At 41.3% G+C, this 276,196-nt stretch overlaps 1 protein-coding gene and 1 pseudogene across 1 annotated transcript; one reads left to right on the top strand and one right to left on the bottom strand.

Moving 5' to 3' along the window:
- The first annotated feature begins 148,818 nt into the window (after positions 1-148,818).
- LOC126411210 (beta-glucuronidase-like) lies at positions 148,819-258,838 on the top strand. The gene is made up of 13 exons (XM_050081346.1): positions 148,819-148,924; positions 164,478-164,675; positions 200,079-200,261; positions 206,518-206,684; positions 216,198-216,343; positions 223,683-223,876; positions 226,995-227,141; positions 235,164-235,336; positions 236,552-236,695; positions 238,758-238,842; positions 256,343-256,519; positions 256,910-257,048; positions 258,528-258,838. The coding sequence occupies exons 1-13, from the start codon at positions 148,886-148,888 to the stop codon at positions 258,695-258,697; spliced, it is 1,962 nt and encodes a 653-aa protein (XP_049937303.1). The 5' UTR covers positions 148,819-148,885; the 3' UTR covers positions 258,698-258,838.
- LOC126427038 (5S ribosomal RNA) lies at positions 185,023-185,141 on the bottom strand (annotated as a pseudogene).
- Positions 258,839-276,196: the final 17,358 nt, after the last annotated feature.

Below are 276,196 nucleotides of genomic sequence, written 5' to 3'. Positions count from 1 at the left end.
GTAGTGGCAGTTGGCATAGTTGACTGTGTGTCATGAAAACACGGTGTGGCAGACACGGATGGTACCGTGGAAACGAATGGATGGACAGCACATGAGGGGGGGGGGGGGGGCCTGGAAATTGGACCGTGAGTGCGAGTGCTGGATAGAAACGACCCGCTTCCGGAACAAGGCGAGAGACTGGCATGGGAGACACAGGCGGTGCTGTGGGAGCGGCAGGCAGTTGAGTGACCGGAACCGGAAATGGGGACCCCCGCAAGAGGGGGGAGGGGGGGGTTTAGAACACCATCTGCGTGCAAACTATCTGATGCATAACATGCCTGTAGTGCATGTGGCGGGCCACTGAGGTGAGGAAAGGGGTCCATGATACGTGAAACTGAATTGTGCATGTAAATTAGACACAACTGGAACACCTCATGCGCAGAATGGATTTGGCACAGTTTGTAGTAATAGCCCTACAGTAACTGATATAGCATGCCAGAGGGTGGCTAAACACGTGTTTGAATGGAGATCACTTTGTTCATGAAGCACTCTATTTGAAGAGACACAATTCGAAAGATTGTTCAGTTCACATTTCACTGTTGGATGGGCATAATATGGTGATGCGAAGCCTAAGTCCATTGTTTGCTCTAATAGCATAGTTGTCGACCATTGAAAACTAATGAGGTTACCGCATGGCATTGGCTGAGAATGCGAATCACTGTGCGTAAATGATGAATACGCTGTTGGTGAAGAAGCAACGAAACTCAGTGAGTGGAGTTGTGCTTCCACATCTTCGAACAAGGCATTGTTTGACATGGTCATTGCGTAGTGCATATAACCTGTTGCATAAACACTGGCACAGAAGATGTGAAACACGAATGAACTGCGGAATCACCACTATGGGAACGGGATTGGTAATCAGGATATAGACAACTTAATTCCCATATATGTTGTAGCTCGTATATATTTACACTTGACACTGTGTCCATACAGAATGAAGTATAACAAAGAACTGAATAAAGTAAAGTTAAGATGGGGGCTCGACAGAGCACTTAGAGTTCACAGATACTAAGTTTCATGGTCGATATGAACTATCGACGCCACAGACGATTAGTAAAGGAAAAACACATTATCTGATATACAGGAGTACCTAATAACAAAGTGTTATGCACTATTTCATAACCACATTATGGCCTGCAGCTATGAGGACACTTTTCAGGTTGCAAACTTGTGTTGATGCTTAAAAAAGGTCTGTCAGGATCATAACGTCAAGCAAAATGCTGAAGACTGTTGCACTGAAGGGCCTATTTCACCCAGTTAGGAATGATGACTATTTTCAGCCTTTATGTGTTTTCATGCTTCAGTAGTGTGAAAGATGACCAGGGGGCTTTCAGTGTGATGCAAGAAATACATAATTATGACACAACAACAAGAAGAGCATTGAAATATCAAGCTGTTGACTGTTGGGAACATAAGGTAGTTTTCCAGTGGTTGCTCTAAAAATGTTTAATGCATTGCGTCAAGAAGGGCAATGTCTGACACTATGATCATTCAAAAGGAAAAGTGCATAGGATTTGAAACAGCATTCTTTATTCTCTATTGAAGAATTTTTCAACAGTGATCAAAGTGATTGGACAGAATAATATCACTGCTATATATGTTCTCATTGTGAACAATTTTTATCATATGTCACACGCAAAATTGGAAAAACTAGTATGTATATAACTTCAACAAAGTCCATCAAGTCAAGACTGGTATATGACACAGATCTGGTAATAAAGTAATAATCAAGTCGGTCGTTGTCAAATGGTAAACACTATGATCTGGATGACATTATCTTATACAGCCATATTGATGGCTTTGATATGAGTAGTGCTCAATCCATCACCAAATAAGGCAATATTTTCACCCTTCACTAGTAGTGTGCACCTGTCATTACATTAACAAGTGGGTTCTGGGCCAGTTAAATGTAAAATATAGGATGACACCCTTAATAAAGGTGATAATTTGCAACTCAGTACAATTATGAAGTGGAAATGTAGTGACTGCCACTGATCCCACAGCATCTCTCTGTAAGGACAAGATTATTACATCATCATGGAAGTCAGTTACCACTTGGTAATGGCCAAGGACTAATCACTTGAAAGATCACGCAAATTCAACAACTTTATGCTGCTGAAGCTTAAGAATGTTATTGAAATTTGGTGTCCATGACAAAGAAAACTAAATAATGTTGTGAAGTACTTGTTTGAGACACATAAAAAGCTACCTCTCAATTACCACCAGTCTCACAGAATACTAATCTGATGAGAAATACAGGAAAGCTTTCAGAATGTGTGAGGGTGTTTTACTGACAGCATTATGGATGTTGAGAAAGGCTGTTATCCATATCTGCATTTTTGCACAAAGTAGTATTACTGGTATTACATTTCTTACATCTGAACCAAATCTGAAGTGATTGCTGTTCTAGCAAAGTAGGTCACCTGAGAGTCAAACTGCCAATAAAAATCTGAACCTTGTGTGTGAAGTGAAAAACTGTTGTATAATGACTGATTTGATGATGATGCAAAACCAGGTGACAACAACTGAAATAGAGTGCATGGCTCTTCAACTGAGTACAGTGGAATAGAAAGTGTGTCCAAACCGTATGATGATGTTAAAGCAATAACAATGCATAGTGCATAGTGAACCTTTTCAAATGTAAATTAATGTTAAATGCCGTAATGTGTTTACAAATTTGGCAGTTAACTAACAAGAAAGCCCCATATTTGTACCTAAAGTAGTAAATAGGTGATACTGTGCAAAAGTTCAACTACCACCAAACACACAGTAAAAGGTGCACAACCTACAAGGTTATAGGGAATTACTATCTGTGTACAACAAAGCATACAGTCCAGTCAGGACTTAAGCAGTAGCTCTTAAATGCATCTAAGAAACATTTGTCAGGTGCCTGTTGTATTGTATGCTACATCTCTTAACTAAGTTGAGTATACATGATGCAGTTTTCAAGGTCGTAGATCCCTCCAGATTAACATAATTTTGGAGTAAAAATTCAGAGATGTATCAGATCAAAAGCTGTTTTAATGCCATAGATTCTAATGTAAAAGTACTTTGAGTCAGTATAACACAACGATAATTGTCTTACTCTACTTTATCGTGTTGGATCACACAGAAATTGATGTATAAAAGTGGCACATGCCCATCCATTCCCTACAGTGAATGATTTGTGCTGTTAACCAAAAAAATTTAGACTGTTTTTCTTTGTGGAGGAAACCATTCCTAATGCATTGACTCTATAATTCCTGCAAGAGAAACTAATGTCTGTAGTCCGCTTCACATAAGGAGCACAGGGAGAATGATAGTTTAAACATTTCTATGCCTACTGTAATTAATCAAATGTTAATTGTGCCTCAAAATTCCTACAAGAGCAACACATAGGTGACTGTAATATAATACTTGATTCATCATTGAAACATGTTCCTTGAAACTTTGTAAGTAGACTTCCTCAGCACAGTTGGCATATATTTTCAAGTGTCTGCCAGTTCAGTTTCTTCAGAATCTCCATAACACTTTTCCATTCATCAGACCAATCTCTGACCATATCTGTTGTTTCTATATATCCAACATTCCCTTTTAGTCCCATGTCGTACTGGGGTTGCACAGAAATAAGGAAACACTATGAGACATGCATGCTTGAATATAAATGCAGATGCTATTCAACTTTCATGGTGCACTGTTGAATCTGATCATGAACGACACCTATGCAACATCCTCAATATGTTCCAAGAACCAATCTAGACCCAAAAAGTGTTCTGTGTAGTTGTGAGTGCATTAAGTTGGAACTAACTGAATTCAAACATGGTCAAATTGTTAGTGCTCATTTGGTGGATGGTTTCATACTAAGGTTGCAGAAGCGTTTGGCATATCAGGAACTACCATATCTAGGACTTACACCACACACAAGGAAAGTGGGGGGGAATCATCCACTAAATCAAAATGGATGCAAGTGTGTACTGAGTGATCATGACAGATGGTCGCTGAACAAAACTGTCAGCAATAAAACAGCATGAAGGGAGCTTTGTAAGCTGTGAACTGCAAGGTGAGCTACAATTCCAGCGTCACTCAGCAGCAACACATATGTCTGTAACAATAAAGCATGGAGCAAGAGACATAAAACCTGAAATATGGAGTAACGGAAGAATGTCATTTGGGGAGTTTTCAAATTCTGGCAAAGTTTACATCTCAAGAGTGACAAAAAGCAGGAGCTTGGTAATTATATGGGCAGCCATATTGTGGTATACCATAGTTTCATTGGTACTTTGCAAGGACAGATCACTGCCAACTTTTACTGTTCAGTTCCATCCAATGGCACAAAATACGTTCCAAAATGGTGGTGCTGTGTTCCCCTGTTCACACAGCTTGCCTTATCCAGGACTGGTTTTGTAGGTACTTCAAATTAACACATCTCCCCTGGGCACCACATTCACCAGATATCAATATTATTGAGTCTTTATGGTCTACTTAGGAGAGAAGGGTGTGTGATTGATATCCACCTTCATAACCATTACCTGAACTTTTAACTGTTTTGCTGTAAGAATGGTATAAGATTGGATGAAAACCATGCAGGACTTGTACTTACCCATTCTGAGATGACTGGGAGCTCTTTTGAATGCCAAGGGTTTTCCTGCACTGCATGAGGCATGATTATGTGTTTTGTTTTCGGTATTTTCATAATATGGTCCACACCATCTACATGTCTCATATACTCAAGCAGTATTGTAGGGTGGGTAGTGAAATCATTTTCTAAGTAGTTTTCTTTGTAGACTGGTTGCATTTCCCTAGTATCATACCAATGAAGTGAAGTCTGCCACCTCCTTTATCTGTGACTGAGCCTATGTGATTATTCCTTTCCATACCCCCAAAAATTGCTATACCCAGGTGATTGAACTAGTTTATTCCAATTGTGAACTTATTATACAGTAATAGGATACTATAAATTCCAATACAATGTGCTTTCATACAGTTTTACATTTCTGAACATTTAAAGTGAATTGTCAATCTTTGCACCCCTCTGAAATCTTGTCAAGATCTAAATGAATATCTGTGCAGCTTTTTCAGGCAGTATAATTCATTATAAAGAACATCCTCTGTGAAAAGTCTGCAAGGTCATTAACACACAACATGAACAGAAGTAACTCCCTGGAATTACTTCTACAGCCAATGAAACACTTTCCAAGATAATGTACTGCATCCCCCCTACCAAGAAATTCTCTATCCAGTCACAAATTTCACTTGATATGCCATAGAATCATACTTACAATAGTACACACAGGTGTGGAGCTGTGTGAAATGGTTTTTAGAAATTGATAAATATTGCATCTACCCAACTGCCTTGATACTTGGCTGCAGGATGTCATATGACAAATGTGCAAATTGGGTATCACATGGTCAATGTTCTACATCTACATGGATACTCTGCAGATCACATTTAAGTGCCTGGCAGATGAGTTCATTGTACCACCTTCACATTATCTATTAGTCCAATTTCATATAGTATGCAGAAAGGATGAGCACCTATATCTTTCTGTACAAGCTCTGATTTCCCTTATTTTATCATGGTGATAATTTCTCCCTATACAGGTCAGCATCAACAAAATATTTTAGCATTCAGAAGAGAAAGTCGGTGATTGGAATTTTGTGAGAAGATTCCTTCACAATGAAAAACGCCTTTGTTTTAATGATGTCCATCCCAAATCCTATATCTTTTCAGTCACACTTTCTCCCCTATTTTGTGATAATATAAAACATGCTGCTCCTCTTTGACCCTTTTTGATGTACTCCGTCACTCCTATATGGTATGGATCCCACACTATGCAGCAGTATTCTAAGAGAGGACAGATAAAAGTATAGGCAGTCTCCTTAGCAAATCTGTTGCATTTTCTAAGTGTCCTGCCAATAATATGCAGTCTTCGGTTAGCCTTCCTCACAACATGTTTTGTGTGTTCCTTCCAATTTAAGTTGTTCAAAATTGTAATTCCTAGGTATTTAGTTGGATTTACTGCCTTTAGATTTGAATGATTCATCATGTAGCTGAAGTTTAATGGATTCCTTTTAGCACTCATGTGGATCACCTCACACTTTTCATTATTTAGGGCCAACTGCCAATTTTCACACCATAAAGATATCTTTCCTAAATCATTTTGCAATTTGTTTTGATCTTCTGATGACTTTACTATTCACTGAACGACAGCATCATCTGCAAACAACCTAAGACACCTGCTCATATTGTCTCCCAAATCGTTTATATAGATAAGGAACAGCAAAGAGCCTATAACACCACTTTGGGGAATGCCATAAATCACTTCTGTTTTACTTGATGACTTTCCATCAGTTACTATGAACTGTGACCTCTCTGACAGGAAAACACAAATCCAGTCACATAACTGAGACAATATTCCATAAGCACCCAATTTCACTACAAGCCACTTGTGTGGTACAGTGTCAAAAGCCTTCCAGAAATATAGAATCGATCTGAAATCCCTTTTCAATAGCACTCAACACTTCATGTGAATAAAGAGCTAGTTGTGTTTCACAGGAACTATGTTTTCTAAACCTATGTTGACTGTCTCAATATACAGTTTTCTTCAAAGTAATTCATAATATTTGAACACAATATATGTTCCAAAATCCTGCTGCATTTCGACGTTAACGATATGGGCCTGTAATTTAGTGGATTACTCCTATACTCCTACTACCTTTCTTAATTATTGGTGTGACCTGTGCAACTTTTCAGTCTTTAGGTACAGATCTTCCATCGAGCAAACGGTTGTTTATGATTCTTAAGTATGGAGCTAAGGCATTAGCATACTCCAAAACGAACCTAATTGGTATACAGTTTGGACCAGAAGACTTGCTTTTGTTATGTGATTTAAGTTGCTTCACTACTCCAAGGATATCTACTTCCACATTACTCCTGTTGGCAGCTGTTCTTGATTTGAATTCTGGAATATTTACTCTGTTGTCTTTAGTGGGCATTTTGGAAGGCTGTGTTTGGTAACTCTGCTTTGGCAGCACTGTTTTTTGATAGTTTCTCCATTGTTATTGTGCAGAGGAGGCATTGATTGTGTCTTTCCAGTAGCATACTCGACCAGAATCTCTTTGGATTTTCTGCCAGGTTTCAAGACGAAGTTTCGTTGTGGAAACTATTATAAGCATCTCACATTGAAGTCTGCACTAAATTTCAGGCTTCTGTAAAAGATCACCAATATTGGAGATTTTGCTGCTGTTTACATTTGGCATGTTGTTTTCATTGTTTCTGCAACAGTATTCTGACCCATTTTGTGTACCGAGGAGGATCAGTTTTGTCGTTTGTTAATTTATTTGGTATAAATCTCTCAATTGCTGCCAATACTATTTCTTTGAATTCAAGCCATATCTGGTCTACACTTATATTATTAATTTCGAAGGCATGGAGATTGTCTCTCAGGAAGGCATCAAGTGAATTTTTATCTGCTTTTTTGAATAGGTATATTTTTTCTTCATTTCTGGAGGCTTTGGGAGTTTACACTATTCAATCTCACTATGACAACCCTGTGTTCACTAATCCCTGTATCCATTTCAATGCTCATTATTAATTCAGAATTATTTGTTGCTAAGAGGTCAAGTGTGTCTTCACAACAATTTACTATACCCATGGGTTCATGAACTAACTGCTCAAAATAATTTTCAGAGAATGCATTTAGCACCATTTTGGATGATGTTTTATGCATACGTCTAGAATTAAACATGTATTTTCCCCAACATATTGAGGGCGAGTCTCCACCAACTATAACTGTATGAGCCGGGTATGTGTTTGAAATCAAACTCAAGTTTTCTTTGAACCATTCAGCAACTGTATCACATGAACTGGGAGGTTGGTAAAAGGATCCAGTTATTATTTGCCAACAATGACCTCTGCCCATACTAAGTGGCAGATCCCAGTCTGGTTGGCATGAAGGAAGTCATTGTGTTCAAGATACGTCATTATGTTTCAGCTCAGAATATGTTCTAAGATTCTGTAACAAACTGATGTCAAGGAAGTTGGATGGTAGCCTTGTGGATCAGTTCTACTACCCTTCTTGTAAATGAGTGAGACCTGCGCTTTCTTCCAGCTACTGGGCATGGTTTTTTGTTTGAGGGGGCTAAAGTAGGTTATAGTTATCAGAGTGGCTAATTTGGCTGCAAATTTGGAACGGAAACTGATACGGATTCCACTAGTTCTCAGCATCACTGACATTAACACCTGTATCACTCATCTCTGTAGTGGTGCAAGAATTAAATTAAGAGATTACCTCTTGGTTTCTGTTGTCAAGGAACATTTGAGAACTGAATTCAGCATTTCTGCTTTTGCCTTGCTACGCTCAACTTCAGTTCCTGTGTCATCAATGTGTGTCTAAAAAGTAACTCTGGTACTACTAACAGCCCTTATATGACCATATTTTCTTAGCGTTTTATGCGAGATCTTTTGAAAACACTCCTATTACGCAACAACAGTTTGTAACGATTCACATTGAATGTTAATTAACTTAAGTTTCTTCTGCCTGGTCCATCGCTGGATGAATGCAAAATTTTCATGCTTCACAAAATTTATTCATATTAATTGACATCCAAACTGCACACTTGCCATGTAAACAAAACACGGACAGACTTCACTGATCTCTTTGACTTCCAAAAGTAATTGCAAAACTGACCCGATGCAGCATCACTGCATCGCTTTATATATAATTTTAACAATAGCTTCCAAAATAAAGCATTATTAATTTTGTACAATTTTTATATTGCAATTAAAATTTACAAAATGTAAAGAAACTGATGTTGCAGCCAAATAAGGTATAAAATACAATATTGAATGACAATCTATTATAGTAATATCTTTAGTTTTCCATAAGAAAATCATTCTGAACTTTAATTACAATAACGTCTTTCATATTGTTTGTTACCTAATTAATTACAGTTTGGATTTGGTTACTAATATTCAATGGTAGTACAGAACTCGTGCTTCATCCGATTACATACATAAAATGCACAAATAAGGCCTCAAATTCTGGAAATTGGAAAACTGTCAGATGTAAACAATTGGAGAGTTAGTTAGAATAACTTTTAAGCTGTTTCTCAAGATAGTGAGGTCTTCTGTCACTGGATTTTTAGATTACCATTTTCTTAATTAAAAGCATCGATTTTTCATGCTAATATCTCTGCAGTATCTAGTTATTTATTTCTAAGGACTCATTACTTCAGTTTCTTGATTAGTTACTTAATTTTGTATATGTAAATAATTTTATCAACGACAGCAACCCGTTGATAATTATGACAACGTAGGTCCTTCCAGAACATTCCACACACCTTCCCAAAGAATATCAAGTTCTTTATCAAATAGGACAGAACGATATACAGGGTGTCCCAGCTATCTTGTCCACCCAAAATATCTCTGGAACAATAACAGCTATTGGAAAACGACTTTCACTGGTATCAATGTAGGGCTGGGGCCCATGCATGTACATATTTGGAAACATTCTAAAACAAAAGCATATGTGTTTTTTAACACAAACTTATGTTTTTTTTTAAATGGACCTCCTATATTTTTTCTTCAGCAATCCATAGCATGACAAAGCACATACACAATGGCATTGATTGCATCGCAATATTCCCATTACATCCTGAGATATTGAGACACGAAGTTGACGCTTGAAACACCCAACATGTGCTGCTAGCGCACGTCCTGAGGCTCAGGCGTGAACCCCATGCTGCCCGTAACCGCAATGTGATTGACATGTGTAATCACACCTCCATACTTCTCAAGAGGTCCGAAACGAATAATACGGGCTGCTGCCGTCAACTCTCATTAGCACATAATGGTTTCCCTCTTCCACGTTTTACGTATCTACGTACACAATATGAACCAGTACCAATTGGTGTACACCCGTCAGAATGTCTTATTTATCCTGCACACCCAAAATAAGGTTTATCTAATGCGTTATATGACCCATTGTGCCTGTCGCACAGGGCCTGGCTCTACCTAGTCAAGTGTTCAACGTAGTTCTCACTACAGCCACAGTTACCACTTCACCTTGTTTATGATTTGCGACCCATGTAAACTCCTGTACTCCACCACCCTCCGAGCATCCCATTTGTTGTTGCTTTGGTGTGCAGTACACCACTTGCCAGTGTAGTCGTGCATCAGAGTAATCTAGTGACGACACGGAGGTAGTACACATTGTGAATAAACATTGTGTTGTGGAACTTATACTGTACAGTATAATGTACACACATGAAGATATGGTAGAAATGCTGCTGATCTATGGAGAATGTACGTTGACAGGAAATACGTTATGAGATTGCTTGTTTGTTGATAGTACTGTTAGCGAACATTATGATTATTAAGTTAATATGTCTGTTTTCTACCCTACTCTACATACCTATACTGTACCCTGTTGTAGGTGAATGAAATGCTGTTCAGGCAGAACGACTGTACAGAAGACGATTCCTTGACAAGCCATCACCTTCGCGCCGGATGTTTGGTCATCTCACATCTCGTCTACGTGAAATGGGAAGCTTAAATCTAAGACCTTGACATCGTCCTAGAACACGCACAGATGAACGTGCTGAAGTTGCTGTGCTCGCTACCATAGCTGTGAATCCTCAAATCAGTGCATGTCAAACTGAACGTGAAGTTGGTGTGTCGAAATCAAGTGCATAGCGTATTCTTAAACGTCATAAATTTCATCCTTACCATGTTCATTTACACCAGGATCTTCATGGAAATGACTTCCGCAATAGGGTAACATTTTGTCGGTGGGCTCAGCAAAAACTTCTGACTAATCCAAATTTTCTTGCAGATGTTCTCTTTACTGATGAGGCATCATTTTCCAACAAAGGAATTGTCAATATGAGGAATATGCATTATTGGTCCACAGACAATCCAAAATGGCTCCGTCAGGTAGAGCATCAACGTCCGTGGAAAGTTAATGTTTGGTGTGGGATTATTGGAGATACCATTATCGGACCTTTCTTTATAAATGGCATCCAAAATGGCAGACAATACTCCAGATTTATATGACACAACCTTCCTGTTCTCTTGGAGACCGTACCACGCAACCGGAGAATGGTCATGTGGTATCAGCATGACGGGTGCCCTGCACATAACGCCTTATGAGCACGACGTCTTCCGAACCGTAAGTTCCCTGGTAGGTGGCTTGGACGAGGTGGCCCAGTTAGGTGGCCTGCCCGATATCTGGACCTTACACCGCTGGATTATTTTCTTTGGGGAGCAGTGAAGGATGCTGTTTACCAACATGAACCAACAACACCAGAGGACATGAAGCAACACATTATTGATGCTTGTACAGCCATCAAAGAGGAAACAGTAGCATGAAGTAGAGCATCCTTCATCTGCAGAGTGACCTTATGTATGCAAGCTGATGGGCATCACTGAGCATGAGATGTGAACGCTATGTTTAGTATGTAGTGCTGGTATCAAAGTGGAAGTTTCTACAAAGGGCCATTTTACCCAGTGATGTTAAGAAACATTTGTTTGCAACAATTTGTCATTTAATGCATTAGACAAACATAACAATGATAATTATGTGATAATAAAACTAATTGGTTAAACATGTTTACATTCATCTTCTATGTCCTACCTGAACTTCCCAAGTCAAAACATTTTTACCTAAACAATGGTAAAACTTTTAGTCCCCTTGCTCGTTTCACTAAAACCATCAACATGAATTTTACTATTACGAGTGAATGATTAACTGTCACTTGCACTAGATCTACATTAAAGTAAAGTTTTAACATTGAACAGCATTACCTTTTTAGTAATGGATTAACGATAAGCGAAGTTAACTTTGTGACTAACGTTGCGGTACACAGATATGTTACAGAACCGCATTACCCCTAGCATATGGAATAAATACCTGCTGGAATGTACGATGTTAATGCAGGATGGCAGCAGACCTATTGTTCGTTTCGGAAGTGTGATTACACATGTCAATCACATCGCGATTATGGGCAGCATGGCGTTCACACCTGAGCCTCAGGACGTGCGCTAGCAGCGCATGTCGAGTGTTTCAAGCATCAACCTCGCGTCTTAATATCTCGGGATGTAATGGGAATATTGCGATGCAATCAACGCCATTGTGTATGTGCTTTGTCATCCTATGGATTGCTGAAGAAAAAATATAGGAGGTCCATTTAAAAAAACATAAGTTTGTGTTAAAAACACATATGCTTTTGTTTTAGAATGTTTCCAAATATGTACATTCATGGGCCCCAGCCCTACATTGATACCACTGAAAGTCGTTTTCCAATAGCTGTTATTGTTACAGAGATATTTTGGGTGGACAAGGTAGCTGGCACACCCTGTATATAAAAATACACATACAAGGCCTTAGGAAGCACTGAATTGTCTGATAAAGATCCAGATGCATATAAAAAAATGTGGTATCAGACATATGAGGCACTGAGAGCACAAGCGGACTAACCCCGGAGAAGTCAATATGGAGGAAACAGGTCTCATAATACGGGCCCACAAATAATGTATGTTTGTGATAAATTGCAGCCTTGTAACATGCATATGATGTAACTGTGGTTTTATTGAACAATATTTTGACATAGATAAATTACAAAAGTACTATATAGTAGAATATTAGCAGTTTTGTTGTGGCTTAGTCCATTTTCGCTCCAAGTAGTTGAACATTCTCAATGACAGGTCCGTTAGTACGCTGATGCATGTGACAATAGTATTCATTACTAGTATACATTGTACACATTACATGTACCATTTTACATTGGTTTCTGTAATGTTACGCATTGTGTTACATTTCAAAATCATCCACAGGCAATGTTTCTACAGCATTTGATGACGTTTGTAAAGTTTTGTAGAAATCATGATGAAGTGGAGGTACATACGGAAGCAAACTTAGCAGATCCTTCTTTTTTGCCTCTGTAATTACATTTCCATTAGGATAAAGCAGTTCGAGATTGCTGATGCATGTGGATGTTCGTTTGGCCACATCAATTTCCTGAAATGGCTCTTGGTTTTGGTTCGAGTATTTATACAATATTTTGAATCTGTTGGTTGCTTCATACCGCAGCCACTGTATGTTCAACCATTGTACTTTACAATTGCCAGAAGACATTTTTCGATTCGTGATGTTTCTTTTGAGTTGTTTTGTTGAAAAGAAACATTCCGCATTCATATTAATTACCTTGAATGGATTCCTTTTTCTGGCACTCACTACCACATCATTCCAGTGTTTAGGACGGTAAATATTAGGAAAATACTTTTTTCGTTTCTGAACTAAGCCAAAATCCTGATCACAGGGCAGGTACGAGTGTCCACTAACTAAAAATTTATGGTCTATTTCCTTCACAGAGAACTCTGAGCTGTTGACAATGTATTGGCACAGTACAGCAACCTTTATGTTTCTATTCTGGCCTCCGCACTGATCAGAGTACATAATTAGTTTTTCAGTCCTGACAAAATTGCGTATGAAGTACAGCAAACAAGAACCAATTTCTTGTGGCCCTCTCGACGCAATGGATTCATGCCACAGAAACATGTATAAATCATCATTGTGCATATTGTGGATGCCAAAGCAATATGTCCACAACTGACGTTTGTAATAGCAAACTCCAGTTGAGATGATCGGTGTAGGCAAAGTTTTCATCAAATCAAATGTTATCACTGTAACGTTACCATCTGATTTGCTAAGCAATGTATCACTATGTAAACCTGCCCGTGCATACTCAGCTTTTTGCTGATGGAATTCACGTTCTGCAATTAACTCCGTCCTCTCCTTATCATTATCGGCAGCTGTTATTTTTACCTGCAAAGCATCACATGTTCGACAAGAGTCGGACACTGGTGGATGAAATGACAAATTGAAGTTTTCGTAAAAAATTTTGCGGAAAATAAAATGAGAAATGGGCATTTGCTCCTCTGCACAGTACAGTGAATACATGACTGATAAATTTAAATCTGGTCCTAAATACTTTCTACCGTTATTTTTATGATACGCATAATGGCTTTCATACGCCGGGAATTTTTCTATGAAACGTTTTACTACATCAACTTTGTGGCGAGGTGTTTTATTACCAGGTTCACCTTTACCTCTACCATCACGAGGAGGGGTGGCTTTTTCCCCTTTATTCTTGAGTACCCTATCGATTCTTCCAGCAGATACGGCTAAAGTATTCTGAAAGAATCTTTTGCACACCCTCGTTTCAGACCCATTTGAATTGAGCAAGTAATACAATCTCGTCTTCTCCCTACGTGAATGTTGCTGACCTACGTAAGACCGTGCTTTATCAACGACTTTAATCATGGTAAACAGGAAAGCCGACTGCAGATCGTGGCTGCCTAAATTATAAAACTCATTGAACACTTGTTCCTGCTGTTCTTCGTTGATGTGTTTGTGGCACTCATACCGGCACGTACACTCGCTGATTTTCCGCAATTCCTTTCGAGGTACAAGGTTACCCTTACGGTTTACATGCTCTTGACCTAGAGCTCTCCGTTCTTTCCTAACGTTACGAAGCCATTTATCTTCGTTTCTAAGGCGCTTCTTTCCTCGGCTCCGTACCACGGCATCGTCGTTCGTCTCTGGCACGTCCTCTGGAACAGTTGTTGCTGCAGCCGTGCTCGCTCTCGCGTCTCCCGGCACTTCCCCATCGGACGCAAACATCTCTGTAATAACAATATCCATCCCTCAATGTAATATTAACTACACTACAGTAATGGTCAACGTGTGCATTGGTATCCACAGGCGAAGCAATTGCTCAACACAACTCGGCGGGCGGTAAAACATTGTTGTACACATAACATTACAAGTGATCGTTACTTGATTACACAAAATAGCAATACATAAAGTATTGTTTGTATGTCATTCTGTTTTCGTATAGAAAACAACCTGCATTTTCTGAACAAAGTCACCATTCGAGATACGGTACATCTAGACGTGTTTGCATATGAACGCGTTAGTGTACAATCGACAATGTTATCCGCAAAAAAGGAATGGAACACAATACAAACTAACCTTCCAATTGCTCCTCCACGCTTTTCGCAGGGGCTGCCATGCTGATCAACTGAAATACACGTCCACGTGGTCACTGGTCCAATACGTTGTTCCACACTAAATACACAAGTCTTTCGTTCGCCGGCGTCACGCGCAATGGCAGTGGACGGAGAGCATAGAGCACAAATGGACTATGACGCATAGTCCACTCCTGCTCTCAACGGTATCTATTGGCGGTTGAGTGCAACAGCAATGTTTACGTTGCTACATTAGACAAACCTTCAGATAAACAAACAGATCAACATGCATTGCATAATACTCGTATACTGTTATCACAACATGTCAATACCTCAAATTCACAAAAAGTGTGGGTTAGTCCGCTTGTGCTCTCAGTGCCTCATATAATATGAATTCTGGGGAAGGCTGTATCATTATAAGTTGCTGAAGATTTCAGGCATTAGCCACTTGACAGCCAAAGATATCTCATTCAGCATCTCTCCCTATCCTTATCTCTACACTTTGTTTTGTGCCTATTGTGAAGTAGTCTTTGTTTCCTTAGAAGTTTCTTTATAGTATGAAGGGCTCCTCCAACCATGAACTTGCTCTACTACATACATATCTACAAAGTGTTGGTCAACCATTCTTTTGAACCTGAGCCACAGCTTCTACATCTACATGTATACTATGTAAACTTCTGTGAAAAACATAGCATAGGGTGCATCCCATTTTACTAATTATTAAGAGTTTTTTCCCCATCCTGTTCATATATGAGGGTCGTTTGAAAAGTTCTCTGAATCACCATGAGAGGTCAGCACTAGCACAATGAGTTGTTCATGTGATATTCATTGGACTGTTGCCTGTAAACATGCACCACATCAGTGGCTCTGCTTGTGAAGATGGAAGAAATAGAGATTCGAGCAGTGATTAAGTACTTTGTAAAGAAAAGCTATGAAAGCAAAGGACATTCATGCTGATTTCCAGAATACACTGGGGGACTCTGCTCCTTCATACTCAACTGTTGCCAAGTGGACAAATAAATTAAATTTGGTTGGTTGAGCTTAGATGATGATGTGCGCAGTAGTGGACCAAGATGTGTCACTACTCCAGAAATCATTGCAAAAGTGCACAAAATGGTCATGGAGGATCGTCAAATGAAAGTGCGTGAAATTGTCAGATGTTATCTGAAAGGGTATATCACATTTTAACTTAAGAATCAGAAATGTATAAAAATATCTGCTAGATGGGTGCCACTACTTTTGATGCTGGATCAAAAATGCATGAGATTGGACATATCGGAACAATGTTTGGCCTGTTTTAGGAGAAACAAACAAGATTTTTTGCGATGGTTTGTGATCACAGATGGAACTTGGGTGCACTACTACACTCCAGAGACAAAACAACAGTCAAAGCTGTGGAAACATGCTGATTCTCTGCCACCAAAGAAAGCAAAGACAATTCCTTTGGTGGGAAGGTCATGGCATCAGTGTTTTGAGATGCAAAGGGGGTTCAGTTTGTAGATTATCTCCCCACTGGACAAACAATTACTGGAGAATACTGTGCTAACCTCCTGGACAAACTACAACAAAAGATACATGAAACAAGGCCAGGTTTAGCAAGGAAGAAAGTAATCTCCCATCAAGACAATGCACCCGCACACATGTGCCATTGCCAGGGCAAAATTACACAAACTAAGGTATGAATTGTTACCACACCTGAATTATTCACCTGATATAGCTCCGTCGGACTTTCATATCTTCCCAAAACTGAAAATTTTTCTTGGTGGATGAAGATTCACATCAAACAAAGAATTAATAGCTGGAGTTAACAACTATTTTGCAGGCCTGGAAGAAACTCACTTTTGAGATGGGATCAAGACACTGGAACATCGTTGAACCAAGTGCATTAATCTACAAGGAGACTACATTGAAAAATAAAAAAAGTTTCAGTGATGTAAGTACTTTTTTCTATTCCATTCTGAGGACTTTTCAAACCACCATTATATGTAGTTTCGAAAGAATGAGTGCTTGAATACCACAATGTGTGCTGTAATCAATCTAATCTTACCATGATCCCTATGGGAGAGATTGGTAGGGGGTTGTAGTATATTCCTAGAGTCATCATTTAAAGCTAGTTCTTGAAATTTTATAAGTAGGCTTTCTCAGGATAGTTTATGTCTATCTTCAAGAGTCTGGCAGTTCAGTTTCTTCAGCACTCTCCCATGGATCAAACTAACTCATCACCATTTGTGTTGCCCTGTATTCATTCAATGCCCCCTATTAGTTCTATTTGTTATGGGTCCCACACAGTTGAGCAGTATTCTAGGATGGGTCACACAAGTGATTAGTAAGCAATCTCCTTTATAGACCAATTTAATTTTACCAGTATTCTGTCAATAAACCAATGCCTACCCCCTACCCACAACTGTGCCTATGTGCTCATTTCATTTCATGTCTCCATAAAATGTTACACCCAGGTATTTGTCTGAGTTAACAGATTCCAGTTGTGACATTCTTCTAAAGGCTTCTGTCCAGAGTCAAATGTTTAAAGTTTCATATTGGGGTATGACACTCTTGCCTCTTTATCTAGTCTGCTGAACATATAAAGTGTTCTACTTGTTTTAGTTAGCCTTTGTACTTTGGTAGTAATTACTGCCACAGCTGCTTTGTGGTCATTGGTATCAGTTTCAATATGAATATCTTCCATAGGGTCAGGTCTGCTTGTTGGCAGTAGATTCAGTGTATTTCCATCATGAGCATTCAAAGTAGTTCTCAGAGAAGGTATTTAATAATATTATGAAGGGTGTCTTGTCACACCGATCACTTACAAACCTGCAATTTTCTCGTCACTGTTTGTTGATTAAAGTCTCTTCCAGTGATGACATCATGATTGAGGAAGTTATGTATAAGTTTGTTTAGTTTTCTCCAAATTTTTCAGTTATTGCCTGGTGATGCATCTGGTAGTCATTAGATGGATCCAGTTATAAGTTTATGACCACCTTTGTTACTGAGTGTTGCCCAAACAATCTCACATACAGTTTCTTATCTGCTGTGACAAATACACCACCACCATTTACCATTAGGCTGTTCTTTTGAAATGGACTTAACTTTTCCCCAAAAACCTCACTGCTATCAATTTTGGAGTTTAACTAGCTTTCTGTACGTAGTATTATGTGAGCTCCACTGCTTTTTAGGAGTACTTAAAAATCTGGCGCTTCATTGTAAATGCTTCAGCAATTAATAACAACATAAAATGTCCCCATAAAATTTTACACCCAAGGATTTGTCTGAGTTAACAAGATTTCAATAGTGACATTCTTTAAAAGGCTTCTCTCTTGTATTAATTCACAGAGGAAAAGGCCTCAGACTAATGAGCAGTACTCAGGAACTGGTTGAACTAGTATTTTGTATGTCACTTACTTCTCCCATGAAATAAATTTCCTTCCAATAAATCTCATCCTGGAATTTACTTATATAACCAGTTTTATTAGGTCATTACATTGTGCTAAATTGGCAAGAAGTGGAGTGCCAATATAGTAGTAGTAGTAGTAGTAGTAGTAAATAATCAATGATAATAGTACACATTTGTTCCATACTGATACTTTTTAATCACTCTTGCATCAAATTTCAATGAAATTTATATTTTATTTTTGTTTTCACCAACTGCTTGCCTTATATGGTCCAAGTTAAGCTGAAATCCAAGTTATATTATTCTCTAGCATACTGATACTTCCCTGGTATTTTAATTTTTGTTTTGCTGAATACTGTGATTTCAATACAGAAAGTGAACATTAAGAATGAAGATCAACACACTCAAGAATTGCTGTCTTCTCACAGACACACCCATCTGTTTCCAATGTGATACAAAATAAACAGCTATATTAAAATATTATGATATATTGGAATTTTATATCTTTGGTCAGTTTATTTGGGGGAAGGGACCAAACAGTGAGGTCATCAATCCCATCAGATTAGGGAAGGAAGTCAGCTGTGCCCTTTCAAAGGAACCATGCCAGCATTTGTCTGAAGTGATTTATGGAAATCACAGAAAACCTAAATCAGGATGGCCAGACATGGGATTGAACCGTCGTCCTCCCAAATGAGAGCCTAATGTGCTAACCACTCTGCCACCTCACTCAGTCATATATCTTTGCATGTCCTCAAAGCTACCTACTGTAGTTCTTACATATTTTACTTACTCAACAAAATGCTGTATAATCAGTGCTGATGGTCTCTCCTCTGCCTAGTAAATTGTTTGTTCCTCAACTCAGATTTTGTAGCTATGTAATGCCAAGGAGCAAGGTAGGACTTGTGATCTCAAAGAATTTAACATTGGATTTATGTCTACTGGATGTGGTATGCATTCTGCTTTTGCCTCAATCGGCAAAGCACAGTAGATATCAGATGGAAGCTGCCCAATGTGCCACTTCTAACAAACTGTTGCCAGTACATATTTGTGCTGCTATCTACAGTCCTTTCTCTTGGTGAACATGCATTTTGTGCATCAGTACCATGAGGTAGCTGTTCCCCCCTTCACACATGAGATAGTGCCTTAGTACTTTCTCCTTACCACCATGGTGTGTCTCCTCCATACAATAGTACTAAGCAACATTTCTGACTGAAATATTCATGTAAAATGTTGTTGTTTTATGGCTCTCTAGGGGATAATTAATATTCAGTTATTTGCCACATTCCAGTTTTGCTTTTGGATTACATCATGATTCACATGGTGGTGTGGTTGTTGGTGTTTTAGCGTGCCAAACAGTGAGGTCGTCAGTGCCTTTGCTTAAAATAAATATACAAGGGCGGTAAAAAAATACAATGTAAGTGTAACAATGAAATGTAAATCTAAGTGATATCCTCACATAAGTTGTAAGAACACAACACTGAATGTGTAAGAGTTAGAAAGATCAACCATAAAAAGCAAACAAAACACAGCAAAATAACCAGACAAATTCAAGGATAAAATACCAGAACAGGCATAGTTAAAAGGGGACAGACAATTGTGAGTGGTTAACTACTTAGAAATAATGGGTGACTGAGCCACTCTGCCACTGAAACTCATATCTAATACTTTTGGAAGAAGTACACCCATCACACGAAAACTTAAAACATGAAATACAATTATGTCATGATCAGTCAAAATATAGGGCATATCTTTTGGGAGAGGCAGATCTGTCCTCAACTCATCATATAAATCATAGTCAACTAAAATATGTTGTATCAATAGCAGTATTTCAACATGTGCGGCACATTGGTGGCTCCTCATTAATAACCCATGTGTAATTGTGCAATATACCACTCTGTGATTTGTAAGGGCTACTTCTTCAGCTTATCGTAGCCAGAGGGTGGTGGGCCACAGCCACACTGAAAGTTTCACTGAACAAAGCTTATTATTTCTCACTTACAGCTACTAAGCCTCCCAAAAACAACATATGGTATTCTGAGCGACGTATGTGGCAACGGACTGCATGGGGACTGAACACTGAGCAGCAGATGCTAGGAAGCGGGCCTCCTTGGCAGCTGCATCAGCAAGTTCATTTCCCCAGAGCCCTATGTTCTCTGGAACCCAGCAAGAAATTATTTCAGTCCATATGTGGCATACAGAAAACCAGTGCTTAACAGTATTGGCTAAAAACAGTCTTTGCTGCAATTTTAGTTTTTTATTTTTCAACGATGTGTTTTGCCTTATTTAGGCATCTTCAGGTTCTCACTCCTGTGAACAGGAATGTGTTTTGCAGATCTTGGTGTCACTCGTGTCCATATAGAAAAGATAACCTGAAGATGCCTAAATAAGGCAAAACGTGTTGTTGAAAAATAAAAATAATAAAATTGCAACCAAGTCTGTTTTTACCCAATAAGAAATTATTTCCGTTTTCTACCTTTGCAAGAACGGAGAATCTGGGTGGATGAGAAATTTCTTGCAAGTAGATGTCTCATCTATTCCAGTGCCCTCAGCATAGCAAAAAATTACATGTAATAAACTGAAAACTGCTCTGGGAGACCTATCCTATGGAAAATGTTGTGGAACATGATGTAGCAGCCAATAAAACCCCCATCCTTACACTCATCTGTGTAAAGATTAATAAAATCCAAATGGCAGTTTAAAATCGCATTAAATTTAAGTCTAAAAATATAATCTGGGGAACAATTCTTCTGGTATACACTCAGTTCAAAAACAAACCTGGGCCTCTTTATTAGCCACGGGAATCCTCTACACTACCTGTGGCTTTCAACCTTAATGGTCTTAATGCAGGAACTCAAAGCCCTCCCTCACATGGATCCTAAATGACCTCACTTCCCACAGACAGTGGTGGATGGGCAGTGGAGACGAATGTTGGTGATTTTTGAACAGAGCCCAGTATGCTTGGTGTAGCATGAGGAGAAGATGGTAAATAGACAGTGGAGGCTCACCAGCCTCTGCATTCAGGCTAGCAACTGGACTCATGTGATAAGCCCTTATTGACAGCCTGACACCTTTGTGGTGATCTGTGTACAGTATTTTGAGGCATGAAGGCGTTGTAGATGCATAAATCTGGCATCCATATTCAAGCTGGATCACATAAATGCATTATAGAGTTCGGGCAAATGTGCCCTGTCAGCTCCCCAAAACCTGTGATAGTGCATTGAAAGATGTTCAGAGCCTTGAGGCATCTGATCCTCAGCTCTTTAAGGTGTAGCAGCCACAATAGCCTCTCATCAAAGGGCCCAGATATTTAATCATTTCCTTAAAGGTGAGATTTAAAACAGGTGAATCAGAATGAGTGTGGGAGGAATTAAAAGCAGCACAAGCAGTTTTCTCCAAAGAGAATTTAAAACATGTTCTGTTTGACCATTCATCCAACCACCTGATGGTCAAATTCAGTTACAAAATAGCACTGTCAACACAATACTTTTGATTGCAATGGCAAATGCCATGACACTTAATAACATTCTCTTGAAGGACACCACACTCCTCCTTAAAATGGTCAGACAGGACATTCTCAGCCTTGTATCTAAAATACCTGTATACCTGCCTGACAGGAAGGATTGTATGAAAATGGATGGATGTCCATGGAATGTTCACTGACAGAGCTGCAATAAAGTATTATGTCTTTGGATAGTATCGTACATCTTTCCAGAATCAAAGGCAATACTGATAATGTGCTGTTTATGGTGGAAAGCTTCTTGAGTGCTGCTTTGAGCAGGGTTAAGTTAGCAAGTGTAGACTGATACCTCCTGAACCCACACTGGGAGTGACTTAGTAGCAACCTGGTTTCAAAAACCCCCAGTAGGCACCGTCTTACCATACACCTTGCTGTCTTTCGTGCACAACTTGTGAGATTAATGCAATGACAGCTACACGGTGAAATGTTTCCTCTTTTGGCTTGGATCAAATACTTAAATTTATAAAGTTGATCTGTTGCTGTAGAAAAGAAATAAGTTGAAGTCCTAGTATAGCAAAGACAGACTAAGTGGGCAGCACCACCCACATTAATTCATGCCACACATAATTTTGAATTTCAACGTTGTTTAGTTCTGTGTTGAAGTCATTCTAGCACAAAGGCAAGTCATGGTGCAGCCATACAAAGTGGGTACAGTGTGTGCCTTTAAGAATCCATTACACATTCACATATCAGCTCAACACAGAGGCCACATCAAAACTTTGAGCAAAACTGGGTGCACAACAATGTTCTGAGTGAGCCTTACATACAGTTTGCCACAATGACTCGACTGTTAAACCAGAAAATTAAAGAAATACAATGAATTTTGTCAGATATCAGAACAGTAAATGGCATTGTGTAAATCATAAAATAAAATGGTATCACATACTGTATGAATTTCTTTACAGATCAATCTCAGTCATAATGAAAATAGCTAGATATGTAAATATAACAACACATATTACATTTTAGCAGATTATTCATAAAATATGGAATATAATTTCTTCCTAGCATGTTCCTAGATTTAATAAAAATGTACTTCATTTCATAAGAAGTCTTCAAAAATATCCCTGGTAGACAACATAATGCTTTGCGATGACATGTGAAGACCCGTATTTTAATTTGATTCTGATCTTTGCTTTCAAATAACATTGGATTTAAAATATATGTCATAGATAATGATGGTAACTGAATTTTAGTGATTTTAAGAAAATAGTGTGATTTCAAATATTCCCATCAACTACAGTGTCTATTTGGGGAATAAGGAAAACATTGTACAGTCTTATTTCAAACATAACAATTCCAAAAGTATAGTAGTACTTATGTTTCCCATATCTTGCTGTGCTTAGGACTTCTGTTTTTTAACATGTTATTAGCTTTTCTATTAATCAATGTGAGGGACAATCTCTTGTGAACAAACTTTAAAGAAATGGGAAGGTCCTAGCTGTTAAATTTCAAGGTGTTAGTCTGACCCTTCCCTGGTTTTAAAATTGAGTTGGTTAAGTCTACAGTTATCCAAATTTCATTAAAAAACAGAAAGAGAGCCTCCTTCAGTCACAAGTTGAACAGTTTCAACATGCTGTATATTATCAAGTCGTGACCAGGTGCAGTATCACAAGCTACTGACAGTGCAGAATACAACTCCCACAGGGAGAAAGTGTGGTTGTTGGTGGAACATAAAACTAAGCCTGTCCTGTGCGTCCCAAAAATGACAGAAAGCTGGATCCTGGCTAGAATTGGCTGTAATGGTCTAATACAATTCAGCCACTGTCTGATCAATGTCTCTTGGTGGTGTCAGGGGACACCCCTGCCCTCGTACAGCTGCTGTTGGTGGTCATGAGTTCTACGTTGAGATCCTCCTGCTGGCTTCTCATATTTTCCTTGCAGATGTGGACCTATTGGTGGAGTTCAGGAACTCTTGCCAAGACTTCTGCTTAGTCTCTTAAATTCTTTATTTTATTTTATTTATTTTACATATCTAGTTCTGTAGGACCAAATTGAGGAGCAAATCTCCAAGGTTGTGAGATGTGTCAATACATGAAATTACAACATAAAAGTAGTAACAGATAAAATAAAATGACAAGCTATAAGTTTATGAAAACACAATCAACAATGTAACACAGGAATCTCCTTAATTTTTCAAGTAGCTCCTCGACAGAATAGCTCCCTACTTTTAAGTATAAATTTAATGGGGAAATTAATGAAAAATTACATCAATGAGTACATATCGTGAAAGAGAATTCCCTCAAGTTTTGTTTAGTTTTGTCAGTGTGGGCTCCATTTGTTATCCTGCACATGTCAAGATGACACTGCACCTCTCGCCACGTATTCACCAACATTACGGGTGTAACTGTCCCAACGCCGCGACGATTCTTTCCCAAAAATGATTGATGTATCTGATCTTTTCACTATAAACAACATATTTTATGTGGCCCCAAAAGAAAAAGACCAGTGGAGTGAGTCTGGGCTTCATAGTGGCCAAGGTGCCTATCCCCTTCCTGGAAAGTGAGAGTCAAGAGACACATGCACATGGTTACTATAAAGAGGTGGGGCGCCATCCTGTTGGAAAAACACAAGCCCCTTTTCTGGTACTCTGTGAACATGTCACAGTAAACATCCCCGTTTACTGTTTTCATTACAAAAATTAAAGGACCAATCACACAATCTTCCATCAAACTGCCTCAGACATTAACTTTGGAAGAGTCACGTTGATGCTGAATAACTTCATGTGGATGTTGTCCCCCAAATTCTGCAGTTATGACAGTTAACTGTTCCACTGACATGAAATGTAGTCTCATCACTGCACGCACACCTGGACTGAACTGAGGGAACAGATGGAAAAAACAGCTCTGGCACCACCTCGAGGTCAAGCAGACCTGCCAACTGCAGGCAAGCCAAACTTGGAGAGTTGATGAATCAAACACCACAAACTAGAATAGTATATGTCATGTTAGGACACATTAAAACTAGGGAGTTATTTTTCAAACACCCATTATATATACATTGAACTTACACCACTTATTGCCCAAACTGCCCCTATCTGAGCCAAAAATATCCTTCAAGAATGGGAAAAGCTACCCCAAAATATAATACCATACATCACAAGCAAATGAAAATAAGCAAAGTAGGCTATTTTTCATTTCGAACTATGACTTACTTCAGGTACCATTCAAATAGTAAAAATGGCAGCATTAAGTCTTTGAACAAGATCCTGACTGTGGACTTTCCATGACAGTTTACTATCTATCTGAACACCTAGAAATTTGTACTGTTCAGTTTCACTGGTCATATGCCCTTTCTATGAAATTAAAATGTTGGGTTTTGTTGAATTGTGTGTTAGAAAATGTAAAAACTGAGTCTTACAGTGATTTAGAGTTAGTTTATTTTCTACAAGCCATGAACTTATGTCATGAACTGCACTATTTGAAACAGTGCCAATATTGCACACAACATCCTTTACTACCAAGCTAGTGTCAGCAGCAGACAGAAATACTTTAGAATCACATGTAATGTAAAGGGCATATCATCTACGTAAACAAGGGACAGGAGCGGCCCCAGCACTGATCGCTGCGGCACTACCTCTGTCCCCCCACCTGCATTTGGCCATCTCCCACTCAGAGATCACATCATATCCGTTCTTAACAATGTGGATAATGACTTTTTGCTGTCAGTTGTTAAAGTAAGAGGTGAATTAATTGTGAGCTAATCCCAGTATTCCATAATGGTCCAACTTCTGGAGCAATATTTTGTGATCAACACAGTCAAACACTGTAGTTAAATCAGAAAAGATGCCTAGCATTTGAGATCTTTTGTTTAATCCATCCAGTACCTCACAGAGAAAAGAGAATATAGCATTTTCAATTTTTAAATCACTTCTAAAACCAAACTCTACATTGGATAGCAAATTATATGAAACAAAATGGCCAATTATCCTTACATACAAAGCCTTTTCAATAACTTCAGCAAACACTGACGGCATATAAATAGGTCTAAATTATCTATATTATCCCTTTCTCCATTTTTATAAAGTGACATTACTACTGAGTACTTTAATTGTTCACGGAACTGACCATTCTTAAAGGAAAAATTACAAATATGGCTTAGTAAAGGGCTAACATGTGCAGTGCAGTGCTTTAATATTCTGCTAAACACTCCATCATATCCATGGGAGTCCTTAGTCTTCAGTGATTTAAGTATTGACTCAATCTTCCCCTTGTCAGTATCACAGCGGAGTATTTCAGACATCAATCCCAGAAAGGTATTTTCCAAGAGAGTTATATGATTCCCGTAGAAAATAAGTTTTCATTTAATTCACCAGCAGTGCGCAGAAAGTGATTGTCAAATACTGTACATATATCTGATTTATAATTAACAGAAATATTTTTACTATGAACTGACTGTTTCATCGACCTTGCCTTTGCCCACACCATTTGAAAGATTACCTGATTCACATCTGTAGGGCATCAAGTTGGGTGGGCAGTTTGTGGGTTTAAATCACCTCGGGGTATGACCACATGGTGCAATTGACCTGTGGTCATCACACGGTGGCACTGGCAGCAGTCCACATACGCAGAGGTGTGTTGGCGCATGTCAGAGTATGGTGCAGCGAGTAAGTGTGCAGACATTTTCGGACATGCTAATGGTGACTGTGTGTTGAAAATGGCTCAAAGAACACATATTGATAACGTTATGAGAGGTAGAAAACTAGGGCAACTGGAGGCTGGTCACACGCAGCAGGTCGTAGCACAAGCACTCCATGTGCCACAAAGTGTGATCTCAAGATTATGGCAACAATTCCAGCATACAGAAAACGTGTCCAGGCACTACAGTACACGATGTCCACAGTGTACAACACCACAAGAAGACCGATATCTCACCATCAGTGCCTGCAGATGGCCACGGAGTACTGCAGTTGGTGTTGCTTGGGACCCTACCACAGCCATTGGAACAGTTGTCTCCAGACACACAATCTACAGACGACTGAACAGACATGGTTTATTCCCCTGGAGACCTGCATGCATTCCACTGATCCCTTGTCACAGGAGAGCCCATAAAGCCTGGTGTCAGGAACACAGTACATGGTCATTGGAACATTGCTTCCAGATTATGTTCACGGACCAGTCCAGGTATAGTCTGAACATTGCTTCTCACCGGGTTTTCATGTGGCATGAATCGGGAACCAGATACCAACCCCTTAATGTCCTTGAAAGGGATCTGTATGGAGGCCTTGGTTTGATGGTGTGGGTTGGGATTATGATTGGTGCACGTACACCCCTGCATGTCTTTGACAGAGGAACTGTATCAGGTCAGGTGTACTGGGACATCATTTTGCTCCAGTATGTCCATCTTTTCAGGGGTGCAGTGGGTCCCACCTTGCTCCTGATGGGTGATAACGCACGGCCCCACTGAGCTGCCATCGTGGAGGAGTACCTTGAAACAGAAGATATCAGATGAATGGAATGGCCTGCCTGTTCTCCAGACCTAAACCCCATTGAGCACATCTGGGATCTTTTCGGTCGACATATCGCTGCATGTCTTCAAACCCCTACGACACTTCAGGAGCTCTGACAGGCAATGGTGCGAGAATGGGAGGCTATACCCCAGCAGCTGCTTGACCACATGATCCAGTGCATGCTAACCTGTTGTGCAGTCCTTTCAGCTTTCCCTTCTTTGCTTCATACACAAAATATTTAAAAAACTACTACCTTCACAAATATGCAGAAAACATTAACCTAAATGCCAGATGTATAGAAGATACTTAAAATAACTTTCCATATCATGTTCACTACTCCTTACTGTATATTCATCTTTGGAAATGTTAGTATATTTTTAAAAAATCACAATGAATGACTTTACAATGAATTTACTCTGATGCTTCTGAAAATTTATCAAAAACAACAAATTTTATGACATCTTCTATCAATTCCATAAATATATTTGCTGTTCTCCCTCTAAAACATACACACATAAGCTTTGCATCAATGTAGAAAATTTTAGGGCTTTCTGTGTATTCCACTTTCAGTTTCCCCGTTCACAACACAAACTTCCAACACTCACTGATACTTCAGATTTCATTAGTCTTGCCTCCTGCAACAGCTGAGCCATTGTCTCCAACACGCTCTTCCTTTCACTGGCAGTTCAAGTGTGTCCCCACGCCTCTATGAGCAAAATGTGACTACACAACAAAAAAATGAGCACAGTATCAGTTTGTCTGTGACCTATTCATCCATCCTCAATCATACACAAATTCAAATCCCTAAATGTGAAACAAGCAAAGATTTTCAAATAACGCACCTAACAGCTGCAGTTTTAATGTGACTATAGTCACCCAAAAAAAACAAAGCTAAGCTAAGGATTTCACAAAGCAGACTTTAAGGTTAGAGTTCAAATCTTAAACTGAAATGAGAAAAGCATAATTATTCCCAGCCACGTTCTGATAACAGTTCTCTCACAAGGGAACCTCCCTATTGCACCCCTCTCAGATTTAGTTATAAGTTGGCACAGTGGATAGGCCTTGAAAAACTGAACACAGATCAATCGAGAAAACAGGAAGAAGTTGTGTGGAACTATGAAAAAAATAAGTAAAATATAAAAACTGAGTAGTCCATGCGCAACGTAAGCAACATTTAGGATAGTATGAGCTCACAAGTGCCGTGGTCTCGTAGTTAGCGTGAGCAGCTGCAAACTGAGAGGTGCTTGGTTCAAGTATTCCCTCGAGTGAAACGTTTACTTTCTTTATTTTCACAAAGTTATGATCTGTCTGTTCTTTCATTGACGCCTCTGTTCACTGTAATAAGTTTAGTGTCTGTGTTTTGCGACCGCACCGCAAAACCGTCTTCGGGTTCCACCTCGTTCCACGACTTCTTTGCAGTATTTAATTGTGCTTTTTTCCTCCATCCCTTTAAATTTCTTAAATTTATTTGTTACTTCACTCCACAATCTATATTTGCGTCTTTTAATTGGTTTGGACAGTAACCTGTATTGGAGCATATCCTTCATGTAACCCAAGGAATACCATCAGATTGAAGTCGCAGTATTTCCTCTTTGTGTTCTTCGTATGGATCGTCAACAATCTCATCATCTGGTACATACAGGCCCACAGCAATCAGCAAGGTATCGTCATCACCACACGTACTGTTTATCAAAAAATGTAGTAAATAATCATATAAATGTTCGACAATCATTCGATCCCTTAAGGAACTTTCCGATCCTTAAAGTTCGGAAAATATTCATTGACCTTGTTATTGAAGTCGCGAGCTATATTTGCTGGATTCATATTGCCCACGGAATACATCTCACGTATTTAATGCATTCTCGTCCAAATTAGCGAACAGTCAACTGCCAGCCAGGGAGCCTCGTTAGCAGGAATACTCTTTCTTCCATGTGCTGTAGTCGACTGACGTCGTGTGTTTTGATGTTTGTTTAGGTGTAGCGTCCCCATACTATGGCGTAGTTATCTCGCATCAGACGGACAGATAATAATTGTCTGAAAATAAAAAATTAAACTTTTCACCCGAGGGAAGACTTGAACCAAGGACCTCTGGTTCCGCAGCTGCTCACGCTAACCACGGGACCAAAGCGCTCATGAGCTCATAGTCTCCTTGATGTTGCCTATCTTGCGCATGGACTACTCAGTTTGTATATTTTGCTTATTTTTTTCATAGTTCCACACAACTTCTTCCTATTTTCTCAATTGATCTGTGTTCAGTTTTTCAAGGCCTATCCACTGTGACAACTTATAACTAAATCTGAGAGGGGTGCGATGGGGAGGTTCCCTTGTCAGTACCAACAAAACTAAATCTCCAGCCCCTTTAATTCACACTATATCCCCAACTATATCCCCTCAATAAATCATCAGTTGATTCAGTTCTCTCTCTTGCTATATGTACAACAAGCACACACAAGTTAAAATCTAATAAGAAAAACAACTTTAAATGTATACTTGATATACTGTCACAAAATGTCTGAACAGCGCCTGTCAAATGACAAAAAATACTGACTTCCTTCAAAAATTCACAAAATATATATCCTTTTCGTCCTACATGTCAGTACAGCATGACACATGTACAGCTTGATAAACCCAAAAAAATCAACACTGTCATCCATGCTGCACGTACAGCTTGACAAACATGCAATACAAATCCAGTCTTGTGACCCAAGTACTGATGAACTAATAATTATACCTCAGAACTGATACAGAATATTTCCTCTTTCCCTTGCATGACTCTCAAGGTTCTCCCAGTGTTTCCATATCTTCTCTCATCTCTTTCTGTTGAGCAAATGTCAGAGATCAGATTTGGAAGCTTTATGTTAAACTCCACATCCCAAGGTGAAACTTCATTTCAGCTGTACCTCACACAGTTCATTACAGTTTCAAAATACTTCACATATTGCATGCAATACAGTGTTTATTGTTGCAGTATGTCTTTCCAACCCTTACCAATCCCTCACATATCATTCTGCAAGACTGGTTGGTGGATGATGTACTGAGATTCCCAATAGGCTTTATCCCAGCAATGTCTATTAATGTATTCCATTCATTACCAGAGAATTGGGATCTATTGTCACTTAAAATGGCTTTCAGTACACCAGTCAAAATTTAATAATAATGCATGAACTTGGAGATCAGACTCTTACAGGTTGCTCATTTGGATGCACATAACTTGATTTATTCACTAAATATATCCAATGTTACAAAGTATTTGGGTCCACTTCTTCCAGCAGGCATTAGCCTAAAGAGATCGACAGCTAGCAGAACTCTGACCACCTCTGGTATCATACAGTGTGTGTATATCTGACCAGGACCTTAACACTGTGACACGTCACAATTCTCATGTTGTTTCCATATTCTTATGGAGGAGGGAGGAGGAGGAGATTAGTGTTTAATGTCCCATCGACAACGAGGTCATTAGAGACGTAGCGCAACCTCAGGTGAGGAAAGGATGGGGAAGGATATCGGCCGTGCCCTTTCAAAGGAACCATCCCAGCATTTGCCTGTAGCAATTTAGGGAAATCACGGAAAACCTAAATCAGAATGGCCGGAGACAGGATTGAACCGTCGTCCTCCCGAATGAGAGTCCAGTGTGCTAACCACTGCGCCACCTTGCTTGGTCATATTCTTATGATTATATTATTGAACACAACTTTTTCCTTATTATTTCAATGCATTTTTTTTTTTTTTCGGGTCCATAATGCTCTAGCTCAAATGCACATGCAGAATTAAATCACTGCCATAATCCCCTAAAAAACATAACCCAAATACCACTGTTTTATTTGCCCTTCTGAACAAGATTTCCTTATGTATTTTGTAGTGCTAATTGAAATTTTCCATTTCTCTAGTGCCCAGGTGCCTCTTTATCAATTTTTACTTTGTGTCCTGATTCTGTGATCTTTTCATGCCCCTACATACTCTCCTGATATCTTTTTTCACTTGGCAAGTCCTTTATGTAATACGTATAAATTCTTTATTTTATTCTTCCTCCTTGTGTAAATATCCCCATCTCCTGCTGGCAATTTTGAGAAGGCATCAACCAGGACACTGTCAGTCCTCTTTATGCATTGAATACTGTAGTTAATTTGCTGCAGATACTTGGCCCACATTAGCCTGCTATTCACTGCTCATGTAGGTAGCTCATTGTGTTATGTTCAGTAAAAACAATCATTTCATGACCTAGTAGATAAGTACTGAACTTCGTGAGTGCCCTTACAATTGCTGACAAAGCCCTTCAGTGATCCCATAACTACACTTGTGTTCAGAAAGTGTCCTGAATGCAGATGCTATACTCCTCAGTTCTTCATTTTTATCTAACTTTTTTTTCTGTGACAGTGCCACACTGAAACCATAATCAATATGCAAACAGTAAAACAAAGTTGGGTCAGGTTTGTACAGCAATCCACTGTTACTCAATCAGTCCTTTGGTTCATGATAACTTTTTATACAGTTCTGTAACCACATCCAACCTGCATATTTCTTCAGTAACTCATTAATTTGGCAAGTTCACACTTTGTTTCCTGATAAATTTCTGGCAGAAACCACACATTCCTTAGGACTTTAAGTATACTGGTATCTCATTATTAGGGTTAGGGCATTTTGTTGTTATGTGAGTAATCTGGCTCTTCATTTTTTCTTCATCCTCACTGTCTATGAGCTGTGGACTATATTTGAGTAGTAGTGACTGTTGAGTGTGTTTACCATATAATAAATTCTCTGTGAATACAAGTATACTGAACAATGTAATCATTATTTATCTTCGTCATGAGGAATCTCACTCTGCTAACAGGTTATATGCCCAGAATGGTAAATCTGTGCAGTGAATAATGTATGTTGTGCAAGTAGAAAGATAAATAACTGAATAAGCATTTGATGTTATATGACCATGTTGTGAGTCATACTTGTTTCAACGTGTGTTTTGTCAGTCTTTGGTGTTTGAACTCTTGGCTTTCAAAAGAAATCAGTTATGTGATTTAGTGCCTGTGAATCCAAGTTTTCAAATGTAAGTTTGATGAAAATCACTACTCCAGTGGTAGACAAACTGAGAGACCAGGTGTGAGTGGGCTAGTTCGGTTGGGGACTCAGGAGAAGCCCAGTCTGCACAGTGCAAGAACATGCCGGGACCATTGGCTGCATGCACTGACTGCAAAATGGAAGGGCTGTGGTCACGAGGGTGTACGACCTCGTTGTAAACCGGATCCAGCAAGGTTTACGATGAGTACATTTCAATCCAAGTAGAGAAACCTTCACCACTGTGATATCTCGCGATTCTCCAGTGACTTGGGTTCGTATTGCTGCTCGTAGGGGCACTGAGGTGAAGAGCAGAGAGTGGAGTGCTTGCCGGTTCTGGTTTTGGCGTATTGTTCCATCGTTGTATTTGGTTTATCGGCCATCAGGTAGCTTCAGCAAGATTATCATTAGTCATTTGTTTGACTGCCACTAGTCTGAATTACCGTCTTGTGAAGTGAATGCAACTCTTGGCTGCCTATCTGATCACTCGCAAATGTGTTTGTTGCTGGACCTTCTCAGAGGTCGATTCCTGGAGCACCATCTGTGGCCCCTTGGCTCTTGTAAGACATGTGTGTTCTAAAAGGAGGTCTGGTGGCCAGTAGTTCAGTGTAACACTCCTTCAGTCCACGCCTTCCTGTTACCTCCACTCCAGATGATGCAACTTCTGGAAGTACTTTCCGTAACATACCTGACGCAAATAACGGATCTTTTAAATGAAGACAGTTGTTTGCCAAAATGTATACAAAGTAGTGACAAACCAATCTAGCTCTTACAGTGAAGATCACTATGGCATTTCAAACACCATAGTGAAACAGACAACTGACATTCTTGCTGCTCATCTCATCTTTCTAACCAATAATACTTTTAAGACTGGAAAATTTCCCAAGGTCCAGAATGCTACTATTGTTACCCAAATTCAAAGGAAAGGGGACAAAAACAGACCCAAAACTTACCATCCTACATCACTCATACCTATAATGTCCAGGGTAATAAAATGTTTACATTAAAACTTTGCAAAAACTTTGAGGATAACAATTTATTTTTCACTTTACTCCTTGGTTTTAGGCCAGGTATGTCTACAGTAAATGCACTTGAATCTATTGTTACTGATATTCTTGATGGTTTTGAGAATATTTCTTCAGTTGTGCCTTACTGCTAGACCTGAGCAAAATATTTAACACTGTGTCACATGAAATACTCATAAATAAGCTGGAGTGGTACAGTATCAAGAGTTATGAATTGGCACTAATTAAATCAGACTATGGTAAATAACTGTTAATCAAATTCCATACCAGTTGTTGCAGGTATACCACAAAGCTTGGTGCTCAGACCCTTCCTTTTTCTGGTTTATATGAATGAGTTGCCTACTTTCTTGCCTCACAAGTCCATAATAAATGCTGATGGCACCATGGATAACAACTTAGAGAAAGAGAGGAAAAAAACAATAGTACCAGTAAAGTTTGACATTTGGCTCAACAATACCAGGCTTTTATTAAACACTAGCAAGACTGGTACCAGTACTTCTTCCTGCTCAAGCTAAATGAAAAAGTAAATCCCAAACTGACTTGGAACAGCATGCTGAACAGGTATGTACGAAATTACCTGGAGTAAACTTATTGTTAAGCAAATTAAAAACATTGGTTAGCAAACAACAGCTACTGTCTTCCTACTACTTCTTCCAGACTCAACTTCAATGTGTAATTAAACTATGGGACAACTCTCTTGGTGATCAGTATTCCTGCAGCACAAGAAAGCAAAAAACAAATAAATACTTAAATGTACAGAACAGCTATCCATTTCCGCAAAACTAAAAATACAAACAGAAATAAACTAATCATTGAATTTACAAAACCGTGCAAGATCCAAGGTAGTTTAAAACACACAGGAAAAAAGCTATATAACAATCTACCACCATCAATGAGAGAAACTTTTGAGAAGCATCTTCATAAATTGCTAGTAGATGATTGTTTTACAGTGCTAAGGAATTTGAATGTACACAGTAAATCTTCTCACCCCCACGTATTGTTCAAACCCATCACTTAGAGCACTAAAAATTCAATACTTTGTATTCCTGCAACTGTTAAAGTACATGCAAACAACTAGAGTTGTATAACACAGAGTGTGTATAGTGTTTCTTACCAGTTCCAAGTGCACCACAACAATTTGACAGTACTAAGCAAATTTCTAGAAATAAGATGATAGTATATTAAATGTGATATAAAACATGAAATATAAAACTGTCTATTTCAACAATGTTAGCTAACAACAAATAAATAAGTACACCCAGTCCATGATTTCAGCTCGGTTGGGATGAGTTACTAATACAAAGATGAATTACTTTCACCGTACTTGATTGGCTCTTTGTTGCACTGAGTCACCAACAAAAATGGTTCAAATGGCTCTGAGCACTATGGGACTTAGCCGAGGTCATCAGTCCCCTAGACTTAGAACTACTTAAAGCTAACTAACCTAAGGACATCACACACACCCATGCCCGAGGCAGGATTCAAACCTGCGACCATAGCAGCAGTGCAGTTCCGGACTGAAGTGCCTAGAACCACTCGGCCACAATGACCGGCAGTCACCAACAGATTGGGTACGTTGCCAGTGCTAGGAACACAAGCTTGCTTCGTTCAGTAAATCCTCTTCAAGCTCAAGAGGATGGATGGATCATATTAAGACTCATATTGTCAAATATCAACCCCAAAGATCTGTGATCCCTGCCACATTTCCAGACAGTGTCCTTACACATTCCAAAACAAATTATTACACTTTCAAATAAAATTTGATCTATTAAAGAGAAACAGCTTCACAAATTGAGCAAGTCAGTAATGCATTGGTCCACCTCTGGCCTTTATGCAAGCAGTTGTTTGGCTCAGCAATGATTGACACAGTTGTTGGATATCATACTGAGAGATACTGTGCCAAATTATATCTAACTGATGCATTTGATCATTAAAATCATGAGCTGGTTGGAGGGCCCTGCCCATAATTCACCCAATTGCTATCAGCTAGGGAGATACCGAGCAACCTGGCTGGTGAAGGTGCAGGTTGACCAGCATGAAGACAAGCAATAGAAACTCTAGCCATGTCTGGGAGGGCATTATCATGCTGAAATGTAGACACTGGATGGCCTGCCATGAAGGGTGTAGAATATCATCAACATACTGCTGCACTGTAATGGTGCCGTGGATAACAACCAAAGGGGTTCTGTTATGAAATGAAATGACATCCCAGAAAAATCACACCTGGTTGTCGGGCCATATAGTGGATGAAAATCAGGTTGGTATCCCACTGCTGTCCTGGGCATCTCCAGACATGTCTTCAGGCTGGAATGTCTCTGACTGGAGTAGAACTGCCTTCAGGAATAAGCCCTGCTTCAAACTGAGTCCCGATAATCAGCAAAGACCTGTCTAGAGATGCCCTGGACAGCAGTGAGACACCAAACTGACTTGTTCACCATATGGACCAACAACCAGGACTGATTGTTTGGACTACCATTTCATAGCAGGACACCTTTGGTTGTCATCCTTGTCACCCTTACAGCACAGTAGTATGTTGATGATATTCTATGCACTGTTTTGTTGCCCTTCATGACAAGCCATGCTACAGTTACATTTCAGCAAGATAATGCCTGTTCACACACAGCTAGAGTTTCTGCTGCTTGTGTTTATGCTTGCCAAACCCTACCTTGGCCAGAAAGGTCATCAGATCTGTCCACAACTGAGAAGCTTTGCAATGTTATGGGCAGGGCCCTTCAACCAGCTAAGGATTTGGACAATCTAGCACATCAATTGGACAGAATTTGCCACAGTATTCCTGAGGAGGACATCTAGCAAAACTACAAATCAAGGGCAAGTTGAATAAGTACTTGCATTTGGGCCAGATGTGGATCAATGTGTTACTGACTTGCTCAGATTGTGAAGCTCTTTCTCTAGAATAATTTATCTGGTTTTTCTGAAACTGTAATCATTTGTTTGTCTGTACATGTGCACCACATCTACCAATTTCCTTTCCATTCAGATAATTCCTTTGTGCTGTCATTTTTTGTCTTAGAGTGAATTACTTCTTTCCTGGAATTAATTATTTGCCCACATTGACCTCTTTCCTATGTACTCGAGGCAGTGTCTGTTTAATACAATTAAAACTCATTGTATATTTTACACTTTGTTTTATTCATTTAAATGTTCTTCTTTCAAGTGTTCTTGTTTGCTGACATAAGCTGTAAGTTTACATTATTTTTGTTACATGAACTGCAACAACATTGTGTACATCCACAAATGTTCATCCTTCTTGGGTCCCTAATACAGTTTAATGCGCCATGGTATGGATCATACTGTTATTTCAGCAAAATATGAAAGTTCCACACACACGTGTGTGTGTGTGTGTGTGTGTGTGTGTGTGTGTGTGTGTGTGTGTGTGTGTTTTTTTTTGTGTGTTTGTGTGTGTAAGGGCTTACTGGTCAAAAGCTATTATTTGTGACAGTCTTTTTGTTGTGCCTATCTGTGACTCAGCATCTTTGCTACACGGTGAGTAGCAACTTTCTTTTCATAATATTTTCACATTCCATCCTGGATATTCCACTGTTTAAAATATTAATAAGTAATTTAATGAAGGAATTATAAGTAAATGTATCAGTTTACATAAACTACTAAGAGCAGAGCAGCTGCCACAGACATCAGTTGATGATGAAATGGTTGTGTGTGGCAAAATCATAAAACACTGTTGATGCACGGTGTACTGTGTATTAATTATTCTTCCATTTATTCTCTTGCAATAAGTTTCAATTGCTTCACATAACCATGAACATTTATTACAAAATCATGTACATCTAAAAAACTGAGTGATGGTATCATTCACACTAAAATAATCTGCAAATATTTTACAAAACTTTTTTATACTTCATTCTTAAGTGTATACTTCATTGATGCCTCTCAACATAATCTTCTCTGAGACCACCTTTAAGCACTCCATGCAATGTTGGAAGCTTATGCCATACTTGCTGAGACACAAAGGCACCTAGTGGTGAACTCCAAGCACTTCACAGCATCCAAGGAATACTTCAAATAAATAATAAACACAAAACAAATAACTGAACTATCACATATTACCATAGGAATAAAAATAAACACTAATGAATTATTTAAAACATAACTTTTAACATAAATATAACTGATGACCTATCTACTGACAAGATGTTAAAATACACTCCTGGAAATGGAAAAAAGAACACATTGACACCGGTGTGTCAGACCCACCATACTTGCTCCGGACACTGCGAGAGGGCTGTACAAGCAATGATCACACGCACGGCACAGCGGACACACCAGGAACCGCGGTGTTGGCCGTCGAATGGCGCTAGCTGCGCAGCATTTGTGCACCAACGCCGTCAGTGTCAGCCAGTTTGCCGTGGCATACGGAGCTCCATCGCAGTCTTTAACACTGGTAGCATGCCGCGACAGCGTGGACGTGAACCGTATGTGCAGTTGACGGACTTTGAGCGAGGGCGTATAGTGGGCATGCGGGAGGCCGGGTGGACGTACCGCCGAATTGCTCAACACGTGGGGCGTGAGGTCTCCACAGTACATCGATGTTGTCGCCAGTGGTCGGCGGAAGGTGCACGTGCCCGTCGACCTGGGACCGGACCGCAGCGACGCACGGATGCACGCCAAGACCGTAGGATCCTACGCAGTGCCGTAGGGGACCGCACCGCCACTTCCCAGCAAATTAGGGACACTGTTGCTCCTGGGGTATCGGCGAGGACCATTCGCAACCGACTCCATGAAGCTGGGCTACGGTCCCGCACACCGTTAGGCCGTCTTCCGCTCACGCCCCAACATCGTGCAGCCCGCCTCCAGTGGTGTCGCGACAGGCGTGGATGGAGGGACGAATGGAGACGTGTCGTCTTCAGCGATGAGAGTCGCTTCTGCCTTGGTGCCAATGATGGTCGTATGCGTGTTTGGCGCCGTGCAGGTGAGCGCCACAATCAGGACTGCATACGACCGAGGCACACAGGGCCAACACCCGGCATCATGGTGTGGGGAGCGATCTCCTACACTGGCCGTACACCACTGGTGATCGTCGAGGGGACACTGAATAGTGCACGGTACATCCAAACCGTCATTGAACCCATCGTTCTACCATTCCTAGACCGGCAAGGGAACTTGCTGTTCCAACAGGACAATGCACGTCCGCATGTATCCCGTGCCACCCAACGTGCTCTAGAAGGTGTAAGTCAACTACCCTGGCCAGCAAGATGTCCGGATCTGTCCCCCATTGAGCATGTTTGGGACTGGATGAAGCGTCGTCTCACGCGGTCTGCACGTCCAGCACGAACGCTGGTCCAACTGAGGCGCCAGGTGGAAATGGCATGGCAAGCCGTTCCACAGGACTACATCCAGCATCTCTACGATCATCTCCATGGGAGAATAGCAGCTTGCATTGCTGCGAAAGGTGGATATACACTGTACTAGTGCCGACATTGTGCATGCTCTGTTGCCTGTGTCTATGTGCCTGTGCTGCTGTCAGTGTGATCATGTGATGTATCTGACCCCAGGAATGTGTCAATAAAGTTTCCCCTTCCTGGGACAATGAATTCACGGTGTTCTTATTTCAATTTCCAGGAGTGTATAACCTTTCTTCCTTTTTGTAGATTATTGGCAAGTGCTGTTAGCCAAGTCTGCAGAAATTAGTTTTCCATTTTCAGAGTAAATATTACAAATAGACAGTTCTATCATTTACTCCAACACTTTAAATTGAGTATTTCAGAATGAGATTAATTCAAGTACAACTATTAATGTGCACAAACTGTTAACTGCTACTGAGGATAGGAAAGTGGAGTTCAGGGGGTGCTGCGGAGAGGGATACTCTCAATTACTAAGTGAGTTTTTCAGATATTACTAAAAACTATAACTGATCGAAAAAAAATCACATTTTATTACCACCGAGCTATAGGTTTTGGAACGTATATCTATTGTGTCGGTGTGGCTACCAAACTATTGTTTGTACAAGTCACAGATCTTTAATGTAGCTGAAAAGGCTTATGCTATTGTTTACTATACTGACAATGAAATTGAATTGATTTAAATAGTTTGTAAAGTGCCAGATACTTTGCCAAGGTTAGCAACAGTGAGGGGGAGGGGAGGGGGTGGTCAAAACCTAGTGATGAAAATTATAGAGACATAGGCTTAAAGACATGGTGCATCAAAGATATAGAATGAAATAATAGAGACATTATAAGAAAATATGCAGAGGGAAATATTTGGAAACTGGCACAGTATAATTTGGGAAGAAAAAAGGGAATAACAAACTCCCAAATCTTTTGGAGACATATCAAGTGGTCCTGTTTATACAAACTAATGAGAGTGCAGATGCCCTGGGTCTATTTTGGCCAAAGGAACATAACTACAGTGATTGACCATATCCAGCTGAGCTATGTAGCTATGTTACAATCTCTGACTATATCCATCTGAGTTATGTAGGTTTGAAGAAGTGTACAGATAAACTAAAAAGTATATATATATGTGGTAAAGTCTTGAGAACACACAGTATAATGAGGCCTTGCAACAGGTACTAGAAGGTGAAAGTTAGTGATATAACCAGTTTGTTAACTACTCAATGACAGGAACCTACTGATGCATGAGCCCAGTTTCGAAAGTTCCTAATAGATCTTTACTGGGAGCAAAAGGAGAGTTAAGCGACATTTTTGTTGTGCTTGTGTACAGTAGTTGTAAAATATACAAAGAAACACAAACTGCGGAAAGCAAGTTGAAAACCAATTCTTGGTAAAAACTACTTTGTGCAACATCCACATCTAAACCCGTAACCTCACCTGGTGATTCCATTTGAGTGGTGTGCTGGAACAATTCTGTATTTTTTATGATCTTGGCATCATAGCCAGTTTTGTGGTACATATCAGGGAGGAAGTGTTCAGAGACGATGATGGTTTGTGGGGCATTCAGCTGCACAGTCATCAGCATCCGTACAAAGTCCCAATTGTTACACAGTCCAATCAATCCACTGTCATGAATGATGATGATAATATTGATTATGATGAAGTGAGGAGGACAACACAAACACCCAGTCCCCATGCAGAGAAAATCCCCAACCCAGCCGGGAATTGAACCCCGGACCCCGGGATCCAGAGGCAGCAGTTCTAGCCACAAGACCACAAACCTCAGACTCAGTGTTCAACGAGATTCTCCACAGTTCTCTTGTTTTTACCAAAGATGCCCATAATGAATCACTCTTCTTTGGCTATTCTCTTTTAATTTTACCTGGTACTTGTAATTGTACCAAACTAAAGAACAGTACCCAGTGGTTGACTGAACAAAAGTTTTGTGAGCTACTTTGTTCATCTTTGAATTACATCTCCCTCAGATATTTTCAATGAATATCACACAAGCACTGCCTTTACCTATGACTAGTTTTATGTGATCGTTTCACTTTAGATCACTCCAGGCAGATGTTTTATGTATGTTACTGTTTCCAGTGATTTACTATCAGTTGTGTATCTGAATAATAATGTCTTTCCACTGATTTATGTGAAATATCTTACTATTTATGCAGTTCTAAGCGCTCAGTCTGGAACTGCGCGACTGCTACAGTCGCAGGTTCGAATCCTGCCTCGAGCATGGATGTGTGTGATGCCCTTAGGTTAGTTAGGTTTAAGTAGTTCTAAGTTCTAGGGGACTGATGACCAGAGATGTTAAGTCCCATAGTGCTCAGAGCCATTTGAACCATTTTACTATTTATGTTGAGGGCCAATACTAATCCCTGCACTAAGTGTTGATTACCTGCAGTCTCCCTGCAACTTAATACAGTTATCTCCTGTCGCAATTTATCTGCATGCAACAGCATCACACAATCAATCTCAGAATTCCGAAGCTATCCACCTAATAAATCATCCCTCTAATACTCCTGGGTACTGCTTGAGTTACTGTTACACTGACATTTTTACCCATTATGAACAATCTGCTGAATTATACCTGGATGAGAAACCAAAAATTTTACACTCAGACAGTGATGCACAAATTGTATAAAAAATATGGAATGAGGGTGTGGCGCCAATGAGGTTGACACCAGCATCGATCTGAGTATCATTTTTGAACTAAGCTAAACATTATCTTTGTGCTCATCGCCACATCCCCTGGAGGCACACGCTCCTGGAATACTGCAGCAGCGACGGCTTGTGCCAGGCAGTGCCCCAACGAATTCAACTCAACCTGTTCTTCCGAACATTCTACAATGCTTACCAAGGCTGCTGCCATTTAATCCCGACACGGCAACGACCTGGTTCAAAATTGTGGGCAAAGTGTTCGACCATTACAAACTCGACGAGTCAATCAGATTTCTGTGCCTTATCACCCACCTGCACGACCAGGAGGACTTGATTGCTGACCTGGTCGATGCCCCAGACTCAGCTACCCGGTACACTCTAGCCAAAAAGACAGTTCTACGTCGGCTTGTGCGCTCAACTGAGACAACAATACAGCAAGTGCTCCACATTGAGCAACAAGGCAGCAACAAACCTTCCCAACTCTGGAGACAGCTACGTGCCCTGGTCAGCGCCAATCTACTTTCTGACACAGCCCTCCTCACCATCCGGTCAGATAAACTATCTCCTCACATCCGCTTTGCTCTGGCTCAGAGGTCTCCCAAACCTGTCGAGCAACGAATTACAATTGCTGACAAACTACATTATGGATCACTGCTCTATTTCGCCAGCCACTCCCTACGTGGCAAGTCTCAGGTTCAGGTTCTTTGTCCTGCAGCCGGGATCACACTGTACCAACTGTTCCGCTTGCTCCGGGAAGTGGTAAACAAGCAGCTAGGACATCACCGGCTCTGCCCACGGTCACCCCCCCTTCCTGCAACTGAACCTGCTGCGGCCACCAAACCTTGGCCACCGCCTCTGGCAACGAACTTTCTGCAGGAAATGCAACCGCACTACCCATACTGTTACTTCCACACACAGTTTGGTGAGGCAGCACGGAACTGCAGACCACCCTGCTGCTTCCCAAATGCCAATCGCAGGTAGGTCCGGGTGCCGCCTCCTGTGTACAACATGACAGGCACCCCCAGTGCTCCATTCTGTCTGGGAACAACTGGATAATTACGAACGACTTTATATTGAAGACATTTCTTCGGCATACTTTTTCCTAGTGGACATAGGCGCTGATGTTTCGCTGCTGCCTGTGTCCTTAGTGTTGTTGAACATCCGCCCTCATCATTCTTCACTGCAAGCTGTGAATTCAACTAAACTGCAATGCTCGGGTTCAACCTCCCACATCGTCTCACTCTCCGCAAACTGCAAATTCGAGTGGACTTTTTTAATGTGCGATATTGTGGAACCTATACTAGGCATTGTCTTCTTGCGTCACCACAAACATCACCGGACCTAGTGCAAAACACCGTGTTTCATCACCCATCCATGACTCACTTCCCCTGTGCTCTATCGAGCAAACCCCCCCGTGACACATCGGTCTGGGCTCATCTCATCCATACATGCTCGTCTCTGTTGATGGCGTTACAAGAAACAATGCACAAATGCCTTGTCGAGCTTGAAAACGTCGCTCGCCTATGCAAGGAAAACTTCGAGCTCTCCCTCCAGCTTCACGAAACTCAGCTCCAGCTCTCCGATGCAACAAAGGAATTACACACTCTGCAGCTAGGACAAAGCAAAGTCAGTCAGTGTGCCGAATCTGCTTGTAGTCCCAGCCATCGAGCCTCTATGTGCTTACCTCCCGCTACCCCTCACAACTGTGCTATCAAGTCTGCCATAATGTGTACTGACAGTTCCACAGGGCCACACATCCCTAACATGGCAGCATTTGACACTCGACCAGACACGAGTGCACATGCGCAACAAGCGTCATGTGTTCCCGAACTGACAGCTCCTAGCCCTCCCCTCGTGGACAGAACCTCAAACTATGCAACTTCGGCTCCTGCGCGCCGCCGTGCAACCGCAACTGACAACACAAACAGTGCACTCGCGCCTAGCGCTTCGCACGTGACTGTGCTGCCACAGGCTGTGCCCTCGGACAATGGACTCACTAATGGCTCACGAGCTCTACCGAGCTCACCTGACCTTGGTGCCACTGTTTCAGGCCAGCAGCCATCTTGTCACATTGACTCCTGGGACACTTTGCCGCCTCGGCTCCCGTTGGATCCGCCGATTGGCTCCGAACTCCACGAGCACGCCTCGCCCGCCCTGCCCACCACGCATTGTAAACAAGCCACCTCCCGTGCCACCAGCAACATTTCTGTCATCACTAACGGCACGGTTCATTAACTTTGCCTCACACCAGGTCCCCCGATCTCCAGTAAACCACGTTGACTTTGTCCCGAGTGCCTCTCCGACCTTAAAAAGCAGATTTCTGAACTTCTAAGCTCCGGCGTCATTGAACCCTCTGCCAGTAGCTGGTCTACGCCCATTCATATGACACCCAAGAAAGGTGGATCCTGGCACATGTGCAGTGACTTACCATTGAAGAACAATTATGGACACCTACCCCATATTCAACATTGCCGACTCTATCAGTTCCCTCGCAGGTGTGACCACATTCTCTGTCATTGATTGCAAACAGGCCTACCACCAGATCCCCATGGCACCTGAAGACATTGAGAAGACAGCAATCACCAACCCAACAGGGTTATTTTAGTTTCGATTCATGCCCTTCGGTCTGAAAAACACAACCCAGACCTGGCAACGCTTCATCAACGAAGTGCTATTTGACCTAAAATTCTGCTTTGCGTATCTTGATGACATTCTTGTGCCCAGCTCCTCCATCAAAGACAACATTGGACATGTGCAAACTGTGATGAACACTCTCGCGGCAGCAGGCATCGAGACCAATCAGGACAAATTGCAGCTACATCAAACCGCTGTCACTTTTCTTGGTTTTCGTGTCTCTGCCGATGGCATTTCACCGCCCCCTGAGAAGGTACAGACAATACTAGACCTACCCAGACCTGCGCAATTCAAAGAATTCCGGCGCTTTCTGGGGACGGTTAATCATTATCACCGACATCTACCTCGGGATGTGGAGATTCAGGCTCCACTGACGGACGCCTCGGCAGGCAACCACACGTCTGGATCTTGGCCCATTCCATGGACTCCTGCAATGACTGACTCTTTCACCGCCCTCAAGAATCTTCTTGCCGAGGCCTGCACCATAACGCATCCTCATCCCAATGCACAGCTTTTCATCACCACAGACATGAGCGATACTGCCATCAGCGCTGTCCTTAGCCAGACTATCGACAGCCAGACTTCGCCTCTACAGTTCTTCTCGCGCAAGCTCACCAATGCACAACGGAAATATTCCACGTTTGACAGGGAGTTGCTCATGGCATACGAAGCAATCAAGCATTTTAAGACTGACGTTGAGGGACGCCCTTTCTATATTTTAACAGACCACAAACCCCTGGCTGCGGCCATTACAAACCTGCCATCGGACCCGCCTCCTCGCCGCTTCAGATACATGGACTTCATATCTCAGTTCACCACCGATGTCAGACACATAAAGGGTGCTGACAATATAGTTGTGGTTCCCTTTCACGAGTCGACGATGTCCATTCGCTGTTAGACCTCTCTGAACTGCCTAACCTCCAACCCGCCGATGAGAACACACAAAACCTGATTTCAGACTCTACCTCTTCACTACACTTCGTCCACACCACCTCCCCTGGCATTTCTGGTGAGATCTGGTGCGATGACAGTACGAGCACGTTACGCCCCCTCATCCCAACCACGCTCCGTCAAGCTGTCTTCAAAGCATTGCATAATTTAGCCCACCCTGGTGTTCGTGCGTCCGCCTGCCTCGTAGCGGAGCACTTTGTGTGGAGAAATGTCAACAAGGATTGCCAGCAATAGGCGCACTCCTGCATCACGTGCCAATGGTGCAAAGTACACAAGCACACTTCACCCCCCCTCCCCCCTTGGCGCCTTTTCGATCCCTCCTGGGCGTTTTCAGCACATTCATATTGACATTGTCGGCCCTCTACCCCCCTCTAACAGCTCTCGTTATGTTCTCTCATCTATCGACCGAACAACTCGCTGGGTCGAGGCTGTCCCCCTCCCCAATATAACGGCAGAAACTGTTGCTCGAGCTTTCGTTGAGTCATGGGTATCATGTTTCGGGTGTCCAGCTATCATCATGACTGACCAGGGCAGACAATTTGAGTCTGCCCTGTACAATGATGTTTGTAACATTTGTGGCATCCGGCGGATCTATACCATGGGCTAGTTGAGCGCTGGCACTGCACTTTCAAGATGGCTTTTCGATGCCATGACTCTCTTTGGACAGAGGCCCTTCCCATTGTGCTACTCGGCATTCGTGTGATCTATAAGGAAGACCTCAAAGGCACAATAGCTGAGTTCATATACGGCCAGAACATTGCTCTACCTGGCAAACTCGTGAGCCCTTCTGCTTCTCTTCCTCAGTCTGACTTACCTTCCTTCGTGGACCGCGTCACGCCACTTCATCAACCTCCACATCTCTCTGCCCGCCAGCCATTTCCACCCTAAGTTTCACGTCCCAAAATCTATCAACAGTTCCGAGCACATCACGCTCCGAGATGACACTGTACATGCTCCCTTCCAACCTCCTTATACTGGCCCGTACCGAGTTCTCCAGCGCTCAGCCAACACCTATGACATCAAGATGAAAGGTTCAGCTGTTACAGTCTCTATCAACAGACTTAAGCCTGCTCATGTCGAGCCTTCTTCTACCCCCCTTCAAGCCACAAACACGCCACTCACTGTCGTGGCTCACGACGCTCCAACCACTCCCTCCAGGTCGGACTTATACACTCGATCGAGTGACTTCCAGCTCCAATTGTTGAGCTCTCCTCCGACCTCGCCCCCTACTCCGGCCTGACGCACTCCGTTGAGTGATCACATGCTCCCCACGTCGAGCTTACCTCGCCGCCGGGCCCTTCGCCGGTCCCTTCGACTTCTCCCCTGTCGCCTGCCTTGGCCTGTCGGGGTTTCTCACGCCCTCCCCATTTTGAACATGCCCTCGCTTGAGGTGTTTGTGCCTGTCCCCCCAGACATAATCCACAACATCTCTATAATACAACACGATGACACACTGTTCGTCATCTGTTTCCCTTCATCCGGCGCTCATGACACAGCCTCCACCATTCCCTGCCACCTGTTGAAATGTGTTCCCCTCTTGTCCGACGTCGACCTAGACACGCTTCGTTTGTTCGCCACGCCCACCGGAGACGTCGTCATCATCGCTCCATTTCTCCCGCAAACCGCCAGCCTATTTGTCGCCGCAAGACCAGCACGCCCCTGTACGATGCCCGGCTCGCTTCAACGACTTCCAGGTTCAGTGGCCGAATCTTCCTTCACATCTACCCAGACAGCTCCCTGACGACGCTGTTGTTGAGCTGACCGTGGTCCGGCACCCGCGGACCACCCCTGCCGACGCCATACTCACTCCCCCCCCCCCCCCGCCTCTCAAGAATACTCCGTACTGCGTGGGGGGGTAGGGGGGCAGGGGGGGGGGGATGCCGCTATGTGGCGCCGATGAGGTTGACACCAGCATCGATCTGAGTATCGTCTTTGAACTAAGCCAAACATTATCTTTGTGCTCTTCTGCCTGAGCAGTTCTTTGTAAGCCTTGCTTGTGTAGAGAGGTGAATAAATGAACTCCTGATAATAAGGTGTTGTTTGGTGTAACTGACCAAAACAGCTACCTCAAGGGTATGGTACTACTGCCTTGCATTATGCCTGTTTGCTCACTGTTCCTCTTCTCTGACCTTATAGTTTTTACTTAGGATAAGAAAAGCAACTTCTTAGAACTCTTGCAACGAGGAGCTACCCTGTAACTTTTTTGTACCGTAACAGTATTGCGTGATGGGTACCAGATGGCAGATGGATTGGTGCCAAAACTGGAATTCCTCTTTAGATATTAGTATTGTTTTCATCACATTATTTCAGAGAAGAGATGGCTTCTGTTCCAGTACTGCCCTTTCCATTGTGATCGTAAGTGAATGGAAAAAATATCCTACAATTAAAATAGTACTTCTTAAGTTTCCTTCATTATATTCCTAACCTAAGTTACTTTTTTTAAATGCTTTTATTAGGAATTATAATTGTATCAGTTGTATGTATAATTTACTATAACATCTTTAACACAAATTTCAGTGTTTTTCAGTATTTCTTCTATACAGTTATAGGAAGGAAGGAAGCTTAGAGTTTAATGTCCTCTCAATGACGAGGTCACTAGAGTCAGAGCACTAATTGGACTGGGGAATGATGGTGAAGGAAATTGACCATTTTTTCATTTGACTTACAAAAACCATGGAAAACCTAAATCTGAATGGCTGGACAGGGGTTTGAACCATCTCTCTCCCGAGTGTAAGTCCAGTCTGATAATCAAATGCCACATCACCCCGTTCTCATACGTCACCAAGCTGCTAGATTATTGTTACAGTCACCAAGATTATTATTCTGCCGTCTAATTATAGTTGGAAAAAAACTGTTGTTGTTGTGGTCTTCAGTCCTGAAACTGGTTTGATGCAGCTTTCCATGCTACTCTATCCTGTGCAAGCTTCTTCATCTCCCAGTACCTACTGCAACCTACATCCTTCTGGATCTGCTTGGTGTTCTCATCTCTTGGTCTCCCTCTACGATTTTTACCCTCCACGCTGCCCTCCAATATTAAATTGGTGATCCCTTGATGCCTCAGAACATGTCCTACCAACCGATTGCCTTCTTCCAGTAAAGTTGTGCCACAAACTCCTCTTCTCCCCAATCCTATTCAATACCTCCTCATTAGTTATGTAGTCCACCCATCTAATCTTCAGCATTCTTCTGTAGCACCACATTTCGAAAGCTTCTATTCTCTTCTTGTCCAAACTATTTATTGTCCATGTTTCACTTCCATACATGGCTACACTCCATACAAATACTTTCAGAAAAGACTTCCTGACACTTAAATCTATACTGAATGTTAACAAATTTCTCTTCTTCAGAAACGCTTTCCTTGCCATTGCCAGTCTACACTTTATACCCTCTCTAATTCGATCATCATCAGTTATTTTGCTCCCCAAATAGCAAAACTCCTGTACTACTTTAAGTGTCTCATTTCCTAATCTAATTCCCTCAGCATCACCCAACTTAATTCAACTACATTCCATTATCCTCGTTTTGCTTTTGTTGATGTTCATCTTATATCCTCCTTTCAAGACACTATCCATTCCGTTCAACTGCTCTTCCAAGTCCTTTGCTGTCTCTGACAGAATTACAATGTCATCGGCGAACCTCAAAGTTTTTATTTCTTCTCCATGGATTTTAATACCTACTCAGAATTTTTCTTTTGTTTCCTTCACTGCTTGCTCAATATACAGATGGAAAAACATTGGGAAGAGGCTACAACCCTGTCTCAGTCCCTTCCCAACCACTGCTTCCCTTTCATGCCCCTCGACTCTTATAACTGCCATCTGGTTTCTGGACAAATTATAAATAGTCTTTCGTTCCCTGTATTTTATCCCTGCCACCTTCAGAATTTGAAAGAGAGTATTCCAGTCAACATTGTCAAAAGCTTGGGAAACAAAAAAAAAATTGTCTGTTATAAGTTCTACAGGTGCTAGGGGGGACTAAGTGTATGCACTTAAGCATTGTTTGCCATAAATTTGAAACACACAGTAAACAAAAAAACGGCTTTCAAGAAAATCTCTCCAGTTATCCCACTTTCATAAAAAAATGTAGATTTGAACGAAAACACTGAGTACCACAATAAAACAAGTTTTAATTCAAATGTGTGTTTTTGTATAATTTTCTACTCTGAATGGTAACTGCATGCAAGGTGTGGGGAATGGCTCACAATGGGTGGGAATGTGAATAATAAAGAAGAGAGTTTACATGCACACTGTTTGGCCTTTTACATCAGCATGAGTACCACAAAGTTATCAGTTAGGATGAATGGGCATAGGCAGATAGGGTGTACTGGCAACACACAATATCCTGTTGCAGAACATGCATGACTTCGATACCTGTTCCACAACACTTGCCATTTGGATTCTTCCCGAAGACACCAATTTTTCAGAATTCTGCAGGTGGAAACTGGTGTTACAACATGTACTTGGTTCTTGCCACCAACTTGGCCTTAATTTATGTTGATTTCTTCCATCTCACCTTTTTTCTCAGTAATTATTCCTTTGTTCAGTTCCTTTTAGTTTCCGTTCCATCTATTTTTCCCTGCCCCCCTCCCCTCCATCTCTGCCACATGCGAGGCAATTACCTTTCCAAACACAGGTACAATGTTTTGTCTGTTATCTCTGTTTTGCATATTACCCCACCTCCCACCATTAAGCCATCAAATTGTCAAATGCATCCAGTGCAGTCCCAACAATTAGTCTTTCCTTCTCATCCCATCCAGTAAGTCTCCCCTGACTCAGGTTTCTGGGTGACTTTTCTCAACTCCCCCTATTTCTTACACCCCACCAGTCCTTTTCCTTCATCCCTGAAAAACGCTAAGAACAGCCTATTTACTGGCACTTTTTAAACATGTTCCACATGCATGTTTCACAACGGAACAGAAAGCAGCCTCAGCCACTTTTATACTGTGCATTAACAGTGTGACAGAGCGCAATGCTGCAGCCATTTCACCATGTACTTTAACCTAGCTCAATTTTTTTAATAATTGATTTATCTATTTATAACAATAATGGAAATTACTGGCTAATATGTAAATAAAATAAGGGATAGGCAACGCCATGGGGGAAGGGGAGGGGGGGAGGGAGGGAGGGAGGGAGGGAGAGAGAGAGAGAGAGAGAGAGAGAGAGAGAGAGAGAGAGAGAGTGAGTGTTTGTACGTACTTTTACTAGAAAAATATTAAGAGCTCAAAATCTAGTGTGAATGCTGTTTCCTGTTAGACGTTTCTGTGCTCCACACATCATTCCACTATAGGTGAGTGATTGCCTTTCCCTTATTTTACAATTTATTTATTTATTTATTAATCCACAGTACAATGTACACTGTATGGATACCATCAGTAGTAGATACAATGGTTCCTATTAAAAAACATTTTTGAATTCTTACAATTTTTTTTAGTTCCTATATTTAGTCCTATACCATTTCTAGTTATGTAATATACTGTTACACACTCAACCAATGGAAACTCCAGGGACGAATATCAACAATGTAGGAGAAAACAGATTTCTACTTACTGTAATGAAGACATGTTAAGTTGCAGATAGGTACAATTAAGATGCTACATACAGCTTTCGGCCACATCCTTCATCAGCAAAAGAGATACACACAAGCAGGCACACATCATCTCAGGTCGGAATGCAACTATCACATGGGATGCAAGCAGCAATGTGGAGGTGGCAGAGAAGGGGAAGAGACAGTGGTGTAAAGGTGGGGAGAGAGATGAATGCTGTCTGGCGAAATGTGCAGGGACTAGAATGCCAACAGGCGAAGGGGCAGGAGGGTGTAGGGGAGGGAGGTGGTGAAGAAAAGGAGCAAAAAGGAGAGAACCAGACGGGGAGGTGAGTTGGCAGAGGGTGGCAAATAAACAGGGTGGGAGATGAGAATGGGGAGGAGATGACAGGATAGAGGGGGTGGACACTGTTGGGTGTAGCGTATGGGGACGGTATGTTACTATATTTTAAGGCTGGGATAATTATGGGAGCAAGGAATATCTTCTAAGGAGAACTCCCATCTGTGCAGTTTAGAAAAGCTGGAAGTGGAGGGAAGGATCCAGATGGCTCAGGCAGGGAAGCTGCCACTGAAATCAAGTGTGTTATGTTCAACTGCATGTTGTGCCACAGGATGGCCTACTTTGCTCTTGACCACAGTTTGATGATGGCCATTCATCCTGATGACAGCTGGTTGGTAGTCATGCCAATACAAAAAAGCTATGAAATGATTTGCAGCAGAGCTGGTAAATGGCATGGCTGCTATCACAGGTGGCCCAGCCATTAATGAGGTAGGATAAACATGTGACAGCACTGGAATAGGAAGTGCTGGGTGGGTGAATTGGGCAGGTCTTGCACCTGGTTCTTCCACAGGGATGTGAGCCTTTGTGGCAAGAGGTTGTAGCTGGGTGTGGCATAGTGGTGTTGGGTGGGCAGTGGAACACCACTTTACAAGGGGTGGGAAGTATCTCATGTAGGATGACCTCATTTCAGGGCACAATGGTAGGTAATCAAATGTTTGATTACCTACCTCTCACACACGACTGCCATCTCTGGCAGCTCGGACTGGAATTCTGGTCAGAGGTACCGGTCATGTGCGCATGAGGTGTGCTTGCTTGTATGAATGTGTGTCTTCCTTTCTGAAGAAGGTTTTGGCCGAAAGCAAAATGTGCAACATTGTTTTTGTTGTGCTTGTCTGCAACTCAAAGTGTCATCTTTACAGGTGAGTAGCAATTTATCCTTTTTCTAAAAGTCTTGATATTCCAACCTGGAATTTTCTTTGTTTGTTTTTTGTTTTAGACTTTTTTTCCTGTTTACTCTGGTTCCATGTACATGGCACTCATATAAATATTTTTTACTAATGTAGGTTACACTGTTACAAAATCGTTGTTAGTTTCATCTTATTTCTGAAATTAAAAATGTTTCATGTTATTCGTATCTGCTCGTGTGCGTAAAGCCAGGTTTCCACAAGCAATAAAAGTGACGTTGCTTGGCCAACACTCAAGTGGCATCACCAAAGTTGCTTGTAAAATCACCCAAATTCCTGTGGCCACACTCTTATCAATGCCACAAAAGTTGAAGTCTCATTATCTTTGTGACGCCGCTTTCCTTCCCCTGTGATCTCGTGGATGAATTCCAAACCATGATTAGAGTGTTTTATTTTTGTGGTGTGTGTGTGTGTGTGTGAGAGAGAGAGAGAGAGAGAGAGAGAGAGAGAGAGAGAGAGAGAGAGAACCCGAAAACGTTGGAAAAATGGTTGTTAACATCAACTGTATAGTTTATTGAACTGTAAAAGGAACGTCCTTGTTCATGGAAATGTAAAAACATGAGCTACAATGGCGTTGCTTGAAATTGTGGATGGTCTGTTGAAAAACGTTCACGATTGTGGTGTACGAAGTGCAAAAACTAAACAAGAAGATACATTCGCAATATCTACGTTGACGAACACAACAAAGTGCAAAAATCTGAGTGTAATGCGTAAGCAACCCCCCCCCCCCCTCCCCGCCCCACTCTCTCTGGCACCCAGGCATTACGGAAGTGTCCGATTCAGCACCACTGCTTCGACCCAAATCATAAATATGGTGAGAACGGCTAGTTCCAGTAAATACAATATGGCGACAATGAAGTCACTAAATATATACGCCAACAAATATCGCTCCAAAATAAAATGAAACTAACGGTACACCAGCGGAAAATTGCGGGTTTAGGAGGAGGAGAAGTTTAATATACGACGTGCACACACGCACAGGATCCTACTTTTCATATTGTATCCGCAAAGAAAGTTGACACTCGGCGCCGTGGCTGCCGAGAGCGACCGTAAAGACATTTTCCACATACAGTCACTCACATCAGACACCACGGCGAGTGTCAACTTTACGCGTTTAATACAATCCACCAACTCTCCCCTACTGATTAGACCGCTAATTCAGCAAAAGTAATCAGTAACCAACATCTGCAAGTGCAAAACGAATGTGTTCCAATTACTATTATAATGCCCTCAATCAAGTTACTAGTCTTTAACAGTTCTAGTTAGAAGAAAGTAGACATTACAAACAGTACCCATTGGGAAATTCCTCTGGGCCCTTTATGTCGTTTCGATGCTGTACGCTCGGAGGATGCTTGTTACGTTACAGTAACACGTTGTGAGATCTGTTGACGTACCATCTCTTACGCCGAACGTGAATTGTATTACTTTGATTTGTATAAGTTTGGTTCTACTTCTTCAGTCAGTAAGCGTCGAGGCTGTCCCATACACTTGCGTCATAATGGTTCTACGAACAACGAACTGCTCTGTCACAATCAGTGTTGCCAACTCTAAAAAACCCGAGTCGCTAGATTCAATATCAAAAGTCGCTAGAAAGTCGCTAAAACTGATTTTACTAGGGGTGTACTGAAAATTTGCAACAACATACATATAAAATACGCTAACGTTTAGTGAAACATGTTATCATAATTGACGCAACACATAAATTGTTGTTTCAATCACAGTAGTCAAATATACTAGAAATATACAACTACATTTGTAACAAAAGAAAGCAAGAACTCAAATTAGGCTGCAAAATATATACACCCCGGTATGTGAGCTATTCATCGTCGTCACTCAGAAGATCGAACAACTCTTTTGTTTCATGCTCTGACAGAACTGTAGTTGATGTAGAGGGTTGGACGTCGCTCAAAAGATGATGTTGCAGTTCGACTGGTTTTGTCGCAAAAGAATAACTTTCGTTCGATCCAATAAGCTCCAATACGTGTGACGGTATGTCAAAAGATGCACAGTCCTTGTTTTGTTTCTTCAGCTGGTCTCTCAATATGATCAAAGCATTAATTGTCTTTAACGATAATCTGTTACGTTGTTTAGTTTTTATAATGTTCATAGAAGTGAATACTATTTCCACGTCTGCATTTGAATGTGGTAGGCATAGAACAGTCATTTCTAGCTGTGAAATCAAAGAAAAAGGCATTTTTATACTGCAAAACCTCACTCAAAAATCGAACAGTGTTAGTAGTGTTATTCCCCCTAATGAAGTTGATATTATGCCATTCTTGCAGCATACCGTCTATGAAATCGCCACTAAAACCCAATTCTTTGGCTACATCCGCTACAGCGTCATTTTTATTCACTTTTAGTGTTTCTTCAACATTCAGCATTGACATTTTTTTCAGGATCGTAACGTTACTTGGCAGTCTTCGTTCAATATCTTTTATGAGTTTCAGACTAAACTGAATGTATCTCTTCTTCAAATAAACTTTATTTTCTTCAGACAAACTTGACTCAGACAATTTCTGTTCAAACATAAAGCCAAGGTTCGGATTTGCGTGCATACATTCGCTTGCAACTGGTGTTGTCAACAAATCAACAGTTGGAAAAACTATGTTTTGTCTGAGTGACTGCAAGAGAAATACAAGTGTAACTAGTAATTCTCCTTCAAAAGCTTTTATTGCTATTTGTACGTCTTTTAAAGCATGTTTAAGGGAAAACATGTAAAGATGACCTGAGTCGTCACAATACGTCTTGTACAAAAGATCGGCAGTGTAACAATTGTCTTGAACCATGGCAAGTGAAAAATATAGCTTTAGTTCTTACCACTGCTCCAGAATTCTTCGTATTGCTGGTTCAATTGAAAGCCAACGTGTTGTACAGACCTTCAGAACTTTTAGTGGCTGTTTTCCACAATTTATTGTCTCATAAACCTTCTTATATTCCTCTTGTCTTTTGGGTGAAATGGAGAACCAATTGTAGGCTTACCATACAAGAATCTCTATGTTTCTAGGTATGGTATTCACTGAGGCGTGCGAAACTGCAAGCTGAAGAGAGTGACAAATGCAACGGATCAATACCAAATGCTTCAAACCATATTCTCTCTTGAGTTGTTCGAAAAGCCCATTGTTTATTCCAATCATTGCAGAAGCATTATCTGTGCCAATTCCTACCATATTAGCGATTGGAAATTTGAGATCTTTCAAAGAATTCACAAGAACAGCAGCCAGATTTCTTGCATCTGCAGTTTCTACTACAGCGAGTTTGAGAAATGCTGATCTAATGGTTTGGTTGTTTACACTATAGTACCGTATAATGATACCTAGCATTTTAGATATTGATACATATGTGGATTCATCTATTAGTACACTGTATTTTTGGTTACCTATATCTTCAACCAATGATTGTGTAAAATATGAAGCCAAAACTTCAGTTATAATGTTAGTGCACTTTATACCATGTAATTGCATGCTTTTAGCGCCCTCGTCACCGGAAAACACCTTCTTGCACAGTATTCCTAAATGATCTACAGCTAAAATAGAACAATGTTCAGCAATAAATAAAGAAAGGGCGCCTTCCTCTCTGCTTGCTATTCTATCTGTAGTTTTCCGAACAATTTTCACAGGTAAGGTGGTTTGTGTTTTTTTAAATTAATTTTTTGTTTATGCTTAATAGTTTTCGAATGCTTTCTAATATCACACAATTTAGCATAAAACTCTGTTGCACGTACTAGACATCTTGCCTTGGATAAGTCTCCAACGACTGGTTTCAGCCACCCATTGAATTCAGGTTCTGCTTCCCATGCATCCCAATGTTTTTGGTGTACTGCTTCTTCTTCTGCGGTAAATCCATTATGTTTCACCAATTTATAGTCACTGAAAATACATTAAAACTCAGACAAACTTGAGGTCATGAAACAATCTACTCACTCGGTAACTCGATATCAGTCCTATTGTTCATTTTTTAAAACGTAATAATACCCCCACCGAATTGGTCTTGCGTTACCACTGTGCACGTGGTAATAATTTAACTGCGAGTTGACATTTCGAAAAATTAGAGGTTGCTTGACAGAAATGTATTGTATTATACTTAATATTACGTATGTTTTTTTGTCAATTCGAAAAATAAAGGGCGTTCAAAACTTGAAGAATTATAGATCGATACGCTATCGACGATAACAGGTTAGTGGGTCATGAATAATGAATTCTTCTTTAGTCACGGTTTTCTTACTCTGTAGGCAATCCCCACATTCAGGTTTACTAAATGCTGAACAATGCTACATAATCTGCTAAGAACTTAATTTAACTTAGTAAATCTAGAACAAAGTTAGTGTAGTACCCATTCTATAGTTAAAATATTAGTTTTGTTAATGAAAATACTGGCCCAGAAGAGTTTTGATTTGTACTTCAAAAGTCGCCAGATAAGTCGCTAAATAATTTTTGTCGCTAAAAAGTTTTTTTTTTGTCGCTAAGCCGAAGGCAAAAGTCGCCATTTCTAGCGACAAAGTCGCTAAATTGGCAACACTGGTCACAATACCAACGGCTTCTGTGCGGCAGTTGTTACATCACGTGACTAAGCGCATGCGCGCCGAACATCATCGATAGTCGTTCGTTGGCAGTGACGATGTTAGTAAACAGCCGGCAGCGGCAAGATCAGAAAGCAGTAGCGAATAACAGGTAGCGCGTTCAAAGCGCTGACTTATTTAATTTCAGTGTATTGTTGTATGCATGCAGTAGTTACTGCATAAATTGTGCATTAGATAATATTTCAATATTGCAGTTTGTTAGTATTCCAATTTCCATGTTAGATCTTAACAACGATAAAATAAGAGAGTAGATTGGCGTTAAGTGACCAATAACATGTTCTCTTATATTTCACAAGAATTATTACTTTGTCTGTAAAGGGATACCAAGAAAAAACGGGTATAAATAAAGAGACTATCTGCTTTCCTTTGAATACCAAATCGAGTGCTTTATCGTCAATGTAATCGGAATACCTAAGCTTGCAATAATCACATATGCGGTCGGAATATGTAAGAACGATACTAAAATATGTACTCATAGAGACTGTGGCAGCAAAACAATACTATGATCATGCTGATGATCGCCTGCTGAATGCACTTTCTTCACCTATCAACGTCTCGTTCCGAAACTGCTTTTTGTCGGACTTCTTTTCATATAAACGTAAAGAGGGAAGTTCCTCAATAAAAGTTCCTATAAGCACTAGGAACATAGTCGTTGATCTTCCACATTAAAAATTCCTTTGTTTATGGAGGTGCTTTAACAATTATTCTCTTCGTGGGGAAAAATGGAAAGTGTAACACGTATTTATTATTATCGATTGTTATGGGAATCATAGCGTGACACCCACTATTCGATGTATGTATTACCTAGAGGTAATAATGAAGGGTATCATACAGGATAACACCAAGGGCCCGCACAGCTTTATTTCACATTCGGTGGTGGACACTGGGGTTGCCAATCGCCTTTCGTGAGGCGGGACGTCCCGTTTCCACGGCTCAAATAGTGTGATCCACGATCTGTGACTGCGGTACGCTAATTGTCCAGCTTTTGGCAAACCTGGCCTAGGTTAGAAATAAACCCCATTCATATGAAGTAGGGGCGACGCGTTGCGTATGTGCAACGGTGTCGGGCGCTGAGACAATGAGAGAGGCCGCCCGCGCCGCCCCTGGAAACAGAAAAGAATTAGTGTCGCACGCGTTCGGTCGCTCGCTCCCCTTCCCCGCTGTCTCGCATTACGTCGGCGCCCTGCAGTTAACTACTCAGTACTCCACTTGTCGCAGAGTTGCGGTGTTTTTATGCGAGTCATAAAATAAATATTGTTGAGTGTGTTGTTGACACTTTGCTATTGTTCCTTTTGAAAAATTTGTTTGGATTTGAGTTATGTCTGATTTAGAAACAATTGACAGTGACAGTGAAAAAATGAAATACGCAAAGTATAAACGGAAGAGTCTCAGACTGTGCAACACTTTTTAAAGTGCGATGTGTTGACGACAGGCGAGGAAAAAGTGACAGCTGCAGAGTTTGCAAAAGTTTACCATTGCGTAAACCATAACATGTCGTGCAATTGTATTGGCTGCGATTCAGAGTTATTCCACGTGATATTTAATGATTTCCAAATCACATCCAAAACATCGCTCGGTAGAATTAAGTCATCCTCTTTAATTTACAATATTCTGGCGCCAGCATCAATCGAAGATAGCGTGGAAAAACTACTAAAGTCAGGCGTGTTTTTGATTTTTCGGAAGATAATAATTTGGCAGTAATGCGAATATTTGCCATGGAAAATACATTTATTTACAAGGATCTGTTTATGTGTTGCGAAAAATTATCACCCACCAACTTCATAGATATGGACGAACTTTATAATGAGTTCTGCAGTGTTAAGGAAATTGTAAATAAAATTACTGAGGGGCGTATAAAAACACGCCTGTCAAATGTAAAAATCGATAAAAATTGACATGAATTATTTCAACATTCGAATATACCGCACTTATTAAAGATTTTCCAGTTCATTGTGTCCGTTCAATGTTCTTTTTAGATTAGATTAGACGCTATTGCCACTGTAATCGACTGCTGCGACACGTCTCCGATAGCAATGAATAACTACTGTATAGTATTTATGATCGTCTTCCCGCTTCTCTTTCGACCTATAATTGTACATTGGTGACAGAGTCCTCACTTTCTATCTGTCCTAGTTCTGCTGCGAGTTTCCATTATCTTAAATTATCTGCTGCATGTAAAAATAATGTAATGTAGATTTTCCAAAATCCTAGTTAAGAAAATTAACTGCACCCTTTCAACGAGTTTTGTGCGAAGACTGTATGATTTGGACTTCATCAGTTGATGGCTTTTGAAAGCTGAATCACGCAACCGGTAAACGACTCGATTTCGTGCAAACCTAGTGTTGGAGCTCCATTGTTGACTGCACCACTCTCCTTGTGAGTGGTGCGCTGTTTAGTGATCGCGATTTATCACGTGTAACTGATGTTCACAGCGATGAAGATAATGGTTGCAGACCGTTTAGTCAGAAGAGAATCCATGCAATAACTACGCACTGTAGCAGATAGCGGTATGTTGGCATGGTCCATGGTCGATTTCCTACACCTACATATACACCCTGTACAGTGTGTAAACTTTTAGATGGCAGACCTCTTCCTAGTCCTGAATCGGCAGAAGTCGGTAAACGTCGGGAGGCTTCGGTAGGCACGCAGTTTCGACTGCTGCCAACATTACGTAGCTGACTGTGTTGTACAAGGTAGCCATTGTCGTCTGCTTCGTTATTGTTTTGCGCTGTACTGTTCTGCGTGTTTCTATTGTGCAGTTGTGCTAAACATTATCAAAATGAGTGAAGAGGCAGTTGCTGGCCCATCTCGGCAGTCGCCAACAACCCCTACCGGTAGGCCTACGGTTAGAAGGAAACCAGTATCACGTAGCGATGCTCGCAAAATTATATTGCGTGTGATTGAATGCTGCGGAAGGGAAACGGAGCAGAAAAAATTGCTTCACCACATTTACAAATCTTCAGTGAGAGCTGCAACATACACGGGACAAAGCATGTGTAGCATTGAAAGGGTCAAACAGTTTTCCAAGAATCATCCTCGCGTATCACCACAAACGCCTGACAAGAAAAGGTGAGTTTCGATTTCAGATATTTTGTTCACGATCACTTTGAAGGAGCCCCCTATTTCGTCTGAATTACCTTATATTTCATTTTTCCTTGCTACTGTATTGCTTTGTATGGAAACACCGCTGGGTACTGTATTATTTCGAAACACATGCTCTCATTCTCAAATAGTGGATGCATAAATCTGGGTATTTTCCCGCGGTGGCATCTCATTGTTTATGATGTCATATATCCTCAAGAATGTGTCTTATTTCTTTTTTTTCGGCTAGGAACCTTCGTGAGTGTACGGAGAACAAATCACCAAAGTTTCATTGCAATCGGATGAATGGTTTGTGAGCGCATAGTAGACGAACATACATACATTCATTTATATATATATATATAGATTTTAGTGTACATGACGATTTCAGTTTCGTTTACGAACAACATTTAAAGCGAGTTTCACTTCTAAGCCTTTCGTCTGCTTTCGTGTAAGCATGACGCGCAATTTACAGTGCCAGCACTGCAACTGGTAGGCGTGCCTTGTCCCCCCCTCCCTCCCGCCAGCGGCTCCACACCCTCGCCAGCCAATGCTTGCTTCCTCCTCTCCCCGCACTCCCCTCTCAACACTACCGTCAAACAGTTAACACACTGTAAACCATCTTGAAGAGCATGACAGAAGGTACATAGCATTGTACCTGTTATCAGGGTTTGTGCCCGTTCGATTCACGTATGGTTCACGGCAGGGATGTTTGAATGCCTCTGTACGTGCAGTAATTATTCTAATCTTATCGTCACGAACCCTATGTGAGCGATACGTAGATGGTTGTATTATACTCCTAAAGTAACCATTTAAAGCCGATTCTTGGAGCTCTGTTAATACACTATCTCGGGACAGTTTACGTCTCTCTTCAAGAGTCTTCCAGTTCTTTCTTCAGTAACTCTATGACACTCTCCACGGATTAAACAAACTTGCGACCATTCGTGCTGCCCTTCTCTGTACACGTTCAATATCCCCTGTTAGCCCTGTCTGGTAAGGGTCCCACACTCATTGATAATATTCTAGAACCAGTTCGCACGAGTGATTTGTAAGCAAATCTGCCTTGTAGACTGTTTCTTTAGAAGTTTCTTTACAGTGACTGTATGCCCTGGAGGTTCCCTCCCATTATGAACTGTTCCTGGTCAACTATTCTCTTAAACTTGAGCCAGAATTGCTATACATGCTCTTGCTCCGCGTTGAAAGTTTCAAGTTCCTCATTAAGATATGACACTACCGATTTTTTATCTAGTTTATTGAACATATATCTCTTTCTGCTTGTTGTGATTGTTCTTTGTAATTTGGTAATCATTGTTGCCACAACCGCGTCATGGTCACTGATACCAGTTTCGATGTTGATATTCTCAAACAGGTCAGGTCTATTTGTTGCCATTAGATCCAATATACTTCCATCATGAGGGTATTACTAACTATCTGTTCTAGGTAGTTTTCAGAGAGGGCATTTAGTAACGTTTCACTAACAAAATTGCAATTTTCCCATTTAACTGTTGGAATTGGATGATTAAAGTCTCCACCTATGATTACAGTATGATTAGGGAGCTTATATACAAGTGAACTGATTTTTTCTCAAAAGTTTTCGGTTACATCAGGATATGAGTCTGGTGTGTCACAGAAGGTCCAGTTATCATTTTATGTCCACCTCTGATGCTGAGTCTTGCCTGAACAATCTCACATGCAGCATCAATTTCTACCTCGGTGTATTTGCGTTCGTTGTCTGCTGCGGCAGATACCTTAATTTCCCGTTTGCCTATCCTTTCTACATACATTTAAATCTCACTGCTACAATTTCAGGTTTCAACCAGCTCTCTGTACCTATTATTACGTGAGCTTCGCTGCCTTTCATGAGCGCTTTAAACTGTGGCACTTTGTTGAAAATGCTGAGGCAGTTTACCATTACGATTTTAATACTCTCACCTGTGGGAGGCATTTCTTTCGATCTTACACTGATACTTATGGGTTTCCTACAGCTGTCACTATCTGGATTGGATGTGGAGTCGCCTGATCTAAAAAACCCTTGTTTGCACCGCACACACAGTCAGCTACCTGAGTAGCAGCCTGTGATGCGTAGTCCATGTCCAACCCAGCTCGGGCACTGTGACAGACGGTTGTCGAGATAATGGACAGGCAGCAACCACTGGAGCATCTACCGCAAACCAGTTGTATTAGACTTGTTCAAATATGTAAGGCTCTGCATAATTCGAATTTGTTTCCTTGGCTGCTTGTAGGAACGAAATGGCTTTCAATTGCTTAACTGAATACGTTCCCCATGGGAAGGGCCGTATGAAATATTTTGGAAAGCGTGTACAGCGTGCTCTGGATATGTTTTCATGATGATTAAATGGACTTTCGTTTACGTGCAGCAACATCAATTCAGTAAAGAGGGCTTCCGGCAGCCTACCTAGAGCATTGAATTTAAAGAAATTTTCTCCCAGTAGCAGATCCCGGGGAATGAGTCTAAGAACAGTTGGGGCTTACAGAATTATGTTTTACAAGTAGACACAATTAAGCTGATAAATTTATAAGATAAGATAAATGGTATGAATCAGTACAAGCAAATATCTATACAGGGTGGTCAGAAACAGTCTGGAAAGCTTGTAAAGGTGTTACAGGGTATGTTGTGCTGAAAAATAATTATGGAACAAAATTCGATGTGTTGCATTTCCGAGTCAGTTAACACTGAAGTTAGTCAATCAGGCCAATGAGGGTGCAAATTCAAGTGGCCCGCCAGATACAACGGGTATCAGTTGTTCTCATAGCGTAGATGATAGCCCACGGGACCACTCAACCTTTGGCTCATGTTCGATCCTTCTACATTTACATCTACGTGATTACTCTGCTATTCACAATTAAGTGCCTGGCAGAGGGTTCAATCAACCTCCTTTAAGCTGTCTCTCTACCGTTCCACTCACGAACGGCACGCGGGAAAAACGAGCACTTAAATTTTTCTGTGCTAGCCCTGATTTCTCTTATTTTATCGTGATGATCATTTCTCCCTATGTAGGTGGGTGGCAACAGAATGTTTTCGCAATCGGAGGAGAAAACTGGTGACTGAAATTTCATGAGAAGATCCCGTCGCAACGAAAAACGCCTTTGTTTTAATGATTGCCTCTACAATTCGAGTATCATATCTGTGACTCTATCTCCCCTATTACTCGATAATACAAAACGAGCTGCCCTTCTTTATACTTTTTCCATGTCATCCGTCAGTCCCACCTGATGAGGATCCCACACTGCACAGCAGTACTCCAGAATAGGGCGGACAAGCGTGGTGTAAGCAGTCTCTTTAGTAGACCTGTAGTACCTTGTAAGTGTTCAGCCAATGAATCGAAGTCTTTGGTTTACTCTACCCACAATATTATCTATGTGATCGTACCAGTTTAGGTTGTTTGTAATTGTAATCCCTAAGTATTTAGTTGAATTTACAGCCTTCAGATTTGTGTGACTTATCGCGTAATCGAAATTTTGCCGATTTCTTTTAGTACTCATGTGAATAACTTCACACTTTTCTTTGTTCAGGGTCAATTACCACTTTTCGCATCATGCAGATATCTTATCTAAATCATTTTGCAAGTCGTTTTGATCATCTGATGACTTGACAAGATGGTAAATGACAGCATCATCTGCAAACAATCTAAGACGGCTACTCAGATTGTCTCATATGTCTTTAATATAGATCAGGAACAATAGAGGGCCTATAACACTTCCTTGGGGAACGCCGGATATTACTTCTGTTTTACTCGATGACTTTGCGTCTATTACTATGAACTGTGACCTTTCTGACAGGAAATCACGAATCCGGTCGCACAACTGAGGCGATATTCCATAGGCACGCAGTTTGGTTAGAAGACGCTTGTGAGGAACGGTCTCGAAAACCTTATGGAAATCTAAAAACATGGAATCAATTTGACATACCCTGTCGATAGCACTTATTACTTCATGAGAATAAAGAACTAGTTGTGTTTCACAAGAACGATATTTTCTGAATCCGTGCTGACTATGTGTCAATAAATCGTTTTCTTCGAGGTACTTCATGTTTGAATACAGTATATGTTCCAAAATCCTACTGCAAATCGATGTTAGTGATATAATCTGGATCGGAGGCCTTGGCTTTATTAAGTGATTTAAGCTGTTTTGTTACACCGAGCTTCTGCGTTTCTCATCTTGGCAGTTGTTCTTGATTGGAATTCAGGAATATTTACTTCGTCTTCTTTGGTGAAGGAGTTTCGGAAAACCGTGGTTAATAACGCTGCTTTAGTGACACTGTCATCAGTGACTTCACCGTTGTCATCGTACAGTGAAAGTATTGATTGCGTCTTACCGCCGTACCTTGCACAATTTTTGTATCACTCCCTTGTTTGGTTTTAGGAAACGATACGCAGAACACATCTGGCGACTCTGTCTGCGGCGGGCCTCTTGAATTTCCGCATGCAGCGGCCTGATTGGCTAACTTAAATGCTAATTAACTTGAAAAGGTTCAACGTATCGAATATTTTTCTTAACAGTTATTTCGCAGCACAGCCTACGCTGCAACACCTGTACCAACGTTTCAGACTTTCTGACCGCCCTGCATGTATGTACGTATAGGTAACAATAAAAGCTGGAGTAACGACAGTAGGTAGAAGAAGCTGATTTTCGGTCATAGTTGAGCATCCAAAGACTCCAGCCAGGTAAGTGCTGTAAATGTTGCGTCTGCGAGGTCTTTCCAGGAACTACGCCGGCCATCCTGATTTAGGTTTTCCGTGATTTCCCTAAATCGCTCCAGGCAAATACCGGGATGGTTCCTTTGAAAGGGCACGGCCGACTTCCTTCTCCATCCGTCCCTAATCCGATGAGACCGATGACCTCGCTGTTTGGTCTCCTTCCCCAAAAACAACCCAACCCAACCCAGGAACTATGAATTTCCCTTTTGTGTTGTCGTACAAAATACACTCCAGTTTTTGTTCTGCAGTCGCAGTGGTCACCATCCTACTTGCGTAGCGTTGCTTTGGTCACGGCGTGGCAAGTTCTGATAGGGTTGAGTGAGCTCCTTGTTTCTGTTGGTTGCTTCACACTCGGGAGCTTGATTCTCGGATCTTCTTACTACAACCGTGAAAGGACATCCACTATATTTTCCATTCATCTCTTAGATTATAGCTTTGTGGGGCGAGATGGCCAGTGTTTACTCAGACAGGTTCTCCAGATTTTAATCGGGTGCGGCGTAAGTTGTTCTATTTTTCTTGAGTTTGCAAGTCTCTGGATCTTTCCAGTTTCGTCCATTCACGGTGTTATTGATTGTTGTCGTCGGACATTTGGAGGGGCACTACATCTACATCTACATTGATACTCCGCAAGCCACCCAACGGTGTGTGGCGGAGGGCGCTTTACGTGCCACTGTCATTACCTCCCTTTCCTGTTCCAGTCGCGTATGGCTCGCGGGAAGAGCGACTGTCTGAAAGCCTCCGTGCGCGCTCTAATCTCTCTAATTTTACATTCGTGATCTCCTCGGGAGGTATAAGTAGGGGGAAGCAATATATTCGATACCTCATCCAGAAACGCACCCTCTCTAAACCTGGACAGCAAGCTACACCGCGATGCAGAGCGCCTCTCTTGCAGAGTCTGCCACTTGAGTTTATTAAACATCTCCGTAACGCTATCACGGTTACCAAATAACCCGGTGACGAAACGCGCCGCTCTTCTTTGGATCTTTTCTATCTCCTCCGTCAACCCGACCTGGTACGGATCCCACACTGATGAGCAATACTCAAGTATAGGTCGAACGAGTGTTTTGTAAGCCACCTCCTTTGTTGATGGACTACATTTTCTAAGGACTCTCCCAATGAATCTCAACCTGGTACCCGCCTTACCAACAATTAATTTTATATGATCATTCCACTTCAAATCGTTCCGTACGCATACTCCCAGGTATTTTACAGAAGTAACTGCTACCAGTGTTTGTTCCGCTATCATATAATCATACAATAAAGGATCCTTCTTTCTATGTATTCGCAATACATAGACTACTGTCGAGTACCGACAGTCATGGTGTTGGTGTGGATTTTAAGAAATCCTGTCACGATTCTCATCGCATCATTTAGATTTATATCTGTTTGGGTGAAATGGTTACTTCTACTCCAAACAGGAGACAGTATTCGGCGTCAGGACACACAAGTGCTTGTGCTGTAGTTCTTAAGATGTTTGCATTAGATCCCCAGCTAACACCAGCCAGTTTCCTTTATATGTTATTTCTCAATTTTAGCTACTCCCTTATTAGCTCTAAGTGTTTCCTGATTGTCAGGAATCTGTCGAGAGTCACACCCAAATATCTGGGGTGTCGACAATGTCGTAAGTTTTATTGCGGACGATTACGTTCTATTCTCTGTTTCCTATTCTCTTAGGTGGAATGAGCTGGCTTCAGTTTTATTTGGGTTCAGGCAAAGTTTTCACTTTTTGTAGTACTCGTGGAACTTAACCTAGATTTTTAGTAAGTGTTTGTTCAACTTCTGCTCCTTCGCTTGAAAAGAAGTACTTGAAGTCATTTACAAACACAAAGGACTGCAGCGCATATCAGGTACTGTACATGGAAATCAGGCAAGCTCTTGACGAATTTTATATGTTTGGAGAAAACTAATGTGCTTCTCGAGCAAAACGAACGCAAACAGAACGAAAATGCTTGGCCGCTAGCACTACTGACTTGAGCTAACATTGCTTTCCAACATAGCGGTAATGTTGTCTCGTACAAAGACTTGTAGAAGAATGATGGACAGGCGCGGAAGCAAAAGTAGGAGGTGAATTATGTGACATGGAGGGATATCATGATCGAAATGAAGAACTGGAGAAAACGTTGGTTTTATGTTGACCCTCGGCATTCCAACATTATCTGAACAAAAAGAGGCAGTACTAAACCGCCTTAGCGCCGGACGATAAGCCTCTGAGAGAGTGTGCTATTTTAAGATTCAACACCGTAGACACGCATCATCGTTTCCTAGAAGGGACTCAGAATTAGAGAGAAAGTCAGCCAGTTTACACATCAGGCTGGAACCTCATACTCACCACCATAACCCGTAGTGAACTCCTTCAGCAATCCTGCTTTTTGCAGTCACGAATTTCTGGAGTTCACTGAGGAAAAGAAGATTTAAGAAATTAAGTTGACGAGATGAATATTGTATTTGGGAACCAAATCATCCACTACAGTGACAACTTTTCAAAGTCTCCTGGACTCATACTTCACTGCAAGCGGCAGGAACGAACACGTTTAACTTCTGAAGACGTCTGTATTGCTGATTTTGACTTAAATAGATGTCCCACTCATGCTAGCAACAAAATATGCAGATAAATGTACGTTATCAATCATGTGTTTATCCCTGCAGAGCCGCGCGGAGTGACCGCCGGGTTTGAGGCGCCATGTCACGGACTGCGCGGCCTCTCACACCGTATTGTGAGCATGTACTTCCCACCTTCGTAGGTCTGCAACGTGAAGACCAAGCAGACGAGTCCCCACTCTCTGTATCCTATTACGTCACACGAAGCAACTACGTGTTTCACAAAGTTATACCATCCCGTCCGCAACTCGCCTTATGAATCACTGGCTACTCAAATTAAGCAGAAGTCTAATAAGAAACCATCGATCACACAAGGGATAAAGATATCATGTGAAACAAAAAGGAAACTCTATCTGATATGAGGGACACCTTTGATACTAGCATTATAGCTCATTACAAAAATTACTGCAAAATATTGAAGAAGGTTATCCAGAAATCTAAACACCTGCATTATGAGAAGAAAATAAATACATCCAGCAATAAGCCAGAGACAGGTAGGACCAGAAACGAGGAGGAAGAAATAGCTCTAAAAATAAATGAAACCCTGGTAACAAACACATATTTTATTGCAAACCATTTAAACAAGTATTTTGTCTCTGTTACTGATAGCATGGGGTTCTCAGGTTCAGTAAATAATGCAATCGAATATCTGAGACCAGTGCACACAAGCAATCTCAGTAAAATGGAATTGACATTTACTTCACCCAAAGAAATAGAATCCATCATAAAGTCGTTGAAATCAAAGCATTCTAGTGGTTCTGATAACATACAAACAAAGTTAAGAGAAGAGTGTTTATGTGAGGATAGACATATCTAATTTGTGTAATCGATCGCTTATAGCAGGAACATTCCCGGACTATCTTAAATATGCTGAAGTTATACCTCTTCACAAGAAAGGTGACAAAGAAATGCCATCAAATTACCAACCGATCTCACTTTTGCCAGGTTTTTCAAAAATCTTTGAAAAGGTTATGTTCAAGTGTCTACTCAAGCACCTCAGTGAAAATAACACACTGTCAAAGTCACAGTTTGGGTTTCTTAAGGGTTCTGATATTGAGAAGGCTATTTACACTTAACAGTGAAAATTTCCTTAATTCATTAGACAACAAATTAGAGGCAACTGGTATATTCTGTGACCTATCAAAGGCTTTTGACTGTGTGATTCACAGCGTTCTTTTAAGTAAATTAAAATATTATGTCATCACTGGTAGTGCTGCAAAGTGATTTCAGTCATATCGTACTAATAGAAAACAAAGGGTGTCATTACGTAACACTTCAGCAGTAGGCAATCAGACATCATCTGACTGGGAAGAAATTACATGTGGTGTTCCCCAAGGTTCCATAGTAGGTCCACTACTTTTTCTTGTGTATATTAATGACGTGTCATCTGTTACATTACCAGATGCCAAGTTTGTCTTATTTTCAGATGATACAAACATTGCAATAAGTAGTAAATCAAACACAAATTTAGAAAGGGCAGCTAATCAAATTTTTAACAAGTGGTTCATAACCAGTTCACTGTCATTAAACTTTGAAAAGACTCACTATATGCAGTTCAGTACTTCCAAGGGATTTCCTTCTAGTGTGTGTATAAAATATGATGACATGGAAATAGGAGAATTTGAGAGTGTAAAGTTCTTGGGATTACAACTTGATAATAAATTTAGTTGGGAGCGACATACTAACGGACTGCTAAAGTGCCTAAACAAGTCTGTATTTGCAATGCAAATGATGTCAGATGTAGGAGATATAAATATAAAAAGACTGGCATATTTTGCTTATTTTCACTCCATTATATCATATGGTATCATATTTTGGGGTAACTCCACAAATCGAGAAAAATTTTTTAGAGTACAGAAGTGTATAATAAGAGTAATGTGTAGAGTAAATCCAAGAACATAATGTCGAAACCTATTCAACGAATTGGGCATACTAACCACAGCTTCTCAGTATATTTATTCCTTAATGAAGTTCGTTGTAAATAATACATCTCTTTTTCCAACTAACTGCTTAGTACACAGTATCAATACTAGGAATAAGAACAATATACATAAAGATTTAAAATTACCTACTGTTGCCCAGAAAGGAGACCAGTATTCAGCAATGCATATTTCAATAAGTTACCAGCAACCATTAAGAGTTTAGTTTCAGACAAGGTACAATTTAAACATAATTTAAAAGAATTTTTGGTGGCCAACTCCTTCTATTCCATCCATGAATTTCTCAACAAGTGCAATAGACCATTTTAATGAAAATTTATTATACTGTAATTTTTGACAATACTTGGTTGTAATAGCCAAGTAAGTAGCTACTATGTGAATGATGGATTGAATGAAAGCAGATGTAAGTATTAAACCTGTAAGTATTACAAGTTTAATTTTAATTCATATACATAATTTTACTGTTTATTGACTGAGGATCATTAAAATTAATGAAACTCAAGTTTTTCTAATTACATTTTTGTAATGTGTTTATCTGACATGTTCCACACCCGGGAGGATCCCCTCTTTTGTGGGTCTATGGAATGAATAATTAATCTAGTCTAATCCAAGTCATGTCTGCATACAGTGTCACACAGCAGAAGGGTTTGTATATGTGTAGTTGCTTCTCGTGGCGTAGTGGGGCTGACAAAGTGGGGAGACGCCTGCTTGCTCTTCAGTTTGCAGACCTATGAAGAAAGTGTGTCCATAGTTTACCTTCCCTCACACATCTACCCCCCCGCCCCCCCGCCCCCACACCATCCTCCCCTCCGCCCTGTTACATCATTAGAATACAGTTTAACCCTTAGTGCGGTTCTACTGCACTTAGGTGTGATACATACGTTTAATGTTTGTTCTTAACCCACTTCACTCAACAACAAACGTTAATTTCGTACTAGTAAATCACTATTTTTTATAATTTCTGATTTTTCTCTCTCTGCATATTATTATCACTGAAGAAAAACTGAATAGGACCTTTATTGTGTAAATTTATTTATTTAATTTTGTACTGGGAAATATTTTCGCTAGAAGCTGCGGTTTTTAAGTTACTCAAGAAAAACATAAAAACGGTATCTTTAAACGACCCTACTCCCATGCTCACATCCCATTGATAAGGATTATTTTAAGTACGTTGATCGTGGCTCTACCTCCTGCCACTGTACAATAATTTTTCCCCTAATTTTCCTTCATTGGCTGGACTAGACGGAGTGTCCAATGAGGACTGGTCAATATTCAGGCATATGTCAGGAATGATCATTCGAAGCTAAAAATCCTAGTAAACATGGGTTCTAAAATACGTATCTTAAGATGTATGAGCACTTCTTCTTCAGTGCTGTGAAACAAATCTCTTCTAATGCAAGCTCTTTGCTTCCCATATTTCGAGAGGTGGTGGTATGGACCAAAACGAGAAAAAAAGTCCATTAAACATGGGCTCTTATGTGAGAATCTTAAGAGCTGTGAGCACCTATGCATCTTCGATTCTATTTAAGCTAGTAAAATCAGATTTACCAGCTGATTTAGCCACAAAGACCAAACTTGGACGAAAAACTGTTCTATCTCCCGAACAAGAACAACAGCTGATTGAATATAACATGACAATCGGCAGTAAAGTTTTTGAACTTACCCGAAAGGCTCTCCAACATGTGGTATTTCAGTCTGCCAAAGCCAGTACTATCCATAATCCATTTTTGGGTGAACCGTTTGGAAGACGGAGGTTACGTCTTTTCTTGAATTAGCATGAAAAGGATGTTTCGATTTGAAAACCGACAGCAACGTCATTTAATAGAGCTCTAGGTTTCACAAGTGAAAATATGGTAATATTTTTCTCTCTGCTTTCACAAAAGCTGAAAAAAACGGCTTCCCACCGGACGTAACATATGGACTCGATAAAACTGGTCTAAGAATCGTGCAGAGCAGTGTTCCAGACGCCGATGCAAGAGAAATCGACAAGCAACAGCCATCTCTTCTGCATAGCATAGATCACTTCTGACCGTTGTCACCTGCATTAGTGCTACAGGAAATTCTGTCCCACCCATGGTGATATTCCCTCATAAGAACCACAGCTGTGAGGTAATGAATGAGAGGTGCCGCACCTGGGTCCATTCTTGCATGCCGTCCCTCTGGATGAATTCAAAGCCAGCTCTTCATTGATTGATTTCAAAGTTTCCTGAGAAAGGTGAACCCGACAGCAGAGTCACCGGTACTTCTGATTCTGGAGGGACACTGTAAGCACTCCAAGAATCTGTATGTTATAAATCTCGCACGGTAAAACTATGTCAGCATCTTGTATCTGCTTCGTCAAGCCTCCCACAGGATGTAACCGCTGGACAGAACTTTCATGAGTCCTTTGGAAGCCTATTATTCTGAGCAGGTATGTGCATGCATGAGGGAAAATGCACATCCTGTAACAAACATGGATATGACCGAACTGTTTGGGAAGACTTACATCAAGTGCCAGACAAGAGAGATAGCAGTAAATGGGTTAGGGTGATACGAATATACCCGTTAAACCCTCATATTTTCACGTATGCAGATTTCATTGCCAACAATGAAGGAATAATTGAGCATTTATTCAACGATCCAGTCAATAAACCACCAGTAGGAGCTATGGCTTCTAACAATGGAAAGGCTAATATTGAAGTAGACGCAGAAACATCTTATACCACATCTGAAATTACACCTTGGTAAATCTCACCTATTCCACAAATAAAGAAAAGGCCAGGTGCCAGGGGAATAAACGTATACTCATAAATGAGTGCCCCCAACACACACACACACACACACACACACACACACACATACACACAACATCACTAAATGTATCTCTCTGACACAGCAAGCTGTGCAAGGCTGCTGCCAGCCAAAGAGCGGCACCAACACCGTACATGTATTAAAAGGACAGGAAACACCCTATGCCAATAAGAATCAGACTCCCCACCCTCTAACCCCGCCCAGTCTCTTTCATTACTATTGCCTTTTCATTCCTGTTCCTGACTCCATAGTCATAGGAAGCAACAGAGTAAAATGTAAATGTCGTGTGACTAGGGCCTCCATTCGTGTAGAGCGTTCGCCGGGTGCAAGTCTTTCTATTTGACTCCACTTCGGCGATTTGCCCGACGATTGGGATGAAATGATGATGATTAGGACAACACAACGCCCAGTCACTGAGCGGAGAAAATCTCCGACCCAGCTGGGTATCGAACCCGGGCCCTTAGGATTTAAATTCTATTGGGCTGACCACTAAGCTACTGGGGGCAGACAGCAACAGTTATCCTACTTAGAGAAAGGCAGAATATATCCACTACTGATTTTCAACATTACAGCAAGAAGCGTTACGTACCACAAAATACCTGGGAGTCAGCATCTGGAGTGAGCCAGAGCAATGTTGGGTTCAGATTGATTTGAAGGAATCATAAGCAAGTGCAGTTCATCATCCATGAAAGAAGTGATGGTGAAATCAGGACAAAGCGTTCAATCAAGTAATTCGACTCCATCAGTAGCATCAGCTAGATATGATACCAGTAACTTCGATGATATGGTGTGGAGACTGGGAAGGATCAGCGTAGATACTGGTGCCTGGACACGCGCAATGTGTCTGCGGTGTCCCTGCTCTCGCTGTTTCCCTCCCCGTCCTCCCCCCTCCTATTATTTACACTTTCTGCTGCTCTGAAGTACATTTTACCTCTTTGTTTGCCTGTTTTCCCAACCCCTTGACTGGAATGTGCTGTTCCTCCCTTGGTTTCTGCCTACTTAGGGGACTGATGACTTCGCTGTTTGGTTCACTCCCATCGCTCCTCGTCCCAAATCAATCAACCATCCAACCAGTAAGTTTTATTGCTATGTGAGTAATACAGAACCGCTCCACGAAGTCAATGAGAACCCCTAGTCTTTCCACTGAGCACTAATGAAAAATTTAGAAGAATTGGCACTTGCATCTGTCTGGAGAATGGTTCTAGTGCCGCCAATGTACGTTTTGCGTAAGGATCGCGAAGACAAGTTAGAAACTGTGGCTAGTACATAAGCATGTAGACTGTCTTTGCCCTCACTTTGCTTGCGAACACAACTCTAAAGGAAATGCCCAGTAGTGGTATCAGCAATCTTCGTCGTGTATCATATGACAGCTTGTGAAGTATGTATGTAGATGTAGTAATAGTAGTTGTGTTCTAAAACTCTGAAGCCATGACTGAAAATGATGTTGAATTACAGCTTGATAGGCACAGAAACTGACAGCAATGACGCTGTAACCTTGCACGTCAGTGCCAGATATCCTAAATATCTAAGCTGTATATTTGTATGTAACAAGTGGAAAATAGTAATACTAATAATGTTTGAGGAACTGACTTTATCGCACTGTAAACAAATAGTTTCCTTCACCAAAGACATAACGCTGGTGGATCCATCTTCACAAACTGCCCCAAATCTAAAGAGGGTGGATCCACTTCCAACCCTGGTCCTGAACCTACCCTACACTCAGGTCCCAGTGTGAGAAACCGACAAGCCAAAAACCGTAATTCGGCTGTCTGTGTTTACAAAAGGATAAAGTCAGTTCCTTGAACACTATTATTACTATTTTCCATTATTTGGATACATATTTATTGGATATTTAGTGTATATAGAAGATTTGATAGTTGCAGAAATAGTGCAGTGGTGCAACATGTGTTTATAGCAGAATAAAACCAGTGTCTCGATATTATTATTTTTATTTCGTCATACATACATCCTGGATCTTTAGTGTGTAGCTATGTAGAAGTTCTGATAGCTGTAGTTCCTCAGTAATCCAATCATTATTTCCATTACGAATATTTAGTGTATATATGAAGTTCTCACAGGTATAGTTAGACGGTATTCTGTGTTATTAATATATGATTGGTTCCTAAAAGTAATATGACTCCACAGGAGTTGAGAAAATTATCAAACATAAGCAACTCCCTATGGGAAATATATTTGTTCTCAATTCAGGACCTTGTTGAAGCGGTAAAAATGGTTAATTCCCAAAGGAATCAATGTGTCGAGCAGAGTTAAGCCATTCCATATTAAAGATTTCAGATTGTCATTCTGCAGTTTGTCCACTGGCGTAATTAGAACATACGAAAGTTATCTAGTATGGAAATACATCTTCAAAACAACCAAGACCAAGATAAGGTTATCAAAATATTGCCTGTCTGTCGATAATTTTAATTAATTAATGTGGAAACTGTTTACACAAACTCGTGCAGTTGGTGGACTCGTAAAGAATAATTTATTCTGGAACATTTACCACTGAGGATGCATAGGCAAGGGTTAGGTGTGAATCGGATGCGTCATCCTATGAAAAACAAATTTCATAGGATTACTGAACTGCCCAGAAATACCCTAGATGAGGATAGGGAATATTAGTATTTTATATGTCTTCTACGTGTTTCACAGTCTTTGGTCTGCTCTTCCACATGACCTAGACACTGTCGTATAGGGATTAGTATCACTTCTTGCAGCATATGGATGATATCGTTAAACTATTTTGTGTATTTGTGATGGAGGGGTGGGGAGGGAGGAGGCATGCATGCATATTTATACCAATGCCTAGATTGTCCTTATTACTTCGTCAGAGTACTCATCTTAGTTCTATTTAAAACAATATCAAAGTCATTCATAGATTATGGTGCCCCTTCATGCTAGGGGCACTTCTAGCATTAACATTTGGTTTGCATTGCCTCATTAATTTCTTCGGTTCGTCTATACGGTCAATGGAGTACTGTTCACTTGTGACTGATGCTCTAATAAATGTGGCGAAATTTCGTTGCTTAGTATGTGTTCTGATGTGCAGAGTAACACTCTACATACAAAAAACACATTAAATTGTTTTTTGTTGTTAGTAGATGCACTCCCAAGCATTACCCTTGGCCCCAGGGTGACCACAGTCCAACACACATAACGTAGTGTACTTGGGCTAGAATTTTACAACTGCATGGCAAATACAACCAAAATTAGAAGGTATGACTAGAAGATCACTGATGGAAAGTGCTACCATCTTGATTCTTTAGAGTATAAGCTGTATATGTGACACTGCTGTCATTCTGCGGTTCTGTATACTGGAGAATTCTCGGAACGCCTGTAGTTTTTTTATTTTATTTTATACCTGTAAACCAGAAGAATTAAATTGTTGACAAAGATGTGATGGGCGTTATATAGTACTGTCAAATACATACCCAAGGTTTATTTTTCATGGAGGACAATCCAGTTAAATTGTAGGTAAACTCACTAAAGCTCATTTCACATGGTAAAGTGCCACAAGGCACCTGGAAATTACTTTAGTTGGGCGTTGTGCGCTACTATCTGCTGACATGTTGTGTATGTAAAAATACTGCTGGAGAACTGTGTATTGGACGCAGCACGATGTTGTACACAGAGAGATATCGTGCACGTATAGGACTTGGATGGTTAGAGAGTGGTTCCCGTTAGTGTGATTTATACTGAGGCTGATGGAGTAACTTTGACCAAGGGGATGTTTGTTAGCCAGTCTAGACAGCCTAAGTACAGATCACAGTCAGAGGCAAAGCATCTATACAGTCGCAAAATACGTGTAATACTTCCCCCATATACATCTCACAATAAGAAAATCCAGGATGTTAGAGCTAATATGTGGAGATTACTGACAATCACTCTTTAGGTTTGTTGCTGAGGTTTTTCAACGTGAGGAATTATTATGTTTAACAACCATCTATTTTTGGCGGGATGGTTAACTATGTGTAAATTGATTCAGCGGGCAGGTTACTCAGGTCAGACCCTTGCTGTGTAACTGTTTGACCCAAGACTGGGAAACATGTTTATTAGCGCTGGTCCACTGCCAACTGTAGTTGGCATCGCCTCTGTTTTCCCAAGGGTTGGGCTGGAACAGACGTGTAGCACAGCCTTCTTATGACAACAGAATGCATAAACATTAGGGGTAATGAACATAGTTTTAGAGAAAGCTTTCGATAATGCCAGATTTTGATACCCACGGAGTGTGTTGCAACACTTCAGATTTCCACAAGGAACAGCATCTTTACTGTTGCCAAATCAGTAGTGAATTGTCTCCACCAAAAGAATGACAGAAAAACCATGAAGTGCTCTGACAGTGAACATCACAAGGATATTCGATATCATTCAAAGGACTGAATGCGTCAACCCACTGGCTCTGCTAAAAACGTTGCATTTTGCAGAAGTCACACCACTGATAGAAAAAAATTCGCTTTTCAGTCCATGAGCTCACAGACAACTTTATAAATAATCTCATCCCGAAAGCATCGCATCACCATACACGAAACTGCAAGTCATACTTACTGCGAATACTGCAGTATGACTGACATAAAATTACAAGTCTGTGGAACTGGATAAGTTTAAATCAGCGAGATTGTTATCATTGGGTGTTAACGAGATGAACACCACGAAAATAATTTATATGGATGTTAACACATTTCCAGCATCCGAGACAAGATCATTCACATGATTTATATATGATTTCTTAAGAATGACCACATAATGAAAAAGAGCGCAACAGGGAAATTATGCAAGCTACACACGGACATGGTTTCGGCACTAGTTGCAAAGTCACATGAAATTGAACGAGTACAATGTGTAAGGTTGATTGTAGAAACAGCGCTGGTCCGCTTCGGTTTATTGAGGGAATTCTAGGAAAGTGTAGTTCATCTATAATGGGGACCTTGTGCAGAAGGGTTATATGACTTGAGTAAGGGCGAGTGTTTGGAACTTGCATTAAGTCAGTTTAAAGAGATACATCGAAGCAAGATGTGGTTGGGGACTTACTATTAAATGTGTACATATTTTTCGACAGTAGCAACATCAATGCTTGGTAGAATCTATACCACAACTGGAATGGATGTGTAAGGTTACAATGTTGTCTCTGTCAAGAGTCTCTGATCACCACACCGTAATCTGACGTCACGTCTGGTTATGACTCCTAAATTTTAGAACACAACTACTCTATCATCTACAATCTGCAATCCGTCATATGGTACTTGGCGGAAGGTGCCTTGTACCACTGCTAATCATTCCATTTCCAGTTCTGCTCGCAAACAGAATGACGGCAAAATGACTTATATGCTTCTGTGCTAGCTGCAATTCCTATCTTGTCTTTGTGATTCTTACATGAAATGTATGCCGATGGCAGGGGAATCATTCTGAATACAGCCACAAATGCTAGTTCTCTGAATTTTCTCATCAGTATTTCACGAAAACGCTGTTGTCTTCCCTCCAGGATTCTCATTTGAGTTCACTGAGCAGCTCCATGTTACTCACATGTTGATCGAAACTACCAGTACCATATCTAGCTGACACTACTGATGAATTATCGTTACTTGATTGATTGTTTTGTGATGTGTTAGGTGCCGCTTTCACCCACGTTTTTTTCATAGATATTGAGTGAACACCCATACGATTCCTGCAAACGAATATGAACCTGGTATATATGTTGGCTTGCTCCAGATGGTCACTGCTTTGTATTTTACGGCAGTTAATGCTCCAGCTACAGTGTTGAACATCAGTAGTGGATATCTGCCAAGTAGGAGAACTCTAGTGCTTCCTACGACTGTGGTGCCTTGAACAAAGAATGAAGAGGCTGTAGGAACAAAAGTGGGTGGGGGAAGGGGGCAATCCGATTCTTATTGGCTGAGGGTGTTTCCTCATCTTTTGGCCTTGTCTCGTGTTGTGGATCTGCCACCTCATATCTCGACCAGAGGGGTGCTTAGCTCTCTGCATCCCTGGAAATGTTGTCAGTTGCTCCTTGGCCAGTAGATGTGTCGCATGGCAGTGGTAGTGGTGTGCAGTGCTTGCAGTGCTAAGTTAACAGCAGGCCCACTATTGACACTATGGTCACCTCTAGTGTGTTAGCACCTGGTCTCTTCCTCACATTTTTACATAAAAGTGCATTCATGTCTTATGCTGGCAGTAATTACTTACAACGTACTTTAAGTGATGTCAAGAATGTGTGCACGTGTGTGTGTGTGTGTGGAGTTATTTACACGTCAACAAGTGGCAGATTTATAGACACCACACATTTATAATACAGGGTATGTATTGTGGAATTTGTGTTATTAACATCATTGTTTAATTGTGTATTTTCTTTAAATATCATGCTGTGATAGCTGTTCAGTCAGATACCTTACAAGGGAACCTCCCCATCGCACCCCCCTCAGATTTAGTTATAATTTGGCACAGTGGATAGGCCTTGATAAACTGAACACAGATCAATCGAGAAAACAGGAAGAAGTTGTGTGGAACTATGAAAAAATAAGCAAAATATACTGAGTAGTCCATGGGCAACATAGGCAACATCAAGGATGATATGAGCACAGGCGAGCCGTGGTCCCGTGGTTAGCGTGATCAGCTGCGGAGCGAGAGGTCCTTGGTTCAAGTCTTCCCTCGAGCGAAAAGTTTACTTACTTTATTTTCGCAAAGTTATGATCTGTCCGTTCGTTCGTTGACGTCTCTGTTCACTGTCTGTCAAGTTCAGTGTCTGTGTGTTGCGACCGCACCGCAAAACCGTGCGATTAGTAGACGAAAGGACGTGCCTCTCCAATGGCAACCGAAAACATTTGATCGCAAGGTCATAGGTCAACCGATTCCTCCACAGGAAAACACGTCTGATATATTCTACACGACACTGGTGACGGCATGTGCGTCACATGACAGGAATATGTTGTCGACCCACCTAACTTGCACACCTGGCGAATGGGTAAAAAGATTCTTCTACCTTGCCCGATTTAGGTTTTCTTGTGGATGTGATAATCACTTCCAAAAAATTGATGAAAACATAAGAGTGTGTCACATAAACTTCAACAAATGAATGCAACAGTTTCACAGTCGCACAGTTTTCTCTGTGCTCTGTCAAAACATATGTTTTTAACGTTTTAAAATTTTTCCGTGTGTAGACCGTCAAATCCTGCTTATGTCCAAGCAAATCTGAACATGTCCTGGAATTTTGGAGAGCGAAGTTGATTATGTGTGAGTGCCTGAACTCTGATAATTGTCTGAAAATAAAAAATTTTCACCCGAAGGAAGACTTGAACCAAGGACCTCTCGTTCCGCAGCTGCTCACGCTAACCACGGGACCACGACGCTCCTATGCTAACATCGTCCTTGATGTTGCCTATGTTTCGTGGACTGCTCAGTTTCTGTATTTTGCTTATTTTTTCATAGTTCCACATAACTTCTTCCTGTTTTCTCGATTGATCTGTGTTCAGTTGTTCAAGGCCTATCCACTGTGCCAACTTATAACTGAATCTGAGGGGGGTGCGATGGGGAGGTTCCCTTGTTAGAATGGATGTGTGGGAATTGGGGAACATTGATAAATTAATAGAAAATAGCATTGGGAGGTGGGAGTACTTACATTAAATTTCACGACATCTTTATTTAATCATAATATTCAGATATTCAGGAACATGCTGTAGTACCAAAGTGTTTTATGCTGTGTAAGTGGTACCCTGTTTTGCAGCATATCCTGTGGAATCATTTTATTATAGTAATCCAAACACACTGTAACGTCCAATTGTCCTACCTCCTACCTCTCTCTCTCTCTCTCTCTCTCTCTCTCTCTCTCTCCAGTGAGCCTTTAAATGACATATTTACGATCATTCTGATACACTACATTTCTCTCATTTTTCAACAAAAGGTTCATTCTGCTTACTGGCATCATGTGGGAAGTCTTGCCTGTGGCATTCACACCACCACTGCTCCAACATTTCGACATTTAACTTCCAGTCACTGCTTGGTGTTTGTCAACGTGTATTTTCATCTGAAGTGCAGGAAGTGAGGTGTAACTTTTGTTCTCATATTATGCACATCATTTCACAGTGGAAAGTCTTTAATCCACTTCACTTTCTCCAACCTCTTCACACAGACATGCAACTGTGATGGAATAACTGCACACATTCCAATGAGCACGGTCTCCAATGGCACAGCAGCTGCGCCCATGCTTTGATGGTGAGGGTTTTTCATTAAAATTTCTTCAGAGGCTACTCTCAACTCAAAGTTGGTCATTGTCCATCGCAGAAAGATACTGGCAGACACTATCATACCACTTTGAAAACGACAAAACACCAAAATGCAAGGACCTTCAGAACAAATCGATTGTCTGTCATGGGGAGTCCTTGGTAGTAAATTATATTTCTGAAAAAAACAATAAAAAGCAATGAACAATCTCAGGCAATATCAAACTCTCTTCCTGCACGTGAAAGATGTATTTTCCCCCTTATCTTGAGTAAGATGTCTGCCATCTGTACACTCAAAGACAGACTGACTTGCTGGTTCCAGATGCATCCAAAACAGTATTCTGCTGATCTCTGCTGCTGCTAACACTTAGAACATGAATGACAACTCTTTTAAAATTGGACTTATGTTAAGAAGAATTTGACTCCTACTGGCTTGCGTACGGCGTGACCTTGTCCTGGTCCCTTATCTTAGCTCTTACCCGCAAAGTCGTGCAGTTACTTTACCACATATCATGGTCGGAGTCTGCTGCATCAGTCTCTCTAGAGTCAGCTTCCCAGGTGGTTGTGTGTGGACACCAGGACTGTTACGTGCACGTCTTTTAATCTTTTATTTTTACTTTTTATTAGAGTGAGTTTCCTCTACTGTTCCTATCCTATGCTATACTGTGGCGATGCTTGGGTGATTCATAGTGGTATACAGACGGTTACAGCACAGCACGGGACTGCGCAGTGCATTGCAGCTAATCACTGGACAGCACGTGCAGAGTCTTGTCTGGGCAGCCATGCAAAGATAACTCATTCGTGGCCCCATTTTTGCTGGTGGCGACAGTTGTTCGAAGACATGCAGAGGCATTTGATTGCCGCTGCGAATGTTTTTTTACATCATTATTCTTCGAGGTCTGAAGGCGTTACTCATATGATGGGCCTCTTTCAGTGATTGAGTGGTCATTCCTGTGATGCATAATGTTTCTGTGACTAGTTTCTTGTACCAACATGCATTATCATGATTTTACACACCAATAATACTTTTTTTCGTCAACATATCACGCCATGGATCTTGTTAGAATAACGTGCGGAAGTACTGGTTAAACGTTTTTCTTTTTACATCCATCGTAGATTGGAGGCATGAGTGTTTGAGGAAATTGTAGCATATAGTAAAGGTTGAGGAGCATACAGAAAATGTCATGGTGTCATGTTATTAAACTGAGATGACAAAAGCCATGGGATACCTCCTAATATCACGTTCGACCTCCTTCTGGCTGTTGTAGTGCAGCAGCTCAATATGGCATGGGCTCAACAAGTCGTTGGAAGTCCGCTGCAGAAGTAGTGAGTCATGCAGCCTCTGTAGCTGTTTGTAGTTGCAGAAGAGTTGCTGGCGTAGGATTTTGTGAACGAACTGATCTCTCGATTATGTCCTATAAATGATCGATGGGAGTCATGTTGGACGATCTGGATGGTCAAACCATTTGCTCAGATTGTCCAGAATGTCCTTCAAACCCATCACAAACAATTGTGGCCCAGTGGTGTGGCGAATAGTCATCCTTAAAAATTCCGTAGTTGTTTGGGAGCATGACGTCCACGAACAGATGCAAATGGAATCCAAGTAGCTGAACATCCAGAGGACCCTTTCCATTCCATGTAAACATAGCCCACACCATTATGGAGCCACCATCAACTTGTACAGTGCCTTACTGACAACTTGGGTCCACGGCTTTGCGCAGTCTATGCTACACTTGAACCCTACCATCATCTCTTACCAACTGAAGTTGGGACTCATCTGACCGGTCCACAGTTTTCCAGTCATCTAGGGTCCAACTGATATGGTCATGAGCCCAGGAGAAACACTGCAGGCGATGCCGTTCTGTTAGCAAAGGCACCCACATTGGTCATCTTCTGCCATAGCCCTTTACCACTATATTTCGCCACACTGTCCTAACAGATACATTCATAATTGATTTCTGCTCTAATTTCACACACTTTTGTTTGTCTGTTGGTATTGACAGGTCTATGTAAATGCCACTGCTCTTCGTCATTAAGTGAAGGCTGTTGAGCACTGCATTGTCCTTTGTGAGAGGTAATGCCTGAAATGCGGTATTCTCCGCACACTCTTGACACTGTGGATCACAGAATATTGAATTCCATAATGATTTCTGAAATGGAATATCTGATGCATCTAGTTCCGACTACCATTCTGCATTCAGAGTCTATTAATTCCTGTCATGCGGCCATAATCATGATGAAAACTTTTTATATGAATCATCTGATTACAAATGACAGCTTTGCCAATGCAGTGCCCTTTTATACCTCGTGTTTGTGATACTACTGTCATCTGTATATTTGCAAATCGCTATCCCATGACTTTTGTCACCTCTCAGGGTATAGTATTTCAGAATTCCAGTGTGTCTTACCTCAGTAATTATGGTAATATTTACCATCATTTTCTAAGTGGATAGCCCTGCTGTTTATGTTCTTCTGATTACGATGTATAGACCTAAATTCAAATGGCTCTTAGCACTATGGGACTTAAGTTCTGAGGTCATCAGTCCTCTAGAACTTAGAACTACTTAAACCTAACTAACTTAAAGGACATCACACATATTCATGCCCGAGGCAGGATTCGAACCTGCGACCGTAACGGTCGCGCGGTTCCAGATTGTAGCGCCTAGAACTGCTCGGCCACTCCGGCCGGCAGACCTCAAATGATGAAGCCCAAATAATAAAAGGGGTAAGGGAAAGTGCCAGAGAAAACATTGTAATAATAAATCTGATATTAATTTGTTATTAATATAAGTATTACCTACAACCTAGTCCCAAAAAACATGTTACTTTTACTATGGCGTACAGAGGATAAATGGCAATTGGATTTATAATGAGTCAGGAGAAGGAGAACTTGATTGATCTTGGCCCAGGGGAGCGTGAACACATTATCTTAGTTCATATTGGTACTTGTACATGCATAGTGCCTTGGTGACTTCGCCATTTGTAAGGGGGCGGGAAGGGATGGAGTAATACATACATCTCTCAAGGTCAAGGTCATCCAGAACCTGCGCTGCAAGACAACTGAAGAGAAGTTTATTTCTGTTCAATCTGTAAACCGAAGATTTTGGTAAGCCATATAAAATGCAAGGAGAAGCCTCAGCAGCTATCCAGCCCAGGCCCCTTACGTTCAAAAATAATTTAATTAAAAATCATGTTCTCAATCACAAAGTCAGACTGCTTAAAGACTCATAAGTTCAGTGATAGTCACAGATGTATAAGTCAATTAATGAAAAAGTCAAGAAAAAGAATCAGTTAATTTGTGCGTTAAAAGCAATTATCCCTGGCCAAGAAATATCAACCATGACCTGCTTGAGTAGAGGTCCATCGTGGTGAGACCAGACGAAGTTTCACCAATCAGTTAATTCAGAAAATCCACGAGATTGTGAGAATCTATACAAGTTCAGGACTGTAACTTTCAAATTCTAGTTACAACCATTTCGACGCGCAGGGAGACCGCTTCTGCCTGCATTCAGAAAACTAGCACTTGCACAGGTTTCCCACCCAGACTGCCAAAAGGCTGAATTGCCCCACCGACCAAAAACAGCAGGAACCATTGTAACCAGCATCGTAGTCTAGTTGCCTACAGCAACCTTTCTCTGTCGAATTACGCACACTGCTGTGCTGCGTCCGTATTTAGAAAAGCATGGGGAGGCGATGTCCTTTTCGTTGCAAATCCTGGTCAGCTTCACTTCATTAATATTAGTAATGTGGGTGTTGCTGCCGTTTTATTGCACTTGAGGTGGCACTCATTAATTTGTAAGTAGTCATGCATAGACTCAGTCCGTTATGTTTAAGATCTTTCGTGGTAGAACGCTCGGGGCAGCCTCGGTCGCCGTTATTAGGAAAAAATAGTATTTGCACCACAAACAACCGGCACCCCTTTGTCTGTTTGTTCGTATTAATTACTTTCACTTTGAAAACCGATTCCAAGAAACAAAACCTAAAACTGTCATAAATTCGACAAACTTACAACTATTTGTCAACTGTTGCAAAATGTCGGCAATAGTTTCAAACTCTTGTAAAAACACACTTTGTTGCTTTTTTTCCTTTTTTCTCTCTTTTCTTCCATTTTTTCCTTTTTACAGAAAAAAATGGATTCTGACTGTGGAGATGTGTTAGCACTTCGTGCTATAATTATTGGTATAATTGTTTGTCACGAAAATCGATCCCATAAAGACGCATGTGGTCCAAAAAGATTATCTTACATAGAGAAAGCCGTGGAGCTTATAATCCTGTATTGCAGGAGCTCTGTATTGAAGACAGGCAAGTTTCAAGAATTTTGTCATAACATTGAGGTTTGCCGATGACATTGTTGTTCTGTCAGAGACAGCAAAGGGCCTAGAAGAGCAGCTGAACGGAATGGGCAGTGTCTTGAAAGGAGGATATAAGATGAACATCAACAAAAGCAAAACGAGGATAATGGAATGTAGTCGAATTAAATCGGGCGATGCTGCGGGAATTAGATTAGGAAATGAGACGCTTAAAGTAGTAAATGAATTTTGCTATTTGTGGAGCAAAATAACTGATGATGGTCGAAGTAGGGAGGATATAAAATGTAGACTGGCAATGGCAAGGAAAGCGTTTCTGAAGAAGAGAAATTTGTTAACATCGAGTATAGATGTAAGTGTCAGGAAGTCGTTTCTGAAAGTATTAGTATGGAGTGTAGCCATGTATGGAAGTGAAACGTGGAAGATAAATAGTTTAGACAAGAAGAGAATAGAAGCTTTAGAAGCTTTTGAAATGTGATGCTACAGAAGAATGCTGAAGATTAGATGGGTAGATCACATAACTAATGAGGAGGTATTGAATAGAATTGGAGAGAAGAGGAGTTTGTGGCACAACTTGACTAGAAGAAGGCATCGGTTGGTAGGACATTCTGAGGCATCAAGGGATCACCAATTTAGTATTGGAGTGCACCGTAGGGGGGTAAAAATCGTAGAGAGAGACCAAGAGGTGAATACACTAAGCAGATTCAGAAGGATGTAGGTTGCAGTACGTACTGGGGAGATGAAGAAGCTTGCACAGGATAGAGTAGCAGGGAGAGCTGCATCAAACTAGTCTCTGGACTGTCAACCGAATTTCGGTTATCATTATGAAGGTACCTGTGACTTCTCATGACTAACAACTTTCTTTCGTCATTTTTACTTCCTACTATTCATCACTTTCTAAGAACGGGGCGACTTATCGACGTATCTCTTGTTTCTCAATGCATGTCCAGGTATTTTTCTCGTCTTACAACGCGATGGCAACTACCCGCATAGCCCTAACTTGTGGATTGCGTGAAGTTCCACTTTATGTGACAAGACTGCCTCGCATTTATCGTATTTTTCATCAGTATACGAGTGTCTGATTTATTTTCAGTTCATTGTTTTTTTTTTACTAGTCTGTAGTTTTCCTCTTGTTCCCTTCATTAATTTAGTTGTTAATCCAGACAAAAGAAACTGTTGCTGTGCGAGAAGCATGCTGATGTATACACTGTCCAGGAAACAGGAGACTGGCAGGTGAGAGTGTTTTTATCTGTTGATAGGGAAACAGTGACGGGCGATAGCCTGGGTTTCATTTTCGTTCCGTAATCAGTAATAACACCGACAAACGGCTAAAAGTCTTTATGATAATGTTTGATGAGCAAGTTTTTCAAGTGTTGAAGTTTCCCATTTCTCCTGCGCTCGTGGTGATGAAATGATTGCTGTCAATTGTTTACCTCTCTTGAGTACGCTTTCAACTTCACAGCAGTCGATGTTATAGTTTACTTCATCTCTCGTCTTGCAGTGCCTACATTATGATTGTAGCTCGTAATGCCGATTAGTACTGTATGTTGTTCCTTTCGGTCCACACCAGGACAGGTCATTCGTAACCGAATCACTGGTACGTGGCAATAAAGACGTTTATATACTGTGTATCACTGTATATATACCACTGTATTTATATATTCCTTATCACTAATTCCAATCCCAAAGAAAGCAGATGTTAACAGGTGTGAAAATTACCGAACTATCAGTTTAATAACACGAATTCCTTACAGACGAATGGAAAAGCTGGTAGAAGCCGACCTCGGGGAAGATCAGTTTGGATTCCGTAGAAATGCTGGAACACGTGAGGCAATACTGACCCCACGACTTATCTTACAAGATGGATTAAGGAAAGGCAAACCTACGTTTTTATCACTTGAAGACTTAGAGAAAGCTTTTGACAATGTTGACTGGAAAACTGTTTTTTCAAATTCTGGAGGTGGCAGGGCTAAAATGCAGGGAGCTTAAGGCTATTTACAATTTGTACAGAAACCAGATGGCAGGTATAAGAGTCGAGAGACATGATAGGGGAGCAGTAGTTGCGAAGGGAGTGAGACAGGGTTGTAGCCTATCCCTGATGTTATTCAGTGTGTATATTGAGCAAGCAGTAAAGGAAACAAAAGAAAAATTCGGAGTATGAATTAAAATCCATGGAGAAGAAATGAAAACTTTGAGGTTTGCCGATGACATTGTAATTCTTGTCAGCGACAGCAAAGGGCCTGGAGGAGCAGTTGAACGTATTGGACAGTGTCTTGAAAGTGGAAATAATTGAACATTAACAAAGCAAAAGAGGGTAATGGAATGTAGTCGAATGAAATGGGGTGATGCTGAGGGAATTAGATTAGGAAATGAGACGCTTAAAGTAGTAGATGATATTGCTATTTGGGGAGCAAAATAACTGATGATGGTCGAAATAGAGAGGATATAAAATGTGGACTGGCGATGGCAAGGAAAGCGTTTTTGAGGAAGAGAAATTTGTTGACATCGAGTATAGATTTAAGTATTAGGAAATCTTTTCTGAAAGTATTTGTATGGAGTGTACCCATGTATGGAAGTGAGACATCGACGATAAACATTTTCGACAAGAAAAGAATGAAGGCTTCGAAATTTGGTGCTACAGAATGCTGAACATTAGATTGGTAGATCACGTAGCTAATGAGGCGGTATTGAATAGAATTGGGGAGAAGAGAAATTTGTGGTACAACTTGACTAGAAGAAGAGATCGGTTGGTAGGACATGTTCTGAGGCATCAAGGGATCACCAGTTTACTATTGGAGGGCAGTGTGGTGGTAAAAATCATACAGGGAGACCAAGAGATGAATACACTGAGCAGATTCAGATTGATGTAGGATGCAGTAGTTACTTGGAGATGAAGAAGCTTGCACAGGATAGAGTAGCATGGAGAGCTGCATCAAACCAGTATCTGGACTGAAGACTACAACAACATCACTAAGTACAGTTGCGGCCTCAATCGGTGCGAAATCCCTGCCAGGTGAGATAAATGAATCCCCTGCCATATGAAATTACAGTGTTTTTATGTAATGAAAGCTGAGCATGTTTAGTAAAGATACCAATGCGAAAGATACCAATGGTCGTTAGTTGTCGGTCACCGTAGCAACTGGCAGCAGAAAAATAGTTTACAAGAACTGTATTAGTAAGGCTGTGGTACAGTGCCGATGCCATAGGTAAACGCTTTGTTCTTTCCCTGAGAGACTTCATAAGAAGTGAAATTGTAAATGTACGAAAGGCGTTCAGTAAATAATACGGCACATTTCGTTTCTGAAAGTACGTTGGTTTTGCCCTACTGGAAAACGTCGCAGCCAACGTCTTGAAGCTCCCCATCATCTACGTACTGCTTCCAGTTGAGTGCATCCTTCATTGGGCCAAACAGATGGAAATCGAAAGGTGCGACATCCTAGCTGTAGATTGAGAAAGAACAATCGAATAAGGTTATGTGATCTCTCAGATGGGCAGATTTATGTGAAATAGTTCTACAGAGAAATGTTTGATTGTGATCCATAGATCGGACAGTTTGTGAGATCTTATTGCGACGATGACACACGTCTCGCCCAGCGACTCACCGTGCTTTCGTTCACTTCCAGATCTCTGTAGACATTCTGCAAGCGCCTATGAATATCTGCGGTGCTCTGATTTTCCGCCAAAAGAAATACAACAGCTCTCTGCTTGGAACGCGCTACCGTTACATACGCCATTTTGAAGGCTACGTATAGCGCCGCCGCCCATCGGAACTTCATGAAACTATAGGGGTTGAAACGAGAATATTCCGCGACGTCTCACAACAAAAACCGCGTTTTTTAATCGATCTTGGCCGAGAAAGAAAATGTGTTACATGACTTATTGAGAGCTCCTCGTATAATTGGCTTAAATAATTCGCTGCCTGATCAGAAATTTGCGGGTTTGGATGATTCTTCCGAGTGTGGAAACTCAATCGATATTGTAGCACATATACAGGATGTTACAAAAAGTTATGGCCAAACTTTCAGGAAACATTCCTCACACAAAAGAAAGAAAATATGTTATGTGGACATGTGTCCGGAAACGCTTACTTTCCATGTTAGAGCTCATTTTATTACTTCTCTTCAAATCACATTAATCATGGAATGGAAACACACAGCAACAGAACGTACCAGCGTGACTTGAAACACTTTGTTACAGGAAATGTTCAAAATGTCCTCCGTTAGCGAGGACACATGCATCCACCCTCCGTCGCATGGAATCCCTGATGCGCTGATGCAGCCCTGGAGAATGGCGTATAGTATCACAGCCGTCCACAATACGAGCACGAAGAGTCTCTACATTTGGTACCGGGGTTGCGTAGACAAGAGCTTTCATATGCCCCCATAAATGAAAGTCAAGAGGGTTGAGGTCAGGAGAGCGTGGAGGCCATGGAATTGGTCCGCCTCTAGCAATCCATCGGTCACCGAATCTGTTGTTAAGAAGCGTACGAACACTTCGACTGAAATGTGCTGGAGCTCCATCGTGCATGAACCACATGTTGTGTCGTACTTGTAAAGGCACATGTTCTAGCAGCACAGGTAGAGTATCCCGTATGAGATCATGATAACGTGCTCCATTGAGCGTAGGTGGAAAAACTTGGGGCCCAATCAAGACATCACCAACAATGCCTGCCCAAACGTTCACAGAAAATCTGTGTTGATGACGTGATTGCACAATTGCGTGCGGATTCTCGTCAGCCCACACATGTTGATTGTGAAAATTTACAATTTGATCACGTTGGAATGAAGCCTCATCCGTAAAGAGAACATTTACACTGAAATGAGGATTGGCACATTGTTGGATGAACCATTCGCAGAAGTGTACCCGTGGAGGCCAACCAGCTGCTGATAGTGCCTGCACACGCTGTACATGGTACAGAAACAACTGGTTCTCCCGTAGCACTCTCCATACAGTGACGTGGTCAACGTTATCTTGTACAGCAGCAACTTCTCTGACGCTGACATTAGGGTTATCGTCAATTGCACAAAGAATTGCCTCGTCCATTGCAGGTGTCCTCGTCGTTCTAGGTCTTCCCCAGTCGCGAGTCATAGGCTGGAATGTTCCGTGCTCCCTAAGACGCCGATCAATTGCTTCGAACGTCTTCCTGTCGGGAAACCTTCGTTCTGGAAATCTGTCTCGATACAAACGTACCGTGCCACGGCTATTGCCCCGTGCTAATCCATACATCAAATGAGCATCTGCCAACTCCGCATTTGTAAACATTGCACTGACTGCAAAACCACGTTCGTGATGAACACTAACCTGTTGATGCTACGTACTGATGTGCTTGATGCTAGTACTGTAGAGCAATGAGTCGCGTGTCAACACAAGCACCGAAGTCAACATTACCTTCCTTCAATTGGGCCAACTGGCGGTGAATCGAGGAAGTACAATACATACTGACGAAACTAAAATGAGCTCTAACATGGAAATTAAGCGTTCCCGGACACATGTCCACATAACATCTTTTCTTTATTTGTATGTGAGGAATGTTTCCTGAACGTTTGGCCGTACCTTTTTGTAACACCCTGTATAATGTCTCCGCTACCCTCTTCCAGTTGCCGGCCGCGGTGGTCTAACGGTTCTAGGCGCGCAGTCCGGAACCGCGCGACTGCTACGGTCGCAGGTTCGAATACTGCCTCGGGAATGGATGTGTGTGATGTCCTTAGGTTAGTTAGGTTTAAGTAGTTCTAAGTTCTAGGGGACTGATGACCTCAGATGTTAAGTCCCATAGTGCTCAGAGCCATTTGAACCAATTTTCTTCCAGTCATCCTTCGTAACTGAGTGGCCCGTATTAATAGTTGCCATCAGGAGGACCTGGGTTCGAATTTTGGTACTGCGGAGAATTTTTCCTTGGTGGGAGGACTGGTAAGGGCTGCACTTAGCCTCGTGAAGTCAATTGAGGAGCTATCGGACAGAGTGGTAGCGGCTCCACTGTCTGGGAAATCAGCTAAATGGGCGGGCGGGCAGTGTGCTGACCACGTGGCCCACCATACAGCGCCCGCAGAGGGTGACTCCCCGGCCAGCAGACATCCCTTGGGCCGTCGTGGCCTGGACGTGGAGCTCGTTATTCTTTTATAAATATTTCGATCAGCTGTAGGCTTTACTTCATGACAGTGTCGGCACAGGATGCAGCGCACCTGAAAGCGAGAGGCACTTAGTATGAACCTAAATCGAACGCTATAATTAGGTTTTCACATTAACAATCTTGATGCTGTAAGCAAATTGCTTGAATGCATAGCTCATTTTGAAAATACCGAAGGATTAAGCTTTTCTGCGTCTGTGATGCAATTCAGGCACCTGAATAGATTCAATAAATCGATTGAGCGCTCCATAAAACTGAGTACGGCTTCTTCTAGACTCGCACGCACACGCAGTAGAAGTTGTAATGAACTTCCTGGCAGAGTAAAACTGTATGCCGGACCGAGACTCAAACTCGGGACCTTTCTTCCAGGAGTGACAGTTCTTTAAGTTTCGCAGGAGAGCTTCTGTGAAGCTTGGAAGGTAGGAGACGAGATACTGGCGGAAGTAAAACTGTGAAGACGGGTCGTGAGTCGTGCTTGGATAGCTCAGATGGCAGAGCATTTGCCCGCGAAAGGCAAAGATCCTGGGTTCGAGTCTGTCTGGTACACAGTTTTAACCTGCCAGGAAGTTTCATATCAGCGCACACTCTGCTGCAGAGTGAAAATCTCATTCTGCAAACATCCCCAAGGCTATGGCAAACCCATGTCTCCGCAATATCCTTTCTTCCAGCAATGCTACTTCTGCAAGTTTCACGGGAGAGCTACTGTGAATTTTTGGAAGGTAGGAGACGAGCTACTAGCGGAAGTAAAGCTGTGAGGACGAGTCGTGAGTCGTGCTTGGATAACTCAGATGGTAGAGCATTTGCCCGCGAAAGACAAAGGTCCTAATTTCGTGTCTCGGTCCGGCACACAGTTTTAATCTGCCAGGAAGCTTCATATCAGCGCACACTCCGCTGAAGAATGAAAATCTCATTCTAGAAGTTGTAATGTCTAACACTGTTGACAGATACATTGCGCAGGTAAATGCAGCGGTTTGAAGCGCAATTGTCAAGCTTAACATTAAAAGTTTCCCAAAGATCTCCGTATACGCATTGAAAATAGAGAACCCGAATACAACCACAATCGGCCTATTAAACTGATGTATTACTGTAGGTCATACCAAACTGTGCATCTCGTTCGCTGCTAGGGACATGGCGTGTTTTGCTGGATTGTAGCCACGGATCATATTGTGTTCTGCAGAAGCTCCATTAATTCAATGGCTGTTGTATTATGGACTAAATGGAGCCTTTGCTAATCTTACCCTTGTATGAGGTGCATCGTGACGATATTAACAAGAAAGCCGTCTTACTCCATTTTACGAAATAAAGGAATATAGCAGTTTTAGTATGTGGTCGGCTCATTTACGAGCAGACGTAGTCGTCATTTCTGAGTGGGACTGTAACGGACATAATATTTGTGATAAATGACGCTCTGCCAAATCCGATGTGCCGTTTGCTTGACAGTGATTGAAATTTATGGATGTACGCTTAGCAGAGAAAAAAAAAGAGCTATGTAGAGCGGTCACGTGACAATATCAGCTGTTGCAGCAGTGGGCGCCTCGAGTTTACCCAATGCTCCTCGTTGATGCTTGGCTGACGTCAGCGCAGAGGGGCTGGCCCTTCTCGCCTTCCCCCTCCTGAACGTGTGTGTGTGTGTGTGTGTGTGTGTGTGTGTTTGTGTTTAGAAACGCGAGAGGACAGCGATAAGCGACGCAGAGCCTAGCCGCCGTATCAGTTGGGGGTCGCGCAGGAAATCTGTGCGTCTTCATTCGTCTTCTTGATTTGAACGCAGCTGAACACTAGGAAAGGTAAGAATGACTGGCGCGCGCACGCTATGCAGAATCGAACTGTTGATGACAAGTGATACTACATTGCACCATGACTTTCGCGTTCGTAGATACATTACGGGAATAGCGTTCAAGCGGGATCCTCGTGGTTTCTCGAGTAAACGCTTTCTTTGACAACTGTATGAACGTAGCTCAACAACGTATACGTCCGAGTCATCTAAAACAGCACCCAGTTACACTGCGGTAAAAATATAATAATTTCCATATCACGTTGTGGAGAGGTAATCACCTGGCACAGGTAAGCTTGTCCTCCGCGCGAGCATCTCTTAAGTGAGTTATCAGTTTCGTGCTAATTAAGCTCTGACAGGACTACAAGGAGAACAACTTCGGTGACCTAATAATGCGTATCTCTTAAACATATAGCTTTACAAGAAAAAAACCACATTGAAATCATTATTGCCTCTAAACACAACACATAATTTTAAAAGTGAATGAGCTTGTTACATTTTACAGTTTTCAACATGGTATGAAGTGTAGAGCTTAATATAGATGCTGCGATACGGTAGTAGTACCCTGATTTTTGGACTTAAGAAATAGGTTACCACTGATCTTCAAAACAATCATGCAAAACGGACCTGGTAGGTAACTCCCAGATTTCGAAAATTCACGTTACGCCAAAACAGGCTGGATGACATGACCTACAGTACAGTAAGTCTTCGTCTGTTCTGTGTTGCACTGCGAGAGCATCACATCCCTACTGACGTTCTGTGTGCGTATGGCGGTGGAACTCCACACTGTATAGGTGTGTCACGTGTCACAGAGTACGAATAAGGTGTCCAGCGAAGGAGTCCCTGGCTTCAAAATTAAATTTCTCGAAAACTAAGATCGATAGATGAGTGCAATAAAAGGCTTGTTTATTATGAGAAAGATTAGAGTTTTATGCAGAAGTTATAAAGAAGTTTCGTAATATATCGAAAAATTGCCGACAGATGACGCTCATACAGTATCATCTTAGATAGTTAAATTCGTCCTGTGCAAGCAGTCTTGGTAATCACAGCACAATATTTTCGAAACGACGACCACTCACAGTATGGAGACGGCACAAACTAACAATGAAATCTGCCAACGGTATCTGTCTCAACGGAAATGAATTCAGGTGATACACAGATAGCGGATTGAAGCTCGTCCAGCATGGTAAGATGGGTCTAGTAGTGTATTTCAACGTGCTCCACAAAAAAGTGTTCACACAGATTGGGCAAATATGGAGGCCAGTCCACTCTTGCACCAATAAATTTGCAGTAATGCAACGCAGTGACTCTTTTTCCCGAAGTATTCAACAAGAAAGCGAAGCATCTGTTCGATGCGATGCGATGTGGCCTGGCCACATCTTGCGTGAACCACTCGGTGCCTGATCGATCCTCCGACGCTAGCTGTGTGGCAACAAACTGTGCCATTATTGCAACGTAACGTTCACAAGCGATTGTTTCTCGCGCGAAACAAGGGCCAATAATGCCTCTGCTGCATACCGCAGCCTTGACAGTAACTTTGGGAGAATATAGTGGTCTCGCGTCACACAAATGGGGATTTTCGGAACCCCAAAATCTCCAGGTGGAAGTGTGCTATATCTGTGAATCAGATGCAGCGAGCATCAAATCCTTCGTTATCAATCATTGTGAGGATCTGGTTCGTAGAGTCAGCCCTCTACCGCACAGCTCGTCCAGATATGATCTGGTGACTTTGGATTTGAGCTGAAATGTGTGTAGCTGGAACGCTGAAAACCAGCCTCTGCAGCAACTGTTCGAACGGATTGTCTTCTATTTTTCTGAGTAATTCCAGAAAACGTAGCGACATTTTGAAGGGTAACGACAGTTTGCCCGGGGCCAACATTCCCCGCTAGATCATCAGGGCCAACATTCCCCGCTAGATCATCAGCCACGCTTGACTGTCCGTAGGAAACTGGCAAAGAACTTGCGAAATGTTTTCGCATCGGGTTCTTTTGGAACATTAAATCGTGTTTGGAAACTGCGCCTTGTTGCTATAGGACTGTGCTGCAACCTGATGTCTTCCAGCACGAAAAAAACGTGTTCAATGAAACACATGATTTCAACCTCTTTCTTCGATACGCTAACCTCCCTTAAAGTCAGGCTGTGGAAGCGATCGTTCTGAGATGCGGTGCCCTAATAAATAGACATTAAGTATTGCGATTGCAGCGCCCTCTTTTATCAGATTTTCGATCTATTACGAAAATTCTTTACAACTTCCGTATAAAATTCTTACAGCTTTTCCATTGAACATGCTGTTTGTTGCACTCATCTATCGATCTTAGTTTTGGAGACAATTCGTTTTGAAATCAGAGATGCTTCGCAGGACACACTATAGGAACTCTTATTGCACACGTTACCGCCGTGCCTCATGCTGTATCGTGAAACTCGAAGATCCCTTATCGCATCAAGATGAGTACACATACAGTTAAGGACAGAATAAATAAAGAATGGCTATTGCCAACTATATAAAAAAAAACAGAATACTCTCAAAACACATTACAGAACATTTTTTAGTCGTGACAAGCCCTCATGAAGAAATAAAACTCTCAGCCTGCGTGAACGCAGACTTTTATCAGACGTCAGAACGACGAGAATAAATTGTCAAAAAAAAAGTGGTTCAAATGGCTCTGAGCACTATGGGACTTAACTTCTGAGGTCATCAGTCCCCTAGAACTTAGAACTACTTAAACCTAACTAACCTAAGGACATCACACACATCCATGCCCGAGGCAGGATTCGAACCTGCGACCGTAGCAGTCACGCGGTTCCGGACTGAAGCCCCTAGAACCGCTCGGACACACTGGCCAGCGATAAATTGTCAATGGTACTTATTGTACCTAAGTTCCGCTAAATATCGTGGGTCAGATGCAGCATGGTACGCTAAGACTTTCTTTGTTGCAAACGTGCGTCCACTGATGAAGTTACAGAAGCAAATTGTGACATGGACACAGCTATACAGTGTGGTGTTCCACTGCCATATGCACACAGAACATCAGTACGGGAAGTGCTCTCGCAGGGCAACACAGAGCACACGAATACTCACAATACTTACGGTCAGTTCATTCGGCATGTTTTGCAGTAACGTTATCACTGTTGTACAAGCGCCCCCTGGTTCGTCAGATGGTCTTAGCGCTCCAGTCACTCAGCCTAGTGTAACCTCATGCATATTAGCTGAATTTAAACCTGGAAACGACGTTATCACTGCAGGCGTATGATGTTCTCAAGTTACAGGTATTCGTCCACGACACCAGCCCTGAGTGATCGAGTAGTGTAGTCCATCAGCTGGTACCGACGTTCACATGCACTAGAGAAATGCCGCCCCCATTGTTGCGGTACATCGTCCCAGTTGTACTGTAGCTGTCACACTCTTCTTCTTCTTCTTCTAGTTCCTCCTCTTTCTCCTCCTCCTCCTCCTCCTGCTCCTCCTCCTCTTCCTCCTTCTAGCCTTTCCCCTTTTCTGTACTAGGTCGGCATTGTTACATAGGTTTTGGCATGTCAGTGACAGTTGGTGCTCGGAGGCCCTTTCAGTAGCCAACTGTAACTGTCACAGTACCTATACGAAACACATGAACTGGCTCTATGTATCATTCTGCCACGGGCAGGGGCATTATAGCGATCTCTTTTAACAATACAAGGGCGGAGGCACGTAGCGGGGCGCCGAGCAAACAGATCGATCTCTCGAACGCAAAGCTATACAGTCTGACTGGTAGTGTGTGACCCAAATGCTGCTGTTGTGTCCTAATCAATGCAGGTCCTTTGCTGGTTAATCAGTTTGGGACACTTGAAGCAAGATAACGATCTTAGCGCGACCGTCTTTCCTTTCCAGCCACTGAATGCGCCTCTTGCCTGGAATCCTCTCCGCAACCTTAGAAAGGCGCTACGGACGGCTTTCGAGTCCCCCTCACTGCGTACTGTTTCCTGTCTCTGATCGCCCATGAGCCAGTCATACTTACTGTCATTCACGGGTGTTCATCATGCCACTCTGCTTCCCCACGACCCGAACACTGGTCATTTGCCAAATACATACATCACGCAATCAGCTACCATTCCCAGGCCCTCTGGCCACACTGTCTGTTGCAAACACACTAAGTCGCCTCATGCTGACGTCCTTTGTATGTCGCATGTCAAAGAATTAGTCTGCCACAATTTATTCTTCATGGAGTAGTGATTTGCTTTGGCCTCAAAACCAGATTACTTGTCACAGTTTCAATCCTTTATCAGCTCATAAATGTGCTTCCGCGACGGTTGACCTTGCAGTTCTTTTCTTACGCTGTTTTTTATTTTTATTTTGTTTTTTTATAAAACAGTTTTCACCATAGGTTCACGTTCCAGATCTATGGATATCTTTTTAAAGTTACAGTGTTCATTAGATAAGGTTTCACTTTCCTTCGACCATTGTGAATCTTCGTTGCATGTTTTGTCCACTTGTTATTCTCATCATCACTACTATTATTTGTAACAATAGTGTTAATACTGGCGCCTTTGTACAAAGATGCAGATAAAAATTAACTCTCGAAGGCGTCTTTACATAGAAAACTGTGAGCGCCTCTGTCGAGGGTCATTCGGGGTCGTTAGTAGTGCTTGTGCTTAATACTTTCGAGTGATCAATTCAGTGAACTCAGACTAAAATTAGACAGAGGCACTTAGTATTAGCAAACAGTAATTTCATTTCTCCTGTTTAACAGAAATGTTTGACAGTTTGGCCCGAGCTATCATGGCGGCCGTGACGTCATGTGTCGTGTCTTGGCTTCGTGGAGTAGTGTCTCCAGTTCAGTATTGCGCTCAGTGATCGCTAAATACTGGCGATGAACATTTTTACCACTATCCATATCTGAACGCAGTGGAGCGCCACAGTTAACAATCTCGGCTGTTTAAGAGAGTCACTACAGAATAACTGGGAGCAGCGTGGAATGAACACGTTCTTTCTGGTAGTTGGCCACCACTCGGAGGCAAATCTTACTTTGGATGGCGGGTAGGGAATGACGGGGGCGGAGGTGTTACAACGTACAAGCAGAAACTCTTCGGAGTTGCCGATAGCGCGTGTGTTCCATTTGAAATCAGCTCGCCACAAAAATCACAATCTTAGAAATGAACAGCATTTAAGCGCCTGACATACGTAGATGTAAAATAACGTTAGATGTAAAATAATTCTTGCATATGTAGAAACACATGAACGCTCGGTATGAATGTGTTATTCGGAGAAGGCCTGTTGCGGTGTTACGAGGCAGTTTGAACGATGCGATGGATTTTCGCAATCATTTGGGCCAGCTGTGCAATAGCCTCGAACAGTACTACTTACTTTCCAATGTCGCCTACGGATACCGGTGGTTTACAGCTATGTTATTACATTAACATAGGGGCAGGTACCCGTGGTCTAGGGGCGCCGGCACGGTAGCTCAGCGTGTTCGGTCAAAGGGTTAGCTGCCCTCTGTAATAAAAAAAACTGAGTTAATAGATCAACAACGAACTTAAAAGGGTGTCTTAGGACATCCGCTCCGATCAGATTCAACGAACAAAAACGAACAAAATGAGATTTTTAAAAAAAAAAAGGGGGTAGCGTTTTTGATTCATAATCAAAACGTCTTCGGTCCCGGGTTCGATCCCCGCCACTGCCTAAATTTTGATAAACAATCAGCATTGGCGGCCGAAGACTTCCGGCATAAGAAGTCAGCCTCATTCTGCCAACGGCCTTGTCAAAGAGGGCGGAGAAGCGGATAGAGGTTCAGGGCACTCTCTTGTCCTAGGGGTGGGAAATTGCCCCTAAAGGCGGAAGAATCAGCAATGATCAACGACATGAGGATGCAGAAGGCAATGGAAACCACTGCATTAAAGACACGTAACGTGTATCCACAGGACATGTGGCCTGTAATTGAAGAAGTGTCATGATGATCTCTCCATTGGCAAAAGATTCCGGAATAGTCCCCCATTCGGATCTCCGGGAGGGGACTGCCAAGTGGGAGGTTACCATGAGAAAAAGATTGAATAATCTACGAAAGGATATCGTTCTACGAGTCGGGGCGTGGAATGTCAGAAGCATGAACGTGGTAGGGAAACTAGAAAATCTGAAAAGGGAAATGCAAAGGCTCAATCTAGATATAGTAGGGGTGAGTGAAGTGAAGTGGAAGGAAGACAAGGATTTCTGGTCAGATGAGTATCGGGTAATATCAACAGCAGCAGAAAATGGTATAACAGGTGTAGGATTCGTTATGAATAGGAAGGTAGGGCAGAGGGTGTGTTAGTGCGAGCAGTTCAGTGACCGGGTTGTTCTAATCAGAATCGACAGCGGACCAACACCGACAACGATAGTTCAGGTATACATGCCGACGTCACAAGCTGAAGATGAACAAATAGAGAAAGTGTATGAGGATATTGAAAGGGTAATGCAGTATGTAAAGGGGGACGAAAATCTAATAGTCATGGGCGACTGGAACGCAGTTGTAGGGGAAGGAGCAGAAGAAAAGGTTAATGGAGAATATGGGCTTGGGACAAGGAATGAAAGAGGAGAAAGACTAATTGAGTTCTGTAACAAATTTCAGCTAGTAATAGCGAATACCCTGTTCAAGAATCACAAGAGGAGGAGGTATACTTGGAAAAGGCCGGGAGGTACGGGAAGATTTCAATTAGATTACATCATGGTCAGACAGAGATTCCGAAATCAGATACTGGATTGTAAGGCGTACCCAGGAGCAGATATAGACTCAGATCACAATATAGTAGTGATGAAGAGTAGGCTGAAGTTCAAGACATTATTCCCGCGCCCGAGTTCCCGGCTTCGATTCCCGGCGGGGTCAGGGATTTTCTCTGCCTCGTTATGACTGGGTGTTGTGCGTTGTCCTTAGGTTAGTTAGGTTTAAGTAGTTCTAAGTTCTAGGGGACTGATGACCATAGATGTTAAGTCCCATAGTGCTCTGAGCCATTTGAACCATTCAAGACATTAGTCAGGAAGAATCAATACGCAAAGAAGTGGGATACCGAAGTACTAAGGAATGACGAGATACGTTTGAAGTTCTCTAACGCTATAGATACAGCAATAAGGAATAGCGCAGTAGGCAATACAGTTGAAGAGGAACGGACATCTCTAAAAAGGGCCATCACAGAAGTTGGGAAGGAAAACATAGGTACAAAGAAGGTAGCTGCGAGGAAACCATGGGTAACAGAAGAAATACTTCAGTTGATTGATGAAAGGAGGAAGTACAAACATGTTCCAGGAAAATCAGGAATACAGAAATACAAGTCGCTGAGGAATGAAATAAATAGGAAGTGCAGGGAAGCTAAGACGAAATGGCTGCAGGAAAAATGTGAAGACATCGAAAAAGATATGATTGTCGGAAGGACAGACTCAGCATACAGGAAAGTCAAATCAACCTTTGGTGACATTAAAAGCAACGGTGGTAACATTAAGAGTGCAACGGGAATTCCACTGTTAAATGCAGAGGAGAGAGCAGATAGGTGGAAAGAATACATTGAAAGCCTCTATGAGGGTGAAGAGTTGTCTGATGTGATAGAAGAAGCAACAGGAGTCGATTTAGAAGAGATAGGGGATCCAGTATTAGAATCGGAATTTAAAAGAGCTTTGGAGGACTTACGGTCAAATAAGGCAGAAGGGATAGATAACATTCCATCAGAATTTCTAAAATCATTGGGGGAAGTGGCAACAAAACGGCTATTCACGTTGGTGTGTAGAATATATGAGTCTGGCGATATACCATCTGACTTTCGGAAAAGCATCATCCACACAGTTCCGAAGACGGCAAGAGCTGACAAGTGCGAGAATTATCGCACAATCAGCTTAACAGCTCATGCATCGAAGCTGCTTACAAGAATAGTATACAGAAGAATGGAAAAGAAAATTGAGAATGCGCTAGGTGACGATCAGTTTGGCTTTAGAAAAAGTAAAGGGACGAGAGAGGCAGTTCTGACGTTACGGCTAATAATGGAAGCAAGGCTAAAGAAAAATCAAGATACTTTCATAGGATTTGTCGACCTGGAAAAAGCGTTCGACAATATAAAATGGTGCAAGCTGTTCGAGATTCTGAAAAAAGTAGGGGTAAGCTATCGGGAGAGACGGGTCATATACAATGTGTACAACAACCAAGAGGGAATAATAAGAGTGGACGATCAAGAACGAAGTGCTCATATTAAGAAGGGTGTAAGACAAGGCTGTAGCCTTTCGCCCCTACTCTTCAATCTGTACATCGAGGAAGCAATGATGGAAATAAAATAAAGGTTCAGGAATGGAATTAAAATACAAGGTGAAAGGATATCAATGATACGATTCGCTGATGACATTGCTATCCTGAGTGAAAGTGAAGAAGAATTAAATGATCTGCTGAACGGAATGAACAGTCTAATGAGTACACAGTATGATTTGAGAATAACTCGGAGAAAGACGAAGGTAATGAGAAGTAGTAGAAATGAGAACAGCGAGAAACTTAACATCAGGATTGATGGTCACGAAGTCAATGAAGTTAAGAAATTCTGCTACCTAGGCAGTAAAATAACCAATGACGGACGAAGCAAGGAGGACATCAAAAGCAGACTCGCTATGGCAAAAAAGGCATTTCTGGACAAGAGAAGTCTACTAATATCAAATACCGGCCTTAATTTGAGGAAGAAATTTCTGAGGATGTACGTCTGGAGTACAGCATTGTATGGTAGTGAAACATGGACTGTGGGAAAACCGGAACAGAAGAGAATCGACGCATTTGAGATGTGGTGCTATAGACTAATGTTGAAAATTAGGTGGACTGATAAGGTAAGGAATGAGGAGGTTCTACGCAGAATCGGAGAGGAAAGGAATATGTGGAAAACACTGATAAGGAGAAGAGACAGGATGATAGGACATCTGCTAAGACATGAGGGAATGACTTCCATGGTACTAGAGGGAGCTGTAGAGGGCAAAAACTGTAGAGGAAGACAGAGATTGGAATATGTCAAGCAAATAATTGAGGACGTAGGTTGCAAGTGCTACTCTGAGATGAAGAGGTTAGCACAGGAAAGGAATTCGTGGCGGGCCGCATCAAACCAGTCAGTAGACTGATGAAAAAAAAAAAAAAAAAAAAAAAAAAAAAGTGCAACCTGTGCCCTATGCGTCCTCGCTAAGATTGTCCTAAAACGCTTAGGTAGAACGCCAGCCTGCTACTTGTCCCGAGCTTGTCATCTATAATGCTGATATAGAAAAAAAAGAAAAAAAGATGATTGGTGCCTCAGACTCAAAGGCAGTCGTAAAAAATGTTTGGATAAATGGATTTTTTCGATTTCGTTGCGGTGATAATGATAGGTGCGGGATACAAAACAGCGCTTACATTAGGGGCATTACGAGAATATTCCAAAGCGAATGTGGTTCAAATCTTTGGAATGTAGGAATCGATACCATAAATTTTTGATATAAGTCCGTCCACCTCTGATTTTTTTGCTGTTCACGTTATTCATCTCCAATTACTGTTATATTCAGGAGTTTGTAGGCAAATAGTTCAGAACAACACAAAAGAGAAAAAGGTGGTCTAATTTTCTTGAAGTGGGTTGTAAAAATTGATGAATCATCTGTATAGCTACCTTCAGTAGTGAGTGATGGGGTATCGTGTGTTTCAGTGTCGCAAACTCTCCATTCTTTAGATGTTACAATTCTCTGGGCCTCTGTACTTCAAAAAGTTTGTCGAGTAATAATATCAAATTACAGAAAGACAAAAGAATAAATCTTTCTTTCGTAAATCATGTAGATGCACGTTTCACAGTTTTCTTTAGTTCAGTAGTCTGAGCGTATTATCAACATTAAAAGGTATTTACTAAATTTTTAGCTTAGTAATTAATCATTTATAACGTGAGAATTCTGTAGAATGCCTACGCCTTCATCCGTGCCCTGTCGACTACAGTTTATCTTCCAAACGAGTGTAGTTTTCGCTATTGTAGGAGTACCCGACATACTGAGAGATGAAGCGCGAGGGAAGCTTATACAGAACATACTGCAGTCACTGCCATTTTGTTGTCTTGTTGCGTTTCCGGCAAATGTATAAATCGCCGAACTGGTTTCTCGCTCTGCACTTTGAAGTCTTGTGATCTTGTCGCTAGCGTATTAACGGAAATAGGTGTCTACTTCTTGTGTCTGGTAATTATACCGTTCCGCATGTCGGTAGTATCCTTATGTAATAAGACGATAATTACAGATCTCGTTGCTTTCCTCTGAGTGGAGACGCTCCTTGTCCTCTCGCCGCAGCTAATCTCACGCTGTTCACCAAGACCTCAGAGTGCGTGGCCAGGCTAACCACTAGACATCTTAGGCGATTTTATGAATCGAGTTATTCGCGGCGTTGTATAATCTCTGTGTACTTTCTCGGCACGTTAAAGCTGTGCAACAGACGTGTTCTTGAACCAAGACATGTGGAGACATCGCTGCCACAACCGAATCTTCCTAGCCCACTTCACGGGACAAATCTCATTTTCTTCTGGCCTAGCGGTTCTAGGCACTTCAGTGCGGAACCGCGCGACTGCTACGATCGCAGGTTCGAATCCTGCCTCGGGCATGGATGTGTGTCATGTCCTTAGGTTAGTTAGGTTTAAGTAGTTCTAAGTTCTAGGGGACTGATGACCTCAGATGTTAAGTCCCATAGTGCTCAGAGCCATTTGAACCATTTGAACAAGACGAAGCGACAGTCCTATTGCCACCATCCCATATCTCGCATGTGAATGATGAGAGTAACATAAGAGAGCTTAGAGCTCTTAAAGAGACCTATAGACAGTCATTTCTCCCTCGCTCTGTTACAGCCACACGCTGCAAATCACCTTCCGGATTGTGGCGGATGGTACTATGTACATCACTCTCACTTCCCCACCGAAACTGTACTAGTCGCAGGAACAATAGTTGTCGGTAAGCCTCCGTGTGGCTTTGAATCTGTCTCATTTTATCTTCACGGTCATTTCGCGAGATATACGCAGAAGGGAGCAATATATTTGTTGACTCTTCTGAAAACGTAGCTCTCAGAATCTTCCTAGCAGATTAAAACTGTATACCGGACCGAGACTCGAACTCGGGACCTTTGCCTTTCGCGGGCAAGTGATCTACCATCTGAGCTACCCAAGCACGACTCACGACCCATCCTCACAGCTTCAATTCTGCCAGTACCTCGTCCCCTACCTTCCAAACTTCACAGAAGCTCTTCTGCGAACCTTGCCGAACCAGCACTCCTGAAAGAAAGGATATTGCGGAGACATGGCTTTGCCACAGCCTAGGGGATGTTTCCAGAATGAGATTTTCACTCTGCAGCGGAGTGTGCGCTGATGTGAAACTTCCTGGAAGATTAAAACTGTGTGCCGGACCGAGACTCGAACTCGATACCTTTGCCTTTCGCTAATTTCTACTGATTCACATCAGTTCATTCTGGGAGACCGAACACGGCGCGGATGGTTGATTCAGTACGGTACGACACGCAACGAGAGGATACACAAATACGTTATCAGCAGCACTGCACATTTTTAAATTACTTCCTGACGCACATTCCTCTGAATCATTTACTTATTTTATCACTTTACTGTAACAGCACTTGTAGCAACACTTCAACTTCCATACTAACAGTGCCTCTCACATGCAGAGCTACACACTACTCAACACAACAGTTCCGTGTCCCGCGCTCGACTCTCTAGACGCGGCTGCCCGCAAGGATACTCCACAACTAAACCAGCGATATGACAGTACACATGCACAGTGTCCTTTGAAACGCCAAATACTTCGGCTTTCTTGGTTACGGAAGCACACACCATACGAGCACCACTAATATGCCCACAATGGATTTCACTTAGCTCCGACATAATGCACTCACGACTATACAGAACACTGTCTGAACATAACTGAATTTTGCAACGTACTGAGTACATTGCACAGGTGCTGTTCGTGGAGAAATGCAACAGCGCAACCTGCAGGTGTCGTTAGCACCTGCATTCATGTTCAAGCATGTACAGGGTGTTTCAAAAATGACCGGTATATTTGAAACGGCAATAAAAACTAAACGAGCAGCGATAGAAATACACCGTTTGTTGCAATATGCTTGGGACAACAGTACATTTTCAGGCAGACAAACTTTCGAAATTACAGTAGTTACAATTTTCAACAACAGATGGCGCTGCGGTCTGGGAAACTCTATAGTACGATATTTTCCACATATCCACCATGCGTAGCAATAATATGGCGTAGTCTCTGAATGAAATTACCCGAAACCTTTGACAACGTGTCTGGCGGAATGGCTTCACATGCAGATGAGATGTACTGCTTCAGCTGTTCAATTGTTTCTGGATTCTGGCGGTACACCTGGTCTTTCAAGTGTCCCCACAGAAAGAAGTCACAGGGGTTCATGTCTGGCGAATAGGGAGGCCAATCCACGCCGCCTCCTGTATGTTTCGGATAGCCCAAAGCAATCACACGATCATCGAAATATTCATTCAGGAAATTAAAGACGTCGGCCATGCGATGTGGCCGAGCACCATCTTGCATAAACCACGAGGTGTTCGCAGTGTCGTCTAAGGCAGTTTGTACCGCCACAAATTCACGAAGAATGTCCAGATAGCGTGATGCAGTAATCGTTTCGGATCTGAAAAATGGGCCAATGATTCCTTTGGAAGAAATGGCGGCCCAGACCAGTACTTTTTGAGGATGCAGGGACGATGGGACTGCAACATGGGGCTTTTCGGTTCCCCATATGCGCCAGTTCTGTTTATTGACGAAGCCGTCCAGGTAAAAATAAGCTTCGTCAGTAAACCAAATGCTGCCCACATGCATATCGCCGTCATCAATCCTGTGCACTATATCGTTAGCGAATGTCTCTCGTGCAGCAATGGTAGCGGCGCTGAGGGGTTGCCGCGTTTGAATTTTGTATGGATAGAGCTGTAAACTCTGGCGCATGAGACGATACGTGGACGTTGGCGTCATTTGGACCGCAGCTGCAACACGGCGAACGGAAACCCGAGGCCGCTGTTGGATCACCTGCTGCACTAGCTGCGCGTTGCCCTCTGTGGTTGCCGTACGCGGTCGCCCTACCTTTCCAGCACGTTCATCTGTCACGTTCCCAGTCCGTTGAAATTTTTCAAACAGATACATTATTGTATCGCTTTTCGGTCCTTTGGTTACATTAAACCTCCGTTGAAAACTTCGTCTTGTTGCAACACCACTGTGTTCTAGGCGGTGGAATTCCAACACCAGAAAAATCCTCTGTTCTAAGGAATAAACCATGTTGTCTACAGCACACTTGCACGTTGTGAACAGCACACGCTTACAGCAGAAAGACGACATACAGAATGGCGCACCCACAGACTGCATTGTCTTCTATATCTTTCACATCACTTGCGGCGCCATCTGTTGTTGAAAATTGTAACTACTGTAATTTCGAAAGTTTGTCCGCCTGAAAATGTACTGTTGTCCCAAGCATATTGCAACAAACGGTGTATTTCTGTCGCTGCTCGTTTAGTTTTTATTGCCGTTTCAAATATACCGGTCATTTTTGAAACACCCTGTATTTCTCGCAGTGTTTCCATATTTTTGTCTAACCTCTGAATCCGAGCGTCTAACAGACCCATAAGATACGTCAGGAATTACCTTTACATCTGTCAGTTTCATCCAGTTAGAAACAACGTGTTGCGTCCTATCCCGTAGAGAGGCTTGAAGCCAGTCACATATTTTGTCCTATACACGGTAAGTCCGTACTTCTTTCACTGTGACAGTGCGGAATTGTATCGAATGCCTTCCGGGGGTGAAGGAACACGGCACCAATTCGTGCGACTTTGTCAAATTGCTCTCTGGATTTCACGGACAAACAGGGCGAGTTGTGACCCGCAAGATCTGCCTTTACAGAAGCCATGTTGGTTTTTATAGAGGAGATATTCGTTCTCCAGAAACGTCATAATGCATGGGCATAAAACATGTTCCATTTCCTACCACAGTTTGACGTCAGCTATATAGGACTATAATTATGTGCATCAGCTCGACAAACGATCTAGAAAACAGAAATGACTTGTCCTTTTTTCCAATAGTAGTTGTTCCAGCGATCTACGATATAATATGACTAGAAGAGGAAGAAGTTTTTTCGCGCAATATCCATAGATTTCGGAATACTGAATTCCGTTTTCGGCCTTCTCTCTGTAATCTTCCGTTTCGGTGTCATTATGGTCATTGAGGATTACTATTACTGATATTTCGTAAGACCAAAACGTCTTAGGATTTCTAGTCAGATAGTTTGGTAAAATTTTTGCTTTCGAATTCACTGAACGCTTCTTGCATTGCTCTTCTTACATTCACTTTGGTTTCGTTCAGCTTTTGCTTGTGAACTATATCTTGACTTCGCTTCAGTCTGTAATGAAACTGTCTTTGCTTTAGTAGCAGCTTTCTAACGTGTTTGTTTTACCATGGTGGGTCTTTGCCATCCCTCACAACCTTACTCGTCATATTCTCATCTGAGGCTTATTGCTCAACGCTTCTGAATTTCGTCAACTTTTGCTCCACATCTTCTATCTTAGCTGAATATCTGATTTTGACTACTCATATACTTTTCAATTTGTTTCCTATCACATTCGTTAAGCAAAAATATTTTCCTGCCTTTCTTAACATTCCTTGTAACATCTGTAGTCAGTGATCCTATAGCGGCCTTATGATCACTAATGTCTTGTCCTTCATTAACTGACTGGTAGAGGTCGGGTCTATCAGTTACTAGGAAATGTAAAAAAAGTTGGTTCTCTATCTGCCCGAAGTAATTTTCAGGTAAGATATTCAAAACAATCACACATGCACATCTTTCTCCCACTCATTTGAATACCATCACTCTCCAATTCTATAACTGGAAAATGGAAGTCGCCTCTATTACAAAGGCATGACCAGGAAACTTACACGCGATATTCTCCATTTTTTCTCCGAAGCGCTCTGCCGCTATGGCTACTCAGGCGGGTGGTCTATGCAAATATCTGGTTACCATGTTTAGCCCAGCTTGATACTTGCCTTTAACCAGATTATTTCACATTTGGATTCCGTCATAGCCTCACTAAACGTGAAAGAGGTCTTCACGATAATTGAGAAATTTATACCAAATAAATTAACGAAAGAAGGAACTGGCTCCCCGTGGTACACAAAAAAGGTCAGAACACTGTTGCAGAAGCAACGAAAAAAGCATTCCAAATTTAAAATAATGCAAAACTGGCGAGGTTTTACACAAGCTTGAAATTTAACGCACACTTCAATGCGAGATAATGTTAATAGTTTCCGCAACGAAACCCTGTCTTGACATTTGGCAGAAAATCCAAAGAGTTTCTGGAAGTATGTGAAGTACACCAGCGGCAAGATTCAGTCGATACCTTTAGTGCAATATAGCGTTGGTGATGTCGCTGATGACAGGCCACTAAAGTCGATTTACCAAATACGATTTTCCGAAATTCCTTCACCAAGAAGATGAAGTAAATCTTGCAGAACTTGAATGAAGAATGGCTGTCAACGTGAGCAACACTTTGGTGTAGCAAAGTAGCTTAAGTCATTCAATAAAGGCGTCACCCGGTCCAATTGTATACCAGTTAGATTCCTTTCAAAGTATGCTGATACAATAACTCCATGTGCAGGTGTCATACACAACTGCTCGCTCGACGGAAGATCCATACCTAAAGACTGTAAAGTTGCACAGGTCAGACCAATTCTAAAGAAAGGAAATAGGAGTAATCCGGTGAATTACAGGCCCATATCACTGACGATGATTTTAGTAGCATTTTGGAACATACACTGTGTTCAGAGATTACGATTTACCTCGAAGAAAACGGTCTCTGGACACACAGTCAGCATGAATTCAGAAAATATTCTTCTTGTGCAACACAATTACCTCTTTATTATCTTGAAGTAATCAGTGCTGTGGACAGGGGATCTCATATTGATTCCATATTTTAGAGTTCCAGAAGGTTTTTGATACAGTTCCTCACAAACAGCTTCTAATTCAATTGTTTTCCCACAGAGTATCGCCTCATTTAGGTGACTCTCAGAACGGTCACACTTCGTAGTAATAGATGCAATCTCATCGAGTAAAACAGTAGTGAAATTTGGCCTTCCCAAAGGCCTCTACTCTGCCTAAACCACATAAATGATTTAGAAGTCAACCTGGGGGACTGTCCTAGATTTTTTGTTGCAGATGGCGTTGTCATTTGCCGTCCAGTAAGGCATCAGAATATCAAAACCAGTTGCAAATGATGTGGACAAGATACATGCGTGGTGCGAAAACTGGCAGTTGATCCTAAATAATGAAAAGTGTGAGGCCATCCGTATGAGCACTAAAAGGATTCCGTTAAATTTCGATTAGACGATTAAGCACTCCAATCAGTTCAACTAAACCTTTAGAGACAACCATTACGAACAACTTAAATTGGAATAGGCACACACATAATGTTGTGGAGAAGGCGAACCAAATATTGTGTTTTATTGATAGAGCACTTAGAAGAGCAAGAAATTCACTACACTGCCTACCCTATTGCGTGCTCTACTATTGCTCTGCAGTATTGGTTCCTTACTAGGGAGGACTGACAGAGGATACTAATATGTTCAAAGGAGCGCAGCGCGTTTTGTATCATTGCGAAGTAGGGGAGTGAGTGTCACGGATATGATTGATACGCGAGTTAGTGTGGCATTCATTAAAGCAAAGGCGTTTCTCATTGGGGTGAGCTATTCTCACAAAATTTCAATCACCAATATATTGTATCCGCCCATCTACATAGGGAGAAATGAACACCGTAATAAAATAAGAGAAATCAGAGCTCCATGGAAACATTTAAGTATTCGTTTTCCCCGCGCGCCGTTCGAGAGTGGAACTGTAGAGAAATGTAGACGCAGAAGTCGACCATAAATACGCCACCACCACTGGCGCCTAGTCTATATTCCAATCTGAATTTAGAATTTCGTTCTTATTCACTCCTTATTTCAGCCAGTTTTCTATTCCTACTATGTGGGCATGACATCAAGTAGCAAATGACGATTTGTACGGCTTCACTTCATACCCACCGGCACATTCCGTTTGCCAAGTATTTGCATTCCTTTTCTTATGAGTTGAATTTCGTAAATGTGTATGACTTGTTTTTAGAGCCGGCCTTTGTGGCCGAGCGGTTCTAGGCGCTTCAGTCCGAAACCGCGCTGCTGCTTCGGTCGCAGGTTCCAATCCTGGCTCGGGCATGCATGTGTGTGGTGTCCTTGGGTTAGTTAGGTTTAAGTAGTTCTAAGTCTAGGGGACTGATGACCTCAGATGCTAAGTCCCATAGAGCTTAGAGCCATTTGAATCATTTGTTTTTAGGGTAGTTTTCCGCCACTGGATAATTTCTGCACATTTTCAGCGAAAATAACGGCTTGTGTTGTCACGTTTTTTTTTGGTGTGTTCGTTTTTGCGTACTAACAATAATTCATAACCTTATGTGCTATCTCAAATATGGTATAGAATGCATGTGCCATCTGAGTAGGGTTGCAAAGTATAGATGCCGTTTATTTCTGCTGTCGTTTCCTGGCCACAAAACTGTAAAATTGTCTCATATGAATGAAATATGGATTCTACAACTGTACCTGATAGCGTGATGCAAGAGCAAGCCAATGTGGTATAATGTGGTATATATTTGAAAGGAGTTACGTATTCGAACTCCTGTCCGCCGCTGGAGCCAGTTATCTGCAATTCACACAGGATCCACTACCATGGTTCATTGAAAATTAATTGCGAGTATTTTTCGTTGTTGTCACAGCAATTTCTTCGCCAAAATGTCAAAAAATTCTCACGGAAGGAAAGCTTCTTTTTTCTTCTCATAACTTCACTTCCTCTTTCAAAGAAATTGATCCTGGTTTTCGAGTATTATTTTTTCTCATCGGTTTGTCATTCTCTCGTATTTCGTTTGCTTTCTTCATATCCGCTGCTGCCCGCCCATGCCTACCGTTCCAACTCAAGTATTGTTATCAGTGGTTGTGTTAAACTGTTAACAATAATATAAATGTTTTTCTTGAAATAAGTCACATTAGCGCTTTTAAGCAAAATCTGGTGTGATGTTAAACACTACCAATATTGATAAATTACTGATTAAATGTAAGAGAGGCTCTAATCTTGTCAGATAAAACACCGTGTGGAAACGAAATCAGCAATGTTTACTAAATTTCTGTGCTCTTTCTATGATTCGAGTAGGTTCGGATATCTTTTTTATTAGCGTGTTCATATTGCTCGCAATTTAGTCAGTTCGCAGGAACTTAGCACAACTCTAATCAGTAAATTCTACTAGTGACTGTCCCCTAGACACCAACGTACCCTACAATCTTCAAAATTGGTCACACAACTTATTAAGCCTTTTTACACAAATTTTGTGTGTATATAAAGAGGGGCAAGGGTGCAACATCTACAGCCACCGTTTGGAAATTCTCCCATTTTCCCTTCCTCACGACTCACACAATGATTTCGGTTACCTTCCTTTCCAGTTTTAGAGTTACGACGTTTGTGATAGTGGTACTTTCAAAACTAAATAAATGTATAAAATATGTGTGTATCTCGATTTCTCATCTCTCATCTTCCACAAAATTTAACTGAGGCCGCATTCCCAGTCAAAAGCTTTCTTCTGAGATAGTCTGGAGGCATTTTCTCTAACGCACTCCGTTCATTTATGGTGCGTTCATTTTTGTATTTTGTGATTTCACTCTCAATCACGTATTTTTCTCTAACTGCTACTACTAATTGATTCGTAAATTTCCCCTTATTATTAATGCTAGTGATCAGCTGAAAGGCTTTTCATCTCTTAAACCGCTGTTTCTCGCCTTACGCTAATGGAAGCAGCCTTTCGTCACTATTCAGAATTCAGTGTCTTCGAAAAGTAAGTAGCTTTTCGCCAAATTTATACTTATAGGCGCGGTTATCCATTAAAATAAAGACCCAAAACCCGTGGAATGCAGAATAATAAAGAAAGTGTGTTACTGGAGTTATTGAAACTGCTAGAGACCGAGTAGGAAGATCGGTTTGGGAGGGGGGAGGGGTAACAGAGATTAAATTTATTCCTGAAAATATGGATTTTCCTAAACAGTTTAGGCGCACTCTGAAGTGGTTCCTTACGCAGGCCACAGCTGCCTCTCTCTCCCATTTGTGTCAGACTGAGATGGTGTTGCGTCTCTTATCATGTTGACATTGACGGGACGTTACTCTCTAATATGCATCCTTTGTCATACAAGGGCAGCATCTATTGCTCAACTGACGCTTGTACCGACCACTTCAAAGAAACAAAGCTTTTATACGTATATGTGGTGCCTGTTCTTTCGGACACTTCCGAGAAAACAGACACCATTTTTTGATCCAGCAGCAATTACGAATTAAGACACAAGGGAATTACAGACATTGGCTGTGAGTCGGCATTGACTGAAGTCAATGAGGAAAGGCGAAAATTTGTGCCAGACAGGGATTCAAACTCGGGCCTTCTGCTTACTACTGCGGATGCTCCGATCACTGAGCCATCTGGACACAATCGTCGTTACAGCTGTACGGACTACCCTAGCACGCCTTTCGTCATACTTAAATTCTCACTTACTTACTAAAGTAGTGCCCCTCGCCCATTATTCTCATTATGCGCTGTATTTCGCCGATACTCGTTAAGAGTTCGAGCTTGGAGCTAGGTGTGCATCAGCACTGAAGAGGCCATTTGCTGTCTCCCCTTAATTACATAAAAATGCTGTGCCTCTTCAGTGCAGATGGACACCAGGCTCGAAGTCTTACGAGAATCGGCGAAATGCAGCGCGTAAGGAGGATAATGGGCAAGGAGCACTACATTAGTGGTATGTGGATAACTTGAAAATTTGGGCTGGCGGGGGAGGGGTGGGGAACGTGCTAGCTTAACCGTGCAGCAGCAATGACGACCGTCTCCGGATGGCTCAGTCGCCAGAGTATCTGCCTAGTAAGCAGGAAACCCGGGTTCGAATCCCCGTCCGGCACAACTTTTCGATTTTCCCCACCGATTTTAATCAATGCTCGCTCGCAGACAATGTCTGTTATTCCTTTGTATGTTACGAGGGCAGTTCAACAAGTAATGCAACACATTTTTTTTCTCGGCCAATTTTGGTTGAAAAAACCGGAAATTTCTTGTGGAATATTTTCAAACATTCCCGCTTCGTCTCGTATAGTTTCATTGACTTCCGACAGGTGGCAGCGCTGTACGGAGCTGTTAAAATGGCGTCTGTAACGGATGTGCGTTGCAAACAACGGGCAGTGATCGAGTTTCTTTTGGCGGAAAACCAGGGCATCTTAGATATTCATAGGCGCTTGCAGAATGTCTACGGTGATCTGGCAGTGGACAAAAGCACGGTGAGTCGTTGGGCAAAGCGTGTGTCATCATCGCCACAAGGTCAAGCAAGACTGTCTGATCTCCCGCGTGCGGGCCGGCCGTGCACAGCTGTGATTCCTGCAATGGCGGAGCGTGCGAAAACACTCGTTCGAGATGATCGACGGATCACCATCAAACAACTCAGTGCTTAACTTGGCATCTCTGTTGGTAGTGCTGTCACAATTGTTCACCAGTTGGGATATTCAAAGGTTTGTTCCCGCTGGGTCCCTCGTTGTCTAACCGAACACCATAAAGAGCAAAGGAGAACCATCTGTGCGGAATTGCTTGCTCGTCATGTGGCTGAGGGTGACAATTTCTTGTCAAAGATTGTTACAGGCGATGAAACATGGGTTCATCACTTCGAACCTGAAACAAAACGGCAATCAATGGAGTGGCGCCACACCCACTCCCCTACCAAGAAAAAGTTTAAAGCCATACCCTCAGCCGGTAAAGTCATGGTTACAGTCTTCTGGGACGCTGAAGGGGTTATTCTGTTCGATGTCCTTCCCCATGGCCAAACGATCAACTCTGAAGTGTATTGTGCTACTCTTCAGAAATTGAAGAAACGACTTCAGCGTGTTCGTAGGCACAAAAATCTGAACGAACTTCTCCTTCTTCATGACAACGCAAGACCTCACACAAGTCTTCGCACCCGAGAGGAGCTCACAAAACTTCAGTGGACTGTTCCTCATGCACCCTACAGCCCCGATCTCGCACCGTCGGATTTCCATATGTTTGGCCCAATGAAGGACGCAATCCGTGGGAGGCACTACGCCGATGATGAAGAAGTTATTGATGCAGTACGACGTTGGCTCCAACATCGACCAGTGGAATGGTACCGTGCAGGCATACAGGCCCTCATTTCAAGGTGGCGTAAGACCGTAGCATTGAATGGAGATTACGTTGAAAAATAGTGTTGTGTAGCTAAAAGATTGGGGAATAACCTGGTGTATTTCAATGCTGAATAAAACAACCCCTGTTTCAGAAAAAAAATGTGTTGCATTACTTATTGAACTGCCCTCGTAAATAAAGCTTGTAGCTCAATTTCGAAAACAATCAAAATCGCTCATATTCACGTGACCGTTAAGTGCTTTAACTAGGCATTAATTATCTTCAGACATTATATTTATCACCTCGCCAATCATTAGCACCCATCTTCTGTTTGACTAAACTATGTCACGTACTTGCCACTTAGCTGTCTATTCAAATGCTGTATTCGAAATGGCAGCTAGACGACAAACACTTCTGTTTGAGAGGCAGGTAGACGATAGGTGTTGCTGATTCTGTCGATGATAACATTAAGATTTTAACCGAAATAGGTAACGCTCGAATAAAAACTAACGACTGTAAGCTACTGACTGCTGTACTTTGCTACTGATGTTACGTCTAAAACTATAGAGAGGACATTATTTGCATTCTGGAGTCATTATGAAACGCCTTTAACGTTATCGTGATTACCAGATTAACATTATTGGAGGTGTTCACGGAATTAGAGTAGGTCCATGAGGCAACGGATTTCGGTAGAAGTTTGTAAGTTTAACATTACGCCATGAAAAAATTAACACTGAGCCGAGATTACAACTTCGAAACACACGCCTCTCACCATCGACATTACAGTCTCTCATCATGTCTGTTGACCGTCTGTGAGCACAGTCTCACATTCATATTTATTGTATGGAACAAGCGTAATACTTCTGTAAATGTCTGGTCAGTGTGAATCGAAGCAGTATGACTTGACTCCGTACAAGATCCAAAGGCGAAATGTCAGATAGTCACAGTGACTGTGCGACTGTGCTCAAAGACGGTCACCAGACATGATGAGAGGCTTGATGGTGAGTGGTGATATGTTTCAAAGCTGCACTCTCAGCTCAATTTTCATTCTTCCATTGTGTAATGTCAAATTTACAAAAATCTACCAAAATCTGCTCTCTCATGAACCTACCTCTAACTCCAATTCCGTGATAGACCGCCAGTAACGTTAATCTGATAACCACAGTAACATTAAAGGCGTTTCACAACGTCTCAAGTATCCAACTGAAGTTTAATCAAAACATCCTGAGCAAAGTACAGCAATCGGTCGCTTACAAAGAATTTTTCTCAAGCAATCATAAGAGCGTTGTCTGTTTTGATTAAAATCGTAATGTTATCACTGATGCAATGAACAGCAGCTGTTGCCTGCTTGTCAATCATGCATAGGTGCTTGTCACTTTGCTGTCATTCGGAGTCTGTGTAGTGATAAACGATTGCAGTGACATCACCGAAGAGCCAAACCACTTTTAAAACTGCCCCGATAGGGAAGACCGTCTCCTGACGTTATGGGCACTTGAATCGGCAAGCAAAGCACATAAGCGAAGCAGAGCCGAGTAGGAAATCATGCTGACGACGATATGGGCAGCAAATGGGGAAATCCACTGATATAACTGATTATGATAACGGGCCGATTGTTGTGCCCTCGCTCTTGGGAACGCGTATGGCGGGAACGGTGAGGGTGTTCGGCCGTTCCGTTCTACTGTCGTGAGCATCTTTGGAAAGAGTACGATGAAACCACGTGTGTGTGACAAGGTATTGGACGACTACGCCTCATCACAGAATGTGCAGGTAGGGGGCTTGCCTTCTCTGTAAAGCAGAATAGATGGCGATCTGTGGAAGACGTGATGACTAAATACACCTGCATCTATACTGAGATGACAAACGTCGTGGGATACCTCCGAATACCGTGTCGAACCTTCTTTTGCCCGGTGTAGTGGAGGAATTCGACGTGGCATGCATTAACAAGTCGCTGGAAGTCCTCTCCAGAAATATTGAGCCACGCTGCTTCTATAGCCATCCACAACTGGGAAAGTGTTGCCGGTGCAGGATTTTGTGCACGAATTGATCTCTCGATTATGTCACATAAATGTTCGTTGGCATTCATGTCGGGCGATCTGGGTGACCAGATCATGCCCTCGTACTGCCCAGAATGTTCTTTAAACCAATCCCCAACAACTGGGGCCCGGTTACATGGCGCAATGCCATATACAGGGTGTAACAAAAAGGTACGGCCAAACTTTCAGGTAACATTCCTCACACACAAAGAAAGAAAATATGTTATGTGGACATGTGTCCGGAAACGCTTACTTTCCATGTTAGAGCTCATTTTATTCCTTCTCTTCAAATCACATTAATCATGGAATGGAAACACACAGCAACAGAACGTACCAGCGTGACTTCAAACACTTTGTTACAGGAAATGTTCAAAATGTCCTCCGTTAGCGAGGACACATGCATCCACCCTCCGTCGCATGGAATCCCTGATGCGCTGATGCAGCCCTGGAGAATGGCGTATTGTATCACAGCCGTCCACAATACGAGCACGAAGAGTCTCTACATTTGGTACCGGGGTTGCGTAGACAAGAGCTTTCAAATGTCCCCATAAATGAAAGTCAAGAGGGTTGAGGTCAGGAGAGCGTGGAGGCCATGGAATTGGTCCGCCTCTAGCAATCCATCGGTCACCGAATCTGTTGTTAAGAAGCGTACGAACACTTCGACTGAAATGTGCAGGAGCTCCATCGTGCATGAACCACATGTTGTGTCGTACTTGTAAAGGCACATGTTCTAGCAGCACAGGTAGAGTATCCCGTATGAGATCATGATAACGTGCTCCATTGAGCGTAGGTGGAAAAACTTGGGGCCCAATCAAGGCATCACCAACAATGCCTGCCCAAACGTTCACAGAAAATCTGTGTTGATGACGTGATTGCACAATTGCGTGCGGATTCTCGTCAGCCCACACATGTTGATTGTGAAAATTTACAATTTGATCACGTTGGAATGAAGCCTCATCCGTAAAGAGAACATTTACACTGAAATGAGGATTGACACATTGTTGGATGAACCACTCGCAGAAGTGTACGCGTGGAGGCCAATCGGCTGCTGATAGCGCCTGCACACGCTGTACATGGTACGGAAACAACTGGTTCTCCCGTAGCACTCTCCATACAGTGACGTGGTCAACGTTACCTTGTACAGCAGCAACTTCTCTGACGCTGACATTAGGGTTATCGTCAACTGCACGAAGAATTGCCTTCCTCCATTGCAGGTGTCCTCGTCGTTCTAGGTCTTCCCCAGTCGCGAGTCATAGGCTGGAATGTTCCGTGCTCCCTAAGACGCCGATCATTTGCTTCAAACGTCTTCCTGTCGGGAAACCTTCGTTCTGGAAATCTGTCTCGATACAAATGTACCGCGCCACGGCTGTTGCCCCGTGCTGATCCATACATCAAATGGGCATCTGCCAACGCCGCATTTGTAAACATTGCACTGACTGCAAAACCACGTTCGTGATGAACACTAACCTGTTGATGCTACGTACTGATGTGCTTGATGCTAGTACTGTAGAGCAATGGGTCGCATGTCAACATAAGCACCGAAGTCAACATTACCTTCCTTCAATTGGGCCAACTGGCGGCGAATCGAGGAAGTACAGTACATACTGACGAAACTAAAATGAGCTGTAACATGGAAATTAAGCGTTTCCGGACACATGTCCACATAACATCTTTTCTTTATTTGTGTGTGAGGAATGTTTCCTGAAAGTTTGGCCGTACCTTTTTGTAACACCCTGTATATTCGATCTTTGAATGACTGCAAATGGGCTCCAAGTAGCCCAACATAACTATTTACACAGTGATCTGTTCAATTGGACCATTATGGAGCTACCACCACCTTGCACAGTGCCTTGTTGACAGTTTTGGTCCATGGCTAAGTGAGGTCTGCGCCAAACTCGAACACTACAGTCAGATCTTACCAACTGAAATGGAGACTCATATGAGCAGGCCACGGTTTTCCAGTATAGTCACGAGCCCAGGGGAGGTGACGATGTCGTGCTGTTAGCAAAGGTACTCTCGTCGGTCGTCCGTTGTCATAGCCCATTTACGCCTAGTTTCGCCGCACTGTCCTAAAGGATACGTTCGTGGCACGTCCAACATTGATTTCTGCGGTTTTTTCGCATAGTGTTGCGTGTCTGTTAGCAGCGACGACTCAATGCAAAAGCTGCTGCTCTTGGTCGGTAAATGAAGGCGTCAGCCACTGCGTGGTCCGTGGCGAGAGATAATGCCTGAAATCTGATGTTCTCGGTACACTCTTGAAAATGTGGATCTCAGAATATTGAATTCCGTAACAATTTCCAAAATGGAATGCCCCATAAGTCTAGCTTCAGCTACCATTCCGCATTATAAGTTCGTTAAGTTCCGTCTTGCGACAATAATAACGACGGAAACCTTATCACAAGAACCACCTGAGTACAAATGTAAGCTCCACCAATGCACTGACCTTTCACCTTGTGTAAGCGACACCACCGCCATCTGTAGATCTGCATTTCGCTGCCCCATGACTATTGCCACCTCAGTATACATCACTACTCTGCAATTCACCATTAAGCGCGTCGCCGAAGGTTCATCGAACAACTTACAGACTATTCCTCTACCATTCCTCTCTAGAACGGCACGCGGAAGAGATGAATACTTAAATCATTTCGTGAAAGTTCTGATTCCTCTTATTTTATTATGATGATCATTTCTCCACAGGCAGGTAGCCGTCAAAACAATATTTTCGCTCTCGGAGGAGAAAGTTGGACATTGAAATTTTGTGAAAAGATCTCGCTGCAACGGGAAACGGCGTTGTTTTAATGACAGCTATCCCAACCCGCGTGTCATATCAGCGACATTCTCTCTCTTGTTTTATAATAATACGAAACTAGCTGTCCCTCTCTGAACTTTTTCAATGTCCTCCATCAGCACTATCTGGCGAGGATCCCATACCGGGAAGCAGTATTCCAGAAGAGGATGGACAGGCGTCGTTTAGGCAGTTTTTGTAGTAGATCCGTTGTATCTTCTAAGTGTTCTGCCAATAAAACGCAATCTTTGGCTCGCCTTTCCCACGACATTTTCTGTTTGATGGTACCAGTTTAAGTTCTTAGTAATTGTAATCCCTGGGTATTTAGTAGAATTGACAGACTTTAGATTTGTGTGGTTTATCGTGTAACCGAAATTTAACCTACTTTTTTTTAGTACTCATGTGGATAACCACACACTCTTTATTATTTAGAGTCATCTGCCCCTTCTCACACCATACAGATATCTTGTCTAAATAATTTTGTGACTAGTTACGATTTTCTGATGACAGCATTACCTGCAAATAGTCTAAGAAGAATTCTCTCCTAAATCTTTTATATAGATCAGGAACAGCAGAGGGCCTATGGCACTTCTTTGGGGAATGCCATGTATCACTTCTGTTTTAAGCGATGACTTAATTCATAGTAAGTGAAGGAAATCACAAATCACAAATCCAGCCCCACGACTGCCACAATACTCCACCTACACCAGTATGATTCCTTATGAGGAACGGTACGGTGTGCCTTCTGGAAACCTAGAGCTAGGGAATAAATCTAAGATCCCTTGTCGATAGCGCTCATACTTCTTGTGACTAGAGTGTTACTTGTGTTCTGCAAGAACGTTATTTTATGGATCCGTGCTTAGTGTGTGCCAGTAGGTTAAATTTTTTGAGATAATTCATAATGTTCGAACACAGAATACGTTTCAAAATTACATTGAAAATCGACGTCAGTGATATGGATCTATAATTCAGCCGATTACTTCAATTTCGTTTCTTGAGTATTTGCGTGACCTACGCAAGTTTCCAGTCCTTAGGTACGGATCTTCCGACTGGGGAATGGTTGTACATGAGTACATGTACATATTGAGCTAGTGTATCAACATACTCTGAAAGTACCCTAATTGCTGTACAATCTGGACCACAGGCCTTCATTAAATGATTTAAGCGTCAAAGTTACTCATGTTACGAGTTTTTATTGTTTCGAATTCTGGAATATGTACTTCTTTGGTGAAGGAATTTCAGAAAACTGTGCTTCGTTACTCAGCTTCAGTGGCGCTGTCATCAGTAGCCTTACCATTGCTCTCACACAGTGAATCCATATATTGGGTGTTGCCGCAAGAGTACGTTGCATACGACCAGAATCTTTTTGGATTTACTGCCAGATTTCGTTGTCGAAACTATAAAAAATATCTCACATTGAAGTCCGAGCTGAATTTGGACATTCTGTAAAACATTGCCAACCTTGGAGATTCTACTACATTCTTTTAAATTTGACATGAATTTTTCGTAACTTCTGCAATAGAAATCTGATCGATTTGTGTAACATGTACTTATTTGGTATAAAACTCTCATTTGCTGTCGATACGACTTTTTTTTTTTTAATTTAGGCCATATCTGGTTCAAATGGTTCAGATGGCTCTGAGCACTATGGGACTTAATTGCTAAGGTCATCAGTCCCCTATAACTTAGAACTACTTAAACCTAACTAACCTAAGGACATCACACACATCCATACCCGACGCAGGATTCGAACCTGCGACCGTAGCAGTCGCGCGGTTGCGGACTGAAGCGCCTAGAACTGCTCGGCCACCGCGGCCGGCGCCACATCTGGTCTACATTTACATATTAATTTTGTCATATTAACAGAATCTTCCGTCGGTTCTTGGTAGAACGACATTATAATAAATGAAAAGCACCAGTTTGCTTTTGTTCTACAATATTACTTTTATTGTAAACCGGTTTTCGGCTTACAAGGCCATCTTCAGAGATTTACTGAGTATTATCACCAAAGAAGTTAAATGTTAGCAGACAACATTGGAAGAGAAGTAACACATCTAGACTGATGTAGAAACATACAGTAAGTAACATCTTTGCATTGCATTGCATGTAACATATTTGCATTGCATTGCAAAGATGTTACTTACTGTATGTTTCTACATCAGTCTAGATGTGTTATTTCTCTTCCAATGTTGTATGCTAACATTTAACTTCTTTGGTGATAATACTCAGTAAATGTCTGAAGATGGCCTTGTAAGCCGAAAACCGGTTTACAATAAAAGTAATATTGTAGAACAAAAGCAAACTGGTGCTTTTCATTTATTATTAATTTTGGTTGTAATGGGGACTATCTCTTAGAAAGGCGTCAAGCGAAGTCAGCATAGCATCACGCGGGCCTTATCGTGGAATAACATCACTTGACGCGGTATTCCTGTTCGTTGGTCTTAGACTGCGTCTGCAAGACGGCCCAGTTGTTGACAATAAATGTCAGCAGTGATGGTTACACCTCAGGGAAGCAATTCGTAGTAGACCACACCATCGCTGCTCCACCACATGCATAACATTATCTTTTGTGGACGCGCGCAGGTCTTTGTACGGGGGCTTGCTGCTTTGTTTGGGCTCAACCATTCCTTTCCTTCCCATACGTTAGCGCAAAGACACCATTTCTCGTCATAAGTAACGATACAAGATAGGAATGGTCAGTGTTGTTCACGAGACAATTGATAAGCAAGCAGAGGTGCACATAAGGCCACGAGCTGATTTTTGTAATTTTGGCTTAGAGCATGTGGTACCCATATACCCGATTTTTCAATCTTTCCCATTGCATGCAATTGTCACACTGTTGTGGAAAGACCACAGTTTATCACATCTGCCAGTTCTTGAGTACTCTGACGTGGATAATTGTAGATTTACGCGTTTAAACGATATCCATCAAAAGTCTGAAGATCTTCCTGAACTTGAAAATCACTAATGTCGAAACAATCTTCCTTAAAACGAGAAATCTATTTGATTGCCGTTGTCTGTCAAATGGCATTATCCCTATACTCGACGCTAATGTTTCTGGCTGCATCCGTTGCTGTCACCCGCCTACTGAATTCAAACAGAAGATTGCGTCGGAAATGTTCCGACTTCTCCACTGGGCACTTCATTTTCTAGCGTCCACAGGTCCACTCACTATCTCAAAATGACAAAATGACAATGCGTAAACTTAAGTAGCAAGAGTAACTACAAAAAATGTCAATGTACAAATAAACCCATAGCAGCCGCAATACCAACATGTAAACACATACAAGGTCATGCAAATACACTCGTCTTTTCATTATACCTTTCAAATGTCACATTTATGAAATAATATGACCATTGTTGGATGAAATACGCATTTAAAATTTTTTTTAAAAAAACTAAGCGGGACTCGGACAGGCGATTCATCGATTAAGGAGCTCGAACTCACATCACTTCTATTTAAATGAAGAAAAAAGCAATGCTACTTGGCATCGACAATTTTACCCTACCATTAAAGAAATGAACATCCCTCTTTAGGCGTTGCCCAGAGCTATTCCCAAAAAAATCTCCCAAGGTGATAAGATCGACAATTGTATAATTTTTTACAGGATTATAATTACCAAACATGTTTGAATGAAAATCCAGATGTTACAAAAAAATGTTACTCAAAAGATAAACAGAAATAACATTTGTGTATATCTTACGCAACTTCAGCTAAAGGATATTTGTTCAAGGAAAGGTCCAACTGGATTTTTCTTGTCTATTGCCATCGGTGTTTCTTATCTTCAACAAAATATCTACCAGACTCATTCTGCCTTGCTAATGCCTCAACGAATGCAGTATTCCGTGAACCAGCCAATCTCTTTCCTTCCTCACTCCTTACAATTCAGGACTTCTATCTTCAATGTGATGCTGTGCGGAACGTCAAACTGAGCCTAGTACTCACAAACAAGGGAGGAGGGGGAAAGGGGGCGGGAGAAAACACTGCGTAAATATTTATGAAGAGCGTACGGCACTTCATTGTCCATTCAGACGCGTTGTGAGCGTTTTGCAGGTACCACCAATAATCAAGCATTTCTCCCCTTCGATGGCCATCCCCTTGAACCATGTAAGCGCATGATATTTTACAGGGGGAAGCGACAGATCATGGCCTGAGGTTCAAACACGTCGGGTGTGATGCGGAGGGAACAAGCTAACATCTTCTGTGTCAATTGCCAAACGCCGGAAGCAATGTTCATCGGTGTCCAGGATTTGACAGTTAGGACAAAGGAGGGAGTCCGCTAATCCAGTAGCATGCAGCAATAGCGTTTTTCGTTGGTGACATAATATCATCTGGGGCGCCTGGTGATGGACAGAGAGTGGTGGTGTGTCGTTTCCCACACTCAGGACCAATGGACAATTGGATACTTGGTGTCTACCACATTGTTCAGAACTGCCCGGTATAAAAATCATTTGTCTTTGGCGTCCGTGTTGCGGGGAGATCCGATATTATATAGCAGAATTCTAGAATGAATATCGATACATGGGAGATATGTGTCGCAGTATGTGCCACTGATACCAGAGGAATGTGAAAGACCAGCATTAGAACTTCCAGTAGACGACATGTGAGGTAGCTGCGCTGACTGGCCCATTGTTTCCACGTATTGCTCATATAGAGGGCATCTGCCAGTACCCTGGCATTAACGAGCCCTAGCCCTCCATCGTACGGGGTGGAGGGGGGGGGGGGGGGTGAGAGTGTCATAACATAGTTTACTGTGAACAGGTTATAACTGAAAGCCACCTGAAGTCCGCGACTTATCACCACCGGTAGGGGGAGGACCTGTGCCATGTGACCTAGTTATGACTGCACACAGAGGTCCAGCTATTCCACACGTTGCAGTTGGTTCAAGTCCAGGAGTAGGTTCTGGCATGCCATCACGTGTACGATCCATAGTAACCATCGATAGTTTGCTGTGGCAGTTTCGCGAACATCATTCATAAACGTGACTTCCAAATATCTCAGTTCACTTACTGGTGGGAGGGGGTAAAAGCGCTCAGCTAAAGATAGCGCCCAATATCCGGTACAGTCACCTTGTTCAGAAGACTGCCCAAGGCCTGTCCTTATCGCTCGATCCATACTTCATGGGTGGATGAACCAACAACAGCAGATCATCAGCGTATGCCCTACAGCGGAAGATGATGTCCACAGTGCGATGCCAGATAGCTTTCGGTTGAGACCCTCAAAGAGTGGCTCGAGAATGATTGCATAAAGGTAGGTAGAAAGGGGGCAATCTCTTAATAGGTATTGGGCCCCCCGTCTGTGTTGACCTGCACCTGAGAGCTGACTGTTGCCAAAAGGCGCCGCAGGTTGTCGATAAGGCTTGGGGGAAATCCTGTAGGAGGAAGTTAAGGTGCGCTCTGTGGAATTTCCTATAGAAATCGATGGAGACGATCGCCGCTCTCAGGCGGCATGCCGAGGATCGCTATTAAGTCTCTGCAATACCCGATTGCCATATGTACGAGGGTAGTTCCGAAAGTTGTGCCTCCTGTTTTTATTCATGGAAACTACAGGAGATACATAAATCACAACAACACAGCTAAATAAGGCATTATTTCAGCTGTAATTTCTCCATATTGTCACCACCATTCGTTATGCACTTTGGCCAATGATGAACCAGGCCTGCATGCCGTGCCTGTAAAAATCGGAACCAACTGAGGCTAACCACTTACAGTTTTGACAACAGCATCATAATCTTGAAAATGTTCGCAACGTAGTCCATCTTTCAGAGGCCCAAAGAGATGGAAGTCTGAAGGCGCTAAATCTGGACTGTGCTGTGGATGTGGTAAGACAGTCCTGCCGAATTCTGCAAGAAGCTGTGTGGCCGCAAACTGGTCTGGAGCCTGGCGTTATAGTGTTGCAGGTGAAAGTTGGTCTTCTTCTCTGGTCTTACCCTGGAAATTCGGGCTTTCAGCTTAGTCAGTGTCGTTTTGTAGCGTCCTGAATTGACAGTTTCTCCTGGCTCGAGGACATCCAAAAGAAACCACACCCTGGCTGTCCCTGAAAACTGTGCACGTCACTTTGCCTGCAGACGGCTGTCTAGAATTTCTTCTTTAACGGAGAATTCGCATGTCCATCCCATGGACTGTCTCTTGGATCCTGGTTCATAGTGGTGCGATGCTACTCAAAAAACTGTCAGCTTCAGCTTTATATTGATCCAGCAGCTGCTAACAAATTTCCGTTCGATGAGCTTTTTGTCCTTCTGTAAATAACCACGGGACCCATCTCGCATAGACTTTGCGATAACCAAGATGTTTTAACATTGTTTGCAAGGTACTACAGCCGACATTCAACTTTGTACACAATTTCCTGGCCGTTATTCGCAGATCAGCATGGATGAGTTGATCAAGACGCTCTTCATTGCGAGGCATGACAGCTGTGCAGGATCGACCGGAGCGTGGCATGTCATGCACAACCTTTTCACCACCTTGAAAATGCTGTACCCATCGCCTCACTTTGGTCACGTCTACTGTATCGTCTCTATACACCTTTAGCAAGCGTCGATGGGTTTCAATCTGCGCAGTTTCTTCAGCAGCGAGGAATTCAATCACACATCGCTGTTCAAAACGCGCGTCCGTATCAGACACATCTGCTGGCGCAAACTACCGTAGAACAACGGAACCACCTGCAAATGAAAGAGGAAGGTTCAAGCAGCAGCACTGCACCAACGATGTCTGGCGTGGACATCCAAAGTCACCACAAAAAATAGGAGGCATAACTTTCGGAACGATCCTCGTATGTTGTCATCTCCCCCCTATGACGTCTGACCCAGGGCAAGGATGATCGGCAGTGTCGTCTTAATGCGGTCTGCCAAAACTGGGCAAAGGTCTTGTAGAGGGCATTGAATATTTAAATGGATGATAGTCTGATTGCCCTCCCGCTGGTCTGTGTACTGATATAAGAAGTCCTTCAACAAAAGGGGGTGGTACTGTGCAGTCCAGTGACATGTGTTTGTTGAACATTGCAACCAAGGAGGCCATCATGAAGTCACGGAAGGTCCGATAAAACTCGATTGTTAATCCATCAGGACATGTAGACTTGTTAACTGCATCCCCCACCTCTTCAGGTGACACTTCTTCCGTTAATATCGTCACTGTTGCCATGTTGACAGTGCACGGCACCTGCTGTAATGCAGTGGCTTCGTCATCTACGGTTCTTTCCTGGTAAAGATGACGATAATGATCCTCCATGGCTTTCGATATGGTTGCTTGGGTTGTACAGGAGCGACTGTCTCACGTTGTAAGATATCTGATAAATCATCGACGATGACGGCGCATGTCTGCCACAATGTGGTACATCCTGTGTACCTCTGATGCCGTTTGATTATGTCGTCGCACGCGGATTATGGCATCTTTTCATCAGTGCTTCGTCCTCGACAGTATGTGAGCCTTGATTAGGTATCGTTCTTGTTGTCTCTCTGGCAGTGGGGGTAGAGAGTCGAGGTCTCTGAGCACCGAATAGTAAAAATCCATGGTTTGCCAGTGCCATGTAGTTGTGTCCTCGCCAAACTGCACAAATATCTTGCAGACTGTCAGTTTGGTGCAGAGGAGGCATCATGCCAAAGTCGGGGGGTATTGGGAGTGATATCGTTCACAGATGGCCCACATTGCGGCGAGCTGCCGATAGCAGCTGGGTCCTGGACTTGAGTTACATTCATCTTCCAAAAGCTGTTACTCGTGTTGGGGATGAACATCATGCAGAATAAGTGGTGTGATTGGAGTAGCCAAAAGGCCATCGTTCAGCGACCACCACTCCCTGCGTAAGACCCTGTGACACGTATATGCGATCCAGTCAGCTTGCTGAATGACTGGTAAGATGCGCGTGTCCATAGCTGCTGCTGTGTATCTTTTCCTACATGTCTCGCAAGGGAAAATTGTGAATCACCATTTCCGAACAAGGCGTTTAGTGTAAGATTTGGTCTTTGGGAAGAAGGACGCAATTAAAATTGCCAGCAAAAACGCTGTGTTCATACTGTCCTAGGTAAAGACAGGCAATGTCCATGGAGTAGAAACTGGCCCAATCACGACGTTTGGTGGTGCTCGACATTAATAAAACAGGTGCCGTTTGGTGGTGCTCGACATTAATAAAACAGGTGCCGAGTGCCATGATCACTAATCCTCGTGCAGAGGAGACATATCTGATGTCAGTGGCTTCCGTGCCATCATGCACCAAATTCACAGCCACCAGGTATCACGTATGTTGTGTAACCATAAAAGTCTGGGGTTACATTAGTTTGCACTTCTTCCAGGAATGCACAGTCAGATACTGTGGACTTTATCGTTTCTCTCACAAATTCGATCTTAGAAGGGGAGCTGACCATTTTGATAGTCATCACAGTCTAGCAGTAAGCCTGATGGTACAGTGGTTTGGCAGTTTCTCTCAGGAGTTGGATCTTGCCTGGAGGGCTAACCATATTCATATTCATTGTGGCCAAGTAAGAAGCCTGACAGTGCAGTGGTTGGGCTGAGCTATTTGTGGTGATGGTGGACGGAGGTGGACACCATGTGTGATGTCATACCCCACTGACCTTAGCCCTCCCAGTGTTGATCAGACTAGATGTTCCGGCCGCACCTCAGTGGGCCCAGGATCAGCGTCCTACCCAGTCCGACATAGCTGTGTAGGTCTGTACATGTTCCATAAGGTCGTAGTGGTTGATGGGAAGGGACCGAGTGGCTTCACAGCCTCCGCTGGAACGTTCATGCTGATTACTGCTCGCTACAGAGGACTGGCAGACGTACGCCACCCATACCGCCATCCATTCTGCAGGGGTTAGGTTCGTATCAGTCTCATGGTTAGTGTCCTGCAGGATCAGTTCTTCTTTCTCCAGCGAGTGGAAGCTGCCGTGTTCTAACACAGTCCTACGTCGTCGTTTTCAATATGTCAGTGAATACCGTTTTAGTGCATGGCCTTACATGTTGCGCAATGGCACTGACTCACACCTCGCCAGCACAAAGTCTTTCTTTGTTATGGTAAGTGTTGGTGGTGCCTGCAGTGTTTGGTGGTATCGATAGCATTGTACAGAGTTCTGTCACTGACCAGGCTGACTGATTAGACAGACGTCGGTCCGCGGCGGATTGTTCCGGACGGCAAAGTCTATCTGTTGTGTCTGGACGGGTTGAGATGTCGGGAGCGCCGTCGAGTAAGTTACTGGGATGATCGTCGGCATCTGTGGAGGTACCAAGTTCTGCGGTTGAAGTTGTGTGGTCCGACGCTGGAAACAATCGGAACGTAGGTGACTTTCCTTGCCGCATCCAGATCACGTTTTGGGCTGGCCGTCATAAATACGGTAACTATGGCCCGGCAGCCTTCTATCTGGAGGGGTGATGGTACGTGTCGTCGGAGTTCAATGTGGACTTGGCGTAGTCTGTTGAGGACTGGATACATATTAAATTGGGTCCACTTTCCTGCCTCTCTATCTTGTACCGTTCCTGTGAAACACAAGTAGCTCTTTATTCACATGGAGAGTTGAGTGCTATTGACAAGGGATTTCAGATCGATTCCGTATTTCTGGATTTCCGGAAGGCTTTTGACACTGTACCACACAAGCGGCTCGTAGTGAAATTGCGTGCTTATGGAATATCATCTCAGTTATGTGACTGGATTTGTGATTTCCTGTCAAAGAGGTCACAGTTCGTAGTAATTGTCGGAAAGTCATCGAGTAAAACAGAAGTGATTTCTGGCGTTCCCCAAGGTAGTGTTATAGGTGGTGGTGGTGGTGGTGGTGGTGGTGGTGGTGGTGGTTAGTGTTTAACGTCCCGTCGACAACGAGGTCATTAGAGACGGAGCGGAAGCTCGGGTCGGGGAAGGATTGGGAAGGAAATCGGCCGTGCCCTTTCAAGGGAACCATCCCGGCATGTAGTGTTATAGGCCCTTTGCTGTTCCATATCTATATTAACGATTTTGGAGACAGTCTGAGCAGCCGTCTTCGGTTGTCTGCAGATGATGCTGTCGTTTATCGACTAATAAAGTCATCAGAAGAGCAAAACAAACTGTAAAACGATTCAGAAAAGATATCTGAATGGTGCGAAAAGTGGCAGTTGACCCTAAATAACTAAAAGTGTGAGGACATCTACATGAGTGCTAAAAGGAACTCGTTAAACTTCGGTTACACGACAAATCAATCTAATCTAAAAGCTGTAATTTCAACTAAATACCTAGGTATTACAATTACGAACAATTTAAATTGGAAGGAACACACAGAAAATGTTGTGGAGAAGGTTGACCAAAGACTGCGTTTTATTGGCAGGACACTTACAAAATGTAACATATCTACAAAGGAGACTGCCTACACTACGCTTGTCCGTCCTCTTTTAGAATACTGCTGCGCGGTGTAAGATCCTTACCAGACAGAGTACAACGAAAAAGTTCAACGAAGGGCAGCACGTTTTGTATTATCGCGAAATGTGGGAGAGAGTGTCACTGAAGTTATACAGGACTTGGGCTGGACATCATGAAAAGAAAGGCGTTCTCCCAGTACCTACTGCAACCTACATCCTTCTGAATCTGCTTAGTGTATTCATCTCTTGGTCTCCCCCTACGATTTTTACCTTCCACACTGCCCTCCAGTACTAAATTGGTGATCCCTTGATGCCTCAGAACATGTCCTACCAACCGATCCCTTCTACTGGTCAAGTTGTGCCACAAGCTTCTCTTCTCCCCAATCCAATTCAATACTTCCTCATTAGTTATGTGATCTACCCATCTAATCTTCAGCATTCTTCTGTAGCACCACATTTCGAAAGCTTCTATTCTCTTCTTGTCCAAACTATTTACCGTCCATGTTTCACTTCCATACATGGCTACACTCCATACAAATACTTTCAGAAATGACTTCCTGACACTTAAATCTATACTCGAAGTTAACAAATTTCTCTTCTTCAGAAGCGCTTTCCTTGCCATTGCCAGTCTACATTTTATACCCTCTCTACTTCGACCATCATCTGTTATTTTGCTCCCCAAATAGCAAAACTCCTTTACTATTTTAAGTGTCTCATTTCCTAATCTAATACCCTCAACATCACCCGACTTAATTCGACTACATTCCATTATCCTCGTTTTGCTTTTGTTGATGTTCATCTTATATCCTCCCTTCAAGACACTGTCCATTCCGTTCAACTGCTCTTCCAAGTCCTTTGCTGTCTCTGACAGAATTACAATGTCATCGGCGAACCTCAAAGTTTTTATTTCTTCTCCATGGATTTTAATACCTACTCCGAATTTTTCTTTTGTTTCCTTTACTGCTTGCTCAATATACAGATTGAATAACACCGGGGAGAGGCTACAACCCTATCTTACTCCCTTCCCAACCACTGCTTCCCTTTCATGTCCCTCGACTCTTATAACTGCCATCTGGTTTCTGTACAAATTGTAAATAGCCTTTCGCTCCCTGTATTTTACCCCTGCCACCTTTAGAATTTGAAAGAGAGTATTCCAATCAACATTGTCAAAAGCTTTCTCTAAGTCTACAAATGCTAGAAACGTAGGTTTGCCTTTCCTTAATCTTTCTTCTAAGATAAGTCGTAAAGTCAGTATTGCCTCACTTGTTCCAGTATTTCTACGGAATCCAAACTGATCTTCCCCGAGGTCGGCTTCTACTAGTTTTTCCATTCGTCTGTAAAGAATTCGTGTTAGGATTTTGCAGCTGTGGCTTATTAAACTGATTGTTCGGTAATTTTCACATCTGTCAACACCTGCTTTCTTTGGGATTGGTATTATTATATTCTTCTTGAAGTCTGAGGGTATTTCGCCTGTTTCATACATCTTGCTCACCAGATGGTAGAGTTTTGTCAGGACTGGCTCTCCCAAGACTGTCAGTAGTTCTAATGGAATGTTGTCTACTCCCGGGGCCTTGTTTCGACTCAGGTCTTTCAGTGCTCTGTCAAACTCTTCACGCAGTATCGTATCTCCCATTTCATCTTCATCTACATCCTCTTTCATTTCCATAATATTGTCCTCAAGTACATCGCCCTTGTATAGACGCTCTATATACTCCTTCCACCTTTCTGCTTTCCCTTCTTTTCTTAGAACTGGGTTTCCATCTGAACTCTTGATGTTCATACAAGTGGTTCTCTTATCTCCAAAGGTCTCTTTAATTTTCCTGTAGGCAGTATCTATCTTACCCCTAGTGAGATAAGCCTCTACATCTTTACATTTGTCCTCTGGCCATCCCTGCTTAGCCATTTTGCACTTCCTGTCGATCTCGTTTTTGAGACGTTTGTATTCCTTTTTGCCTGCTTCATTTACTGCATTTTTATATTTTCTCCTTTCATCAATTAAATTCAATATTTCTTCTGTTACCCAAGGATTTTTACTAGCCCTCGTCTTTTTACCTACTTGATCCTCTGCTGCCTTCACTACTTCATCTCTCAAAGCTACCCATTCTTCTTCTATTGTATTTCTTTCCCCCGTTCCTGTCAATTGTTCCCTTATGCTCTCCCTGAAACTCTGTACGACCTCTGGTTCTTTCAGTTTATCCAGGTCCCATCTGCTTAAATTACCACCTTTTTGCAGTTTCTTCAGTTTTAATCTACAGGTCATAACCAATACATTGTGATCAGAGTCCACATCTGCCCCTGGAAATGTCTTACAATTTAAAACCTGGTTCCTAAGTCTCTGTCTTACCATTATATAATCTATCTGATACCTTTTAGTATCTCCAGGGTTCTTCCATGTATACAACCTTCTATCATGATTCTTAAACCAAGTGTTAGCTATGATTAAGTTGTGGTCTGTGCAAAATTCTACCAGGCGGCTTCCTCTTTCATTTCTTAGCCCCAATCCATATTCACCTACTATGTTTCCTTCTCTCCCTTTTCCTACACTCGAATTCCAGTCACCCATGACTATTAAATTTTCGTCTCCCTTCACTATCTGAATAATTTCTTTTATTTCATCATACATTTCTTCAATTTCTTCGTCATCTGCAGAGCTAGTTGGCATATAAACTTGTACTACTGTAGTAGGTGTGGGCTTCATATCTATCTTGGCCACAATAATGCGTTCACTATGCTGTTTGTAGTAGCTTACCCGCATTCCTATTTTCCTATTCATTATGAAACCTACTCCTGCATTACCCCTATTTGACTTTGTGTTTATAACCCTGTTGTCATCTGACCAGAAGTCTTGTTCGTCCTGCCACCGAACTTCACTAATTCCTACTATATCTAACTTTAACCTATCCATTTCCCTTTTTAAATTTTCTAACCTACCTGCCCGATTAAGGGATCTGACATTCCACGCTCCGATCCGTAGAACGCCAGTTTTCTTTCTCCTGATAACGACATCCTCTTGAGTAGTCCCCGCCCGGAGATCCGAATGGGGGACTATTTTACCTCCGGAATATTTTACCCAAGAGGACGCCATCATCATTTAATCATACAGTAAAGCTGCATGCCCTCGGGAAAAATTACGGCCGTAGTTTCCCCTTGCTTTCAGCCGTTCGCAGTACCAGCACAGCAAGGCCGTTTTGGTTATTGTTACAAGGCCAAATCAGTCAATCATCCAGACTGTTGCCCTTACAACTACTGAATAGGCTGCTGCCCCTCTTCAGGAACCACATGTTTGTCTGGCCTCTCAACAGATACCCCTCCGTTGTGGTTGCACCTACGGTACGGCTATCTGTATCGCTGAGGCACGCAAGCCTCCCCACCAACGGCAAGATCCATGGTTCATGGGGTCGTTAATTAGTTTCACGTAGATCATACGATGTACAAGCGGATGCAGGCGATGTAGGGACCCGGGACCTTGGCTTCCTCCTTTAAAAAGCGCTCGATATCGAGCGCATTTGGCCAGTCAAAGTCGTTTCCAAACCCGAATTTCAACGTTGATTTTCGGTTTTGATTCTTCTTGCGCTATGGCGTCACGTTATTGTTGGCCAGAGGAAGAAAACAAGGGGAGCGTGCTTGCGCTGTAGGAGGAAACACACAGTATGTTCGCTCTGCTCGTATGGTATAGCTGGACTGACCACTGGACCACCAGGTCCGACGTGTACTGTATGTAGAAAGTTCATCTGTAGGTGTTAATCAGTGAGCTTACGAGTATCAAAATATGTGACGTACATGGCCGTATCTTTTCATTGCATGGACTTAGTCTTAAATTTTTTTACACCACCAAGACAGTGAATATTTATGTTCATTGCGCCTTTTTGACATCCTCAGAAACGCCATTTTTGACTATGTTGTGATGATTTGAAAACGTGTTTCAGCCAGAAACTAGTCAGTGAATGAATAAAAAGTAAAAATTTATAACTTGGACTGGTTTTTCGTTCTACTGGTTTACTATTCTCCTTGCAAAATAGTGACAAGTTTGGGTAACGATGATTGAGATGGACAGCAATCACGTATCCTTATCTCCAAAGTAGACCACAAAGGCTAAATAATATTGAGATCTGGTAACACTTGTGGCCGGAGGGATAAGATAGTTCATCTTTGTGCTCACAAAACCAGTCCTGACAACGCGAACTGTGTGATCAGGAGCCCTGTCGTCCTGGAACACTGCATCACGGTTGGGAAACAAACATCGTACCACTGGATGGGTCTGATCATCAAAAAATGGTTAAAATGGCTCTGAGCACTATCAGTCCCCTACTTAAACCTAACTAATCTAAGGACATCACACACATCCATGGCTGAGGCAGGATTCGAACCTGCGACCGCAGCGGTCGCGCGGTTCAAGATTGTAGCGCCTAGATCCGCTCGGCCACCCCGGCCGGCATCGGATCATCCAAATAGTTAAATAATCCTTGGCCGTAACGCGACTTGCCAGACAAACCACGGATCCCATGGAATACCACCATATAGTTGCCCAAATAATCACCGAACCTCCGCCATGTTACACTCTTGGGACGTAAACTCGGCTAGAAGTTCTAACCAGTGTGACACGAGACCCACTGGACCAAATGAGTTTCTTCAGTTCCTCAATAGCCCAGGTTTTATGGCTTTGGCACCATATTTCGCTATTACGAGCGTTTGCAACTCTCATGAATGGTTCTGGAATTCCTGCTCGTCCGACAATTTTCAGCTTATGGAGCTCCCATCGTGTTGTTTCGGTGCTGACAGGGTTCGCTAGTGCGATATTCAGTTCGCAATTTGGCGATTCGGTACCCGTTAACTGTTCACTCATACACAGTGAGTAGCTGTAGGCACACCTCAGTGAACAAATATTTTGCTAACGCAAAATTCCTACACTTGTACATTTATTTTACCTGCGAAGTTTGCATGTAGTAGTGAATTCAAGATCACTGTTACTGGTTGTTTAATAATCGAGAGAGGAGGAATAGTGGCTAAGGGTCTGGAGTCATATCGTGAGGAGTAGGATCAAATTCCCATTTTCTAAGACGGGTAGAACCAGGAATCGATCTTGAAACATATAAGGGAGAGATCAAGAAGTTTCCACTCGAAGGCAGTACAGTCGAGAATGGTTATGCCAGTTAGGCAAAATCACGTGAGCATTGAGACAATCATCCCACCAACGTACCATTAAGATACCCATTTGGTAATACACCGTATCCTGCTGCGTGGAAAAGTTCGTGACTGTCTGCTGAACATCATCGTCCAACAAGAAACGTCGACTCATCAACGCCTTTTTTTAAAGGATCGAAGGCGTGATAACTGTTTAGTAAGAGATCAGTGCTATGGGGCGGGTGCTTGAGTGTCTCCCACTTGTGCTACAATATTTGCGATTAGGTCGTACGTTACCATGAAGCGGCAGCATCCCTTGTGGTGGGATGGTTTTCGACAAATGTGCTGCCCCATACACATTCTTCATTCTCCTACGGATGTCTACTGGCGTTTGTCCTTCGGCAGCCATGAAATTATAACAGCTCCTCGATCCTGCTTGGACACATCTGGTAATACGAGGTGCATTCAAGTTCTAAGACCTCCGATTTTTTTTCTCCGGACTGGAAAGAGATAGAAACATGCGCATTGTTTTAAAATGAGGCCGCGTTCATTGTCAATACGTCCCAGAGATGGCAGCACCGTACGGCAGATGGAATTTTACCGCCAGCGGCGAGAATGAGAACTGTTTCAAATACTTAAATTGGCGACGTTTTCCTTACTTGAACAGCGTGCAATCATTCGTTTTCTGAATTTGCATGATGTGAAACCAATTGAAATTCATCGACAGTTGAAAGAGACATGTGGTGTTGGAGTTATGGATGTGTCGAAAGTGTGTTCGTGGGTGTGACAGTTTAATGAAGGCAGAACATCGTGTGACAACAAACCGAAACAACCTCGGGCTCGCACAAGCCGGTCTGACGACATGATCGAGAAAGTGGAGAGAATTGTTTTGGGGGATCGCCGAATGACTGTTGAACAGATCGCCTCCAGAGTTGGCATTTCTGTGGGTTCTGCGCACACAATCCTGCATGACGACCTGAAAATGCGAAAAGTGTCATCCAGGTGGGTGCCACGAATGCTGACGGGCGACCACATGGCTGCCCGTGTGGCATGTTGCCAAGCAATGTTGACGCGCAACGACAGCATGAATGGGACTTTCTTTTCGTTGGTTGTGACAATGGATGAGACGTGGATGCCATTTTTCAATCCAGAAACAAAGCGCCAGTCAGCTCAATGGAAGCACACAGATTCACCGCCACCAAAAAAATTTCGGGTAACCGCCAGTGCTGAAAAAATGATGGTGTCCATGTTCTGGGACAGCGAGGGCGTAATCCTTACCCAATGCGTTCCAAAGGGCACTACGGTAACAGGTGCATCCTACGGAAATGTTTTGAAGAACAAATTCCTTCCTGCACGGCAACAAAAACGTCCAGGAAGGGCTGCACGTGTGCTGTTTCACCAAGACAATGCACCCGCACATCGAGCTAACGTTACGCAACAGTTTCTTCGTGATAATAACTTTGAAGTGATTCCTCATGCTCCCTACTCACCTGACCTGGCTCCTAGTGACTTTTGGCTTTTTCCAACAATGAAAGATACTCTCCGTGGCCGCACATTCACCAGCCGTGCTGCTATTGCCTCAGCGATTTTCCAGTGGTCAAAACAGACTCTTAAAGAAGCCTTAGCCGCTGCCATGGAATCATGGTGTCAGCGTTGTGAAAAATGTGTACGTCTGCAGGGCGATTACGTCGAGAAGTAACTCCAGTTTCATCGATTTCGGGTGAGTAGTTAATTAGATAAAAAGTCGGAGGCCTTAGAACTTGAATGCACCTCCTAACGTAGCTATAGCCCATTGCTTATATACCTGCATCGGAGTCACGCTACATTGCAAATACGCTGCAGCAACGCCATCAAACGGAATCATTTTGATCGCCCCTTGCACTAACACCTGCATAAGTTCAATTTATATCTGGTACGCAACACACTAATCACAATAAATGTATCCCCCAAAAATTACGACAGTTACACGAAAGGTACCCAACATAGTACGCACTTTTTCACATGCAAAACAAATTTATATCTTTGATCGAAGTCAGTGCAATTTACAAGCGAGAAAAAAAACACAAACACATATAAAACACACAAATATAGAAAACAAAACAACAAGACAAACAACACAGCGCAGCTCAACAACGCCGTGAATCTTTTGAAAGTCTGCTCAGAAACAGCACAGAAGTTGTTTGAGCGCTACAGGGAAAAAAAATTAAGATTATACAACGCTCGCAATCTAACGTTTCAGAGATTCCAGAGTCTAGCGGAATCACAGAACAGGGTCGCCATGTGTAATGATGTTGCATTAATTGGTTCTGAAAGCGGTGCTGATATTCAAGACCATAAGAGTGGGTTAAAAGCTGTGAGCTATCTGAGGAAGTTAAACTTGCATTACTGCGCAACTGTTTCAACAGGTATCCAGTCTAGCTTACCAAATTCCCAACCAGACTAACATTAATTATGATCTTTTACTACCCATCTTACGATAACTGGTGATATATATATATATATATATATATATATATATATATATATATATATATATATATAAAGACAATTTACATAAAAAGAAATAAATCAGTTTATATTTGAACATTTATTTTAACATTGATCATTGTTCCGTTAAAATTTCAGCATATCAAACTTGATTCATAACTAAACTGGTGCCTTATTTAGGATTGCGAAAATGTGAGTTTGTAATCTTACGGAACACATCAAATAGGGAGCCAAGATTGGGAGACTACATACAACACTGCATTCATAAAATAACACAGGAAGAACGTTGAAACATATTCAAGAGGAAATCAACCACAACCAACTGATTCAATTTTTACCCAAATAAGTTACGTTCGTAGCGCAATCCTGTCCGTCATGAAATTACCACACACTGGTATACTAAATTCATACTAACTCTCTGTGAAATCTTCCCGAAAAGAATAGCTGAGGGCTACTTTGATGCTTACACCACATGCTTCACGTGGTCAACTTGGTTTACACACAGAGTGTAACTCCACAATAATTTTGATAATTACAATGAATTACATCGAAACGCAATTTACAGAAGAAAAACCTCAAACTGGTTACTATCGTCTTACTATTAACCTGATGGGTCAAACAATTGTATAAGCACGTGGTACTGGTCTCACAAAGTACACCCCACGTGGGTTGAACATAAAGAAAAGTTGCTATATTGAAAAATGTTGTCAAGACGAGACGTTATAATCTCACGCACATTCGCATTTAAGATTAATGCTCTTAGTTACTGATCAACACATGGTTCCACTCTACTCACAAAGTAGTGACAAATCAACTACTGGAAGACATTCTGAACTTCACACTCGAATTACACTGCGTTGCAATTTAAGATAACATTAGATGTTTTAGAGCTAAACCTGAAATAAAGGTGATTAAATTTTCAGTTAGGCTGAACTTAAGAAATCCATTGTCCTATGGACATAGCAGACACGCGCTTAGCCGGAGATCTTACCACTTCTGACGCTCGCCGTGGACAGACTGTCCTGGGCTCCTACCGAGCATGCTTAACAGATACAAACGGGAGTGACCAGAGAGGCAGCTTCCTACACCAACATGGCAACGGACGGACAGGACCATACTAAGAATAGAAACCTCTATGCTTTTAGAAAGCGTAGCTACCTGTTCCGACGTTGGTCCTACTGTCCTCTAGCAGACAGGCTTGTCTGCTACCATCAAGCATGCAACTAGAAATACATTTGCCCATTCATCCTCTCACACAGAAGGGAAGGGGGATGACAGTATCTTATCATATACAGTATATAAAAGAAAGCGGATGTAGGTTCCGTATGAGACTGTGTGACATGAATTACATATAAACTGTGTTTTAAAGTGTATTAGTGTGACAGATCGTTCTTGTTTATGTGTAAAAGTAACACATTCCACAGCTCAGTCTCCTCCCAGATAGTCAGAAACACCACAGTAAATTTAGAAGTGGAATGTATGCCGTAAATGACAACAGATTTAAGAAATTAACATTAAAGGAATCCAGCAGAGACCTTTCAACTGAAAATAACTCACGATCTGCAATGGGACTGGTCTCAAGCAGTCCTCTGTGCCTTTTCGAGTGGAGATCGAGATGTAGAAAAACACCTGTGGTAATGACTTCTTAAAGGGAAAAAATGCCAAACTGTAATGTAGTGTGGGGTCCATATTAATCACAGACCCCCTAGAGTGGCAGTATAAGGCTGTTCCAAAGGCAGATGAAGACAGACATAAGCCCTAGGAGATTTAGGGACCCCCACGGAAAATCTAGATCTGGGTCGCAGACGGGGCTGCTATAGCCAGTGTCTTAACGTTGTAGTTCCGCCGCGCGGAGTGGCCGCGCTGTTTGAGGCGCCATGTCACCGACCCCTCCCGCCGGAGGTTGGAGTCCTCCCTCGGGCATGGCTGTGTGTGTGTGTGTGTGTGTGTGTGTGTGTGTGTGTGTGTGTGTGTGTGTTGTTCTTAGCATAAGTTAGTTTAAGCAGTGTGTAAGTCTAGGGACCGATGACCTCAGCAGCTTGGTCCCTTAGGAACTCATGCACATTTGAACATTTTTTACCGTTGTACCACTTCGCTAGGTTTTTGTTAAGCAACACATTATTTTGAGTCATTGTTCTCGAATTACGCGTGTGACATGTCCATAACTGTTCTCAGTGTGACTGAGGACAACTGAACAGTGGAAGTGGAAATGGAAAACGTTCTTGCCAAATCTGACGTTTTAGAAGAGATTGAAAAAACAATGTATTTCTGTTTATACATACCTGATTTGTATTTTTAAAAAACTCAGAGGGGAATCTGACACAACAGAATTATACTGTGAACTGCAGTACCGCAAGAAGTAATGAGACAAATTTGAACATAAATGCTTGATTAAGCGCCAGGCCAGGAAACTATTTCTACATGCCAATAAGAAAGTTTCTACGAACTGATTCTTGCAAAGAAGAGAACAGCAACCAGCCGCAGTTAATAATGCCATTTATTTACGCAAATAGCGCCGTTAACGGTTTCGAAAAGACAGTTCTTTTTCAGACAGCTGTTCACAGTTACATAACGTTTGTTGTTGTTTACGTTGGTTGTTGGCTGTTTTTTCAACAACTGATGTGAACAACAACAAATGTAATATAAATGCGAGCAGCTGTCTGAAGATGAATCTGTCGGTTCATAACCGTTAAGGGCGCTAATTGAGTAAATAAATGACATTATTAACAGGGGCTGGTTACTGCTTTCTTCTCTGCAAGAATTAACCTGCGTTTTGTACACAGCCACAGGCTCAAAAATATCAGTTTACGAGAAAGTAGCATGAAGAAATGCCTTTAATAGTGATGCAGTACATTTTATTTGTGAGAATACAAATACCTAAATACCGCATTAAGTATTTATTTAGCAGAACCATAGTCAACAAAAGCCACTTCTCATTATCTTTTAAACTTTGGAACTCCAGAGGGGACCACAGCTTGGCACAAACACCATGCGCTATCTTCTAACACACGTTCGAAAGATTTTCTCCATGGTTTCGCACCTGGATTAAATCTAGGGCCATGTAATAAAGTACCGATAACACAATAAAACTGAAAACTCAGGGCGCTTAGAATATTTTCCATTTCCACTCTTAAACTGTAGACAGATGACATTTTCCTGAAGGCTTATGGGAATTAATTTACAACAAATATTCAAGTAGACTACTCTGAGCGTCATTACGTGACTGATACCTTGATAGTAGTGACTGTCCAACTCTGTGATCTGTAGCAGCATTCTGCTTCATGGAGCGAAACATAGCTTCGGTCAGTTGGAGTAATGTACACGGTATTACTGGCGTTCCCTCGAACCGAATAATCAAGAAGTTTTCCGAATTTTTTTGTGAACAGTCTGTATCTCAGTGTTTTAAAAGCAGTTAACCTCTTACGATTTGTCAGAAACATAGACTAAATTACAAAAACATAAAAACGCAGTATATACGAAATCTATAGAACAATGATATTTACGTGTGAAAAGCTTCGATGGATGAGAGCACGTACCTCTGTAATAACACCAGGTTCGATTCCCGGCCGGGTTGGGGATTTTTCTCTGCCCGGGGACTGGGTGTTTGTGTTGTTCTCATCATTTCATCATCATCATCATTATTTGTGAGAGTGGCTAGATTGGAATGTGTAAAAAAATTGGACTGTGTGAAAATTGTGACTTCGTGCAGGCGCTGATGACCGCGCTGTTGAGCTCCCGACAAACCAAGCATCATCATCATCATCATCATCATCTGTAATAACATGTGGAAGCCACAAAGAAACAGACAAATGCTCCATAAATGTTCAGTCACACACTATGTGTTTTAATAAGTCGATTGCACTGGCCACACAAATGATCCTCCTGTCTGTCAAGGAAATTAACAATTACCTGTGTTAGGTAGTCTCTGCTGATAGTAGTGATCTGGACTCTAGCAGATATATTCAGTAATCATTTTTTTAAGTGTAGTAGAGAGTACATGGACAAACAGTTCAAAAGAAAAATCGCAGCAGCGTGTTGAACAAGTAACTCATAAAATTCAGTCATATGAATGTATCACAAACTTTTCCTTCTGATATTAAAAAATATACACATTCTCTCAAAAATAAAAGGTCATCTGGTTTTGATGGTGTTTCCAGTAGAGTACTAGTGATTTGTTTCCATATAATAATGCCTGTCTCATCTGAACTATGTAATGTATCACTCAAGGCATTTTTCCGGATTGTCTGAAATATGCCGTCCCTCTTTAAGAAAGGTGATAACAGAGATGTCAATAATTACCGACCTGTTTCGCTGCTGTCATCATTTTCCAAATTCTTTGAGGAGGTAATGTATTCTAGAATAATATCTCACTTTAGCGACAATAATATCCTCACATAATTACAGTTTGGATTTCATAATACGGCAAGTTAAAAAAGAGAGGAAGAGAGGGAGAGAGCGAGATATATACGTGCGCATGATAAACCCCTTCCCTCAAAAATATTTCTCTCCATATCTCCTATGTGTCACCACACTAATCTCATTTGTACTAAGACTGCATTGCACGCAAGGTGCCCATTTGCTTCCACTGCCCTGAGTGAAATGCATAGGTTGTAACAGATGTTCACCAACCTGCAGTCTTCTACAGTTGTTTCCTGCTCAGAAAATATCTTGTAGGTCGTGAATTCGTTATCTTGCGGCTGTAAGGAACTCCTAGCTTGGAACGGTTATTTTAGAAATAATTAAATTTCGGATCAGTTTGTTTATACGGGATGCCACTCGCTTTTTATTAGTAGAACACGAGAAACTGCACAGTTGCTTTCCACTTTAGAGTCACAAAATAATTTCTATTCTTCAACAAATTAATGAACTACGTATATCCGTAATTACTGTATCTCTGTTCTCAACTATGGTCCAAACAATCGGACCTTGCTAATAAAGTCTTAACTAACACCGACCGCGGCAGACAACATGTCTGCCCTGCGAGGCTTCCCAGCCAGCTCCGATTTTAGAGCCGAATCACTTCGCCCGCCATCCAAGTTAGACGCGATCCGAAGATCACCAAAGAGATTCACCTCCTTTTTCGTTTAGCAGTTGTTACTACTCTCCTGGTTATTAATACTTGTGACATAACGGAATGATAGAACGCTGTTGAGAGATTCTTTAATTTGAAATTCAGGGAAATACCTTGTTTAATTTTTCAAATATCAATAACTGAAGATTACCACTTTGGCGCGCAACTTCCGAACGCTGCAGCCAAACGCGGAGAAGGACCACGATTTAGGGGGTCTTTCTCACAGTACCTGTATCGAACAAACCATCTGTCATCGGGACCTCATACCACATTACATCTTGCCACTGCTGCTGTCTCAGCTGCTCTAAAAAGAGCTTCTTGAAGCCGAATATGATGACTGCAAAGCCAGAAATATTACAAGAAGTGTTGCTCCACTGAGAATGCCATTTCCACGTTCACCCACCGAATTTTACAAGCATTAAATAATAAAATAGCGTCAGCCGGTATTTTCTGCGACCTATCTAAAGCATTTGACTGTGTGAATCACAGCATTCTCCAAGAAAAATTGAAGTTTTATGGGATTTATGGCAAAGACAAACAGTGGATAATGTCATATCTAACCAAAACAATGCAGAATGCTGTATTTAGTAACTCAGCCAACATAGTCCGGGGATATAATTCAGACTGGAGAGAAATCACGTATGGGGTACCCCAAGGCTCAATCTTAGGTTCACTATCATATTAACGATCTTGTGTCTAAGATACTACAAGTAGAATTAGTTCTTTTTGCAGATGGTATTAGTATTGTAATCTGTCTAAGCACACATACAGCAACAGAAGAAATGGTAAACAATGTTTTCAAAAGCACCATTGACTGATTTTCTGCGAGTGGTCTCATCCTCAGCTTTAAAAAGACACAACATATCCAGCTCTGCAGATCTATGGATATTACACAAACACATGATGAGGAATTAATAAATAGAATGGAAACTTCAAACTTCTTAGGTGTCCATACTGATGAGAGTTTAAACCGCAAAGAGCACGTTTTGGAACTCCTAAAACACGGTTGAACTTAAAATCATTGCAAATCTTGAGGAGAGACAAATCAGTAACTAGACATATTTTCATTCAATAATGCCACACGCAATTATGTTGTGCGGTAACCCATCTTTAAGAAAGAAAGTCTTCATTGCTCAAAAACATGCTGTAAGAATAAAGTGTACTCATCCACGATCATCTTGTAGACATCTGTTCAAGGAGTTGAGCGTTCTGACTACTGCTTCACTGTACATTATTATTCCCTCATGAAGACTATTACAAGTAATCCACTACAGTTCAAAAGAAACAATGATGTACATAATTACTTTACTTCACATAAATGTTGTCTTTAGCACAAAAAGCGGTGCACACTGCTGCATGCATAATTTGTTATCACTTAACAAGTGATATAAAATGTGTGACAGACGGCAAAATAAACTATGAAAACAAAGTGAAAAAGTTTCTCCTTGACAACTTCTTCGATTTCGTAAAAAAATTTCTATTGCTGGAATTGTAATTGGTGATGGTTAGGAATTACTAACTCATGTCTGTGTATTTAAAAATAATATTAGTAAAAAAGTAAAAAACTTATAAATGTTCAGCATGTAGCCCTGTCTGAAAATTAATTTGCGATATGAACGTAATAGGACTTGTTCCACATCATTACGATTTAAAACTGCAGAATGATGTATGGAATATGAAACTAACTGACTATTGACTTGAAACGTGAAAGATAAACACGAGAGAATGCTGAAGATTAGTTGGGTATATCAAGTAAACAAATGAGGAAGTATTGCATCTAATTGTTGAGAAGAGCTTTACGGCGTTATTTGACTAAAAGAAGAGATTGATGGACACATCCGGACGCATACAGGAATATTTAATTGTGCAGGGTGTAAATGATAACTGTTTGCTATGTGCCACAGTGATGTAAGGGAAGTCGAGACGAACAGTTTGATATAAGACTCTTGAGGTCTATCAAACCACGAAACAACGTCAAATTGGCCCACAAAAACTATCTAAGCTACAGCGTATTCGCACCCAGCGATTTTTTCAATATCCTCTCACCCTTTTACAACACCGCCTTCGTCGGTCTTAACCATTTGAAGTTCATAACTTTCTCTCGCTAAAATCGGTCTTGTATATTAAACACACTTTGTCCTTGAACTTAAATATTATGAAATTGACGTTTGTGTAAATTTTAAATCAAAGTTTTGCGAATTTATTAGCGTTCAGTTAACAAATCGTTTTGTTCCTCTAGTCTATTTACTACGAGGCTACTTTGTTTGCTGAACTGTAAACCTAATTAATTTTTGTATAATTTTCACGAAAGTGTTTTCTTTCTTTCATTACCCTCATGGGAAACTTTAAATTGCTGATGTTAACAAAAAAAGAATTGAAAATTTGACCAATCCGCTGGCGTAGAGAGCGAGAGGATATTCCAAATTAGCTTAAGAGACTTTTGCAGATCATTTTAAAGTGTTTCTCGCCTTGGTAGAACGGAAGTGTCCCAAATCAAATTGTTCGTCTCGACTTCCCATACATGACTGTAGTACGTTGTAAACAGTTATCGTTTGCACCTGTATAACGCAAGAAAGTGTGTCTGAGGGAAGGAGAGTGGAAACTGTGGAGGGAGACCAACGTTTTAGTAGAATAAACAGGTAGAGGCGGCTGTAAATTGCAGCAGTTACGTAGAGACAAAGTGACATGCATAGGAGAGATTAATGTGGAGAGATGAGTCAAACTAGACTTCAGACTGAAGGCCATAACAATATTGTACATTTTTAAAACAGTAATGTAGTCAGTGGACAGTAAAACATAGACTGTGAAGTAATGGACGAAGAGAACAGAGAAATCTACTCTGAGGAACTAAAGAAGCTGGTACACCTGCATAATATCGTGTAGGGGCCCCTCGACCACCCAGAAATGCAGCAGAATGACGTGACTTGAACTCGACCAATATCTCAAGTAGTGAAGGAGGTAACTGACACCATGAGTCCTGCAGGGCTCTCCATAAACCCGTAAGAGTACGAGGGGGTGGAGATCTCTTCTGAAAAGGAAATATGGTGGCCAGCGGAAGTGTTTAAACTCAGAAAAGTGTTCCTGGTGGACTTGTGGGAGGGAGGGGGGGGGGAGGCGCACTATCCTGCTAGAAGTGACCATGTCCGCTGGAATGAACAATGGGCATGATTGAATGCAAGCGATCAGACAGAATGCTCACATACGTGTCACTTGTCAGAGTCGTATCTAGACGTATCAGGGATCCCATATCACAGTCCAATGTGTGTGTTGACGGGCCCAGGCGAGGCGTAAAGCTTTGTGTCGTGCAAACGTCAAGGGTATACGAGTGGCCTTCGGCTCCGACAGCCCATATCGATGATGTTTCGTTGATGTTGATGGCCCAGCATTGAAGTCTGGAGCAGTTTGCGTAAGGGTTGCACTTCTGTCACGTTGAACGATTCTCATCAGTCGTCGTTGTTGCCGTTGTTGCAAGATCTTTTTCCGGCAGCAGCGATGTCGGAGATTTGATGTTTTGCCGGATTCCTGATATTCACGGTGCACTCGACGGGAAAATCCCCACTTCATCGCTACCTCGAAGATGCTGTGTCCTATCGCTCGTGCGTCGTCTATAACACCACGTTCAAACTCACTTAAATCTTGATAACCTGCCATTGTAACAGCAGTAACCGATCTAACAACAGACACTTGTTGTCTTATATAGGCGTTTCCCCTCCGCAGCGCGTATCCTGCCTCTTTACCTATCTCTGCATTTGATTACGCATGCCTATAGATGATGCGTGTGAAAAGTTCGGTGAATGGTCTCAGAAAATAAAAAAAAACAAGAGTTACAAATAAAATATCTTTATTGGTCTTCAAAGTTATCACTATCGGCTTCAATGTACTTCCGACATCAGTTGTAAATCTCTTGGAAACTGTCAGCAAACGCTTCTTGTGGAACCGGTCGAAGTACCGTGGTCACGCGCTGTTGCATACCCGTGTCATTACAGGAGATAAGACGTGCTGCTACCAGTGCGATTCCAAGACCAAGCGACATTTATTAGCATAGTGTTCATAGTGTTTCCCTCCTCCCCCCCCCCCAAAAAAGCGAGTGACATATGCGAGATAACGTTGAAATTTTTTTTCGACATCAAGTACTCGAACACACCAGCCGGAGGCAGAGAAGACAATGAACACCGTCTCACTGACTGTCGCTTGGTCTCAGAACATATCGGTAGCACTAAGTATTTTCTTCGGAAATGATGTGCATATTCAACAACTCGTGACCAGCCGCGCGTGGTAGCCGCCCGGTCTAAAGCGCCATACCACGGTTCGCACGACTACCCCCCTCGGAGGATCTAGGCCTTCCTCGGGCATGGATGGGTGTATTGTCCTTAGAGTAAGTTAGTTTAAGTTAGATTAAGTAGTTTGTAAGACTAGGGACCGATGACCTCTGGTCCCATAGGAACTCACCAACATCAACGGTAGTGACCACAGTGGTTCGATCCACGAAGAAAAGTATGTCAAATTTAAAAGGACGCAAAACGATCAAGATTGACGAAGTTTTACAGAAGCTCGAAATTTACCGCGAAGTTCAATGCGAAATGCTTTTAATACTTCCCATAACGAAAGTCTCGAAATTCGGGAGAAAATCCATCTGGTCATATGGTCCTGCTTCCAAAGACACATCTATACTATCACCGCGCCATAACAGTGGTGTTGTTAGTATTGTTACTGATGAGAGTGCCGCTAAAGCAGAGTTGCTAAATACGGTTTTCCGAAATTCCGTCACGAAAGGAGACAAATATTCCAGACGTTGAACCAAGAACAACTGCCCACATGAGTAACTTAGAAGTAGATACCCACTTAATAAAGGCAAGGCTTTCAGCCCTGATTGTATATGAGTCAAGTTCCTCTCAGAGTACCTGGTAAAGTAGCTTCATATTTAGCAATCATATATAACCGATCGCTCGTTGATGGAAAGTACTACAAGTCACACTAATACCAAAAAAAGGATTAGGAGTAACTCGCTGAATTATAGTCCCACGCAGGTAACGTCGACTTGCGGTAAGATTTTGGAACATATACTGCGTTCGAACGTTATGAGTTATCTCGAAGAAATCGATTTACTGACGAACACCCAACAAGGATTCAGAAAGTATCGTTCTTGTTAAACACAACTAGCTCTTTATTCTCACGATGCAGTAAGTGTTGCTGACAGGGGATGTCAAATTGATTCCATATTTTTAGATTTCCAGAAGTCTTTTCACACCGTACCTCACAAGCGATTTCTAATCAAACTGCATACCTATGGACTATCGTCTCAGTTGTGCGATTGGAATCGTGATTTCCTGGCAGAAAGGTCACAGTTCGTAAAAACTGATGGAAAGACATCGAGTAAAATATAAGTAATATCTGGCGTTCCTCCGGGAAGTGTTATATGCCTCTGTTGTTCCTGATGTACAAGAACGATTTAGGAGACAATATAAGTAGCACTCTTAAATTGTTTGCGGATGATGCTGTCATTTACTGTCTCATAAAGCCACCAGATGACAAAAATAAATTGCAAAACGATCTAGACAAGATAAATGTATGGGGTGAAGAGTGGCAATTGACTTTAAATAACGGAAAGTGTGAAGTCATGCACTTGAGTGGCAAAATGAATCCGCTAAATTTCGGTTACACGACAAATCACACAGATGTAAAGGCTGTAAATTCAACCAAACACTTAGGGATTACAATTACGAATAACTTAAATTAATACCTTTAGAAAGATAATGTTGGAGGTTCGAGTCCTCCCTCGGGCATGGTTGTGTGAGTTTCTCCTTAGGATAATTTAGGTTAAGTAGTGTGTAAGCTCAGGGACTGATGACCTTAGCAATTATGTCGCATAAGATTTCACACACATTTGTGAACAAATAATGTTGTCGGTAAAGCAAACCAAAGACTACAATTTATGGCAGAACACTGAGAATATGCAACAGGTCTACTACAGAGATTTCCTAGCCTACGCTTCTACGTCCTCTTCTGGAGTATTGCTGTGCGGCGTGGGACCTGTATCAGATAGGATCGACGGAGGAGATCGAAAAAGTTCAAAGAAGGGCAGCTCGTTTTGCACCATCGCGAAATAGGGGAGTGAGCGCCACGGATATGATACGTGAAGTGGGGTGGCTATCATTAAAACAAGGGCGTTTTTCGTTGCGTCAGGATCTTCTCATGAAATTCCAATCACCATCTTTCTCCTTAGAGCGTGACAATTTTTTGTAGTCACCCACCTACGTAGGGAGGAATGATTATTAAAATAAAATAACGGAAGTCAGAGGTCGCACAGAAAGATTTAATTGATAGTTTTTCCCGCGCGCTGTTTGAGAGTGGGACGGTAGAGAAGCAACTTGAAGGCGGGTCGATGAACTTCCTGCGAGGCACTTAATTGTGAATTGCAGAGTTCAAATGGTTCAAATGGCTCTGACCACTATGCGACTTAACTTCTGTGGTCATCAGTCGCCTAGAACTTATAACTAATTAACCCTAACTAACCTAAGGACATCACACACATCCATGCCAAATTGCAGAGTAATCATGTGGATGTAAATTCCACAAGAAGCGTTTGCTCAATAGACTTTTCCGACAATGTGCAAGGGTGTTCTTGGTTTGCCCTTAGCTTTCCGAAACCTGTAGCTGATATGTGAGCGGTGGTCATGTTCTACAGGGATGACTACCTGAATTAAGAAGCCTGACCGTTCCTGCTGTTCTGGATGTTTATGGAATGAAACGTATGGAGTGAGATATACAAGTCTTCAAACACTTCACCGACCGACGTGCAAGTCGCCTCATGCAAGGAACAAAATTCGGAAGATGAAAATCTTTCTCACTAGAATTCTAATCGACTGCCTACAGCCCGAGCACCACGACATTATTGCGGTTGCCAATGCGTGTCACTGTGGTGGATTAAATACTCTTTTAAATTCTTTTCAATCGAATTTTACATCAATAATTCTGTTTGACACTGGCATGTATCACAGAAAGACAGTGTACTGGGCTGTTATAATTAAAGTGCAGATACTCACTGAGGTCCAGTGTGGACTGCAGATACCGTATAGCAGCGAAACTTGGTATATATACTAGCGCGTTAATGCGGAACCGACCTCCGCTGGAAAATATAGTTCCAATTTTGGTCACCAGGTGAAAATCTGTCCTGTACAGCGTATCATCGACGTCTTGGTGTTCATGTTGAATGAAGTGTTTAAGGGGTGCTTAATAACAAAAATCAACATTATGCCTTTCTTACCTGTTTGGCAATTCCTGCCCACATTGTGTTCCTTACCCACAACATAAGGAGATACTGCTGTACGTCTTCCTGGCATTCACAGCGTCAGTTTGCTGGCTCCAACGTCAATCGGTTCCGCATTAACATATCTACAAAGTTTCGCTGCCTCTATAAATAGCTGTACTTTAATTATACCCACTCAGTAGCAGCATTTCGCGGCGCTTCCTTGGAATCGGCCTGGTGATTAATTCTTACGTACGCGTAAACGGTTTAGCACATGGATTCTTACGGGACAGTTCGTAAGGATCCTTATCGCTTACGGCGTTCCTCCGCTTTCAAGTCTATTCACTGCGTAAGTGCGGCGCGTCTCGGCGCACGTGCCGCAGTCGCGGTGTACCTTGCAGTCCCGCCTGCGATGACCTAACAGCTGGCCTGCTCACAGCTATGCGTGGGGGCTTGACTCAGCGTCGGCGCGTGTCACGTGACACCCGGGAGTCTGTTAAAGGCTCGCTAAAGAAACGCGCGCCTGCGACGTTTCGAATAGACCAATGAGGTGTAGTCGCCGGTTGTTTGTGTCAGTTGCACTCCGTCTGCGGCCTGTGCGCTGTGAGGGAGGCTGCTACGAAGGCGAGCAAAGAGGAAGATGCCCGCGTGGGTGGTGGCTGCAGTGTCGGCGGTCAGGGTACGTATCGACTCCTGCTGAGAAGCGCGTTCGCTGCCGTCTGCGGCACGCACGCTGCGCAATGACCCGATACTGTTACAACTATCAACATAATCTGCAGGAGCTGCATACAAAGTATTAGACGCCGGATAACGACATGTCTCGTCTGAATTCACCGGTCATTAGTCATATCTCCTCTATCAAGACATCATCTACCGCCGTATCTTCCTTCGTCGTCGGCGTTGTCGTTGTTGCCGTGAGGCACCGTTATACCAAGTGGAAAGACGCGTCGATCTTAGAGCATGAGATATGGTAACCTTAAGTCACTGACAACACACAACGGACCCGGTAGCACCTGATTCCAGAATAGCTGCAGTAGTTGTTGTTGTGGTCTTCAGTCCTGAGACTGGTTTGATGCAGCTCTCCACGCTACTCTATCCTGTGCAAGCTTCTTCATCTCCCAGTATGTACTGGAGTCTACATCCTTCTGAATCTGCGTAGTGTATTCATCTCTTGGTCTCCCTCTACGATTTTTACCCTCCACGCGGCCCTCCAATACTAAATTGGTGATCCCTTGATGCCCCAGAATATGTCCTACCAATCGATCCCTTCTTCTAGTCAAGTTGTGCCACAAATGTCTCTTCTCCCCAATTCTGTTCAATACCTCGTCATTAGTTATGTGATCTAACCATCTAATCTTCAGCATTCTTCTGTAGCACCACATTTCGAAAGCTTCTATTCTCTCCCTGTCCAAGCTATTTATCGTCCATGTTTCACTTCCATACATGGCTACGCTCCATACAAATACTTTCAGAAACGACTTCCTGACACTTAAATCTATACTCGATGTTAACAAATTTCTCTTCTTCAGAAACGCTTTCCTTCCCATTGACAGTCTACACTTTATATCCCCTCTACTTCGACCATCATCTGTTATTTTGCTCCCCAAATAGCAAAACTCCTTTACTACTTTAAGTGTCTCATTTCCTAATCTAATACCCTCAGCATCACCCGACTTAATTCGACTACATTCCATTATCATCGTTTTGCTTTTGTTGATGTTCATCTTATATCCTCCTTTCAAGACACTATCCATTCCGTTCAACTGCTCTTCCAAGTCCTTTGTTGTCTCTGACAGAATTACAATGTCATCGGCGAACTTCAAAGTTTTTATTTCTTCTCCATGGATTTTAATACGTACTCCGAATTTTTCTTTTGTTTCCTTTGCTGCTTGCTCAATATACAGATTGAATAACATCGGGGAGAGGCTAAAACCCTGTCTCACTCCCTTCCCAACCACTGCTTCCCTTTCATGCCCCTCATCTCTTATAACTACCATTTGGTTTCTATACAAATTGTAAATAGCCTTTCGCTCCCTGTATTTTACCCCTGCCACCTTCAGAATTTGAAAGAGAGTATTCCAGTCAACATTGTCAAAAGCTTTCTCTAAGTCTACAAATGCTAGAAACGTAGGTTTGCCTTTCCTTAATCTACCTTCTAAGATAAGTCGTAGGGTCAGCCTCACGTGTTCCAACGTTTCTACGGAATCCAAACTGAACTTCCCCGAGGTCGGCTTCTAAGATCTACAAACTACCCCCTCTTGACCAGGTCCCCAAAACTTAACTCGTAACGAGATCCCTTCGAAGCAAATTGCCATAAAGATCGTCTATGAAGGCTTCGTACAACGATAAGAAATGTTACAGTTTATTGAATAATAACAGATACGACCAGACTGTCTTGTTTCTTCTGTTTTATTTAACGTAACTTTGTTCACAGTTTTATTTCGCATGCACCACTCATTCACACTCTGATGTGGAGTATGTGCGAGTGCCTGAACCCTAACTCCCAAGTTCCATCGAAACCCTTTGAAGAACAGTTTTGGTTGCTCGACACCAACAGTCAATGATAATGATACAGTATTTTGTAATTGACTCTTCTAGTTTAGTCACCGCCTTCCACGAATATTAGTTAGGCGTAAGAGAATTACACACTTTTCTCTCCGGTTCGTTATATTAAGGGTTCGCGTAAAACTTAACGTTTTTCTCCTTTTCATAAATTGGAGCCAGCTCTCCGCGATATAATTAAAAAAAAGTCTCAATTCCGCGTCCCTCGTGGGATGCGTATAGATTTATCCCGGAATTGACCGCACTGTAGGTGTACTCAATTTAATGACCACACTTCGCCATCCGCAATTTCGTGGAACTAAATGTCCTTTCGTTACTCTGATCGTAAACCGTAGTTATTTAAAACTCGCCCCTATATTTTTTCTCAAAGCACAATTAGCACTTCTTTACTTGCTTATTCCTAAGAGTAGACGAAAAAATAACGCCGTATCATCGCCTTCGTCGATATACAGCAAAACACATCAATATGCCCAATTTTACGTCTTTTTATAGGATCGGCTACCTTACTCACTAATTTACTACATATTATTTCCCATAACACTAAACAGGTATCGCCGTTATATTTTAATTCTATTCAAAAACATGTTATTGTTATTATTGCGACTGACCAAATCGTAACAAATCGCGCGGCGTGCGTTTTTAACGATAGCTTTACACTCGCCCAGCCTTTATTCATGCAATATTATATATAAATATACAGACAGGACCGAAAGAACGATCTCTCTACCGTAACCAATAGAGGCAAATACTCTATTCAAGTTCCGTTACATCTATCTTGACTCGTATTGTTACAATCAGACCATCCAATATCTCAAATGGCTTGGTTGAAATGGCTCTGAGCACTATGTGACTTAACTTCGGAGGTCATCAGTCGCCTAGAACTTAGAACTAATTAAACCTAACTAACCTAAGGACATCACACACATCCATGCCCGAAGCAGGATTCGAACCTACGACCGTAGCGGTCGCTCGGTTCCAGACTGTAGCGCCTAGAACCGCACGGCCGCTCCGGCCGGCCAAATATCTCAGCTCAGTGATCAAGGCACTAGTTTCTTATCCTATACGTGTCCAGCTGAGGCACTGTAATCTAAACCCACACATATTACAAAAAAGATGTATGGATGTACTGTATTCCACGGCTCTTCCTAAACTATTGGACCAATTTCAACCAAACGTTCTACAAATATCACTTACTGTCTGGAAAGAATCGCTGTGGGGTAAGAACACCTACCTATCAGAGGGGTGGGGGGTGAAAAAGCAGGCGGCCGCTGTGACAGACCGGTTCTAGGCGCTTCAGTCCGGAACCGCGCTGCTGCTACGGTCGCAGGTTCGAATGCTGCCTCGGGTATGTATGTGTCTGATGTCCTTAGGTTAGTTAGGTTTAAGTAGTTCTAAGCCTAGGGGACTGATGACCTCAGATGTTTACCTAGGTAAACATTGCAACTGAGGCTGTTGGTTATTAATATTTAAATTAATATTTATACAGATGCTGACAGGGCCCCGAAATGTTGAAGTCCCACAGTGCTTAGAACCATTTGAACCATTTGATTTGAAAAAGCAATGCAACCCAGGACGCGCGAATATCCATAATTAATTCAGCCAGTATTTGAGAATGAGAGTACTTAGTGACTTGCAACAAACATTACACATAATTTCAAGCTTTTACGAAAATTGTTCTCGCTGACAACCCGTGCAAAATGACGAAAGAAAGGAAGGTTATCCCTTACCAGATTTTCGCTGTTCATGCAGTCAAAGTGCCACATGAATCATGGCGTTCTAATTTATTACTGCGTTACTATGACACATAGTTCTGGAGATACGACGTTATAAACATTGAGCTGCATGAAAATGAACCTTTGCGGCGAAATTCGCTAGAGATACGTGAAATACGTGTACGAATTTGTGTGAATTATATTAAATACATGTGAAATGCATGGTGACATGTGCGTATGCAGACAAAGCCATGGGTAAAAGACTCCTCCTAAACTCCTGAATCGATTCCAACCAAACTTGATACACACATTACTTATTATCTGGAAAGAAATTCGGTGGGGGTAAGAACCACCAGCTCCATAGTCCGCCCCGGTAGCTGAGTGGTCAGCGTGACACACTGTCAATCCTAAGGGCACGGGTTCGATTCCCGGCTGGGTCGGAAATTTTCTCCGCTCAGGAACTGGGTGTTGTGTTGTCCTAATCATCATCATTTCATCCCCATCGACGCGCAGGTCGCCGAAGTGGCGTCAAATCGAAAGACCTGCACCAGGCGAACGGTCTACCCGACGGGAGGCCCTAGCCACACGACATTCCCATTTTTACCAGCTCTATATTGGGGTGGGGGTGATACATCTACATCTACATCTACATCTACATTTATACTCCGCAAGCCACCCAACGGTGTGTGGCGGAGGGCACTTCACGTGCCACTGTCATTACCTCCCTTTCCTGTTCCAGTCGCGTATGGTTCGCGGGAAGAACGAATGCCAGAAAGCCTCCGTGCGCGCTCGAATCTCTCTAATTTTACATTCGTGATCTCCTCGGGATGTATAAGTAGGGGGAAGCAATATTTTCGATACCTCATCCAGAAATGCACCCTCTCGAAACCTGGACAGCAAGCTACACCGCGATGCAGAGCTTCTCTCTTGCATAGTCTGCCACTTGATTTCGCTAAACATCTTCGTAACGCTATCACGCTTACCAAATAACCCTGTGACGAAACGCGCCGCTCTTCTTTGGATCTTCTCTATCTCCTCTGTCAACCCGACCTGGTACGGATCCCACACTGATGAGCAATCCTCACGTATAGGTCGAACGAGTGTTTTGTAAGCCACCTCCTTTGTTGGTGGACTACATTTTCTAAGGACTCTCCCAATGAATCTCAACCTGGCACCCGCCTTACCAACAATTAATTTTATATGATCATTCCACTTCAAATCGTTCCGTACGCGTACTCCCAGATATTTTACAGAAGTAACTGCTACCAGTGTTTGTTCCGCTATCATATCGTCATACAGTAAAGGATCCTTCTTTCTATGTATTCGCAATACATTACATTTGTCTATGTTAAGGGTCAGTTGCCACTCCCTGCACCAAGTGCCTATCCGCTGCAAATCATCCTGCATTTCGCTGCAATTTTCTAATGCTGCAACTTCTCTGTATACTACAGCATCATCCGCGAAAAGCCGCATGGAACTTCCGACACTGTATACTAGGTCATTTATATCTATTGTGAAAAGCAATGGTCCCACAACACTCCCCTATCGCACGCCAGAGGTTACCTTAACGTCTGTAGACGTTTCTCCATTGAGAACAGCATGCTGTGTTCTGTTTGCTATAAACTCTTCAATCCAGCAACACAGCTGGTCTGATATTCCGTAGGCTCTTACTTTGTTTATCAGGCGACACGATCGCTGTTTCCGGAATCCATGTTGATTCCTACAGAGTAGATTCTGGGTTTCCAGAAATGACATGATACGCGAGCAAAAAACATGTTCTAAATTTCTACAACAGATCGATGTCAGAGATATAGGTCTATAGTTTTGCGCATCTGCTCGAAGACCCTTCTTGAATACTACCTGTGCTCTTTTCCAATCGTTTGGAACCTTCCGTTCCTCTAGAGACTTGCGGTACACGGCTGTTAGAAGGGGGGCAAGTTCTTTCGCGTACTGCGTGTAGAATCGAATTGGTATCCCGTCAGGTCCAGTGGACTTTCCTCTGTTGAGTGATTTCAGTTGCTTTTCTATTCCTTTGACACTTATTTCGATGTCAGCCAATTTTTCGTTTGTACGAGGATTTACAGAAGGAACTGCAGTGCCGCCTTCCTCTGTGAAACAGCTGTGGAAAAATTTGTTTAGTATTTCAGCTTTACGCGTGTCATCCTCTGTTCCAATGGCATCTTCATCACAGAGTGTCTGGATATGCTGTTTCGATTCACTTACTGGTTTAACATAAGACCAGAACTTCCTAGGATTTTCTGTCAAGTCGGTACATAGAATTTTACTTTCGAATTCACTGAACGCTTCACGCATAGCCCGACCAGAACTTCCTAGGATTTTCTGTCAAGTCGGTGCATAGAATTTTACTTTCGAATTCACTGAACGCTTCACGCATAGCCCTCCTTACGCTAACTTTGACATCGTTTAGCTTCTGTTTGTCCCAAAGGTTTTGGCTGCGTTTAAACTTGCAGTGAAGCTCTCTTTGCTTTCGCAGTAGTTTCCTAAATATATTGTTGAACCACGGTGGGTTTTTCCCGTCCCTCACAGTTTTACTCGGCACGTGCCTGTCTAAAACGCATTTTACGATTGCCTTGAACTTTTTCCATAAACACTCAACATTGTCAGTATTGGAAAAGAAATTTTCGTTTTAATATGTTAGGTAGTCTGAAATCTGCCTCCTATTACTCTTGCTAAACAGATAAACCTTCCTCCCTTTTTTTATATTCCTATTTACTTCCATATTCAGGGATGCTGCAACGGCCTTATGATCACTGATTCCCTGTTTTGAAGTTCGGGTCTGTTTGTTATCAGTAGGTCCAAGATGTTATCTCCACGAGTCGGTTCTCTGTTTAATTGCTCGAGGTAATTTTTGGATAGTGCACTCAGTATAATGTCACTCGATGCTCTGTCCCTACCACCCGTCCTAAACATTTGAGTGTCCCAGTCTATATCTGGTAAATTGAAATCTCCAGCTAAGACTATAACATGCTGAGAAAATTTATGTGAAATGTATTCCAGATTTTTTCTCAGTTGTTCTGCCACTAATGCTGCTGAGTCGGGAGGTCGGTAAAAGGAGGCAATTATCAATACAGCTCGGTTGTTGAGGGTAACCTCCGCCCATAATAATTCACAGGAACTATCCACTTCTACTTCACTACAGGATAAACTACTACTAACAGCGACAAACACGCCACCACCGGTTGCCTGCCATCTATCCTTTTTAAACACCGTATTGTGGAGAGAGGAGGCTGAATGAGGAGAGGAGAGGGAAATGGTTCAAATGGCTCTGAGCACTATGCGACTTAACTTCTGAGGTCATCAGTCGCCTAGAACTTAGAACTAATTAAACCTAACTAACCTAAGGACATCACACACATCCATGCCCAAGGCAGGATTCGAACCTGCGACCGTAGCGGTCACGCGGTTCCAGACTGAAGCGCCTTTAACCGCACGGCCACACTGGCCGGCGAGGAGAGGGAGAAGGAGGAGATGGACACAGATAGGGGAGGTAGAGAAGATAGAGGTAGGAAGAGGGAAATGGGCAGAGAGGGAGGAGTGGAGGAGATGGACAGAGAAAGGAAAGAGAAGAAGGATGTGTACAGACAGAGGAGGCAGGAGGAGAGGTACAGCAATAGGGAGTCGGAGGAGATGGACAGAGAGAAGGGGAGGATGTGGACAGAAAGATGAGGGGGGAGTAGAGGGACAAAGAAAGGGAAGAGGAAGAGATGGAATTAGAGGGGGGCGCAGGACGTTGACAGAGGGGGAAGCAGAAGTTGGACAGTGGAGACACGAGCCATTTGCTTCAGATGGCCAGAAGGGCAGGAGGAGATGAACAGAGAGGGGGTGCAGGAGAATGATAGTGAGGGTTGAAGGGCAAGATGGACAGGGAGGGGGTGCAGGTGGTGGAGTATAGCACATTGGAATAAATACATACTTGGGCAACGCCTGTTATTCAGCTAGTAATGTTAATAAAGCAGCTATGAACTTCGCTGTTTTGTTATTAAAACTGTTGTTTAATTAACTGTCCTTTATCTCCTCTTATATGATATGCTGACAGAAATGACGACAAGAAAAGGTTTTTCTTAAATCAGTCTTGTAACTCCCCACAACTAAAGTAGAAAATTGCAACTTTTCCTTTTTTATCGTTGTAGCTTCTAAAGTAAATTGTTCCAAATTCGCTTTGTTGTCTCATATGAAATATATCAGCAACTGATTTGAGAGGCCGGCCGGAATGGTTAGTCAGGTTTAGGTAGTTCTAAGTTCTAGGGGACTGATGACCTCAGCAGTTAAGTCTCATAGTGCTCAGAGCCATTTGAACCATTTTGAACTGATTTGAGATACTTTCGTTCTTCTTCTTCTTTCGTTCGAGCATCTGTAGGCCACGTTATTTAAACAGTGGTTTTCTTTGAGATTTGACTTACGCCCAGTAGCGTTTCATTCGTTTTCTGTGAGCTTCCTCTCTTTCTTCAGCCAGATTTCAAATATGGCTTTTCTTGGAAATGCTGGTGTGTGTCCAAGTTTCTTCTTCAATAGATCGTGATTGAGAATGTTTCCGTTTGTGACCGTCACATCTTGAAGACCCCACTGAACCTCCGTGAAACAAGGGCCCTGGAACTTTTGCCCAGAAAATTGGTCAGAACACGTACGATCAGCCTTTTAGGCTCATTCGTGTCATGGCTCTGAGCACTATGGGACTCAACTGCTGTGGTCATCAGCTCCCTAGAACTTAGAACTACTTAAACCCAACTAACCTAAGGACATCACACACATCCATGCCCGAGGCAGGATTCGAACCTGCGACCGTAGCAGTCGCACGGTTCCGGACTGCGCGCCTAGAACCGCGAGACCACCGCGGCCGGCATTCGTGTCATGTGTCCGCAGAATGGTTCAAATGGCTCTGATCACTATGCGACTTAACTTCTAAGGTCATCAGTCGCCTAGAACTTAGAACTAATTAAACCTAACTAACCTAAGGACATCACACACATCCACGCCCGAGGCAGGATTCGAACTTGCGACCGTAGCGGTCGCTCGGCTCCAGTCTGCAGCGCCTAGAACCGCACGGCCACTCCGGCCTGCTCCGCAGAATGAAATCCTTCTTTGTTGCATAGGATCTGCACCTTTTCCGCATGAGAGTATAGTTTTTTGTTAAGCTGTGTTCTAAACTCGACATTTCTCTTAAGGGGCCGAAGAATATCCATTAACCAGTTTTTTAAGTTGCTGAGCAACAGTTATACAATAATATTTAAATGAACACACCGCCATTTGACTGTATTCTTGTTTATTTAATTACGATCCCGGTTTCGGCCTTTTATGCCGTTTGCAAGTGATTCAGTGTACGACATTAACATATATTTCAGGACATCAAGCTCAAAATTGGCCATAAATTAAGAAAAATATTCTCTCCCCACGAAATGCCAGATGTGTAATCATCACCTTGTAAAAAGATAAGTAAATAATAGCGGGAGCACGTCGTATTTAATAAAAACATGTTTCAGATAATTAAATAAGCAAGAATACAGTCAAATGGCGGGGTCTTCATTTAAAAAAATAAAATAATATCCATTAAGATCTTCCTTGGCTTCTAAATTCTCATCCAGACCTTTCTAATCTGTTATGAGGCAGTTTGCTGAGTACCAGAGCCACAGACTGAATGACGACACAACGGTGTCTGAGGTTCGCGTTAGACTAGGCGCGAGTGAACGAAGTTTCAAGCGCCCAGTTTCATTTGGCCGATAGCAAGCACTGAGCTTTTGTAAACCGGTCGATTACTGGGCCGGCGCAAGACAGATTTATTGACTGGTTCAATGCTGATGTAAGCACGAACTTAGAAATGGTTGCGTGCGTTTGCGCTCTTCTTATAAAATGGAATCAAAAGAAACGACGCACAAAATATCGGGTACATCAAGTAATACGTGCAAGACAAGTGAAAGGTCAGTTCAGTAGGCAGTATGAAGAAGTAAGATCACACACTTCAAACTTTTGGTAGTTCACATTCCTGTAGAAAATTGTTTCTTGGGTACCGGTATTCCTGCTTACTTTACTTACTTTTTCGTGTCCGGAAACTAAAATTTGTTTGCCCAGTATTGGACAGTGTCCAATGCTCCTTCTTTAGCCAGCCATAGATCGTCGAGGGTGCATCTGTGGGGGCAGGCAGGGCACTATAGAAGATGTTCCATGTCCTGTCGAGTACCGCAATCGCATTTGTCGTCATTTTCGTCCAACAAACCCCATTTGATCAGATTAGATTTCACAGGAGCCACCCCAGTTCTGATGCGGTTAAGCATTCTCCAGGTTTTCCAATCACCAGAAACGCCGCTTGGTGGGTCCTCTCTTAGTGGATAGTAGATGGGGGGCTCATCTAAGGCGCAACTTAGGAAACGGCGTCTGGATTTGAGTCTGCTGGGGCCACACTCTAGGCCAAATATTGAGAGACGGGCATCAAAGGTTTGTTTTAGCTTCTCGGTATGTTCATGGGCTTTCCTACGTGAGTCAGGTTTTGTGGAACCTGCGGCCCTGTGAAGATTTTCTATGGGGGTTGGTTTCATGTAGCCTGTCACTATCCTGCATGTTTCATTGAAGCTAATATCTACCTTTTTTGCGTGGGTGGATTTGCACCATACCGGGCAGGCATATTCAGCAGTTGAGAAGCACAAAGCTTGGGCTGAAGTTCTGACTACGGTTGGTTTGGCACCCCATTTGCTGTTGGACAGCTTTCTTACTAGGGAATTTCGTGCTTCTACTTTTTTGCGTGTTTTTTCGCAATGATATTTGTATGTCAATGTTCTGTCCAGCACGACGCCAAGGTAGGTGGAAGTATCTGTGTGTTCTAGTAATGTCCCATCCCAGGTAACATTGAGCTTTTACTCTGCCTGCCTCGAGTTCAGACGGAATGCACTCACTTGAGTTTTGTAGGGATTGGGTTTTAGAGAATTCTTTTTTTAGTAGGTTGACATTGTAGAAAGGGCGGTTTATAGTTTCTCCTCGATGGCTTCAAACCTGTTGCCTTGAACTGTTATTGCCAGGTCGTCTGCATATACAAAAGTTTTGGTTTTGTCTGGAATTGGTTGGTCATTTGTATATATGTTGAATAGGATTGGCGCCAACACGCTCCCTTGGGCGAGCCCATTTTTCTGATTCCGCCATCGACTCTTTTTCCCCTCAAGCATTACAAAGAACTGTCTATTTTGGAGCAGAGATTCGATTATCTTGACTAGATGGTAGTCTTTCAGGGTCTCGTAGGTTTTATGCAGTAGTGTCCGGTGATCTACTGTATCATAGGCGGAACTTAGGTCGACTAGTGCTAGCGCGGTGATTAGTTTAATCTCAAACCCATCCTCGATATGTTCCGTCAATGCCAGAATTTGACTGGAACAGCCTGCGAATGTGACGCAGCATGTGGAGATTGCTGTGTGTGGATGGGTTACTCCTGTAACCGAAATTTCAGATCTGAAGATGGTTCTAGAGGAACCGAAACCGGTCGTGTGAATAAACATTTTTGCAATCAAGACGAATTATAAATAACATTATAATGTAGGCAGTGTCTTTAGTAGATTTATTCAAAAATGGTTCAAATGACTCTGAGCACTATGGGACTTAACATCTGAGGTCATCAGTCGCCTAGAACTTAGAACTACTTAACCCTAACTAACCTAAAGACATCACACACATCGATGGCCGAGGCATGATTCGAACCTGCTACCGTAGCGGTCGCGCGGTTCCAGACTGAAGCGCATAGAACCGCTCGGCCACACCGGCCGGCCAGTAGATTTGTTACATCTGCTAACTGTTCTACAGGTTCGCCTTCCCTACCACATTTTCTGTGCCATGGTTGCAATTTAAATTGTTCGTAATTGTAATCTGTAGTTATTTCGATGAATCGACAATCTTTAAATTTATGAGATTTATCTCATAGCCGAAGTTTAAAGGATTCTTTTAACACTCATGTACAGGACGTCGCATTTTTTATTATTTACAGTCAGTTGCCACTTTTCGCACCATACATGAATTTTATATTAATCATATGGCAATTGGTTTTGATCTTCTGATGACTTTACTAGATCCTAAAGGAAGGCATCACCAACAAGAAATATAAGAGAAGTGCTGAGACTGTCTCCTAAATTTGTTGTGTAAATTAAAAGCAGCGTAGCGGTTAAACATTTCCTTGGGGAACGGCAGATGACACATCTGCCTCACTTGATGATTTCCCATCAATTATTACGAACTGTGACCTTTCTGACAGGAAATCACAAATCCAGTCGCACAACTGCAACGATACCCCATAGGCGCGGAATTTGATTAGAAACCCCTTGTGAGTAATGATGTCAAAAGCCTTCTGGATATCTACAAATGTGGAATCAATTTGAGAGCTTTGTCGATAGCACTCATTAGTTTGTGTGAATAAAGAGCCAGCGGTGTATCACAAGAACTACATTTTCTGAATCCGTGCTAGATGTGCATCAGGACATCATTTTCTTCTAGGTATTTTGTAATGTTCGAATTCAATATATGTTCCAAAATCTGACTGCAAATCTATGTCAGTGATATAGGTTTGTAATTCAACAGATTACTCCTGTTGTCAATAAGGCCTCAGTTCTGTTGTGAAATCTACCTATCCTATGGGAATATATCTCCCTTTGTAAACATAAGCTCGGTATTGATTCGTGTTATCGATATTTCTGATGATAACTATGTAGGTTTTTTGTTCAAGACACTTCATCATGTCTGGACTCTGATTTTGCTGTAACTTGAGTGTCCTTTGGGTGTTACCAGAATGAAGCGCTGGTTGTATTCTGCCAGTGTAATGGAGTTACTAAACTTTACACTGTCTCGTGATATACACAGGTACAATGTCGCTTTTGCCTATGACGTTGTTTTGAAAGTGTACCCTCTATATTGTTTTCCCAATTTGCTCGAATATTTTCTCGTCATCATTGCACTATGATAATGTGAGACCTGTATTATAGTAATTAGGAATGGTTTCGTCTTAGGGTTGAGAAAAATAATTCTGTCACTGTATTGTTAATTCTACCCTCACATTATCCTTCTCATAACAATTTTTTAAACTCTAGTTATGCAAACTGACAAAGACGAATTTTTACCATATTTTGTCAGGCTAAAACTTCTTATCTTCTATACATTTCACTTCCTTAATCGTTACAGCACTTTACAAGAGCTTATCCACATACCTCTTTAGTTTGCCCGTGTACTCACAAACCTCGAACAAGCTACTGTCACTCTCCATTTGTTAGCAAATTAGGTGTGTAGCGGCTTCTTACCCCACTGCCGAACTACTTAACTAATTAGGATGAGGTGCGGAATGTTCGTGCCGTAACAGATTACTGTTTCGGACACGCTAACAGCGCAAGTGGTTTTTTGCGAATTGCTGCATGTGGAGGTCTACATTGAAAATTCATGATGAAAAGTTGTAGCACGCTTTCTTCTTCCCTGGCCAGACAGAAGGAGAGGTTTGCTTTTCTCGTGTCTTCTAACGTTGTCTCGATGTCCCCATTGGTTTTCTTCTCCACCGGCCTCACATCCTAACAAGCGAGCAATAAACAATAAATAATGGAATAGCAAGTGAGAATATCCCACAATGTCAAAATACAGGGACGTTACCTGATTTTCATTGCTCTCAATCTCAAAATGAGGAAAATGAATTATTATTATATTAAATCACTCGAGAGCCAGTCAAATTATCGCTTATCAAGCTCCATCTATGTTCACAAAGCATCTCTGCAAGTTTTTGATGAGTCTAGGGCATGGTACGTAAATGTTTTCCGAGGCAATTCAAGAATTAATTCACTCTTATGTGAATTTGAGAATCGCCCACGGTCCACACGTAGGAGGGCTGTTCGAAAAGTATCCGACTTTTACTTGTGAAATCTGTCTTTATTCAGATAGAATTGTTTGGCACCAGTCACCTTCATAGTAGCCCCCTACAGCTGCTACGCATCTCTCCCAATGCTGCTGCCGCTGCTGAAAACATCTCTGAAATCATCGTTCGGTATGGTGCGCAGCTGCTCCGTCGAATTCTGCATAACGTCTTTCCTGTTCTGAAATCTGCTTCTTTCAGAGACTTTTGCAGTTCAGGGTCACTCGGTACTACGTCGGACGAATAGGGAAGCTGACAGACCACAGTCGTGTTGTGTTTGGCCAAAAAGTTCTGCATTAATTGAGAACGATGAACGGTTACGTTAGCGTGGCAAAGGTGCCAACTGCTCGCTGCCCACAAATCCGGCCTTTTGTGTCTCATTACTTTACGAAAGTGACGCACAATTTGTTGGTAGTACTCTATATTAACACTAGTGCCTTCTGGAACTTACTCATGGTGGGCCACGCCATTGGAGTAAAAAACATGGAAAGCATGAGTTTCGCGTTGCTGCAGGCCTACGTCGCTCTTTTGGGTCTCGAGGATGATGGATGCTTCCATTGAGATGACTAGAACTTTGTATCTGGGTCGTAACCACAATAACCTAGGACTCATGACCAGTGATCACTGTGTCAAGGAACTTAGGATTACTGTTCACAGTATCCAATATGACCTGTGCGATCTCCAAACGAAGTTGCTTCTGCCCAGATGTCAGCAACTTTGACACAAATTTTGCTGAGATCCTTCTTAGGTTCAAATGTTCCGCTAAAATGGAATGAATGGTTGCAATAGTAATTTTAACTTCGTCTGCAAGTTATCTGACCATGATTCGTCTACCCTATATCACCAGGGTCATTACGCGATCCACAACCACCTCATTTCTGGATGACCAGGGCCTATGTGAACGTGCTTCATTCTTCACTGATGAGCGGCCATCTTTGAAGCGGTTGTACCGCTCCTTTATCTGTGTGGTACTCATTGCTTCGTTCCCGCTCACTTGTCGAACCTTGTGGGATGTTTCAACTTGATAATCGCCAATCTTAAAACAAAATTTGATGCAACAATGTTGTTCCACTTTGTCTGTTACCCACAAAACAAAATCCGACGACTACCACTTATATGTATTCACTTTCCAACGGCTAGCAGAGACTGGTTGTTTCCGCTGTCTTGGAAAAATCAGACATGCATACTACGTATGCCTACAAACAGAGTGTACACCGCCCCATATCATTGCTGGTGTCAGTGATAAAGGGTCGGATACTTACAGCCCTCATATAGCAGCAGAATTGTAGAAGTGATGGAAGAATCCGTTAGACTACTCGAATTTTTTTTTTTTTTTTTTGTGATTAAAATATTGAAAACAAAAATTGTCCAGGTGTAAGCAGCACTCATGCACTGAAGGTTCAGTACAAATTTAATTACGTATATACACAGTTCATCCTATCCGGAAATCAAGGATCTCGACGATTTTTGCCTGTTATCGACATTGATAGTGGCAAGATATTGCTCCCAGGCATTCCAAGACTTTCGAGAATGTTTTAATTTCAAGTTTGAAGTCGGGTAACATATGACTAACGAAATATTTTTTCATATGATATAATTGCATATTAAAAATTTTCGGATTTTTTTCTTTGGTTGCACTGCGAAACATTGCTTCCTGCGAAATTTCGTGATTCTAGATCAACGGGAAGAGTCCTATAGGTTTTAATGAATGAGTTTGCGAGTAGCAACAAGTGTGACATAAATGTTGATGGCACCGTCTTTGAAGCTAACGTTTATTACACCGCCAAGGGACCATAGACGCTAATGTATGACACAAATTTCAACTTGGTAAGTCTACCCTTTCCTGAGAAAATGGGATTTGAACAGTCGGTCAGACAGACAGACAGGCGGATAACGAAGTGACCCTATGAGGGTACCGCTCTTACCGATTGAGGTACGGAGCTCTAAAAAAGGAAATTTTGATGACGCATCACTTTTCTTTCATTTCAAGGTATCTAACTTCTGACTTCCCTTGATGTAGATGTGCTTCATGTCCCAAATACTGAAGAAACGTTAATTTTGGTTTTTGACCATCTTATTCACAGGCCGCCATGTCCGGGATGTGGAGGTTCTGTCTGTTGCTGACTACAGCTGCAGTGGCGCCAGTCGCTAAAAGTGGCGTGCTGTATCCCAGGGAATCCGAGTCCAGGGAGGTGAGGCCTCTAGACGGCCTATGGAACTTCAAGCTGGACGCAGACGAAGTAGGCTATACTGAAGCGTGGTTCAACGATGACCTCACCAAGGTAAGTCTACAGGGTGTTACAAAAAGGTACGGCCATACTTTCAGGAAACATTCCTCACACACAAAGAAAGAAAATATGCTACGTGGACATGTGTCCGAAAACGCTCACTTTCCATGTTAGAGCTCATTTTATTACTTCTCTTCAAATCACATTAATCATGGAATGGAAACACACAGCAACAGAACGTACCAGCGTGACTTCAAACACTTTGTTACAGGAAATGTTCAAAATGTCCTCCGTTAGCGAGGATACATGCATCCACCCTCCGTCGCATAGAATCCCTGATGCGCTGATGCAGCCCTGGAGAATGGCGTTTTGTATCACAGCCGTCCACAATACGAGCACGAAGAGTCTCTACATTTGGTACCGGGGTTGCGTAGACAAGTGCTTTCAAATGCCCCAATAAATGAAAGTCAAGAGGGTTGAGGTCAGGAGAGCGTGGAGGCCATGGAATTGGCCCGCCTCTAGCAATCAATCGGTCACCGAATCTGTTGTTGAGAAGCGTACGAACACTTCGACTGAAATGTGCAGGAGCTCCATCGTGCATGAACCACATGTTGTGTCGTACTTGTAAAGGCACATGTTCTAGCAGCACAGGTAGAGTATCCCGTATGAAATCATGATAACGTGCTCCATTGAGCGTAGGTGGAAGAACATGGGGCCCAATCAAGACATCACCAACAATGCCTGCCCAAACGTTCACAGAAAATCCGTGTTGATGACGTGATTGCACAATTGCGTGCGGATTCTCGTCAGCCCACACATGTTGATTGTGAAAATTTACAATTTGATCACGTTGGAATGAAGCCTGATCCGTAAAGAGAAAATTTGCACTGAAATGAGGATTGACACATTGTTGGATGAACCATTCGCAGAAGTGTACCCGTGGAGGCCAATCAGCTGCTGATAGTGCAAGCACACGCTGTACATGGTACGGAAACAATTGGTTCTCCCTTAGCACTCTCCGTACAGTGACGTGGTCAACGTTACCTTGTACAGTAGCAACTTCTCTGACGCTGACATTAGGGTTATCGTAAACTGCACGAAGAATTGCCTCGTCCATTGCAGGTGTCCTCGTCGTTCTAGGTCTTCCCCAGTCGCGAGTCATAGGCTGGAATGTTCCGTGCTCCCTAAGAGGCCGACCAATTGCTTCGAACGTCTTCCTGTCGGGAAACCTTCGTTCTGGAAATCTGTCTCGATACAAACGTACCGCGCCATGGCTATTGCCCCGTGCTAATCCATACATCAAATGGGCATCTGCCAACTCCGCATTTGTAAACATTGCACTGACTGCAAAACCACGTTCGTGATGAACACTAACCTGTTGATGCTACGTACTGATGTGCTTGATGCTAGTACTGTAGAGCAATGAGTTGCATGTCAACACAAGCACCGAAGTCAACATTACCTTCCTTCAATTGGGCCAACTGGCGGTGAATCGAGGAAGTACAGTACATACTGACGAAACTAAAATGAGCTCTAACATGGAAATTAAGTGTTTCCGGACACATGTCCACATAACATCTTTTCTTTATTTGTGTGTGAGGAACGTTTCCTGAAAGTTTGGCCGTACCTTTTTGTAACACCCTGTATATCGACTCTCAGTCAAAACTTCGTCTGCATTTAGAAATTGGGAATACTAACCAGACCTCGTGGTCTCTGGTTCCTGTGCAGCGATTAATGGCACTTTGGACAGACGTCGATACCAGCAGTTAGCTGTCCATCTTTCTTCGTGCACTGAACACCGTGTAACTATTTCGTACCCTTGGCGCTCTTCAACACTCAACGAAGTCAGTTCTAAGGTGGCCAGAGTTTAGCTTTGAAGCAACGGACTGCAGCCTTGTTGACGAATGTTAATGCTGTTCACAGGTGTTCGACGCAACTGTTAATTGAGCAAGCCTTAATTGACTTAGCGTATCCAGCTGCTGCTGCGGTTCTTTTCATCGCTGGTTCAAACGGACTTAGATTCACATTTTCGCGCGAACTTGTCTTCAGTCATCAGACATTAAGTTTTAGAACAAATACCTTTTTTTCTGATCGTATCAGGAACCATCAATTCGTATCCGTTCTACAGGTAATCACTTGGTAACTGTCACAGGAGTTCTGTGTGCTGTGGCGTCTATGGTTTCTGTATTAGTGTCTGATCCAAATTCTATCGTTATTCCGGTGTCTGTTGTGTTCTCGAATTTTTTCATCGTTTTTACACCTCTTCTGGGTACTTGAGGCAGACATGAACTCCACGACTCAGAAAAATACCCCCACCCGCATTCTGCAGCTTGGCCTTCGGGTGGGAAACAGGGTATTCAGCCAAATAGATGGGTCCGGCAACATCACCTTTGGCCAGGTAGCTTGCAGCTGGCGGCAAAGACGAGCATAGTAGTGCTGTGGCTAGTGCCGAGAAAGTTAGTATCTGCAAAGTGTTGTTAGTCATATAGGGTAGTGACAATGAAGATGGAGAATAGTAAAAACGTCATGGGTAATGAAAGGAGCCAGACACTTAAAAAATTTACGACCAGACATTATAGGAAACCGAAATCTACTGGTCAATACGGTTGGAGATGATCGATCAAGAAGAAGTATGTCAAAATTTTTACGCTAAGAAATGATCATTTTTTGTCTACACACATGGGAAATAAATTCATGCTCCATTTTTATACAACAGATAGACAAGGAATCGGTAGCAAACGCAATCAAAAGTAAAGGACACCAAGTGTCAAAAAGTGAAACGGTTTCATTCATGCACTTTTATAATCTATGAGTATCATGCCAGAATATTCGTAAACGGCACAGTTCACTCTCATAGACAATGGTACTAATGAGGAAAATGCATTTTTGTATCGTTTTATTTGGCAGAGGAGTCCTCTGCCCTTGGGAAAACGACAAATACGCGCGACAGGTTTCAGTCTCGTTTTAACTCTTTATTTGAGTCGGATCACTCTAAATGTTACACTTTTCTCAGTAACTCGAGAAGATTACAGACTCTTGTAGTTGGTTAAATAATATCGGCTCTGGTTCCGTACCAAAAACTGCATAGGAAAACCAATTAAAAACAAGGATTCATCCAAGTAAAAATTGTACAACGGCAAAATGGTCAGATGGATAGATTGTATTTTTAAATGTGTTTTATACAAAGCGTAAATATTATCGTTAGTTTATCACCTGAATAAAAGTGCTTCCAGTGAGTGCTCGTTACTATAATTTCTTTCCCGTGAACACTTTCTCGTCATCTCTCTGTCAGTTGGGCATTTTAGATACTTGTTTGCCTTTCCGAAAATGTGTAATAAATATGTAATGTTAATTTTTAGCACAACATTTCTATGTTCCAATAATATGACTTACTAACATTTCGGGGAGTGTCCCAGGCAAAATCAGAAGTCTGCTGCTAGTTACCCAGTTCGGGTAATAGCAATAAGTTCAATTTTAGGCAATGCAAGCTGCAGAGTTCTTGAACCGACCTGGTAAAAGTTGCGGAATTTGTGTGAACCGGTTGTATGCACATTGCTATCTGTGCCACTGGGCGCCAAGAGCGTGCTGTGGAGGTTAAAAAAAACCGCAATGTTCGCGATGTCTTGTGCTGGTTGCATGGGGACAGTGATGCTTACGTGCACGTCACGTTGGCCCCCTAATCCTTACTGGGGGATATCGAAGGGCAGAGTTTGAGCTTTCGTACTGGCCAGTATCTTCTCTCTGGCGTCTCTTATCCTCGACGCCTCTTTGTACTTTGTGCAGACTCAGTAGAGGGGGGCTGCGCAGCTGGTGCTCGTTGATGTATCTGTCGCATTTTCGTGTGCTCGCATGTCACGGGACTGCACTAACACGCGAGCTTGCGTGCTCCAAGCACTGCCCTGTATGGACACTGTGTGGTACTTTCCGTGGTACGTTCTTTTATTCACTCGTGTAGGCTGTACTATGTCGGCCTACCGTGAACTGTTTTGTCACTTAGTGTGTTTGTGTGCTAACAACAGTGTAGAATCACGTGTAAATCGCAACGGAAGCCAAATGGTAGCCAGATTAATACGGACATTATTAATAGTAGAGCAGCTGAGTACTAAACTTATTATAGAACCTTCAACATCGCAGCGCGTCAGCAATCGTTGGTTAATATATTAAAAAACTAAAAACCCGCCTCGATTGCGATTGTGATTGTTCTGAAGAAGTTGTAGTTATCTGCGCCGCAACCTAGGTTAACACTAGGTGCTCTTCTCGCAATCGAGGCGGATTTTTAGTTTTTTAAAATAAACTTATTATGATCGTACAATAGATATCCAAAGGATGGGCCCTGAGTTTAGTTGCAATAAACAAAATTTAGCTAAAGTAATAATACAGAGCGAGTCAGAAGGAAAGGTACAGGTTTTGAGGAGTGATTCTGAAAAAAACTGCCCTATGAACATTTGTCCCGTTCTTAACGGTTTCTGAGTCCGCCTCTGTGGCGTAGCAGTAGCGTTACCGCTTACCACACAGGGGGGCCGGGTTCGAATCCCAGCACGGGACTGGGTGTTGTGTGTCCATCATCATTTTCATCATCATTGACTCGCAAGTCGCCGACGTGGCGTCACCTAAAAAGGACTTGCAATACGACGGCCGAACTCCCCCGAATAGGGCCTCCCGGCCAACGATGCCATTCGATCATTTCCGTTTCAACGGTTTCCGAGCCTAACAACCCTACCACAACAAAGGTCAAAATTTAATAATGATTGTGGTGTTGCTCACGCTGCTAAATACTGCATTTTCGGGCAACAACAAAGTTATTATGTGGCAGGTGTCATTAGAGCAAAGTTAATAAAGTCATTTCATGTAATAATGAATAAACTAGACACTCATCTTTTCGTGTTTCTCACGCTGGTCTCGTTGTAAAATCATGGCTCAATCGTCGAAAATCTAGGTGGTGATGATTCCAAGCTCGGATGCAAAGAGACCTAGGTTTTATTCAGCGATATTCAAAAGTTTTATAGATGTGTTTCACAAACCATTCTTGAAGATAACACTTTTGCAGGTCAATGGTGATGTAAAAAAAAAGTAAACAGCACTCCGAACTTAAGTTACACTTCCTTTTAATTGCTTTTATTGCAATATCAAGTAACACACAAAACATCACTTCACAATAGAAAACATACTTGAAAACATCTTCCTCACTGTTAAAGTTCACATTTTATAAGCTGACGACAATATGCGTCTTTCCAACATGACGTCCAAAACTTGACTCTAATAACTAACTAATAATCGCTTACGCGCCCAAAAATCAGAGTTACAAGAACGTCAAAGATCATAGTGACAAAAGAAAGAATACACATAAGAATAATATCATTGCAATACAAATATATCGATGTATCAAAGTACCTCTACATTAATGAAATCAAATCTGAATGTTGTCTCAGAAATATGTCAACTACTTTACAGGAACACAGTAGAATATTGCTGGTATCGAGAGGTTCAGTTGAGGTGCCGTAATGGTTACGTAATTCAAGTACCATTACACGAGGAACCTAATGAAAACAATGAGGACAAGTCAAATGCAGGTGATGGTAAATGAAACATTATGGCCTGACGTTTCCTCACAAAAGATGTTCAAAAGTCGACCGCCAACTGCAGAACATCTTGCAGCTGCTGTCTTCCTGAATTGAACTCATTCGAACTGTCCTATACTTGAGCACATGCACGTGAAATACGAGCGAGAAGTTCCTCCTCTGTGTCCACTCTGCGCTTTTAGACTTCTCTCTTAAGACAAGCTCACAACCAGTAACGTATTGGGTGACCTCGGTGGCTAAGAAATTACTCCACGGCGACCGATTTAACGACCAGGACACGTTTCAGATAGGTGCCGTGTCACTGGCCGTACTGAATGTGCAGGAGCTCCGTCGTGCTGCAATTACATACGACGTCGTGTTGCAAAAGGAATATCCTACAAGTATTCTGGTAACAAATGGCTCTAAGCACTATGGGACTTAACAATTCTGGTGACACATTTTTTAAGGAAATCAAGATACCATTCTCCATTACGACGGTTATATAAAACAACTGGAGAGATTAGTTGGTCGTCAATAATACCGCACCACACGTTCACTGAGAAGCGTCGGTGAAAATTTGTTTCCACAGTAGCGTGCAGATTTTCATCTGCCCACAGTTGTAATTTGTTCGTGTTGTTGACACCGTCGCGGATAAATGTTGACTCATCTGTCAACAGAATATGTGGAATACAGCGTTCATCGACAGTGATCCATTGCATAATTCCGTTTGTTTGGCATAATCTCCGGCATTCAGATGTCACACTCTCTACCGATGATACGGATGCAGACCCTGTTCATGTACTGTGCGCATCAATAGTGTCTGTGAAATACAAAGCAGTGCAGAAGTTCTTCCAGAGCTGGTATCTAGGCTGCGTTATACCGTTTTAAGTGTGTTCTCCACTAAGATCTTGTTGAACAGGACGTTCAGATACAACAATCACGCAATCTTTCAAACATCCTACTAAATACTCTTCTATCGAGGAGTCAGCTGTTAGGAAATCATCATTCGTATTCGAAAACAGCAGCTCTGAAATTCCCACTGCTAAACCCATAGACAAAAATCATGTAACTATACTCCGCATGTGTGAAGACCTGGTTAATTTTCACTACACTGACCCGTACTGTTTTGACTGTAAACGTAACAACACTGAAGTGTACTGGTGCAACCACCGTAGTACTGTGAGATAAATAACATACATACTTACAGGACTCGTCACCCCACCATGCGCAAGTCAAGTGCGCATTGACATGGTCAGTAGAGACAACACTACGTCGCTATGGTTGTATTCGCGAGCGAGTGCTGGTGAAGAACGACCTGAGACTGACGCCCGTGATTTTCAAACAGCTGTACGTCATATACGGCTAAGAAAATGGCATACGTTCATTTGAAGATTTTTGTTCAGAATCACAAATACTATCACCCCTTACAGCATGTACCTTTCCTCGTGACTCACCCTGTATGGTATACATAGCGGGCACTGGGGACAGCAGCTGCTTGTCAACCAAATTAAAAAAAAAAAAGCCTGCAAAAAATCTAACTCGCTTCCTCCTCTGCCACAAAGACAGGCAGAAAAGTTCAGTATTACTTTGAAGAAAGCCACAAGATGTAGTAATGGATATTTACTAGTAGCAAGTGCACCAAGAGCCATTTGCACAGGTCACACCAGTATTCAAGAAAGATAGTAGGAGTAATCCATTACATTACAGGTCCATATCAATAACGTCGATATGCAGCAGGATTTTGGAACATATATTGTATTCGAACATTCTGTATTACCTCGGATAGAGCCCCGCGGGGTGGCCGAGCGGTCTATGGCGCTTTGTCACGGTCCGTGCGGCTGCCCCCGTCGGAGGTTCGAGTCCTCCCTCTGGCACGGGTGTGTGTTGCCCATAGCGTAAGTTAGTTTAAGTTAGAGTAAGTAGTATGTAGGCTTAGGGACCGATGACATCAGCACTGTGGTCCCATAAGACCATACCACAAGTTTCCAATTACCTCGAAGAGAACGGCCTATTGACACACAAAAAAATGGTTCAAATGGCTCTGAGCACTATGGGACTCAACTGCTGAGGTCATTAGTCCCCTAGAACTTAGAACTAGTTAAACCTAATCAACCTAAGGACATCACAAACATCCATGCCCGAGGCAGGACTCGAACCTGCGACCGTAGCGGTCTTGCGGTTCCAGACTGCAGCGCCTTTAACCGCACGGCCATATTGACACACAGTCAACACGGATTTAGAAAACATCGTCCTCGTGAAACACAACTAGCTCTTTACTCATACGAAGCGTTGAGGGCTATTGACAAGGGATTTCAAATTGATTCCGTATTTCTAGATTTCCAAAAGGCTATTGACACTGTACGATAGCCAGCCGGGATGGCCGAGCGGTTATAGGCGCTACAGTCTGGAACCGCGCGACCGTTACGGTCGCAGGTTCGAATCCTGCCTCGGGCGTGGATGTGTGTAACGTCCTTAGGTTAGTTAGGTTTAACTAGTTCTAAGTTCTAGGGGACTGATGACCTCAGAAGTTAAGACCCATAGTGCTCAGAGCCATTTGAACCATTTTTTGAACTGTACGATACAAGCGGCATGTAGTGAAATTACATGCTTTTGGAATATCGTTTCAGTTGTGTGACTGGATTCCCGGTTTCCTGTCAGAGACGTCACAGTTCGTAGTAGCTGTCAGAAAGTCTTCGAGAAAAACAGAAATGATTTCTGGCGTTCCCCAAGGTAGTGTTATAGGCTCTTTGCTGTTCCTAATCTACATAAACGATTTAGAATCTGAGCAGCCATCTTAGACTGTTTGCAAATGATGCTGTCGTTTATCGACTAGTAAAGTCAACAGAAGATCAAGACAAGTTGCAAAATGATTTGGAGAAGATATCTGTATGGTGCAAAAATCGGCAGTTGACCCTAAATAACGAAAAGTGTGAGCACATACACGATAAATGAGTCACATCTAAAGTCCGTAAATTTAACTAAATACCTAAGAATTACAATTACGAACAACTTAAATTGGAAGGAACACATTGAAAATGTTGTGGGAAAGGCTAACCACAGACTGCGTTTTATTAGTAGGACACTTACAAAACGTAACAGACCTACTATAGAGAGTGCATTCACTACACTTGGCCGTCCTCTTTTAGAATAGTGTTGCCCGGTGTGGGATCCTTACCAGATAGGACTGACGCAGTACATCGAGAAAGTTCAAAGACAGGGAGATCGTTTTGTATTATCGTGAAATTGGGGAGAGAGGGTCTCTGAGATGATACAGGATTTGGGGTGGACTTCATTAATACAAAGGTGTTTTCGTGGCGGCCGTATCTTCCCACGAAATTTCGATCACCAACTTTCTCCTCCAAATGCGGGAATATTTTGTTGACGCCGACCTACATTGGGATGTACGATCATGATAATAAAATAACAGAAATCAGAGCTCGCACGGAGAGATACGGGTGTTCGTTTTCTCTGCGCGTTGTACAAGACTGAAATAATAGAGAATTATTGTGAAGGTGGTTCGATGAACCCTCTGCCAGGCACTTAAATGTGATTTGCAGAGTATCCATGTAGGTGTAGATGTATATGTCGTTAAATATCAAAACTATTTTGTCTTTCAGCTCACAATCAGGGAGTCTTTATCCACTCCTCCCTCCCCCCCCCCCCCTCCCCCTCTCCCCACTTGTCACTACACCCGAGCTCAGAATCTGTTTATGTCTTAGCTAGTAACATCAGTGCTGAAATGATACAGGAGAAAAAATTGTGTTTGCTCAAGGCGGACCCTATCCAAAAACAAATTTATTGGTAAGCTAACACAGACACAAGGGCGACCTTCAACCTCAAGATGAAATAGAATCATTCTCGCAAACAGTCACAACTGCTCACACATTTCACGGTATTCAAACATATAAAAGTATTAATAATGCATTAGCACTTATCAGAACGCACTTTCAGTTAATACTAATGAATGAGCCACAATTGTCCATTGGACTGTATTAAATAAAATAAAATTTCTGTAACAGTTGTGAAACTATAGTGCAGCGGTAACGCTTGTAATTTAAGTCTATTGTACTTTCTTTGGTGATATACTATAACGAGCGTTATTTACCAGTCTATAAATATTACCGTTAGTGAAAGAAATTGTATAAAACTCGTCCAGTAATATAGGGAAACAGGACTTCCATTATCTATAGCCACGACGAAAGTTCTGCACTCTGAACCGCAGATGTTCATATGTTCAGCGCCGTCGTCTCTAAGCTACACAAAGTGGACACACCGGCTCGTTTTGTTGGTACTGATTTAATTCGGGGCTACCATCTTATTTATTTATTTTTCAGATTCCGTGAGACTGTGTGCACCAAAGCTATTCGTTCAGAGAATTCACAAAATGCTGATAAAAAGTCTGTTTATTCGGCAGTTTCGGCTCACTAATGAAGTACAGCGTACGTTGATTCCTTTCTTAAAACGTTTTACGTTGGAGAATCAATTACCTGCGTCCCCATTGCCTATGATGATATCTGCCGTTGTAGATGACGCAACATCGAGTACAAAAATATGCCTCAGAAATACCGCAGCCTAATTCCCAACAAACCAGTCACACCAAAGATGTAAATGCCTGCATTGTAAGCTCGTGAGTGCTTTGTGTCCGATTTCTGTCAGCCTGACAGAGTCCATTACGCTGTGAATACCCTTTTGTGCTGTTGGTGTGTACGTTTTGAAATGACTGATGAAGACAGTCTGGGCCCGTCACAGGCACTACGTACTACTCTGAGGATTACGACACTTAGTGGAGCGTCTGCTATATCTACTTTCGTCGACACTTGTTTCGAATAACAAAGCACACATATAGTGTCATAACTGCGTGAAGAAGGTGGACTTTACACAGCGTGAAAATTATTTAAACCGACCAACTCTGGGAGATTACAGGGAAATAAGAAACATTTTTCTCTTGTGTCATCCGGTAGAGGGCTTAATCGCTCTCAGCACTCATGCAGTTACTCATAGGACGAATCGTACGAATGTAAGAAATGTCCTTCATGAGCAATTGTTAATCCGTTTCATTTACAGCGTGTGCACAACCTGGAACCAGATGATTAACCACTCAGAGCACAGTTTCTGCAGTGGAACCAGGAACAGTGTCAAGTACATCCTACATTTCTGTCCTCTGTGCTGTTCACAGGTGAAGCAACGTTCAGGCATGATGGGATCTTCAACGTCCACAATTCGCATGTTTTGAATGAGGTTAATCCACATGCTACATTTATTAGCGCTCATCATATGTAGTTCTGCGTGAATGTCTGAGCAGATGTTATTGGTGACTGTTTAACCGAGGCATGTCTCCTATCTAGGCCATTAAAATATTATAATTTCCTCGCCAGAGTTGCTGGAATACGTGCCACTTGCTACAGGACAGGACACGAGGTTACAGCATGACGGGGCGACGGCATATTTCAGTCGTTCTGTGCGCCGGTTTTTGAGCCGACAGTTTCCAGGAAAGTGGACTGGCAGTGGTGGTCCTGTACCACGGCCTACTCGATTTTCTGATTTGACCCATCTGGACTTTCTTGTGCGACGAGAGATCTGCAACATTGTTTATAAAGTTTTATTAAATAAATGTTTTTAAAAGTTTAAACTTTGAATACCTAAATCTCAATTTCCTATCACAATTAAAATTCGATAACTAGTTTCGGTTGCTACTGCAATCATCTTCGGATCGTTCAAGATATGAAAAGACGGTGAATAAGCATTGGAAAGCATCGTTAGTTATACTATTGCAAGTAATGAGCTTTTGATACCACTTCTACTCATGCAACTGGACAATTTCCTATATGACCATCAACCTGTGCAATTAGCGTCTACAATCTGGCTTGCTCACGGCGACGTTTCCAGTGACGTACTGTTATTATTTTGGTACTTAGAATGAATGTTGTTGCGTGACTATATTGCTTTCCAATGCTTATTCACCAACTTTTCATTTTTGAACAATCTGAAGATGGTTGCAGATAGCAACCGAAACTAGTTATCGAATTTAATTGTGATAGGAAAATTGCGGTCTTTTCTTTTAAAAAAAAAAATTATTTAATAAACCACATTAAGACGCCGTCTGTTCCCCCTGACCATGTTAGGCTTCACTTGTTTATAAAACTCGGTCAATCAGAAGAGCATCTCGTTGCCCCAATAGTAGCAGAAGTAGTAGGAATTAAGGTCACTCTTTCAGTCTTTGACTGTGTTAGACGGAACATGAATCACGGTGTAGCCTTAGTTTACAAATCAGCGAGGCATTTTTGACGCTCTTGCCCTCGAAAGGCAAAGGTCCCGAGTTCGAGTCTCGGCCCGGCACACAGTTTTAATCTGCCAGGAAGTTTCATATCAGCGCACACTCCGCTGCAAAGTGAAAATCTCATTCAAGAATTAAAACTTGTTTGTGTTACTTTTTGTCCTCACAGGAAAACAGATTAGAAAAAGTGTTTTCGCTGTCCCATAGAACCTGCCAGAGTTGGTTAATTTAAGTAATTTTCGTCCACTGAAAACTCCCTCTATCTGTTTTAAAAATTCCTCGCAGGAAAATAGGACCTTAAAGAAAAATAATTGTTTCAGAGTTCCGTGCAAGCTCATCGGTTTAAATGATTTTCAGCCTGTACATACTACATGAAGCGTTGCGTGTAGCCTTGAACGAGTGGCTGAAGACGGGAACGAGTTCTCAGATGGTGTTTCTTTTTTTTTGTCTCTGTAGCTAAACGGAATGACCCAAACAAACCTGTCGCTGCTAGCGTGTATTGCGAGATGCTCCTACAGGAGATGGAAATATGGAAACACCACAAACACATCACATTATCGTGCCTAATATGGTGCAAGAAAACCGTTGGCATTGAAAACAGCTTCGAGTCGTCTCGCAGTGGATAAATACAGGTCCTGTATGATTTTCAAGTGAATCTTATGCAATTCTTTCAGGAAATAGTGACAAGTTCAGGTAACAGTAATGGAGATGGAAGGCGATCACGCACCATTTTCTCGAACGTTAAGTAACAAAGACGCAATAATATTGAGATCTGGTGATTGGGCTGGCCAGAGGAGATGAGACAGTTCATTCCAGTGCTCACAAAACCAGTTCTGGACGATGCGAGCTGTGTGAAAAGGGGTCCTGTCGCCTTGGAACACAGAATCACCGTTGGGGAATAAACATTGTACCATGGAATGGACCTGTTCAGCCAAAATTGTCCCATAATCCTTGGCAGTAATGCGATCATGCAGAGTACCCACGACGTCCATAGAATACTACAATATGCCTGCCCAAATCACGGAATACCCGTCACATTTCATTCTTGGTAGCTCGGCCAGAAGTTGGAACAGTGTGAAGGAAGAATCATCTGACCAAATGGCATTCTTCTATTGCTCCGTAGTAGAGGTTTTATGGCTGCGAAACCATGTTTTCCTGTTACGGGCATCTACATCACTATGAGTGGTTTCGGAATTCAGATTGCCCTGCACTTCCATGCTTACTGAGCTCCCTTCGTGTTTTAAACATGGCTGCTTGGTTCAGTGACCTTTTATAAATTAAAGTTGAACTAAATAAGCCCTCGGTCACAATTTTTAGTCTTCTTGACCACTTCAATTAGTGCCTTCATCAGAAATTAAATATTTAAAGTGGCCTATAATACAAGTACAAATTTATGAGAAATTTTTTTTATATATAAAAGTGTACTGTTAGTACAAGAAAGAGACAACTGTCGAGCTACAGGTAGCATCAGACTGAGGCGCCCGGGTTTGCCATGGCACTCCCGGTGTAATGTTCACCTGCCCGCGGTTGTTCACGCATGCGCTTCAGTCTGGTGCGACCTGTAGCTCGACAATTACGAGCAGCCTGTAGTGGCTTGCTTTCCATGCATTCTACTTTAAAATTGTGACTTAATCTTTTTCGCTTAATATTTATTTTATACGTGACGTGTAAGTACTGCTTCTTTTTGCACTGTTCTACATCTACATCTACATTTATACTCCGCAAGCCACCCAACGGTGTGTGGCGGAGGGCACTATACGTGCCACTATCATTACCTCCCTTTCCTGTTCCAGTCGCGTATTGTACGCGGGAAGAACGACTGCCAGAAAGCTTCCGTGCGCGCTCGAATCTCTCTAATTTTACATTCGTGATCTCCTCGGGAGGTGTAAGTAGGGGGAAGCAATATTTTCGATACCTCATCCAGAAATGCACCCTCTCGAAACCTGGACAGCAAGCTACACCGTGATGCAGAACGCCTCTCTTGCAGAGTCTGCCACTTGAGTTTGCTAAACATCTCCGTAACGCTATCACGCTTACCAAATAACCCTGTGACGAAACGCTCTGCTCTTCTTTGGATATTCTCTATCCCCTCTGTCAACCCGACCTGGTACGGATCCCACACTGATGAGCAATACTCAAGTATAGGTCGAACGAGTGTTTTGTAAGCCACCTCCTTTGTTGGTGGACTACATTTTCTAAGGACTCTCCCAATGAATCTCAACCTTCTACTCGCCTTACCAACAATTAATTTTATATGATCATTCCACTTCAAATCGTTCCGTATGCATACTCCCAGATATTTTACAGAAGTAACTGCTACCAGTATTTGTTCCGCTATCATATAATCATACAATAAAGGATCCTTCTTTCTATGTATTCGCAATACATTACATTTGTCTATGTTAAGGATCAGTTGCCACTCCCTGCACCAACCAAATGCCAATCCGTTGCAGATCTCCCTGCATTTCGCTGCAATTTTCTAATGCTGCAACTTCTCTGTATACTACAGCATCATCCGCGAAAAGCCGCATGGAACTTCCGACTATCTACTAGGTCATTTATATATATTGTGAAAAGAAATGGTCCCATAACACTCCCCTGTGGCACGCCAGAGGTTACTTTAACCTCAGTAGACGTCTCTCCATTGAGAACAACATGCTGTGTTCTGTTTGCTAGAAACTCTTCAGCCCAGACACACAGCTGGTCTGATATTCCGTAGGCTCTTACTTTGTATATCAGGCGACAGTGCGGAACTGTATCGAACGCCTTCAGTTTTCAGTCTTCAAACTATATTTCTGTGGTTTTACATAAGCAAAAAGTTACCATGTCTGCTGTTGTCAAATAAAACTTTACTTGTGAGTTCATGTACTAAATACTGTTCATTTTAACATTCAGCTGTCTATATTTTATATGTTAAGTAGCCTACTTATATTTACGGCTACTAGATGGCACTCTTGGTGTAATGTTCAGCTGCCCGCACTTGCTACGACGGGCACCTGTCTGTTGCTACCTGTGGCTTTATAGGTATGAGCAACCCATAGTGGCTCGCCTTTCATGTATTCTTTTTAAAATTTTTGTTACTAAAGCCTTTCTGGCTTGATATTTATTTTATACGTGACATGTAAGTACTGTCTCTTTTTGTACTGTTAGTCAGTACTTACACTTTTATATAAACATTTTTTTCTCATAAATCTGCACTTATGTTATAGGCCGCTTTAAATATTTAATTTCTGATGAAGGCACTCATAGAAGTGTTGAAAACTGGTCAAAAAGACTAAAAATTCTGACCGAGCGCTTATTTGCTTCAACTTTAATTCCCTTCGTGTTTTTTTGTGCTGAGGATTCGCGAGTGCTACATTCAGTTCTGTAGTGATTTTTGCAGCTGTCCTCTTTATTTTTCGTCTCTATCGTCTTCAGTGACGGTCCGTCCGATCACTCAACATACACTTTCGTCCACGTTGTGACTTCGCGGATGATTCTTTGCAACTTTCCTTGTATGAGCTTTAAATCTTCGATGCGGTGCCTCTTGAACCCCCAAACACTTCGGCTACCTTGGCTACGGAAGCTGACTCCATACGAGCACAAAAAATTGCCCACGTTCGAATATATTTAGCTCCGACATAATTCACTAAGCTACACAAAACATTGTACTGACCACGACTGACACTTGCAATGTATAGGCGACATTTCGTAGGTTCCCTTCCTGGTTAAATTCAGTAGCGCAATTTATGTTCAAGCATGAATTTCTCGCAGTATTTCCAGATATTTCTCCCACTGTTGTAGCCATCCCCTTTTATGGTGACGACGCAGTATCTGCGGTATAGTACGCGTCGCGCTCTGTTTGTAACACTGACTGGCTCATGTTTTGGACGAGAAACTTGATGCCACAATAATCCTGCTGGTGACTAAAATAGTAGGCAACGTTACACATTTTTCGGTACACATGAGACAGCATGCGCTATCTACGTTCCAAGACGACGTGCATAAATACGCGTTTCTTCCGCGGCTCATACCTCGGATTCTATTGATGCTATAGAGATAGGATCAACTGTTTTGGATAGCCCTTGGACTTGGGACCAGGGACCATTTGTACATCAAACACAAAGATCATCTTAGTGTTACTAACCTACACTACAAGATCAAAGTATGAATATTACACACTTTCTCCTGCTTAGGCAAACAGAACAGATCGGTTGGTTCTATTTGCATTTGATTGGTATGCGGTGGGCCTTAAGAGGCTTATGGGGCACCATTAGTGAACGAACGGTTCCTTATAAAACCCCAAAAAAAGGGTTTTTTTTACCAATTTTCATGCCAAGACGGAACCGGGGATTCCAAGACGGCTAAGAACAGCAAATGGCTGGCATTTTTGCGCTATGTTACCAGGACAGCGATTTGAGACAAAAGTGAAACTTTTACGGATGTTGATGAAGTCCCATACTCCTTGACGGAGCGTAGGGGAACGATGCGGGAGACCCGCACCGCCGTACTAGCCAAGGTCCTTGTAGAGGTGGTTTGCCATTGCCTTCCTCAGACCTTAATAAGGATGAATGATGGTGATGAAGACGACACAACAACACGCAGTCATCTCGAGACAGGTGAAAATCCCAGACCTCGCCGGGAATCGAACCCGGGACCCCGTGCTCGGGAAGCGAAAACGCTACCGCGAGACCACGAGCTACGGACCTTTTACGGCTATTTTATTGTTTCCGAGACACAAAGGTTTAAAGTTACCTTGCTTGTACACATAAAATAAGTACCTAAAATCCGGTGTGAGGCGTAAATGTGGTTTATAAAGTGACGTAACACGAATATATATGGTGTAAAGAGTCTCCGTTATCATCATAAGAGTTCTGGAAACCCCGTGTTGTACTACTGGAGCATATGCACAATTTTTTTCACGTAAAATCTAGCCTGAGGCGTAAAATTAGTTTTGCGTTATTTCAAATTCACATACGTAAACTATCAAAATATTAGTGGCCCATAAAGTTCTTTTAATATGACATGCCCAGTGGTGGCCAGTAAAACATGGGAACGAGCGAAAAAATGCTCCTACCGGAGCATAAAAAGGGCGAAAATGCTCCTGTATAAAAGACTCTGACTGAGAAGTAGGGACTCAACTGCCTCAGTCTGCCTTCCTCAGGACCTTTCCAAACATTTTGAGATAGGAATGTATTCGCGCTTTTTTTATACTGAGCGAGAAAGAGACAGCGGCAGTGGGAAGGAGTCGGAAAAGTTATAAATATGGAAGCTAGTAGACAGTGGTTGTGGAGTAGAAAGAACGAAGGAGACAACCGCAATGCGAGAGAAAGAAAGGGATACAGTGGCAGCGGAACAGTTGACAGTGACAGAACAGTACTAGGAAAAGAGTGAAGGAGACAGTGCCAGTGGAAGAGGAATAAAGGCCAGCCGCAGTGGGCGAGCAGTTCTAGGCGCTTCAGTCCGGAACCACGCTGCTGCTACAGTCGCAGGTTCGAATCCTGCCTCGGGCATGGATGTGTGTGATGTCAGGTTAATTAGATTTAAGTAGTTCTAAGTTCTAGGAGACCGATGACTTCAGATGTTGAGTCCCATAGAGCTTAGAGCGTTCTGAACCATTTTTTGAGGAATAAAGAGGAGGAGGAAGTGGAAGTGGGTGAGAGCCAGTGATAATGGGAGAGGAGTCTATGACATTAACAACAAGGAAGAGAGAGTGACAGTGAGAAGAGACAGCAGCAGTGGGAATGAATGAATGGGATAGTAGCAGTAACAGAGGACAAGAGGGAGACAATAACGTGAGAGGAGACAGTGGTAGTAGGACAGTGCGAAGGAGACTGTGGCTGTGAGACAGGAGCCAGTGACAGAGAGACACAAAGAAATAATGATAAAGAGTTGGCCAGCATGAGTGGATGAGAATGGTCAAGGGGAGTGGATAGATGTGAGTGACTTTAGTGATGTATTGGTGGGTGTGAGCGAGTTACAGGCAGGGGAACTTGTGGGAGTAAGACATGAGTTACATGTTAGTAAGAGCTGTTCTCGTGCCAAAATTTTTAAAGATGCTGAGGAACGTAGAATGAGACGGCCGGTGTCCGACTTTTCAGGCAAAGTCTTTTAAACAGGTGCATGTTCGCCCTTTTTTGTGCTCCGATAGAAGCTTTTTTCCACTGGTTAGCTTATCAGTATAATTAGGCTCGTGCTATCGCTTAAATAGCCTATGGACGCTTATGCCTTCAATGATTAAGAGAAAGCAAAAAAAGAAAAAAGTCGAAAGAGCAGTAAACTAAGGTAGCGTAAGAAAATAAAGGAACATACAGATTGGCGCAAAACGACTTTCTCTTCCTAAACAATAAACTGTGCAAGATATTATTGTTGCAGCATCACAATTTTTGTCAATGTGTGTACAATAAATTTATAAAGCCACACTACACAACTGTAAAGAGCTTTGTTTACTCACAACATCGGAGGAATTTCGACGCTGACTCCGTGTAACTATACATCAGTGTTTCTTCTATAGTAAATTAAGGGAACTGTCGTTGGTGCATCTCCTTCCTTGCATATTTGCGCGTGCTTCGTGATCTCTCTGAAAAAAAAGTAGTAGGTTTATTACCCTGAGTAGATATTTTAGATGCACTAACTGTAAATTAGTATTGTGGTATGCTGTACATTAGTTGATACGAACTTCGTGTAACGTAAGGACAGCATTCTAATTCTTCATTGTCAACAGTAAGGTTCTAATGCGGCCCTATGACACTATATACAGGGTGTTACAAAAAGGTACGGCCAAACTTTCAGGAAACATTCCTCACACACAAAGAAAGAAAATATGCTACGTGGACATGTGTCCGGAAACGCTCACTTTCCATGTTAGAGCTCATTTTATTACTTCTCTTCAAATCACATTAATCATGGAATGGAAACACACAGCAACAGAACGTACCAGCGTGACTTCAAACACTTTGTTACAGGAAATGTTCAAAATGTCCTCCGTTAGCGAGGATACATGCATCCACCCTCCGTCGCATGGAATCCCTGATGCGCTGATGCAGCCCTGGAGAGTGGCGTTTTGTATCACAGCCGTCCACAATACGAGCACGAAGAGTCTCTACATTTGGTACCGGGGTTGCGTAGACAAGAGCTTTCAAATGCCCCAATAAATGAAAGTCAAGAGGGTTGAGGTCAGGAGAGCGTGGAGGCCATGGAATTGGCCCGCCTCTAGCAATCAATCGGTCACCGAATCTGTTGTTGAGAAGCGTACGAATACTTCGACTGAAATGTGCAGGAGCTCCATCGTGCATGAACCACATGTTGTGTCGTACTTGTAAAGGCACATGTTCTAGCAGCACAGGTAGAGTATCCCGTATGAAATCATGATAACGTGCTCCATTGAGCGTAGGTGGAAGAACATGGGGCCCAATCAAGACATCACCAACAATGCCTGCCCAAACGTTCACAGAAAATCTGTGTTGATGGCGTGATTGCACAATTGCGCGCGGATTCTCGTCAGCCCACACATGTTGATTGTGAAAATTTACAATTTGATCACGTTGGAATGAAGCCTCATCCGTAAAGAGAAAATTTGCACTGAAATGAGGATTGACACATTGTTGGATGAACCATTCGCAGAAGTGTACCCGTGGAGGCCAATCAGCTGCTGATAGTGCAAGCACACGCTGTACATGGTACGGAAACAATTGGTTCTCCCGTAGCACTCTCCATACAATGACGTGGTCAACGTTACCTTGTACAGCAGCAACTTCTCTGACGCTGACATTAGGGTTATCGTCAACTGCACGAAGAATTGCCTCGTCTATTGCAGGTGCCCTCGTCGTTCTAGGTCTTCCCCAGTCGCGAGTCATAGGCTGGAATGTTCCGTCTCTCAATTGCTTCAAACGTCTTCCTGTCGGGAAACCTTCGTTCTGGAAATCTGTCTCGATACAAACGCACCGCGTCACGGCTATTGCCCCGTGCTAATCCATACATCAAATGGGCATCTGCCAACTCCGCATTTGTAAACATTGCACTGACTGCAAAACCACGTTCGTGATGAACACTAACCTGTTGATGCTACGTACTGATGTGCTCGATGCTAGTACTGTAGAGCAATGAGTCGCATGTCAACACAAGCACCGAAGTCAACATTACCTTCCTTCAATTGGGCCAACTGGTGGTGAATCGAGGAAGTACAGTACATACTGACGAAACTAAATTGAGCTCTAACATGGAAATTAAGCGTTTTCGGACACATGTCCACATAACATCTTTTCTTTATTTGTGTGTGAGGAATATTTCCTGAAAGTTTGGCCGCACCTTTTTGTAACACCCTATGTAACCTTCACACTTTTTACTTTCTTTCTTTTTATTGCGTACCTAAAGATAATTATATTCCGCCCGAACAGGCTATGAAGGCAGAATTTTAACAACTCTCCGCCGTGTAGTCCTCAGCCCACAGGCGCCACCGAATGAGGATGTGGAGGGGAATGTAGTCAGCGCACCGCTCTCTCGGCAGTATGTTAGTTCCCGAGACCGGAGCCGCTACTTCTCAATCAAGTAGCTCCTCAGTTTGCCTCACAAGGGCTGAGTGCACCCCGCTTGCCAACAGCGCTCGGTAACCCGGATGGTCACCCATCCAAGTGCTAGCCGAGCCCGACAGCGCTTAACTTCGGTGATCTGACGGGAACGGGTGTTACCACTGGCGGCAAGGCCGTTGGCATTGCGTATCTAGCATGTGGAATAAGATGATGGAAGATTGAACGTAAGCTATGGGAAATACTGTGAAGTCTGAATAGGGACATAGCTAAACTGCGAAGTGAAACTGAAATAAAAACAGCTTCGCGCAGGAAATTCTTCCTGGTTCTCAGTGGGCCTGTTTCATCTAATATTGACATGTCGTCCACCCTGAAGCTAAATTTTTTAAACGAAGCAACACTGACGTAACAATTCTTGTGCAGTAGAAGCCTGTCGAATTTACAAGGCCCCCTTCAGTTTACCGTCTTGCCGCGCGGAGTGGCTGCTCGGTTAGAGGCGTAATGTAACGGATTGCGCGGCCCCTCCCGCCGGAGGCTCGGGTCCTCCCTCGGCCATAGGTATGTGTGTTGTTCTTTGAATAAGTTAGTTTAAGTAGTGTGTGAGTCTAGGGCCCGATGACCTCAGCAGTTTGGTCCCTTAGGAATTCACGCACATTTGAACATTTTTTACCGTCTCCGCAATTTTAAAGACGGTAAAATACTTCCTTTTTGGCTAACTTCACAGGTGGACACAAGGTACTACAAACAATAAATGATGGGAATCCCTGGAGCGAAGGCGACGTTCTTTTCGAGGAAAACTATTGAGAAAATTTAGAGAACCGGTTTTTGAAGCTGACTGCTGAACGATTCTACTGCCGCCAACATACATTGCGCGTTAAGACCACGAACATAAGATTCGAGAAATTAGGGCTCATACGGAGGCCTATAGGCAGTTGGTTTTCTCTCGCTCTATTTGCGAGCGGAACAGGAAAGGAAAAGACTGGTAGTGGTACGGGATACGCTTCGCCACGCACTATACAATGGCTTGGGGAGTACCGATGTAGATGTAATACTAAGCAACTATTTCTCATAGTGTATTAGGATGTGCTGTAAGCTATAGCAATAAAAAAGCACTTTCACAGTTACAATATCCTATATTAATACAGTCTAAATCGCCAGATTTCTGTATAATGAAAAATTAAAGGCTACAAGAAAATAAATGAAATAGAACGAACTGACACTTGGAGCTCCAAAAGCTCAGCGTTTATCACAGGATGCAATAACGTGACCAAGTTCAGAGTGTCGTGCACGATACAGCCCTCGGCAGCGCTGATATCCAGAGTAAATGTGTCCAAGTCTTATCACGTGTAGTCGAGTACTGCATCTTGAGGACGCCAAGGGTAATGCTGATTGGCTAACGTTCACAAAGTCGTAGTGCAACTCGGTGTAACCATGAAATTCTATAGCATTTGGTTTCTCGATTGGATTTAGTCGTATTTGATTGTGTTTGTATTATAAGTTTGTGTTATTTCGTATGTCGTTTCAAGGCAATGGTGCGTTGAAGACAAACACGTCATTCTTGGTACGATTTTTTATAAATAAGTTTCAACTAACAACACATCAGTGGTAAAAGTAGTTAGGAAATCGTAAGATGAGGAATAATGACTGTAGTTACATGAGCTAACCGTAGCATGAAAAGTAGAGGCGCGGAGCTATGGAGTTGAAGGCAGTAGGTTGACGTCCTATTACCAGCTAATTTTATTTTCGTCTTCGCATTCGTAATGGATTTTAGGGTTTTCGTATTAACGTAATAGAATTCTGTTCTGCAATATTCGATAATATTTACATATAAGAGCGCGCTGCCTCAAGAATGGGTTTGTTCGATTTTGTAACTTCAGTCTGATTAGTAGACGAAAGATGAAATTGCTGCGAGTTGTCACAAGCATTTGGGTGTATTCCGAATATTTCTCGATTTCCGACGGTGTGGTTTGGCACGAACCTAAGAGCACAGCTTAAATGTCAATAGTGCTCCTGGCAGGCCGAGCCCCAGGCGACATTGTTACGGACTTTATTATGCTTTTCTTATGACGTCATGGATATTGGCCAGTCAGCAACTAATTCTCTGGCAGTTGCACGATGCAGGTGTAATAGAGCACTGCTGACACAAAGTCCCGCGGACTTACATGCGCTATGATACTACATATAATTAAAGTACACATAATAAAAGAACATGCAGGATAAAACAGTACAGGCGATACATAAAGATCTATCCCCACGGTTAATGGTTAAATATGAAACTAAACATCGTTAAGTTACTTACTAAGTCTCTCATAATATAAGAATAGAGGGCATACACAAATTTTTCCCAATTTGGTTAACAGTAAAGTGTGAGCTGAAAATTATTTAGTTACTTGCACTTTCATTACATACATAAGACAAGATACCAGAGTAGGCAGAAAAGCGTAGAAAGGAGGTACAAGCAAGCAGTAGTACGAGTTATTTAGTAAATCTGGTCTATTTTTGAAGAGTTTCAAATTCTTTACGAGTGGAAAAAGGTATCTCTTTTAGCCAGTTTTGGATCTTATCTTTAAAGATATTTAAAGAGGCAGCATGTGCCTGCACGGGTAAAGTGTTGAAAAGCTTTATTCCTACGCATTCGTAACTGCTTTGTCGTCTTTTTTTTAATCTAGTTGTAAGTATGTCTGTCTTTAAAGGTTGACGAGTATAGTGGTTAGGAATGTGCAGCTTAAGATTACAGCTGTCAAGGTTTTCTTTTATGTTAGGAGGGAGCTGTATATAAAAAGAGATGGAACTATCATTGCCTGTAATTCTTTGGAATTAGCCTAAGTGTTATATTAGTTTTGGTAATCCCAGAGATGCTCCTGATGACTTTCGTCTGCCAAATAAAAAAATTTCATGGCCCCTCGAGAATCACCCGTTAGAAGAATGCCATAGTTTAAACAACAATGAAAGAAGGCATAATAGAAGTTAATCAGAAGTTTTTCAAAAACAGATGTGTGTAATTTTTTGAGTAGATAGGTAACTCGTGAAATTTTTCGAGCTATGTAGTCTATTTGACTCTCCCAAGTTAACTTTGTATCAAGGTGTACGCCAAGCAGGTTGGTAGAAGTGGACTCAGCCCCATGATAGGATGAACTGAAAAAAATATTTACAGTCTTTTCATAGTTAATAGCTAACTCACTGACTTCAAACAACATAATGGATAATCTTGCCAGGTAAAATAAATGCATAAATAAATAAATAAATAAAATGTTTACTTTGCCCCTTCAGTTTATTTAAGTCCTTCCCAGAATTGATAAAGTTGTATCAACTGCATAAAGCTCAGATTTGCAGGCAAGTTACTGGGCAGGTCATTTATACATATTATAAACAGTAGTAGCCCGAACACTCATCCTTGGGAATCACGTCCAGTAACATTCAGAAACTAAGAATTTTGACCATGGTAGCTTACAGTTTATTTCCTGTTACAGAGATAGGATGTAATGAGGGAGAGTCCAGGTCCCTAATGACGTGACACCATCTGTGGTTTACAAAACCAAATGCCTTGCTCAAGTTCACTAGTGTGACTTCAGCAGATAATTTGGATTCAGAAACGGATTTCACACCAGAAACATTTTCAAAGGCTGTAACTATTGATAGGGCGACGGCCTAGCCGCAGTGGATACACCGGTTCCCGTGAGATCACCGAAGTTAAGCGCTGTTGGGCGTGGCTGGCACTTGGATGGGTGACCATCCAGTTGCCTTGCGCTGCTGCCATTTTTCGGGGTGCACTCAGCTACTCGACCGAATAGTAGCGGCTTCGGTAAAGAATACCATCATAACGACCGGGAGAGCAGTGTGCTGACCCCACGCCCCTCCTATTCGCATCCTCCCTTAAGGATGACACGGCGGTCGGGTGGTCCCGGTAGGCCACTTGTGGCCTGAAGACGGAGTGTTTTTTTTTTTTTTTGTAACTATTGATAATTTGGGCCTAAAACTATATTGAGACGTAGTCAGTATATGTTTTTTGTCAAATGCGCGTAAACTTGCTTACAATATTCAACTTTTTCTTGAGAACATAGATACCACAGAAATTGGACGATAATTATTAGTGCAGGATTGTCACTCTTTTTGTGTAAAGGAACGACTACAATCTTTTTCAGATGTTCTTGAAAAATACCACTGACAAACATTCAGTTTTAAGTGTGCAGAGAGGGAATGACATTAAATCTTTTTTTTTTTATCACAAAATTTGAGAAACCATAAATATCTTCTGATCTGGAGCCTCTTAATTATGCTACTGATTTAACTACATCACATTCCAAAGATATAAGAGGATGTAGCTTTTTTCACTTTAGCTTTGAATGGCTCTCTCTACCATCGTCGTAAGGAGTAAAACACATCTGACTGCCAGTGCTGGCACGATATTCCGATTATATGGGCACAATTGCAGCATCTAGAACCAGTCAGAGAGGCCGGAGTGAAGTGTACGTCACGAAAGTAGGCCTGAAGTCGCTCGCTCGCTCAGCTCAACAGACAAAATCCGTTTCTAAACCTGTTAACTCGCAGCTGGGCGTGTACGTACTAACGAGAATTGCATCTTCTACTGGAATCTGCTATTATGAAGTCTTACTGATTAACAGTCCTACAACAAAATTTAATTTAAGATTAATAAACGATATAAATGGTATAACGGCTTGTTTACAGCATTTAGTCTTTTCTGCATAACAGTCCTCACTTCATACAAGAAGTGGTGCCTTATGCACCTGATAATCATTTTGGGATGATTTTAATTTTATTGTACACCAGTACAGCCGTACAGCTCGCGCTATTCGTCCACGAGACTCAGAGGACCATAGACACGGGTTCACAGGTAGATGCCGTGTTCCTTGACTTCCGCAAGGCTTTCGATACAGTTCCCCACAGTCGTTTAATGAACAAAGTAAGACCATATGGACTATCAGACCAATTGTGTGATTGGATTGAAGAGTTCCTAGATAACAGAACGCAGCATGTCATTCTCAATGGAGAGAAGTCTTCCGAAGTAAGAGTGATTTCAGGTGTGCCGCAGGGGAGTGTCGTAGGACCGTTGCTACTCACGGTATACATAAATGACCTTGTGGATGACATCGGAAGTTCACTGAGGCTTTTTGCGGATGATGCTGTGGTATATCGAGAGGTTGTAGCAATGGAAAATTGTACTGAAATGCAGGAGGATCTGCAGCGAATTGACGCATGGTGCAGGGAATGGCAATTGAATCTCAATCTAGACAAGTGTAATGTGCTGCAAATACATAGAAAGATCCCTTATCATTTAGCTACAATATAGGAGGTCACAACTGGAAGCAGTTAATTCCATAAATTATCTGGGAGTACGCATTAGGAGTGATTGAAAATGGAATGATCATATAAAGTTGATCGTCGGTAAAGCAGATGCCAGACTGAGATTCATTGGAAGAATCCTAAGGAAATGCAATCCGAAAACAAAGGAAGTAGGTTACAGTACGCTTGTTCGCCCACTGCTTGAATACTGCTCAGCAGTGTGGGATCCGTACCAGATAGGGTTGATAGAAGAGATAGAGAAGATGCAACGGAGAGCAGCCTTCGTTACAGGATCATTTAGTAATCGCGAAAGCGTTACGGAGATGATAGATAAACTCCAGTGGAAGACTCTGCAGGAGAGACGCTCAGTAGCTCGGTACGGGCTTTTGTTGAAGTTTCGAGAACAAATCTTCACGAAGAGTCAAGCAGTATATTGCTCTCTCCTACGTATGTCTCGCGAAGAGACCATGAGGATAAAATCAGAGAGATTAGAGCCCACACAGGCATACCGACAATTCTTCTTTCCACGAACAATACGAGATGGAATAGAAGGGAGAACCAATAGAGGTACTCAACGTACCCTCCGCCACACACCGTCAGGTGGCTTGCGGGGTGTGGATGTAGATGTAGATAAGTAGGCCTATGGACTTCCAATCATTGTAGGACTAATAACACTAAGACTCCATGATAGAGGACTCCAGTAGAAGATGCAATTCTCGTTTCAACGTACACGCCTAGTTACGAGTTAACAGGTGTAGCAATGTAGTTTGTCTGCTGAGTTGAGCGGGCGAGCGAGCGAGCGCAGACCTACTTTCGTGACGTACGCGCCACGGCCTTCCTTTCTCGTAGGCCTCGGCCGCAGGACCAGTGACGTCATGTGGAGCGAGGGGCCGGCGCCAGGTTTGAAACTGCCGCTGTTGCTTTGCTACAAGTGTAAGCTAACCGTCTTTGCTTTTGCTCGATACCCAGAGTTCGTCTCTCCCTAGTTCTGCTAAAATGGTTACTGTTTATTCTATTGGCGGCCACTTCCTTTACAACGGAACTCCAATACGATAACGCATGAGTCGAGACTCTCGTCTTTACAAATTGCATTTATGTCCTCTTTCCGGGTAATGCTTAGCTGTGGCTGACTTCACAACCTTCCTTTGTTTATTATGCCGTTTGTGCTCACTACAACGCTCCACAACTGTGCGAATTGTTTGATCTAAGCCAGGCTCGTCCAAACTGTGCCCCCGGGGCGTCAGCGCCCGCGATCGCCCACAGCCAGCGCCCCGGGCGAATTAGCATGTTGGCGCAGTGGCCGCGCCTCGCCATGCCCCTGTACGCGCCAGCAGCGGTCAAAAGCGACACAAAGCCGTTAGGCAACAAACATAAGGCTACAGTGGATCGAGATGGATGGTCAACAGCAGCAGACAAAAAGAAAGAGGAGCGGCGCGTCCGCACTATTAAAACCCGAGTGGGAAATTAATTTCATTTGTACTGCTGTCGAAAATCATGCCAAATGTTTAGTATGACATCGGAACCTCATGTATTTAGAAAAAGTACTCGATTGAACGGCACTTTAATACCTGTCACAAATATCAGTTCGAAAATTTGTCGCAAGACGAAAGCCAATCAACGCTTGAAGAGCTGAAAGAAAATTTCAAGCAGCATTACAGTGAAGTAAGTGTTTCCTATCGTATGACTCTTTGTAATTTATAAAGATGATAAATAAAGCTATATTTTGCCAGTTATCGAATATCAGATTGTCAGCAACAAGGAACATTTCTTTTCGGTTAGTTCTTATACCTGGGTTGCATTAAATCGCGTCGCACAGACATAAGAAAAAGTTTCACGTGCGTTATTTTTGCCACTTTCTGAAAAGCCGTCTCAAACGCTCTCTCGGGCAGCAAAGTGTCATTAAGAGTCATTCTTTGTTTTTGTATATTTGTATTTTTATGGATGGGAAAACATATATTGTAGTTTGATCTATGTTTTAAATGAATTAAAACGCAGATATTCCAACAGATAAAAATTTATTTTGCGACCACATTTCGCTGTCCTGGATAACGTCTAAGGCCGCTTTTCGGGGGAACTGGGTGAAAACACACCAAAAACCAAACTTTTTTTTGTTAGTTTTTTATTTGAGTTTCAATGAATGAAACAGCTGTTAAAATGATAAAAGTGTTTAAAAACAGGATTGTACAAAATTAATTGTATTTTCTCTTTTTGCCGTGGTAGGAGCAGGACACAGGTGGGATAAGTTTGCGCTTCAGTTACAATTGCTCGCTGAGAATTGCGAAAGCAGGGAAACCCTTTGCGGCTGGGAATCACATCAAGGATTGCCTGGTCGACTCGGCTTGTATTTGTCCAGCAGACCTCACGGAAAAATTTCAAAAAAATAGCTCTTTCGCCTCAAATTGTTGCTCGCCGAGTCGAAGATACGGCCTCAGATTGGAACAGCAATTAATGGAGAGAGCGGCAAACTTCATTTCATTTTCTATTGCTCTTGACGAGTCCGCGGACGTTGCGGGTATATCTCAGCTCGTCATATTCATTCGAGGTGTTGACGACAATCTGCGTGTCACCGAAGAATTTATCGACCTTATACCATTAAAAGACACAACCATGGGTTTGGATATTTTTCTAGCCGTGGAAAACATGTTAGAGTCAATGGGTTTAAAATGGGAACGTCTGACCAGTCTAACAACGGATGGAGCCCTTGCGCTACGAGGGATACGCACTGGATTTCTGAGTTTTGTCAGGTCAAAAATGGCTGAAGTCGGCTGTTCCTTATTCGCGGCAGTCCATTGTCTGATAATCTACCAAGAGGCACTTTGTACGAAGATTTTCAACATAAAAAATATTATGGACACAGTTCTTCGAACGGTTAATTATCTTCGATCGCATGGACTCACACCGTCAATTTAAAGAATTTCTGGCTGATATCGAAGCAGAATACCCCGACATCCCCTACCACGCCGAAGTAAGATGGCTGAGCAGAGGAAAAGTGCTTCATCGGTTTTTCACCTTGAGGGGCGAAATAAATACCTTTTTGGAAATGAAAGGATGTCCAGGAGAATTACTTTGTGATCGTATGTGGGTGGCGAATTTGGCTTTTTTGAGTGATCTTAGTGCTCATTTAAATACTTCGAACTATTCACTCCAAGGCGAAAATCTCACTGTAGTTGATTTAGTTCAGACGATTCAAGCATTTCAAAAAAATCTTCAAAAATGGTTCAAATGGCTCTGACCACTATGGGACTCAACATCTGAGGTCATCAGTCCCCTAGAACTTAGAACTACTTAAACCTAACTAACCTAAGGACATCACACACATCCGTGCCCGAGGCAGTATTCGAACCTGCGACCGTAGCAGTCACGCGGTTCCGGACTGAAGTGCCTAGAACCGCACGGCCACCGCCGCCGGCAAAAAAAAAAAAAAAAAAAAAAAAAAAAAAAAAAAAAAAAAAAAAAAAAATCTTATTTTGTGGGAAAAACAGTTGCGCGAGAAGAATTGTGCTCACTTTCCCGCACTAGACAGCGTTAAGGAAGATGTGGATTTTTCGGATTATGTTCAAATCATTTTCGAATTACGAGAACAGTTTGAAAACAGTTTTGGAGATAAGTGAGCTTCAACTGGCCTTAGATATATTTGTTCGCCAGCTTTCCCTTCGGGCAGAGGACGTCTCGCAAGTGCTTCAAGTAGAGCTGATTGACCTGCAGAGCGATATCCGCATGAAGGACCGCTTTCTTATGTGTAAAACTCTGCATGACTTTTACAGCTGTCTTCCACGAGAGAAATATCCTCTTTTGCACAAGCACTCGGCCAAAGTTCTCTCAATATTTGTGAGCACTTTTTCTTTCTGTTAAAGCTTGCTAAAACTAAGAACCGTTCGTTACTTGGCGATAAAAGTTTGACTAATTCTTTGAGCTTAGCAGTCTCGCGGAATATTGAATATTGCACCAAACCTAGAGAAAATCGTTTCCTCGAAAAAGAAAAACATATAAAATGTTAATCGTCTTCTACAACAATTCTGACTGTAGGAATTGAAGAGCTTTATAACGTTAATTCTGTTTTCAAACTTGGTCAGTTAAAATTATTACGTACAAAACTGCAAACTAAGCATCCGATTTCTAAACCCTGAAAAGGGATGCAAAAAGCTGTAGCAAGAAGTACAACAAAAAATGTTTACTTACAACTACTAACAGCAGGAATGAGACTCTATATGCCTTACATGAAATTATTTCTAAAATAGAGTATGACTCTAGTTCATTTAAGAAACTGATATATTTTTCAGAAGACGCCTATTAAACATATGACGAGTGTGCATGTGCAGTACTAATAGAATCAACCTGTATGTCAGAATACTACTATGTTGTTTTTCGATTCGTGTTTTTGATATTTTTTTTTCCTTTATTGTAATTTTAATCACCTATACAGGCGGGCTGGCAGCAGCACATGACGCTGCTCTTCAGCCTTAAGTGGAACAAAAACATGACATAGAGGTGATACAGACAATACAAAAAACGGCGGGCAAAAAATGGAGATACAAAAAAACAATAAACATGAAGCCGTTCACGTTGGACGATAAAAACACTAACACTCGTGGACACGGCGCACAAAACACGGAGAACGGCGATGGCACATGTGAACAGTGGAGTCGTAACTGCACGAAACACAAAATGAAGCACACACACGAGATACTGATGTCGACGATCTCCGGCGCGTGAATGTTCACTATGCGTGTGCGAGTCCGGGGACCTGCCAAGAGTGGAGGAGGAGGAAGGGGAGTGGGAGAGCGAGAGGGGAGAGCAGAGATGCCACGGGCAGGGGAGAAAGGGGGGAGGGAGGAAGGGGGAGGGGAAACCCGGGGGAAGAGGGGTGGAGGGAGGGGACATGGGAAAAGGAAAGAGAAGGGAAGGGAAGAGAAGGGAGGGAGGGTGCCCAAAGGAAAGGACACCGGAAGTGGGGGGTGGGGCAGGGTCAAAGTTGATAGGAGGGGTAGATGGAGGGGAGGAGGACATCATAAGGGAGGGGGAGCTGGCGGAAGCCACCTTGGGAGAGGGTAAGGAGGGTGGAGAGATGGAGACCGGGTGGGACGTGCGAATACAGGCGTGGCAGCAGGCGGGGGTGGGAGAGGATCGGGGAGACGAGCGGGTGAGGAGGATCGAGTTTGCGGGAGGTGTACAGGATCCGTATCCTTTCAAGGAAAAGGAGGAGGTGGGGGAAGGGGATGAGATTGTACAGGATCCGCGTGGGGGAGGGGAGACGGATGCGATAGGCGAGGCGGAGAGCATGACGTTCAAGGATTTGGAGGGATTTATAAAAGGTAGGGGGGGCGGAGATCCAAGCCGGATGGGCATAACAAAGGATAGGGCGGATGAGGGACTTATAGGTGTGGAGGATGGTGGAGGGGTCCAGACCCCACGTACGGCCAGAGAGGAGCTTGAGGAGACTGAGGCGGGAGCGTGCCTTGGCTTGGATTGTCCGGAGGGGGGGAGTCCAGGAGAGGCGACGGTCGAGGGTGACGCCAAGGTACTTAAGGGTGGGAGTGAGGGCGATAGGATGGCCATAGATGGCGAGATAGAAATCAAGGAGGCGGAAGGAAGGGGTGGTTTTGCCTACAATGATCGCCTGGGTTTTGGAGGGATTGACCTTGAGCAACCACTGGTTGCACCAAGCGGTGAACCGGTCAAGATGGGATTGGAGAAGGTGTTGGGAGCGCTGTAGGGTGGGGGCAAGGGCAAGGAAGGCGGTGTCATCGGCAAACTGGAGAAAGTGGACGGGGGCTGACGGCTGCGGCATGTCCGCCGTGTACAAAAGGTACAGAAGGGGGGAGAGGACGGAGCCTTGGGGCACACCGGCAGAGGGGAAAAAGGTGTAGGAATCTGTGTTATGGATGGTGACATAGGAAGGACGGCGGGAGAGAAAGGAGCCGATCAGACGGACGTAGTTAATGGGAAGGGCGAAGGTTGGGAGCTTGAAGAGGAGACCGGAATGCCATACGCGGTCATATGCATGTTCGAGGTCCAGGGAGAGGAATATTGCGGAGCGACAGGAATTATGCTGTTCAGAAAGGAGATGAGTGTGGTGAAGGAGAAGGTCGTCGGAAGAGAAGGACGGCCGAAAGCCACACTGGGTAACGGGAAGGAGGCGGTGCTGGCGGAGATGCTGGTGGATGTGTCGGATGGGGATAGATTACAGGACCTTGCTGAAGACCGAGGTAAGGCTGATGGGACGGTAGGAGGAGATGGCGGACGGCGGTTTGCCAGGTTTAAGGAACATGAGGATACGGGAGGTTTTCCACAGGTCGGGGTAGTAACCGGTGGACAGGACTACATTGTAGAGCCTGGCCAGGGTGGAGAGGAAAGAGACAGGAGCTTCACGAAGGTGACAGTAGGTGACACGATTGTGACCAGGAGCGGTGTTGCGTTTTGTGCGGAGTGTAGCAATGAGATCCTGTGTAGTGATAGGGGCATTGAGTTCTGTGTGTGCAATGTTGTCCAAGTACTGGAAACCAGGAGCGAGGGGAGGGACGGAGGTGTCAGTTCGATCGTGGACATCCGGGAAGAGGCAGTAATCGAACTGGGGATCATAGGGGATGGAAAATACATCAGAGAGGTAGGAGGCAAAGTGATTGGCCTTACTAAGGGAGTCAGGGAAAGGGTGATCATCATGGAGAAGAGGATAATAGGGGGAGGGTTTAGTTCCGGTAAGGCGACGGAAGGCCGACCAGAACTTGGACGAGTTGATTGGTAGGGTAGCATTTAAACGGGTGCATGTCTGTCGCCAGTCCCGGCGTTTCTTGGCCGCGAGCAAATTTCGAATGTGTCGCTGGAGTTGCCGGTGGCGTCGTAGTGTGTCCGGGTCACGCGTGCAGAGGAAGGCACGGTAGAGACGACGGGATTCACGGAGGAGGAGAACGGCCTGTGGGGGTAAGGTAGGGCGGTGGGGGTGGATGGCGACAGTAGGGACGTGTGTTTTGAATATTATTTTCCAAGGCTTTTCGTAGTAATTCTGCCACACGAACACTGGTTGTTATCTAAACAGTAAATGGTTTGCTTGTTTTACCGCTCGTGGACCGCTTTTGCAGAGCTGCGCCGCCTCTGTTACCTTGTTTACGTTGTATCTGACCGCAGAACAGTCCAGCGCAGAGCAGTGCTGTGCTATCTCACTCTCGCTCCTATGGCGACACTAGCGACACACGGTCGCGGACGGGGCGCTAAACTACACTGCCTTGCGCCCGCGGGGCGCGGGCGCGCCCACCGGGGGCAATTCTTGGGATGAGCCTTATCTAAGTAGATTCTGATCCATTCGCAAGGGACATCGGGCACTCGAACAGCTATGTCGTCTTTCACAGCGCGCAACACTTCTCGTATCTTGGGGGCGTGCTGGAACAGTTGTCTCAGTCCATATCTCTGCAGCACATTTCGTAACTTGCTGCTCGTTGCTCTACGGTATGCCAGGATTGCAGCCGGCTTGGCCTCTTCTGCCGGCACCTGAAAGAATGTGCAATGTCTCTCTTGCTGTAGTCGTCTTCTCTGAACACGCATCTCAAATGCTGCAATTCAGACTGAAAGTGAGCGTCACCGGAAATAATGTTTACTCAGTGTACTAACAAGATCAGGACCGCTTTCTTGTATACAGGATGGTGAAAACTACTGGCGTTCACGTACCGATCGGTGTGCGTTGGTTTCCCGTGCACTGAATGACCAAGCCGGCCGCCTGTCTTGCTCTCAGCTAAAGCATCCAAGAATGGTCTTGACATTCTTCTGCATCCCCATAGTAAATTTAATGTTGGAGTGTATACCGTTCATGTGATCTTCTGCAGTGCATTTTCACAATCTACGCCGTTCCTGTGATCTTCTGTAGTGCATCTTCACCGTGAGGCCATATCAGGGAGGTGTCATCAATGTATCATAGGAAGCAAGAGACTGCTCCTCAAAGTGTTTGGTGAAGAAATTCTTGTCTGCCGGAGACAGTGGCGTTCTCATCGCTGTGCAATCCGTCATCTCGTACCTTCCGTCGCGGTGCGAGAAGTATGTTGTCGTTAGCATATGACAGAACAACTTCACGATCCCAGCATCCGAGGAAGTACGATATGTTATGTTTTATCAAGATCCGTATACTATGTTCGGGTGGTCGAGCAGTTTACTACATAGTGTGCTTGTGCACTGACGTCGGACGAAAATGGTGGAACTCTTGCGCACCCTCAGTGGAAATGACACGCAGAAATGTTTTTTGTCAGTGGAAAGAACAGATTCTGACGTATGTAAGGTAAAGGAATCAATAACCGAACATAAGCTTCCTGTACCCATCTCATTTATTTTTGTATACTGTATAAAACTGAGACTTTTCGTGGTTTCCCACATAGGTGAAGAGGCCCTAGCGATTGATTCGTTCAGCCGTTGCAAAGAAAGAGTACAGAATTATTCAGTTGATATAAAATTCAGGCAGAAAAGAAAAATTACGAATCCAACGGTCGCAATCACGGGTCGATTGCGAGCATATTAAACGAGTTGGAAATCCATCTGCGAGCCGACTGCACACTACACGCCGATGCAACTTCAGTAAGAGTTGCCACAGTCGCACCTAGGCCTATCTTTCATTTAACACTTTCCTCTTGAATTGCCGACTCAGTGGAAAACCACTTATAAGTTACCCAAGCTGCTGTAAGTCCTCTTACAATTGATTATCTGGCGAACAGCAAAATCAAGTTTGCAATAAACTGATCGATCAAAGCCACTGGAGACTTCCTTTGTTCTATAAGGATCATTCCTGTATGAGTAACGGTATTTACAGTATATTCTCGAAACTGCAGACAGTTGTGCAAATTCACAAACTTAGATACAATACCGTTTACAAATAGTAACTGCTGTTTAAATGCGATAGACGTAGTTTGCATAACGGTTTTCATATGACAAAAGAGACACTAACCTCGTTACTTATATGACTGCTCATCGTACGAACAGCAAAGAACGCCTCTGACGTATCTGACAAATGTTATTCTTCTTCATCCTCTTTCTCATTGTTTTCTATTTTTCGGTGTGTTCGCATAGTGGGCATCTGCTCTTTCTTGATTTAAATTCTTTATCTTCATGGCCAGGAACCTCTTCTGTCATCAGAATGTCTTCTTAACATCAGATAGGAAGTTGTGCACAGTACGCTTCTGTTATATTTACTGAGGGAAATGGAAATTCGATTGCTATGATGAAGGAAATGATGATCTACTTCGCATGTTTCTGTGTACCACTTGTTAGAGAAGATGAAATCCCAGCCCACAATTTGCGTAAACGACTGTGAGAAATTCCCCAAAATCAACACAAGACTGGCGGATGGATCAGTCTATCCAACACATGAATTCGCTAAGGGAGTCGCTAACTTTAATGTTTTATGAATTAGACTTGCTGCATCAGCAACCATAAAAATGTTGGGTATTATTGAAAAGAGACTGACGGAAAGATAAATAGATAGCGAACTGTTTTCACCATACAGTATAATCGAAAACTAATAATAGAATCAAGAGAAGTATTCATGTCATCCGGCCGGTGTGGCCGTGCGGTTCTAGGCGCTTCAGTCTGGAACCGCGTGACCGCTACAGTTCGAATCCTGCCTCGGGCATGGATGTGTGTGATGTCCTTAGGTTAGTTAGGCTTAAGTAGTTCTGAGTTCTAGGGGACTGATGACCACAGATGTTAAGTCCCATAGTGCTCAGAGCCATTTGAACCAAGTATTCATGTTGGAAGATATTGTAGTAGGACTCAGACACTGAACTCTCTGCTTTACTACCACCCATGTAACTGCCAATTTACAGTGCATGTTATTCCTCTGCTTCAGACTGGTGGTGTGCTGACTATGCCAGTGCCTGCCAGCTACAATGACGTGACAACACTGAAGGAGGTGCGTGACCATGTGGGGCTCGTCTGGTATGACCGGAGCTTCTTCGTGCCACGATCCTGGGGGAGCAGAGACACACGTGTCTGGCTGCGCTTTGGCAGTGTCTGCTACTCTGCTGAAGTGGTCAGTAACCTGATTTGTGAATTTAACCATTTCAAATGCTTTCTCGCCTAGTGCTGCAGACAGAAAGTTTGGCCAAAAGTATCCAATGTTGACTGTTCTTATATAGGCTACCTGGAGACATTTTGTGGGTCTGTGCTTTGAGAGTGGTGAGCCAACCAGCTTCAACACAGTCCTTGAGTCATTATACCTGAATGTCACTTTCACCTATGGCTATTCACTGCTTGTGTTACAAATGCCATGCCCTGCATCCCCAAACAAATTAGTTTACTGACTGAAGGAAGGCAAGTGCTTACCACCACCAGATAACTGTGCATCTTGGAATGATGTGAAATTCAAATTAGACCACCACTTTGTTTTTGCCTATCTGCCTTTGTGAATCACTGATTTGGCTACAGGAATGTAGGCCTACCACTAGTTCAAAATTTTTAGTTAATATTTTTTTTCAGTCTGATTGATGCTGATGTGCCATACAGTTTCAATAAATTAGAAAATTATAAATTGGAAAGTTTATTCCCATACCAGAACTCTATTTCCACCCCTCTGCCCTGGCAATGATCACACCTAATGTCAAAAGGATGTTATACAGTGCTGTATGATAGAAATGTAAAGGTGCCAGTCATGCAGATTATTTATTATGCTCTCCATGAACGAATTTCCCATACTGCCATCACTGGTAGTACATCATGTATGGTCATTAGTAAAACAGCCAACAGATGACAAGATATTAGGTATTGAGGTCTCATGCAAGAGTCTAGATGCTCGCAACTTGCTCTGGCAGTACAGTAGAGTAGGTAGCAATCTGTCATTCAGTTAACAGTGGAGGGAGAGACAAATGCTTTGGGGCAAGCTGTTCATTACTAGTTAGTGAAAAAATCTCTCTTCAGAAGACAACTTCTTAAATAAAAGGCATCATCAGCCAGAATTGTAGAGCTCCTTGGACCATTGTGAATGGACTACTGATAACAAACTGCCTGGACAGTGATCATGTGAGGTTACATCACCTTCCAGGAGAATTGCTGCTTGACATTTGCACTGCCAAACATGCACAGCCAGAATTGTACTGTGGGGACATTCACCTAAGTTCCTATGAGAGCTAAAGTTGTTATAACATGCATCTACTTGGCTGAAAATTACTTTTACAGTGTTACTGACCTCTCAGTGATCTCACCATGTAATCTTTTAACAGGCTAATTTTCTATGACACAAGTAAAAATATGTAACAATATTGTTTTCTTGAGTCTGGAGATGGTTAGTTGACGATTTGGATCTATTATAGAGCCCACTGAACTCATTTTACATGCTTGAAGCTCATAAACCATTATATAATAATCTACATGAATACTGTAAGATGTGCATCATTATCTAGTTTAGTTTAATTCCAAACAGTGGATGTCCAGGATGGAATAACAACAATATGAAAATGGTAGACTGCCTCACCACATATAGCAGGTGTTCAGTAGAAAACTGACACAATGAAAAAGACTGCTAGATATAATTCAGCTCTTGGACTAAGACGTTCATAAGAAGTAGACAACAAAACTGACATACATTAACATAAGCACAACTCTCAGAGACACTTGGCCACTATCATCTCCAGGCATTAGGGCCTGACTACAACTGGATCTAAGGTGAGCAGTGATCTTTGCCAGTGTGAATAGCAGGGTACAGAGGGGGTGTAGTGCAGACAGAGGGGGAGCGGGGGGGGGGGGGGGGGGGACAGCAGAGTAGGAATAGGCTAAGACTCTAGCGCTGTCCGTGGGAGTGTGCAGTGACATAGGGATTACGGGGTAGTGGCCTGCTTGGTGCAGAACTGGGTGAAAGTGGTTTGTGGGTAAGGGGAGAGGGCCAAAGGCCATACGGCCTAGTCACTCATGGTCACTGCATGAGTAGTTATGTGTAGTCCCTCTCCAAACATGCCAAGGGTCTCATGGAGGTCATCTCAAACCAAAATTACCCTCCCCATCTTGTTCAGAAAAGATCTCTTTTGCCCTGTCTCCACAGCCACCTATTAGCATGCCCTCCATATCAGGCTGCAAAGGAGCACCCCTCTCATTACTCAGTACCAGCCAGGACTGAGCAACTAAATCACATTCTCCATCTTGGTTTTCATTACCCCTCATCATGCCCTAAAATGAGAAATATCTTCCCCACTATCCTCTCCACCCCTCCAACAGTGATATTCCATCATCCATTGAACTTATGCAATATCCTTGTATGCCCCTATTCCACCTCTACTCCCAACCCATTGCCTGATTTCTCAAACCCTGCTATTGAGCTAAATTCAAGACCTGTCCGATACATCCACCCTTTACTCCTAATCCCACCCTGTCAAAACTGTGTCCTACCCCATACCAAACCAAAGGCAGGGCCATCTAACTACAACCACTGTGCTGCATTTTATGTGAGCATTATAACAAGCTCTCTGTCCATGTGAGCAGCCACAGAAAACTCTGCCCAAGAGATAGTTGGACCACACAGTTGCTGAACATGACATCCAATACAATGTGCTTCACTTTAGTGACAGCTTCACAGCCTGTGCCATCTTAATTTTTCCCACCGTCACCAGCTTTACTGAACTGCACAGGTGGGAACTCTTCGTGTGACATATCCTTCATTCCTGTAATTCCCCTGGGCTCCGTCTTCGGTAATCCCTGTCTGCCACCTGTTTATTCCCTTTGCTGTCCCTACTCCCGCCCTCCATGTGCCTCCTATCCTGCCAGCGCAACTGCATAGTCTTTTACTTTCCGTTCTCTACTTCTTCACCTCCTCTGTGACCCCACTAAAGTTCACAGTTTGTCTCTGATACACTCACAGTCAGGTCTTAGCACACAAGGATGACAGCAGCCATATGTGTGAGAACTGTATTTGTGTGAATGTGACTGAGTTTTTATGTCTATCTGATGAAGGACTTTGTCTGATAGCTGCTTAATATCTAGCAGTCTTCTTCATTCAGCTTGTCTGTCACACAGCACCACCTCCATGTGGTGAGTAGCAATCTGTATTTTTCATATTGTTGCTAGCCTACCTCCAGTAACATGAGAAGGACAATTTCAATTGATTCAATTATGAACTGCAGTTTTTTTGTACTGAAGATGGACCTATGGTCTTTTAGCCAGGTCATTACAGTTTTCAGGCTGATTTATTTTATATGTAAAATGGTCTAAAAGGAAACTGACATTAATAACATGTTATTGCAGTCAGAATGATTTATAGTATTGAAAGTTCTTGTGTTATCGCTTCAGCCAGCTGGAAAGGGACTTTAAGGATAGAAATTGTTAAGTTTTTACAGTAAACTATGTTTTGAAATATTAAAATGAGCAATTAGTGCAGAAAACTGATTTAGTGTTCAGTGTCACAGTGTGTAGTTATTGTTCCAATCTTCTATTGAAACTGTGAGACACAATAAAGATATGACATTATTTAACTGTCTCGTGCCACTGATATTCTTAGGGATGGTGTCACTGCTAAAATGTTGTGAATATGTGGAAAGTTCAGTACCACTCTAACTGTTGTCTAAACTTAATTTAAATATTAATAAATTCTAAATCATAATGTGTAATTCTTGAATCATAATCTGTTATTTGTGATTATGAATGTCAATTTTCCCTGACTGACTCTTGACATTTGTTTGTATTAAAGTGCACCACAACATGTGCAAAATATATATGGCATTTTACTTAACTTTTTGGCTTCTCCCTCCTGCTTTGTACAACAGAGCTCAGAGCTGAAGATTGTGTGGTGACATTCATAGATTCAGCCTCTTTCCAGATCCTTAGTTATTGTTGCTCTAAAAGATGTTTATTCCTTTCAACACAGTCCCCAAATTGGGATAGTTGTTTTACAATGCAGCTTACATCTGAAACAGGCTCACTGTATCTATGCTACACTGAAAACTGTCAATCTATATTATGTTCCAAATCTGCAAGTGAAAATAGTGTGCTGCTCATTATAAGTTAAACATCAATGGCAGAATCATCAGGACATAAAAACTTCCTTAGATAATAAAGAATATATTGTTTTGCTTCTCCAAAAATATTAGTTTAAGTAGAATTTATTGACAGCCAATGCAGTGGAATCATTCTGATGCTCAGCTGGACTGATTTGTTGTAAACACAGGTAATGCATCTAGCATGTCGTCACTTAGCCACGTGCCCAAATATTCTTAATTATAAGTGTAGCACTTTTTCTGCATGTTGCTTAGTGTGGCTGCTGCATGGCAATTCATAATACGGCCTTGTTATAAAATGATACATAGCTATTCTTCTCCTAGTTAAATGTTATTTATAATGCTTGTTATGAGTGGTATCCCATCCATCTGATGACAAACTGTTAGAATTTTGGTAACAATATGAACAATCATTTAGTGAAATTAACAGTGAGGCACTATTGTGACTGAGTTCAGGGAAAAACTGTAAATAATTGCTGTGTGCTGCTCCAAAGGTTTGCTATAGGTTTGTTCCAAATAAAGGCAGTGCAAGTTGTTCACAAAACAACCATTACCAAGACTGCGAGTTCTAAAACCTAACTGTTTGAGATTTTTCTCTACGAGATGACATTTGTCTACATTATGTAAATAATTTAGAAGTAATGAAGACAACTCACCAAATAGTGAAAGTGTTGAGTCATTGACAGCCACAAGATTGCATTCTTTAGAATGAAAACTTTGCTAACTTTCAGATAATTGCTTTGATCACACACAACCACATACACCTGCCTCCCTCCTCCCTACACACACACCTAGACAGCTACATTGTACAAGCTGAAGAGACAATGTTGCAACTGCTGTCCAACAGGTAGACTGGGGTGAGGGGTTGTGTCAGGTGTGGTGCCTATAGCGTGAAGAAGTGGGGAGCTGGAGGAGGAGATGTGGAAAGGTAGCAGATGGCTCAGAGAGGGGAAAAAATGTGTAACAGATGAAAATGTGTGAGGCAGAAGCAGCACATGCTTGGGATATGAATACTGAACACAGTCGCCGAAGCTGGTGAGTTCATTCATCATAAGATGATGATGACACGGAAGAGTGGATTGGGAAGGGGTGATGTATAGAAGAAAGGGCAGCTGTTGGGTAGAGAGTGAGGGTGTAGTGGGTCATTGAAGACTGAGGAGAGGAAGGCTGTGGGAATGGACAATATGTTGCAAGGCCAACTCTCATCTGCGTAGCTCAGAGGCTGGTGTTGGGCAGAAGGCTCTAAGTGGTGCAGATTATGAAGCAGCCATTGAACTGAAGCATGTTGTGTTCTGCCACTAAGTGGTCAGCTCTACTCTTGAACACAGTTTGACAATGGCCATTCATTCTGGTGGTAGCTGGGTGCTGATCATGCCTACATAAAATACTGTGCACAAATGCAGCAGAGCTGGTACATGACATGGCTGCTTTCATGGGTGGCCTTGTCTCTCATGGGGTAGGAGCAGCAGCAGGCTTATGCTATTCCATCAGAGGCAGGCCACATGTGAAAGCGGCCATATCATATGCCAGCTCTGCTACAATTTCTACATAGGTGCAAGTGACCACCAACCAGCCGTAAATTAGAATAAATAGTCACAGCCAAACTGTGTCCAAGAGCAGGGTTGATCACCCTATTGTTGCACACACTGATGAACACAATATGCTCAAGTTCAATGGCTACTTCACAATCTGTGGCTCTGGGTCCTTAACCCCCGGCATCAGCTTCTCTGACCTATGCAGACCTCTGCTCTCATAATCCACGTGGCCTCAACAAGCAAACTCAGTGTCTCTGGGGCCCGTGTTTGGCATTCCTACCCCATGCATCTGCTGCCTCCCTCTGAGCTTTCAGGTAACCTTCGCCACCCCTCCTGCTTCCTACCTCTTTGTCCCTCTTTCCACTCCTCCTAACACAACACCTCATGTGCACTCTACCAGCCAAGTTGCAGCTCTAACATTGTGTGTTTTGCTGGCACAACGTAGCTGCACATGTGTGTGTGTGTGTGTGTGTGTGTGTGGTGGGGGGGGGGGGGGGGGGGGGAGGGGGGGGCAGGGGGCGGGGGTTGGGTCATGGGCGGGTGGATGTGGCAGGGGGTGGTAGCCGCTCCATTCCTTCTAAATTATTTATTAATTCCAGAACTTTCTCTACCATATTTAAACTCCTACAATAAACAATTCTGATCCCTAAAGCTAAACTTTTCACTATTTCAGTATTTAGTTTCAATTACCTTCAGGTCTTTCAGACATTTCTAGCTTATGGGGTCAACCATTGAAGCAACAGTTTGACACCTTATATTTCCCTTCTTTTTTTAGTGGTTGAATGGTTACAGAGTGATGGAACATGATATTGGACATCTACCATTTCAATCTGAGATCACTTCTCTGCTGAATTTTGGAGCAAGCAACCGAATAACTGTTGCAGTGAACAATATACTTACCAATACAACCATTCCACAAGGTGCATTTGAAACTCTGAGAACGTAAGTGTGTAGTTTTAGGCAAAGGAACATATTACAGTTTCAAAACCAAGATTGTGTTTATATTGTGTTTAATGTTCTGCATGAAATTAAAATAACGTTATGCCAATAACATATGAAAATACCTTCACATCATCTCAGAAATTCTGAAACATCTTAATAATTAAAAGTCTGATCATGGTCAACTGAAAAATAACATAAATGAGAATGTTGATGTATCGTAATGGAATCGTTGCTCAGCCTTCTCTCTGGTTCTTTCCATATAGTGGGATAAATAGGCAACAAGGTCCAGTATGTTACATAGAGCAGAGCTGAGATATGCTACAGGATGTCATAATTGTTCATTAAGACAATGAATGATATGAATTTAAAGTATGTGATATGGTGATGAGTAAATTAGTAGACTGTACACAGATTGTATGGAATGCACTACTTAATTTCATTAGCTTTAAGAATATGTGCTATCTAAAATAGCAATTAATTTTGAGAGTATATACTATACTCTATATGTACCATATACTAGTATATACTATATACTATCTGGTGAAAAGTATCCAAGCACCCCTACATACTGTGGTATTGACCACTGAATGTCACAAGAGGTGGACCTGCTAGCGTAAAGGGAGGTGGGAAGTAGAATGTTGTCAGTAGAGAAGCATTAACAGAAGAATGGGTCAGTAAGGAGAGCTCAGTGACTTTGAATATGGACTACTCATTGGCTGTCACCTGAGTGGCAGATATGCCAGGAACAGTTCAACCCTTCTAAAGCTGCCCACATCTACTGTTGGTGATGTGATTGTGAAATAGAAATTCAAAGGAAAAGCTGCAGCTAAAAAAAGAACAACAGCCCTTATGTACGGACTGACTGAGACTGTTGAGCACTGCAGAGAGTGGTGGTAAAAAATCACATGAAATCAGCAGAAGGAATCAATTGTAAGTTCCAAAGCGCTATCAGCTGTCCAGCTAACACAATGGCTATGTGTCGGAAATTAAAAAGAATGGGGTACAGTGGTTCAGCAGCTCCTCCTAAACTGCACATTCCTGTGCTAATTTGGTATGATGAGTCACCCAAAAATCTGTGGCAATCTGATGGAAGAATTTAGGGTTGGCAAACGGCTGGATTATGTTACCATTCAGTGTGATGCCAACAGTGAATGCAAAGTACGTGGAATTATGGTATGGTTATGATAAGTCGCTTCTACCCTATAAGTATGTTTTGTACCATGTTGTTGTTGTTGTGGTCTTCAGTCCTGAGACTGGTTTGATGCAGCTCTCCATGCTACTCTATCCTGTGCAAGCTTCTTCATCTCCCAGTATGTACTGGAGCCTACATCCTTCTGAATCTGCTTAGTGTATTCATCACTTGGTCTCCCTCTACGATTTTTACCCTCCGCGCCACCCTCCAATACTAAAATGGTGATCCCTTGATGCCTCAGAACATGTCCTACCAACCGATCCCTTCTTCTAGTCAAGCTGTGCCACAAACTCCTCTTCTCCCCAATCCTGTTCAATACCTCCTCATTGGTTATGTGATCTACCCATCTAATCTTCAGTATTCTTCTGTAGCACCACATTTCAAAAGCTTATATTCTCTTCTTGTCCAAACTATTTATCGTCCATGTTTCACTTCCACACATGGCTACACTCCATACAAATACTTTCAGAAACGTCTTCCTGACACTTAAATCTATACTCAATGTTAACAAATTTCTCTTCTTCAGAAACGCTTTCCTTGCCATTGCCAGTCTACATTTTATCCTCTCTACTTCGACCATCATCAGTTATTTTGCTCCCTAAATAGCAAAACTCCTTTACTACTTTAAGCGTCTCATTTCCTAATCTAATTCCCTCAGCATCACATGACTTAATTTAACTACATTCCATTATCCTCGTTTTGCTTTTGTTGATGTTCATCTTATATCCTCCTTTCAAGACACTATCCATTCCGTTCAACTGCTCTTCTAAGTCCTTTGCTGTCTCTGACAGAATTACAATGTCATCGGCAAACCTCAACGTTTTTATTTCTTCTCCATCGGTTTTAATACCTACTCTGAATTTTTCTTTTGTTTCCTTTACTGCTTGCTCAATATACAGGTTGAATAACATCGGGGAGAGGCTACAACCCTGTGTCACTCCCTTCCCAACCACTGCTTCCCTTTCATGTCCCTCGACTCTTATAACTGCTGTCTGGTTTCTGTACAAATTGTAAATAGCCTTTCGCTCCCTGTATTTTACCCCTGCCACCTTTAGAATTTGAAAGAGAGTATTGCAGTCACATTTTCAAAAGCATTCTCTAAGTCTAGAAATGCTAGAAACGTGGGTTTGCCTTTCCTTAATCTGTTTTCTAAGATAAGTTGTATGGTCAGTATTGCCTCATGCGTTCCCATATTTCTACCGAATCCAAACAGATGGTAGAGTTTTGTCAGGACTGGCTCTCCCAAGGCTGTCAGTAGCTCTAATGGAATGTTGTCTACTCCCGGGGCCTTATTTCGACTTAGGTCTTTCAGTGCTCTATCAAACTCTTCACGCAGTATCTTATCTCCCGTTTCATCTTCATCTACATCTTCTTCCCTTTCTATAACATTGCCCTCAAGTACATCGCCCTTGTATAGTCCCTCTATATACTCCTTCCACCTTTCTGCTCTCCCTTCTTTGCTTAGAACTGGGTTTCTATCTGAGCTCTTGATATTCATGCAAGTGGCTCTCTTTTCTCCAAAGGTCTCTTTAATTTTCCTGTGGGCAGTATCTATCTTACCCCTAGTGAGATAAGCCTCTACAGCCTTACATTTGTCCTCCTGCCACGCCTGCTTAGCCATTTTGCACTTCCTGTCGATCTCATTTTTGAGATGTTTGTATTCCTTTTTGCCTGCTTCATTTACTGCATTTTTATATTTTCTCCTTTCATCAATTAAATTCAGTATTTCTTCTGTCACCCAAGGATTTTGACTAGCCCTCATCTTTTTACGTACTTGATCCTCTGCTGCCTTCACTACTTCATCTCTCAAAGCTACCCATTCTTCTTCTACTGTATTTCTTTCCCCCATTCTTGTCAATTGTTCCATTATGGTCTCCCCGAAACTCTGTACAACCTCTGGTTTAGTCAGTTTATCCAGGTCCCATCTCCTTAGATTCCCACCTTTTTCCAGTTTCTTCAGTTTTAATCTACAGTTCATAACCAATAGATTGTGTTCAGAGTCCACATCTGCCCCTGGAAATGTCTTACAATTTAAAACCTTTTTCCTAAATCTCACTTACCATTATATAATCTATCTGAAACCTGTCAGTATCTCCAGGCCCCTTCCATTTATGCAGCCTCCTTTTATGATTCTTGAACCAAGTTTTAACTATGATTAAGTTGTGCTCTGTGCAAAATTCTACCAGGTGGCTTTCTCTTTCATTTATTAACCCCAGTCCATATTCACCTACTACATTTCCTTCTCTTCCTTTTCCTACCATTGAATTCCAGTCACCAATGGTTATTCGATTTTTGTCTCCCTTCACTATCTGAATAATTTCTTTTATCTCATCATGCATTTCTTCAATTTCTTCATCATCTACAGAGCTAGTTGGCATATAGACTTGTACTACTGTCATAGGTGTGGGCTTTGTGTCTATCTTGGCCACAATAATGCGTTCACTATGTTGTTTGTAGTAGCTCACCTGAACTCCTATTTTTTATTCATTATTAAACCTACTCCTGCATTACCCCTATTTGATTTTGTATTTATAACCCTGTATTCCGCTAATTCCCACTATATCTAACTTTAACCTATCCATTTCCCTTTTTACATTTTCTAATCTACCTGCCATTAGTTTTGTACCGTATGTAATGTCATATTCAAATGCTATCCTGTTTTCACGTTTGGAAATTAGTGTGTTCCAGTCTCACATAACATGGTTATTGATGTACCAATTACATGTTATATGAGAAAAACAATGTGTTTTTATTTACTTACTTCGATGCCTGACATACAGGTCGACATTGAAACTGCATAGTAGTCTGCTTCAGAACCAGATACCGCTCTGTGCAGTTTTGGAATAATTGCTTCTATATCATTATAAGCACAAAAACTGGCCATGTGACTCATTTGAGGATTTTTGTTTATTCCACCTGTAGATTCACTCTGACTCATTGTAATGAAAAACTTGACATTAGGTGCCATTGTTGCACAATACTTCAACATAGATAACCACTACAGAAGTAAGTCTGTCTCCTTTAATATCTAAAAATCTTCTGCTTGTTAGCTTCTAAGCATCAGACATGGTGAACTTTCTGCAAAATAAAATAAGAAACTAAATTTTAATCTCCTTATGTGCATAGTAAATAGAAAGTAGTAGTTACAATAAAAACTAAATAGATGTAAGATACTTTCATGTACCATCTCTACAATTATGTAATGATTGTTAATTATGGAAAAAAATATATTTTCTGTGTTTAACATTACACGTAATAGGAATACAATATTTATTTTGAAATTTACTAGACAAATTTAGGGTTTAAAGTTTGCCTCACTCTGAAAGTGATTTTTTAATTGCTGTTTATTATTTGAATAATGCACAAATCAGCAAAGAATTCTAGTGTCAACAATTTTATGAATCAAGAGAAAATATGATATATGAAGCAACTTAAATATTTGATATTCAATAACAACCCAATACAGCAAGTTTACCAAGATTTACAGAACATTACAGATATTCCATGCCCTAAGCTTTCTGATGATCCATAAATTCTCAAAAGTGTAATTACTTTTTGTAAATAAGCAAATTTTAAGTTACATATTTCTCAAAATTATGTTTCATTAATATTCTGTACCAATTCAGATGACCTTTCAGGCCATTGCAAATGTTGTGGCAATTACCTAACTACACTAAATGCTATTTATATTTCAATTGATCTGTGTTCTATTAACTTTGAATATTTGCATATTGCAAATGTGTTTGTGATCTTAGTTCATCAAAAAACTTTCTTTTATTTGCTAATCTTAAGAATACAGGCCAAATATTATGATGTTGTGTAGTTATAAATATTACAGATAGTATTCCAAAGTTAATTATTCAAATTATGAGGTTTAATTGTGGACAACTGTGAAATGTTAGTAATGAACACGATCCACAGCAAAAAGATAATTGTTCAATAAATGACTAGATCCCTTATGGAAAGACAGATACTGTGCCTAAAATATTGTAATATGCATCCATTTTCTTAGGTGAAACAATTGGAATAGTTTTACTAGTACGAAATGTGATGAATGCTTATTCCCATTCAAAACAATCATTATGAAAATTTTATTACTTCTATTAATCTTACAATAATCACCATTCTGGATGCACTGTTTTATCTCTGCTCCATTTCAGGAAAATGGCCAAGTCTAGTTCTCCTGACTCAAGGGGTTTCCCTCCACTTAAACTGAACCTTGCTTCTCTTTAAATCTGAAGTGTATATGTATATCAAGAGGGTTCAAGAAGCTACATTGGCACTTCCACTGGGAACATCTTCCATCCATGTTGTTGTTGTTGTTGTTGTTGTTGTTGTGGTCTTCAATCCTGAGACTGGTTTGATGCAGCTCTCCATGCTACTCTATCCTGTGCTAGCTTCTTCATCTCCCAGTAGTTACTGCAACCTACATCCTTCTGAATCTGTTTAGTGTATTCCCATCCATACCAGCAACTTATGTCTCCCTGTCTGCAGTCATCTCTGCTTGCTAGGTGTTCTTCCTCACCATACCTCAGAACAAAGTAAAACACAGGTCCCATTGTTTATCTTTGAATTCTGCTTCCTTTAAAATTGATAATGCCGTGATTTTGATGTGGAGTGCAACACTAAACATAGACTTTTCAGGTGCATACTGTAAAACACAAAGAACAATCATACTTTTCAATATTATTAAGTTATTACAAAAATTAAGAATGTGGGATGAGCATGGGAAGGGAACTGTAATAATACTGCCACATCTCAAGCTTTTATGAAAAATTATTTAGAACATACTGGAACTCTCCCCATACCATAAGTACCATGGTGGCTTGTGCTCATAAATATCAACTACTACTCAAAACGGGGGATAATAGCCAAAACCGGCCAATAGTAGAAAGTAATAATTACAGTGGACAGCAGATCATTCCACAAATAGCAAGTAGCCTTTTAACATATAGTACTCGCTGCACAATAAACAAGAATCTGAAGGCAGTGGATATTAACTGAACCATATCTCACTAACAGAAAGAAATATGGAAGGCAGATGGAAAAGTGCCTAAAAACCATCCACAGACTGACCGGCTCACCGGACCTCGACACAAGTCTGCCGGGTGGATTCGTGCCCGGGTCCAGGCACTCCTTCCCACTCTGGAAAGTCAAGTGTTAGACTGCTCAACTAAAAGGGTGGGCCTACAGCAGATATTAGTTTTATGTATAAATTGATTCATAATGTTTTAATTTCAGTTATTATACTACGCTTACAATGTGGAATTAGGTAATTCTCATTGGGACAAATAAATTGAAAATGAATTGTTGGGAATAGTAGCCATCTGTCAGGAAATGTGGCCACCTTGGCCACTTTTCCCAGTGTATAGTGTGGCCAGTTTTCCTGATTGAACACCATGTTTGTATACGTGGCTCACTCACAAAACAGTACAACCAAAGGAAATGACAGTGACTTATATTTGTAAGCCAAAAGGCAGTGCGTGAACTGTGATATCATGAAAACATATTGCTCTACATAAAAGTGAAGCAACTAAAGTAATATGAGTGACGTAACTTACATCAAATGATTGAAAAACCTAAATGTGTTCATAGAAAGATAACAGAGAAAACTTCCATTGTTAATGTCACTGACAACACTAACAGTGTTGATTACAGCTAGTTTGGCCACTTCTCAGCAGGAAGCAGCACTGTCGAACACATCAAATGAGCAGTGGCCACATTTCCTAACCTGGCCATTTTACCCTTTTTTCCCCTATGTGAGCTTATTTTCAGTACAAAAATAGCCATTCCTATTGATGAAGTATGGTGTGAATACATGATGACTACTGGGTGTGTCAAACATTACTAGAATTTTTCAGGTGGAGATTGAATGTAGCATGCCCACAGGATAAGTACATGCATCTTATTGCCATCTTTTGGAATTTGATAAAGGCAAATCATTGGCATGAGGGACCAACAGTGTAGTACAGTGACTGTAGAATGAATGGCAGTGAAGCAGACACAGTACAATACCATGAGAGTAGACATGCGTCCTTCCAGAAGGAAGAAGATTGTGGGATTGTTTGACTGGCTCTGACAAATTATGTTGACATTTGGAATCTGGGTAGAGGTTACAGGCAGAGTGCCATCGTGCACTATCAGGAGAGATTACTGGAATGTGTGTCAGTATCTCGAGTTGCTAACCGTCATTTACTGCTGACACCATACCAAAGACAATAGAGACTTACATTGTGCGAGTCAGAGCCAACTAGGATATTAAGTGGCATACTGTAATGTTTTACAGGGAGTCATTCTTTTTGTCTGTGACAATCTGATCAGACACAATACACACTTAGGTGATCCAGTGAAAGGTCTCAGGAAATGGCAGTTATCAAGATGTGTACCTCTCAAACTCCTGGACTCATGGTGTGGAAGCTATTGGCTATGACAACAGGACTGCTCTCCAGTATGTGGCAAGGATAAAAGTAATATTTTATTGGGGCATTTAAAGATGCTTTGAAACTGGAAAACTAAACACTTGGAAGCAGGAATTGTTGGTACATTCCTTATTCACTAGCAGAAGAAAACTGAGTTACATATGCCCAACAGGTAGAGACGTTTGTAATTGGAATATATATTGAGTGAAGTAAAGATCTTACAGCAGCCAGAGATAGGTATTCTGCAGTTCTTCCAGAATTGTTCTTCTATGATGGAGCATTTTTGACAGAAAGACAAAGAGAAAATGCATGACTTAATTTGGTCAAAAAATAAGAACCTTTTTAATCTTTCACTGCCAAGAAGAATTTTCATCTTGCTCTTATTGCAAGGTGTAAATTATGTCCTTTTTGAAAATTATATAGATTTAAGAATTAAAGAATTAAAAGAAAGTACCAGAGCACTCACTGTGAAAATGATAAAGAAATATTTGAAAATGTCAAATGATGATTTAGAGTAAATGCATTATCATTTAATTTTTCAAGTCTGAGAACATACATTTTGTCACTGCTCATAGAATGGGAGAAATAAAACTAGGGGTTTTAAAAATATCAAGAATTAGATAGTGTTCAGTTTTTAGGATTACAGATGGACCAGTCTGGAATTGGATAACCCACACCAAAGACCTAATGAAACACTGTGGTTCAGCAACAGTTGCAGTAAACATATCAAACAATGAGTTATTTATGAATGAAAAAATTATGTTAGTTTTCATATTAACATTTGATAAAGAGTCAAGGAATCATTCTTGAGGAATTTGCATTTTGTAGAATGCAAATGCATGCTGTAAGAATAATGTCTGGTGTCAATCCTAAAAAATCCTGCAGCAAAGTCTCCAAAAAACTGGTATTTTCACAAATATTGGACAATACATTACAGTGAGTTTGTTACAAGAATGACTGAGGATGCCTGGAATTGTTTCTGATCAAGGTGATGCAGTGATTAAGACATGGACCTTGAGTCATGGAGAAAGAGTGATCAAATACCTTTCCAGTCTCCCTGATTTACATTTTATATGGTTCTTCTAAATTGCTTAAGACAAGTTTTGGGATGGTTTCTTTCAAAACAACATAGCTGATTTCCTTCTCCAATCTGTGTTTGTGCTTCACTTCTGTGACTATGTTGTCAAGGAACTAGTAAATCTTAATCTTCTTTCTTTTCTCTCCTTATTTAGAGTTGGTAGAATTCTAGCTTTGGATTGTTGCATGCTATAAAGTTTCTAGCGAGAAATATAGAAATTCAGAAGGGGCACTGACTTCACTCCAACCAAACATGAGTCTAGTGTCTTAATTGTTGTCTCACCTATCACATCTTTCTAGCAATGTTTGCAGTAACATATTAAAGTGCAAGACTTGACCACCCAGTTGACATGAAATAACAGGATCAAAGGCTGAAGTCAATGTTATGAATGATTTGCAACTGCTTTTTACTTGAAATTATAGAATTAATGGTTCATTTTACTCACACATAAAAATTTATACTAATTTTTGTACAGATTTTTGTTTTTTAAATGAGCATCATTAATAATTTAAAAAAATATACAGACCTTATTGCTTCTGAAACACTCTTTGATACTTCACATAACTCTTGGTGTCATCCCTTTCATTGCACATTTACCAATTGTTTCTTACTAAATAATGACTAGTTACAAAACATCGTATTTTAACTTTTTCTTACAGTAATATCCTTGATTCAGCAACTGTTTTATACTGTTAAGAGTTTTGCTACATTGCAAATAAATCTGTACACATGTTCATACAGGAAATCTGTATTGTGCTAAATAATGTCAGTGAATGTCTTATGTGTCATGAATATTGTTATTTACATTATATTTTTTTATGCAGTGAAAATGGCAGTAGGACATATCAAACTTACACATTTGATTTCTTCAATTATGCGGGGATTGATCGCTCGGTTCATCTCTACACAACTCCTGAGGTATTCATTGATGACATCACCATTACAACTGAGTACTCAGATGATGGGACAGGTAAATTCTTATACTTTTTAATCATTAATAATTATTCATTATTTTATTTAAATCATCCAGACAGTGGGATCCTGAGACTGATTACAAGAAACTTCCACTATATGCCCTGTTTTGAGGCACATTTAGCAAATAGCTTCACACTGGGAATGGTAACCATATTTTTACATGTCTCTTTACTGTAATCAAACGATTAGCATCTGTATGGCAGTACCAACAAGAACAATTCACAATTCCTTGTGTGTATGTTTCACAGTACAGTCAGGGCAAAGTGTCAAATGGCAATATTTTTGAGACAGGTCATTTTGAAGCACTCTTGATAAAGCAGACACTTTGCTTTTCTCATAAGCAGTGTAATGAACAGTGAGGTTGAGTCTTGGGAGGTAGATGAGAAACTTTAGAAACATAACAATCTGTTGAGAAAGCACTGTACCACTTTAAAATCAAAAAGGTTTTGACTGTTCAGAGCACTTTCACTAACACCACACCTGACTTGCATAATGCCTGTGAATAGATATCGGGACCTTTTCCTAAATGGATCCCACAACATGTAATATAGGCAACCACAGGAGTGGCACGGGATGGCTGTATTATCAGCAGGCTCAATGCCTAATGGATGAGACTGGATGGCAGGCCGATTAGGCTCAGGAAGAAGGGGCTGTTTAACACTTTATTTCCGACCTCTACATTGGTTCTGTGGTGTGGTGGGTAGGCAATCACACTCCTGCTCCACAGAGGTGCACTGGTACAGTAGTTCCTCAGCCAACAGCTAGCATCCATCCAGCTTGTGGCAATATATGATGGTGCCCAGCTTTGCCATCATCTGCACTCAGTGTCAGGCCCATGGTGAGCCACAGCACTGGCATTAGTGGTACTTGCGGAAACAGACTGCACCCAGGTGGTAAAGGCGAGCAGCAAGAGACATGCCTACCATGGTTTAGTAAGGCAGCTGCTGTGCCTGAGGTGCAACCACCACTCCTGGCAGGAGTTCAACTGCTGCTGCAGTGGAGAAGCAGACCTGCCGCACTGGGCACCAGGTCCAGTGGGTGGACTTAGTGCAGGAAGCTGGTACCTCAGTGTGCTCTCTAACCCACAGCTGCAGCTCCCTGTGGTCTCCCTATATAGTGTAGCCCTTGTGTCGTGATGGTACTTCTCGAATGCGAATGAATCTGTTATAAAATCAAGGTTATTTATACCAAATATCATTGCACTTATTGTGCCAATGCGCCACTCCTGGTCACGTAGTAGATAACATCACCAGAACTCTGATGATGGCGACATCCTCTTGCCTGTGCCGTGCATTACCAGAGTGCTGGCAAACTACACCATGTGAGGCTAGCCCATCTTGCAATAATTTCAAATGTTCTTGTCTTAATCCAAATGTCAAGACACTGTGCTCACTGACCACCAGTGTGTAATGCAATGTTCTGCTGCACCTTCTCACTCTTAGTCTGGTAGTGGCACTAGATTACCCCCTTCGTGGTGAAGTCCTTGTCCCTTGGGTCTTCTTTAGGACTTGTTCCCTACCATGTGTGACATATACAACAGAAGTACACTCACAAAATATCTGGCAGCAAGATTTTCAGAGTTCAGAGCCCATATTTGACTTCCACCCTTACATGCTAAATGCCTCCTTATGCTATTTAGTTGCTTACATCTACCTCACTTAACAGTCCATTAGTTCCTCAAGAACTTTCATCATGTTATGCTTCTACACTTCTCATGGTCTGCCAAGGCACATGCCATAGACAATTTGTAAACATTCACTATGTACTCTGCGGTCTTATATCTTCTTAAATTCTGTCAGATATAGCTTTTTTTACAATACCATATTCTCTTTCACACTCTGGAAATCCATACTACCAGGATCTGTATTACCATTAGATCGGTCTGCTGGGTGGCTCTGTGTGTCAACTTCAAGAAGGCTGTGTGAGGCAGAGTTAGTCACTACTAGGTATCATGGCACTCAAGATCATGGTTACTTATCGTTGCCTTTGCTGATATTGACTAACATTCTGTATTAACTACTCGGCAGAGATTCACCCTCATGTGTGGCTTGGCATGCTGAGAGAAGTAGTCAGTCATTGGCAGCACAAAATGATTCTCCACTGGAGACCAATTAAATGCCTCTAACACATCCACCCCAATCATCTCAAATGGTTTCCAGAATGAGATTTTCACTCTACAGTGGAGTGTGCGCTGATATGAAACTTCCTGGCAGATTAAAACTGTGTGCCCGACGGAGACTCGAACTCGGGGCCTTTGCCTTTCCCCCAGGCTGTGGCTAAGCCATTTCTCCGCTATATCCGTTCTTTCAGGAGTGCTAGTTCTGTAAGGTTCGCAGGAGAGCTTCTGTAAAGTTTGGAAGGTAGGAGACGAGATACCGGCAGAAGTAAAGCTGTGAGTACCGGGCGTGAGTCGTGCTTCGGTAGCTCAGATGGTAGAGCACTTGCCCATGAAAGGCAAAGGTCCCGAGTTTGAGTCTCGGTCAGGCACACAGTTTTAATCTGCCAGGAAGTTTCATCTCAAATGGTTTTGAAGCTTCTGACGGTGCCTGTGATTGTACTTGCTTACATTTCATGTCAGCATGCTGTGCACACTGCACACAGTTCTTCAAATACTGATCTATATTTCCTTTTCTTATCTTCCACCAGTATTTCTCCGTGACCCTTTGGTTCGTTGCTCTGCATCCTCCATGACCAGACAGCACATGATCATGCACTTCCTTTGAACTTCTTCCTTCATCTTATCCAGTACTATCACTCATGCCCCTATCCTTGTTACCTTGCCCAACAGACTGTCACACATGCTGAGCAGCAGTTGTATCATGTTGTTTGCAGTCACTGTCAGCATTCTACACCACCTGCCATTCAGCGAGGTCCTGACCCATTACTTTTACTACTGCTACCTTTGTGCTTAATGTGCCTGCATTTCCTTGTTTCTTTACTGGCATGTGAATTACTTTGTAGTAAAACTCACTGAATCTTAACACTCCTCTCATTAGTTTCCTGGAAAGGTCCTTCACCCGAAATAACCATTTCAGAGCAGCATGATTGCTCACTGCTTTAAACTTCTTCCCATAAAGGTAACCTCAAAAATACATCATTACACATGTGAGGCTAAGTATTTCTCTCTCCATGGTCAAATAGTTTCTTTCAGTCTTGTTAAGTTATCTCAATGCAAAAGCAATAGAATATTTTTCAACATTGATCTCCTGACTCAGAACACACGTAGAACATGATTAGATGCACCACTGGGCAACATCAACTCCCTCTGGGATCTGTGAGCACCTACATTGGACACAATGTCAAAAGTTCTCTTCAGCTCTTGGAATATCCCTTACATTTCTCCATCCACACAATTTTGCACCATTTTCCAGCAGTTGTGTGAGTGGTTGCACTATCCCAATGAACCCACTTACAGATTTCCTGTAATAGTTTGAGAGTCCCAAAAATTACAGTAGTTCTTGACTCATCTTTAGAACTGGAAAATCTAACACTGCCTGTACCAGTTTTGGATCTGTTCTCACTTCATCTTATCTAATCATGTGCCCTGTGTAAATTACTTCCTCCTATACAAAGTAATATTTCTGCATACTCGACATCAGATGTGTAGCTCACAACTTCTCAAATAATACTCTCAAATGTTCCCTGTGTTCTTTCACATCCCTTGAGGACACATTTATGTCATACAGGCAAACTAGATGCTGGCAAGGCTTCAGCCCCTCCAATATTCCACCCAACAAATGCTGAAATATTGCAGGAGTATTCTTCAGGCTGAACAACATTGACCAATAATGGTAATGGCCTCAGTGTGTTGGAAAAGCTATCTTCAGTCACCCCTCTGGGACTGATGGTATCTACTTCTTAAATCCATGGTCAAAAAATACTGCCTCTGCCCCATACTGTAAATGGTCTCTGAGATGTTGGATATAGGATATGCAGCTGTTTCAGACTTACTATTAAGATGGCGATGATCACAGCAAAATCTGTATTTCTTGGACCATCCATAGACTGTTTTGACATGATCACAATTCCTGCTCCCCATTTACTATTATTCCATCAGCCAACTGCTGGGTAATAAACTTATTCAGAACTGGCTGCAAATACTGAGGTATTCTACATGTTTTGTGGTACACTGGTGCTTTATTCCCTGTTGGAGGTCTGTATGTATAACATGTGTCGCAGGCCATGGACACTTCAAATTTCATCTATAGCTTCTCCACCTTTATTCTCTCCACTCCCTTTAGATGCTCCACCTTGTTACGTAATGCGATCTTACCAGTGGTCTGTGGCTGCTTATGGCTTACACCTTCTGTGCAGCAGTCCTCCTCCTCCACAATGTCCAGTCTTGCTATCAACATCTGCTTTGTCAATTATACTTCTTCGGCACCAAAACACTCAGTATTGACAAGTGATACCTTCCCACCATCCTTCTGTGTATGCCTACAGTACTCCTTTTAACCAAACAGTTTGCTGAATCTAATACTTCATTTCCTTCCAGCGCATCTGTTATGCATAACATTCTGGCTGGTATGTGTGGCTCCACACTCACCCAAAGTGACTTCCGGGTGCCACTTGGCACACAGTCATGCGAATCAAGCCTTAATGTATTTGTATGTAGTTTAACTGGACTGATCATGATGACATACACACCTTGCAACAGATCTGTATTGGTGATGGCTTCCCCTAGCTGTAATGTCTTCCCACTAAGTTTGACCACACATCATCAAAGGTCAATTATGGCATGATGTTAACGCAAAATGTCTAACCACAGGATCATACCATAGACCTCACTTATGTGAGGCACTTCCACACACTACATAAACCCAACTGCCTCCACCTGAAAATCTATTTCCACTTATTCCAATGATCTTGTATCATTATCACACTGCCCACGCAATCTATAGCATAGCAGGTTGCACTGACACCATTTGGTTGCTTCTTTGCATATAAAAAAAGTCTTTGCGTTGCCTGTTAAATGTAACTTCATTACCTGCAGCACCTGGTTATTGGACCAACACCAATACTTGCCAACAATGCAGGCTCTCCATGAATAACATCACATCCTCAAATAACTTTCCAGAGAAAGGACTGACTAAGGTAGCAGCAGCTGTATCTGTTACAAGGCTCAGTGCCCTGAGCAATGCCAAGTCCTCATTTCTAGCTGCAAGACCATATTTTCTGAACTTCCATTACACTACTTCATTTACTTATGCTTTGACTGCCTCTGGTCCAGCGACACACTGAGTCTCTCACTTAGCCATTGCAACACTTTTATCCTTCATTCATACACAATGCAAATAGGCAGTAATTACCAACTGACAAAAAGAAGATAATTATACCTTGTGCTGTGTCATCAACCATTTATGTTCTCTACACTGCTTCACAACATGACCGGAGCTATGGCACGTAAAACAGGTTACAGATACCAGTTCAGCACATGGTGCAGAATGCCCAAGCAGATTACACTGTGAACACCTCACAGGCTCTAAATGCTGCTCTTTAGTGTTGCCATGAAATTCAGACACATTATCTGGTTCTTCTAGTCTGAGCAAAGTAACCCTCAAGTTACAATGACACTCTGTCTTAGACCCCAACCCTGTCAAATACACAAAAAAGTAACAAACAGTTTCTCCATTCACCTCACCACATCGATACTGCAGATTGTGGTCCAGATATCATGCTGCATGGACTTTGCACTCTCTGCTGCCCACTGAAGGTGATGTCAGTACTTCTGATACCACTTTACAGCCAACCCCAGGGATAGTGTGTGTGTGGGGGGGGGGGGGGGGAAATATTGGGTGGCTATATTGTCAGGAGGCAGAGTGGCTGAGAGGTGAGACTGGATGGCTGGATGAAGAGGCCCAGGAAGAAGTGGCTGTCAAAACTGACACTTTATTTCCGATTTATAAATTGATTCTGCAGTGTGGTGGGGTAATCATGCCCCTGCGCCACAGGGTGGGTAAGTAGACCCTCTGTTGGCCACTAGCATCCATCCACCTGGCTGCAACATGTGCTGGTGACCTGCTCTGCTGACATCCACACTGTGCTGGTCCTGGAGCTATGTTACGTGAAACAGAGCACCAATGCCAGCTGCAAATACTGGAATCTTGCAGAGGTAGCCTCTCTTTGATAAGTGACCACACCATTCAGGCAGTCAAGGCAAGTCGCAACATTGTCAGAAGGTGACCACTGTGGTTGTGGTGCAACCCCCTACCTCTGTGCAGGAGTCTGGCTGCGGTTGGTGTGGTCCAGTGGGCCACTGCACTGTGGCACAAGGTCTGGTGGGTAGATTTAATGCAGGAAGCAGGTAGCCCAATGGGGACTAGACCCTGTGACTGCTGCTGGCAGCTCCATGTCATCTCCTCATCTGGTGCAGTCCCTGCATCCTGATGGTATTGATAGACTGCAAATGAGTCTGTTACAAAGTCAGCTAGGGACTGATGGCCTTTGAGGTCTGGTCCCTTCAACCCCGCACAAACCAACCAACCTACAAAATCAGCTGTTATTTATACCAGAAAGCAGTGTACTTGTTGTGCCAATATGCTTCTCCTGTGCACGTGCTCAGCGATACTACCAAGACTCCAGTGATGGAGAAACTGTCTTGCTCATGCTGTGCATTACATTGAATTGGCAAGTTCTGCCAGGTGAGGCTAGCCCATCTTGCAATAATCTTAATCCAAAGATCAGTAAACTGTGCTCACTGGCCACTGGGAGCTAATGTTCCACTGCATCTACTCACAAATCTTACTTTTAGGCTGACAGTAGCCAACATTCATTTAAAATTTCATTTACAGTTGAATACTTGAAGGTCAACAACCCAGGCTTCATAAGGTTGCATTTCTTTTCTCCTATTAGTTTAGCAGCTACCACAATCATTTTTGTATGTAAAATTGTCAGATAGCAGAGTATAGATTCTGTCCAATGAGACTTTGGCTGGCTCTGTTAAAATAATTGGTTTCTGCAACAGACATTGCTAATGAAGGTACTCTTCGTAAGATTTCATGGAGGTTTACAAAACTATTAATCACTAGTCATTGTGTTTGACAGTGTACAACAGTCCATGATACGACAAGCACATCCATCTGTGCAACCAATTAGAGAACATTTTCAATAATTATATGCCTTTTTTTAACTTAATACTGAAAAAGGTACAATTTTTGTACATATACATATTGTTACAAATATTACAGCATATAAATATTATGTGTACGACTGCTAATAATGCGATCAAAGTATTTTCAGAAATGAAAAATTTGTCAGGCTTTTTTTTTCACAAAAAACTTCCATGTTTTGTCTTCTTTATAGTAATAGTAATAAATGAAGTAATGTATTTGCAGGCACTGTGTACTACAATGTGACATTTGATGGACAGTCTGCTGAGCTGCCTTCTTGTTCTGTATCCCTTTTGGATGCAGAAGGTCTGTCTGTGGCTACAAGCACTGGTTTCACAGGAGAACTGATTGTGACAAATGCCAATCCTTGGTGGCCATACCTCATGCATCCCAATCCAGGCTACCTCTACACTCTTGAGGCAAGTATTACATTGAATTTATAGTTATATGTCAGCAGTATCAGTCTCATACTGCATAAAATGTTATCTATAACCACATCTATGTGATTTCTCAGCTTCTCACTATTAAGTGTCTGGCAGAGGGTTCAATGAACCACCTTCAAGCTGTATCTACCATTCCACTCTTGAACAGCGGGCGAGATAAATGAGCACTTAAATTTTTCTGTGTGAATCCTGATTTCTCTTATTTTATCATGATGATTATTTCTCTCTATTTAGGTAGGTGCCAACAGAATGTTTTCACAATCAGAGGAGAAAACTGGTGATTGAAATTATTAAAAGAAAATATTGGAACTGAAAAATTGTGTATTTTAGTTGATAAATTTGTAAGAAAAAGATATAGCTTAAAATAAAGAAAGTTTAGTATAAGGAAAAATCTCTTTTTATACATGTTTGCAGTTTGTTTAAATCAAAGCTTGTGTGGAAATAATAGTTAATGAGCAAAAATTACACCAAGTTGTAGACATCAGTCCCATAGCTCTATTACATTGGTAAGGCAAATATTGCTCTGTGCTGAGACAGACATTCTGTCAATCAAATTCTATAAGAAAATGGCTTATTGATCTTACCTGACAGAGAGCAGCTTCTGCACCTATGAATGTAACTTTTTTTGAGAATATGTAATGGCATGATAGTCTGTGTTTCACAAAGCTGTACAGGTAGTTTGTTGGGAACTGAACAAGTCACTTGCAATTATGGAGACATCTCAAATTTGACTTCATCAGTTATTGAGAGGTGCAGCTACAGTGTGCACTGTATTAAGAAGGGGAAATACAGATAAGCCAACTAATTAAATTTCTGTGTTTACTGTTGTCATAGGGGCACTGTTTACAGCATTACCAATTTATTCAAAAAGGCAGCCCTCATAGAGGGCTTTTCCTATAAATAGAGAATGAAAATTGAGAACTATACATGAGTAGTTTTTGGAGTAAACAATGATGAAATATATACTAGTGCACCAATTTCCGTAACTGTCTCTCTTTGTGTGTGTGCCTATCGATGACTCAACACTTCTGCTTTTCAGTGAGTAGTCTCCTTTAATTCAAAAGTATTTACGTAACACCACATTCGTAATAATTGCGATCTGCAGGTTTTCGATAGGAAACTTTCAGATGATTTTAGAGAGATCTGAAATGCAAGACAAAATGTGAATAACAACATTTGTCTTTAAGTAGGCTCTGATATCATGATGTACCATTAACTGTGGTAAACAACATGGCAACTTAAAAGCCATGTAGGTATGTAGATATACAAGGATTAAATATAATTTGTAACTTTAATACATGTTTATATCCATTAATCTGTATGTTTAAAATGATGCTGTTTTTGTGGTCTTAAGTCCAAAGACTAGTTGGCTGCAGTGCTTCATGCTATTCTATCCTGTGCAAGACTCTTCATCTCCAAATAACTACTGCAAGGTACATCAATTTTACCTGCTTACTGTGCTTGTCTCTTGGCCTCCCATTGCAATTTTTACCCCCACACTGCCCTCCAGTACTAAACTGACAATTGCTTGATATCTCAGAATGTCCTGTCATCTGTTCCCTTCTTTTAGTTAAATTTCTTTTCTCACCAGTTCTGTTCAGTTCCTCTGCAGTAGTTATGCATTGTACCTATTTAATCTTCAGCATTCTTCTGTAGCACTATTTTAAAGAAACTTCTGTTCTCTTCTCATCTGAACTTCTTATGTCCACTTTTCACTTCTATACAAGGCTACACTCCAGAAAAATACCTTCAGAAAAATCTTCCTAACTTTAAATTTATATTTGATGTTAGCAAGTTTCTCTTCTTGAGATACTTTTCTCACCCTTACTAGTAAACATTTTATATACCCTCTATTTCAACCATCACCAGTTATTCTACCACCAAAACAGTAAAATTCATCTACTTCTTTTAGTGTCTCATTTCCTAATCTAATTCCCTCAGCATCACTTGATTTAATTCAGCTACATTCCATTATCCTTGTTTTGCTTTTGTTAATGTTGATCTCATGTCCATCTTTCAAGACACTTCCCATTCCATTCAGTTGCTCTTCCAAGTCCTTTACTGTCTCTGACATAATTACAATGTCATTGTAAAACCTCAAATTTTTTTATTTCTTGTCCCTGAATTTTAATCCCTCCACCAAATTTTTCTTTAGCTTCCTTTGCTGTTTGCTTGATGTACAGATTGAATAAGGTTGGGAATAGGCTACAGTCCTGTCTCACTTTCTTCTCAACCACCACTTCTCTTTCATGCCCTTAGGCTCTTACAGCTGCCATCTGGTTTCTGTACAAGTTCTATGTAGCCTTTTTCTCCCTGTATTTTATCTCTGCTATCTTCAAAATTTCAAAGAGTGTATTCCAGTCAACATTGTCAAGAGCTTTCTCTAAGTCTGCACAGACTGTAAATGTAGGTCTCCCTTTCTTTAACCTGTCTTCTAAGGTAAGCCATTATTTCCTCATGTGTTCCTCATATCCAATCAGCGGTCTGTTTCCAGCTTTGATTCTACATCTTCCACTTACTTAGAGCTTCCTATATTCTTCCATTTCCTCATTTCTTCTCTCCTTACCCCTCTCCCTTTCTCTGCCCCCCTCTCTCTCTCTCTCTCTATCTCTCTCTCTCTCTCTCTGAATTCTTCTGTCTTCTTTTCATTTGGTGTACATGTTTAACTTCATCAATTGTTTTTAAACCATTTTTCTTTGTATATGCCTTTTGTCTTATGTATGCGTCTAATGCCAGTCTCACTTCTGCTTGTCAACATATCTCACTGCCATTTCCAAGCCATTGTGTTTTCTAATCATTTTTGTATCTGACCTGCTCTGTCTCCATGAGGAAGGGACCGATGACCTTTGTAGTCTGGTCTTTCAACCCCACAAACCACTCAACCTGTCTCCATGAGGCTTTTCACTTCTTAACCTAACAGTCTAAAAGGTTTTATATGTAGCTTACAATGCTACCATCTAAACAGGCCTACTGCGTAACTAACATTATTTAGTAGTAGATTCATTACAAATTAGTTTTCCTTTAAATATATAGTATTCTATAATTTGAACATTATCATTGTCAAGCATAATTCGTTTATGTTTTTTGCAAACAGGTTCATGTGAATTCTTCAGAGATGGCAACAGATGATGTATACCGGCTACCCATAGGAATACGGCAGCTCTCCTGGGACAATTCATCATTGCTTATTAATGGGAAACCTATTTACATTAGAGGATTTGGTAGACATGAAGATTCTGATGTAAGCATCCAAGACTTGTTCTCCACCTCTGACCTCTCCCCACACCTATTTTATATTTCTGTATATTTTAGTGTAAATGTGATATTAGCATGAAAACAGATCATTAACAGTGGGCAGTGTTGATGTAGCTTAGTTTTATTTCTTTTAAATGATTCTGCTGAATCTGTGTATTAAGTGAAAACTAGCATGAGACTGTTATTGTGAATTCTATATGGATTTCCATGCCATGATGTTCAGTGAACAAGGAGGGAGTAAATTCTATTTTAATTACTGTAAATAATTGTCAGTGTTGTGGCCCTTGCATAAATCTGTTATTCAAAGTATGATTTTATTGTTACTATTACTAGCATGATTGAGACATGTATTTTATGTCTTACGAGATAACGCTTTTGTTGTTGTTTCTGCTAAAATCATGTTGTAAGCTTTATCATAATCAGTTGGCTATCATTCACTGCTCAATAATGGCTTCTTATAAATTTCTAGGTAGATTATGATTCTAAACTTTAACACATACCACAATGCTATTTCTGTTTCCTGGTTAATGAACCAATCTTGCCTTAGATTGTCACCTAGGATGTTTTTCAGTGAGCAGATTAGTTAAGAACTTCCTTCACCCTTCGTTTGATAGTTTGTCTGAATATACGTGATGACCATCACTTTCATAGGTTTCACTATACCTTCAATTCTTACACAACAGATCCATGTGTTTTCCTGCTCATTATTCACTACACTTATTTCCATTAGGCAGCTTTCAATTTTTGAAGGTTTTGCACATTTTAGGTCCATGTTCCATTTCAGTCACATTGGGAATCCATTTTTGAATGAATCAAATGAACTCCAAGTCACTGTACCACCCTGTTTACTTGTTTCTGTGCCATTACATCATAATTTTCAGTTCATATAAATCTATGAATTCATTAACTGTTTCAGTAACATTATTCCAGATCCCTACTATTTGTTTCATTCTGGTTGACATTACATTTGCATTGTATTTATGAAACAACATTTTCATGAGGCAACTTTAGGAATTATCCAGTTTTTACTCCAAAACTGTTTTCAGTGTATAAGATATTTTCAAGTGTCACTGATGTGCATTAGCACTTGCCATATTATAAATTCATAAAGCATATCATAGTATGCAACACAATTGTAGTCCATGTTTGGATTTTAAAATGAAGCATGTTATCATAAGTGATTCTCATTATTGTACAACGGTCTGCATTCTGAGTGAGGACAACTCAATTTCATAATCCTTTGGACAGCCATGGACCCATTACAGGACAGCTGCATATTGACTGTAAATCAATCTAGTTCCACAATTATTCAGTTAAACTTTGTTTTGAGGTCATTCACTCCTTGTTGAAATTCTTCTGCAGGCAAAGCGAATGAAACTATAGTTTTGGCAAACCAAAACAGTTTTGTATATGATCCATTGGCGTATATTTATTCCTCATACTAATCCAATTGCTTTTGAAGTCCCTACTAAAGTTAAACAAAGGAGCTTTGCCCAACTCATTAACAAATATTTACCATCACAGGAAATTGTTGTTGAACGATGGATCTTTTACTCCATAGCAGAGTGCACACTGTTGTGAAATTTCCTGACATTAACACTGTGTACTGGACCAGGACTCAAACACAGATTGTTGTCTTCTGTATGCAGTGCTCTTCCCAGTTCAGCTATTAAGGCAAAACTCTTGACCTACAGTCTCAGTTTGAAACCCATCAGTACATGTCTCTTACTTTTCAAATTTCACAGAAGCTCTGTTATATCCATTCATTCATTCATTGTGTTCTGCACATCCAATAAACAAAGAGTATCTTTGGAGATCTAGAATGAAAGGGTCTATATTAACAAAAGACAAGTAAAAGGTAGAAACTTAATTTGTGTACTGTATTAACAGTACATTACAGAAGAATGCTGAACATTAGATGGGTAGATCACATAACTAATAATGAGGATTCTGAATAGAATTGGGGAGAAGAGACATTTACGGCACAACTTGACTAGAAGAAGGGATTGGTTGGTAGGACATGTTCTGAGGCATCAAGAGATCATTAATTTAGTATTGGAGGGCAGCATGGAGTGTAAAAATCATAGAGGGAGACCAAGAGATGAATACACTAAGCAGATTCAGAAGGATGTAGGTTGCAGTAGGTACTGGGAGACGAAGAAGCTTGCACAGGATAGAGTGCTTGGAGAGCTGCATCAAACCAGTCTCTGGACTGAAGACAACAACATTAACAGTAAGTCATCACAGTGCACATAATACTATTCACACTTCTGCCAAGTAATTTCAGTCAATTAAATTAGAAAACAAGCAACATCTCTGAAAAGTTTCTGCTTCCTTAGTTAAATTAAGTAGTTGCCGTTTATTTGCAATTGGTAGCTTAACATTTTATTGTTTGCAGTGGCATTTTTCAAAGAAAATAGTTACCTACATCTATAAATACTGAGTCCTATTTACAGTACATTAATTCTTCTCATTCAGATTTATGAAAAATAATGTTACTGACTATATAGCTAACAGAAATTTCAATCTTTGAAGCCAGCCATTCAGATAATTTGTAGAAAGTGTCACTAATTAGGTATGCTTTTTTTTCTTTTCTTTTGCACTGGTAAGGATTCCTGATAACTTGGTGTTAGTTGGGAGCATGTTTAATATCTTACACTACAGTTCAGCTGGAATTGAAGATTATTTGCAGTAACAAAAACCATTAATGAACAACTGTATTTTGGAGCCACTGTAAGAATTCCAATATCTTAAAAGGGCTTCTCCAACATATATGACTATCTACTCTTCACAATATTCTTACTGGTAACTTATGCTGAGTAAAAAATTTAATCATTTTAGGGGCACCAAAGATTACTTTTCAGAAAAAAGTTAAGTAGTAGTTGTATTGGAAAGTGATGTAAGAATTCCAAGATCGTTAAAGAGGATTACAATAGAAGATAATTCATAAGACAACAGGGGTTGGAAAAATGTAAAATAAGTCAAAATTCTTGTCTTTGGGTCAACACAGTGAGAAATGCATCTGAGGACAAAGCACACACAACTGAGCTTCTCATTCAGTTTGTATATGTATTGACTCCATTTTAACCTGTTACCCAATTAGATCCCAAGGAATATTACACAGTGTGTTTTATACAGTATTTTACATGTACTTCTGATACTAATTTTTGGTACAGATGGTTGTTTTAAATCACATTATTTGAGTCTTTGTGAAATTAAGGCTTGAACCATTATGTGTGAACCACTTGTATGTCTTTTCAGCGACCATCTGAGTTGTGTCTGCTAGTGTTGAGTTTCAACCCTTGATTGGTATGTTTGCGGTATCAACCAACATTACATTTTTTAACTGAGTTTTAAAGTCACTGAAAGGTTATTTACATAAGTTAAGCACAAGAGTGAGTTCAGTAGTGATCCTTCTGGGACCCCACATTATGTTCCCCAGTTTGATGGATAGTTCCATGTCTGTGATATAGTCTACCCATGACACCCTCTGCTTTCTGTTTTCATGAAGAAGAATGGCATCATAAAACTTTAGAAGAATTTTGAAGATACATGAGTCAAACACTTTGCAAAGTCAGAAAATATATGTACAAGATTTTTTTCTTGTTTAGCTCAGCTAGCACTTAATTTTAGAGGTCTTGTATTGCTTACTCTGCAGAGAATCCTTTATGAAAGCCAGTCTGTACCGCTTAGTGTAATAAATTAGTATTTTATCAAAGACAACTTTCTCACACACTTTTGAAAAAACTGAAAGGAATGAAATATGTCTGTGATTAGAAGTGGCTTGCTTATTCCCAGATACTACAGCATACCAAAATTATGCTTTCACCTGAAACAGATCTGCTTTACCTTGTTTCTTCAATCACCTCCCACATGTCCACTGTCTGGCCACAAAGGGGTGCTCCTCTCAGGACTCAGTACCACTCAGGAATGGAGCAGCTGAATCACAGTCTGTGCCAGGGTTTTGACCACCTCCCATTGTCCATGGATATAAAGAATATATACCTACCATCATTCCCACCCCTTCCACGGTGGTATTCCACCACCCACTGAACCTGTGAAGTATCCTTGTTCATCCATACCCCGCCGTTGCTCCCAACCCCTTCCATCATGGCTCATATCCCTGCCGCAGACCTAGATGCAAGACCTGCCAATTCATCCTCAAACCACCACCACCACTCACTCCATTCCAGCCACAGGCGTCTCCTTCATATCAATGGCAAGGCCATATGTGAAAGAAGCCATGTGATAAACAAATTAATCTGCAAAGATTGTGCTCCTTTCTACATGGGCATGACAACTAACAGTTGTCTGTTTACATGAATGGCCACTGCTAAACTGTGACCAAGAGACAATTGGACCCAGTTGCTGAACATGCTGCCCAACATAATGTGATTCACTTGAGTGACTACTTTAGAGCCTGCATCATCTGGATCCTTCCTACCAACACCAGCTTTCCTGAACTGTGCTGTTGGGAACTCTTTCTGCAGTATAGCCTACATTCGCGTACCCCCTTACCTCAACTTTCATTAGCCCCTGGCCTCCATCTTGCCGGGACCTTGCCTGCTCCCACTCCAGCACTACACTGCCTTTTGTTCCACCACATACTCATTAGCTTTCTACCCTTCTCTACATCCTCCCTTCCCTGGCCCCCTCCCCTGCCCCCCTTCCCCAATCTCCTGACTGCACCTATCAGCCCTAAACTATCCCAACCACATCTTACCCATATGCCACAAGGAACACTACACCTTCCTCCACCCCTAACCTTCTACCCTCCCAATCCTCTCCCTATGCTTCCTCTTTATCCTCACCACCCACACCAGATTGCTGCCTGCATAAGGCACAGTTGCAGTTGCGGTTTGCAGTCTGGCTCCAGTGGTTGGAGACAGTGATTTTGTGTGTGTGTGTGTGTGTGTGTGTGTGTGTGTGTGTGTGTGTGTGTGTGTGTGTGTGTGTGGGCACGTGCGCGCGCTCGCATTTTTTACGTTGGAAGAAAGCTTAAATGTATGTCACTCTTTTCATTGTGCCAGCCTATGACCCATCATCTCCTCTATATACAGGGTGGTCCATTGATCGTGACCAGTCCAAATATCTCATGAAATAAGCATCAAACGAAAAAACTACAAAGAACAAAACTTGTCTAGTTTGAAGGGGGAAACCAGATGGCGCTATGGTTGGTCCACTAGATGGCGCTGTCATAGGTCAAATGGATATCAACTGCGTTTTTTAAAAATAGGAACCCCCATTTTTTATTACATATTCATGTAGTACGCAAAGAAATATGAATGTTTTAGTAGCTGGACCACTTTTTTCAATTTCTGATATATGGCACTGTAGTAGTCACAAACATATGACTCACAATTTTAGACGAACAGTTGGTAACAGGTAGGTTTTTTAAATTAAAATACAGAACGTAGGTACGTTTGAACATTTTATTTCGGTTGTTCCAATGTGATACATGTACCTTTGTGAACTTATCATTTCTGAGAATGCGTGCTGTTACAGCGTGACTACCTGTAAATACCACATTAATGCAATAAATGCTCAAAATGACGTCTGTCAACCTCAATGCATTTGGCAATACGTGTAACAACACTCCTCTCAACAGTGAGTAGTTCGCCTTTTGTAATGTTCGCACATGCATTGACAATACATCAACATGATACTGACCTTTTCCGCAATTGGTATACAGTCCATTTTAACATGGGTAATGTATCATGAAGCAAATACCGTCCGCACTGGCGGAATGTTACGTGATACCACATACTTACACGTTTGTGACTATTATGGCACCATCTATCACATAGCAAGAAAAGTGGTCCAACTAAAACATTCATATTTCCTTACATACTACACGAATAACCTCTCCTTATATCACAATTACAGATAAGGACAGACTGGCTTAGACTTTTTATCATCAGTCACATGCAAAGTATAATAGTAAAGCATACCAATGATTGTGCAGATGCCAGTCAAATTCTGGATTGAACTTGACTCTACAGAACTGCAAGCATCCTTTGGTCAACTTATAATATATAGCTGGCTTACAGAAGGGGAGTGGGAAACCTTTGAGTGAATTTTGGTCAGTTGAGTATGGCTTACCCTTTTCCCAAGACACAATGAGCTTTTCAAAATTAATTAATCACAGTATTGTTATACCATGTGGTATTTATGTTTTCATCTTTCAACATAGCTAGTACACAATTACAATTTGAGTTGTTGTTGTGGTCTTCAGTCCAAAGACTGGTTTGATGCAGCCCTCCATGCTACTATATCCTGTGCAAGCCTCTTCATCTCTGAGTAACTACTGCAGCCTACATCCTTCTGAATCTGCTTTGTGTTTTCATCTGTCAGTCTCCCACTATGATTTTTACCCTCCACATCTTCCTCCAATATTAAAATGGCTTAAAGCTCATAGAAAACAACTAAAATTAATTTATGATTGAGGGTTTCAATGGTTCCAACTACAACATGACACCAGCAATGATCAATACTCATATAATATTTCAGTGTACACAATATGTTACTGTATTTCTTTCTTTCTTGGAGCGTTTGTCCCATGTCATGTGGGGTCATCTGTGTTACTCTTGATTTGGAGTGTTAGTTGCAGAGGGTGGCTAGATGCCCTTCCTGCCACCACCCCCAACCCCCTGGGACAGAATTAGTGTACCCCAGCTGTCTGCGTCTAGTGGAAGACATGGAATAGTGCGAACATGTTCAAATGTCTGCTAGTTGGGTAACTGAGGTGGAACGTGAGGACCAGCTCAGTATTCACCTAGCGGGATGTAGAAAACTGCCTAAAAACCACATCCAGGCTGGTCGGCATACTGGTCCTCATCGTTAATCTGCCAGGTGGATTCGATCTGGGGCCAGCGCACCTACCCAAATCCAGGAAGTAGTGCAATAGTGCTCTCGGCTACCATGGCAGGTCATATGTTAAAGTATACCATAGTTTAAATATATATCCATCTTTCTGGATGATAATCTTCTCATCATCAGATATTAATTTTGTCATTTTTGTCTGTTCTAGTTTATTATGTGGCCATGCATGATACCTCATAATTTTTGCCAGATAATAAGAGCGTCATCATCATCATCATTATCATCATCAGCCATTATTATCCACTGTTGAGATACAGGTCTCTTCCAGACTTCTGCAGATACTACCCACTTCGTCTTTCTAATCTAAGTTTCTTTTACTTCTTTTTTATATCGTTAATCTAAAGAGTTGCTGCATCTTGTTTGGTGATTCAAGAAAGTTATCCTTGAGTAAAAGTAGTATTCAGTTTGATGAAAACCTTAAGGTATCATGCACACATGTTATATCTCTAATGCATAAAAGAACGTTCAAAATTTTTGGGAGCACATCCTCTCAGATTTTATGAAGGAAATGATAAATAGGAAAAATTAATTAGAGAAATTACAAAATGTGACTGATAGCAATATTGTGTGTGCAGTAGGTACATTCTTTTATACATGTCCTACCATGATAGACAATGATAAGTTAGTATGTGGGTTGGCATCATTGCAAAACTCAAATTTAACAATTTGTTAAATTTGAAGTATTTTCTTCTGCCAACGGATGTTGAACCAGTATTATACTCATGGAAAATGATACCATTTCAAGTTTACTTACTGTATTTTTGGTTGACTCCATAGAAATAGAGGAAATTAAGTGCCATATTTATGTTTCTTTGTGTATTTACTGCAATATGATCTTATGTGAAATAGCTGCATAACAAAACATTTAGAATTCTAGCCTTCATTCTATTGTCTTCTATTTTAGTGTGTATATGATCAGTGAGAGTTGGGACAGACTGCTTCAGTCTGCTCCAAAGAGGAAACTGCCCTGAAAAGCAGAAATGTGTCACATATAACAAACTAAAATACATGGCAGTATTATTGAATGTTATCTGTGGAGCTATCTCTTTCATTTTTACAATCAAAAAGTTGAGACTTCGTTTAAAACTGAAATTTTCTGTAGTTTCTCTAGCCATTTATATTACAGATTCGTGGAAAAGGTCTTGATCTCCCACTGGTAACTCGTGATCATGATTTGCTGAAGTGGGTGGGAGCAAATTCATACAGGACATCTCATTATCCTTATGCAGAGGAAATCATGGACTTTGCAGATAAAGAAGGTTTCATCATCATTGATGAATGCCCTGCAGTGAATATTGAGTAAGTTCAGCAACTGCAATAAATAAGATAATATGCCACATTTTTACCATAAATAACCAGCACTTGGTCATACTGTAGTACCCCATACTTATGTGATAGGTGAGAATCAGTGATAATCATGCAAGTCGAATTTGTATAAGTCGAGATTCAATTTTACATATAAACACACACAAATTATGTACAGTTGGGACCAGAGACTAAAGAAAACAATCTAGTTTATAAGAAAAATGTTTAATAATGTGTTCAGCAATATAACAAATTATATTACAATACAGTATTATGTATTACAACAATGTATACCAATGTTATTGTGATACTGAAGGCTTCGTAAAATCCAAGTGTACCATCTGACAGGTCTGTTTTTGGTCACATAAAATTTCCTCGTAGCACACTAATAAATGTTTTATCCTCCTTCTAGTAGCAGAAATGTGTATTTTATTGGAGTCTATTTCTTTTTCTAGAATTTTTAACCATTTTTCAATTGAGTTAAGGCCTTCTGTCAAGTTTGAAATCACCATTTGATCTTCTGCATGAACTTTTTTAAAAACATCTGGTTCTTCAGTGTTTTGCCCTTGCTCATGCACATCAATAAGCTCATCAAGTCTGTCTTTTATCTGTCATCTTTGTCTGACTCTCACCACCACTGCTCTACTAGGGGTGCCAAGGGTGTTTCATTTTCCCACGTAGCAAGTCACATGTGCAATATGTCAGATTTAAATTACTTGAGGTTTTCCAGAGTTTTGCCATTTTCCCTCAGTTTCTAGTTCAGCACTGTTTGTCTTTTAGATATAAGGGTTTCCTTGAGGTTACCAACAGGATGAGCAGTTGCGGATGCATGGGCATGAAGGAGCAAGAAGATAATCCAAGTAATCCTACATTTCTTACCACAATTATATAAATACAATTTTATTGCCCTTGCTTGCCTACTTACATAGTCACACCAGCACAGATATCACTGGCCAGGAGGATGATGATGACAGCATGACACATGCACCAATTCAGTCCTGAATGAACAGAGCTGAATGGTCTCACATACTACCTTTACATATAAAGGGACTCTTACATAAATAAGAATATCTTTTAGAATAGTTATTTTTATACTTGAGCAAACAGCATTACATTTCATTGGTATTTCCTTTTTGTGACCTCCTTCATTCTACATGTTACATAATTGGCAGAATATATAACTTTACACTCTTAATATGTCTTTTTCAGAAATTACTCAGATGAGCTACTTGAAAATCATAAGCGTTCTCTAACTGAATTAATCAACAGAGACAAGAATCGGCCAAGTGCTATCATTTGGTCTGTAGCTAACGAGCCACGCACATACTTAAATGGAACGGAGGATTATTATAGGTAAGGAAAGTAGAATTATTATTTCTGTGAAAAACTGAAATTATATTAAGTTAGTTACCTGAAAAGATTCATCAAATTAACTAGTCTTCTGGCTTACAAAGTATCATTCACTTGTGACCATAAGCACTGATGTATTGTCATATTTCATCTCTGTAATTTTAAATCACAAACCTTGATGTCATTTTACTACACAGAATGCACTGTGTTTAAAAAAGGATAGATTTGGAAGTTGCAGCTGTTAAATGAGAACTAGAACTATAATTCTTTAGTATGTCTGTCATTATTGATATCTGCAATAGTGGAAGCCTAACATAGTTAAATAAATTTGTGAAATAATTTGTGCATTCCATGTTGATGAAACTCTTTTGGTACTGACCTGACACAATTTAGGGAAACAATAGAGGATTCAAATCAGGAATACCAGATGGTGATTGGAAACCTGTTCTCCAAATACAAATCTAGCATTTTAACCACTATACTCTAACAAAAGAATTTTAAAAAAATACATAAAGTGAAAACTATAAATCAAGTTTTGAGTATAAATGTTGGCCACTGATTTGTTACTTTCGTTCAGGAACAAAAACCCCCCTTTCATTTACGAAATAAAATACATTTTGAAGGAATATCAAATGATGAATGATGCAGTAAATGATTCTCGAATGCATTTTAAACTGTCCTGTGAACTGTGACTCAAATCCAGATCACTGCATTTTACAAACATAGCTCTCAAGCTAAGCTAAAGAGTTCCACCACATGGAACAACACAAAGTCTCATTCAACTGGCACTTCTAATTTCTCATAACCCACAGAGACTGCACTACTAAATTTGCAGGACCTGTAGCATTGGATGGAAGAATGTGTTGAAGAGTGACCAAGCCACATGTGGTTCCAGAATGTAAGTGTGAAAAAAAATGGGCATTGATGTATGCCTCTGTTAACATACTGTGCTGGTTATCTCAGTTGAATAACTGCTCAGTAGCAGGTGAAAGACTAAAATCAATCCTTGGTTAATTTATCACAAACACTCATTTCAGCATTCACTTGCTAACAGACTGTGAGATTTTTTATAAACTCAGATAATATTTGAACAATAAATTTGTAGAAAGACTTTTATCAGGTAGAAAATATTGAATATTCCTCTGCTTTGCAAGTCCACAAAAATGAAATGCACTCTGTGATTGCACTATACTGTCAGAAAAACTAAAAACTGATGTCATATCCAAATGCTGCAATACAAAGTGGGAGTCATATGTTCAGAGATATTCTGTTATTGGCATATTATTATCATCTTAAAAATGTAAAACAATGTTGTAGGAAAGTTTTTTTGAATTAAGGAAGACCACTCATCAAAAAGCAGAAGCACATAGTCGACAAGCATGCACAAAAAAAAAAAAAAAAAAAAAAAAAAAAAAAAAAAAAAAAAAAAAAAAAAAAAAAAAGCTTGCCTGCTAGACAACTCTGAAAGCTAGCAAGTTTTCCTTCTTTTGTGTGTGCCTGTCAACAAGTCCTGCTAAATGTCAAATATTAATCTTCTTAATCCTGTTCTGCACACAGGTATTTACATTTCACATTTTTCTCTTCACTCTTTCATTTTCTTGTACTTTTTTCTATGTTGTTTTCTTTACACATCATTTCTTCCTGTTATATCTTCATCTTATTTGTATTTTAATAATTATTTCTTCCTCCTTTGCCTTTTTTCTCACTTTTCATTTAGTCTTCGTATATGACAACTACTCTTTGGACACGATTTTGTTCTGCAGTATTTCATTAATGTAGGCAATGTCCCAAAACTGCCTGCTTTCCTGAAGTCCACTTGTCAATATGGAATTGTATTAAGGGGAAATCTCCATGTGCTAGTTTTATTAAACTGCTGCAAATAATTATACTGCAAAATAAATCTGCTCTTCAGTTCCTCAATTCACATCATACACTTTTCTTCTCTTATTCAGTGGCTGTGGAAAACTCTGTTCAGCCTGGGTAAAAACATATTAGGTTGAAGGGAACATATTTTACATGATATAGAGTGCACTCATATAATGAACAATATTTTTGTGTGTTACAGGGAAATAATTGACCACGTAAAAAGTCTTGATACAACTCGTCCAACTACGATTGCACAGGCCCAAGCTTGGAACAGAGATCGTTCAGTAAGTACAAATAACAGAATTTATGTTTTATGACTGTGATGTACACTTCCTATAGAATTCTTCAATATGAAATAAGTCCTTCAGTTCATCACAGCTGGTTCATTAATAGAAAAGTAATGGTGGGGCATGTGTCACATTGGTACCAAAGACTTTACGTAGCTAATGTTTTCATAAAGTAAAATAAGGGAAAATCAACTCCTCACCTACAGAAGATGGAAATGTGATGCATAGACACGTGTAACACAAAACATTGTTCACTAGCTGTTAAGCAGTGGCTCTGTTTATTGTGGAAAGTACAAGCAACCACCCAAAACTCTCTACCATGGTCACAAAGTTACTTGCCTCAGCCATAACAGTGTGCATTTGGTGTCTGTGTGGTTGTGTGTGTGAATATGTGTACTTTCTGCCAGAAAAAGAGCCAGAGCTCAAAAGCTTGTAAACTCCGTTTTCTGTTACATGTGTTTATATACCACATGTCAGGCTGCTGTAGGTAAGTGGTTGCCTTTCCTTTATTTTACATATCTTTTCCCACAGGTATTTCCATTATTGCTATAATATCTTCATAATGCTGCTTTGCTTTTTATTTAGACATGCCTTAGTAGTCAACATAAATGAAATGTTTCAGGAGTACTTGATTTATCATCAGCAACTGTCTTGGAATGATGATAGAGATAAATAAAATTGCAGACTGATTAATCAATACAGCACCTGTGAAGGTAATTGAGACTTTAAAAGATACATTGCAAGACACAAAAATTCCAACACAAAAAAGAAAAAAAATGGACAAACTAGCTTCTAACCTATCTCTTATTTATGCTATGCAGAAATATTCCAAGTAATGATAGTAGTAATTGGCAAACTTCACTAGCTCTGACATTGATCTGATTTGCATAATTACATTTCAATACCTTGAGAAGTAAAATAAGGGATACAATTAAAACTGTTCATTAATATTTTCAATTTGAAAGAAATTACTTTCTTTTGTTATTCAGTTTCATTGTTTTTGACACAGTATTTCCAGTGTTACGATCCTGCTTCCACAATAGATTTCAAGTTACAGTTTTCTAATATGAGGTATTAAATGAAATGTTACAGGTCATTTGTTGCATTTTTCCACATTTTATTTAACAATCTTCTCATCTGTTCCAAAATAAGACACCATTTTATTTTATTTATTTATTCATCTGGGGGATGTCGTTTGCATGTTACACACACACACACACTCACACACACACACACACACACACACACACACACAGGTTACATATCACTTCAAAATTTATTTTAATTGTACAATAAATTCATTATATTTGATCTTGGTTTAGCAGCAGTAGTTTTTGCATATTCTTGATCCATGTCTGTTGTACTTCACATAATTTAAGAATTCTGCCATTGGAAAGAAGCAGTGATCTAATAAGAATGCCCTTAGGGATTTGTAAAACAGAGAAAATGAAGAAATAACTTTCATTTTATGTGGCAGACTATCGTACATTTGTATGGGCTATTTTTACTGGAGATTTTAAAGGCTATTGTCTTTACTGACTGAACATGGAGTTTGTCTTTTTGCATGGTATTAAGTTCATGCACATTACAGTTATTATTTATCTCTTTGATATTTTTCCTGACGTATTTACAATTTTGTAGAAAAAAAAATACAGGGGAGAGGGACGATGGAAGACTTCTGAAAGAGAGGCCAACGTGAGTCAGTCTGTTTTGCATGTTGCATTGCTCTTGTAGTTCCTTTTTGGGTCTGGAAGATTACTGAGCTAGCAGTTGTGCTACCGCAGAGTATAGTTTCATACTGTAGAATACTGTGGAACTGGACAAAGTACGCAATTATAAAAGTATGGAAGCTTGCTTTGTGTGCAAGTAAGCCTAGGCTATAGCATACTTTTTTCAATGTTGTATACATTTTTGTTACATGTATCTGCCATTTAAAATCATTTTGGAGCCATATTCCTATAAATTTTGTTTCCAGTGAGGGTGTAATTCCACTGTTGTTTATTGTCACAGAAGTGTTGCAGGCTTCTTCTTTCAAACAGAAATTAAGCACAGTTGTTTTGGAAGTGTTTATTATTCGTTTATTTCCTCCAAATGAGTCATTTAGCTGGTCTCTAGCTTTATTTATGTTTTCTTGTAGCTATGTTTATGTTTTCCCTGTAAGAAGGGTGCTTGTCATCTGCAAACAAAATATTTAGATGCAATTCTATGCTTACACCTAGATCGTTTATATGTTGTTGTTGTGGTCTTCAGTCCTAAGACTTGTAGGATGCAGCTCTCCATGCTACTCTATCCTGTGCAGGCTGCTTCATCTCCCAGTACCTACTGCAACCTACATCCTTCTGAATCTGCTTAGTGTATTCATCGCTTGGTCTCCCTCTACGATTTTTACCCTCCGCGCCACCCTCCAATACTAAATTGGTGATCCCTTGATGCCTCAGAACATGCCCTACCAACCGATCTCTTCTTCTAGTCAAGCTATGCCACAAATTTCTCTTCTCCCCAATCCTATTCAATACATCCTCATTAGTTATATGATCTACCCATTTAATCTTCAGCATTCTTCTGTAGCACCACATTTCGAAAGCTTCTATTCTCTTCTTGTCCAAACTAGTTATCGTCCATGTTTCACTTCCATACATGGCCACACCCCATAGAAATACTTTCAAAAACGACTTCCTGACACTTAACTCTATAATCGATCTTAACAAATTTCTCTCCTTCAGAAACGCTTTCCTTGTCATTGCCGGTCTACATTTTGTATCCTCTCTACTTTGACCATCATTAGTTATTTTGCTCCCTAAATAGCAAAACTCCTTTACTACTTTAAGCGTCTCATTTCCTAATCTAATTCCCTCAGCATCACACGACTTAATTCGACTACATTCCATTATCCTCGTTTTGCTTTTGTTGATGTTCATCTTATATCCTCCTTTCAAGACACTATCCATTCCGTTCAACTGCTCTTCCAAGTCCTTTGCTGTCTCTGACAGAATTACAATGTCATCGGCAAACCTCAAAGTTTTTATTTCTTCTCCATGGATTTTAATACCTACTCCAAATTTTTCTTTTGTTTCCTTCACTGCTTGCTCAATATACAGATTGAATAACATCGGGGAGAGGCTACAACCCTATCTCACTCCCTTCCCAATCACTGCTTCCCTTTCCTGTCCCTCGACTCTTATAACTGCCATCTGGTTCCTCGACTCTTATAACTGCCATCAGGTTTCTGTGCAATTTGTAAATAACCTTTCTCTCCCTGTATTTTACCCCTGCCACCTTCAGAATTTGAAAGAGAGTATTGCAGTCAACATTGTCAAAACTTTCTCTAAGTCTACAAATGCTAGAAACGTAGGTTTGCCTTTCCTTAATCTAGCTTCTAAGATAAGTCGTAGGGTCAGTATTGCCTCACGTGTTACAATATTTCTACGGAATCCAAACTGATCTTCCTCGAGGTTGGCTTCTACCAGTTTTTCCATTCGTCTGTAAGGAATTCGCGTTAGTATTTTGCATTCGTGACTTATTAAACTGATAGTTCGGTAATTTTCACATCTGTCAGCACCTGCTTTCTTTGGGATTGGAATTATTATATTCTTCTTGAAGTTGGAGGGTATTTCAGTTGTCTCATACATCTTGCTCACCAGATGGTAGAGTTTTGTCAGGAATGGCTCTCCCAAGGCCGTCAGTAGTCCTAATGGAATGTTGTCTACTCCCGGGGCCTTGTTTCGACTCAGGTCTTTCAGTGCTCTGTCGAACTCTTCACGCATCTCCCATTTCATCTTCATCTACATCCTCTTACATTTCCATAATATTGCCCTCAAGTACATCGCCCTTGTATAGTCCCTCTATATACTCCTTCCACCTTTCTGCTCTCCCTTCTTTGCTTAGAACTGGGTTTCCATCTGAGCTCTTGATATTCATACAAGTGGTTCTCTTTTCTCCAAAGGTCTCTTTAATTTTCCTGTAGGCAGTATCTATCTTACCCCTAGTGAGATAAGCCTCTACAGCCTTACATTTGTCCTCTAGCCATTCCTGCTTAGCCATTTTGCACTTCCTGTCGATCCTGTTGTATTCCTTTTTGCCTGCTTCATTTACTGCATTTTTATATTTTCTCCTTTCGTCAATTAAATTCAATATTTCTTCTGTTACCCAAGGATTTCTATTAGCCCGCGTCTTTTTACCTACTTGAACCTCTGCTGCCTTCACTACTTCATCTCTCAAAGCTACCCATTCTTCTACTGTATTTCTTTCCCCCATTCTTGTCAATTGTTCCCTTATGCTCTCCCTGAAACTCTGTACAACCTCTGGTTTAGTCAGTTTATCCAGGTCCCATCTCCGTAAATTCTCACAGTTTTGCAGTTTCTTCAGTTTTAATCTACAGTTCATAACCAATAGATTGTGGTCAGAGTCGACATCTGCCCCTGGAAACGGCTTACAATTTAAAACCTGGTTCCTGAATCTCTGTCTTACCATTATATAATGTATCTGAAACCTGTCAGTATCTCCAGGCTTCTTCCATCTATACAACCTTCTTTTATGATTCTTGAGCCAAGTGTTAGCAATGATTAAGTTATGCTCTGTGCAAAATTCTACCAGGCGGCTTCCTCTTTCATTTCGTAGCCCCAATCCATATTCACCTACTAAATTTCCTTCTCTCCCTTCTCCTACTACCGAATTCCAGTCCCCCATGACTATTAAATTTTTGTCTCCCTTCACTATCTGAATAATTTCTTTTATTTCATCATACATGTCTTCAATTTCTTCTTCATCTGCAGAGCTAATTGGCATATAAACTTGTACTACTGTCGTAGGTGTGGGCTTCGTTTCTATCATGGCCACAATAAGGCGTTCACTATGCTGTTTGTAGTAGCTTATCCGCACTCCTATTTCTTTATTCATTATTAAACCAACTCCTGCATTACCCCTATTTGATTTTGTATTTATAACCCTGTATTCACCTGACCAAAAGTCTTGTTCCTCCTGCCACCGAACTTCACTAATTCCTACTATATCTAACTTTAACCTATCCAGTTCCTTTTTTAAATTTTCTAACCTACCTGCTCGATTAAGGGATCTGACATTCCACACTCCGATCCGTAGAACGCCAGTTTTCTTTCTCCTGATAACGACGTCCTCCTGAGTAGTCCCCGCCCGGAGATCCGAATGGGGGACTATTTTACCTCTGGAATATTTTACCCAAGAGGATGCCATCATCATTTAACCATACAGTAAATCTGCATGCCCTCGGGAAAAATTACGGCTGTAGTTTCCCCTTACTTTCAGCCGTTCACAGTACCAGCACAGCAAGGCCGTTTTGGTTATTGTTACAAGGCCTGATCAGTCAATCATCCAGACTGTTGCCCCTGCAACTACTAAAAATGCTGCTGCCCCTCTTCAGGAACCACACGTATGTCTGGCCTCTCAACAGATACCCCTCCATTGTGGTTGCACCTACGGTACGACTGTCTGTATCGCTTAGGCATGCAAGCCTCCCCACCAACGGCAAGGTCCATGATTCTTGGGCTTCGTTTATATATAGGAGGAAAAGAATAGATCCGAGAATGGATCCTTGAGGGACTCCAGTTGTAATTATTCCTGCATCTGAAAAATGTGTTCTAGTGCTATCATTTACTTCATACATTACTACTACTTTTTGTTTCCAATTTGTCAGATGTGAGGAGAATCGGTTTTATGCAGTGCCTCTAATGCCATACTTTTGGAGTTTTTCCAACAGGATTCTGTGGTCCAAAATGTCAAAGGCTTTACTCAGATCTAAGAAAATACCAGCAGTATTTTGTTTATTATCCAGTGCTTCTAGAGCATTTTGTAAGAAATTATATATGGCACAGGTCATAGATTTATTTTCCCGAAAACCATGTTGGGCATCACCGAGGATTTTGTTCTTATCCAGAAATTCCATTAATCTGTTAAATACATGATTCTTTCAATGAGTTTGGCAAAAACTGGTCTATAGTTTTCCAAAATGCTATGTCACCTTTTTTATGAATAGGGATCACTTTGTCAATTTTAAGATAGTCAGGAAAGGTTCCAGTTGAGCAAGATGAGTTGATTGTCTCTGCAAGGGGTGTTGAAATGTTTATAATGCATTCCGTTATGATAAAGTCTGGAATACTATCAAATCCTGGGTATGCTTTTCTGGAGGTTTCTTTCGGGGTTGTGTCATAGAGATAGATTGAGTGGAGGCAAGAATTTATTTTAGTTAATTGGACTATCTTTCTTATTATTAATTATTAGGTTTTTTGTGTTGTTTTCATAGTACTGCCTGAACAGATTTGCAATCTGCTGCGGGTGAGTACTTCTTTTGTTGTCACAGTTCAGTGTGATATTTTCCTTTTCCCTATTTACTTCCTGCTTTATTACTTTCCAGATTGCTTTGCTTTTATTTTCTGACTCAGATATAAACTTATTATTGGCCATTATTTTTTGCCGACATATGACTTTTCAACACACCTGAATATATTTTGTTTTCTAACCATTGAGAAAAGGGGATATGTCGCAGTTTTTTCTCTAACTGAGCAATTTTCTTTTTGTGTTGCTTGAGACTTTTATGCCTCTTGTAATCCATGACTTTGCTTTTAGATCTGTGTTCCTTACCACCCGTATTTTGAGAGGAAATCCTGTTTCAAAGTAATAGTTGAAGATGACAGAGAACTTTTCAAACTTTTTGTTGGTGTCATGCAACTGAGAAATTTCTTCCCACTGTTCTCTTGATAACAAGTGATTGAATGTTTCTATGCATTGTGTGTTGAAACTTCTTGCAGTCACAGTCCTTTTATGGTTTTGTCTGTGTAGTAAACAGTCTGAGAGGGTTACCGCTTGAGCTTCGTGATCACTAAAATTTGTATTTACACATTTTGCAGTACAGGGTGTGTTAATAAATATTTGGCCCACAGTAGCAGCAGACATTTTCGTAATTCTTGTTGGGGTTGTAATTTTTTTCTTTAAATTGAAAGTATCTGTTAGGTTGAACAACTGTTCTTCTCTCCTGCTTATTGCAAGAAAGTCATTGTTGAAATCCCCACACAGTACTATTGAGTCCTTGCCTACATGTGTCCTGTTTAGTAATGTTTCAAGTTTATTGATTAAAGCCTTAAAGTTACCATTTTGAGAGCAATGAATACACACAACAACTGTCTTTGCACCACTGATTTCTACAACTGTTGCTTCAAAGTCTCTCTCTGTATTGAGGTACTGAAAAGTATCAATAGTTTTTAATTCCAACCCACTTTTAATTAAAATAGCAGTACCTCCATTTTTGTATTTTCTTCTACAGAAGTAGCTTGCAAGTGTGTGTAGCCTGGTATTATGAATGAAGCAATCTGATCTGGCTTTAACCAGTTTCCTGAGATACATGGAACACTGACAAAATGCATTTTAGTGTTTAGCAAAACCTCAATGTCTGAAACTGTGTTTGTGATTGACTGTACATACTGGTGGTATATAGATTTGTCTACTGGATTTTAAATTAACATCAAAATTTCCTAAGGGCATTATTATTACATCACTTATCCCAGTTTTATTTGGAAGGATTCTGTCCACAAAAAATCACCGGTGCAGGTGCTTGGAGTCTTCTTTACTCTCCTTGACTTCTGCATGCTTTCTGCACCCAGGATGTTCATCCATGTGCTGTTCTTTAGTGGTGCTGTTGTTGGCTTCTTGCACCCGTCATTTCTTAGCTTGTTCAGCCTTGCTGGCTGCTTCCATTTGATGGTTTTCTGTCTAATCTGGCACATAGATAAATGATCCACTTCGAGCCATGAGAGATGTCACTTCTGTTACCATGAACTTCTTATTTAAAGAATTAGACACAACACATTTGTCGTTGAGCGGCATGGCTATCGAGATATCCTGCTTCAGGTGTAATTTTTGACCTACTATTTCTAAAATCTTGCAAATAATGAATTTCTTTCCCTCTCTTTTGATCTTTCAAGTTCATCTACGAATGTTGCCTTTTTAAATTGTCTGCAGATATTTTGAATGTCTTTGTTTGCTTTTCGTGCCTCTTCATTTATGCAGGACCAGTTTGGTACTGTAAGTCATGGCGATGTGCAACTGAAAAAACGATCACATTTGTGTTTGTGAATTCAAGTAATCTTTGCTTAAGAGAAATCGTGAGTTCTTTTGTATTGCTGATTGCTATGTCGTATGTTCCAGTGAGGAAAACAGATAAATCATTTGTACTCAGTTCCTATACTTTTTCACGGTTTACTATAGTCACAGCTTTGAAGTTGGTGCATGGTTTCACAGCAATCTTGATTTTGTAAGTACATCAGTAACTTAATTCTGTGGCTATTCCTTGTTCTTGACCATCTGTAAATAGATCAATTTTAGCTGCGCTTGTTAAGGGAAGTTCATATGTTTCAAAAACACTACGGCATTGTGGACTGCTATGCTATCTTTTGAACTAATGATAGTAGTAATTGGCAAACTTCATTAGCTCTGACATGGAAGACATCAATGTCCTGTTTTGTTGGCTTGCATTTGGCAGATTTTTGTTCACAATCACTTTGTGTTAATTTCCTTTCCGTGGTGCAATACTTTCTTGTTTTAGGCCTATCTCTACTGTACAGTCCTGTTTATCTCCACGTGATTCGCCATTACAGTCCTCATCTGGAAGTAGGCCTACTTCGTATGAATTTTCGTGCTCTAAGTATAAACTGTTCACACCTTTTACCACTTTCTGAAAGCTGATTTTCCTTGAAACTTCATTCCACTTATCTGCAGGGTCCGCGATTTCTTGCGTAGGTCTCGGCGTGTTTTGATGCGCCAGTTGACCATTTCATGCTTTAAGTTGATTTATTTCCATTTGTTGCCCACTGATTATGAATTGCACACTTGATAAGCGTTCCTTTAGTTTCACCTTTTCGACCTTAGGGCCTACATTTTCGACTGGCTTCCTTTTTACCACCGAAATTACCATTTTTTCGCGGAGGAATACGATACACTTTGACACTTGCTGCCATAAATTCAGTACTCATTTGAAAAATTTTATGAAAGAGAAATTGAGACAGAGAAAGACAAAAGTTGTTGTTATTACAGAAGTAATTACTTCACAATTTACCTCTTGATGTCTTGATAAATAAACCATTTAAGGTATATATGATAGAAAACTGGAACAAATGGATGATGGCTAAAACCCAACATGAAGTCACCATCATGATCTACGTAGCACATAGTTCTACATAAAAAAAAGAAGTCTAATATGATTCCTCGCGCCAAGGGCACAACTCCAAAGCTAATACATTTCACAGATATTGATCACAATGCAAATAAGTGCAACTTGTACATGTAACACTTAAAACTTACTTTTACTTTAGTTAGTTATTTTCATGTCCCATGGATCATTTTGCACAATAAATCTTCATTTTGTGGGATGAGTCATTTTACACTCATATTACTAATTAATTTGTAGATCTATTTGTACTCTAAACATCACCAGATGATTATTTTTTTCCCCAAAATGAAAACAAGATATACAGATCGAGTTAGCAATTCTTACCCACCACCTTGTACACATTACAAACATATAAATTCTTCTATGGAACAGAAGGAGTTGTCAAGGAGAAACGTTCACTATTTGTTTTCAAATTTTACTTTGCTGTCGGTTAGACATTTTATATCACTGGGCAAGTGGTCAAAAAATTGTTTTGCACCATTGTGCACTTCTTTCTGTGCTAAAGACAACCTTAATGTTGAGTAATGAATGTCATTTTTTCTTTGAGTGTTGTAATTGTGTACCTCATTGCTGCTTTTGAACTGAAGTGGATTATTTACAACAAACTTCATAAGGGAATAAGTATACTGTGAAGCTATAGTCAGAATGCCCAACTCCTTAAACAGATGTCTACAAGATGAACGCAGGTGAGCACCACATATTATTCTTACACATGTTTTGGGCAATGAAGACCTTCTTTCTTAAAGATGAGTTACTCCAGAACATTGTTCCATATGACATTACTGACTGAAAATAAGCAAAATACGTCAACTTACTGATTTCTCTCTCCCCAAAACTTGCTATGATTCTAAGTGCAAATGTGGCTGAACTAAATTGTTTTAGGAGTTCCAAATTATTATTTTTTTTTCAATTTAAATTCTCATCAGCGTGGACACCTAAGAATTTTGAAGTTTCCAACCTATGTATTATTTCATATGATGTATTACACTTATCACTGGTGCAGTACCCCCAGAGGTGCAGAACTGAATATCATGTGTCTTTGTGACATTCAGGGTGAGGCCATTCACAGAAAACCAGTCAATGATAGTTTTGAGAACATTGTTCACCATTTCTTCCATTTCTGTATGTATACTGGGAGTGATTACAATACTGGTGTCATCTGCAAAAAGAACTAATTCTGCTTGTTGTATATTAGACAGTAGATCACTTACATATATAAGAAAGAGTAGTGGACCTAAGATTGAGCCTTGGGGAACCCCATATGTGATTAACCCCCCCCCCCCCCCTTTCCCTCCCGCCCCAGTCAGAATTATGTCCCTGGATTCTGTTGGTTGAATTACTACTAAGACCACTTTCTGCATTCTTTTGGTTAGGTATGACATGATCCATTGATTGGCTGTACCATCAGTCCCATAAAACTTCCATATACCTTGGAGTATATTATGATTCACACAATCAAATGCCTTGGATAGGTCACAGAAAATGCCTACCAGTGCTATTTTGTTCCTTAATGCTTGTAATATCTGGTGTGTGAAGATGTAAATGGCATTCTCAGTAGAGCATCACTTCTGAAACCCAATCTGTGGTTTGCTGAGGATATTATTGTTGCCAAGGTGAGCTACTATTCTAGAATACATCACCTTCTCAAAAATTTTGTAAAATTATGTCAACAGTGAAATAGGTCGGTAGTTACTGAAGTCTCTCTTATCACCTTTCTTAAAGAGGGGTTTAACAACAACATATTTTAGGCTCTCTGGAAAAATGCCTGGTGTTAGTCAGACAATATTGGACTTATTATATGGGAACAAATCCTTAGTACTCTATTGGAAACACCATCAAAACCAGAAAAGTTTTTATCCTTGAGAGCATGCATGACCCTCTTAATTTCACAAGTAGAAGTTGGTGGTACATTCATATGATGCAATTTTATGAGAATTATTTCTTCAACATATTGCTGTGATCTTTCTCTTGAACTCTTGGTCCCTATGCTTTCTACTATGTTTAAGAAGTGATTATTAAATAAATTTGCTACCTGTGACTTGTCATTTATAACCTTCCCATTCAATTCAATAGTAATGTTATCCGCTTCTGTGGTTGGTTGTCCTATCTCTTGCTTCACTATATTCCATATTGCCTTAACCCTGTTGTCAGACATACTGACTTCTGATATTACGTGCATGTTTCTTGATTTTGTAATAATCTTTCTTAGTAATTCTGAGTAGATTTTGCAGTGTGCAACTACTACTGGGTCTTTACTTGTTCTTGCCAAAAGACACATGTCCCTTTTCTTTCACAAGATACTTTAATGCCCTTAGTGATCCACAGTTTTTTACATGGATGTTTGATTTCCCTTGATTTTGATTTGATTTATTGATCCATTTTCATCTACAGCTGCACAATGTGCAAGAGATATTTGGATTTTTATGTTAATATTAACTGTTTTACATATACTATACCTTTGTACATAATAACACACATTAATATATCAATTAATGATGAATACTTAAATAAATTTTGTTACACTATATACAGAGAGATAAAATTCAAATGTATTTCTGAATGAGACTACATTGGGTTAACATAGAAAAATTTAGTTTTGTAGGTATTCATTTACTGTGTAAAAGCAGTGATCAACCTAGTACAACTTCAATTTAGATTTGAAGTGACCAATGTTTTGTATGTGTTTAATGGTATCTGGTAAGGCATTGTATAGTTTGATTCTAGGATGGACAAGGCCTTTTTGAAATAACTTTGTGTTGTCATTTTGAACATGTACATCCAATTTTTGTCTTGTATCATAGCTGTGTATTGTGTGATGTTGAGTGATGAGTGGTCTTCTGATTAGCTTATGCAGAAAGCTAATTTCAAATACTGATATGAATGTTTCATGGAATGTATTAAATTTTATGTTGGCATTTGGTTCTTTATAAATTTCATCTGAGGTTGTTTCTTGTAAACTACTTCAAATTTTCCAAACATCAAAATCAATATTATGATAACAATGATAATCATAATAAGAATAGCAATGTATTAAATTACACAAATACACAAAATATGTTTGACCATTTTCAAGTTTAATCATTTCAGTGAAAACAGTTTAGATAAATAAATTTTTTTATCGATCCATAAGTGAACATTAAGTTAATAATATCTGCATTGTAGGTACAGACATAAAAATGTTATTCTATGAGATGTTTATTCGATTGCAATGTGGATTAAATAAGAGTATTGTGTTGTTTATAAAACAGTGAAAGTGTATCAATGACCAGTTTCATTACAAAGAGATGCTACAAATGACTAGTGCTGGCATATATAAACAACTAAATTCTCATATGGTGACAAATAAATTACTATTACATGATCAGAATTGATGAGGCTGAAATAAGGACTTCATTCAATGAAAAATTATGTGATTCTAGGGTCTTTTTTATTAGATAGCATCACTTAAGTGCACCTTTCATTTATTTATTCATTTGTAATTATTGTTTTCATCAACTAAGAAATGTATATAAATTAAATATAAGAATATTTGCACAAGATTAATTTGATGGACATTGCAAAATTGTTTAAGTGTTGTTTGAATTCTCCACACATGGATGGATATGTGTGTGTGTGTGCGAGTGTATACCCGTCCTTTTTTCCCCCTAAGGTAAGTCTTTCCGCTCCCGGGATTGGAATGACTCCTTACCCTCTCCCTTAAAACCCACATCCTTTCGTCTTTCCCTCTCCTTCGCTCTTTCCTGATGAGGCAACAGTTTGTTGCGAAAGCTTGAATTTTGTGTGTATGTTTGTGTTTGTTTGTGTGTCTGTCGACCTGCCAGCACTTTCATTTGGTAAGTCACATCATCTTTGTTTTTAGATATACAACTCATTAAAAAGGTTTACATCACTTGCTCCAAGTCCAGAAAATTGAAAACTTCAGTTTACAAAACAGATCTTGATTACATTGTAAACTTTTACATGACCAAAAACATGTTTTGTCTTATACTGAATTCCTGAAGTGGACAAACTAATACTGTCATGTATGAAAGCATGTTTGTAGATGATGAGATTCAGCTGCCTCACATGGTATAAGAATTACTACCAAATTGCACCCAATTGTGTCATCCCTGTAATGTTTGTTTTTATTGCCAAGTCAATTACTGTATGTCAAAGCTTCAAAACTGCAATGTACTTCTGAAAACCCAGCAAGAATTGCACAACTACATGCATAATTCATGATCAACTTCCAGCATCAGTTTTTCAGACAGTGTTATCATACACTTGCTATGCATCACAATTAATTCTCAGGAAAAAAATATTATAAACAAAGTCTGTTTTGTGATGAATATACGACAGTTACGATCCATCTAGTTGATCAAAGGAAACTGAGGGCACATAACAGAGTGAGCGAAAGAGTGAATGTAAAGTGGTCAGAATTAAATGTTTAACTCTTTACTAATGCAAGGCGTTTGAGAAATTTTTTTTTTCCTGTCTTTTTGTTACTATTTATTGTTTTACTTACCTTATTAATTTTGCTATTACTACCAATTTTGAAAAGGGAAAAAATCTCTACAATTCATGTGGGATTCTGTCACAGGTTCTTTGCTACCCACCAGATACCTTGGTTGCTACATCAGAACCATTTGTGGTTAATGATGAATACCTTATGAGTACATAATCAGCAGTCATAAACATTTCTTCCTTGAGTTTCTAGGAAAATGAATGTTTGTAGACGATGAAAAATGCTCAGTTTTGAGTTCTCTATTGTGTCTGCCAATTTTGAGTCAAGTGAGTGTCATGAACTGTAGGGGTGGTTTTCTCAAAGACTGGGTTGGAGGGAGGGGTGGGGGGGGGGTGTTTCTGAGCCAAAATATCGTAAGGCTCTCATTTTATGTTGTAAACAACCAACCTGCCAAATATTAACAGAATCATTTGGCCATGTCTAAGGCTTTCCTCTTGTCTGCTGGTTTTTGGTGTAGGTGACATCATGTTCATATCTCTCTTGCTTTTTCCCATTCCATAGACCCAAAAATTAGATGATTCTCATCTGTGTGGAACATGTCAGAAAGTATAACATAAAAAACATAGAACATTTGAATAAAATACTCACTTCCCTGATCATCTGTCAGAAGGTTGTAAAGACATGCAAATACATAACAGTAACCTGGAACTGCTGATATCTACAGAATTCTACACTGTCAGAATGAAACAGAGTTATGCAATTTTAATGAATTTATGTTATACAAGATACCTAGTCTTGACTGTTGTGACTTAATGCTTGAAATGAAACAATAACCAAACCAGTCGACAGTCTAAAGTAAGCCAAGTCATTGTCATTTGCAGATATGTTATGGCCAATATTTTTGTGAATGAAAAAATAATTTATCTCATTGATTACTAATTAACCTATTACTGTACTTTTACTCAGGACAATGCATTGGCTTGCAAAAGTGCTTTCACAATGGGAAAACTAAGAGATTTGAAATATGAGTTCTTGGGGATATCCAACCAAGTCCTTAAATTTGGTAGGCTGTGATGTTCACCAATCCCCACAGCTAAATTTGCAGGTGAATAATGTATTATGCCCAATGCAGAGTTTATTTCATCCATAGATGAGTATTTTGCTCTGGTACTGTAATTCAAGCATGGAATCTACTCAAGGGCAAATATGCCAGACAAAATGAATTGATGTAAAATGGACTGTCTCAAAATAACATGTGTCAACCTTGTGCATAAAAGTGTCATCTTTCAATATGAAACCAAAAGCCTTTCACTTTGCCCTCATATTTCTGTGTTTGTTTCTGGCAGTGATAGCAGGATGTGCTACTGCTAAATGAGAGATATGGAATGAACATGGAGTTATCAAACTCTAATCAGATATAATTCCCTTGTAATATCCTAATGTTGTTATGGTAATATCAGTCATTGATAGTAACTTACACAAAAAATTTCAGTCTGTCCCAGCAAAGTTGATGACCATTATTCACTTACAGAATGTGGTCTGGTGGTGGAGAAAGATGGGTGTGGGTAATACAAATAAGGACATTTATTTGTATCATAGACCCTTTAAATAAAAATAATTTTGTATTAGTACCAGATAATTTAGATATGAAGAATCACTTATAGTACGGTTAGCAGTTTCATAGAAAAGTAGTACAAATTTCTAAAAATTCTACTGCAGCATGCATATCCAACAAAATTTTTCATTATCTTTCATGCCATTAAAAATGAATGTTTGAATGGTTGTTATGAAATCAGTAACAAAATAATTTTATTAATAAACTAAGTTACTTGTGTAATATATTTATTCATAGTGGTATTTTTTGAGATACGCTTAAAATGATTTTGTCAGGTCATTTCACAAACAGTTCACTATTGCCAGTATTCTCAAAACAATTTTTTAAATCATGTACAATATAATTTATATCATGTACTTCAGAAAAATTCAGAATCTTATTTAAAGATCTCACAGAAAATCTGAATAAATTCAGGTTATATTTAAAGGCTTTCATTGGCACCACAGTTAGTGTTCAGATACACATAGATGACACAGGTACCAAAATTGAGGGTAGGAAAACAGAGCAGAACTGTTTTCAAATGTTCATTTACAGAGGAAGCTCCAGATGTACTGCTTGACTGTAATTCTCACACTACTGCAGAGACAAGTGAAATAGATATTAGTGTTAGTGTCACAGAAAAACAACTGAAATCAGACAAGGGCCCAACAGACTCCCTGTCAGATTTTATACAGAATTTCCAGCTGAGTTACCTCCCATTTTAACCATAATATACCATAGATTCCTCAAACAAAAATCTTTGTCCAGTGACCCAAAGGAAGTGTGCATCAAATCCATCTAGAGAAGGGTAGCATAAGTAATCCACAAAAATTCCATCAAATTTCATTGTTGTCCATCTGTTGCAGAATATTAGAACATGTTACGAGCTTAGACATAATGAACTATCTCAAAGAGAATGGCCATCTGTAAGACAACAAGCATAGATTATAGATATATTAGTCATACAAAACCCAAGTCACACCTTTCTCACGTGACATACTGAAAGTTATGGATGAAGAAAGTAAGGTAGGTGAAGTAGTTCTTGTCATTCAAAAGGCATTAAATCACTGCCACATCAGTGCTTATTAATCAAAATATTATCATATGGGGTACCACAAAAAACAAAATTTGTTATTAGTTCGAGGATCTCTCAGAAGGAAGGTATAGCATTTTATCTTGGATGCAGACTCATTAACAGAAACAGAAGTAACTCCGGACATGCTTCAGGGATGTGTATCAGTACCCATGCTGCTTATGTTTATATTGATTACATTGCAGACACTATTAATAGTAACCTCAAACTTTTCACTGATGATGCAGTTATCTATAATTAGGTATTATCTGAAAAAAAGTTTCAAAAATAACCAATCATATCTTGATAAGATATCAAAATGGTGCAGACGTTAGCAACTTGCTTTAAATATTTAGCAGTGTAATGCTGTGCACTGGTACCATCCTATGACTACAGTATCAGTGATTCACATTTGGATTTGGTCAGCTCACACACCAACTGCATATAATAACTCTTAAGGATGTAACGTGCAATGACAGTGTGCACAGAGGCATTCATCCAGTCATTTTTCAAGCACTTCATATATGACTGCAGTGGGAACAATCCCTAACATACCTTCCATCATGCATTTCACAATGATTTTCAGAGTATGCTTGCGGATGTAGGAGGCTCTCTAGAGACAAAGGAGCAGCTTAACTTGGTAGGAACGTACTATGACTGGGGATGAACTGTGGCTCATCGAAGAAACTATCATTACATTCCTCTGTTTACCCAGAGTCTGATATTCTCTCCACCAAGCACTTCATAGTGGTTTGCAGTTGTTGGTGTAGAGAGGTCTTTAGTGACATAGGAGCATCTTAGCTTGGCAGGGATGGACTGTTCCTCATAAATTATCATGGTATTGCTCAGTTTATTCAGGGTCAGACATCTGAGAAAGGCAACCTAGTAGCTCTTGTTGTAAAATAGTTCTCAAAGTTCTATGAAACAGCATATATACTTCAGAAGCCATGTATTATGAGAGCTCTACTTCATTGTATATGATACTTCAGTATTTTATTTGTTGTAACACATTTTTTTCTCCTTTAGTATATAAAGTTTGACATATTTTCATGAATGTTAAACATTTATGAAGCATGGAAGTCAGATTCTTTACTGACAGAAATGTCTGAGAGTAAGTATTGGTTATTTGTCTATGTAAACATTAAACTTAATGATTACAGTATTTCAATAATTCTGCTGTGTTTCTGTCTGCAGAGTCAATATTTGGATATAATTGGAGTTAATCGTTACCTTGGATGGTATGAGAATGGAGGGCTTACTGAGACCATTGTGGAACAGTTACTGGTGGAAATTGCTTTCTGGAGGGCAAAGTACAACAAGCCAATAATAATAACAGAATATGGAGCTGATGCTATGGAAGGACTGCACTTGGTAAGGAAAACTGTATCAGACATTGTGTCGAATACTTGTTTAAAACTAGCACTTTGTTATATTTGGCCTGACATAATAGTAGACTTTTGCTTTTGTTAAGTTCATATCAGCCTGAACCAGTTGCACAAGTAACTTCAACAAATTAGAATGGTAAACGAAGATATGAGAAAGTAATATGAGCTAAAATCACTAGAGTTCATGTCGGTCAAGTAAATATTTTAATTGCTGCCTTTATCATCTGCTTCATTCTTTCTTTACACTTTTAGTTGTATACTTGATTATGACAAGGAAATGAAAGAACTAAGTACTGAAGCAGAGATGAGAATTTTAATAACCTGAAACTAATTTCTAAAATTCTACAAAAAATCATAAGGTTTTTCTTTAATACAGCAACCAAGTTACATCTGGTCAGAGGAGTACCAAGAAGCTCTGTTTTCTGAGTATTTCAAGGCATTTGACAGGCTCCGAGAAAACGGTTATTTTGTAGGAGAAATGATATGGAATTTTGCAGATTTCAAAACTGCTCAAAGTAAGTAGCAGGTAACAATATTAATTATTCTGTAATTGACCCATCAACATATATTTGAGTACACTATTTGCATTAAAAAATTATAAACTGACACATTACTTTTACTGCTTTTTAAAATATCCAATTTTTATGGTGCATTATCCTATACATCTCTTTGATGAAAATCTTTTGTTGAAATACTTTCACTGTGCAGAGTTCTCAAAAGACATTTTCTTGAAACACTGCTTGATATTGTGTTTGTACCTTTATAAGCTTGACACCAAAACCACACCTTCAAGAGTGAGGAAAACAATTAAAAAATGAAAACCACTGGAGGCCTACTCAGCTTGGACTAACAAAAGATCACACAAAATGGTGACTGGCAGCTTCTTAATGTTGCCAGAGGATGTAAGGACATGGTCTTCTTCCAGGAGCCAATCTGAATACATTTTTGGAGGTTGCCCTTGAACAGTTTGTTAATGGCCAGCTGGGCAGCTTAAAATCAAGACAGCTGTGGAGTGGTGATTCTATAGTAGGCTATTTCTCTGTTCTACTCTGGCAGATGATTGGCAGGTGTCAACCAGTATTTCAGAATGACCACAAGATCAGAGATCATTTGAAGCCAACAAGGATTCTGTTGATGATGTTAGCTATGCCGTAGGCATCTGCAAACAAGCAAGTATGTCTCTCTGGCAAAACTGGGAGACTGAGAAGTACTCGCATGTTGGAACAGGAATGTTGCCTGTGACTAGTGCTACACAGCAAATCTGCTATAGTCAAATACCACCTTGATTATGTCTGACACAACAGTTTTCAAGAAGTGTATTTGACTGCCTGACAGCTATAGATGGAACAATGAGAAATAAGAGAGGCTATTGAAATAATTAAATGTGCAACATTACAAACAAAAATAATGGTTACAAGTTGCTGACAGTGGGCTGCCAGTGAACCCAGTCCAATGGGTGGGCTTCAACAGGATAAACAAGTGGCAACAAGAGAATTTCCATGCAGCATCATCATCATCTTGTTGCAGGGAAACACAGTTACTGGTTAAGAGCTGCCAATTTGCTGTATTGTATAAATCATATGTCAGAATATGACTGGCAAATAGCCTTCTGTACAACCACCTGTCCCTAGGCAACTTGATTATGAAATGTCCAATGGCATTCCAGAACAATGATGTCAGTCATCAAATGACAACTGAAATAGGATGGTGTTTAGGGAAGAACATCCCCAGAAATCACCAGTTAAGATCCCATGAAGAGAACTATTGAAAATATGGTCAAAACATTGGTTTTATTATCACTGGCTGTGGAAGCTTATGCTTTAAGCATGAATTGGAAATAACACACCACAAGTGACATAAGCTACTCAGACATTGATGGATATCCACTGTTTTGTATTACATAATATGAATCACTGTATAATATTATGGTATGTGCATGATATTTAAATATTCAAATATGAATATCAATTGCAGTACACACTGATTAATTGCAGCATACACACGTGTTGGTGGAAACAAGAAGGGAATCTTCACAAGATCACGCCAACCAAAGATGGCAGCAAATTTGGTGAGGCAACGTTATTGGTCCCTTGCAAGAGAAGATGATAATGTAACAGTTCCTGCAGATCTTACACCCTATGTCTGCAGTACTTGCCAAAAATAGATACCACTGTCCACACTGCAACCTGTACCTGTATCAGTATTCACAGTTCTTTACTTATGCTTTTATGAATATTGTTTATGAAATAAGTTGTTAAATGACATCAGATTATTTCAAATAAACCTTTTGTAAATAAAACACAAATCCATGTCCTTTGTGTCTTTTTACAACCAACTACAAATTTGCATGTGTTTCTATACGTAATTAGTTTGTCAAACAGTTAACTGCAAGCAATACAAATAGTAAATTCCATAATATAACTAAAAAGTGGTAAACAATAAATGAAATTTGAGGAGAGACAACCAATAACATGAAGCTGAATAAAGGCCAGTGTTGAGGCATATCTCATACGAGGGTGGACTGGTTAAAATGCTGGAGTGTGGAGAGTATTACAGATGTAAAGAGGCAGTTACATATGCGGTAAGAATCAGCTAGGGAATCATTAGTAGTGATGTTACCGTGTGTCAATTTTCGAGTTCTTTGACCAAACTATAACACTTTTCAACCAATATGAACTCACTGCAGGTATTTTACATCACTTTGAAATGTCGTGGGACATACTATTCTGACTCAAAAATTAGAAAGATGAGGTATAATGTGTGTACCACACAGCTACTTATGTTTCTATCTAGAAGATAAGAAGTTAGATTAGATTACATTAGATATATTTTTCACTCCACAGATCCATAGGATACATAACATTTCAATAACAAGTATATACAGTACATTCCTATGGAAAAAAAAATGATGGCCTAATGTACATTCCACTGATCACAAATGAAATGGTCCTCAAGGATGTAGAATAAGTAAAAAAAATTAAACATTATTTTGTTTAAAATGTTATAAAAAACTTGGCACAAAACATGTAAATGTACAATACATTGAGGTGCATATGATAATTCTTAGGCTGTTGTAGCTATGTCTCATCAAACAAAAATTCATTTACAACTGTCGTTTCATGGATCACATTACTGCACTGAAGATATGCAGAGTCAGATTTTATATATCACTTACGTTATTTGAAATTTTTAATTATAAATATTCATCAGTTATTTGTACTTAGACATTCATCTATTAAGCAGAAGGGTCAGCCACCAATAAATCATTTAGGCTGCTCTTAAAGTGAACTTTGTTACTAGTTATTTCTTTTTGTGGCCACTGGCAAGTTATTGAAAATGTTTGCTCCTGAGTAATGAATACCTCTCTAGACCAAAGTAGGTGACTTTAAATCTTTGTGAAAATTATTTTTATTTCTAATATTGATTCCATGAATTGAGATGTTGGTTCAAAAAAGAGGTTGTTATTTTCACAGAGGTGACAAAAGTAATGTGGCAGCAATACGCACATATACAGATGGCAGTAGTATCACATATACAAAGTATAAAAGGGCAGTGCATTGACACAACTGACATTTGTACTCACGTGATTCATGTGTAAAGGTTTCCAGTGCGATTATGGCTGCACGACAGGAATTACCAGACTTTGAAACCGGAATGGTGGTTGGAGCTAGACACACAGGGCATTCCATTTCAGAAATTATTAGGAAATTCAATATTCTGAGATCCACAATATCATGAATGTGCCACGAATACCAAATTTCAGGGATTACTGCTCACTGTGGGTGTTATTTAATGACCGAGTGCAGCAGCATTTGCGTAGAGTTGTCATTGCCAACAGACAAGTAGCACAGTGTGAAATAACCACAGAAGTCAATGTGGAATGTATGACAAAAATATCCATAAGGACTGCTGTGAAATTTTAATTTAATTGTCTATGGCAACAGATAATAGACACAAGTGAGTTTGGTAACACCACAAGATCACCTCTGGTGCCTCTCATGGGCTTGTGTCCATATCAATTAGATACTAGATAACCAGAAAACTGTGGCCTGGTCAGATGAGTCACAATTTCAGGTGATAAGAGCTGGTGGTAAGATTAGAATATGGCACAGACCCCACAAGCCATGGACCCACATTGTTTACAAGGTGCCATGCAAGTTGCTATGTGATACTACTGCCATCTGTATTGTGCATATCACTGTCTCATTACTTTTGTCATTTCACTGAAAATAATAATCTCTTTTTTGAACCAACACCTCAGTTCACGGTTTCAATACTGTGTTTACATGGAACAGACTGGGTTCTCTGGTTCAATTGGAGACCATTTGCATCCATTCACAGACTTCATCTTCCCAAACAACAATATCATGTCACAATCGCTCATAATCGGTTTGAAGAACATTCTGGACAATTTGAGCAAATGGTTCGGCCACTCAGACTTCCGGACGAAACTCCCATTGAGCGTTTGTGGGACATAATCAAGAGCTCAGTTTGTGCACAAAATTCTGCAATAGCAATACTTTCACAATTATGGATGGTGTTAGAGGCAGTGTGGCTAAATATTTATGCAGGGGCTTCCAATGACTTGTTAAGTCGATGCCACTTTGAGTTGCTGTACTATGCTGGGCAAAAGGAGATCCAGCACAATATTAGGAGTTATCCCATGACTTTTGTCACCTCAGTGTATGACAAATTACATTAAGAAATAAATACAGGGTGAACATTAATAAAACTGATGAACTGCAGGGATGGATTCCTGGCCGTAAATGAAGGAAAAAAGGTTATATGAACATGTGTGTGTGGAAATGAACAGTGTGCATGAAATGACAACAAATCATCCCAGAACACAGTACAGAGCTGCATCGAATCCATGTCACAACAGATGTTCAAAGTGGCCTCCATGGGATGCAGTAGTTATCAAGTAGGACACACATAACTGTACTCTGACTTACACCATGTTCACAGACCACTTGCCTAGAATTTGTACTAGTGTTTGCCTGAATATACTGTAGAAACTGGTCCTCCAAATCTGGTACATACAGTCCGCCACCTCCCTGCACATTCGTCTGTCTGAAAAGACCCATAGTCACACAAACACCCAAAAAGGGCTTCAAATGTTGCGTGATGTTGTTGGTGTCACTGAGGGTATTTGTTTTGATACAGAAACACTCCTTCTCATCTGTTTCCATCCACTTGGCCTTGTGTCAACCACACAGCATGCAACACACAAGAAACACAGAGCATGTGGTCAGAGAAACTTTCATTCATCAGTGCCATCTACTATAGCAACAATGTATTTCTGGACAATGATCATAGTGCTTTTACAGCAGTTGTCCTCCATTTCCAGTTAGGAATCTGCCCTTTAGTTTGTGGTTCCTTGAACAGGCCTCTACAGGATGTTCTTGAGTTCGTGGCAAAAATTATTCATATTATACATTTTTAGACTTTGGAAAACATTAACTTGGCTTCATGACTTACTCCAAAAAGTGTTCCTATATGACATAGTGGAATGGAAGTAAGTGAAGAATGTTAGCCTTTTTTTATACCAACTGTATCTGAAAATATCTGCATTTCAAATAAACATTTGTTTAAGGACATCAGCAAGTCCGTGGGTGTTCCACCTAGTTGCATTTCTTAGCAGACTGTAACACCAAGAATTTAATACTGTCAACACTTTCTATCTGCTTCTCATTGTATTTAAGCATATACAGGGGGGAAACTTCTTACAAGTTGTGAATTGATTGTAGTGTGTGTGTGTTTTCTTTAAGTTTAGTGATAAAAAATTGCCTAAAACCTTTATTAATGTCCATGAAGATTTCATTGACAAATATTTCTGAACTTGTATTTGTCTTGCTGTTTACAGTAATGTTTTATTGTCTGCAAACACAACAAACTTGGCATTTGGTAATGTTACTTGTGAAAAGTCATTGATATACAGAAGAAAAAGTAAGGGCCTTAAGATGATACCTTGTGGGATACCGCATGTAATTTGTTCCCAGGTGGATGATGCGTCACTGGTTAGTAGAGGATCCTTCGCTATTGATACCCTTTATTTCCTGTCAGAGAGACACAGTTTGAACCATTTTGCAGTGTTTCCTATTACACTAGAATATTTTAATTTACTTAAAAACATATTGTGATTCACACAGTGAAATGCCTTTGACAGATCACAAAATATGCCAGTGGCCTGTAATTTGTCACCTAATGATTTAAGGTGGTAAAGAGATAGATGGAGATATCTTATTTACAAATTTGGTTTTATGGGCGGAAGCCACTTGCTTTTCTTTTGTACCCAGTATTAGTTTGTCAACCATACTAACAACTGCAGCAGCTCAAGATGAATGTGACAGCCTCTCCATGAAGCGTATGTATTGAGGCATCTGACATGGAGAATGTTTCCATTACGATGGTAGAGAACGATGTTGCAAACACTGCAGGTTTCATAAACTTGAAAATCTTTTTTTCTTGTGTGTGTGGTAGCTGTCTTGTGTCCAAAAGTTCTTGAATTTTCTGTTCCTATAAACAGACAGGGGGGCATTCCTTAGAGCATACTGAACATTTGTCTGAGCAGTTAACAGGAGCTTGTGACAATGTACATGGTGAGCATGGATCTTGAACATACAAACCACATCTCCCACAGGTTGGCTTCCCCTTGCACACTGGTACTGTGAACCCAAATCTTTAACATGAAAGCAGTGCAGTGAGTTTGAGGCATATGGATGGATATAGAGATGTACAAAGTCTTTGGTTTTATGGGCAGAAGCCACCTGCTTTTATTTAGTACTCAGTATTAGTTTGTCAACCATACTAAATAAATCGTTTGGGTAATGTGGATGGGTTAAAGATGAATATTAAGATGGATGTTTCTCTAACTCATCATTCACCCATTTCACCTTACTCATACCTTCATTTCACCATGCCTCTACCAGTTCTTTGGTTTTGAAATCCATTAGATCATGGGTTGATGCAGAGCCTTTACTGTAATTGAGAATGTTGATAATTTCAACAACAAAGGGATATTTCCCAAGTTTTCTGCTTTGCACTTGACTGGATGTCATTGTCTCTAATAGCAAAACATCATTTCTCAGCCTTTTAATACAGTTCCTATTACATCTCTCCGTATACAGAATGGAAATATTCTATCGAATGTACCCTCTTCTCTCTTCAAAGAAACGAATACATTTTATGCTTTGACATTCTTGTCTTACTACAATTATGCATCATATTATCCATTTCTGAAACAGATGTAATAATGACCAAGAAAGAGCCTGTGCAACATAGGATAAGAACGTTTGGTTTCTAATGATTACTTGAACTCTGTAGGGGAAAGTAGGGGAAGCGTGAACACCTAATCAGAACTTTTTTTAAAAAATTTTGACTTCGTTAAATAAAGTTTATTTTATATCAAAACTTAGAGCAACTATTCTAGTATCTGTAAAAAATTAAGATAACCCAAAATATTCAAAAATAAACACACCAAAAACAAAATTTCAAGACACTACCTAAGCGCACGGTTTCCCGAACATCAGGGAAACGTGCGCATTGGGTGGGGTAATTGTGTGCATCTTAAAAGAATTGATACACAGTAATACCTGAAGAGGAAAAAAAACAATACAAGGTTTTTTCGAAAGATTATATTGATAAGGCACATATTAGATTAGGTTAAACATAAGTTTTAATCAAATTTTACAAAATTTAACATAGTTCAGGACTATCAGTTTTCAAATAAAATGCAAAGTTTTCTTTGATGTTAGGGGCCTACAGATTTAACAAGTTAGATAAGCCCTTCACTACGCATATCACATATAAAATCTTTAGCAGAATCATTTGCGGTACAAGCTGCATGGTGCCATCTTCCGCACAAAGTACATCTGTCTTTACCTTGATCTCCACAAAGTCTGCAAATCTCATTGTCGGCTCCTAGAAGTGCGCCAGGGTCAAACAGCTCCATGTCGATATCATCGGACTCATCGTCATTACACAATGGAACTTCGTCAACATCTGAATCATCTGATTCTTTTTCAATCATCTTCTTTTTGTTTACCTTCTTTTGTAAGTGTTTCTAGCCAAAAGTCTGATTATCCTTTTTCTTGTTTTGAAGTCTTTTCTTATCCATACTTTCTTTTGCATTAGGCTTAGGCCTATTGCCGAGATTAAGCTTTCTAGCAACTTTTGTTTTTATTGGCAATTCTTTGCTGTTTCACCTCTTCTTTTTCCTTTTACTTTTCTATATCCAACTGAAGCTTTATTTTCATGGGTGTGCTAATTAGTATTTCAGAGTGCTGCTTTTCTCTGGGCTTTCTTGTTTTAACCTCAGCAGGCTTAGGCCTATCAGATTTCTTCTTTAGGTCAAAAGCTGGTAGATAAGTCATAAACTTCTTCAGTAAAACCTCCTGTGGATGTTGAAGAAGTAGGGTCATCAAATAGCCCAACAGATGGACTTGTAGCAGTTGATGGGGTCTTACGTGCTGCAGATATTGAAGGACTGTCACAGTCTGTGGCTGCATCCACTCTTAGCCCGTCTAGTTTTCGAGCTGGAGCAAAATCAAGTTCAGAAAACTTGTCAGGGTTGTATGGGTGAATACCAGCTGTGCAGAAGCGAGATAAGGCATTTGACAATGTAGCAACTTTAAGAAAATCATTCTTCACAAGTTCAGCAACTTCATACTCAGTAATTCTCTGGTGCCCTGTTCGTATCATGAAAAGGCCATATTCTCTAGAAAGAGCATTCTTCAGAGGTCGAAAAAGGTTACGTCCAAGGGTTGTAGGCAGTGGGATGTGTGTGGTGACAGAGAGACCATGTGGATGTGGTTTTCTTTACAAAACTTGTAAGACCCAATGGAAATGTGGCTGTTGTGGTTGTCCAGTATATAAGGAGCACTGGTTCATCAGCTGTTGGGCGAGTATGTTTTTTTTTAAATGAAGAAGCCACTCATTGAATAGTTCTGCGTTGGTCCACCCATTGTTGGAACAAAACAGTAAATGGCCCCATCCGGTCCATTTTTCTGAAAACTGGCACTCATTCATTTTCTTGGGTAAATCATCATAGGAGGTATGAAATGACCTCCAGCGCTCATACAAAACACACCAGTGATGGTCCTGCCCCTCTCAGCGGAAGTTGCAGGGCATACGCTCTTTGAACCTTTTGGTAGCAAACACCTTAGAACACTTTTTTTGTACAACGGTTATGCCAGTTTCATCTTGGTTGTACATTCTTGTGGGGTCAATATTCAGTTTTTCTTTTAAAGTTAGCAGATTGTCAAAAAATTGAGTAACTTCTACCTTGCTGAAAGCATTGATTCTATTCACACTAGTATTTTCCGGCTGCCACAGTCTGATGGTCAGGCGGTGCTTAAGAAAACTGTATATCCAATCTTTGCTGGTTAAGCCACTCTCTTTGTTGAAATTGTGGTTAATACCATTCTTCTCAACGTAGTCGTATGCTATTTTCCGCAAGCCTTTAGGTGTTAGGCCACGGAACAAGTTGCAAAGAAGGATGATAAAATCAACCATTTCTTGCTCAACACTCTCTGGAATAATAGCATTACACCCCAAACTTGGCTGTGTTACCTTGTTAGTGGGTTTTGTGAGGTATTTTCGTAGTGTTGATTCTGTTATTTTGAAGCTCCTACCAACTATTCTGATTTTCCTCCAATCTGTTCTTACTGCATGTATTGCTTATTTAAACGTGTCTACACTATAACTGTAGTGCTCTGTTTTCCGGACGTACTTCCTTGACATCTGAGAACAAAGAAAAAAAAACTGTTGGTGGCCTGCTGGTATTTAACTACATGAGGGGGAAACATACGCATCGGTGCCCACCTTCACCCCATAGTGTTGTAGCGGCACCACAGTTAAGGATAGGGAAAGTTAGTTTTATGCGATATTCTGAGCACAAGTTCCAGCCAGGTGCGGGCCGGATTGCAGTAAGTTATGCTGACCAGCGGTTGCAAAATGGAATGGAGGCCACAGGGGCCATCGAACCACTGAAAAGCATAAATGCAGCAGTTTGCATATCGCAAGCTGTAGGAAGAAGGGGCCCACTGGCACAACCGTGGTGTGGGGCGTACGTGACTTGGAGCAATGCGTTTGCAGAATAGAGCCACGAAGCCGAGTATAAATAGGTGTGGTTTTCTAACGAGATTCATTCAAGTGTGGCAGCTCTCCTGGACGGTGGGGCATGTCACACTACTGGCGACACATGGCAACAGATGGGGTGACAGTGTCCCAGTCCATGGCGGGTCGTTGATTTGACCCTCTGTGGCCAACGTGGGGTCTGCAGCCAGCCAGGGCGGGCCACTCTTCGACTGTCGCCTCGGCTCCCAACACACGCCGGAGACTTACAAGGCGAGGGTCGCAGGTTCGGATGCTGGAACAGGAGTGGTCATTGCCGCTGCATTCCCAGCTATGCCAGCCGAGGAAGAAGCAGCAGGGTGGCCGGCCTATGGCTCCCGGCGGGGCAGTGCGGAGTCAACGGGGATGGTGGCCACTGAGTCGGCTGCTAGCGCAGTCATCCTGATGTAATTGGAACTCTGCAGCTGGTGTACAAGGCCAGCTTGACACAGTGCGTTGCACAGGCCGCTGGGATGCTACCTCAGCCATGCAGGGCCTGTGATGCGGACCGAGGTCAACGAAGATCTGTAGTGGAAAAAATAAAACATTTGAAAAGCTCAGACGAGTTTTAATACAGCACCTCCTGGCACCCATCCACTACAGTGTCTTGGAAATAAATTTTGACCACAATTTTCTTAAAACTAATTACAACCAAACAGGACTCACATCAAAACATACCCATAGCATACAGGCTTTAACTGTATCACAAGTAAATTTAGTCAACGTAATAAATAGAGACTCACAGTCGTAAATCCCGAAGACTGCAAATTACATCACAACATCGCATTTCACCATTTGCAAACTCACTGTAATGGCGGCCCAGCAACCAGACGAACGTAGTTCGCTAAGCTGCTGCTAGGTGTAGCACTGGTTACAAAGTTCAACAAACCTTTTAAATCAGAGAAACAGCAATGCGCATGTTTACCCACTGTGCACATTTCCCCTACTTTCCCCTAATGAGAATGTAATTTTGTTTCTTTTATTGTAATTTCATTCCTCAGCCCCACATGGGCAGGGGTGGGCTGGAAATGGCACAATCCGCTGTTCTTCAGCTGAGTGGCATAAAAATAATAAAAGATCAAACTTATACATAAAAGAGCGGGAAAAGGGAGATATAAAAATACAGTAAATGGAGACAATGGTAGTTAAAATATACACTGACACGGAGACGTTCATTGGGCAGCAGTTAAGAAAGTCGACGTACAGTTAAAATAACACAGTTGGTGACTTGTGGGGCACTTAAAATACACCGAAGTCACACATACAAGTTAAAAGTCGGCCACAGTATAAAAACACACACAGCAAGAGACACTTAAAAAACCACTGTAAGAAAGATACTCTGCCCCTTATCATTCGCCATTTTGCGATGGCGCCAGAAGGGCAACTAGCGAAAAAAAGGTCTCCTGTCATGCTGGTGTGTTAATGTTTCCAATTTTAGCACAACGGTTCCATTCTTTGCCGTTTGCAACATCCTGTGACATTCTTAATCCAATTGTTTGGCTGGTATTAAAATTAATTCGTCTCCAATATCCGATATTCTTTTCTCTACCGAATATATTGGTGCCTCCAGAAGGCCGAGAAAAATTGATACCATACTGTAATAGAAATCTTCACATAAAATTTTCCGATTTGTAAAAATTCATTCAACCAATTCGTGATTGCATACATTGGAGTTGTAATTTTGTTTTCGGTATTGTCATTCAAATAATTAAATACTCTTCCTTTGTAAGGGACTGACCCACTCAGTCGCCGAGGGCTCTCAATATACAGGTGAAACATTGCGGAAAACCTCAGATTTGTAGCCCCTATCACTTTCACTGTGATTGCTTGAATAAGAATCGTGCGACATGTGTGTTCTGTAATGCAACTGCTAGAAACATGCCTGGGATTCTCAAATAGGAATCTTTGGAAATAAGGCAACGCCATAAAAAATAAAATTAGAGGACAAATATTGGAGGAAGACGGCGCAACAATTCTGCTGCTACCACCGTAGGGACCACAAGAGCGATATAAGAGATCAAGGAGCCTAGAGAGACATGTCAACAATCATTTCTTGCGCTGCTCAATACGTGAATACAGTAATAAGACAGAATCTCACTGATACGGAATATCCTCCGCGACGCACTGTAAAATGGGTTACGGAATATATATGTCGATGTAGATATAGAAGTTGGCGTCTAATGACTCAGCAGACTACCTTAGCTTCGTTATCCAGCTGCTCGTGAAAATTTCATTTAAGGGTTTGAAGCTTTTTGTGGTACAGGCAAAAGTTTGCTAGCGAAATCCAGATCAGAGAAACGACGTGTTCTTGTGATCCTGTTAGCACTTTGTAAACAAACTAACCATACCTAAATCCGTTACCAACAGAGATGGTGCAGTGATGTCGCACTGAACTAAAGGACGACATTCCACATTTTTTTCTTTAGTGTACCAACATAAATAAAGGCAAACGGCAGTATGGTTCATATGATATATTTCCTTGTGTTCCGCCTCTAATAACCCCATCGTCGACAGCGCGTTAGTCGTTACCTCTACTATTTTCCTCCCTTTCTGTATGCTGCAAGCGACCGTTTTCTTTCTTTTTTTTTCTTTTTTCATGGTGTTCTTCATCCTCGATATAATGGGTGTGCGAGTGTGCGTCAACTTTCTGTGGTTGTAGCAATGACGATTAATATTTCGCCAGTTTCGCGATACATCCTCTTTACAGATTTCCAGTAAAAAAATAAAAATAAAAAAAATAAAAAAAACGAAGTAAATGTTCCCGCACTGTGCTGCGCATATTCGTTCTTAATAGGGATTTAAAAGTTCATAGTCTGTACCAAATCATCTGTTTGATCAGCTTGTAACTCTTTTTAAACGTCTTATACAGCATGTCATGATTCTTCCACTTACAGTCCTTGGTCTTAATGATGACGATCGCATTCTCCATGGCTGCAATAACGTACCGCAGTCGGCGAGGTATCTCACATTAGAAGTTCATTTGCTTAACTAGCACATAACTGCGCCAGTTCCTGAGAGATTTCCACAGCTTGTACAGAAATATCATACCGGAGAACCCTTCTGTACTGGTACTGATACCCTACACATCTTCCGGCAAAAACCGCAGAAGTGGTCAGTGCTGACTCCCGGGTAAGGATGGCTATTAGAACTACTTTTTTTCGGATCACTCGCTTCAGTGTGTTTCCTCTGAGGCAATAAAATACTGGGAAGCCCTGTCTGGGCTCCATTTGGTTGCATATTTCAGACAGAGCCCACTTACGCACAGGTTCGTAATGTTTTTAGTAATAGTTGTTTTATTCATCGGCAAATCATTTTGACAAGAATACACAACGAAGTGATAAATACCAGCGTTTGTATTCTCACAGGTCTAGTTTGATAAGGATGGAACAGGTAGTCCGCATGGCCTTTTTTGTAGGAGCCATGCGGCCATTTGCCTGAAGTAATTTACAGAAACCACAGAAAATGTAAATTAGGATTGCCGTATACAATGCCAATCTGTTTAAAACTGTGCGGCCTCATTCGGTTAATCTCTAGCGTACAATAGTGTTTTACAATTAAGTTATTTAAAAATGTAAAAGGCTACTGCTACACTGTTCACTCATTTCTAACTCCCAGTTATTGCACACATTGCACACTCGTTCTTTCATGATGGAACACTGCACACACACTCTAAGCTGATGTCGAGGTCATAGCAAAGATGTCTGACTTCTGTTTTGTGTACCGCGACTTCCCATTTGCTAGCCTGATAGGCTAAGTCAGTATCCCTCCATAATGAGTCACTTGTAGAGCTCAGAAAGATTACAAGCATAGCTTTAGTAGAAAGTTTTTCCAGAAAAAAAAGAAATAAGGAAGAAAACATAGTGCAAAAGTGTTGTGTGAAATGTCTTATTATCGTACGTATCATTTAGTAGCTTAGTGCCCGTTGCTTCGCTCGCGTAGACTGTATGGCCTACAAATACTTTTTTTGTTTTTCTTTAATCGATTTTTTATGTAGTTCACAAATTGCAACATCTTCTAAACTTTTCAAGCTAATGAAGGTCATAGAAGCTTTTCCGAATGTACTTCTGACCAAAAAGCTATTCTGGTCACTAGAGTGGAAGGTTTTTGTTAATCATACCTTTTCCGTTCTTCTTGTGATATTTCCATAGAACCTTGCACCCCCTAACACATATTTCTGTATACTAACCGATAAGTGAAATACGTACCAATTTCCAAAGATTTAGTTTTTCAATTTATTCATGTAACGAAAAATTTTCTTAATAATTTTCATCTCCTATTTCGCCGACTTAGGAGCTGAATTTCCCAAAATAGTGAAACATATATATTTTTTTAAAATTTGTAATAGAGACGCCAAATACAAATTACAATAGATTTAGCTTTGAAAATGTTCTCACAATGAAGTAATTTCATAAAACTTTTCATCTCCTATTTCACTTCTTTAGGGGGTTGAATTTCCAAAAACATTGAAACATCTCATTTATAACCGAGAAGCCAGTAACAGTTTTCAAAGATTTCGTTTCAAAAATGCTTACGTACTGAAGTACTTCCATCAAAAACTTTCATCCCCTATTTCACCCACATGGGATAGAATTTCCAAAAACAGTGAAATGTGTACTTTTTTATTTCTAACTGATAATCCAAATTCAAAGTTTAATAAATTTAGCTTTAAGAAATGAAACGCCAGTTTTAGTAGGTCTAGCTTCTACAGTGCCTTTTAAGTGACATCTTTCAGAAACCTTTCATCCCCTATTTCACCCCCTTACGGGTGGAACTTGGAAATATCCCTTCTTAAAATACATAATATAATATTTTACAGTATAATATGGTATTTCAAGTTTCCATCCTTAGCGGTTTCAGGTGGGCGATGATGAGTCACTGAGTAGTCAGCACATTGCCTTTTATATAAGTCTTTATAGATTTGTGTTACACTTTGTTATCAAACGCCTACTCTGTATTATCTAAGTAATCCTTCAATGCACAGAATTTATTGCTTAACATGTACTTTTTAACTGTGTTTTTTAGTAGGTTTGTTTCAGTAATCTTCTTACTCTCTTTGGGAAAATTATTGTACAGTTCTATTCAAAGATAGAAAATGCTGTTTTGCGTTTTATATTTATTCTTTCTTGGTAGAGCTCGCTTTGCGAGTGTCTGCATACAACTGACCGATACTGACGGCGTAAGAGTTGCCGCGTTTATCGCCCTTTGTAATCGAACCTCTTATCTCTCAGAGTCAGCAACAATTATCTCCTGTCTGTTTCTTAATATTGTTTCCCACGTTTCACTACTTATGATTCTCTAGGGTCTGGCTACACATATAGGCCCTATTCACACTGGGATACTCAAATCAGGTCTGACAACCAAGAGACTGGGAGACGACTCGAGTAGCCGGTCACATTCACACAGGCACAACACGAGTCTCCTGTACTGCCAAATCACTTGCAGTGTGAACAGAAAATTCAATGAGTTTGATTGGGTATGGGCAGAGGACGCTTTTTTGTGTGCCGTGGCCCCAGTCTTATAATGTCTAGTGACTCTATTGTTGATGATGTTACTATAACACAGTAATATTATTACCGCCGGAACAGAAGGAGAAAAGTGAGAAAGTTGTAGGTTAATACTTACACTGAAAATAATATAAACTATTAATTGCCTAATTGCTTGGGTGCATCGGACAGGAACCATATCCGCATTGAAATATTACCTGGGACGGGTCCAGCTAACTTCAATTAAAAACAATACCACTCCACAGTACTGTTGGCATGCAGTGATGCTGATGGTTTATTCATTATCATTGAAACTTCGACGCGCAGGTCGCCGAAGTGGCGTCAAATCGAAAGACCTGCACCAGGCGAACGGTCTACCCGACGGGAGGCCCTAGCCACACGACATTTCCATTTCCATCATTGAAACTGATTATGCAGGTAGATAAAGTGATGGAGGGATATTTCGTGCTTCAGGAACCAAACACTAGATTACAATGGAAGATTAAACTTTCCATTGTATTCGAGATTACCAGATGATGACAATGAATATAATTTCCCTTGTTACTTTGTAGGAGATGAAGCGTTTCCTTTATCACGCTACGTGATGCGGCAATACGCACAAAGAACATTCGATAGTGTGAAGAGAATTTATTAGCATAGTTTAAGAAGAGGAAGAAAATCTGTCGAATGCGCATCTGAAGTGCTGATACAGAAGTTCCAAGTCTTAAGCAGTCCTATTCGTTCTCGAACTACAGGAAGAGTGGTGACATAATAAAATCCGTGGGCATACCGCATAAGTTCATTCGAAAGCATGAGGATATCCAATACAGTCGTGGTGAACAACATTGCAACAACTTCGAAATGCCAACAGTTAGAATCCAGCCAAGGTAAGACGTTGCACTGCATCCTCATTCTATTGCTTATGAAGTAAGGAATTATTTAGCCAACTACCTTGTGATTCCTCGCGCTTCCCTCCCATGGCAGTGTAAGTACGGCATCAACAATAATCAGGATCTACTACAATTGTCTTTCTTTACAAACTTTTTATGTGTTATGCGTATTTCCGCAAAACTTAAAAATGAGTGTCTGTACGTTTTTATTTATGTATTAATACGTAATTAAAAACGTTTTAGTTACGTATTTATTGCATTCATTGTATAGTGGGTGCTAATAAATCGTTGATTAGTTTTTCAATAGAATGGATCTTAAAGCATAGTAAGTAGGGAGTGTTTATTTTATGCAAAAAATTTTAATTATTGATAAGGAATTTACCTGATAGATCAACCTCCTTGGCTACTTCGTGCCATGCTCTCTCTGTCACCTCGTTCCTTGAATTTTATAGTTTCGGATATTTCTCCACTTCTCCCAAGAATTTCAAATTAAACATTTGTTCGCACATCGCGCAACCCAATGGTACGAATGAAACTGAGAGACTGGGAGACTAGGCAACTAGCACGTCGGGTCGCTCTGACTCTGGAACGCCACTACTGAAGTATCCCCGTGTGAACGATCTCATCTAATTACACGTGCCAGGTCTCCTGGCTGCAGAGTACCTCAGTCGTTCGGAAACTTAAGTATTCCCCCGTGACTAGGGCCTTATTTCCTGTTCGACTGTTTCACTCTTGAAAATTTTAATTCCTGTAACGAGCTGGCTATCCGACGAATAATCTGGAACTGCTGACTGAGGTCGTCCCAGGGATAACAAGGCTACTTCAAATTCAAATGTGTTTTAAATGATCAATATATATTTATTCCAATGATTTACTGCCTGACTGTTGCGTGTTTGTTGCTTTGCCTCTGTATTTTATTATACGTATAACTTTTCTGGATTAAAAACCTACTTCAGATTTGATCTCCGATGCTGACACGGGTCAGTGAACAGATGTCTGCAGGTAAGATAACTTTATCTGTTGTTATTGTAAGTGGTAACAGATAGGACACCTAATTAAATTAATTGCTCACTGATCTCCCCTCATCGAGTACGCCCACGCTACAGGGTGATACGCTACTTGAAAGTGTGTGAGTAATTATGTCTTTGAAGTCAACCGACGATAACGCGGCTGAAGTTTCCAACTTTCTATGATTGTTGTTTTATCTGTTGTCTGATAACAAGATAAAACGTGACATATTTGGTTTTAAACGTGTGATACACAAATGGTCAACTTGTTGAGATAATGTTGTCGGTTTCTGATTCAGAAACTCGCCAGGCAGAACGTATGTGTCAACTGTTTCATTTATATCACGCACCAACGAATCACGCTCATATAGGCTTGAGGTGTGTTTATCAGGCAAAGGGTCCTGAGAAAATGTACGGGCTTATTAATATATGGTGCAGTCTGGGAGAACATGTCATATCATTTCGATAAAACAAAACAGTGAAGTACCACTGGTTTAGCTCACATGAAACATTTGCTACCCCACACTAAGCTTGGAAAGAATAACAACACACAAAATCAGTAGAGGGGAAGCAATAGTGTTAGAAATAGAATAACACTGACTTTGAGTTCCAAAGGGGTCCCGAAATGGTGAAAATGTCTTTTTCACGGTGCTGTTAACTGTGCTTCTCTGTATTTAATGAAGAGTTGTCCCCCCACCCCCGGTAGCTGAGTGGTTAGCGCGTCGGAATCTTTTACCTAACGGCCCGTGTTCGATTCACGGCTGGGTCGGAGATGTTCTCCACTCTGGGACTGGGTGTTGTGTTGTCCTTATCATCATCATTTCATCCCCATCGACACGCAAGTCGCCGCAGTGGCGTCAACTCGAAAGACTTGCACCAGGCGAACGGTCTCCCCGAACGGGCCCTAGCCACACGGCATTTCCAATGAAGAGTTGGCAGAAATTCCATATTTCGTTTTTTTATTTGTGCGTGATTAATATTGGCTGCAGCTGAATGGAATCTTTTTGCCTTTGGGGCATGGGTGTTAAGTGTATCGTTCTATCGTCGTAGACTCTTCTGAAGCTATGTCCATGCTTTTTAATGAAGTTTTCTACTAAAAGAAGGAAGAAATCGCTGAACTGCTTGCTTTACAAATCATCTTCCGATAAAATTATTTTGGAAACTCATTTCAAAGCGACACAATCCAAGTAATACCCTTTATGTTTGTTGGCAGGGTAGTACGATTGAGACGAACAAATTTATTGCTTAAACAGTAACAAAATGTTCCGATACGAATTTGGGTGCAATACATAAATCGGAAGACGTCGTTTCTAGGAATGATCTATGACTTTTCCAGTCCAGTTGGCTTGGCTCCACAATAATGTGACAAACTAGGGAAACGAGGGCTCCCTAGAAGTGTCAAAATTCGGCTCTGTCCGCCGGTTGGAGGGTGGCTTTGAGAGGTTTAGTAATACACTGGCCCCGTATTGAACTTACCTACCCACATCAAAAGATCTAGCTTTCAAAACATATTTTCTTTAACTTTAGCTAAAGGTATACTTTTCATATACCACTGAAATATCAAAGTAATCTTAAAATTTTTTTGGTGTCATCACCTCTGTCTCCCCCTACGGATTTTACCCTCTGCAGAGCCCTCTAGTACCATAGAACTTATTCCTTGATGTCTTAGCGCATGCCCTATCATTCTGACCCCTCTTCAGAGTTTTCTATATGTTCCTTTTTCACCGATTCTGCGGAGAACGCCCTTAAAAACACTAACTAGATAACTATCAATCATTTGAGACACAATACGTTTTGTGTCCCCACACGAACCATGGACCTTGATGGGGAGGCTTGCGTGGTTCAGCGATACAGATAGCCGTACCGTAGGTGCAACCACAATGGAGGGGTATCTGTTAAGAGGAAAGACAAATGTGTGGTTCCTGAAGAGGGGCGGCAGCCTTTTCAGCTGTTGCTGCGGCAACAGTCTGGATGATTGACTGATCTGGCCTTGTAACACTAACCAAAACGGCCTGGCTGTGCTGATACTACGAACTGCTGAAAGCAAGGGGAAACTGCAGACGCAATTTTTCACGAGGGTCTGCAGCTTTACTGTATTGTTAAATCATGATGGCGTCCTCTTGGTAAAATGTTCCGGAGGCAAAATATCTCCTGTTCGTGTCTCCGGGCG

The sequence above is a fragment of the Schistocerca serialis genome, chromosome 1 (genome assembly GCF_023864345.2).
Source record: "Schistocerca serialis cubense isolate TAMUIC-IGC-003099 chromosome 1, iqSchSeri2.2, whole genome shotgun sequence".
NCBI classification, from domain to species: domain Eukaryota; kingdom Metazoa; phylum Arthropoda; class Insecta; order Orthoptera; family Acrididae; genus Schistocerca; species Schistocerca serialis.
Note: the sequence above shows the minus strand (reverse complement) of the source record. Positions and strands in the feature narration are given on the sequence as shown.

Excerpts from the sequence above, each read along its gene's own strand:
- LOC126411210 (XM_050081346.1), top strand. The coding sequence starts at position 148,886 with ATGCCCGCGTGGGTGGTGGCTGCAGTGTCGGCGGTCAGG. Across the intron at positions 256,520-256,909 it reads CTATGGAAGGACTGCACTTG|CAACCAAGTTACATCTGGTC; the intron begins GTAAGGAAAACT and ends TCTTTAATACAG. Across the intron at positions 257,049-258,527 it reads AGATTTCAAAACTGCTCAAA|CATACACACGTGTTGGTGGA; the intron begins GTAAGTAGCAGG and ends GATTAATTGCAG.